The sequence below is a fragment of the Thunnus maccoyii genome, chromosome 8 (assembly GCF_910596095.1).
Source record: "Thunnus maccoyii chromosome 8, fThuMac1.1, whole genome shotgun sequence".
NCBI classification, from domain to species: Eukaryota; Metazoa; Chordata; class Actinopteri; order Scombriformes; family Scombridae; genus Thunnus; species Thunnus maccoyii.
Genome location: NC_056540.1, coordinates 21,627,040 through 21,857,500, shown reverse-complemented (window position 1 = coordinate 21,857,500; position 230,461 = coordinate 21,627,040). Strand labels below are relative to the sequence as shown.

The following is a 230,461-nucleotide window of genomic DNA, read 5'->3' as shown; positions in this document are numbered from 1 at the left end:
TTTTTCTTACATGCAGATATATATACCTTATTTTTAAACATAATTAGAGAAAAGCTCATTTATAGTTCACTTTTTCAAATATGTATGACTAACAAAAGAGAACACGGTGGGAGATTTTTTCCTTTGCTGCTTTACTGAGTCATGTAAGCTGCATGAGTTTAAAAACTACTGCAACTACTTGGGGAGAGGGGTCGTCACAAGATCTTAGTTCTTGTGGCTGACTCTTCCACTTCTCTTAACATTTCTCTCCGAGGACTAAATCCTTTTGGCTTGGTCTAATTTATTACCGCTCTAACTCTGTCCTAATACATCACTGTTTGAAAAAGAGAGCTGTGATGCGGCATGGCAGCGCCCTTTATGAAACCAGCAGAGGTGACATGTTCTTCCTGGAGCAGAGAGGGAGATTTCTCAAGTTGGCTGCAAGCATTCACCACATTATAACTCTGTAATGTATGCTAAGCTGTGTCTTTATGAAGGCGGTATTAATGGGTGGGGTCGGTGTAACTGCCTTAAACAAGGGATTAGCCTGTCGCTGATGAGTTGGGGCTCTGTGATGGGATTATTTACATTGCTCTGGTGGCAGGGCGCAGGTGTCATTAGAAATACAAATCCCCTAATAAATTTCTGAAATGGGGGGAGATTCTGAAGAAGGGGTGGATTGCAGAGAGCGCTGCCTGGAACAATGCTTGTGTCATCTGCAGTCTTGCAGAATTTGCAACGTTAATCTGGCTACATTATGAAGTTGAGAGTCAAAAAGTTTTGCTTCACTTTGTCACCAGAGTGTTTCTTGATTGGCTGAAAGAGTGAATTAACAATGTTCTAATCAGAGGAAATAATAGCCTAGGCCTCAGACGCTATGAGTGGCTGAGGCACCTGAGTTACAAACACTTGCTGGGTAAATAGGCCTACAGTAATCCAATCAAAGGACCCTGAGTCCTTTTCCTGTTTTCATAATTCCCTGCTTTTAGCCAAGCGCTGGCTTAGCATCACCTCCCTTGGAAAAGGCATATATTAACATTCCCTTAATCCTTAACAGAGGGGTGATGATAACACATGGACACTTCACAGAGTGCACTCATCCTTTTCTCAAGATTAAGCATCATTGCTTTGACTAATTATTTCCTGTCCATCTAGTAATTAGATATAATTGTGAAACCTTTATGAGATAAGCATATTTATTGGTTGCATTATCAGCTCATATTAGAACAATTAATTCATCTTACCACTCAAATGAAGGCAGTGATGGTTTTATTACTCTGTTTTAACATCAACATCTTTTGTACATACGTACATTAACACTGTTACATACATTATAAACACTTAATTTAACCCATACGGTTCATATTCTGACCCTTCACACAAGGGATCGACCAATATTGTTTTTTCAGGGCCAGTACCAATACCAATTATTAGTAATCAAGGAGATCGATAACTGATATTTGGAACCAATATACATTTGAGGTAAAAATGAAAACCTCGGTGTCAAAATTTAGAATAACACAAACATCAACTCAGAACTTTGTTGAAATGCATTTAAACATATGTTTAATTAAAAGAGAACTTTTCAACATTATCTTAAAAGAAAAAGTGCAGGCAGCTCCTAGCTGCATTTCTTATAAAGTTAACTGAAAATTTCTAATAAATAAATAAATAAAATAGCTCTCAGAAGTTTTTTAAAGTAAATAAAGTAAAAAATAAATGAAACTAGTACAACTTAAATTTGTACTGAAATATGAGTCTCAGTTAGCAGCACCAGATTGTGGTGCAGAAAGCAGAGTTGCTTAGCGTGCTCTCCATTGAGACGGCCTCTGTTCCTTTGATTACTAACGCTGAATATGTACAATAGCAACAGAAGTGACTATTCAACTGTACACTATCTATGCAGTCCATGTATGGACTAACACAGGCTTAGATGCAGTTCCATTATGTCTAAAGTCTCTAACAACAATATCTTGCACCTCTCTACAAGAGACAGAGTCAGAGACAGCTTCAGGACACACTTTGGTAACGTTACTAGTAGTCGTGGGTTGAGACTGAGAGTATGACCGGCCCTGGTAAATGACATGCAAGAAATAATGTAATAACCTATCAGTTTTTTTGCAAATCAGCGGACTAAATTATGGATCAACAATTGAACTTGTTGACATTTGCTATCACATTCAAGTTAGCTCTACGTGACTCAACATTAGCTTACATTAATGACTATTAGCTAACTATAATATGTAAAAACACCAAGTCAGTAATGTTACGTTTACAATACAGTAGCTAAAATAAGCTCCAGTTGCACTGGCACCAACATTACTCAAAGATACAGCTTTCTCTACATGAAGAAACTCTTTCATCTGGTTAGAGTTATTAGCATTATTCTGACATTGTCAGTGGTGTAACTATGCATGCTTGTCATCATAGAAATAGATCGGAGATAAGATCCTAAGATCGCGGTGTTTTTGCAACCTCGGCGTGGAATATTGTAATGTTTATCACAACTTTGTCAATATCTGCTGCCCTACCTTTTAAACATAACTCTGCTCACTCACCAGAGCTGCTCCAGTCTGCAAATATGTTCCTCTGTGCTGTCTGTGGCACAGTAGCCTTCAGTGCTGTTGGGCTATTACTTGTGTCATGTGACTAATCAGACAATGCTGTGGGTGGGACATTGCTTCAGACCAGAGTGATGACTACAGACAGACAGAGGTGGCTGCATCAGAGCCAAAGTACCACATTTTTAAATTAATTTATTTTATTGGAAATCGGATAAAAAAAATAACGATCCCGATAATCAAAAAAATGCTGAATATCGGATTCGATAGTCAGCCAGGCCGATAATCGGTCGACCCCTACATCACACTACCCCATCATAATTAGTCTCTAGACCTATTTTTCATTGATTAGGTCATGAATAAATGGGTGGTTAATCCTTAATGAAGCTTTCAGAGAGCACAGAGAGTGTATTCTTTGGGTTTTACACTATTTGTTTATGGAGAAAAATCATTCTCAATCACACTTTATTATGGTCCTATGTTACCTAAAACAGGATAACATAACAGCCATCATGATTTAAAGGAATGTTATTGAATTATTATTGAATATGAAGAATGCAAGAATGCATTCAACACTTTTGAATAGTGATTTTTAATTTTTTTTTGTAAAAAAACAGCCAAATTTAACTGGAGCACCCTCTATGTACAAAAATATCAGCTGCACAAAAAAAAGTTGAAATATTTATTTTTTTACATATTTTGGGTCACTTTAAGTTTTAAAATTTCAGGCTAAAAGAGAGGTGTTTAAGGTGTTTTTACTGCTCTCAAATGTAAAACTAAGGGTTAAACAGAAAAAGCTATATTTTGAAGAATTAATCTTTTTTCCTCCTTTAGTTCAAGTCAAATCAGCAACGATCAATACTTGTTAACACATATAGGGCTGCAACTAATGATTATTCTCATCATTTTTTCAATCGATCAATTATTTGTTAGTCTATAAAAGAAAAGAGTTAAAAATGTTGATCACTTCATTTTAGATTCAGGTGATATCTTGTCCAACAGACCAAAATCCAAAAATATTCAGTTTATAATTATATAATATAAAGAAAAGCAGCACACTGTATAAGATACAATTACCAAATGTTTGTCATTTTTGCTTAGTAAATTACCTAAACAATCAATCAATAATCAAAATTGTTTCTGAATAATTTTCTGTCAAATGACTAATAGATAATTGTTTCAGCTATACACACATATATAATATCAATTATTAATTAATGATAAATACATAATTATTTACTATTATAATACTATATTGTAGCATTTATATATTTATCAGTAAAATATTAGAATTTCAAGTCTGTTCTGTATTAAAATAAGTTACTGCTAGAGCACATTTTGCTACTCATTTGTTTGTATGTACATATTTTAGCTAGCTTTAATGTGAGCTACTTTAAGAAATGTTTAAGAACAAGATGTTAAATTGTTCATATAATATAGCAGTTTGCTACACACATTAAGTGCTCTTAGTTTGCTCCTAACTTGAGGAAATCATGGCTTATTATACTATATGTAAATAAATGGTTATGGCATGCAGAAGATCAACAAGCAAAGAAAAAGTTTATTCTGAAAAAATGCTGGATGCAGTGCGAAAAAAACTCAGACCTCTTGTTGTCTCTCTGCTCGAGGTTATGCTGCATTTCTCCACTGTTCTCAGTCTGAATGGGGCTCATAACTCAGAAAGACACAGTGGGAAAATAAATACACTTCACAGGGGTGAATGGTACCACATGTACGGTAGAAAATAGAAGGTGGGATATCAGGGTGTTTGGCAGGTAATTTAGCACTTTGTATACAGTGTCAAACTTTACTGTGAGAGTAGCTCAGATGCCAGTGTTGTGAGGGTTTTCTCTCACAGTTCATGCTTTATTGACTTCAACACTGTAGCTTTGGGACATTTTTGTCATTTGCACCAGTTGATTTAGATCAAGCCCTCACTCACCAGAGCTACGAAATTCACCCATTACACTCCTGATGATCAGAGTTTGCTGAAAATCCCGCAAACTCAGCTCAGAGATCATTCAGAATTTCAAAATTCAGAGAAGTACAAATGTAATTGTTACTTTTCGTGGTTCATATCATCTACATTACCCACAAAAGCTTGTATTAATGAAAGGTCCACTGAGTGCTAATGCAAATTGGGAGTTTAATTAAGCTCTACTGGGGTAACCTGCTAATTAAACAGAACTAACAAAGGGGTATTCATGGTCCATGAAAATAATAGGTGGTAGAAGTTGATATTAATTGATGAATTGGCTATTAATGTGTAATATTTTTTCTGGTTACCTGTGATGACATTTACCTGGGAAATATACTGCAAGCTACACACAGCAATTAAAAGAGGATTCCTTGAAAAGTTAATTTTGTAAAACCTGCAAAGACATTTTTATGAGTTACATAATTACCCAGATAACTGTAACACATTTCAGATCATTAAAAATTATCCCAAATTAGCCACAGACTAATCAGTATTTAATTTCAATGGTTTAAAATAAAAATGGTTTTTGAGTCGCGGCATATGTTAGACAGTCTAATCAGGAAAATGTTTATTGCACATCTTGCACCCCAAAACAGACAAATACAAGTCATCTCTGATGGATAATTCACCGAAGGGGCCAGAGCACATGCAGGATCAAACAGAAATGGCTACTTTCACGCACAGACAGACTCATGGAAATCATTTTCAAATCTATGTTGTCATCATTCCTTCTATGAAAGTAGGAGCAGCAGAAGAAAATCATTTTATGCAGTCAGACTGAGGGTGGTTACTGTTATTTATGTGGATAAAATCAGACCTGCATAAGATAAACACCAGAACTGGAAACTTAGCCATGCATCACTCTGGTCAAATGGACGATGTGCATATTCAGCAGTCACAACAAACATGTTTCAGCCTTATTCGGCTCAGCAGCGGCTAAAAAATGCTTTTTGCGGCTGTTCTAATTGTGTTCTAATCAAGGACTGCAGTTCTCCAGTGTTTTTCATTTTTCCTTATTACCTTAAACTTTTGATTTGTCTTCAGCCTTCACTTGCTCTGTACAGTAAAATATTCTCGGATGAATACATGATGTGTGTGGCATGCTATAGCCTTGACTCAACACAGTCCCCCAAACCATGCTAAAACTTAAATTGGCTCTCCCTCTCTAGACTTTTTGTAATATTTAGATATTTACAAACAAGTAGTAAACATTTGTTTTCTCTTCAGAGGAAAATTTTGTCAAATGTAGTTCCGTCATGTCAAACTAATATTAGTTTGCAGCTATTTTTTATTATCACAATAATCAAATGTAATAAAATGTTGATTCAATATGATGGCAACACAATAATACAGTAAAAGAAAGACAGAGGAAAACTATATTTTTTTGTTTGAGATTTAAAAAACACATGGACATATATAAATGAAAAAAATTCCCCTTCCTCTGTACAGTAGTTACCATCCATGCAATTCCTAAACATGTTAATTTCTACAACTACGAAAGCTGCTGATTGAGAAGGAATGAGGAGAGGTTGGGTCAAAATACACACAAAATGCACCAACTACACAATCTAAATGAATTTCATTTGACAAAATTTCAACCAAGATGTTATTTGTGATAATGCACCAATTCACTGGACACAAAACAATCAGAGGTACAACTAAAATATATGATGTGATCCTATTTAATGTGCAACCAATCATGGAGCAGCATGAAAGTGAAGTTTCTTGTAGTTTCTGTAGTCTTTAGTTTTCTTGTAGTGATGAAGTGTGAGGGTCAATGTGTTGCTGCAAACAGCACTAAACATCAATTAACATCTGATAATGCACAGAGGCTCCGTGTGGATTAACAAAGCATTAACAGCGCTCGACTGGTTTAAATTTATGCTGGAAAACTGTTAATCACTGTGTTTCTAATTATATATTTACTGTAATTAAGAGGTCTGATTTGATTAAGACATGACTATTTTCACAGTTATATAAAGAAGAACTACATGTCCACCAGATGCAACCTTTCTCGTTATACCGTGTGACCAAATTAAATGTACATGTACAGTTAGACACAGGGCATAAGGTCATAGACCTCATCTGTGAGAATGTGTAAATGATCATTGGTTGTGTCTCCCATGTTCAAACTGTGCACAAGGTAATTTAATGTGTTTTCAAATTTCAAATTAAAAAACACCAGATGTTGTTATTGTTAATGTGGGCAGCACACAGGTGTTATTTTAGGAAGTGAGCTGTACTTTTGATGACAGTTTGGAGAAGGTGTTCCTCACCAAGGTTATAAAATTTAGTTGATGCCTCACAGCTTGGATATGTCTGCAGAATGCTTGTGTTACTGTAAACTTGTCAGTCCAGGAAATGTCCATTAGTTGGTGGTAATTGGAAGATGACAGGGATGGTCAGTAAAGTGCTGAAGTACTCATTAGATGCTACTCTGTCTCTGCTGTCATCTGCAGTCACCACATTTAGAAAAGACGCTACAATTTGCAGCCTTATGTATGGTTATGGATTATAACAGAGCTGGGGTCAAATAGAAATTTGTGTTAATTATTTATGTTCTATTTCCAATGTGAACATAAATAAAAGCATTAAATTGTGTGTTGCCAACTATGTGTGTACCGCAGTACCAATTACCCTTCAAAAATAGAGACCAAAGTAAAGTGGTTACCTTTGATGACCAGTTTTTGAACTGCATTAGAGAAAAAGAGAAACCCTGTGCAGCTGCTTTTATGGATGCTTCCGACTGTACTCATAGTGGAAGAGGAACACTGACTAAGTGCACATAAATATGATAGATTAAAATGCCAAAGAGGGGTTTCTTCATAAAGTGGCAAGTATCTGACGCTGATAAGCAAACACAATAACAAGCCTGGTCAACTGATGGACTCCCTGAGCAAAGATGTGGCTCTCCAAATAAAAAAGATATTGGCTTCATTTTCTTAAAGAAAACAAATACTTTTTATGTATAGTAACAATATCCAGCCTTGTGGAACACTCCATCAAAAACCTGTGTTATACTGTAAGTATCATTGTCCGTTGGTTTTTAAAGGGGGCTATGAAAAGTTTGTAGCTTGTTCATTTGTGATTCTGCTCTGAATTCAGAGCAGTTACAATGGATTCCAAGAGCAAGCCAGAGTCATGGTGAAATAATATGAAATATTTTTGCCAGAATATGTCAAAATATGGCTAAATATTACAGCTCACATTTTTCAAAACACCTACATACCTTTCATATGTCCCTATTACTATGTAAACATATATTTATTAAAAGGCAAATGTAGTTACATACATTTACTTGTGAATCTATTTGATGTATAAGTACTATTACTACAAGTACTATTGGGAAAATTATTTGTTGTGAGGTCTAGGCAATTTAATTATCACTAAGCTGTACGGCTGTATCAGATACAAACAGGCCATAACATATATTGAATGTCTTGATTGCCAACAACAAGAAGGGATGCAGGCCTTACCGTCACATGACAGCCAGGAGGACTAATGAACCATGTGACTTTGTGACCTGAAGGTGCAAATGATCCCACAGAGGTTAAAGGACTGGTGTGTAAGATATAGTGGCATCTCTATAATATTCATAGGTATGTTTTAATTAGTCTATAATCCCATGAAAATAAGAACTGTTGTGTTTTTGTAACCTTAGAATGAACCCTTTATATCTACATAGGGAGGTGGTCTCCTTCCATGGAGCCCACCATGTTGCACTGCCATGTTTCTACAGTAGCCCAGAATGGACAAACCAAATACTGGCTCTAGAGAGGGCCTTTCACGTTATTCATGAGTTTCGTGGCCACTGCTTGGAAGGGGAGGGAAGGGGTATTTAGTTGGTTGCAATCTGCAACCTCACCACTAGATGCCACTAAATCTTACACACTGGTCCTTTAAATGCCTGGGACTTCTCACTAGTCAGAGTAAGGGTCTTTGGCCCAACTTCACCGAGAAGGGAAAGAAATCTAGTGAGATGAGAACTCCAGCAACACTTGTAGTATGAAGAACAACTCTCTAGACTCTCTGGACTTTGGCTGATGTGAAGCATCTACGTTTGCTTGGTTTTCAGGCACTTTCTTATTATTAAGTACCATGCAGTGCCCAGTGGGATATGTCGGAGCTTTCAGAAAAATCCCAGTTCCACATTCATCCGATATGACAAGAACATGGCATACATGTACTGTATATATAGGCTCTTTGGGCAAGTCGTGAAACAACAGCCTGTGCTGTTAGGTGCAAAGTGTGGCTGTAAAAAGCAAAACTATGAATAGATTCACCCAGTGAGGCTCATTATTACTGAAAGAGCTACAATAATATTCAGTATAATAGCTAATAGACTATAGCCGACTTCAAGCTCCATTAAGCAATATTTTTCATTTAATTATTCATAGATAGATAGATAGATAGATAGATAGATAGATAGATAGATAGATAGATAGATAGATAGATAGATAGATTTAAATATGTGCTCAGAGGAGCAATACGTCTGAGATTTCTCAGTATGCAGTTGTACAAGACGACCAGTTTGAGAGAGGGAAGAGAGACACACTCAAAGTCTCATGAATTTGTCTATCCCTTCCTCTGCTCTTCACTCTTCATTGATATTGTATCTGTGCAGGCAGTTGCCATAGAAACATAACTTTATTATCCAACTACCCTTTACTACCTTGTGGGAAATATCTTTGTCCACTTACATTCTAATTATGTTTGTATGAATACTAAGCTGGCTCTTGAATATCTGCAAGGTGTCAGACAGCAATATCACAACTTCTCATAAAACTACAAATAAAAATACTGTGTGTGTGTGTGTGTGTGTGTGTGTGTGCATGTGTTTAGTATATGGGAAGATGTTTACGTCTTCGTCTCCTTTTCCCTGAGGAGTTTATTAACGGGTTTCATGGTGGGGGTAGTGGCTTTGTGTTTCATTTGCCTGTTTTCAACACCGCAACTGTTTCTCACCTGTAGCAACAAACGGGCAAGTGTGGATTAACAACATTAAGAAAACATCAGGAAATGCACTGGAGAAATTTGTCATTTCCTAATCTTCATAATCAAACTGTCCAGATCAGATTATACACAGGGATCTATCTCTTGAGCATGGTGGCCCCTAAGTACAAAACACATACAATATTGAAAGCACAAACAGTAACACAAACCCAAAGAACAGAAATGTGCAGCAAAACCAGAAACATGGAGGCGGGGAGTTATGGAGCCGTATTGACCCAGCAACAGTAAAGAAGCTTTTCCATCACGGCTTTTTGGCAGGCAGCAAGAAGAATCAAGACCGAGACCAAGAGAGAAGAGCCAGAGGTACATCGATGTCCCAAGAGGGCAGCAGAAGGCAACACTTCTGAAAACTTCTGCAGCCATGTTCTCTCTCAGGCATTTCAGACAACACTGCTCTCTGCACTGTTTAACAACATGGTTACTACTGTACAACGATGTAAATGCAATGATAACATTTATTTCTACAGACTACTACTATCTTTCTAAAAGTATACCATCTCAGAGTGTTGTGCGAGGGAATATGAGGAGGATCTCTATGCCACATTCATGGCAGGTGTGTGTTGAAGTCCAAATACTTTCATTAGAAATTGATGGGTCAGCGAGAGACAGGCTAGCTTTTGATCAAAGCACAGCAACTGACATCTCAACATATGCTGGATGAATTATTAAAAATACAAGTGACCCCTTGTGAGGAAATAAATTGCTGCTCCTCCTGCATCCGCATATGCAATATGTCAGCTCTGGAGGCAAAGTGGAGGTTATTTTTTATTAGCTTAAATCGGAATGGCAGCCTGTCACTCCAAACGGATGTGCCATGGAGGGCTGAAGCGCAGCCCTACATCTGTAAAGACGTGCTACCATTCAGTTACTGAGGGCAGGGAAGCGTTTCAGCAGAGGTCGTTAGTGTAGGATAGAATGATCAAACACATTTGTACAAAATTAGAGATGGGACTGATGATAATATACATAGTTAATTAAATTATAGGTAAGTTGATCACTTTGTTCATGAATCAAATAATGAAAACAAGGCTGAAGAAAATATTACTAAATTTATAAATGTAGTGTTTAATTTGGACTTGTTTTAATAAAGACAAATGGCCTGATTGAAACAGACTTGATGTTATTTGATGTTAAACAGAATCACTGTATAACTGAAACAAGCTTGATTTGATAAACCTCTTTATCATTCATCTCAAGACTCTGCATTAATCACTCAAGTTTGCACTGATAGTATTTGTCGTTTTTACATGTGCAGTTACCCGTGTGTCAATCATAAGCCACTCACTGACACACATTATATTTTTTTTGATTTCACATAAGATGTAAACTTGCTACTGTTGTTAGTGACCCACTTGTTGGCTAGTTATTAAGTTTCTAGCAAATGGTAATGAGAAAGAAGTAATTTTTTCCCATAATTTCCCATAAAAACTTTTTCAGAAACTTTGTTGCTTCTTCACTTCATGCTGAACATCAGTAACCAGTGATTTCCAATATTCTAATTATAATTTGGCAAAAAAAAAAAAAAAAAAGCCTATACAGCATTTATTTACATATTTGTGTTTAGGAGGAAAATATACAAATTGGAGAGATGCTTATTTTTAGAATATTTATTGTGATAATAACCAGTAAATTACCAACATTAGTTATCATATGAGCAGAGCACTTGAAATATTACTAAAAGTTATAGGATAAAAGGTTGTTACATCCAGTTTACACAATAATGGTACAAATACAAACTTGACCAGAACTATTAAAAAAAAAAAGAATTAAAAGAAACTAAGCTTAACCCTTACATGCTGTTTATATTCTGATCCCATCCCCTATCTACCCGCTCAGTAGTCTCTATACCAAATGTCTGAACCACAAATTTATTTTTTATTTATTATGGGTCAAATTTTATCTGAACAGTATGTGAGGTTTAAACATAGACAATTCCAGGATTTCACTATGTCTTGTATGAAAAACTATAGTAATAATATCCACATTTATATAAGGAATTATGGTGAAAAATCATTTCAAATGTGCACATTTGGAAAGATAAAGGACTAACTGACAGCTCTTTGGGGCACGTCAGACAAAAAAAGTTAGGAATCACTGTAAAGGACCCATAAAATATTTTCAGAGAGCATGTTGGCTGGCAGCAGTCAAAAACAGGGAATGATCAAATATTTTAGAGTGTGATAAGTATGAGTAAGTATATAAAATGTATTCGTAATATAGTTAAATCACTTTTGGTTTTAAATTTAAGAGAATTTAAGAGCTGAACAAAAGTGTCAATATTGAATGTGATGCATACTTTAGAAACCTGTAAGCTATCACACCTGTCTAATGCATACTTTCTATTCAATCCATTTTGTCTACTGAAAAAACAGATAAAAAATTCAAAAACAAAAAAGGAAAAGAATGATTGATTGAATGATTAAATGCACCTCAAAAATCGAACTATGAGTGCATGCACCTCACAGAAGTGCACAAAAAAGTGGAAATTATCAAACATTTTTGCATAGTAATTATTTAGGAGCAGTAGGTAGAGTCCAATATTTTGGCAGGAGTATTCCTAATACTCAACATGCATGGGTTTTGGGATGGCAGGACAAAGTTTGAAGGGAGCACAGAAACTCAACACACAACGTTTAAACTCAGGATCTTCTTGCTATGAAGTGACAGTCAGCCACCACGCAATCCAAACCATGTCTGTTTATTTATACCCTCGCCCTGTGAGTGTGACTTCATGTGGAGTGACACTCCGTAGTGAAATTCAAATAGGGAGGAACTGGTTTGGAAAAGGGCCAAAGACAGAAAGAGAGAAGGACACAAAGAGAGAGCGAGAGAGAGAGTTGACAATTTCACAGTGATGACTCAAATGTTCAGACAATCAGTGCTTTAATTTGGGAGACGGGGAGGTGTTTATGTGCTGCTGATTACTATTCACACCTGAGAGTATCCTCATACAGCTACTGTATATTCTCCACAATTAGCCAGTGGGCAGGTCCACTAGAGTCATCAGTACGCCTTGTCAGTGGATGCTGTAGGAGGGTTGAGTATTGCTGTTGACTTTACCCACTCATATAGAACTTTTCCTGCCTGTGTGAAAATAGAGATTCTCAACCTTCTACTTACAAGTCCACTTCAACTAAATGCTCAAGTGTGTTATGATTCATACAAATGCATTAAATGAGTAACTTTCTTCTATTTTTTTATATTATTCATTTTATCTGAGCGGTGACACAGGTCAAGGATGACTACTGATGTTGATCAAGACTGAAAACTGAAATTGCACCTTTGGTCTTTCTCTGAGTTGCTCAGTATCTGAAACTTGATGCTGTGCAATAATGCAGTGTGACAACACTAGTCAGAGACCTCCAGCACAGGCACAGAAGTGTACTAGACTATAATTTATTCTAAGTGAAAAAAATTACCATATGTCTGCCATAAGAGCAATGGTGAATCCTGAGCTTGCTCACAGAGGGAATTGACTGGCCTTCTGTTGTTAATCAGCAGTTGTTTTAGAGGTTGTGTCAGATGGCACAGATTCTGGCTTCCTGCTTGGATAAAATATGTGAGTGTGCATATAAAGATGGCTTCATAATCCAAAGCAAGTGAGCCTAGCAAGTAAATCAAAAGAAGCAGCTGGTTTAGGGGATGCAGGATCACCCACTCCCTGCCTTTCTCGCACCTTGATAGGGGCGGAACTGCTAAAAGATGCCTGACAATACTTCAGAGAGAGCTGCCAGAAGCACACCTGTCTCAGTGGAGCCAGGCAGACTCTTCTTAGGCTCAGATAGGCTTACCGAGATATGGGTGTAAGTGGGTGCAATTTGTAGCCTTGACTACCATTAGTCTAGAATGCATCAGAAGTCTCCATCACAAATGATCCCGCTCGACTCATCAAATCAGCTTCACAGGTTGTGAAACCGGTGTGAGAACTGTTCACTTCTGCAGCTTCTCTCGGGGCCTCTGTGGGAGGGAAGGCACTTCAACAAATAGACGTGTCATAAATTGTGAGGAGAAAAGGTCTGACAGATGAACAGATGGGTTCGGTATATTACTCTCTCTGCCCGTCCACCTTCAGCTGATGAAGTGAGGTGAGGAGCGAGAGAAGAGGTGGAAGGAAATGATCTGTGTCAATGCATTAGACCAAATTGCTCCTTCACCTGAACATACAAATGAGGCCCAATGGTGTGAGCAATGTCAGAGCAATTAGAAATCCTGTGTTTAGAGGTTAGATCTCTCCTGCCTCCGATTTCTCCTGAGTGCACAACCCCAGAAGCAGAAGCACAGACACAAGGCAATCTTTAGTGTAATTGATATTAGCATTTGAACTAGAGGAATGAAAACAAACAAAATAACTTTGCACGGTCCAGAATACAAATCATTTTTGAGATAGAAGTGCATTTTAACTGTTTGGCGGAGTGCAAATTATTTAGGGGGAAATAGCAGCTGTTTACAATTTAGTTCTATCATTACCTCACTTTCCGGGCTCTGCTAGTTTCAGTAGAAGCTTAATATTAAAGAGTGAGAATAATGTTACTGTATGTGCAGTTTAGTTATTGTAGATCATTGTGTTTCTTCTTTTCTGCTGTGATCCTCAAGTAATAAAATTCAGCTCCTGCACAATGGGACACTTATGGTCAATTTGCTGAATAGCTATATTTTGATCAAGCAACTTTTGTCAGGCATGTCATATAACAAATGACAACAAACCTGCATATACGCAGTATATACATACTCATAAAGAACAACAGCCAATACTATTGCCCAAGTAACCAATCATCCATATATACAACAACACCTGGGAGGGGACGGGAGGAAGAGAAAAAATATTTTCAAAGCTCAGTCAGGCAAAACCATTCCCGATAGCAGTGATGTAAGACTGAAAACAATAGTCTATTAATCAATTAGATGATCAAACATTGGTTGGTACTTTCAGCCATTTCTTGGGTAAAAATGCCAAACTTTTACTGATTCTCATCTCCTGAATGCTGCATGATATATTGCTGCTTTTCTCTGTTTTGTATAATTGTAACTTTATCATGTTTTGGGTTTTAGACTGTTGGTCGGACAAATTTTCAAAGCTCAGTCAGGCAATTTGGTTATTATTTGAGTCAGGTTTATATTTATGAGGTCAACTTGGGCACTGAGTATTTGTGATTGGCATTTGTCATTGTTATTTGACATTTTATAGACTAAGAAATTCATCAATTAATCATAAAAATAATCAACAGATTCATCTATAATGAAATGATCATTAGTTGCAAGTCTAGTTTATGTAAGTTAAAGTAACAGTACCACAATGTAAAAATATTCCATTACAAGTGAAAATCCTGTATTCAAACTGTATTACTGAAGTAAAAGTACAGAGATATTGCATTTACATTTACATTTACATTTACATCTTTCATTTAGCAGACGCTTTTATCCAAAGCGACATACATATGAGACTGATACAACACAAGCAAGGATCTAGTCAGGAGACAACAACACGAGTAAGTGCCATAAAGCTTAAGTTTGGGCCTGATAGGATGTAGATGCCAACAGGCAGTGCAACAAGGCAATGATTAGAGTGCATAGAAGTATGTTTTTTTTTTTGTTTTTTTTTGTTTTTTTGTTTTTTGTTTTTTGTTTTTTTTCTCTCCCTACAGTTCATCAAGTGCAGAGGTGTTTGTGAAAGAGCTTGGTCTTTAGTCTTTTCCTAAAGATTGAGAGGGACTCTGCAGATTGAACAGAGTTTGGTAACTTGTTCCACCACCGGGGAACTACAGAGGAGAAGAGTCTAGCTAGTGACTTAGGGCCCTGTTGTGGTGGTGGTACCAGGCGCCTTTCGTTGGCAGAGCGTAGTGGGTGGGAGGGAGTGTAGACCTGAATGAGGGAGTTCAGGTAGGCAGGAGCCGTTTTACTTGCTATTTTATAAGCAAGTGTCAGGGTTTTGCTGCCGCGTTCTGGATCATCTGCAGAGGTTTAAGTGTACATGCCAGGAGGCCTGCCAGTAAGAGATTATCAGCAAAATGTACTTAATGTACATCAAAAGTAAAATGGCCACTGTCAGTGTTATATTTTTACAATATTTCATTATTATTACTGGTGCATTACAGCATAAGCAGTGTGTTAATATTGTAGCTGAACAAGGTGTTGTGATCAAAGTGGAGCTAATTTGGGTGGTTTAGTGTAGTTGGGTAGTTTAATCTATGGCAATTATCATAGTCTTTTATAGGATCATCAGATTTAGCGTGGCGAACGGAGCCACGAATGCAGACCGCTGTTGTATCGAACTCTGTTTCCCTGTTGAGATCTGTGTCCCCCTAGCCCCGCCCCCATCCAAACAGCGAAGGAAACGCACGCTCATGAAAGACTCGTCCCTGAGATGCGGTGCTTGTACCACTGAGGTACTACAGAGAGCGCTAAGGCTCAAAACCAACTTTTTTTTAGCGTGTTTTATGTGTAGAATGTTGTGTTCTAGAAGTGAAAAAATTTCATGACTGTCTTTATTAACACAAGCAACTACTGTTATTTCTAGCAATAAATAATATTAGCCTTTATTTGTGAGACAATTTTCATTTTGAATACTGTAGATTTTTGGAGAAATGTGTGCGCATTCACATAACTGTGATTTTACATGTTCTGCTGTCCACTTTAGTTCAGTTGTTTAGAGTGAACTATATCTGATGATTTTCTGTCCCAAGTCGTACATTTTCAGAGCAATTTACTAAGAAAAAGTCAAAAGCAATTGTAGATTAAAAAAAAAAAATCACACAAGTTTTTAGGTTTCATCTTTGTCTTAAAACCACCTCAATTATAGCAGGGAGAACACATCCTGATAGCTGGGAATGTTACCGTTCCTCCTGTGTTCAATATGAAAGGAATTTAAATGTTTTTTTACACACTTGTAATTTTGCTATTGATAGTATTCTTTATATTTTTCCTTGATTCTGAATGTTTTAAGTTTTGAATTATTTTTATTTTTCCAAATATATTTTATCTGTAATATTCCTTTAATTCACATATTGTTATCGGTATACCGTTTGCCTAATGTTTTTGTTAATGTGTTAAACATTGCACATTTTGCCATTTAGTTTTGTATTTACTGAAATTTGTAGTGACTTAAAACAAATTACTTTTCCACCATCAATAAGTTGTGTGAAAAACATGTAGACAGCAAGGCAAACTGATACCGTGCTGGTTTCAACCAAAGCGAACCGTATTGTATATTCTAAAAGAAAAATGTGGACTAAACAGTAAAAAATGCACAATTTATTTTTTGTTTAATGTAATCAAAGTCTTCCATGTAATACTTGTGGGAGCTTCCTTTCACATTGAACACAGGAGGAACGGTATGTGACAGCAACATTCAAGGCTGTCAGGATGTGTTCCCCCTGATATAATGGAGGTGGTTTTAAGACAAAGATAAAACCTAAAAACTTGTGTGATGACTTTTTTTTTATCTACAATTTCTTTTGACCTTTTCTCAGTAAATTGCTCTGAAAGTGTACTTGTTGGAACAGAGAACCATCAGATATAGTTTCCTCTAAACAGCTGAACTAAAGTGGACATGGCAGGTTGTAAAATCAGTTATGTGAATGAGCAAACATTTCTTCCAAAAGTCTACATTATTCAAAATGAAAACTCTCTCACAAATATAATATTATTTATTGATAGAAATAACAGTAGTTGGTTGTGTTGATAAAGACATAAAAACTTCTAGAACAGAACATTCTACAGATAAAATGTGCTAAAAAAGTTAGTTTTGGGCCTTAGCTGGTTCTTTCCAGCAAAGTGCTGTTGCCACTAGATAGCTACACATACAGACTAGGGGTGTGCCCGAATACAAATACATTATTCGGCAAAGCACAAATAATGACTTTTATACAAATGTTTGTTTCCTACAAACATTTTTTAAATTATTTGTTTTTGGGAAGAAAAGTAAAGTTTTAGCTCAGTAATCAGCGCAGTCATCGATGATCTGGGAGACTCCAGTTCGAGACCCAGTGTGGAGACCTTCTTTGTAAGGTAGTTTATTCATGAACACTTATTGTAACACTTTCATTTTCTAAAATTAAAAGCATGATTAAAACAAAAATGGGATTTTTAATCCTCTTTCCACTTTTATTCGAATACAAATACAAATACAAATAATTTTGCTGCCTCAACAAGTACAGATACAAATACAAATACTGGGCTCTCTGCACATTCCTAATACAGACGGGTGACAAATTAAAAGGAAAAACCGGCCTGATAGCTTGACCCCTACAGTGAGGGGATCCAGTGGCTGTTATGCTTTGGGGGGCATTTTGCTGGCATGGTTTGGGTCCACTTGTCCCCTTGTGTTCATCACTCCAGAAGAGTTCCAGAGACTTGTAATCAGTGCCAAGGCTGAGGAACATCATACTTCCAAAAAATATTCCCTAATTTGGCGTTTTGATGATGGTGGTGGAGAGCGCTGTCTAACATGTTGGTCCAAAATCTTCCATAGGTGTTCAATTGGGTTGAGATCTGGTGATTGCGAAGGCCATAGAATATGATTCACATCATTTCCATACTCATCAAACCATTCAGTGACCCCTCGTGGCCTGTGAATTGGGGCATTGTCATCCTGGAAGAGACCACTCCGCCAGGATTGACATGTTTCATCATAGCATAAAGGTGATCACTCAGAACAACTTTGTATTGATTTCCAGTGACCCTTCCCTCTAAGGGGACGAGTGGACCCAAATCATGCCAGCAAAATGCCCCCCCACAGCATAACAGAGCCACCAGATCCCCTCACCGTAGGGGTCAAGCATTCAGACCTGTACCACTTTTTCCTTTAATTTTTCACCCGTCTGTATACCAGTGAAGCATGGCATACAACATCTTGGCTGGATCACTGTATATGTACAGCCGATGGTCAGGATTGTCTAGCGAAATGTTGTCTATTAAATGTTGAGGGTCTGCCTGAGTTGATCAGTTATGATAACCATTAACAAAGTAGGAAATTAGACTGTTCGAGGCTTACAGAAGACGACTTCTGGCATTACATTACTGACTGATTAGAGCCTAAGTAATATTGATATACACTTGATCCTATTCTGTGTGGCATCATTAACTGTAAGAACCAAAACCACAATAGTGATCTATGTGTAATGCTTGATGAAATTGTGACCTGTCTAAATAATGACAGTGAATCATTCTGCTGAAAAAGGACTAAACAACATAATTTCAGGCAAGGATGGAATGAATATGTATCTGAACTCCATGTAGAGGCCAAATGAGCTTTTCAATACCGGGTCATATCAAGAAAAGCTAGGCTAGACATGGCCTGTGAACACAAGAAACACGCGAATGCTAGATTAAAATATGCTGTATGCTTTATTAAAATAAATGAGCAGGCCATGAGGGCAAACCCCATGGCCAAAAAGCTTCAACGGCATAATGTTTATGAATTCTAGAAAGAAGTCAAGGTTATCAATAACAGTAAGATGCCCTTGCCATCCAGTATTGATGGGGTTACCGGGTCTGAAAATATTGCTGAACTGCGGAGAACACATTATAGGGATATTTTTTAACTGTGTTAAGAGTGATGAATTTAATGTTGGTGATGTTTCTAACAATGATGGTGTGGTTATTAGACCTGATGAAGTGTGCTGTGCCATTGAGAAATTGGCAGTGAACAAAGCATGTGGCTTTGACCAAATAACAGCAGAACATCTGAAGTATGCTAGTCATAGAACCTCAGTGTTGCTTGCTATGTGTTTTTCTGGATTGTTAATGCATGGTATACTACCCAACTCTATGTTGTCTGCCATGTCTGCCTTGTTCTGCCAGTGCCAGTAGTCAAAGAAAAAAACATCCGGCATATCCATCCAAAATATCCAGCATAGAAAATTATAGACCAATTTCCCTGGCAGGCATACTTTCCAAAGTATTATAACGAATTCTCTTGGATAGGCTTCAAGAATACAAAATAACCACTAAGAGTCAATTTGGTTTTAAAAATGAACACGGCACATATTTGTGTATATATGCATGGAAGGAAGTTGTTAGTAGGTATAGCAGACATAACACTACAATATTTATGTCTTTTCTGGATGCATCCAAAGCTTTTGACTTAATTAATCATGGTAAATTGTTTGTTAAACAACAAGAGCGAGGGGTCTCCCATATTTGATAAGGATCTTGCATTTAATGGTATTTGCATCAAACCATGCAAGCTAGATGGGATAAAAGTCTGTACCCTTCCTGGTGACCAATGTGGTCTGACAAGGTGGAATACTGTTGTTGAGGCAAAAATACCTTGCTCTGTGGTGAGGAACAAGAAATTACAGACTCATTAATAACACTGAGCTTGATCTCAGATTTAAGGAATTTATTACAGAGTATCAAGTCAAATTAATATAAACAACCAACAGCAATCAGCAAACAGAAACAGAGTCTCGCTATTAGGCTAAATAGGGTGCAGTCTCTTTACCGAGGTGGCATCAAGAGACTGAACACAGGTAAACTGAAATGACTGTCCTTATATGCGAACAGAACTTGCAGATGGTCACATACTTTGATGTCTGTCCTGATTTCACCCCTGCATAGTTCAACTCCGTCCACTGTCTAGACGCAGGGGCGTCACTTTGTTTAAGACCAGTCATTTGAGTTCAGTGCTATTTACTTGTACAGTTCATTCAAATATACTTTGTCCTTACAGAGAGTTCATCATTCTTACAATACATAACACACCAAATCAGAATAACAGATTAAGAAGATTAAGAAGTATACAGATTAGAATCTGTATACAGATGATCTTTCTAAGAAGTTAAAAGAGTGTAAGAGTGAATGTATGGTGGGGGATAGTCTTATTAACCATCTGATGTACACTGAGTTACTTAGTCGTCCTGTCTCCTTATAGTGCTGGCTTACAGCAACTGCTCAGAGTCTGCTCAAGTTAAGGTGTGCAGTATGACATTAAATTTAACTCTAAAAAGAATGTTGTCATGATTGCTAAAACTATGGGGGATCAAAAGCAATTTTTTCCTTCATTTTTTGTGGCAGACCAAGTGTTAAAATACAAAGTAAGATATTTGGGTAACATCATTAGGAATGATCTATGTGATGATGACGATGTGCAGCACCAGTGTGTAAACACAAGCCAATATGCTGGTCTGCAAACTCCATATGTATACAGATTATGTTAAAACAGCCTACTGTACTCCACTCTATACAGCCCACTTGTGGTGCACCTATAGCAAAGCAAAAATGAAAAAGCTTCAGGTGGCCTTTAATGATGCACTCAGCATTTTGCTCAAGCTCCCAAGATGCACAAGTGCAAGTCATATGTTTGTGAATAGTAATGTTCCCACCTTTCATGCTGTGTTGAGGAATTTTATGTTCAAATTTATGTGTTGATTTAGTGATTCAAAAAATGTAATTATACTGTCCTTAATTGAGCCTACACAAAGTGACACAAGGTACTCCTCTTGTTTTAGAACATTGGACCAAATGTCTGTATGTGTTTTTATCACTGTGCACTTGTGAACTGCAATGATTATATATATATATATATATATACACCTATGATTTCTGAAATAAAGTTAAATTGAATTAAATCATATCATTGAAACAACCACCACGTCCTCCAAATTAAATGACCACATAGTTCGCTTGTACCTGCACTCCAGAATGACCCATTGGAACGTTTTAAGAACAACCCACTAGAGCATAATATGCCGCTTTCCAACATAGGAACATAATATGCCACTTTCCAAAACCATTAGAAATCACTGGTAAAAAAAATGCTTATATTTTATGATATGACAACACTGTGGTTAAGGTCTAGTTAGGCTTAGGCACAAATTCCATTTGGTTATGGTTAGGGAAAGATCATGGTTTGCGTTAAAATGTCCACTATTTACTACTTCTTTAAAGTTAGGCAACCTTTGTCATCATGGCAACAGTAAACACCACGTCACATTTTTAAAAAAATGCTGTGATTCACGGTTGGAAACAGGAAGCAAACACTTTTTTCCATCTAACTAACTATCCAGCCATTCAACCAACCCACCTCTTCCTAATAAGGAAGTCACCTTATATAGACGTCATCTGAACTGCATCACTTCACTAGGTCATAATTACTACGGCCACTAGATGGCATCTATCACTCAAACGTAATTATAGGTTGTTTTCAACGACTGAATTTACAACCTATAGGTTCGTTTTTCTTGGGAGGACAGGTTCAAAACAACATATGTTTGGGTTTTGTACTGTTGGTCAGACAAAATAAGGCATTTGAAGATGTCACTTTTGACTCTTGGAAATAACGATGGGTGTTTTTCAACATTTTTCACATTTAATAGACAAAGCAGTTAATTTTGTAATCGAGAAAATAGCAACCAAAAATAACCAATATGTAATACTGATGAGTAAAATAATAATTATTTGCAGCCCTCAACATAACATGATCAACAGCCTTAACTATAAACCAAAACCCCAGAACTTGCACAACCTTTTTCAGACCCTGACTGCTTCACACATATAATTACGTGCATTCACATCTGGTAGCTGCCATGCACAATGACAGCCTTCTGATATCAGGCACTGAGTCATTTCACTTGAGTGCGTAGTAGTTAATTGCCTTGCTCAAGGGCACCTCAACATTAGCTGGTGAGAAAGAGAGAGCACTACTTGCTTATTTTCCCCTTCAAGGTGTTGGCGGTGTCAGGGGTTTAAACCAATAACCTTCCAATCATGGACCTATTTCTATATGCTTTAGGCTACTACTGGCAACAGAAATCTCAGCGCAATTATTGGGTCATGAAGACGTGTCTCACAGAATTTTGAACAGGAACAAAATTATGCTTAATTTCTCTATTTTGTCAGATCATTCAAGGAGGCTATCAGGCGGTGAATTTAATCGGCTTGTCACAGAGAACAGTTTTGCTGATAGCTTTTGACAAGAGGAATGTCTTATCTGTAGCTGCCGAAAAGGGTCATCATCAGTCTTAATGGATCATAACAAACAGGAGGTGGTAAAAGGGCAGTTTTATTTGCCTCTGAGGGAATATTAAGGTCAAACATAAAACTATTAGACATTGTGAGATAAAGTATTTGCCTATGGATTGAGAGAAAAAGATGTTTTCTATAACAAAAAACTAATCTAAACTTGGGAATCTTGCACAAACACAATATTGATGTTTTTCTTATGCAGGGTGCACAAACATATTTAAGAATGCCACAGAGCATATAGTTCAAGGTAAATTGTCCAATCTTGTAAACATCATGTCAAGAAAAAGAAAAAGTCATGATTTCACTCAGTTGAAAATAGGAATATGCAGTTTGTTCTGTAGGCCGACAGAACTTCATTTATTTAGTCATGAAAATGTGTCTGTGAGAGGTGCTTAAGTGGTAATGAAACAGTAAGTGTAAATGTCAAGTGTAAACAAAGAATGGTAAATATATGAAGTTGTCCAGAGCAAAAATGTCTGTCACAGCCCAGCAGTTGGTTATGATTGATTTATAGCTGTATGATAAGGGAATCAAGAGCAGCAGTGCAGAATCCCACATACAGCATGCTTTTTGTGTTTTTCCACTCTATCAGCAAACATGTCAGTTTTCCTCAGCACTTATCAGAGTACCTTGACAGTGAATTAGCTTGTTTGTGGAATTTACCTTTCAATAGAGAGGAAAATATTTCCATGACATTTTACAATTTCTACAGCAAACTGTCACTTCTCCCAACAAGGTCAACAATTATGATAACGCTCAATATTGAGTAAGGAGACAATAAAAAAAATGTGGGCTGGCATGTTAGTAGCAGCGTGTCTCACTGTTACAGCTAAAGCCTCAATATTCAGTACTGAATTTTTAATTTTAATAATCTTTGTCTCTCGTATAATTATACCACAAGATCCTTCCAAACACTGGATACAAACGTGATCTTCCCATTGAGCCTTTGCAAGCCCTGGATTATTTCTCTCTCATTACCATAGCAGATTGATATAATCACATGCTCTTCTTAATATTCAGTTTACTGCTGTATACATCTGCATGTCATCGGGTAATGTAATAAGAGTCCTTGGGATTCACTTAGCTGAGACGATAATTCAATTTTGTAACTTAATATTGTCTCTGTGCTCATGCACAATGGGGTCTCATAAAAATCCCTACTTTTTCGACATTAAAAGCACACAGTTTCCACGAGCACATGCATAATGAGGATGTTATTAAATTTGTTGGTTTAATGGCTGAACTAGGCGATGACATGTAGTATTTTCAAATTCACACAGGGCACACATAATGGTAATTGTTAAATTATATCATGTATTGCCATCATTTAACACAAGATTTCCATTGCCAAAGATCTCTTATTGGCATTTATTTGCGGCTTTGTTAAATTAAAATATATTAATCGTTCTAATTGCAGCACATGTCAGTCAGCACTAATGAATAATAGTCTGTGAATGTGAAATGAAACTCAGAGATTGTTTATTCTTTTGGGTGACATTTACCTAAATGCCACATATCTGTGCTGCTTCTTCTATGAGACATCTGGTGTATTAATGTAATTTCAGTATCACTGTACAATTGTCTGGCAAATGCCACTAATCAGGATATTTTCTCTCTTATGAGCTTCTCCATTTTCCATTGTGAAATTGACCATAAGCAGGCATTGAGTTTATAGTGGTCATTTTTAAAGACATTTACTGTATTTTAGTATGTCAGACCTGTTGCAATCGACTTAGTCCCATCTTAATCAAACATATTAAAATCATCAAGAGGATGTATAGTTTAAAGTCCCCCTCCACTCAAAAATGTGTTTCGCTTATTGTTTATCACTTGAATGTTTGATCTTCACTGTGCAGAATGATGTATGTTCAGATTTTGACACTAGAAGACTGTTTTCATATTCATCTGCTTAATGTGGTGAGCTCACCAAAAATCTGAGTTAAAGATGTGCACCGACGAGCATAATTTGTGACATCACAACTAGCCTGGAGCCAATCGTGGTCCAGTATGCAACTTAGACACATGTGATGTGGAAACTAGAAGCCCCCAGTGCACAAACACTGAGAATGGACTTTTCAGTGAAGTAGGAGACATCTTGTGTCCAACATGTGAACTTAAAAATGAAAAATATTTATATATTCAAATATTCCAGATTTTTTTTTAATCATGGCATGACATTTTAGGGATTTTAACAAGATAATTGAACTTTTTTTGTGAAAAACCATTTTATTATTATTATTATTATTATTATTATTATTATTATTATTATTATTATTATTATTATTATTATTATTATTCAGTGTACAGTGTTCTATTTACATCTTAAAACATGTCTGGAGGGGATATTTAAAAACATTACAAACAGCAGGTTGTTGTACATTGTTTTAAGGATGGATCACCTTACATTAATATTTTGTTCAATATTTCATTACCTGATTTATTTTAACAAAATAGTCACAATTGAAGCAATCACATGAACACTCCAAAGGCACAGCTGATGTGCTGTGCTTTACCACCCAATGGCCTAATAAATTTTTATTTTGCTCCAACCCCTAGCCAACCGAATAATGCATGGTTAAATGAAGTAATCATTTTTACTGGAGACATCACTCACGGGAAGATAGCAGGTAGGTATATCACTTCCCACCATATGGTCATGGCTGTCAAGCGTTGGCCAATCAGAAAGCCACAATTTGCCACAGTGTTCCATGTTGTGATTAAATAGTTCCAAGGACGGCTCCGGCACACAGGAAGGCTCTTTGACCAGGCTGATACTCATCTCCGGCTACAGATTGGAAGTGGTGGTGGCACAGCTATGTGGCTTTCTCTGTCTGGATTTGTTATGTTATTCTTTCCCATTTTCCCCCACAGGCTCGCTGTGCAATAGGCAGTTATTTTGGTCTCATGAATATAGAAAATTTCAACTTGACTCTCGGCTCTGTTCAAATCATAAAAAGTACAGAAAGGAGTGATGTATGAATATATTTTCAAGATGGTAAATCAGAGAGAAGTGGGCTGTGAATAATGAAGTTCCAGAAAATATAGGCTATTATGCTAGTTACAGGTCTTAGATGTACTGAATAAAAATAGATCAAATCTGTGATAATGGCTCACATTTTTACATGTCTAACATTTCTTATATAGTTCTGGGCCTGCTAGGTTTGTATGTTATTGACATTTCATTTTGTAATAATATCAAAAAACCAAAACCATCAACAGAATAAACTGTATCTCCTATTCTGTCAGTGCAAATATTACAGCACAATGTTAAATAGTTTAAATAGTTTACAGGCCTCATTCCTTGTTTTCAAACTGTTGTATGAGGAGAAAAGATATAGCCCTACCAGTGGCAGCATATTTCATAAAACATGAACATAGTTTTAAATACTTAAAATGCATTTGCACTGAAAGAACAGACATGAGTTGTAAAGGCAATGACATTGAAAAAGCTCAAGGGAATGCTTCAAGACGTTTACCCTTAAAACATAACTCTGCGTCCTGATGGCTTGGAAAAAAAAAAGAAGTCATTTCTGCCTCTCTGGTTTCTCCTCTCTCCTTTCAGATATAACTATTCATGCTGGTTAATGAACATTTCCACACCTGATGCCTATACAGTATATTCTTATATATTTGGATTTTCTCAGTTTTACATGTAGAGTCTGTTTTTGAAAAATGATGAAGTATTTTGGAACCATAGGGTACATTTTAGCAGTGAAACAGTTCAGAAGTCAGATCAGACAGGTCTAATACAGGTCTATAACTTCATCTGTCTTCACTGCAGTAGACTCTGTAGACATCGGTAGATATGACGTCCTTGACTCTAAGAGTGCAATATTGTTTTTTGACCACACAGACTGGTTTACAAGAGATTACAATCCAGAGAGAGGCGCTGTTTCACTGAGAAAATGCGATGAAAACTGAGGAAGACATGGCCATGACAGCTACATTACATGTCTTTAATGTGACAAAGAAACTTATTATTCAATTACTTTTATTGAAATGACAATAATTGTTTTTTTGGACAGTGAGGAAGTCTTAGCTTGTCTTGGCTCCTGGAGTAAAACTGGATTTTTAGGGGGCCACAATGGGGTCCATGTTTGTTGCGACGAGATATGTAAAAAGAATCACTGGACCCCAAAGAACCGTCACAGGGTTTTATGTTTTTGTTTGAGATTTATTATAAACCCCACACACATTATTCCTTGTTCTGAATGCTACACTAGATAATGATTGGTTGCTACATGCAAATGTTTTCTTATTTGAGAGGTGCAGTGCCTATTATCTTAAATGGATGCACTTGTGTTTCTGTGTTATTTAAGGGGCATCAGCATGGCGTAGTCATGACACTGATGACAACATTTTGTCTTCTGCAAATAAAAAGCCTTCTTGTCACCAACTGCAAACCCTCCTGTCATCATTCTTTTTTACCACCCATGGTTAATAATTTTGTTCATATATTATACTTTGGTGCTCTAACATTTACAAAGTCCACATATAAATGTCAGAGACATGAAGCACACCCACAGTACACTTGTCACTGGAGGAAGACACTGCAGTCACAATATTATTACTTAAAATATCTCTGAATATAACACTAATACTTTGGAGTAAGTGTTTAAAGAAAAGTGTGTCTTGAAACTGAAAGAGTTTTGTGTTTTATAAGGCTCCACTAGTACCTTGAGAGACATCAAAAGTTTTCAAAACATCAGCTTGGACTGGTTATTTTAATGACCTCTTCACCTGAGACTGTTTAATGCTTGGATTGTGATTTTATGCTCAATTCTTAACAACAAAGAAATTCTGAGTAGTATACTATATAGTGGCCTCACTGGTGCTTCATCTTGAAAGGCAAGCCAGGTACTTCATTTGCAATTATAAAAATGTAAATCACATCCACATTTCGCAGCAGCTGGTATCTTTATGTCAACATATAAATGATGTGAGGTCAGTCACAAGAACGAATTAGTGCGATGGGACGCCCAGTAAATTATAATCACTGAGTTAGTGGCAGCTTTAAAAGCATAAAATATCATAACTGAATGAAAAAACAGTAGCTAGTATTAACACTCAGTGAGATCCAAAGATGAGATAAGTGATGTGTGCTTGTGTCCCCATCCCCAAAAATCATCCACTGGATTTTGCAGATAAATGTGGAAACCGTCTCTGACACTAAGTTAAATGATTAAAGCTTTCATTGAGGTTGTCAGTGTGCATTTAACCTCTGAAAAGACCTTGCTTAATGTTTTAGACCAGATAAGTAGCATTAGCCTGAGACAGCTTAAGAGTTCAGACCCATGCATATTATTGGAAATCAGTTTCAAGATGATAGGGGCTGAGAGGGAAAATAGGGATACTGTATATCTTATCTGTGAACCTCGGGTGTTTAATGGGCTGCCTATAGGATTATCACTAGCCTCAGCAGATGTTCATTTCCAAAACATATGTCAAGGCTTAAGCCTGGTGTAAACACTACCAGTGGACAGAGTTTATCAGTTTTGGAACAGGCTCCATATTTACAGCCCCTAAGCAGTTAAGCTAAATATGTCAGGCCTATCCAACAACTGCCCCATCACCTTGGCAAGACTGGGCACAGACATTGGTTAGGGCATGTTTCGTAAACACTCATTTCTGTAAATTAAGAAAACCTGGTTCATACAATTGATTTCAAGCTAATTTAGCATGATACAAGATAGATGAATCAAATATATTTTGTATGTTTTTTGCAGTCTAAATAGTGTTTTTGTGTGTGTGTGTGTGTGAGTGTGTGTGTGTATGTGTACATGCCTGCCAGGGGTGAGCTACCATACATACTCCCATCTGGTTGCACTCCAGTGAAAGGCTAAAATGCTCCATACAACTGCCTACTGCATTTCAGAAATTGCTAAAACTCTGTTTCACATTTTTCACCCATTCAACCCATTTGTGATTCCACAAATAGGCCGCCTCTTATAAAGCACAAGAACAGCTAGATGTTTCATGGAACTTTTAACGGCCCTTCAGGTAAATGGTGTGGCTCTTCAAAATCATACTAGCACTCTGCAGCTCCCAGTTAACCAAACCTGTGTCCACAGTGTTTTAACTGTCAAATCAGAACTACAGGTCTATAAGATATAAAAACAATAGCCTGTGGTTGCCAGATATACTGTATTAACTATTCAAAAACCAAACAAGCATTCACATAAACCATGCTTGACAGTGGATGCAGGCAAAATATGCAATAATAGTGTTAAGGCTAAAGCTCATTAAAAAACTTCCAAGTGGGGTCTAATGAGACATCTCTATAAGGAAATGAATGGGGTTTTCACATAAATATCCCCCTGTCTGCCTTTAACACAGGCTTTCCTACACTTAGATAGTTTCACCTCTCCAGTGGCACTAGGTTAATTGACTTCGATAACAGTGTGAGCTTAAGCAACAATTTTGCTAACAACAAGCTACAGTTACACTAGCAATAAGCCACAGTAACATTTACTCTGGATTGACACTTACAGCAACATACTAAAGCAATTTATCAGCCTATAGTTTTTCCATTTTTCCTTTTCCATTTGCTCTTTAATGTTGCATTTATACATGTCACCATTGTGTTTTAGCTTTAGATTATACTCCATTAATACCAATATTGTAATTTCATCTATCACTCCATAGACTGCAACAGAATTTTAATAGTTCAAGTATTCATTTCAGACCAGTTCAAGGAAGTGTGTTGATGTATTTTTCAGATAATTGCACGGCTCTGACGCAAACCCTTCATCAGTATTCTAAATTAATACAATGACCACAGCCTTACATAAATACAAATGAACATACATATATTTTGGCTGTTAAAAGGCCACTGCTTCTATTCATTGTATTATTCACATATAGATTAGTCTCTGCAGCTACAATGCTCAGTATGATGGTAGCAGCTGTCTCATCATCAGGTAAGAGCACTCTTTGTGACTAAGAGACAGGACTGAGCTGAAATTGTCTCCTGATGAGCACATCTTGTGCTGTAGGGAAACTAACTTGCCTCCTTACACAAGTGTCTTCAACTTCCATTTTGCATCATGACAGTTTTTCACCTGTAAAGTGGTGAGACGTGTACATGACAGTGTCACCACTGAGGTACTCAATGTACCTCAGTCAACAAACCAGTAGCATTAATGGCACTTGGAATATATAAAAAAAAAGAAATTCCCACTTCTAATCCTGTGTCCTTGCTTTAATTATTCCGTTATCTCTTCATGTCAAAAATAATTTTTGAGTATTTTTACATCAAAATCCCTGTCATTTCTCTTCCTTTTAAACTTTTTCAAAATGTTTTATGACTCATCTTGAACTGATGGGTTTGTACAAGCATTGATCCAATCAAATGTGATTTTGGGTGACTAGCTAATCACGCCCATCATATAAAACCACACTTGGCTGCTTGTGTGGGTCATAGTAGCTATCAGAGAAGCATTATAGGGAGAGTGTTATATCAGTGAGGAAAAACACACTGTTTTCCTCTCCAAAACAGTGTGGCTGAGGTTTAATTCATTCATTTCTCCCTCACTGTCTTCCTCCTGATGTAACAACATGGGTGAGGGAGGTGTGCAGGGAGACCAATAGTCCTCTACAGCTCCGTTTCGCTTGCCCACTTTTTAGCAGTTCAATCAAATCTGAAAGAGTTTATTTAAATCCCGCTTGTTATTGTACACTGCTCACGTATTCCGTCTCACTGGGAAATATGTCACAGTACAGAAGCTAAAGACGCCCTAACTTCTGTTCCACTGTGACTTTAAATTAAAGTAAGATACAACATGCACAAATTTAATGCAGCAGAATATTTGCTGTTTTTGTTTACATCAAGGCTCTTATACAAACATTCTTACAGTGTCAGGAGAGGTTAAAGGAAAAGGTAAAGTTACATTGCACAGGGAGACATGTTCCTTCATTACAATGAACATGGCCACTATGGTTTATATTGGGTCCGTCACACATACACCAGCCCACTGCTGTAAATGCTCACCAGTGCTCCAAATGTGTATTAATCCACTGATGAAAATAGTCCCTGCCAAATGCACTATTTACTCCTGTTTCAGTAACATTTACTAAAAACTACAGTGCCCAGAAAAAAAAAAAAAGTATATATTTGTGAACTGCTTTTAAAGATTTACACCTTCAGTTCGAGCTCAACAAGCTGGAGATCGGAGCATACTGGGTCGACTTCTGTCTGAACAGAAGTTGTCAAGTGAATCTTAATTCAAAAAACCATTTTCAAATATGTCACAAAATTGACGGCTTGACTGTTCGATCAATAAATAATTTAGACGATAAAAAAATCTTTCGAGTGCTTCAGATGCCCATTGGGATCTAGGAGTCAGGTAAATTTCAATTCGGAGATTCTGAGAAGGAAGTGGATTGAACTTACGTTCTCAGGGCCAATGCAAAGTGATCCCTGTAGACACTGAGAAGATTAAAAAACTCAATAACGCCAGTACGATCACATGAGAAATCTTTTGTCTGAGAAGAGTTGACATCACATCACTGCTCCATCTTAAAGCGCAGTGGATATCTTGTCTTTATGATGGTGTTATCACAGAGCTTGATCTTGCATTTTTTTTCCATCTCCATCTGGCTGTCACCAAAGCATATCTGTCTGTCAGGTTCTCACACATGAAAAAATTATTTCTAAACGCAGATTCTTTAGCTCAGTGAATTTGTCCATGAGCCATCAAGACCCATGAGACTGCAGGCTTTCATTCAAACTATATGCTACTCCACATGACTTCACTAATTAGCAAACCCTCTCTGACAGAAGGTGTGCAGTGAGAGTGTTGGGTTCAGAAAAAAACCTTCATACACATGGAAAAGTGTGTAACTTTGGGTTCACTAGTGATGTGATGAATATAGTCTCACTTTCTTATCTGACTCACTTCTTTATCTCTGTTTTTTGTCTACTTGGCCAACTAAAAGACAAGCTGGTATTGTCTTGGAGCAAATGTGGCTAACTAGGATGTTTTTGGGCCAGAAGTCAAAAAATTTCAAAGGCACTAAATACTAAAGATACATTTTCCACTTGTGCCCTAAATTAGAGCATGAATGAAGCATTCCCTCTTATTTTTTCAAGCGTGATTTTTGGGAACCCAAATTCATAAAACAGGGACATAGAGTTCAGTTTTTATACACATATTTATTGTGTTTTGCTCTTTTTGTCTGTATTTCTGATATATGTTGACTTGCACTGCACCCTGTAGAGATGACATTTATATGTGTGAATTCATGTGTTGTTGAATGACAAATAAACTTAAACTTGAATTAGAACATGAAATCACATGATATACTCAATACTACTACTGAAATTAGTTTAATTGGCCCAGAAATTAATACGACCATCAAAGGAGACAGCATTAAATGGGCGACCTTCCCCGTGTTTCTAATGGGGGCAACTAAAAAATTTTCAATGGATGTGTAGCCCAGGCTCACCCACCATCCTGGTTCAAACAGTTATGTACTAGGGATGGGCGGATCAATACTGATACTTCGATACTCACAAGCTACTCATTTGGCATTGATTCCTTTAAAAAATATATCGATTATAAAATTATATAAATACAAATCATGGGTGGCTGCATCACTTCCAATCGTTTTCATTACTTTTGTACAATGTTTGTGCTGCCAATAAACACCCCTGATATATTTAGCTGGTCTGTGTCACATGACTGTGGAAACCTACATGACAGAACCGCGTGCACAGTTGCATCCACATCAAACTTGTGAGAAAATGGCATAGTGGCAGAAACTAGGAAAAGTAGCGTGGTGTGGTGCTACTTTTCACCTGTAGATAAAAATACAGCAAGACGCACTATTTGTGCCACACAGCAGCAACACGAATAAGCTCTTCAGACATTTAAAAACAACACACCCTGAATGTTACAAGGAGGCTGAACAAAAACAAAACGATGCCCATACATCCAAGTGTCCCGCACCACCCTCTGTCTGACAAAAGATGTTGCAGGAGAGTCTTCAGAGAGGCAAAGCATAACAAGGTACCACCATTATTATCATTATATATTATTATTATAATTGTTATTAATATTTTAATAGAATTTAAGCATTAAAATCTGACAAGCCCTAGCTTACATACTATGTAGGATTAAAAAAAGAATAAAATAAAATTAAATTAATGTGTTTATCCCATATCTATGCTGTAGCTACCCTAAATTCCTAAACATCATCATCACAATCTCATTTTAAATGTTGGTGATACAGGAGGATAATCAGAATGAAAATATAACAATATGACATTTAGAATTCAGCTTCCTTTTTGTAATGGGAAACCTTAATCCTTTTCAGATGATTCCTAAAGAGCCAGAGTCATCACAAGGAACCTAGCCAAGATGATGTTACTGACTTGCAACCTGTTTCAGTGGTTGAGGATGCAGGTTTCCGTCATTTTATGAAGGTGGTTGATCCCCGATACAAAGTCCTTGGTAGGAAATCCTTGATGTCCTGCTATGCTAAGCTATATGAGCAAGTCAAAACAACACTGAAAGACTCTATAGAATCTGCAAGCAGTGTAGTTTGAACAAGTGATATGTGGACAGCAAGAACAACTGAAGCTTATTTGATTGTGTCAGGACATTTTATTGACCAGAATTGGCAGATGTAGGCTTGCACTCTTGAGAAAGTCCATGTAGTTGTACAGCACGCAGCAGACAAAATATTTGAAGTCATCACAAAAATATCTGATGACCGGAGCATTACCAGTAAGGTCCATGCTGTTATTACAGACAATGGAGCTAATATGGTCTCAGCTGTGCAGAAAACCCACTGGAAACACATTCTGCGTTTTTCTCACACCATCAACTTAGTTGTGAAGAACTCTTGGTGCTATCGTTCAGTTCTCGCACCATAGCACCAAAGCATCTGACAAGCTAAAGAAAAGTACAAATTCAATTGCATTTGTCAGAGCACAGACTAATCCAGGCAGTAGAGACACGATGGCATTCGGTTTTGTACACACTGGAGAGACTGTATAAACAACAACAAGAGGTTATTTGGAGATCCAAGATCTTCTTGCTTGAATGAGAGAGAATGGTCCCATGGTCCTATTTCAGCCAAGCCATTGCGGCCCTCGGGCCCTTTGAAGAGGCCACTGAGGACATTTCAGCAGAGCAGTATGTAACGATTTCTAATGTCATACCTCTGTTCTCTCTTCTCCAACGAGCAACCATGTCTGCTGGGCAGAAGGGTAACACTCTGGTTTCACAGCTTCAAATGCAAGGCAGACTGTGCTTTCAAAACATTGAGCACAACTACTCTTGCAGCCAGCACCTTATTGGACATTAGGTCCAAAAACATTATCTTTTGTGATACTAGAAATGTGGAAACCATTAAATCATGGCTCATCAGTGAGATACAAACCCTGGGCAGTTGTGATGGATAGGCAACAGCCAGTGAACCCTCTGTTACTGCATCAACCTCTGCTTATAGGAACGGCCTTGTCAGTGCTGCAACGGCCACCTGCTGCAAACACTGAAAAGGATGATGCAGACTGTTCAACATCCAAGGGAGGATTATGGCAGGAGTTTGACACATGTGTAATGGCTTTTCAGGGGAATTGCACAACAAACACAGATGCATACATTGAAATATGCAGATACATGGAAGAAAAAGTGATCCCAAGGAGTGAGGACCCTTTGCTTTGGTGGAAAATATGAGAGCACATTACCAGTGCTCAACAGAGTGGCAAAAAGATACCTTGGAACTGTTGCAACTTCTGTTCCAGCAGAGAGGCTGTTTTCTAAGGCAGAGAGAGACAATTAGTCAGAGGTGAAATTGGTTTAAAGCTAAAAATGTTGACATATTACTGAACACTTATATAAAACTTGAGTAAAAATATCAAGATATAGCTCTTGAGAGCACGAAAGAAATGTGAGAATGTAGGAAAATGTGACTTTTTCCCTAAACACTGCTATTAGGAAGCGTTAAATGTTCTTTAAAAAGTGTAACTCATTATGGAAGAAGATAACTTGTTTTTTTCATGTAGGCTTAAGAAGATTAGGAAATCTTTATGAACAATCAAAATGAAGTAAATAAAATGCCAAGATCCTTCTGTTTGGATTTCTGAAGAAATGTCAGAATGCAAGGAAATTAATGAGGGATTTTTTTTCCTGAACATTGCTGTCAGGAAGCCTAAATAGTTGAATATGTGGAAAGTGGAAGTTGCTCTGGAAAAATCCTGGCCTGTTTAAGAAGATTAAGAAATCTTTGAAGAAAAAAAAAGTGCAAATTTGCACGTTTTATGCTGTTGGCATTTTCATTTATTTTATTCATATTTATGTTATAATTATTTATTTATTTTATTATTATTTAATCATAGTATTTCTGTAAAATACTGGACTATTTTTACACCTATTATCACAAACATTTTTCTTTAATTGCGCTCATATTTGCTTTTGTAATAAATTTGTTATGAATGGCCGGTATGTGTCATGCGTTTTTTTTGTTTTTTTTTATGACCATTATTTTGAAAAATCACATACCCATTTAAAAAATGATTGGTATTGGTACTGTTAAAATTGTAACAAAAAGTATCGGTATCAAATTTAAAAAGTTTGGTATCACTAATCCCTATTATGTACCCTCTTTATTGACAACCAGAACATGTAAATTCACAAGAAGAAGCTAAAGGGTCTTAGAGTTTCAGATATTTTAGCATATGTGCAAATCAATCATCTATGGGAATATATGTGTTTTTTCACACTGACATCAGTGGTTACTGTAATAACAAACATACTAATGGCACCACTCATGCCTCTTTGTCAGAACATGACTAATGTTCCTTCATAAATTCTGCCTGTAAAGCCACACTCCTCTATATATTGGCTACTTACTTGCGTAGCACCTAATGACTTGCACCACCTGGGTTGCATGGAAACAGGATTTAAATATTACCCTCACAAACTGTGAGTAGAGCAATCAGAATTCAGCAATAACGTCCTCTAAATGCATTAGATATAGGGTTACATAAGATTACGTGAGGGGCCTGTATTACAGCTGTCAACCTCTTTAAAACAGGTGACAGTCACTCTGACCTACACTGGCATGGCTGTGGCAGCAGTGACTCCTTAAAAATCTATTGTTGTAGTGCCCATAGGTGGGAGCTTTTTGGTCTGAGATCATTTCAATAATGGGTGAAATTTATCATGTCAATTTTCCTGTTTCTCCTGTTGCGTGCTTGCTGAGTCGGAAACCTGAAGTAATGTGTTAATTTACTGTTAAGTGTCTTTCACCTTGAGCTGCCTCTCAGCCAAACGAGTGATACTGATGAACTGGAAGAATCTTAAAACCATCTTGCTTTTCAATAATAGAGGGCTGAAAGGCCCTCGACTTGAGAGCAGCTGGCCTTAAGTACTTCATTAGAGGCCACTGAAACATGCTCAGGAAGCTTTTTTGATTGATTGATTGATTATTTCAAACATGTAACAAATTAAAAAAACAAAAATAAAACAAGAATAACAAATAAAATAAAACAGTAAACATACAGCAACCTCTCAATAAACAAGGTAAACATAAATAAACAATATAAATACATATTATATGTCTGAAAAGGATCAGGAAGAAGCGTACACTTATATGGTCGTACCCTTTCTCCATAACTCAAACAATTAACTCAATATTTATCATATATACAACTCACAACCAACTACCCCAATGCTACTATGTACAACCCAAATATCCACCCATTGTCAATCAGATGTATCTTAGACAGTTACCTCAACGTTCATCCTACCGACCTTTCCTCATCACTATACCTCTATTTCTTTGGTACATCTTCTTGAGTTGATTTATATTTGGACTTTGCCTGAATTCTGTAGCCACAGTCATTCCACATATTTACCCCACAAATTGGTACAAACACAATGTTTTTTAAATGAAACTTTACTCTTAAATTATAACCCCGCTCCCTGTCTAAGAACATTTTTTGTATGTTACCTGGAAGTAAATTGTTTCTTGCTGTATAATCATTTGTGTCAGTCTCAAATTCTACCAGATCCATGAATTTCAAAGCATACGACTTTAAAAACAGTGTGTTCACAATGTCCTATATTGTTTACTACCCTTATGGCTCTTTTTTTGTATTATGCATAATGAGTGTAAGATGCTTTTGTACGTGTTACCCCACACCTCCACACAGTAATTCAGATATGGTAATACAAGTGAACAATACAGAATGTACAATGCTTTATGATCCAGAATGTACCTTGTTTTTCCCAGAACTGCATCTCTCCCTTCCAACTGTGCTCACACATATCTTATATGAGATTTCCATCTAGAAATGTATTTCCATATGCTCTCTCTATGTTAACACTGTCTATATTCACTTGCATGTGAGTGTTTATTTTACAATTTCAAAACAGCATAATCTTTGTTTTTGTTCAAATTTAATGATAATTTGTTCATGTTTTAATTTGCTCATTTCTGTTGTGATCACCTCCAAAAGCTGCTGTAAATTATCCCCAGAACAAAAAATATTAGTTATATCATTTATGTACAAAATGAACAACTTCAGGCCTAATACTGACCCCTGTGGGACTCCACAAGTAAAATCCATGTATGTTGATTTATGCTCACCTTTATCTTTACAAATTGTTGCCTATTTCTTAAATAGCTTCTCAACCAATTCAGCACAATCCCTCTGATACCATTTCCAATTTATTGAGTGATATATCGTGATATCTTTAAATACTCCCACTGCATATTTTTTTGTCTATACAATTAGTAATTTCTGCTATTAATTCAATTAGCACCAAAGATATTTATCTGTTTGTTCTGAATCCGTACTGACTGTCAGCAAATTGTGCTCCTCAATGAAATTGTCTAACCTTTAAATAAAGAGTTTTCCAGTATCTTAGAGAATTGGGAAAATAAAGAAAACAAGCCAGTAATTTGTAAAGTGGTGTCTATCCCTAGCTTTATATAAAGGGATAACTTTTGCAATTTTCATTTTGCTTGGAAATTTAACAGTTTGGAAGGACAAGTTACAAATGTGAGTTAGTGGTTTTGTAATACTATCAGTGACGTTTGACTTTTGTCTTATCAATTTCATTCCAGTCAGTATACGTTTTATTCTTACACTTGCTAAGAGTATCGATGATTTCCTTTTCTTCTACAGCTCTCAGAAAAATTGACTAACCATTTAATTTAGCTACTTATACCATCAGCTACAAATCCATTTTAGCTCTCCTTTATGCACATACCTGCCCACTGTGAACTGACTATACTGACTCACTATTGTCACAAAATGAATCAGTAGCTTTTCACAGTGGAGCTCCACTTGAGGTAAGAGCACCATTTCTGGCTCAGCAGTGATGACCACAAAAGACCAAGAAACAATCACAATATGATAACTCTGATACAATTACAATTTGCTGCAGTTAACTTTATGAACACTGCTTGTTTAGGCCTAGATTTTTTACAGCTGGAACCAGCAACAGATTGAACAAACTACTAAACTGAACATCAGTGTGAACGATGATGCTTTCTTACGTACTGTGTACGTACTGAAGTGCATTTCAACAGTGATGCGATTGCCTTGCTTAGATTAAAGTGAGGTGAGTAAAGCAAACTACACAGTCAGTGACTAATGAAGCTTTCAGCGCAAGTTCAAACAGGAAAATAACTGCATCTTTCAACTATTATCTAATGATTTTACTGGGTTCTGTGTGTGGATTATATTTAAACCACATTATCTATTTTGTCTCTCTCTGCTGTCATTGCAGTCTATGCAGCTTTGCAGCTTCACCCCTCCAACCCTCCACCTCCCCACTGCTAACCAGTGTCAAGGCCCCATCTACGGCTCCCGAGGGGTATCTTCAATTGGCTGCTATTTATAGAGCTCTATCCCTATGCATTTATTTAATTGATAGCATCAATGTCTAATAAATCAAATAAAGCTTCTGCATTCATGTTATCTAATGTTAATTTGAATTGTTTCTTTCAAATGTTATTTCCACCTACGGTATATTGATGCCTTATACTGTATATATACATATATCTTATTATATCTATCTATCTATCTATCTATCTATCTATCTATCTATCTATCTATCTATCTAGAATAAATGTCTTCATAATACCTAGATTACATTTATTAAAGCATCATATTAAAAATGGGTTTTGCACATTTGGCATAATCACTTCCACTCTGTCTAGCTCTGACACTTACTAATTAGGGTTTACAGTGGAAAAAAACAGAACCATAGCCATATTTTATCAGAGCCAATAACTTTCATTTACAGTAATATTTTATTGTGGTTAATCAGTATTTATGATGTCTGATTATCAAGGCAGTTTCTCTGTACCCTGAGGAGAGAAGCCTGTGACTGAGGCTGTCAATGGTGCATGAAGACCATAACTCTAGCTAAGCTAATAGAAGAGCATTTATGGCTTCAGAAAGATCAATAGCTCTACAGAAGGAAAAGGAAACAATAATAAAATTTAAATCTAACTGCGTGGCAGTTTACTTGTCTACCTGAGAACTAAGAAACGTTCCATATTTGATTACTTTCGCAGATCAGCAGTCGAGATTCACTGGGATCTAATAGACGACTGCTAATCCATGATGATCATTGTAGTGAGTAGCTGAACTGAGGATTGCTCTCTTTTTACTGTTTAATGAGGCTGTAACACTAATGATGTACATCTTTTGTATTATTCTGGATTCCCTTTCTTCATATACAGGTCTTCGTTCTTAAGGAGACTTAGCTTTTAATGCAATTCTGTAGATCTGCCTGAAGTACAGATAAAAAGACATTAAAAAATAACATATCTTCTGCATGGTGTTGCTGTTCAATACCATCCACTGTTCAGAGCCAATCAGCTAGTATAGCCGGATGATTACTCAAATCCACAGAAGTGTGGAATAGGACAAATTGGAGTGTCTTTTCACCCAGCTCAGTGCTTCTTATAGTGTCGGGCTAAAATTGAACTACTCCAAGACTAATTGTGTAACAACTCAGAGTGCCTGCAACCCAAGAGTTATGCTGAGAATTGAATGTTACTATGGACAAAGAAACATAATGACAATCAATTCCAGAGTGAAGAAGTAACATGGAGCTGCTTTCAAATTCAAATCAAAGTGAGCTCTTGAGGAGACCATATCTGAGGACATCCATATGAGCCCTTTTTGCTATGTTCTATTACAAAATTGCATTAGCAAATGAAAATCCTTCATCAAGATCTATTGTTTGACAAATTACATTTTCAAATTAACTCCACATTGTCATTTTATTCTTTAGGGACAGAGAAAAAGGCACAGAACAGCATCAGTTCGAACCTTTAATAACTTTTCAGTATTTTAGGTGCCTAAGGTGACTTAATAGTTGATTGTTTGTGATTAAGGGAAAACTTATCTTCCAGGTATAAAAATATAAATAATTTGTTACTTGAGAAACAAAATAAAAGAAAGTGCTGTAACTGGAATGTGGAAGGAAAATACAACTTTAAAGGTGTATCACTGCCAGATTGGAATACAGTGACCTGAGAAATAGTATCCAAGAGAAACAACAATAAATGGTAATGTACTGCTTGATGTCGATGTCAGTTATATGAGTCATATGAATAACAAGTAATCAGAATCCATATGAGATATTTAAGTGCATTTGTAAAGACATGTGTCTCTAGGTTAATATGAAAGCTTTCGAGATCAACAGAAATTTTATTCATTTTTGAAACATTCCCTCTTTTTCTATTGACTGTGTTAATACATGTGCTTACAGGTATCAAGTATGATATCATAAACTGTGACTACAGACAATTTAACAAGACAGTTTATGGTTTGCCTTATTACCCTGTGCAAAGTATTTTTTCTGAACCCTTCTATACATATTTTTTCAGGAGCAACTAATTTGCAGAAAATGGTTGAATAAAACACCAGTTGCAACTTTGTGTGGGAAAAAAAAAACATTGCCACTGTTCTCGTTCCTTTGTGCTGCCATGCACTGAAACAAATCAGTGGTATATGTAGAGCAGAACAAAGGTACACATGCACATTTACAAAGAGCTTCAACTCCCGCTATGAACAATAATGGCTGTCGACCAGAGGCTGCTGGTTGAAAGGCTATTTGCATTGAAATATATATGAGGATAAAGGCATGTAGATGTGGTTCATTTCTTCAATTTGGCCCTCCCCTCTTCATTTATATCTCAATTGCCCTGCGGTGTACTGTACGGAACCCCCTGGGGTCCGCTGAGAAAAAAAAGATACATGTGTAAATCTGTACTTGGTTTAGAAATCTGTGCACACAGTTTATACACCGTGCTCTCGGATTCATAACCCATGCCCTCAATTTACATTATTGTTTCAAATTTTTATAATTTGAAACAATGATAATTAAATACAAATTTAATCAAATTAGCTCATAAGGTAATCTAATATATGTGCATTTATGAAAATGTCATATATGTCATTTATGTACATATGCTGGAATCACATATATGACATATATTGCAATGCCAGATATGTCCATATTCAAAATTGGACCAACTTCATATATGGACATATATTGTTAACAATTTATGTATCACATATGTAAAAAAGTACAAAATCATATGTGTAATTTATTCGTATTTCATATATTTTAACCAAATATGCTTTCATATATGTATTTTATAATTATGTAACATACCTCTGTTGCATATATGTGTTAAATACATGTCACTCTTATATGTCACATATATGCCAAAGTCATACATGGAACTATTCAAAATTGGAGCTTAATTCGTAATTCGAGGGCACAATTTATAAATCCATGGGCATGGATTATGAATCCAAGGGCAAGGTTTATAAATCATGAACACAGATTTCTAAACCGAAAGTACAGATTTACACATGGATCTTTTTTTCTCAGCTGACTACAGGGGGGCTGTGAAAGGGTTAAATGTGTATTTGATAAATAATTCAGATTTTAAAGAAGAGGTTGTATGTGGTTATATATGCACACAAAAAAATACAAAAACACAACATACTGCTGGTTGCCAAGCAATACCAATTCCATGTGCTGCAGCTATTACTAAACACAGAGAACAAGTGTTTTATGTTTCTAGCTACAATATAGGATTTTCATGCTCGTCTAATTTCTAATTTTAATTCTAATTTCCAGAACAGATTGGTTATACAGCATATTTGCATCTTCTTAAAGTTAATGTAGTAAGGTAACATGAGTTTGCCTTTCACCTCTGGGCATTTTCCTTCAAAATCCCAGAGGGCAATTCATTTTTACCAGCATGTGCCCTTATACATCCAGCCCCTCAAAAGGAACACAGTCATATCTAATCATTGACTGGCATTTCTATAGAGTGATATTATATTTGCTTTCTCCGCTTGGCCAATATATTATTAAAGCACGTCTCCCAGAAGACCACTCCAGCCACAAGGTTTCTATGGTTACCACCATTGTACCAATACCTTTTATGAGTTCTGTGGACATCACCTCCTAATTACTTTCAGAGAACAAATCCTCATTTCAAATATATCCAGCTTTATTTCTAATCATTACAGGGGATGAAAAAGGTGAGAACTGTCAAAGGTGGGCTGTAAGTATCACAAATTACAGTATGCCCTGTGGTTGTGCTCAAAAGTGAGATCAGGAATGATGCAACCAGAAAGAAACTTCTCAGGATAACAAGTGTTGAGCTCTAAACTACCCTTCGGATAGTCAATATTACACGAAGGATCATAGCAATGATGCAGCACTGATGAAGTGCGTCCTGTGCGACAGCCTTATGAAGATGAGGCCAAAGTCTGCACCACTTCAGTTTATAGAGCTTCTCCTTCCAATAAAACTCTGCTGCACTTGGTGGAAAATATTTCCTTATCCCACTCACACCCAGCATGACCCAGAAAACCAGATGGATGGCCACGATTGATTTCACCCGCACCTGTTCCATATTCAAAGTGCTTTTTGCAGACAAACATAATTGCTTACAAACCACATTATTTTGACACTTAACAGAGATAGAACTGATCAGCAGGATATTGCATTACGTTTGCATTTATCACAGAAATAATAATATATTAACTTCTTTGGGTGTCCTAATTACCTAGTGGCTAAAGGATTAGTCTGGTGATGTTTTTCATGTTTCCAACCAATATGTGTGTAACCAAAGCCTGATTTAACTTATACCTCTATGCCATAGACATACATTGTTTCTCAAATTAAAAACACATAAGTGAGCCTCACCGTGGCACCGGGTGAGATGTTAATCCCTAACGAGGGGCACAGTAGTTTATTTTGAGTCAATCCCATTTACAGTGTCCTGCTGCTGTAAATACTCATTGCCACACCCATCCCCGGCTGAGAACAGTCCTCAATAAATGTGCTATTATTCTGTTAAGTAGTGTTTGCTAAAACTTACGGTGCTTTTGTTGGGAAATAATTTAGCACTTTTCAAAACTTTAAGTCTATATTCATGACCTGTCTCTTAAGTTTTATGTCTTCTGTAGGAACCGGAGGGCTCAAGGCTCAGCTGCAGACAGACTGGTGAAGTCAGAAAGTATTCCAAGATAGACTAAGGCATTTTTGATTTTTGGTCTTTTCATGGGATTTGCTGAAAATAACAAAAATATAAAATTAAAATAGCACCAACCTGATCCTTGAAGATACACACTGCAACAGCAATATCCCATATTTGATTTTGGTTGTATGTCTCCCATATTTCCTGTGTGTAGCCTATATATTTACTGTCACTAACCACTAAAGGCAAAATACCCCAAAAAAGAACTTCTCAAAATAGTGTGATATAGCACCTAGCAATAAAAAACATGTAAAAAAACAAACAAATGTAAAACTATTTATTTGAATGATTAAAATAAAAGAATGTCAAAATAATGTTGTTTGCTTGTTTTAAATAAAAATCCAACTTGAAACATATTTGATATTGTCAGGAAGGACATGTTAGTTATATCCACAACAGCAGAAGTCACATATAGTATAGATTTTTACGTTAGTGGGGAGAAGCTAATGGTAAACCTCCTCTGAGTCTGAGTATGAGTATCAAGGTGGCTGCCAACACCATGCTACAAAGTTCTCTTGCAATCTGCTGACTGTGCTGAACTTTGTAATGACTATTTTGTAGGGCTTCCGAGTGTGAGGGGTGTATGCTGGGTTGTCCCATTGGAAGAAGTCTCTGATTGGATCTCAACTGTGCACAGAAATTGCCTCGTGGACCCGCAGTCTGCTCTGCCTTAATACTGGTGTCACGGCACATACACAGAGCTGCCAATCTCGCTATCAGAGAACATTTTCAATTAAGATTTTCATGATGGTGTAGCAGTTGTTCCTCATGGTGTTGAAACAATCTCTTTGTTTAGTTGTCAATTCCTCCAGAATGTGAGAAAATCAACAATCGGCATCTTTTAATTAACAGATTCGACACTAGCTTGAACTGTTGACATTTGCAGGTGCTTACATGTTTACTTACTGTGACTCATAATTTATCAACATAAAGTTTGGTTTGAATGTGAGATAAAGCTGAAACCGAGCCTAACGATGGAGTGATATAACCTGTCCCTCCTCTGACAAGTGTTGACATCTGCTGCAATTGTCTCTGCAGCTGGGCCTTGGTGGTTGTAATGAGGGAAGAAAACACTTATTGCGTGTCTCTCTGCATCCTTCAATGATCACATCATACAAAAGGTCAATCATAAACCGTCATAGCTACTTAGACTTTCTAAATACATTTACAGGATATAGAATAACTACCTAACACGTGAATGAAAAGGGAGGCATGAATGTATGGCTGCAAGCATAGCATGAATATTCAAGGAATGTGATGTTTTTTTATAAATGTAATAAATAACAGTGAAAGCTATATAATTTTTTTAGATTTATCAGGTGATGTGCTTTCCTGCTCTGGTGTCAGCATTCAAGGCTGACACTTGCCAGATGCCCTCTCAGACTCTACAATTTGCCGTTTGTGTATATAAAGGGGAGCTAATGCAGAGGTGTGACAGACACATTTTAGATACCATGTTTCAAACCACTCAGTGGACACAGAATACAAGAAGTGCTGACCTTCTTTTCACTGTAGTCTATTTAATTATATACATATATGTATATATATATGTATGTATATATAACCACAGGATATTAGCACCTGCCTTTGAGAACCTTCCCCTAACATTACAGCAGCAACTACTGGCCATAAATACATGTCAGTATGAAGTTAATCATGTGTCATACATTACAGATGAGAATTGTTGTCACTTCAGATGAAGTACTTAGGCAGTAATGAGCTACAATCGGGATTTGATGCAATCAGTCAGTACTTTAAAGGATCATTTACTTAAATATTTGATTGGCTATTTGACCCTATTGCATAAGATGGTGAATGATGTAGAAAAATGTATATACTCTAAATTTTGCTAGATATGTAACATCTTCTGAAATCCAGCAACATTCCTCCTTGCTTGTTTATCAGACAATTTTACAATCACTTTGTAACAAAAGTGAGTCAAACATGAAGTAAGTTTGCCTGTTTGTGTGTCATTTGATAAACTCAATGTCAAAGAGTGAAATATGCCCTAAATGAATAAATAAAAATATCCTCTTTCCTGTGTGTTAAATTTGACTAAATGCATGATTGTCAGCATAAAATCATCTCTTAAAACCAATTTATATGATTAATTAATACAGAATCAGTAACACAGTAATTCATGGAAAATATTTTAAATAGCTGTCACTATTTACATTTTTCTTTCTTCTCTGTGGAGTGGTTGGTAGGGTGGGGAAGTGAGAACAAAAGTAATGAGGAATATTTAAAATTATTATTATGATGTGAGGGCTCCCCCTTAGGGAATGATAAATAGTCTGTGTAGATAGGTTCGACCTCCTACGTGGATTTTTAAGGAGCCCAGCCCATCTGCATGTGCAAGTGGACACTTATAACTGGCATATAATTATGGACCAAGGATATGACAACCTTGCCTGGGAGTGTGTATGCTTGGATGATGCGAGACTTGTGAAAGTCAAACAGCTACTTATGAGTTGAAGGTGCATGCCAGCTGACATGAAAAATCTGGTTTGTTGGCCTAAGGGCAGCAAAGAATGTTGATGGGGAAAGCTGGAGGCTTGTGATTACTCCCTGAAGCATGCAGAGCTCTGCATGACGAGCTACCTCCACATGAGTCGGACATCCTCAATGACCTCTAGACAATGGTCATACGTTAGGAAAGACTCGGTGAGGCTGAGAGACAGAAATGCACAGAGAAATAGGGAGGAGGGGGAACTACTATAACAAGGAGATCAGTCAGAAAATGTGGACAGCCCTATGCTCGATCCACCTCTGTGCATCCAATCAATTACTGTAATTCGTTCCAGCTGTATCTGGGAGAGTAAACATTGAACGAGTAGTATAGCAGCTAATAATGGTACCTCTAGGGATATGAATATTTTTCTGCTACTTAATACTGGCCTAAATTTTCATCATTATTTTGTTGGCCTGGGCATTAACACATGACCCAAGCAAAATTTATAAGTTTCTTCAGAGAAAAACATGTAGGCTTGTGTGAAGTTATCAGCTGCACCGTGAATTTAATCTTGCAAAGTAGATCTCCACCCTGTTGAAATGTCAAATGCTTAATGAAGCTTGTCTGCATTTGCTGTATATTATTGTCATGTATTTCTTTTTCCTACAACTAGCTTGAATTTTCTGCAATCTCGATCAATGAGCACGTTGTTAAATAGCGAAGTGTATGCCTTTTTGCTCTCAAGTGCCAATAAATAAAAGAAAATATATCAAAAAAACACCCTCAATACTCTTTTGTATGTGTTTGTGTGGGTGTTTCATCATTTTAAGAACTTTTGTCTTCAGTATTGTCCAGCATGATGGCTTACTTGTGCTCACAGAGGAAATAACTCAAACAAGGAGGTGCAGGGATGCAGGTAGAAAATTGGGTCTCAAGAGACTGTTTTAGATGTATTGTGGAAGGAGTGGGAGACACTAGATAAGTCAATTTCAATACAAAGTTTCTGACAAGGTAATGGATGGAAGTGAAGTTGTTGGCATTTGGTAAAGCCCATGAAGACATCGCTAGCCACTTAAACAGCTTCACTAAGATGTTGTCCTTTGAAGAAACCTCATGGCTAAAGCTTTTTTTTATATCTATAGTTGTCCTCACATGACGTAAGGATGTATTACACCTTCACTTTAATCATTCTGATAGTGTTTTTGTCCCTATAATGGTCTGTAATAAACAAACAAATAACACAACTAACAGCTGTTGGGTATTGACAAGATGATTGTGAGGAAAAAGAAAACAAGTTGAGCTTTAATTGGCCTCAGTTATAGTGGTTAGACTCTTTGGACATACCACGATGTTTGTCCCACAGAGTAAAACATTTCTGAGAAAACTGTGGAAAAATATAAGAGCTCCAATAAATATCGCCAATGTCGCGCTAATCATGGTCTAATTATATCACAAAGTAATTACACAGCAATTATAGCTCCTATTATATCTGAATGAGCACATTTAAAAGAGAGAATACATATGAGTTGATTAAAATTATACATTAGTTGATTCAATGAGGAAATGTTAGAAAGTAAATCTCTTTGTCCTTTTGCATGAAATATAGTTTAATCAGTTTAGTTCCATTTGATTAAATTCACTGATAAATTTGTAGTGTGTTCTCTCTCCCATGTTCTCACTTTGTCTTTGTACCACTTCTGCACCACCGAGAAATTAACTGCTTTACCAGCAATGTACTTCCTGCTATAGCAGCATGAGCACTGCCTTCAAGGTTTTTCAGATGCCATACTATACATTATCATTCTGTGCATACAAGCATAAACGCTTTTGCCTGAAATTGGCTTTTCTGTGAGTTCTGTAATGTTTATGGGTCCATACAATCTGCTGCAGGCATAGTGAGCAGTCAGCTGGCTATCAGGGAAGTCATAGCAACAACTACAGTACAATGAAGGAAAGCAGGGAGAAACAAATTAACACCAGAGCGCCACATGCAGCATAAGAGACCTTTTCCAAAAACAGAGTGAACCATCAGCATTACTGTTTTTTTTTTTTTTTTTTTTTCAGAGTCTGCTTCATGGTTGCAGGGTGCCACAGCCTCGGGCCAGATCCTTCATCAAAACGAGTGACAAGTGTCAGTTGGGAACGTGACCAACTGAGAAGGAGGAGGGCAAGACTAACAATATACTCCCTGCCTGAAGGCAAAAAGCTGCGTATTGCAGCTTTAAGACATGCAACAAGCAGAATTTTTGATTCCCTTATCATCACAACCTTTATTTTGTGGTTAATAGTTAAATAAACTTTTTGAATCATCTTATTTAACATTTATAAGCAGTGTATAAACAATGAATAAATTATTTTGGGCTGCAGGTAATCATTACTTTCATTATTGATTGATCTGCCTGTTATTTCCCAATTTCAAAAAGCCCAAGGTTGCTGGGTTTGTCCAATGAACAGTCCAAAACCCAAAGATATTCAGATTACTATTATAAAACAGAAAAAATCAGCAAATCATTACTTTAGAGAAGCTGGAACCTGTGAATATTTGGCATTTTGAGCTTGAAGAATTATCAGTTATCAAAATAGTTACTAATTAATTTTCTATCGCTCAACTAATCAAGCAATGGACTAATAGTTTCAGCTCTAAAATAGTTTATAACACTCAAATGTAATTATCGGTACATATGCAGACATTTTGAAGTGTTGATTAATTTATTAAAGTATTTGCCAACAACTACAACTCTTCCTGATGCTTATGTAACTGTAAACACAGCTGTGACCATATAAAATATGTTTATAATTAATAATATACTGTATATATTTATATATTTATTAAACCACTTATTATTATATTTCTTGTATTTATTAATTAAGTATGTATTTATTAACAAACACAAACAAATCTTCTCCTGCTACTGAAGGCCATGAGATTTGGCTGAAAGCTCTAGAAGAAAATCTAGTAAGTGGACCTTCTTGGTCAAACTACTATTTGTGAGGATGAAGAATGAACTTTGTGAATGGTTTGTACATGTTTACAAACTGTTTGATATAAATGTTTTGTTCATATGTGTAATCATATATCATTAAATGTAATTACAGCTATGTCATACTGTACTGTGGCCAATCATTAATTTACTGTTTAAACACTAATTATGGATGCTTATAGGAGAAGTTGATTGTTGACAAATATAAATACAAATAGATATTTTAATGTTCTTAAATCTGCTTACAAACAATAAATGCTGAATAAGCGTGTTAAAGTGTTACCAAACGGGAAACATTTGGTCGTTTGATGCTAGAATTGTGATGCAGTGAGGTGAGCTATTCAGTGATAATGTATGATATGACTGACGTGCAGCAGACAATGATCCTTTTCACCTTTTTATGTCAATGTGAGCAGCATTTTATTTTCTGTGCTTTCTTCTGATTATTGCATCAGCTGAGGTGTTGTAGAAACACTGAATTTTGTGGTTGCTGTTTCATCATGTAAGTCTGCTATTACTGCAGTGATGCTATTACAGCTGCCTCTGAACATAATTGCCCCCTTGTAATAGCTCTATGAAGGGCATTTTGATCAATTATTCATAACCACTGAAAGTTCAGGTGACACTTGGATTATCCGGTACTGATCAGGTGACAAAAAAGCATTGTAACATATAACAGATAGATGCAATTGTACAGACTACGACACTCTCTGTTGAAAACTAATTATTACTTGTTTTGTTTGGATTTTAAGCCAACGCTACAACAAAAAAAACATGATAAATGACAATAGAAATCATTAGACGATGTTTCCTCCTTTGCTTCCTCTTCTAGTGGTGCCATTAAGTGCATTCCTTGAATGCACTTAACCTTGAATAGCTGAACATAAATACAAGAGCCATTGTTTAATTTGAAATTACATGAGTAATTTAATGTGATGAGGTGAATTATCCCTCTCCGGCAAATTAAAATATAGTTGTCTGCTGTCTATGGCTTCGTCTGGTGAAATGAAGAGAAAAGAATGACTGCAATAAAACTACTTTAGAGCCATACTTTGATTTAGGGATCTCAGAAAGTGAAGGTACGTGTGAATAGTCCATGGCCTCCAAAATACCTTGTCTGTAGATGCAAATCATGATAATGAATATGTGATGAATAGGTCTGTTTTGTCCCTCTGCTCATAAGCACAAACATAATGAAGGTTTGTCATCGATTTGTCCTGTGTTGCTTCCAATTTATTTCCACAGGTTTTAAAAGAGGCATGGCCCACGTTTAAGTAATTCACATAACAACTTTATGAGTGTTTGTTTTTAATGTGTCGTTATATTGACAGCATTACAGTGGCAATTACTGTAAATAGGTCTGGCCATTTTCAAGCATTTACATTCACATTACCTAATATTTCAAATAAAATATGGCAACTGTTTTAAATCCAACTGAGAATAAAAAATAGATTTATATTGTCAGACAGGCAGTGTTATAGGGAGGGTGTGCCAATGAGCCACCATCTACAGTACAGTATTGATCTAGATGGAGATCTAGGTACTGGCATCTATGTATGAAGCTGTGTTTGGTGTGTAAACTCTGCTGCACAGATCAGAGTTCCTGTGGATGCTTTCAATCGCAGTTCCAGGGAATCTTTCAACAGATGCTCTCGTAAACCATCACAGGAAAACTGTAGTTTGCTGCCAAAAGCAATGCCAAAAATTCCAAAGTCCAAAAATGCAGTACTGTCATCACTGAGGCCAGGTCTTAGTACAGTAAAGTAATATTAAAATAACCCAAACACTTAGCTGCCCTTTCTTTACAGTATCTAATACCAGCTTGGTATGAGTTGCTAGGTCGATAATTTTGGCTTTCAAGTTGCACAAAATGGTGGCTTGTTAGAAAATCAAAACGTTGCCAAAGCACTTACAGTAATTGCCTTTGAATTTCCATTTCATGTTACTTTATACGTCTACTACACTGAATTTGAGATGGAAATTTGCTCCTCTATATTTTTTGAAGCTACAGATGCCAATTACTTTACAGATTAAGTTTTTACATTAAAAAAAAAGCATATGATGAGCTTAAAATGTTATAACTATCCAATAGTATGAAAAATAATAATTAGTTCCACCTTGACAACTACTTCATACAACAGTAAAATTCTTTTTTCATATCAATTCATAATAATAATAATCCAATGATATAAAACAGTGGTCTGCAGTGCCTTAAGGATGGGCCCTTGGTGCTGCAAAATGTTTCTTATCATTCTACATTTATTGTGCATTTTTAATATAATCTCTCCACCTCAAATTGCAGTGACATTAACATTAAGTATTTTTGTATTTTCAGGAGAACAGGAGAAAAAGACGAAAATATCAAAATCACTGTATGCAATGTTGCAACTCAGCTAATGACACACTAGTTGTCACAGTAACCCAACACGCTTTGTGGCTTTCAATTTTTTCAGGTGCTCAGCTGTCAGATGGGGTTCCCTGACAAAAAAGTTCTTATGAAGGGGTGACATGATCTACAAAAGTTTGGGAACCGCTGGTATAAAACTCACAGGGGCCATTTTTGTGATTTATAAGTATTTATGTGTCCTTGAGGCCTAATAATAATATGTTAAATGTATTTTGTTTCTCACAAAACATTTGCAGATGATCTCAGCTAGCTAGTTGTCTTCCACCTCTGTGCTTTTGTTGGGTCATTGCCACATTTCTTGGCACAACAATGGCCACCAACTGCTGATCAGGGAAATGGCGTAAAAACATCAGCAGGACTGTTTATTACATTGTCTGCATGCACATGTACGTGTATCCTCACATGCACGAGATACAAACAAAAAAGGGACCTACTGTAAAAAAAAATTGGTGCAGAACTCAACAGGGTACCTTTAAGAAAATACTTCTTCCCCCGCTGTCCGTTATACTTATTTCAGCAAAACTCTGTCCCACAACATTGATTATTGGGTTCTTCCTTTGTGCCATTTTCCTCACCACCAGTAGAAGCAGTTGATAGATCAGATGAAAGGTCAAATAAGGTATGCTCCAGTTGTTTGTTCTCTTCATGTGTTTACCCTTCAATTCTGCAGTAGCAGAAGACACAGCTTCATCAACAGAGCCAACATTGTTATCCATCTTTGTCGCTGTTGTTTACTGGTCTCGCTTATGTCACTCTCCCTTGTGAGACTTGATTCAACATTCAACTTTAACTTTGCCTGTTAAATACAGACCCATGTAAAGGACTTGTCACATCAACGATAGACATCCTATTTTTTACTCTAATGATTCGTCATTTGAAAGCAGTAGTTTTACTGTAGTATTTTCTCTCTTTCTATATTCTGAAGTGGCTACAGTCAGTTTTAAGAGAAATTTAAGATAGTGAAGAATTAAATGAATAATAGCCTTGAGTCAACATCTGCTTCATTCTAATATTCTGTAATTCAGTCAATGTGCTAGTTAATTTGTACTTACTACACAAGGCAGAAAGCCTTTTTGGTGATGGTGAGGGTTAATTCTTGTAATAGTCCGGTTTTGAATAGGACCTCTGCAGCTCCCCGCAGCAAATCAGCAATAGTTGCTTAGGAACCACTTCCCTCTTCCCATGGAGCCTCTTTGCGGGAGCTCTGTGTTCAGCCTCTATATGTTCTGCTTTCCTAAACCCTGAAGCTATTAATGTTATGTGTGCTGTTCACGTTGTACTATTTTAACTTTTTTCCAACTGTTTCCAGGAGATTACTAGCACCATGTAGCTAATGGTTGTTTACATTCATCACTGGAGATCCAGATGGGTCCTCTGAAGGGGATTAAGGTAGTGATATCTGCATGTTATAATCCAGTTTAATGCATTTTGTAAGATCATGTGTGTACAATGTCTGCCTGTATTATCTCATGGCGCCTTTTGTGTAAAATGAATGATAACAGATTGCTACATTATCTGTTTTATCTTCTTAGACCTCAAGTAAATCACATTATCCAGTTATTATTGCATTGCCTGAATACTAGATGTAAGATCTGAGAAGACTGAGATGCTGTGCGTGCCTGTTGTCACAACCCAACAGGTGTAATGGTGATCTATCAGCAGAAGACGTTTTCACAGATCATTTAATCCTTGTTCACTTCAGTAGCTCCGTGTTCACTTTCACACATCTTTTCAGCTGTGTCACATTGGTTTATGCTTCAAAAAGATCACTCTTGACCAAATCTCACACGTTCTAACGTGTGAGAATTTAAATGGATAAAAAAAAAAAAAAATGTTGCACCTCCTTTAACTGGATGTGGCTTTTAAGGTTGATGACTTACGAGTCTGAATTGTTTGCTTTGCTACATTTAATTCCTCATTTGGTGATTTGATTCAAGAGAAATTTTCTTTTTTTGATTTGATTTTATTCATTATAATTCAATTCACTTAGTTTATAAGCTCGAGCAGTGCATGCACTACATAGACGTGCAAATGTGTTGCTATCATTTGTGTTTTCTAGGGGAAATTTAGACAGAAGAATTATGCATGCAACGTTAGTCTCAAAAAGAATAAAATATGTTTTAAAAGGTTATGTAAATATTGTGCACCATTGACTCATACTGTAACTCTAAAAACTCAGTTTCCATTAAATGCTGCTGTCAAACTGAAAGGGTACTTTTAACAGAGATCTAAAGACTGAACATGGTTTGCAATTAAATTAAGCATGAATTAATTTTATTTTGTGTCAGGACTTTGCTACAGTCTGTTGAGGAGTCAATTGATCTTGGAAAACAGAGTGCTGCGTATTAGAAAATCAACAAGTGCTTACACTTTTCAGAAACAAATGCAGATGTACATAAGGCAGATTACTGTATATGACTGTATATATGCATCGTGATATTGTTGATGGTTGTGTTTTGTTATCGGTCTTGTTGTGTTGTATCAGGATCATCTGTTTTCTTTTATTTATTAATTTCATTTTTGCTCTGATTTGGATTTGGCTTTCATTATTGTATTAATGTTTTACAACTACTATAGCAGAACCTTGTGGAGATCCAATAAAATAAACCATATATAATAATTATTTTGAAAAGTGTCTGAGGATTTTGAATTTTGTCTTCAGAAGTAATAGTACTGACAATCACAGTAAAAAGACATATTTCTTCTGACTTATTTAAGTATGTGAAATGAATCTGGAGACTGTTCAGATATGTAAATCTTGTAAGACATTATCATGGCTGTTGTCAGTTTAAGTGTAAGGTCAAGTGTCAAAACGCAACAGTAACTCAATCTGTGCACACTTATTGTAGATGTTAACACCGCTGGTATTAGCGGTATCTTGCCTGCAGGTGCAGCTCTCTCTCCTCTAACTGCATGGCGAAGAACTCCCACTCACTCTCCATTGTCTCCAAGTTTGCTGATGACACAGTTATTATAGGTCACATCATCAACAATGATGAAAAGGCCTACCTGGAAGAGGTGGGGGTCCTGTCACTATGGTGCTAGGCCAAAAACCTCTTACTGAACATTAAAGTTGGTTGTGGAGGAATTACATATCATGATTAGGGGACATATCATGCTTTTTGTGATTTTCTTTTGCATTTATACTGCTATGATGGCAAATGTCTATGTTAAACAAGGTCAAAGTTCCAACACTTGAGGTGAACGTATGTGAAAATGTGCCCTGAAAGTCAAAAGCCTCAGCCTGTTCTGAATACTCTGAACCTCCTCTTCCTCCTCGTGATGAGGTCAGATTGTCCGTGAAACATGGTCCACACACAGAGACATTTTGGTGAGAGAGGCAAGGCATCAGGGGGCATCACCAACTGGTCTGAGAGTATTTCTGCTCAGGACTGTGGTGCCCTACAACGTGTGGTACGCCGTTGGATCCTCACTCCTCACACTGTAGGACTTATACATCAGAAGGGGCAGAACCAGAGCTACTGTAGGAGGGATTATGAAATATCCCCATCACCCAAGAATATGGACTATTCCAGCTTCTACACTCGGTCCAACACAGAGAGACTCAGAAAAAGCCTCTTCCCTCAGACCATCTGGATAATGAACTCAGTCTAGAGTGTCTGTCTGACTATAATTGTACATATGTACAATTTACATTTCTCCTAGACTGAAAATATGCACTTTAACATTTTAATACTTATATTACATCTCTTTTTCTCTTTTAATCTCTTATACTCTTATACTATTCTTATTCTAATGAGTATGAGAGAAATAAATCTTGAATCTTGGTCTTTTGGGAAGCCACAATACATAGCATTAGGAATGGATGAGATGACACATTCACTGTGCTGCATTTCACAAAAATATCTAACTTTTTAAAAGAGTCATAAATAGTTCAGTTCAAATAATTTCATGTTGGTTGTTCCTGAAGGGATTCATTCTATTTCTTTATTTTACCAGATGAATGTTGAAGTTGAATCAGCATAATTTATAATTAATCAATGCAATGAATGAATCATTACACCCCTATTTATAGTAGTTAATTTTATTAATATTTAATGACTGACAAGAAAATGGTCTTGCAAGGCTTTAAGCAGGGAAAGAATGGAAATTTAAAAACAAGTTTTATTTCCAAGGGTTCACCTTAAGCAGATCTCTATTAAATAAACAGGGTCAAATTTATAACCATTCAGACTGATTACGCCTTTGTTTCCAATAACATATCAGGTACAAACGATTGACTAATGATTTATTAATGAATGTATAATCAATATTTCCAAATTTAATGAGCTTAGGTAGTATTTCATTACATGCGCATAACATTTGTGCACGATTTAATAATTTTAAAAAATTTTATCACCAAGGTGTTTGTTTGTAATTAGGCTGCTGTCTCTCACTAGTTTATCAAGCTGTAGTAAATTTCTATGTTTGTTTTTACAACACTACATTTGAAATGTCAGTTTGACTAAATGGCTAATGAAATGACTTATAAAAATTAAAGTCCGCTTTTTAAATATTGTGTGTGAGCATCATTAAGGAATTTGCAGCTTTTACATTTCATTTTTGAATTCTCACCTTAATCCCTGATTGCTGTGATGCTTCTGTTTACTGAAAACAAGACAGCAAAATAATATCATTCTAAGGTTTGTTTGACATGTCAGCGTGCGCACACAAAATATCCTTAATCTTCTTTTTTATTTCAAGAAATATCCCAGCTCTCTCATCATTAATTGTGAGAATAGACTACTTAAATAACTAATGACAAACTATGAGCTCAGAAGATAAAATATTAAGGTAACTAATACAATATCAATCAGTTATAGGTGTTGTCAATCGTTAGGTCACTGGTCACAATGCAACAAATGTTCACAGACAACACAAACAAAGCAGATATCTGGATGTACTAGACTGTATGTGCGCTATCAGCCATCCGTGACAAGCAAAGTTTCCAGTACTGAGCAGAATTGTGCCCATAATAAGTCCACAGAATAATAAGAGCGTAATAAGTGAAGCATATCTTCTGCCCTATATAGAGAATTTCCTCTCCCTCTGCACCAAACAAAGCTTCTGAGGCCTGCGGCTAATCACTGCCCTTTACCTGTTGTCATTCATCTAGAGGAGTCAATTGGTCTGCTTCTGCAGGGTGCAGAGGTAATTACGATTTGGCTATGACTTACGTTTGGCTCTATTGTCTGACTCTGTGGCACACATGCTGGGATACTGGGGACTTGAAGCTCAAAGCTCATTCAGGAGAGTTCCACTTTGACTAAGCCACTCAATGTTCCCCCAGAGAGCTCTGCTACTAACTAAACAAAGCTCAGCCAAGATGAGTCAAGATCATCACAATGAAAAATACCTGCACCTATTTTTATCTTTTACTCCTAGTGCTTTATTTGTTGAAATACCATTTCAATGCATCCTAAGAAGCAGAATATTTTCTCTTTCACTGCTCCTGTTCCATTTATGGGTGATTGAAAAAGTTGCAAACCAAGAAGAACAATTTCACAATATTGCTGTCTAGATAATTTTCACAGATCTGCCTCTCTTCAAACTCAGAATTGTATTAATATTTAATCGTATTATAAATTGGATGAAGAATACAATTATGTAAGTAAATACACCTGTCCTATCAAGCAAGAAATTGAGAAAATCCCCCAGCAAGTAGCTTTACTCTCAAGGTGTAATTTGGGAAATGAATGTTTAAACTTGGGGAAGATTTTCAGCATTGTAATCCACATTCCTATCCATCTAGTTCTTCAGTATGTCAAAGGAAATCCTCAGAGATGGTGCATGGTGATCCCTCTGACTCATGTTTATAGCTCTCTCATTTAACATCTGTTATGGACAGTAGGAACCAATGTTTGCCTGCAGGACATCACCAGCTACAGGAAACCCTACCCCCACACTGTAGAAAACCATCAGTTGGCCGAGGAATTGAATGTGTTTTACTGCATGTTTGATCAGCCCACTTTCACACACTTGACCCAATCCAACTCAGACTACGTCCACACTAATAGGTTTTCATTTTAAAACAGCATTTTAAAATGAAGATGATCTCCGTCCAATTGAGTGTTTTAGCACTGTTTCAGAAATAATGTCCGTCCATGCTAACGCCTGAAAACGCATATCACATGACCATTCTTGTACACTGGGCATGCGCGTGCCGGTGTAAACAGGAAGCAGATTGTCTACTCTGTGGTTGGTTGCTTAGTTGCAGAAAATACTACAGAGTAAGAACAGCAGTGGTGAAAAGTAAGACCTGAGATTTCTTTGCTTGGACCGATGATGAGGTGGAACTCTTACTGAAAGTAACACGTGAGTATAAGGCGGTCAAGGCAGTGGAAAACATCACCACATGATAGGGGCATGACAAATCAGGGAAGGACATGTCGTGACCGAGACCCAATCAGGAAGCGAACGTGGGTGTCTGCGTCATTGTCAAGTCTCCATTTCCACCTGTCCTGAGTAAAATGCAATCCCTGAGTTTTCAAACAAAACGGGGTCAGCAGCATTTTCAAAAGTTTCTGTTTTAAGAATCCGAAAATGCCGGAGTAGTGTGGACGCTAGGGTTAAACCTATCAAAAGTTATACATTTTAAAACTAAAATGTATTAGTGTGGACATAGCCTCAGACATCACACAACCAACCGGACCCCTTGATGTCACCCCCCAACTGTGACAAAGATGTTTGTCAGCTCTTTCAAAGACAGAAGATCAGGAAGGCACCAGCCCCCATCTTCACATGGATCTTCAACAGATCACTGGAACTGTGTGAAATCCCCCCCTGCTTCAAACATTATCATCCCAAGAAACCCTCCATCACTGGACTGAAACTACTACAGGCCCGTCGCCTTGACGTCTGTGGTCATGACGTCCTTTAAATAACTGGTGTTGACCCACCTGAAGGACATCACAGGCCCCTTCTGGACCCCCGTAATTGCCTACCTGGCAAACAGGTCAGTGGATGATGCAGTCAGCATGGGACTGCACTACATCTTGCAACATCTCGACTCCCCAGGGACGTGACCTGTTTGTGGACTTCAGCTTGGTACTCAACATCATCATCCCAAAAGTCTTTCTCACCAAACTCACCCAGCTCACTGTGCCCGCCTCCACCTGTCAGTGGATCACAAACTTTCTGACAGACAGGAAGCAGCAGGTGAGGCTGGGGATAAACACATCCAGCACTCGGACGATCAGCACTGGTGCCCCTCAGGGATGTGTACTCTCCCCACTGCTCCACTACACAAATAACTGCACCTCAGGAAACCCGTCTGTTCAACTCTTGCACCAGCTCAGGAAGTACAACCTGCCTCAGGAGCTGCTGATCCAATTTTACACTGCAGTCATTGAGTCTGTTCTCTGCACTGTCACTGTCTTGTTTGGATCAGCTACCAGACAGGACAGGAGCAGACTACAACAGACAGTCAGGTCTGCAGAAAAGATTATTGGTAGCGACCTGCCCACCATCCAGGACCTGTACACCTCCAGAGTCTGGAGATCCCTCACACCCTGGACATAACCTGTTCCAACTTCTCCCCTCTGGTAGGCGCCACAGAACACTGTACAAGAAAACCACCAGACAGAGGAACAGTTTCTTCCCCCTCTCTGTCACACTTATGAACAGTTAACTCACTGTGGCACTGTGCAATAACCCTGGAACACTATAATACCCACTGCACCTATAGATGAAATATATCTGTGTCAGTCTAAAATAAAAATGTGCAATACATTCCACTCACTACTGTATAATTGAACAGGCTGTATATACTGTACATAACCACTACTACATTTATATAAAGTAATGTCATTGTCTTTTACCATCTAATATTTATCCCAGAACTCCTTGCACTTTTCACTTCTGTGCACTATTTGTATCCTGTTTACAGTTCACAGAAACAGTTTCACCTGTATATAGTAATTGCTTCTTTATGTTCCTGAAGATTGTTATGTTGTTATGCTGTGTTGTTATTCTGGGTGGTCCATTGCCAACTACTTAACCAGAGTAAAATTCCTTGTATGTGTACACATACTTGGCCATTAAAGATGATTCTGATTATGACTCTGATTATTCTTAGAGATGAACATCTGGGTTTAGCCTTACTGAGAAAAAATGTGAAAAATGCATTAAATTTGCTCATTTCTAACTTTGAGAACACACACACAGTGTGGTGCAAGCCAGTGTGAGCTTTAATGAAAGTCACACAACTTTGCTTAAATGTAAAGGAATATACTGTATATATTCTTGTAAATGTATAGGAATAAAGAGGGTATCTTTACCAAAGAGAGGGAAATACAAGACATTTTTAAATTGGGCACTTTAAGTCCAAGATGGCTAGATTTTAAACCTTTTTTGAGTCCACAATTTTTTGAAAATAACAAGAAATGCACTGAAAAGATGGATAATTAATGTCCATGTAATGCTGACTTTGGAATTAGTTGCTGTTACCCATAAATACTGAGAGAAGGTGATATTTTGTGTTTTGTAAAATTACTTGAAATAAAATTGAAATGTTACCTTTTTACTCATTGATGGGTAAAGGAGATAAAAACAGATTAACTTTGCTAAAAATATATATATTCTGAAAGGTTGGTTGTAATATTGTATGTTTTGTATTTGTGGTCATTTGTAAATAGTCTCTTGTAAATTCTCTCCACAATAAATAAATATGGTATTATGTGTAAAAAGTATTTTTAAAAGATAGTGATTTTGCTTTTTATATGTTGTATGTGTAGTGATCTATGAGTCACATGACTGATCATATCTGAAACGAACTCTGACACCACCTTAATGAAGGCAAGATAGCCACACGTCAAACGTTGGTGAATAAACCAAGGTGTAGAAGAGAAGTTGTACAACATGTTTGCTAATTAACAATAAATGCTTCAAATGAACCTGAGCTGCCTCACACACTGACATATGTTTTGACGTTTCCCCTGTGAATCTTGCTGCTGCACTGGGCCTCACTGCATATTTTGCACTTAGGAATGTGAGGTAGCCCATCAACGTGATGTGATGTGTCAGGCCTTCACTACAGTCTGGTGAAGAGCCAAGCGACTCCTGGGAGACAGAGCGCTGTGTAAACTTCCTGTGCAGAAGTACACTTCCTTTCCACCATCACTGAAGCATGAGGAGAGTCCTGAAAGATGACGGATAGAGGCTCTCAGATCTTTCGTCTAGACCAAGCCAGTATCCGTGACTGTCTCTTCATGATGTGCCCATTCCGCCCCACCTCTCCTTCCCCTTTAATGAAAGGCTGAGGTGCTGTAGCTGCACTGAGGCAGGAGGCAGATAATCAAATCACACAGGATTATGTGTCATATTTGACCTGTATGGACCCAGTTTCTGTACTCAAAAGTAGGATTCAATCCACCGAGGAGTTAGGGAGCAAGACAGAGACACATAAATTCTTAGTCCTGCTTCAATTTTTGTCTGTTTTCTACATTTCTATCTTGCTTACACATATTCTTTCTGCATCTTCTTCTCTTTATTTAGCTGTGACAGTCTCCCTTCATGTGGGAAGGGACTGTTAATGAATGTGGCTGTGCACGTGGGAAATGTGTGGGCTTCCACCACAGCTTTCTTTCTGAGTGACAGAAGCTTGACAAGGCTTTAGAGGCTGGCTTAAGAGTTAAAAAGAAAAAAAAATGCAAACATGGAACAGCTTTTTTCCAGATGGCCACTGCAAAATAGAGCAAAATATAGTTTGTGGAGGCAGTGCCTTCCTGAAGTACTACAAGTCATTTTGAGCAGAACCACTGTTGTCTGATAGGAAAAAAAAGTCTATTTGTATAAAAAAACAAAACTTTCAGAATCCAACTTGGTCTGTTGGATCAAAGCTATCAGGACTGAAGCATGAAGAGTACAGAGTAAATGTTTATTTTGCAATTCTTCCTGGTTTGCTAAGGCTGCTCCCATCAACCTCTGCTCTAATCTGTGAGTATCTGCTATGCACTCCAAACTAAATTGCTGTTTATTCTATTCTGTGGGTGTCAAAGCCCCGGCCTGGTGCTGAATGCTATCAGGGGAATGAGGGTCCCAGGATGCTCAACACTGCTGCTGACACAACACATTTCCTGAAAGACCCACTGCTTGATTTACCCAAGAAAAATGTCACAGTAATTGTGAAGATTTATATCAATGGGAAAGAGCTGACGAGGTCCCACAGCTATCAGATCTGACAGACTTAATATGAGCTCAAATGTTGCCTGCCAAAGTAAAGGCTTGCAGGTTGACCAATTTCAACCCGGAATGTTCCACCTCAGACGGTATTGACCGAGCTGTCGTTTTTCACTTCTGTAAATCGAGTGTGAAGTGGAACTTTTAGGTTGTGAAATTGTGTTTTTAATAAACTGGAATTACTTCAAAGCATTTTATCACAGTCTCTAGCTTTTGTTTTGTGTGCCATCTAAGATGATATTTGAAAGAAAAAAAAAAGAGACAGGTTGTTTGTATAAATACGATGAACAAGGTTTGCTTTAATATTGTATTCTTCACTCTCTATCGCAAGATATGTGAAAATTAAATTCATTGTACCTAATTGGTAACAGGTGGTCTGCTGTAAAGAGGCTGTCAACTCTACAGTGCAGTATATCAACAAAGGACAGTGGTTGATAATGAGGATCATATGAAGATAAAGTTGACATAAAGAAATCATTCATTCAATTTGCAGAAAAATTTAATCTACCCCATTCTCATTTCTACCATTATTCACAGATTAGGCATTTTGTACCAGCGACATCAATAGACAATCTCTTAGCCACAGATGCTACTGTAGTCTCAAGGGCGCCATCACAAGGATCCATGATATACTGGCCAATATAAATCCTCAGCCTATGGCTAGCCTTAGAAGCCTCTGGGAACAAGATCTCGGCGCACCTCTCCCTAACGATGTGTGGAAGGCAATTTTAGAACAAGTACACTCCTCTTCTTCACGCAGTAGATATGGGCTTATACAGTTTAAGATTGTTCACCGTGTCCACCTCAACAAAGCTAAACTGGCCAAGATTTACCCCAGCATTGACCCCACTTTTCTCCGGTGCAAACAGGCACCACCTACCTTAATACACATGTTTTGGAGATGCCCTATTCTACGTGCATTTTTACCCACATCCCTTAATTGCTATATTTGGTGTGAGACCTGAAGAATGTGACTGGCCATCAAACATGTATAATATGGTGGCCTTGACAACCTTATTAGCCTGACATCTAATACTCTTAAATTGGACGAGCTCAAAACCTCCGTGGCATGTCAGATCGATCAGGGTTAGCATGTTTCATCTTGAGTTGGAGAAAGTAAAGACCACTTTAAGGGGTAAAAAGGATAAGTTCAAGAAAGTCTGGGTGCATTTTCTGATTTGCTTTGATAATCTAACTAATGTAACAAACTTGAGCCTGGAACAGCCCAACTTGTATTATTGTAGGATGAGAGTACTTCTTGTGTATGTTTGGTGAATAATGTCGATGCTGTTTGTTTGTTCATTTGTTTTCACGATTGATTCAACAGTGTGTTACTTACGGTCCTTTGCTGTTTTTTTTTTTTCTTTCTTTCTCTGTTTGTTTTTTCGATTTAGCTGTGTGTAATTTATCATTTTTCTAAACTATATTTCATCTAGAGGATCTGGAAGTGAGGGGTGGGGAGAGAGGGACTAGGGGGACTTATTGTGTAAAATTATTCAGTATAGGATTTTTACACATGTTAAAACTGGAAATGCCAATAAACAGATTTTCAAAAAAAAAAAGTTAAAGTAAACAGAATACTGAGTAGGAACGGGTAAGAAGCAAATCAGAAACAACCAAATAATTGATAAATTGCTAATAGATGGTTCCTGAATAATATTAAATCAAGGACTATATAACAGATCATGATGAATTATTGGAGAACACACCTGGAGATACTATATTAATAATAATATATCATTATGTAATGTTAACTTAAGAAATATGTGTGAATCAATCATACTAATCACTTTCTTCATGAGTTGTTCCTGATTAATTCAGAATCACCTGCTGAGCAGCAAACTAGTGACTACTCATTAAATACCAATTACGTAATTGTGCAGTGTGTATGATTTAGTGGCATCTAGCAGTGAGGTTTCAGATTGCAAGCAACTGAATACCCCTCCCCTTCCAAGCATGTAGGAGAACCGCCAAACTCCTGAAAAACATGACAGACCCTCTTTAGAGGCAGTGTTTGGTTTGTCTCTTCTGGGCTACTGTAGAAACATGGTGGGCTCCGTGGAAGAGGACCTACACCCTATGTAGATATAAAGGGCTCATTCTAAGGTAACGAAAACACAACAATTCTTATTTTCAGGTGATTATACACAAAAACATACTTATGGATATTATATTCCATTTCTGCCAAGTCTGTTCTGCTAGATGGCACTAAATTCTACATAATGGTCCTTTAAATATTACTAAGTTTGTGCCCCCTCAAATAAAGTGGTGTATCAAGTTTGCCTTCATTTTTTGATGTTCCATTTTTTTACAATATGATGATTAAAAATGTTTTTTGAGAATCTTACTGTTTCTGATTTATCATTTATAAACTAATTAGGGATTCCCAGTAAACACTCAGAAGCTACTTAATAATTTGGTTTGATAATTCTTTACTTCGCTTGAGGGGCACACAAAAGGTGAGTAATCGTAAGGTAATCCTGAAGTAATGAATGATTCATGTTGCATGATCTGGATTCCTGTTTTGAATTGTTTTAATTAGTGTTCCCACAACAGGCACGAATGGAGTATTTTCCTTGAACTTGGTAATGTACAGTAATGTCTCCTCTTTTACTGCAGATTTATGTGGGAAGTTGGCACCAAATAACGATACATATACTTACAGCGTAACAGACCATCAGAAAATGTGTGTTGTAGTGCTGGAAATGAGATTGCAATGTGAAACAACACAAAGCTCAAAGTTTTTATGTTTTACAAGAATTTGGTTGTTCACATTAGATAATCAGCAGTCTCTCATTCTTGGAAAGCTAGGAAAAGGAAACAAGGAAAAAATGCAGCCCTGGCTGGTGCACCTTTAGTTCTTTCGTTAACACCTGTGAAGGTAATTTACAGAAAACAGCAGGCCATCATGGTGTACTGTGTCAGCATAACATCCTGGTTCTGAATCTTGGCCATGACCTTCATCTTATGTCGTCATCATTAATCTCTCTTTCCCAGTCTTTGCTGTCTGACTCTACTTATATCTAGTTCAGATGAAGAAGAATCACAGACCAGAGTGCAGAATAGTCTAAATCTAAATGACCAGAGCCTTGAAACCACATGCTGTATATAAAGATGGACGTAGTGAGGTGTGACATCACCCATCGGTTTGCATTGGAGCCGGTTTGAAGCCCAGAGTTGCTGCTGACGGTTGGCACCATTGTTTCCGTTTGGAGTCAGGACCTTCCAGATAAGGAATGTGGGATGTTGCCTTTCATGGTCCGGAAACACGCCCTGCTACCTCAGACCAAAGTGAACGCTGGCTTACTGGGAACATCGAGCGGTGCACATTTGGGGTAATGTTACCTATTTTTATCTAAATTGTGCTAACAGGACAGGCATCATAATCAAGTCACATTAAACTTAATGAAATATTGCAACAATAGTCCGACTCAGTGCGAGTCCTGGAGTTGGGGAGAGCAGCAGGTGAGCAAACTGTCAATCACAGCTGTTAATCAGCACCCGCACGGCAGACATCAAAGCTACTATAAGTCTTCAAATCTTATTAACAGAGCAATAATTTCCTAAATGACCCCCAGTCAACTTATTGGAGGGTCTGAATTAAAAGATTGAGACCATAATGACTTATTGAAAAAAAGTGCCTTAGTGTTTCTAGAGAGCAATGGCTTTCCCCTAAGCTAATGGTGCAGCCCAGAGTTGCTGCTGACGGTTGGCACCATTGTTTCCGTTTGGAGTCAGGACCTTCCAAATAAGGAATGTGGGGTGTTGCTTTTCATGGTCCGGAAACACGCCCTGCTACCTCAGACCAAAGTGAATGCTGGCTTACTGGGAACCCCAAGCGGTGCATACTTGGGGTAATGTTACCTATTTTTATCTAAATGGGCTTTCCCTCAAGCTAATGGTGCAGAGAGGCTGCTCTCCAGTGCTGGAGACATGACGTTAATAACAACACAGCAGAGCACTCTGCCTCCTGCTCAGTTTGTTATTCTCATAAAGGCGGGAGACTGTAAGATGCTGTCAAATTAATAAATGAATTAATGCTAGTTAACTTTTTTAAAAATAAAAAGGATGCAGACCATTTATCTTAATTGCCAGTTATGTTTCATATTGTATTTCAGTTGACTAAGGACACCAGTGAATGGTTTGGCGCACAGTATACTGGAGCAAGAGACTGAAAATTGTGCCTCCTTTTTTATCCATTCAATTGATAATCAGTTTTGAATCAAATCGGATACCCAAGAATCAGGATCGAATTGAATTGTGAGATTCTCAGAGTTTCCCACCAATAGCAGCCGTTGGTGGCTTTGCACTTGAAGGTCCTTCTACATTGGCTTTAGCCTCAAACCGTGGCAGCTGCCGTTTGCTTAAGACAAGCCTTCACACATGGGATGACAAGTTACTAAAAACATTTTTAAAAAAAGCTATTTTGGACTTTGTTGTTTACAAATCATGGTTTATCAAACTAAGAAAACTAAAATGTAACCAATTATGTTCCATTTATGTTCTGACCAAAAGAAAAATAAACTGCAGGTGCAATTACATCTTCCTTGAGTCACATTGACATTTTCACAAACTATTGCTGGTATTGTGCACTGTATGAGATGAGAGAAATAACTGGGTATCAACTGGTGTTATTAAGCTTGCCAGGAGTTTTATAGAGTTCTACCTTAGAGTGCCAATATTTGAGGAGCTTCAGTTACTGCATTCGTTATTTAACCCCTCCCTTGTGGGCCCCTAAAACTGGTTCAATTCTAATTGCATTCAGAAAAAAAACTGAGAGGTTTCCCACAATTAAGTCTCAACTTGCACGACACAAAACATAAAAAATGAAAAACGCATATCACTGAGTTTGAACATTTGAGTTTTAATGATCAACTTCTAGGTATATCTTTTACTTTCCCCTTGAGGATAGCTTTTATTACAGACACAACAGCATTATCATGCAATTTCATTGCAGTTTGTGATGGGCAGCAGCTCTCCAGATGACCTACAGACACCTCTTCTGTCCTCATATTACACTATTTGCTTCATTCCTTCATTCATTATTTGCTTCATTGCTTCACAGTATTTGCTTCATTCCTTTTTTGGTTCGGTTTGTGCACAAGTGCAAATTATTTTCATTTTATGAGGCTGGTTCTTTCGTTATGCTGCTATTCAGTCTTCTCATCTCTTGTTTACTGTACCTGTTTGTTATTGAGTGTGCAGGCTGAATGACTGGGGAACAAAAGCAGAGAGAAGGTAGTTGAACTCTTTTTGAAGTTAAAAAAAATATGACTGAAAAGATCAGTATTTGCAGTATGTAGATAATTTTTTTTTTTTTTTTACTTTTTTTTGCAAACTTTGTGTCCTCCAAGCAGGAATCTTTTAAAAGTGGTGAACCAGTATTTTTATCCAAATATAGTATGTGATTTATTCAACAGAGGGTTTGTCTTTCAGTCTGAATCCATTTGTGGATTTCCACCTTTGAAATGAGAGCAGGCATGCAGGCAGGAGACATCTGCCTTGCTTTTAATGGGTATCACAAATGTTTCAGTAATTCCACTCCATCTGAAACTTCCCTCCCCTTCAAGCACACTCCCAAATTACACCAATGGAATGAAGCTGGGACTTGGGACTCTTTGCCTTGCAGAGCGTCAGTTTTTTCCCCAGCTAAGAAGGTCGGAACAATTCCTCCTGTGGGCTTGCATCATGGAAGCTAGCAGTCAATCCAGCAGTCAACAGATTCTGTGGAAAGATGTGAGTGCTTTTTTTTTCTTTTGAGGTTTGATTTATTGCTCTTATACCAATTGCACAAAACAATTTACATTAATTCTATAATTTATTTCTTTTACAAATACAAAGTAGAATTTTAGGCCTCAGTGTCAAGAAAATGTGACCCCTTAAAATTTACAGCTCAATAAATTAAGTGCAGGTGGCAGCGGTAGTGGTTTAAAAGAAAAGAAATCCTGTGATATATGAGTGTAAGCTTTAACTAAAATATGTCAGGAGTCTGCCTTTATTGAAGTCAAAAAGAGTACAGCTTGATCTCATGCTGAGTTTTCTCAGAATAGTAATATTTCCATCTAATTCCTTTTGGCTTTTCAACTTGGCTTTCTTTCTTTATTTCCAATCTCATACTCAGTCTCACCTGAACCACTGTATTTGCTTTATATCTAGAATATCCTTGCTCCTCGCATGCAAGACGCATTCAAATATACACCAAGCATTGTCTTTATTTGAGACTTTATTATTGAGGAGAGAAGGAGGGGGGATTTTTGGCTCTGAAATCCTTTTTCTTCCACCTTTCATATTTCACTTGTTGCAGAACTTCTGAACAATAGAGCAAGAAGGGCAAGTACCTTGACAGCATATAATTATTATCAAAAGAAAGCTACTTGATTGTCCATCACCTTCCACTGGCAAATAAATGGCAAGTGTTCCAGCAGATACTTATCATAATACACTGTAACTGATGGATGGAGGGTTGTTATAAAGAAATCACCTGTGGCTTCTTACTTTTAGGATAGTTTTGATAGGAATTCAAAAGCATTTGTACAGCATATGAGTGTGTCCAAGTGTGATAAATCACTGCCTCTGCTTGCTGGTTATGTAGGCTACTTCTGTTTTTTTTCTGTTGTTTTCTTGAGGAAGTGCTCTCTCTTTGCATGATAACAGCAGGGGGCTCCAGGCGCTCTTCCTCACAAAGCTCAAGAGGAATTGCCAGGCTGATTCTGAACTCCTAAACCTTTAAACACTAGTTGGCTGGCGCTGAGCACTCAGACTGCTCACTCTGTCTCCATCCCTGCCTTTATTTCTGTCTGTCTGTCTGTCTCTCAATCCCACCTTCTTCCTCTGAGTATTCACTATTCAAAGCACAGGCAGAGAGAGGTTTGTCCTCCAGTTAAGTTTCCACTGCTTATGCAACCTGCCACAGGAGAGCACTGGATTTCAGCCACCGTTTTTTTTTTTTTTTTTTCCTTCACTCTGAAAAATTTACAATGTAAGGAATTTCTGGTGCTCTGATTGTAGCCCTCTGTTTTTCATCATGCCCTGAGGGATGCACAACTCTTTGATGTGCCTCACATTTTTATGGTCACTGTCTCCAATATGTCAAATGAAGAATGGTGACAATGCAGAATGCATTAATGGCGAATGCATGGTTTAACTTTTTAGGAACCTATCTTGAATAATGTGTCTTGTGTCCTTCCCCAAAGTCGTATGGCTAATGTACCAATCACACATTCAATTCATATTCAACAAGCACACAGTGTAACTGTATGCCGTTATTGCTGAATCATATTTTTTTCCTGTTAGTCATGCCACCTACATACTGTATTTCTAAAATAAGTAAAAAGGAAATACAAAATGTGTGTTTTAGAACTATTTTGAGTCATTGTTATAACAGTATATAAGTCAAAAGTTCACAAAAATCCCACAATGTTTATTTAAAAATAAACTAAAACATTCCTACATATTACATAAAGAGGTAAGCTTGTTAAAGCTCTGTCCAATCTACTGCAGGTTAACTACTGTAACAACCTCAGTCACAATTGAAAACCAAAGCTGCTTTATCATCCTTTTAAAAGACACTAAGATAGCATTGCCAATTTTGCTAATTGAAGTTGGTTCCATTTTTTTTGCATATCTGCTTTTCTGTTGGCCTCTGAGACCTTCAAAAGTGGTCCAGTGTGAATGAGAAGCTTTCATTTTTGTCCCTGCCGGAGCTCTGCTGAAACAAAAGCTCGTCTTTATTAATTTGTGGCCTTAAGCTTGGGGAATTGACTACAGTGGGAAGAGTTTTAATTTGAAGAAAAGTTTAATAAACGTAACCTTTCTGTGGCACTTTGTGGCAGTACTCCCTGTGCTTGGCGTGGAAATGGTTATAATTTAGTCATCTGTAGCCTCAACAGTGGACAAATTCTGCAGAATGGCCAAGTCCAATAGCGTCTCTTTGGGTTGAATGCAGTACTGAAAAAATAGAAGAGAAAATTTAAACATGGAAAGGATCAATTAAAAGAATAGCTTAATATTTGGGGAAATACATGTATTTGCTTTCTTGATGATTTAGATGAGAATTTCGATACCACTTACATGTCTGCATGCTAAATATGAAGCACATACAGCTATCACCTGCTTAGCTAACCTTAGAGTGGAAACACGGTGAAACAGCTAGCTTGGCTCTGTCCAAAGGTAACGAGATCCACCTACCAGCATTTTTTAAAGCTTACTAATTAACACCACATATTGTCTTTTTAACACCTTGGTGTCTTTAAGAATTAAAAAAAAAGGAGAAATTACATGTTAATCAACTTTAAGTTTTTTATCTTTGGATTTTGTTATCTTTCAACAGAGACAGGCTACCTGTTTCCCACAGTTTCTGCTGGCTGTAGCCTTCTGTTTAATGAATGGATATTAGAATGGTATCGAACTTCTCATATAAAATAAAAGAAAGAAAGAAAGCAAAATAATCCCTAAAATATCAAATATTTATCAGTTAAATTGTGAGGCACATTGTTGTGATATTTGGGCCATTTGTTTATATACTATATACCATTTTGATCCTATATTGTTTGCAGGTTGAGGTGGGAAAAGAAAAGAAGGCCAAGTACCACACCTACCAGCGAGTGGCTTTGGTTCTGGCTCTGGTCTTCCTCGTTTTGGCTCTCTGTGTTTTCAGCCTAAGATATCTGTGGAGCCCCAGTCTGGGGAAGGTAAGACTAAATATCACCTCATTGTTTGCTAGTCATCAGCCCTATTGTCATCCTGTGTGGTAAGTGTAGTTTTGATGAAAAACAGATGAAAGACAGACTGAGTTTCCCTATCAGCAAATCATACAGGTTACATCAAAGAGAAAATACGCAAGTAAGGAAAATGGACGGCCACACAAAGAGCCAGAGGCAGTCTGTGCAGTCTGTATTGTATTCCACTAGATTAAAAGATGTGTGGGCTATGGAAAAGACAGCTGTGTTTTCCTCTTCTCGTGTTTTGGCTGTCAGATCTATAATTTCATGAAATCTTGGACAAAGCCACAAACCGCTTTTATATGGTTGCAAATGTCATCCTCATGCATTTATCTACTTTCTCTTCGCATTGTAAACATCTTCTCACAATGGAAGATCCTGATAGCTCAAAGCTGACCCTAATTGCTGTTGACCAGAGTGGCTGCAGTAGGACTGAAACCTCTTGGCAATGTAATTGGGATAAACTCTTGTCCTGGCAATTCATCTTGTAAAATCCAATTCAATCACACTTGATGGAGAACATTTTCACTCTGCTGCTTTCCCCTGATTTTCCCAAAGGGCCAAAAAAGCTAATTTACCCAAGTCAGAAGGAAAAGTACATCAATAATTTCACATCCAGAAATTGCATGCTCTATACGTTGTGAGTGCTGTTGAAAATGAGAGAAATGATTAAAATGAAATGATGGTTAAAAATAAGCACATATATTTCAAACCTGCAACATATAATTCTTAATAATTGTAATATGCATTGAAGTGAACAAGGGGACATGTACAGTGCAGGATGACCCCTGTTATGTCAACATCTTTGTTATGGCTAATAAACATCAATTCAGAGAGCCTCCTCTGCCATTTTTCTCTAGTTTCTGCTTCCATTAAGGTACATATTTCAATTGCCAACAGTCTCTTCTAAGCTCAGGTTAACCAAAGGTTCATCTTCACTTCCTGTGTAGACGGTACTGTCCACGTTCCCTCCCTTCAACATAGATATGAATCACCTTTGAGCCATCTCCTTTGTCCTTGTTAAATATTTCATGCCGGAGGTAGAGCAGTCATTATTTCCACTTTAATAAGCTGTGATCATTCTCACGTGGCACAAAATGTGTTGATGGCAGAGGTTGCCCAGGCGATGAATATCAAACCTGCGGACTCTGGGTTTTGCTTTAATGGGGTCTTGAGGGGAAGGCTTGTTCTCTGGCCTCCACATGCGTGTGCGAGATGGAGCCACTTCAAAGGAGACTCGCCTGTCTGTCAGATGGAAAGGAAGCTCCCTCAGACACAGCACGACAGTAAAACTCAGGTATGTATCCTCAGCAAACCACTGTGGGGACTATTCTGAAGGCGAAGAGATGGATTTATGCAGTAGATTGGTGGACAGATGGACAGAAAAATTCGACTGGATGGATTAGTTCTCCTGCATGAATGTGGCAGCCAGCACCTTGTTTGGTGAACAAGGGTATAAGGTGCAACGCAGCAGGACACTTCTTGACTTACAAGCTAATCCTGGGTGACATCTTGCACCTACATGTATAGATTCTGGGTAACAGAGCACAACATCTGAAGCCAAAGGGATGTATTTTACGTAAGGAACTGTTGTATGGGGGGTTGTTTTTATTTTAAGTACAAAGATGAGCATTCTGGTGATGGTAACAACTCTCTCCTGTCAGAATTCTCAAAGATATGTAATATATATTGTCTTATAAAATAATAGAGAGGCATATGTAATCATGGTTCTCTGAGTGAAAACATTATCTCCCCAGCTCCAGGCTAACTCGGAAACCTGTTCAAAGCAAGATGAACCAGAGAGTCTAAGCATGCATGGTTGGTTCCTGTGTCTGACAGAGGAGTCACATCAACTGCCACAGTTCACTTGAATGCTCTTTAAAGCTTCACTAATCAATATTTTCATATTAACAATGGATCAAATGACATGTAATGATGAACCCGTGGATAATTATCACCGGACTCCACAGTTCCTCTCAGCTGTAGGAAGCTTCATGGCATCTTTCAGCTCATTGTTTTGGTTTCGTAGCCAACAATTTCACTGTTTCTTCACCATAGTCATTTCCAGGCGCAGCCGGCAACTGTTTTCAGTGAAAAAACTATAATAAACTCACTGTACACTACCTACTCAGCATCAAGAGGCTGACAAACAAAGTTGGTGACTAGGTGGTGAAAAGAAGAGTTGGATACTTCCCTCGGGAGTTAGTTGAGACCAAAACAGAGCCTAAAGGAGGATAAATATTTGACTTATATTCACAGGTGGACAGAAACAAGACTTCACATTAATGCTAAAGTTTGCTAACATGTTTTCCATTAAAACTTTATAGCATGGCTTTATGTCTAGGTCGGGGGCAGAGCTAGACTCTCAGCACAGAGGGGGCGGAGTATTCTCGAGGGGCTCTTCTGGTAAAGTCATTTGAAAATTCACAGCTGTAAAATAGCTGATATATCGTATCCTTTCCTATCCTATCCATAATTACAAATTGTCACTAATTGAGCCTAGCAAGCCTAATGTATATCTAAGAAAACATACAGTGAAGCCACTTTGTCAGACAAGCTTTTTCTGAAGAACAAAAAAGAAAACAGGTTGCCAGTCGTGTTCAAATGTTTCTGCACCAAGGACAGCACAAAGCACTCTACATGCATCGATTGAGGAACAATTCGGCACCACCGCCAATAGACAACGACAGGCCAGGTGCACTGTCTCAGTGCCACGTCTTTCTTACACAGGAATAACATAAACATAAAATAGACAGGGCAATCTACAAGACTATACAAGGCCTATTCAAATACAAAGCAGACAGTCTACAATACCACAAGCAGTAACACAGCCAGGTGCTGAGGTGCAGTAAGTATGGACTTAAACAGATTAATCTGCCTGATTTCTTCATAACCAAAATTTAAGCTAATAAAGACTAATTATGAATGTTTGTAACTTTGTTGAGCCCTGAAAAGGTGAAAATGTCCATTATCTCCTAAGAAAAGAGCAGTGCAATAAGAGAAAAATTCACAGAAATTGCTCTTTTTTCAGTTTTATACTCTTTATCATCTTGTGACCCCACACATTTATCAAGGTTAGCTAAATTAAGTCTGAAACAAAGCACTTAATAATAATAATATCAGTGGTGTAGTCAGAAGCCAAGTCACAGGACATCATAAGGAAATAAGGTACACAGTAGGACGATCGTTTTATCAAAATAGTTAACAAATTTAGAGTGTTTCATATACAACAAACATATATAATACAACAAACTACATTATTCAATAAGAAAACTTTAAGATGGCATTTAGACATAGCATATTTATGTTCTCATCAAAAAGGAACAATACACATATCATACTGTAGATACGTGACTTACACATACAGTGCTGCTTGAAAGTTTGTGAACCCTTTAGAATTTTCTCTATTTCTGCATAAATATGACCTAAAACGTGATCAGATTTTTACACAAGTTCTAAAACTAGATAAAGGGAATCGAATTAAACAAATGAGACAAAAACATTAAACTTAGTCATTTATTTATTGAGGAAAATTGTCAAATCTTACATATAACATAACATAAGTATGTGAACCCTTGCTTTCAGTAACTGATGTGACCCCCTTTTGCAGCAATAGCTTCAACCAAACGTTTACAGTAAATGTTTATCAGGCCTGCACATCAGTTTGGAGGAATTTTAGCCCCTTCTTCCTTACAGAAAAGTCTCAACTCGGGGAAGTATGGTGGGCTTCTTTGCATGAACTGCCTGCTTCAGGTCCTTCACAGCACGTCTATAGGATTAAGGTCAGGACTTTGACTCGGCTATTCCAAAACATTAACATCCTTCTGCTCTAACCATTCTTTGGTAAAGCGACTTGTATGTTTAGGGTCGTTGTCTTACTGCATGACCCACTTTCTGTTGAGCTTCAGTTCACAGACAGACCTTGACAGTTTCCTGTAGAATTTGCTGGTACAACACAGAATTCATTGCTCCATCAATGATTGCAAGCCATCCTGATCCAGAGGCAGCAAAGCAGGTCCAAACCATGATAATGCCACCACCATGTTTCCCAGATGGGATAAGGTTCTTATTAGAGGTGTGCCTGAATACAAGTACGTTATTCGGCAAAGCACAAATAGTGTTTTTTTTTTACGAATATTTCCTTCATACAAATATTTTAAAAATTATTTGTTTTCCAAAAGAAAAAACAATGTAATAATAATAATATTGTAATTTGTAATAAAAACAAAAAACAGGATTTTTAAGCCTCTTTCCACTTTTATTCGAATGCAAATACAAAAACGAATAATTTTGCTGCCTCAACAAATACAGATACAAATACAAATACTGGGCTCTCTGCACATCCCTAGTTCTTATGCTGGAATGCAGTGTTTGCTCATTGCCAAACATAACACTTCTCATTCAAGCCGAAAAGTTCGATTTTGGTCTAATCCATCCACAGAGCATTTTTCCAACAGCCTTTTGGCTTATCCACTTGGTCTTGAGCAAATCATAAACAGCAGCAATGTTCTTTTTGGAGAGAAGTGGGTTTTTCCTTGCAACTCTGCCATGCATACCATTGATGTTCAATGTTCTCCTGATGGTGAACTCATGAACATTGACTGTAGGCACTGCAAGAGAGGCCTTTAGTTTAGTTACCCTGGGGTCCCTTGAGACCTCCCGGACTATTATACATCTGCTCTTGGTGTGATCTTTGTTGTTCGACCACTCCTGGGGAGGATATCAATGGTGTTTTAATGTCCTCCATTTGTACACAATCTGCCTGACAGTCGACCGGTGGAGTCCAAACTCTTTAGAAATGGTTTTGTAACCCTTTCCAGCCTGGTGAGTATCAGCAACTCTTCTTCTAAGGTCATCAGAAATCTCCTTTGTTTGAGCCATGACACATGTCCACAAACCTGTGTTGTGAAGCTCAGACTTTGATAGAGAAGACCTAGATTTCTCTTCTTCAAATAAGGCAGGGCCTCCCAGACTCACACTTGATTGTCATCCTATTGATTGAGCCACCTGACTCTAATTTCCTCTTCAAATGAACTGATAATCCTAGAGGTTCATATTTTACACACATTTTTGCACGCACAAATATGTAACATTGGATCATTTTCCTCAATAAATAAACGAACAAGTGTAAGATTTTTGTCTCATTTGTTTAATTGATGTCTCTTTCCATTAGCCACTGTCAAGCTAGTAGTGCTAGCAGTAACGTTAGCTTGATTATCTGTTCCATCAATGTAGCGGTTGTGTTGAAAGGACAAGCAAGACGAGAAGTAAGATGTAAGAGGAGAACAGGATGCAATTAAACTTTTCTTAGTCTCTCGCTTCTTGCATCTTAATGCACTCGATTTGTACTTTCTTTCCATTTTACCTCCTAGCTAGATTAAAAAAACACATCACTTTGATCGTTAACTTGACAATGGGCGACAACATGACGCATTCGCAGATACACAGGCTGCTAGCTTTAAAATTCCTGGCAGCCAAATCGACTTGCAGGGGCCCAATTAAGGCAGTACTAAGGAGGTGGAATCAATGACAATACTACAGGCCACAGTGCCCCCGCTGGTGCTGTTTGCTGGTATCCACACAACCATTTTTTTAGGATAAGCCTATAAGCTATTTGTACAATGCCACTACATAACAAAAACAAATTGACAGCATGCCACTTACACAAATTATGTAAGCATCATGCATCCAACAATATAGCAAAGTGTGAGATTAACAAAGTTTAGCTTCATTTATAAGCTATAATTACATTCACAATCCCTCTCTCTCTCAAGAACATAATAGGCTGCACCAGCAGGTCCCATTTCAAAAAGTACTTCTACCATCAAAAAGCACAATTTATACAAAAAGCACATTAGTATGACATACATGTATCAGTACATCTTCAAGGCTTAAAACAATAAGAAACATCCACTGAGCTGAGATGTGTAATTTCCAATGCTTCCAGACTTCAGCAGAATTGAATGAAAATAAGAGAGAAGTCGCAGAAATATAGCTGCAGGATTTTAGTGAAATAAACTATATTTTGCACATCGTAATACAGTATTTACCAATAGATGCATGTTACAGTACGCACAGGACAAACTGCTTACTGTACGTTCAACATAGCTTTAACTCCAAAGACATGCATATTTGTCACAAAAGTAATAGAAATGTCCCCAGATTGTGTGGATACTATATTTAACTGTGGTTAAAATGTAAATGAATGTTATTTTTCTGTTTATGCAGAGCTGAAGTTTCATCCCATAGCAAGACGTGATGGAACAACACTCGCTTGTTAGAAATATGTCTGAAAGATCCGATGTGCTTGCAGACACACATACATAATTTGGCAGAGTTGGTCGTTAGGAGGGAAACAGTAACTAACTCATCCAGAAAATCACTCCAACCGGGTGTGCAATGTACATATCATAAGTAAGCTATAATTACACAATTCTCTTTTTTACTTAGCAAACAAAAATATATTAGCTACAGATCAAAAAAGCTTCATCTCTGATACATGATTGAACTCTACATTAACAGATCTAAAACCTTATTTTCACATCCACAAATATCAAAGCATGTATCAAATACATAACTTACACACCCGCATTTATATACTTGACATTCAAAAAACATCCCTCAATGCATACAATACCATAGTTAGTTACTAAAAGTTATACAATGCAGCTCGAAAACAAGTGGTGAATGAAGACATTTTCAGGGCCAACCAGCAGACCTTCTGCACAGGCCCCAAACAAACACGAATCACAGACAAGCAGCAGCAACAGGTGATTTAACAAGCAGCAAACAACTTATTCAAAGCCTTGGCGGGCTCCAAAGACAGCAGCACTACCACAACAGCTTCAACATCCAGACAAACAGCAAACAGCACAAAATAAAAGCTACAAACCATCAACAACAACACCGCAAAGAGTTAAATAATGTTGCACACAGAGAGCCACAGCAGGACATTCATTTAGGAAAGAAATCAAAGAGAAGAGACAAAGATACAGACAGACACAAAGAGAGGGTGTATTTGACTCACGTTTTTGAAGTCCATGCTCTAGTCTTTCACAGAAATGAAGTAGCAGTAACTTACCTGCTCTCGCTCCTGCTCCTGTGCTGCTTTTCTTTTTTTCTTTTTTTTTTTCTAAAAAAAACAAGTCAAGTGCAATGCTTCACAACAGTGGTCACTTAAACATCACAACAGGCTGTCAGGCAGGCTGTGACACTCTGTCACAGGTCAAAAATTGGTTAAGGTTAGAGTTAGGTTTAAGATTAGGGTTATGGTTAGTAAAGGTTAAGGTTAAGGTTAGCATACAAATCACACAAGAGATTCGCAAATAGCCCCTCTGGCCCATCCAATCTAGTACCAACCAGAGAGCACAGACAGATGATAGCACATTGACAGTGCAGTGACGGAAGCTGCAATAACAGATAACAGCACATTCAAGCACCAACCCATTTTGTCAACAATATTCAAATTTTGCGCTACAGACTGCGACAGACGTATGAGCAAGAGGGCCAAGGTACAATGTTATGATGAAGTAGTATGTCTCAGTTGTATGCATACTGTATGCAACAGCACATACTTTGTAAGGGCAGCTGCAGTACGTACTAAAAGTAAAACGCAGAAACAGACTCTGAGTCTGACTTTTAATTTTTTGCTACAATCTAGACACACAGCAAACTTTATTCAAAATATTCAACTAAACAACAAAAATGTATGTTCAGTCAGGCAGATCGAGCACCTTTGTAACCGGAGAGAACCGTGAGCTCTGCTACAGGTCTAGGTGATAGTATGTCTATGTTGTATCAATAGCTTATTGCGCCAAAAGATCATTTATTGCAAGTTTAAGACAAATACTGTATATTAACATACCATCAATGTCTGTCTCAGTATAGGACAAATATGATTTGATGATAGTCGGTTCAGAAAGCTGAGTGTTTTTGCAAGTAAACATTTGACGGCTTTATTAATAATCAATAATCAACAGTGTATTAATAACCAAACCACAGAGTGAGCCCAAAACATATTAGAGTTTTAATGATTGTAAAAGTAAAGATTTGAAAGTGTGCATGAACACTCAATTTCATGACTGAAAAACAAGTTTTTATAGAAAATTCCTGATCTGGTGCCTTCTCTGTATGAAATCTGAGATCTTACTGTTCGCTCCAGCTGTTTTTACAGATTCTGAGCACCTGAGAATGTGAGAGGTGCAATCTAGCTGTTAGACTCACTTTTTTTCACAGTTTAAGTCTAAGTCAAACAAACAAAGTGGTGTAGCACACTGGGAGGTAGTCTAACTTTACTTGGAAGGTGGCACTGAACAGAATGACTCTTCACTTCCAGGTTTAATCCAATGGGGTAAACTCTGCTCTCAGATGGAGCTTTTCAGTGCAAAGGATTCAAACAAAAACTGACAAAACCAAGAATCCACAGCTTTAAAGATAATGAGCAAAATTTGTATAAAATTTGCTCTGCTATGAAAAATTGATTCTTGCACACTTGATTTACTGATTCTCTGCTGCTTGGCTACATTTGTTTCGTGCTCAATAGTTTTACTTCTGTACTTGCATTAAAGACAAGTACTTAGAACTGTTGCTCAAGTAAAACAATCACACACACATTTCATACTATACATATTACATACCATTTTCTCCTCCGCACTCTAATTAAAAGTCAAAACCACAGCACGACTAAAGCCACTAACATTTCCCCTCTGTTCTTGCAGTTCACCAAAGCAATGCGACCTCATGCACCCAGCTTTGTATAAATAACCACAGAAAGGTAATTTGCTCTGTGCATTGTATTTCAGTATGACATGATAACCGCTCGGGATCCTCTTTTAATTACCTGCAAACATATGTTGTTACAGAGGCCTGGGGAAGATACTTTGCCATCATTACTTTGCCAGTTTGGGTTTGTGTGTGTGTGTGTGTGTGTGTGTGTGCGTGTGTGTGTGTGTGTGTGTCTGAGGGCGTGGTTGTGCTTGTGCACATGTGATTGTATACGCATCAGTGTGCATTGTGTGTTTCAGTGTGTAGATTAGGTGCTTGCATTCTCTTTTGGCTTACGGCAAATTTCTGTTTACTATGTGCTCATTATTGTTCTGGGCCACAAGTCTCACTAGGGGATTTTGCCTCCTTGTAAATTAATCCTCTGTTATTACCAGTTTACATCAGCAACTCCGTGAAAATGGAATCTGGCTGGTGAATCCAAGAGAAAAGTGAGAATAATTTGCCTAAACAAAATTATTTTTAAAAATCTTTTTTTTTCTCTTTCTAAATGTTGCTGTGTGTCGTGTGTATATGTGTGCAGTGTTGTGCATAAAAAAGAAAAAATCTAAATTGTCATATCATTAGATTTGATTTATTTGGTGCTATTTTTAATTCATGAACTACTTTGAGCTAGATTATCTGCAGACCAGCAGCCAGGCACAGAGTAATTGTGGACCTGTAGACATTGTAAACCAGTTTTTCCTCGGGAACCTTGAATAGCTCACAGGTGCTGTTGGGCCGTATGGGCTAAAACTGCCTGAGAAATACATGAATGTCAGACCCGAGGAAAGTGCTCCATTATTCAAGCCGAAATTGCATTGCTCACCTTGATGCCTTTCCTTCTCTGGTCCCAAGGTAGCTGCTGAGTTGTCGCTCCTGATGGCCTCTTAAAGGCCTCACTGTCAGGACCGGCTTCTCTAATGAACACTGCTGTGCCTGCTGCTTTTCAACTAGTCACAGGTGTATGGCTTCTCAAGGCTGGGCACCCCTTTGTTTATTTATTGCTCGTAGGCTGTATATACCCAACAGTCCCCTTAGTGTCCAGATGTCAACATGCAACAGGGGTGGGAGACAAAAGATAGAATCATGATATGATCTTTTTTTTCTTAGTTTATCTCTCAGAATAAAACAAGACAGTGCTAACTTCTCCTTACACCCTGTTTGTTTATTCAGTCTCGTGTGAAGGAATTAATATTCTAGAGAGACAACAGGGCTTATCTAAACAGCTGGTTTGTCAGGACCTTTTGGGAGGCTTGCCCCTCAGTCTGTAATCTTTTCTGATTTTACACGTCAGGCTCATTCATTTATTAGCAAGCTAGTGTCCACTGGTGTTTCTCCCTGGCTGTTAAATTAGGCCGCTACGGGCTCCCTCCTAAGATGATGCATTATGCCTTCTACTAGGGGAACAGTCTGGGAAGGGAGGGGATGCAGACCAGGAAAAACAAAAGAGAGTTGTTTTAAATTGTTGCCAGTGGAGTGCCTGAGGTAGGAAGGCTTCATAGCGGTTGTGGCACATTGCCTTCTTCTGGGACGGTGACTGCTACAGAGAGCGTGACAGCACTGCCAAGCCCACCGGGAGTTATTTATTGTGCCATACAGCATTTTAGTGTGTATGTGATTTTCTTTTTAGAAGCTAGAATAATACGGGGTGTAAGAAAGATCGGCACCTTAATTGCCAATACTTCATTTTGCCAATCCACCAGCAGCTCGTGTGCAGCATGTTGTATGTACAGTGCGGTGGGTAAACAGACACAAATGCTTGCCTTTTTTTTTTTTTTCTCCAGACTCTGTTTCTCTCTCCTCTCTGTCTCTCCAGTGTGACTGCCAAGTAGACTCCTCTGCTCTGTTGTACAATTTAGAATGTGATTGAGCTTTCACATCCACTTTCACTCTCCCAGTAAGGCTGCACCGCTTATAGCCTCGATGTGCATTCACAGCCACAGTGCTGAAGCAGGCTGCAGAGAACTGAACAGCAAACTGGAAATACTGGGTTTATCTTTCCTTTCTCAACATATTTGTGGCTGCATTTCAGGAATTGTGATGTTATCTTGCTATGTACTCTAATAGATCATGATTGTAGAGATGAGTAAATCTTAATTTGGAGTAACGATTGTGTCTGTGTGCTCTGCCATGTATCTGTCGGCAATTAAAAGGTTGCCTTGACTTTTTGGGAGTTTTGCCCTTTAGTCACCTTACTCAATATGTGTGGAGAGAAGCACCATCTAAATCATCCCTGCATGTCTCTGTCTGGTGCTCAGTGCTAACATTTCATGTTAAATAACAGTAGTTTATCAGACTTTTTGAAAATGCGATAAAATGTGAGCATGTAGCAGCTCTAAAAGTTGACATTTTAATGACATGCATCTATTGCATCTAAACCTGCCGGGCTTGTTTAGGCTTTTTTTTTAGATTGGTGAGGTAAAGATGAGGAATCAGCAAAAACACACATACTTTTTAAGGAAGCTCTTTCATCTAGTGATAGTTCCAAGTGTTTACACAGAAAATGAACCAAGTAAGCTGAGGTTGTAGAGCTGTAATGAACCTCATTAATAATGAGATATTTATTCCAGATGTTATGAATCCACAGAATCAAAAATGACAATCTAACATACCAATGAATATTGAGGGCTGACCTACTGTGACTCAATACTGGTATCATTTCAATTTTAAATGTGATGATTTGACCCCTCAAGCTCTAAATTGTTTTTATATAACTGTTAAAAAAGAGAGAATCACAGCATTTTAACACTTATATAACCTTTATATTAAAAGTACCCTGTGGATCGCATCACTCACTCGCTACATTAGTACAAGGTACAAACAAAAGTGACCCGCTCTTCAAAACATTGCTCAATAGCACTACTAGTGGTCAAAAAATCCACAGGGTACAGATTAGGAGGTACATGATCAGACGGAAAATGTGAAGTGAAACTACAGTTGAATAAAGCTTTCTCACAACAGACATTTTGACCTATAAAACATAGGTGTAAATAATAACAACATTAATTGCATTGCAATAATTGCTGAAACAAATCCATCGTTAATGTTACTGGTTCCACCTGTGCTTTTCCTACAACAACAAGTCAAAATGTTTTCTGTGAAAGATGTAATATGTAAACAATGAAAAAAACTAGTGTGCTCTGATGAAAAGAATGCTAATAAGAGTCAGGTTAGCATGTCAGAGAGTAAAAACAGCATTTAAAGAACAAGATTGACATATTTTGTGACAGTGAAGAACTGATGAAGCTCATTAAGCAAACACATCAGTCAAATCCAAAGGATGAAGAAGTGTATTTCGCCCACTGCCAGTGCAGCAGGAAGACCATGTGTGCTTTGTGTATAAAAACTTTGGCTAAATTTAACTTGCATTTTTCATTTGCACAACTCAAACTAATGAGAAACAGTTCATGTTCTTGATCATGTTAATTTATGCAATTTTACTGGCTGTTAAAAAAAATCAATTTACATGTGAAGGGGGTGTTAAATCTTTGCAAAGGGAGGCATGACAGACAATGTTAGGGAACCAGTGCACTACAATATCAGTAATACTAATGTTACATAGCAGTTAGCAGTATTGAACAACCTCCTTATATACTGTATGTCCATGTGGTCAGTTCAACTTGTTCCTCTTCGCTCTGTCTCTGTGTTTGACACACAGTGTGTTGTCTTGATTGTTGATGATTCAGTTGCCTATAAGAGCCAAAAAAAATTTGAAGCAGCTATTGACATTTTTATAATAACAATTTATCAAATGACAGTGTGTAACATGAGAGGTTTCACACATAGTGATGAACTTACAGAGAATTATCACCCAACTCTGCAGCTGCTGTTATCTTTAATCCTTAAACAGGCAGGAGTAGAAAATGAGTTGTAAAAAATAATTTAATGTTACTAAAAATCTAATTTTCACCTAAGTGAAACATTTCCACACATATTTTTTAAATATCCTGGATTTTATGAGTTGTATCTCCCAGGATACGTTGCCCTATTAAGGTATAAAAATGGTCATAATGGTAAACATTTAACGTTTTATTTGATGAAAAGAAGTGATACATTCTTGTTTTCCCTGGTCATCAACATCACACATACTAGTTTTTAAACTGATTTTATCATTTCTATCATAGTATAGGCCGACCACAATCTTCAGTTCTACCAAATCCGTTATCAACTGATTCTAAAAAAGACAAGACACATACAATTGAACAACCACCTTAACCGATTCAAGCCATTGATTGACTTCAAGTGCTTGAACATCTGGGCACAGGTACACCTGTGGCTACATTACACAGGTCTCTTTTCCCCAAAATACTGAAGCTCAATGCTATGTTCTTGAGACCAAAACATTGGTGTCCCAGTGTCCCAACTGAACAACCAAAAACAACTGAGGTTAGCAAAATACCAGACACAACTACCAACACCCTGCCAACATCCTCATGGCACCAAGATGAACTTTTGGCCCAATGAGACACCTTACTTCTTGCATGCTTTGACTACTTCCACTGCTGCAAACGAATATTGCCCGCAGGTGGTTCCAGCTAGCATCCCAGTCATCCCAATAAGCTGAAATCACTGGCATTCTAATCACACTCCAACTATATATATAAATGAGTGCACTGTCATAATGTACATGCCTGTGCATGATAATATCTGTTTCTGCTGTTTTTGCATGTAATATTAACATGTTTTCCGGTGTGAAACTAAATTTTGAATACTACACATTGACCAACTTTCTACCCCTAATCTGGCAACTTATCTCATGGGATACATACAATTCAAAAGTTGCTGATAGCACCATGAAGACCATTTTTCTTCATCAGCATATTAAGACATTAGTCATAATTAGTGTTATGAATTTATATTGTTGTTTTATTGAAAATAACTATGATTAATATATAATTACTTAACATCCCAGTAAGCATGTCCTGCACCACTGGCGGCCATGAACATTTCTGATCAGGCTGACTGGACAATGACAGATAACCTGAACCAACTCATGTGACCTAGATACTAATACTAGATAAAACTTTTGATAAATGATAACGTGATTGGGTGAAAACGTTCAATCATGCCCCCTAGAGGATGTTAAAGAGTGTGTATCTCCTGGTGCTGTTTAAGGATTTTCAGCATGAGTTTCAGCTCATTGTTAAGCTGTACGACTGCAGCTTTTCTTCTTTGGTTAACTCTCACTGCTCTCATAGTGTTGTAGGTAGCTTTTTTTTTTTAGAGAAAAAGCTCTGAAAATCCACCGTACACTACCTGCTCAGCACCAACCAGCAAACAGACACAGTTAGCTAATACCTGGTAAATACAGTGGAGCATTTAGCAGCTAAAGAGCCACATATTTCCCAAAAACAGACCAAAACAAGAGATAACATTTTGGATTTACAGTAATTCTCCAAATGGACAGAAACACAGTTCCAATAATATTATATATAATGTTGCTCTGTAACTGCTGGATGTGTAAATGTTCACCATATCAAATTAAAAGGTGATAATGTCAGTGTTTTGTTTATAAGATCTTTCTGCTGCCCCCAAGTGGCCAAAAAATAAGTTATTGCAGGTTTGAATTGCGTTACATTTTGAAGCATCTTAATGCTCTGAACTATTCACTATTTTTTTTCCCCCACACTGGATGTGTAGTTATCCAGCACTTATCACCAGGAGTATGATGGATGACAGCTGCTGCTCGGCTGCTGTGTCTCATTTGCCCAGAAAATGTACCTCACTTTGTCAGCTCATTGTGATAAAGCTTGTCAAGATCCTTTTTCTGGTATTCATGGTGGCAAGAGGACTGACCCACTGACCTGCATGAGCAGCTAGAACATGGACGGATGAAACAGAAGGCCTTATTCATGTTTAATACAGGAGGATGATGATGGTTGGTCCCACGGTGTGAGCAGAGGCGCGTAATTCTGGAAACACAGTTTTCTTCTAACCAGTTGCACAAGGGGTCTCAGACTCCTTAAAGTACAGCAGGTCCTCTGGGCTTTTGTCTCTCGCTGAGATAATGTGGGGCTCATTAGCTGTCTGGCAGGAACAAATAATAGCCTGGGTGAAATGTTGCAGGGTTTAATTAACAACAATGCTGTCATACAGTACACATTAATATCAAAATTCATTCCTGCTGAGGAACAGACTGTCTATCGGGACTGGAGTTTGAACATCCTAACACTTAAGTTATGCTATATGACTTTACGAGTTTACACCTCTAAAATGGCATCACATTAATCACTGGCAATCATTAAAACACCTTTTAATAAGGTTACAAAAAAAACACATTTTATGTCTTATATTTATTGCTGCATTAATTATATAAAGCAAGTTCCACAAATTTATAACTCAAGGTGCAGAGCTGAAGGTGGTAATGAACGTGGAAAGAATGTCCTGTCTGTCGTGTAGACCTGCTCTTGATGGTAATTCACTTCCTCCTCCCCAGTGTATATTCACCTGTTTTCATCTAGTCTCACCTGATCTTTGCCCTAAATTACCCATGTGATCTCCTGTGAGCTTCAAGAGTGTTACAGTCCAATCATTAAAACTGTCAGTGCACAGTACAGTATGCAGTGTCTTTAACCGTTTTTACAGTTTTTGTGCAGCAAAACAACACTTCAGTGCACTTTGAATTCATGTGACGGCATTATATTTTAATAGCAAAATAATAATCATATAATCTTTACAGTTATTCAGCACTTTGCTTAATTTGTTTTCAATTGCTTTGGAGCGCAAATTAATTAAACATCTCATATCGTATTATTCAGACTTCAAAATGTTTTTTTTTTTTCCTGTGGTGAAATCAAATCCAAGCTTTGTTGTGGCGAAAGCAATCAGGTCAGTAAATCATCTGTAGAGGCTTCCCGTTTAAAAATACAATATGGTATGTTTCACAGCACGGCTCTCACACACTGAGTAGAGTTCCTGGAATCAACCTCAGCTCTGAATTACTGTAAAAGACATTCTGGGATGTAAAATGTACCTGTGAAATAAAGCATTAACAGTAGTTTTTCATGGAAGTGTATGGGAGGAAGGAGGAGCATTTAATTTTTATACTTAAGCTACCTTTTTACTGCACATAACACTGAGAGAAAAACTGATTGTTTGCTTCGCCCTGAGAAAAAAATATATATCACATTGGTCGTTCCCTGGCTCTCTTAAATTTCTACTCCTAACCAGTGGCAAAAACTCTGAAAAGCATTAATTTGCTCTCTCAAAAGGTTTAATTTGCATGCCTTTCATCAGTGGATGACCATGATGGACCATGTAGGCTTGATGGTAAATTATGCTGAAAAACTGAATCAAATGATGAGGGTTTTTTTTATTTATTTTATTTTTATTTTTTATAGCAAGAGACAATGTTAAGCTATAAAATCACAGACCCAGACCATTGGGGGTATAATGTGTTGTGTTCCCCCAGTGGGTCTTCAAAGTATTTTTCAGTGTTATTAAAAAGAAGGGCAGAGCAGCGTTGACATGCAACCCACACAGGGGCCATGGCAACAGACGAAGAGCTTCTTGTCAGTACCCATAGTCCCAGTGTGATAGCCCAGTGTCTCTGCATAGGACTATCACTCCCCCCCCCTTTTATTGTGTCTTCAAGGCAGACGCATGGTGTAAACAATGTTTGAGCAATTATGAGCCTGTATATCTCCCCGCAGCTCTGTTAGGAATTGTTCTAACAGTCTACCTTGTTATGGACATAGTTGGCTTGTTCTATATGTTACAAGGCGCAGATGAAGTAATGGTAGGGGGATTTGCTGTTCTGGGAGTATAAACTGTGTTGTGATCATAAAAGAAGAGAGGTGGTCGCACTCTAGCAGTTCCAACCTTGATCATCCTGACTAAACCATGGATGTCTACAGAGGCTGCTGTTATAGGTATTTGTAGAAGACACAGTATCTTGGCATTTTTTGCAGTAAGCTGAATGTACACAGGGTTTTATTGCTTTCAACGCATATTTTTTATGCATAAGTTGGCACGCAGAGAAATGTACTACAAACACTACTGATAAATAGCACTGCGACTATGTATTGTCATCTGTTGGTAAATTGCCAGTGAGTTTAAGCGTGTCACATCCCAAATATTGAGTGAACCTGCACAAATGGAAAGCATTTTTGCCCTTCGGAACTACAAGAAGTTCAGTCCTCATTGACTTTTAACAAAATGCTACTTGGATTCTTTTTTTTAGTGGCTTTAGCAGCTTAGAAACTTTCCAGTTGCTGTTAATGCCGTTCATCTGGCCAAATTATTGCCTTGTGTCTAAATGATCCAAATTGCAGCCTTACAGCTCTCACAAGCTGTTTCTTAAATGCCACTTAGCTGCTGGATCCCAGAGTGTGCTCGTGTTGATTTATTAGGAGGTGGAATGGCTGAAAACCAGCAGAGCGACAAGGAGACATATCCACTATAGAGGTCACTCCCCTTGTGACTGTCTGCCTCATAGTTCCGAAGCTTGCAGTCACTGCTTGCAATCTTTTGTCTGTTGAAGTCTGTTTCAGATACTGAGATATGCCTCTGAATGCATCCGAGTCTCTAGGGGATACCTTTGATGAATATTTCATAAACCACAACGGCCCTTTTATTACAGGAGATTGGTCGTATTCAAATAACATGTTCACCTCAACAATAAGCAACAGGATTCATTCAGCACTCCTGACAAGGAGCAGATTGTTCTTCAGCTCGGCACAGTGGTTACTTGACAGGGAAAAGCACAAAGGGAAGATGCAACATGAAACAGTGCAATGACAGGGAGGAAAGAGAAATGGCACGACGCAGTCATAGTCAAGGTCTTTCTATTGTTTAACTTCATTTTCTTTTTTACTATTTTTTGCTGGTTGTTGATACCTTGGAAGACATATCTATATCATGTTGGCTTGTGGAATTTGGGGGATGTTACATCATTTGTCATGTCCCGAAAAGGTGGTTTAACACCATCTTTAAAGGCCTTGTGAAGTTCCTCTGTTCCGTCTCACAGTTGGCAGGTGAAGATAAAAAAGTATACTCCTGGCCATTTTGGAAGCCCTTTTTTCTCATCGTTATTGAGGTGAAGAAGAAAGCCACTATTTCCTCTTTCTAGTTTATCTAGGGTTGGCTAAAACTTTTGAGAAACATTGAACGTGGATCAAACACTGGGAAAATGTACGTGAACAATATTTCATTTTAAGCCTGGATAGGGTCGGTGTCACATTAGCTTGAAGACATACGGTAATTGTGACTTGGAAAACCTCTATGGCATATTTATAGAGCACACATTGTGTAAATTTTGTGAACGTTATAACTGGAAAAAAAAGATAAAAAGGAAGGAAAATATGTACTTTTTAAGCAAAAAGTCCAGGGAAACATCATATTCCCCAGGCTGTTGTATAAAGAAAATACAACCCTTTGTTGTTTCCACTTTGATTTTTGTTGAGATCACAGAACAAACTACTCATCTAACAACAATATGTCCCAGTCCGAGTTTGTTTCACAATAGTGTGTTGACCAAAAAGCATTGAATAGCTCCCAAAGTTCCCCCTACCCTTCTCCCTCCTGAAAGCAGCTCTATTATCGGCACAGTAGCACGTATCAAGGTGATTTATTGCCAGAGAGAGCTCAAGTTGTTTAAAATGACTGGTGTGATTAGTCATATATATGCTTCAGACCTGAAAAAGGGGGTGCACAGTGCTCCTGTAAATTAACAGCAGCTGCAGACTGTAGTCGACCACAGCAAGGTGGTCAAACGTGGTAAGCAGCAGAGTCGCTGGGGGACAAAGAAAAAGTGGGTCATTACACCCCTTTCAGCTATGAGTAGGTTGACAGAAGAGAGAGGTAGGCTGCGTTCAAGATTCAGAGGCTCCGCGATCAATGGATTTCCGCAATGAAAATAAAACAGCAGAAGTATGATAGTTTGTGAGTTCTGCCAAAATTCCACTTGAGTTACTGCACAAATGTGCTCCATATATTCCACAAACCCTCAGATAAGTCCATGCTCCATTATTCCTGACAAAAAAAGGTTCTCCTGGAAGAGCCTTTTTATTTGGTAACTGGTTTTTGTTTTTTTGTTTTTTTTAAGTAGGCTATTATTTCCTCTTTGCTATTTTTAGCTTTTGAAAGGCTGTGCAGAAAAACTCTTTACCGAACCTCTGGTTTCACACTGAATCAACAAGAAGCACAACACAGTAAGTCTCTACAAGTGCTCCAAATAAAATTAAACAAAAACAACTTGGTTAAGGTTAGGGGATGATGATGGTTAAAAGAAACATTGAAAGTAAGAAATGGCAAGTGAACACAAGTCTCCAGTGTTAAAGTCTGACATTTTGTTTACCCATCAAACAACTCCGACTTCCTCCCTCTGCAGACTAGCTGCTCTGTAACAACATCACTCCTCCCAACAGACGAGAATCATAACTCCTACGGTCACTAGAGATTTCTGTCACTTGAACGTATTGTTATTGGCTTCTGCTGAAACAACTGATGTTAATGCTGTTCTCTTCAAATATTTACATTTGGGAAAATATGCTTGTTAACTTCCTTTCCAAGAGTTAAAATGAACAGTTAAAACAATTGATGCCACTCTGATATCTGTGTGTTGCTAAGTTGGAGGCAGAAAGTTCAAAAATATACCTACCAGCACTTCTAAAGCTCACTGATTAAGATGTTATCTTTGTTTAATCAGACAAATAGAAATGTGACAGCAAACATTTGTGATTTTAGGGAGAGTTACATACTATTTCTTGACGAATAACAGTTCATCCTCCAAGTTAACCAAGAAAATAAAATTCCCTGTAAACACAAATTGTCATTTTTAGTCTTTTTTAGTCTTGTTTCTATATGATGTAAACAAATAATATACAGCGTGTTCATTGTTGAGCTTTAAAGGAGCTGGCAGGCTGATTTTCAGGGCTAGCTGTCTCTTCCTAGTCTTTAAGCTAAGCTAATCATCTCCTGGCTCTAGCTTCATATTTACTGTACAGATATGAGAGTGGTATTGATCTTCAGAACAGCAAATAAGACAATTTCCCAAAACTATTCTTCTTGTAAAGAAGTTTGGCATTTTGGGAAATGGATATCTACATAATGGAGAAATTAATATCTACATAACCTGCTGTACTTCTGTGAAGAGCTCAAATGGAAGAGATCACATATCTCACATTGATTGTTCACCGATAGCCATCTGCGCTATCTGACACCTATCTGATACCAATTTGATTAAGGGCATCCGACTCAAACCAATTACATTGTGAAGCTAAAGCATTTTCTGTACCACAAATGCCTATAGAAACAACTTCTTTTCAAGGGGATTGGTTTTGAACTTACCATCAATATGGTTTTCCACTCTGCTGACCATTAAAGGAAAAATCCAACCTCAGATACTCTTACACTGTTATATCAGTTTGTGATGTTTAATGCACCTCAAGTGTGTTTTTGTGATGAAATGTCACAATTCACTTTTTGTTAAAATCACTTTCTTTTAACCTGTGGCTGCATTACTTTCAGGTCTATTGAGATTTCTGCCAGCAGGGGATTTTATAACCTTTCTTCTTCTACAGTGGATTTGTGTGATTATTGAACATCAGTGCAAAATGCCGAGACTAGAAAAAAAAGCTCTTGCTCTTTGCTCATGTGAGACTGACTCCAAAATCTGACCTTTATGGTTGATGTTTTAGATGGTTATACGTGTTTCTGTGATTATACTCCACTGTACTTCTGCTGGAAATATCTTAGAGTGGCATCCCACTTTCTGTGTGTTAGCGAGTTATCTGCTGGAATAAGAAAAATACTCTATCAAACAACAAAATTGGCTCACAAGGGAGGTACATGTGAGGTGAATCGCCTGTAGCTGTTTGTTTTAAAAGTGTTAATGTGCGTTAGGAGGACGGTTCCATTAAGCCTTGCATCTTGACACGTCCTAGTTTATTCTTTGAGAGGCTAATGACCTTAGGATTTTCCTTAACTGGCCTTTGGCACTGGCAGCTGTTAAACATTTTAACATCAAATTGATGCTTTAAGTAATTGCTTGGGTGAATTCCCAAAAGCACTTTAACCCCACGCCAGCCTAGTTTTAGCTTGCCATTTAATGCTACATACACCACATACTCAGATTGTGATTTTTGTATGGCTTCCAAAAAGACATTAAGACACCACAAAAAATGCAAGAGTTCAAGCACAAGTATGCAATAACATCATCATTTTCAGTAAGATCAAGTTTGAATTATTTGATTTCAGTGTAGTCGCTGGTGAACAATCGAAGTTCAGCATATTTTTGAGTTAAAACATCCAGTGGCATGTGTTGGCTCTATTGACAGAACTTCCTGAAGATAAAAGGGAGGGCTAAATTGAGCACTGTTTCTTAATTGCTTGCATCCAGCTATTTACCTCCACATATAACAAAACCGCAGAAAAGAGTGGTGCTAATTACAATGCAGAAATGTCTCAGTGCCAAATGTTTATATTTAAAGCCAGACTCTGATTCTGTGTCCTTTCATTACACACTGACTGCTGGGCACATACATGCAGCCTCCAGACAGAAGTTCAGACTGTATGCCTTGGTTTTATGTTTTGAGGATTGCTCTGAATATGCTTCCAAAAAAGCTCTGTGTGGTGGTTAATTTGAATGTTAAACATATTTTGGTGGATAAAATAAGACTGGATGGGTAATTACAATAAATAAGCATTTGTTCTAGTCCTAAAAGATGAACAATTTTAGACAATATATAAGACTGTGATCTTTCCATAACAATAACCAAGTGCTGCGTGTGCCTAAACATAACCCTTGTACAAGTTTAATCAGGCTTTTGTTGCTATAAGCGGATATTTGAGGGAGAACAAATTAAAAATACATTTTGTAGATACATTAATCAACAATGTTTCCTCATTATGTTGATAAAAACGTAGTCCAGAAAGTATTATGTTTCTCTCAAAATGTATTTGCTGTTACAAATATTAATGTTACTTTTACGAGACAGGGTTGGTATTTTACTGTCCTTGCTTTTACTCTTCTGGACTCTATAAGTGGGTTTCCATCCGTCTGTTTTTATACACATTTTCAATTTGCACATAAAAACCCTGAATGGAAATGCCAGAAATTTTCACTGGAGATCTTGTGTCTACATCATTTCGTCACGCCCTCTTCTTCTGCAATGATTTAATGGCAATGATTTAATAGCACTGTGCTGGAGAATTTACAACTACAACAATCTTTTTTGTTTTTTTTTTCAATGAGCCCAACTCCTAATATTCACATAATAGCAGTGGAGGGAAATGAGTATTAATTCACCTTTTGCTTTTGCAGATTTTCTGGAAATTCAGCTAAAATTTGTGCTACATTTGAATGGAAACTTTGTTTATGTACAGGCCTACTTTTACCAGACTAAATAATGTGTTATGCTTACTATGCTATGGGGACTACTTGTTTTTTTCCTGCATGAGGGATAATGTAACTAATTGGACAGCTAATCTATACTTTTTTTAAATCCAGTTTTCTTGTACTATATTCATTTTACAACACCTTTGGTCTAGCTCTTCTTTATATAGTAGCTCATCTCTTTCTGATTTGTAATCATCATTTCATGTCTTTTATCCGATACTTCAGTTTCACAATGGCTTCCAGTAAAAACATCAAAGGCTGACTCCTGTTTTTATTGGGGGTGTGGTTACAGTAGTTTTCTGCATAGCTTTGAACCTACATAGTGAAGGCAGAGGAGTCACTTCTGATCTCTGTCAAATTTATTTTGCTCAAATTTCACTGAAAATAACTATGTTCTAGTGCATATCAACATGTAAACTCAGATTATGTGGATTTATTCTATAATCAGGATGTGTGGGACTTAAGGAAATTAAGGTCTTATCCACTCTTTCACTTGGTATATTACAATGGACTTTACTTTTGAGATAAAACATGCAAGTTTACTGCTGATCTTTGACTCATTCAGTTTGGTTAAAACAGAAAAATAGAAACCCAACTGAGGTATTTATATGCCACCATAAATCCAGATAGAAAATATAGAAAATGTGGAATAAACAACTTGGAGAGGAAATCAGTTCATTCTTACTCTGTGCTTTTTTATGTTTGTCAATATACTATAATTAAATCCTTCCTCCAATTGAAGATGATGATGACATACAGATTTTTATATGATAATATCAACAGTTAGGGTGTAGCTTTATAGGGCTTTTGATCCAATTACTAATATCAATGTAAATGTTTAAGGAGTGTGTTATAATTACAGAATTACATGCTGGCATTAGTATAGTATGGGGATATTGTAAAATTTCTCTAATATTTGTTTTTACCTTTTCATAATGTGTATTGTAAAAAGGTTTTAGTGCAATTAACCTTTACACACCGGAATATATCTTAATTTCAATGTATGTGTATGTAAATATACTCTTTGACAAGTACTCTGAAAGAAACCAACAGAAAGATAGATGCAGTGTCATCATAAAAACGGTGATGTACAGCCACATACTGTATTTACACATGTTGCACTGTGTTGTATTGTCCTTGCTGTCAGGTTGTTTTCAGTGAGATTGATGTCACGCGCTGCCAATGGGCTCATTTTACCCTGTACCGACTAAGTTGATGACGCATTAGTGACTGACCAGTATTTTCTAAATTGAATTTTCCGAGCTGGCGCCCATCCAGAACCAGCTGCCTGTATTCAGCAGGCATCACCAAACAGGATCCTGCATGTGTTTGGCAGCCGGAGAGCATTTCTACTTCATATCCAAATTCTGCAGGCCTTGGGAGTTGACAGGCTCGGTAATCAGTGTCCACAAGCATAATCCCCATAGTCTCGAGACACCACACAATCAGATCTCCTACTATCTCTCTCCGCTCTCTATTTCGGATTTTATAAATAAAATCTAAAAATCACCTTGCCAGAGAAAACAGATCTACAAAAATGCAGACCACGCAGTGACTATAGTGAACATGTGTTAACATGTGTGAAGGCCAGTGTTTCTAGGTGGGAAATCTATACGGCCTGTAATTATTTCCCTTGCGGATCCTCATTTTCAAGCAATATCTCCATAGGAACCTGCTCCTGCTTTTCTCTAGGCTTAATGTGTTACATTTCTAAGTATTCTCCTCCCAGGTTTGTTTTCATTACCTGTAATTTTGTCGTGTTTCTGGTGAAACTCAGTTCGTGTGTGTGTGTGCCTGTGTGTGTCTCTTTTTAAATCTCATTGTTAGAGGGGTGGATTACGTGAAGTGCTATTTATCCATCTAGATCGTTTTGGTGTGAGTTGCCAAGGTTTAGAGATATCATTCGTAGAGATGTCTGCCGTCTCTCAAATACAATGGAACTGGATGACTGTCGGCTTGTGGTGCTGAAAGCTAAAAAAAAATACATTTGTAAAACTCAATAGCAGTGTCTCTTTCCAGAAATCATGACCCAGTTACTCAAGATAATCCAAAGACCTTGTTGTGAGCAGTTTCCTGAAGGAACTATTTTCTTCCTACTGAACTACACCTGCCAACCGTGTCACTGTGCAGAAGGAAGCGTGCATCTACTGATTGTTTCTGGAAAGAGACATTGCTGTTGAGTTTCATCCAGTTCCATTGTATTCAAGAGAAGGCAGACATCTCTGTGGCCGATATCTCCAAAACTCAGCAACTCACACCAAAATAATCTAGATGGATAAACAGCACTACAGGTAGAGGGAAAATATGTATTTTTGATTTTGAGGTGAACTGTGCCTTTAGTTATTCTGGCAGTAGCTGTGTTTGCTTTTATTTGCAAAGGTTACACCTCTGCAGTGGCAACTTCCAATGGAAAATATAAACCCAATGGGTCTAACAGAGATGTTCTATTTCTACTACTGAGAAAATGAGAAACTATAATAAAAACAACATTTCCAACCAGAGTGCGACCGGAGTACTTGGGAGACATCAGAAGTTCTCATGTGACTGCCCATGTGAAGAGACATGAGCTCTGAAAAAATGAGTGTGGTGCAGGCTGTTTGAGGACAGCAGAGCCAGCAGTAGAGACAAGGGAAACAGAGAAAAAGCTCCATGTGCATCACAGGCAAGAAAGCTGAGGTGATCTGAGTCTGGTTTTCCATGCCCAGCTGTTTTGAGTTTAAACACTGTCGAAAAAGAAAAGACTGATGATTTCTTTTATACCTGAGAGATGTTACAGAGGTGTTTTTTCTCAAAAGTTTAGTTCTGTAATTCATTTATAAGACACCCGACACTTACCAGGGCTAGATTTCACTGCAGTATATCAGCCAATAATAACACCACGCACATCCTTGAAAATAAGGCACAGACAAAAGCTGTATAAATGGCAACAGAAAAAATCTTAAATGGTTGGAGTCTTCACTAGTTTGAATTTATACAAATAATCATCGCAACTACTGGCACACTACAATAGATAGAGATCCAAAGATATCAAACTCTGTATGATTCAGTTCTCAGGAAAGCATGATTATCTGCAGTTTCATTGTCAGTACAATTCAAGAATCCCTTTAAAAAGGCAGTAAGAAATGTCAGTGTTCAATTCTCTCTGAGTCTATTTAAAGCTGCATTCAAGCAGAAAAAACAGACTAACTCCGATATTTACATTAGAGTTTGAATGGTTTGTTTACATGAGTAGTGTGTTGGCCATAGCTCAATAATTTAAATTATGATCAGCGTAATAGACATCTACATACTGTATGTAGGTTTAGGTGTACAATTTTTGTCTGTGAATGCAAAGCACAGGGATGAAATTTTAAAAAACTGAACAAAAATATGCAAAACAATATCATATCATCAATAACTGTATTCTATATAGATATAGTTCTCACCAGATAAGCATTTGTCAGTTCTCATTTTAACAGCCATGCAATTAAAGACTCTCTGGAAAACCAGCAGCATCAACAGTCATTAATATAAAGAGTATATATATGTTTACATTCCTCAAAATTAAACAACCAAATACTCCAGAACAGTAGAGTGTTTGGTATGTGGGTTAAAGTTTCTGCTTCCTTAAATCTACAGCTACAGTAATAACCATAAAGGTTAAGGTTAGTGGGTGATCATAGTTACGTATTTTTTTAAAAACTGTCCCGACTCACAACTCGCCATTGGAAATGTGATTTCATCTCAACTGCGCCACTGCTCCGGGTCATTATTACTACAGTCGCTAGATGGCATCTGTCACTCAAACATAACTATACTATGTAATTTTTGGGTGACAGACATTACAACCTATTGTGTCGTTTTCCTTGGAAGGGCTGTGTCCTTGATTTAGAAGTAACTGGACGCAGTTCACATCTTACCTAAAAGTCAAAAACACTTTTTTCATAATGGTCTTAGTGATCTTAGTTTTACGTTCATATTACATTTCATTCATGAGTGCCTTGCAGATTATTTGGTTTTAATGGTTACACTAACAAACAACCTATTTTGTTGTCTATAATATATGCTTGGTGATGTATTTGAAATTAACTGCATCATATGAATTAAACATAATACAGGCTTGTTTTTAGCAAGTTTTGTCAAACAAAATCTGAGTCCACAACTCTCCAGTCGGGTTAAAACTAGAGGACTAAAACCAAAAGGACAGAGTGTTCACCGGTGTGACTGTCTAAGCTGCTGCCCACCTCGATCTATCTCAAGGCTGCCTATGGCTCCCAGGAGGGCCTGTGCACTGTGCAGCCCCCGCGCCACCTTTCCCGCCCACGTCTGCAAGGGCCCCCCCCCCTACCATCACCACCCCGCCATGAGTGACAGGCATCCAGTTCCGCCTGACTGGAGCCTCTATCTCCTAACCCTCAAGGACAACTAAGAGGCCATATTGTCATCAACTCATCTCTCTCATTCTCACGGCCGCCTCCTCCATAGATGCACATATGCACACTCTATTTCTCCACACACACACACACACACACACATACACACACAAACACACACACCAACACACAGTACCAACTGCGACCCACTCACCTGTAACAACATCTATGTGACCTTTGCTTAATGTCCTCAGGTGCCACACCACAACCCATTCGCACAAACAACCCGCAGGTCTGGCTGTGCCTGCCGCTTCTCATTCACTCCTTTCACTGAGTCTGTGTTTGAAACCATCTAGTTGGAGGTTGTTAAGAACCACTTCAGACAGAAACCTTGAACAGAGGAAATAAACAAGGCATTGTTTGTGAAGGCTTCTGCACAGATCGCCTCACATTCCTTAGCTTGAATGTTTTTCTCGCTGTGGATATCTGAATTCTTTATCTCATACTGTACAACAGGCATCTTGTGATGTGAGAATAGACCAGTCCGCAGGGATATTGGCAACACATCCTCATAATTAAACGACCACATAGGTCGATTGTAACATGCACTCCTGAACGACCCATAGCATTTTCTAATATTCCGCCTCTATCTGTGTTTTCCAAAACTGTTACAAATCACAGTTAAAAAATAATTATGTTTTATGGTGGGAAAACGCTGTGGTTAAGGTCTGGTTAGGTTTAGGCACAATAACCACTTGGTTAGGGTCAGGGAAAGATCACGGTTTGGGTTAAAATGATCACTTAAAACGTGGTGTGGGTTAAAATTACTACTTCCTTAAAGTTAGGCAACGTTCGTCCTCATAGCAACAGTAAACACCATGACAATCATTGTTACGGTTTTTAAAAAACTATCCACACTTGCGGTTGGAAACATGACATTTGCGGTTGGAAACGGGAAGCAAACAGCGGTCTCCTGCAGCTGAATCCACTTTTCGCCATCTATCTACCGACCCACTACCTCTGATTATGAACCTTATGTAGACGTAATCTGAACTGAGTGACTTCAATTACTATGGCCACAAGATGGCGTCTGTCATTCAAACATAACTATTGGTTGTTTTTGCTGACTGAACTTTCTACCTATACTGTCATTTTTCTTGTGAGGACGGGCTGGATATTGGACAAATAAATAAATAAACAACTTTTGGTTCACTGCAATGTTTCTTTGGCAACAACGCCAGGTTGTTTGCAATGTAACCTTTAAGTATGCAAATACACTGTTCAGTTTTCAGAAATAACAACATCCAAAGATGTGATTGTATTGTTGTGGCTGCTTTGCTTTCTTAAAAACCTCAATGCTCTTATTCCTGTGAGTTGTTTTTGCACTTCAACGTGCTCTCAGCAGCTGTAGTGCAGGTGAGACAACAGGGAGTCAGTGCTGAACTTCAGATTAGAGTCTGTTGGTTAAAGCCACAGTTGGAAGCTTCACATGTTGACAGGAAACTCTTTTGAATTTTGAGAATGTCAAATCCCTAAAATCATGAAATGTGATTTCAGAGAGCTGTGCAGTCGTTCGTGAAATGGCCAGATTCATTATCAAAGACAGTTCCTTCTGAAATAATGGTTATTAAAAGACAGGCTACGAGTAGAGATGTTAAACTTGCTAGGGATGTTTTTTTGAACAAAGGTGTAAAATGAATACAATCATGTACAGGTTATAGTGCCTGTCTATAGTTAAAGCTGCACTAGTCAATATTTTTATATTAACAATGGATCAAATAGCTACATGTCATGTAAAAAGGGGTCACACGTAGTGACAAATCCACAGATATTTACCCTCCAACTTGCAGCTTTATAGCGTCTTTCTGCTCATTGTTTTGGTTTAACGGCCTCCATCTTTACTGTTTTGATTCAGTCCCACTGCTCTCATCAATGGTATTTCCAGACGCAACAGCTGTTTTGCTGTTGTTGTTTATTTTTTACTTGAGACTTGAGACATAAGACTTGGTTTTACAATCTCGTAATATGATCGGTAATCATTCCTTCAGTGGGAGGTAAGGGGGGAACGCTTCGCGTTGGTGAGGAGACCAAAACAGAACTAAAAGTAGAATGAATGAATGCTGCTGATAAGTTTGCCCTGTAAACTTTATAAGGTGATGGTGTGACAATGTTATGTTTATAGCGCATTGCACTGCCCCCGAGCATCCAAAAAATCTATTAATGCAGCTTTAAGGTTTTATATACAGTACCAGATACTGGATGATAATTTTTGTTGTATTTGTTTATGTAGCTTTTTCTGTCAGTCACACTAAAATCAGGGTAAAAGTGCAGTCATTAGAGAAATCTGATCAATTTTACTCAAAAGATAGTTTGAACAGATCTTTAGCAGATACAATACTATTCTATGTTTGGACTGGTTGAGCTTGAAAGATCAGTAGTTCACAAAAAAAGTTCCTTTCCAGTCATGTTTTACAACGTTTAAACATGCTCTGCTTTCACTAATAATTTATGTCTGATATGGTTTTTCCAAAAAAAATAAATTGCTTCCTTTAAACATCCGCTTACAAGCTTTTTGCCATAACAACAACATATCACAGTCTTCCTCGGCAGATGGAGTTTGCGCAGTTGTTATGTAGATGAGGAAAACTGTGAGACATGGTTGAAGGGTTGAATGGTGTAAGTTCAGGCAAAGAGAACTAAAGTCGCATTTTCAATAGCTGATTGGTTAGCTGTTTTATTCATGCATTGCAATCACTGACTCATTCATAGCTGTGTGGTAATCAGCTGACTGCTAACATCCAATCATTATTATGCGGGTGATGTATAACCATTGTAACCCGAAACTTCTCACTATTACTCTGCTGATACGCAGCTCCTCCTTATGTGCTGTATTTTTTGTAATGTTGATTTAACATTTTTTTCCACCGAATTTAACTGTGTAGTTATATTTATATAATATATAAATGGTAATTTCCTTGACGTAAGTGTCTGTGACTAAAAGTGGACCTCGAGTTAAGATTTTTTTTTTGTCAAACTATATGACTTGTGTATGTTATGTAAAAATCTTGCCTACTAGCTTTAATGTCACAGTGGAATAATTGTTTGAGAGTTTCAAATGTATTTAAAGTCTTTGTGACCAAATGAGTCACATAGTAGCCTTTCAGAGTCCTTGTACAGAGATAAATTGGAGCCTTTCCCATGTGCTGGCCTTTTATCTGCCTGTTCAGTGTCATATGGGAAGCTAATTAACTTTCACAGAGTTTTTTTTTTTTTTTTTTTTGAAAGGTTTTGCAGCCAAGTGACAGTTTCCATGAATTGCTATTTAGAAATGGAACAAGATAAGTAAATTATGAGAAACAAGTCCTATTTAAATCTACCGTTGCCTAATTTCAAACATATATGTATTGTAACAGCGGTGAAAATAATGAGAATCAGCACAAAAAATAATTTTAACTACCGTCATCATTACAGTGAGGCAAAATAGTGTGCTGTGTTCTAAAGCCTTCCACTTATTGCAGCATGAATCACACTGCAAGTTTACCAATGTACTGAAGCATCTATAAGTATCAAAAGAGGCCATACAGAGGCTATTCATTTCTATTTTGAGAATACCAATTATGGTGCACAGCAGCGGCTTTGGATATTGAACCAGTTGAAGTCAAACTGTTGTAATACATTATTATCTATTTCAACATGGTGCGGTGGGGAGATTCTCACTGCTGGATTTTCATCAAAAGTGATAGCCTGCTGAAAATGTAATTCACTGTTTTAGTATAAATCAATAAGCCTCCAGAATCTATTCCCTCATTCCACCTTTATGTTAATATAAAAGAAATGCTCAAAGAGAACTTTAATTCACCACACAGACTTTCAGACTGTTTAATAGCCCCAATTTTATCCATAACTGCTCAATTGACACTTAAATTTCAAGCCCATCTTAATTTGGCTTCTCCTGACGAGTTTAAGTTGTACTTCTCTTTGGAGCCAAGGCTACTGTGACCCATGTTAATGGAGATTTATAGGCTACTGCCATTCTAACAGTGATCTTCTATTAAGAATTATATTCCATTTTATCATTATTACTCTGTTCTCCCACCAAAAGAAAAAAGAAAAAGTCACCGCTATACTATATGTGATGTGCTGTAAATGTCCTGAATATTGCATATAAGCAAGCAGAAACAAAATGCGTTAAATACTGAACATGTGAAAAAGAGTAAAGTGAAAGCTAATTTAGTGTTAGAGGACATTCAGATGTTTCTGATGAGGGATATAAATCCTGATGGACTCCCATCCGAGTGTATTCATTAATCATGCATCTCATTGGCGAGGCTCTGATTTGCCACTGAGACAGATGAAGATGAACTCAGCAATATATTTCTCATCATAACACAACCCTCACATAAATATTAATAGCATATTTTCAGCTGGTGGGCATGAATCATTTTTCAGACAGGGAATTTCAAGAGCTATCCATGCGTGTCCGAGAACAGTATATAAGCAAGTAGTTGTGATAAACAACACTGCTTAAAGGCAACAGTAAAGAGTGAGCTATAACTGTACGTGAGATTCAAAAAGTCTTTATTTTACTTACTTCAGGCAAACTTCTATTAATATTTTTCTTGTAACACCTTACAGCTTGTCATCACTGAATGTTGCAGTTTATGGAGCTGTCATTTTTACCTCTGTATTGACACACATCATTTGCAAGATCTCCTCTCAGTACTATAGCTGCTGTTTTGTTTTTGATATTGGATGTAGTTAGAATAGAATAGAATAGAATAGCTTTACTGTCATTGTACAAGTACAACAAGATGATGTTTGTGACTTCCGTATCAATGCTATAAATACAAATAAATAAGGTAAAAATAGAACAACAAATAAGATAAAATAGCAATAAAGTGACAAACAGTATGAACAGTGAGTAAGTAGTAACTAGTACAACAACTCAGCTGCAATGCAACAACAGAAACTATACACTAAAAAGTAGCAATTATGTGACAAACAATGTAAACATTATGCACAGTATGTGCAGTATAAACAGTATAAATAGTGTCTGACAGTACACAGACACCAAAACCAAAACAGAGTAGAAATGTAGATATAGAGTCTTCATAAAAACACAATGTGGGTGAATGTATGAGTCCCTGTACACTGAGGTTATTAATTACAGCAGCTGTCACTGTGTTGTAGATACAGATATTGGACACGATATCCAGACAGTAACACAGAATGGATGAGAGTGGACCCCTGTGTACCATATAGCTTATTTGGTGGCATAGTGCAGTATGTGTGTGTACGTGAAGTCAAGTTGTGCCAGACAATTATGGGGGCAGTCAGACAGATTATGGGGAGTATTTAGTGGACTGATTCAGAGCAGTTATAGCTCTGGGGAAAAAGCTATTTCTTAGTCTGGAGGTGCGGGCGTAGAAGGCCTTATAACTTCTGCCAGATGGAAGGAGTTCAAACAGACGATGGCATGTGTGTGTGGAGTCCTTACAGATGCTGGTAGCTTTCCTGAGGCGGCGTGAGCTGTAGATGTCCTCCAGGGCTGGGAGCTGTATCCCAATGATCTTCTATGCGCAGGAGACGACCCGCTGAAGAGCTTTCCTATCAGCTGCTGTGCAGCTGAGATACCATACAGAAATGCCGTATGTTAGGATGCTCTCTGTGGTGCAGCAGTAGAAAGTCACCGGAACTTTCTACAGCTGCACCACAGATATATTTGGTTATATATAGTTATAGCATATATATAATCATATATAGTTATATGAGGAGTTAAATACATTCAGTCTTTGATACTTTAAAGCTGCACTAATCAATATTTTTACAACAGCAATGGATCAACTGACTGTGTGTACTATGAAAGTCGTTACTCACAGATTTATCACCCAACTCTAAAGTCCCCCTCAGCTATACAGAGCATTTTGGCGTCTTTCTGGATATTGTTCATTGTTTTGGTTTAATAGCCTGCAACTTTAATGTTTAAAATGAACTTTCACCACTTTCATCGACCTTGATTCCAGCTACGAAGAATCAATCCATTCATGTTTAACATATTAAAAAATTGAAACTCCTAAAACCAATTTTCTTATTCTATTTTATGTTACCTTCATAATCTGACTGAACTGCAAATTAGTTTAATTTCATTATCCAGTCGGACATTGTTTCCTTGTTACCTGTTTTCTGTTTGATTGGTTATTTTTGCTCTAACTAAGCAGTAGCAAGTGGCGTATTTGCCCTTCCATTTTCAGTCAACATGGAAGCTGTAATAGTAGTTACCAGTAGCACTTTATTACAAAATAATTGCTGATTTAAGAGCCATTATTTCTGTAACTCAACTGCACAATTGCACCCATGTTTGTCCCCCTTTTTGTGGCAATTTTCCTGTCAGTATTTTTCATGGTTATTGCTGTTTTTCTGGCTCTGGCACAGGAAGATGACGTCCCCATCTTTAGTCCTACCCTACAAAAGTGCTGGTTGGCCTGATTGATTTTCCATCCAAGGAAACAGCTGTCAATGAGTATAATAACATCAGACTTATTTGAATCGCTGAAAATCACTGAAATGTGGGCAGCGATTCAGAGGTCTGGACAGCTTAATCTTATGTTCACTGCAAAGTCATTTTTGGTGGATTCAGAAAGTCAGAAATTGGTTTAATTTTTATGTTTTTACAAATGTTTTTATTTTCTTTATTACAAAACGATGATATAGCCAATGATAAGTTTATTTTTTTTGTGTTGATCTGTTAGTCACAGTAGTGTGTGTTTATTCTTGTCATTTCAGGTGTATGACCATCAGTACAAAGCTGTATTGGATGGCGTGGAGACAGACAGTGTGATGGAGATTGACCCAGGTCAGCACATTGAGATCTTCATAATGGGGAACGGGAGCGAGGAGGTACTTGAGGTGCACGACTTCAAAAATGTAAGTAAAGGTTACACAAGATCATGTAAGCTATCTCTCTTTGCCGAAAAATGTACACTGTAATTGTCTCTTCTCTTCAGTAGGGGAAGGATTATGATATTCACATCCTGCCCTTTTCATAGAGTCGGTTGACAACATTTATCCTTTGCTGAAATCATATTTTCCTCTTCAACGATATTTTCTCCTCTTTTGTCACTCTCAATGAAAAAAAAGGTGTGACAAACCTTTGAAACATTTGAGCAACTAAATAATGGAAATTAAACTTAGCGAGGTGTGCACACAGGGATCAGAAATAAATTTCTCAAAAATACCACAAATACAAATAATATCTGGTTGAATACACAGACAGTCACTAAAACAGCAGCTGTATTCCTGGAGATTCGTTGTGTGTTTAAGTACTCACACAACAATCCAGTGAGAAGGTCTTGTACTAAAAGATTGCTTTCTTCCAGCTGATTCTATACAGTAACTACTTCTCCAGTACAGAGACAAACACCATTAAGAGGCCCATCTCTATTTGTTTCTTATACCTTTTTCAACTGCAATTTCATCTCCAGTAGAACTCATTAACTTACCTTTCATTCCTAAATACCGCTCAAGTGTGCGAGAGGTTACACGTGCTGCACCTCGGAGAAGGGAGTGTGCTGCTTGACTGGGTAATGAATGCTTTTACTCTCACACCATTATTTACTGTGAAATGTTAGGTTGCAAGGCTGAACATTACAGGATAAACTTTATTCCCAAACAAAAACCTGCACTGAGTTCGTTTTTTTTGGGTTTTTTTTGTTACAGTGGTCTTTGTGAAAATGGCCATATGATGGAAACCCAGTGCAGCACCAGAAAACTTTAACCTCTGCAATCAATCTCTCTTTTTCTTTCTCTTATCCTTCACCCAGCCCAGTGTGTGTGTGTCCTTCAGTTACACACACACACACACAAACATACACACCCACATGCATAAACACATGTGCCTGTTTGCTTGTTCCACTTCCTGTTAGTGAAGCACATCCCCTGAGGAGATTTGTTTGATTCAGTGCTCCACCATTGAAGAGTAAGAAACAAGCGAGTAAGCAGAGCAATTCAAACCTTAGAGTGATTTTTTTTTTTTTTAAGAAGAAGAAGGGAAGGGAACCCACATAAAAATAGGTTATACTAAGTGGTAGCTGTGTGCTGATGTTAGAATAGATTTTTTAATACAAAAAAAGAGAATGTTGCATGTTATTACACAGACAAAAGCCACCTCTAAAACAATCTCCATCTAGCCCCGGGGCTATGTGAGGAATGGAAAATGAGGGGATTATGCCACCAGGACCATAGGCCACAGGCGAAATCCACTCACTATTGTTTCAGACCAGTTGTAGACTCATTGTAAAGGAGAGAGAGAGGGAAAAAATGGAGAGAAAGACATCCTGAGAGAGAAGCGCTGGATTAGTTTTTACATTAAAACAAACTCATAATAAATATTCTTGACAAGGGAACAAAAACACCATTTAGGAAAATTGGCCTTAACCTTGTTCTGAAACTTTAGTTCAATAAAACAACAAACAGTGCTGGTGTTACACCACAGATTAGTACATTTTTTTTAACACTGTATATCTTTTATTACAGATTATTGTTTGGGCCGAACCAATAAAAGTTTAGGTCACTGAGGCATTTTCGCCTGTTTGAATCAGGTTTTGGTCATGATTAGAAAACCTTTATAGAAACTCTGTCTTTGTAAAGATACATTTATTCACCAATCATGATGTTCCAGTGTTGTATTTTCAGTCATTTCATTTAGTTCATACAGGAAGTATGTTTGTTAGACCAGCACAACACATCAAATCACCATCAACAAACTTGCCAACTTTTCCATTTCTGTATGTTTTCCAACTTCCTTTGTCATCCTGTTTTTTAAATATTAGAACAGTTATGTATTTTGGGTAATACCCTCGAGCCCAGACTGCAGCACTGCAGACCTACTCACCTACTGTACAGTATTTTTTTAAAGAATTCAGTGAGTCAGCATGAGAGCTCTCAGGACCTGGGGTCTGTGGCGCGCTCAGGCCGATCTCTCAGTGGGACCGCCCTGAACCCTTGTGGACTTATTGGGAAATATGCATTTGGTTGTCTGTGATACTGAAGGACGTTTCTGTCATATTACCAGGTGTTTCTAACATTTTGTCCTTCATGTATTTAGATACTCATCCATCCAATAACTACAGTATGCCTGGTTATACTAAGCAGCATCACAGGGGTCTTGAGCCTGTTTTAGCACACAACAGATGAGAGGTGAGAGAGTAGTCTACACCTTGGACATGTCACCAGTCTATTACTGAGCTAACACATACATATACCCGATACATATATAGCATAACACTAACACACACCTATTTTAGATTCACCAATTAACCTATCCTGAATGTCTTTGAACTGTGGGAGGAAACCAGAGCACCTGCAGTCAGGACCTTATTTCTGTGAGGCTAAACACTGCATCAGTGTGCTACCCTCTATATAAAACAAGGGTGGAAAAAAAAACATGAATCTGTTGTCAGCTTCAGCATATATTGTATACTGTAACAGCCGCCAGTCTCTCTCTCCAGGTATACCAGGTTTGGTTCTGCTCAGATTCATATTGCGGCAGTTGTCCGTCATCTTATTTGGCTGCTTACCGTCAAATGGCATCTAGCCTGAAGCTTGAGGTAAACAACATCCTTAAATCACCATAGATGTTGGAAGAAGCAGCTGGCGAATGCAGCGAGTCTGCAATAAGTCACGTTAATGTTAATGTAATGTTTTTATACAGGCCTTGTTTCTCAGTGGAATATGGTTACTTTTGCTTTCACTTCTCACTGTTTCTGTCATTTGTCACTGCGTCCTGCCATATATTCTCTAGTTGCAACTTCCCCTTCAAGACCAGTAGCTGGCTGAGCCTATATGACTTTTTAGTCTTTCAGTATCTCACAGTCATATCAGGAACCAGGAATATTGATGAATTTGATACTCACGCTGCGCTATGCAATGAGGTAGTGTCACAAAAGTCACAAAACAAGTTGGAGGAAGAAATAACTACTACAAAGCTAACAAACGAACTAGCAAGCTAACAAAAGTCAAACAGCAGACTTTTATGTGGTTAAATAAAGACAAAATGAAAAATATGAAATGATAAATAGTGGAAAAATGAACAAAATGAAACTGCTGGCTAACTAAAATGGCAAACTAGCTAAACAGCATTTAGCTAACAACAATTTAGCCAAATAATCATGTAATTGTGCTTCTTTAATAGTCACTAAAACTTCAAAGAATATTCTGTAGGTTTATAGTTCTTGTGACCCATGTGGTGAGCACGGTCTCAATTTCAGATAGCCTTTAGCCATTAATGTTTATTAGAGGGGAATTTGAAAAAAAGCTAAGCTTTCTTTGCTCTGCTGTACACTGTACTGCCTCCTTTTCTCGGAGCAAATGAGATTAGATTAGATTAGATTGGATTAGATTAGATTAGTTTAGATTAGATTAGATCTTTATTGTCGTTGTGCTCAGAACAATGAAAATCTGTTTAGCAGCTCTTCAGCAGTGTGCAGCATAAAAAAATAGTAAAGTTCAATAAATAAAAGCAAATATGAATAAAAGCAAAATATATACAGAGGCAAACAATAAAAACAAGACAAAGTGACCTAAACAGTACAGTAGTAGTAAAGTAGCAGCATATAGGGTGGTATGAGCAATACTGCAATATGTGCAATATGATCGTCTTTGGTAAGTCTGCAAAGTGTGTAGTGCATAATGAACGGTCCATGGAGTGGATAAAAGTATTATGTTATTGTTCTACAGGGCAGTCGTTGAATCTATTATTCGTTATAGCATCACAACATGGTTTGGTAACCTGTCCGTTAAACTCAAATCACAACTCAAAATCTGACTAGAAGGGCTGGAAAAATAATTGGCATGCTGGCCCCATCTTCTCTCCACGAGATATTTGAGGAGACTGAGGAAGTAGGGCCTTAAAATCATCTGGGATCCAAACCACATCCTTCACAAAGAGTACAAGCTGATGCCTTGGGCAGAAGGTGTAGGTCGCCAAACTGTAAGTTGAACAGGTATTGTGGGCGGGGAGGATGTTATGTTTGATACTGCATGTTAATTGTAGTTTGATTGTACATGTATACGGATCACCTGTGTTCTCTCGAATGTCCTAGACAAATTTCCGGAGTCAGGAAGTTGCTCCTCATTGTGTGCCTGATAGACAAAACTATTAGGCTGGAGCACTCAGAGTTTGAGCTGCTCCAGTCTGGCCTTCGTTTCAGGGCCCCAAGGGCCAGCCGGAATATATACAAGAAGTCCTTTATTCCTTCTGCCATACAGGCATTGAACACAGGATGATTGCATCAGGGAACACTTGTTATTTTATAAGATCTGTATCTGTAAGTACTATTTATATAACCTACCTGCTGCTACCTGCTCAATTTGCACTATTGTATGTTGTAATTTTGTATGTTTTTAATGTAGTGATGGATGTAGTAATGGAGTGTTGCCTAGTGTGTATTTTGCTGTACTTTGGGAGAAGTCAAAGACAAATTTCGACTGAGGTGGACAATAAATTCAATCAATCAATCAATGCAGGACCATATTTTGTGTGACATTTTTGCAAGCTTTGATGTACTGTGTGTGTGTGTGTGTGTGTGTGTGTGTGTGTGTGTGTGTGTGTGTGTGTGTGTGTGTGTGTGTGTGTGTGTGTGTGTGTAGGTGGGTCAGTGAGGTTATTGCTCACAGCGGTCAGTCTTTTTCAGTCTTTGGGGCAGCTGTGGCTGAGGTAAAGCAGGTCGTCCACTAATCAGAAGAAGGTCGATGGTTTGATTCCCAGCTACTCCAGTCCACATGTTGAAGTGGCCTTGGGCAAGATACAGAACCCCAAATTGCTCATGTGTGTGAGTGTGTGTGGATGAGTTAGCATAGAGACCTTGTGTTGGTTGCTTTGGATACCTGATGAGCAGGTTGGCACTTTGCATTGCAGCCCCTCTCATCAGTGTATGAATGTGTGTGTGAATGTTGGCATTTATTGAAGAGTGCTTTGAGTGGTCAATAAGACTAGAACAGTGCTATATAAATGCAGTCCATTTACCACATCTTTGGCAGTGGGGGGTAAATAGAGACTGGAAAAAAGCTGTTTTTAGTCAGTTTGTTCTGCTTTTGATTTTCATATATCGTCTTCCAAAGGGGAGGGGGGCAAACAGACAGTCTCCAGGGTGGATTGCATCTTTTACCACTTGCTTTCTTTTGTAGTCGGCCAGTGAAAATGTGCTTCAATGGTGGAGGTGTAGTCCCAATGATACGCTGAGACACCTTCACCACCCATTGCAGATCCCTCTGGTCTTCCACAGTACAGCTGCCGTACCACACTGTACAGCAGCAGTTCAGGAGGCTCTCGATGGTGGCAGCTGCTGTGGGAGGTGGGACTATTTTAACTTCCTAAGAAAGTATGGTCTCTGCTGGGTGTTGAGGTCCTGGTTGTTATGGGAACACCACTCAACCAGGTGTCAACCCTCTTCCCTGCAGGCTCTTTCACTGTTGTTTGTTATCAGTCCTACTATTGTGGTGTCGTCTGCAAATTTGACAATGGTGTTGGAGAGATGAATAGGGGAACAGTCATGTGTAAAGATGGAGTAGAGGAGGGGGCTGAGGAAACACCCCTGCGGTGCTAGTGTGTTCGGGATCAGAGTTGAGAAGGTGTGACCTCCAATCTTGACATTTCGGGGTCTGTTGCTTAGAAAGTCCAGTATCCATGAGCACAGTGAACTGTTTAAGCCCAGGGCACTCAGTAGCCCACGTCAGAATAAATAATAAATAATACAGAAGCTACAAAAATTCCTTCCAGCATTCATCCTTGCAAAACTTCTTTGGAGATTTTTTTAAAATCCATGACTGCAGGAAAACTACTGTGGATAGCCTACAGCTTGGATTTTGGTGAGCTACTGTGATGTTGAGATATTGTGGGAAGAGCTATCACCAAAAGCAAAGTATGTACAATCTAAATAAGATTAATGCAGCTAAACACAAGGTTTATAGAGATAAAGACATGCTGATAATATGTATTAATACACCTTTCTGTTGTATTTAATGTAAAATTAGGCAAAACAGGTGTTTTTAATGGAGATTTTCCAAATAAAAACATTATGCTGTTGTTTAAGGCACAAAATTTGAGATAGAATAAAACTCTGAATATTTCATAAGTAAGAAATGTCCCTTGAATACAGAAAATTATATTGATAGTGTAACGTCATCAGTCAAACTAAGGCTATGTTCAGACTGCAGGCAAAATTGGCCCAAATCCAATTTTTTTTCTAATATGTCACTCAGATCTGTTCTGGCACAAATCACAAGAGGCGCTGACAGATGTAGTTAAAAGTAGCCCTTGACATCCTGAAAGTTGGGATGAAATTTTGGATGACCTTAGTGTGGATCATGCCACCTTACAATCTAAAAGTTGAAGAAAAGTGTTGCTTGTTTGGAGGTTTGGAGGTCCTGGAGGTTTCCACTGTCACCACAGCCCAGGCAAAACACCTCACAGTCCTAGGCTCCTCAGGTTGCAGTAACTAGAATGTGACCAGGGACATCGTGGACTGGCTCCATTACCGCAGGAGTTCCAGAGCCTGGGGCTGTTTCAGCCCAACCTGAGGATCTGTGGTTTTTCCTGGGAGCAAAGCCCAAAGCAATGGCCAACTCTACTCTCTGTCATGTCCCAGCAGAGGCACGGCCTCTTATTATTTGGCCTTTTTTGCCTGAATTTGGAGGATCCAACAGATGGATCCTTCGCAGTCCAACCTATCCCAGAATGCATTTTGCACAAACCGGCAGCAGCAATGACGAAGATTTTAAACCAGGCTAAGCTGTTGTAATTTTCACTGTAGGACTGTTAATATATCACTTTATTACGTTTTAAGATTTTTTCTGGCAAGAAAGGTAAGAAAGTACTAATTAGATTCCCAATATGTGGCCAGTTTATCCAAATAACGCCTGTTCGTAATTCTGCTCAGACATTTTTGGACATGTGAGGAGCTGCTGACGGGGTGAGACGGGCCCGTCATCTCAGCAGCTAGCAGCCCGACTCCTGAGATGATCAGCTGGTCAACATCCATTGTCATCCCAGGGAGAATATGATCCAATAAACTGATCTGTGCAGCTCTTTGGTAATTTAACGCTGGCTCTAATGAAACAGTAGCATTTTGATATATGAAATAATTCCTTTTGGAAGATTAATGTTGGCCTCACAGATGAAATCTAACAATTGTAGCTACTACATTAGTCTGAATGTAAAGTGACTCTCCGTGTTTTTACTGAACATAACATCAGTGCTGCCTCTGGGGCTCCATATGTACAAATATCAACACATTTCAATAAATATAAAGGTATTCAAATGACCAGATCAGTCTATATTACAGACTGAATAACATAATTTACTGCATCCCTCTGTCAATGAGGTTATGTTTTTGTGAGAACACAGTGTTAGTGGAGCTTTGAATTGAGATTATTTTGTCACAGTACAGTCAGGTTGGTGTGTTGAAGCTGAGTTGCTGTTGTCAGCAAGTACGCTGCCGCAGAAAGAGACAGAGGAGAGAAGAGCAGACAGAGAATGGACAGGCTCTTCTCTCTACTCGAGAGATTAGTTGAAAAATAAAAAATATTAAATGAATTTGAAAAAAGTAATTGTTTATTAACACATTGTTTATTTCATTTACAGTGAGCAACTATTTACAACATAAATAAAGTAAGAAGTGGAATAACAGGGTGTGTGCAGGTCCTTAAAATATTAGGCCTTAGAAAATGTGTTTATGTGTATTTTGGTTCAGCTGAGCAGGGAGTCCCAGGTGGTGCAGCTGGACCTGGATTGGGTGCCACGGTAATAAAATTAAAAGTTCTGGCTCCATTTCTACTACCTGTGTCCCTAATGGTCAACTGCAGCTGTCAAGGTTGCTAGGCAACATGAACAGCACTTTGTAATGCAAGGGTAAAGGCGGGAACAGCGAGTGACGCAGCTGGAAATTCTCTGTTGACCAGACCATCTCATTTAACAACGCTCAGTTCTGGCCTTCACAGTCTACGAAGGACAAGCCTTTGTAGACCATGTCCTTCGAAAGGAAGGCCCCTAAATTGGGACACAGCTCACATCTGGCTAAAGGGTTACTGTATGAACAGAGATATCACCTTTGTTGAAAATTTTGCTGCTTTTTTAAATAGGCCTCAGCTTTTCAAACTAGATGGGCTCCATCCTTCCAAGGTCAACCAACACTGAACTAACTTTGCACTCCTGTAAATGAGCAACAGGTAGATTTTGACACTCTATGCTCAGTTCACCTTATACCCACTATAGTTTGTGGTTGTGTGGTCTCCTCAATGCCAGATCTCTGAATAACAACATCTTTTATCTGTCATGATTTTATTTCCTCCTATAGTCTTAATTTTCTCATTCTAACAGAGACATAGTGAAAGTGTAATGACGTCACATCTTTGATTGAAGCATGCCTCCCTAACTACTCCCATTTATCTGAACCTAGGCCCTTGGGCCAAGGATGTGGTGTAGCTGTTATACATGGCAATGAGTTTAAATGCTCTTCCATCTCCTTTGCCTCATTTTAACATCTACTATTCTCCATTAACAACACACAGCAGCCACTTGTCTGTGCAGTACCCTACTGCCCCCCTCAACATAAACCTAACTTCATTTCTGTTCTAGCTCTTATCATTTATGATGTTCAGATATGAGAAAATTGTTGTTATGGGTGATTTTAATGTTCACGTTTGTTGTGCAAATGAATCATTAGCCTTAGACTTTAAAAATTTGTGCAACTCATTTGGCTTAACCCAATCTGTTTCTGGCCCTACTCACAATCTGGACAGTCTATCAACTAAAGAGCTTTTTGTCTCTGATCATCTCGCCATTACTTTCAACCTTTCTGTCTGCAGTCTCTCCAGTTCCCCAGTCACTTGCTTAAAGAGACGTCTAATAAACTCCTCAACCATGTTTATTAGGGAATTTGACCAAACACGCAAAAACTTCACGTCAATACTTCCCCTGTGAGTTTAGTAGATCAGTTTAATTCACTCTATGTGGGCATTCTTAACAAAATTGCTTCCTTCAAAAAGAAAAGTAAAACTGGTTCAATTGGCACTCCCTGGTTGAATGATTATACTTGCAAAATAAAGTGAGAATGCAGGGCAATGGAATGTAAGTGGAAACACAGCAGATTGAAGGTCGATCTTGCTCAGTTAAAAAATCTAATGTCCAATTACAACTCTGCCATCAAAACTGCAGGAAAAAACTATTTTTCCAATATCATTGCTGAAAGCCACCATAAGCCCAGAAAATAGTTCAGAACTATTGAACATGTTGTCATTGCTCCTAAAAATAATTAATTCCCTGATTATTCATTAAATGCATGTGAGAACTTTTACAGCTAAAATCGAAAAAATCACGAATCAGATTATACCACAGATTTGTAACTTTACTACCTATAGTCTCATTCCCCTCTTTTGAATTGATCTCTCCCCAGACACTGCTGGAGACAGTCAGCTTAACTGCTCCTCATATCATCTAGATGCAATCTCATCCAGACTCTTCAAAGAGGTCCTACCACATATTTTTCCAATTGTTCTTCCCATTATCAACAGCTCACTAGCCACTGGCTATGTACCATCTTTTTTCAAACATGATCATATGGAACCTCTTGTCAAAAAAAAAAGAAAAGAAATTAGATCCTTATGTACTCAACAATTATAGACCAATTTCCAAACTCCCACTTCTGTCAAAGATCTTAGAAAAGAATGTATTCAAACAATTACCTGCCCACATGAGCCAACTTGATAATTTTTGAAAAGTTCCAATCTGTTTTTCAAAAAAAAACTCAGCACTGAGACTTCTCTACCTACTATTGGTGACCAATGATCTTCTCCTTGCTGCTGATGCTGGTGAAGCGTCTGCCCTGATCTTACTTGATTTAAGTTCTGCTTTTGACACAGTAGATCATAGTACCTTAATCTGCCATCTAAAAGACATTGTGGGAGTTGCAGACACCACTATCGAGTGGTTCATCTCTTATCTTTAAAAAAGACTGTTTAAAGTCACTCTTGGTAACATCATCCACTGCCACTATAAACTACAGAGTACCTCAAGGCTCTGTCTTAGGTCGTCTTCTATTCTGTATTTACATGCTGGAAGATTAATACACAATCATAAGATCTCTTTTCATTGCTATGCAGATGACACACACCTTTATCTGTCTGTAAAACCAGGATCCCCCAGTGGTCTGACTACTTTAAAGACCTGTCTAAAGGATATCAAATGCTGGATGCTTAATAACTTTCTCCAACTCAATGAAGAAAAATCATAAGTAATCTTATTTAGGTCACACATCAGATTTCAGTAACACATATGTTAACCTAGTGGTGTCCATTAAGCCTATTAATTAATGCCAGAAATTTAGGAGTTATCTTTCATTCCAGTTTAACTTTCAATCATCATGTCATTAAGGTAGTTCAGTCTTGTTTTTATCAACTTCAAAAGGTTTAAAAATCAGATACTTTCTTTCGTTCTTTGACTTGGAGAAAGTTATTCATGCGTTTATTTTCTGTAATTCACACTTTACCTGCCTAAACAGTAAAGCACACTCATGCCTTCAAGTCAGAATACTGCAGTCAGACTGTTAACTGGATCAAACAAAAGTGATCACATAACCCCCATTTTAGCCTCTTTGTATTGGCTTCCAGTTAATTGCAGGATTGATTTGCTTCATTTGTTTTTCTCTTTACTTTTAAAGCACTACATGGTCTAGCTCCAGCACTACATGGTCTAGCTCCAGCATACATCTGTAAACTTTTATGCCCTTTATCTACCTGCACACAACCTCAGATCTCACAACAAACTTTGCTAACAGTCCCCTGATCCAGACTTAAAACTGAGACTGTGGTTTTGCTGTCAGGGCCCCAAAACAGAGCAGTCTTCCTGTTGAAATTCATCTTGTAATCTTACTGACTTCTTTTAAATCACTATTAAGAACTCACTTCTTGAAGCCTTGCTTTTCTGCATTAACTTTATCTTTTTTAATTGTTTTTTTTGTTGTTGTTGTCTGTGTTTCTTCTGTTATGGGGAGGGGGGGAGATATTGTTTTGTATTATTTGTAACTGTTTTGAAAGGTGCTATGTACATAAAAGTACAAAAGTTATTATTATTATTGTTGTTGTTGTTGTTATTATTATTATATAAATCTGTTTCTGCAAAGACATTCACATCACAGTCCCATCACTCCTGGCTACAACTCCGCATCCACACAGACATCCGTACAAAAGCAGCAGCCATTGCACCACAAAAAGCCATAATTAAAAATTTGGCTCTGTTTCTTGTTATCTTCATCCTCGTTATCATCTGCTCACAAATTTGCTGGTTTCTACTGCACATAAATAAAACTGTGAACACTGACTTCAGTGGCCTTCATATTTACTTACAACAGCATATTCAGGACAGTGACCACTTCACACTGGAATCTGATATTGGACACATAATAAAAAATAATGATTCACATAACATAATCACAAAATAATGTGAACAGCCAAACAAAAAAATCGGATCTGAGCAATAAATCCGAATTTAACACTAAGGTTTGCATTACCTGCAGACATTACTTTAGATCTTTATTCATAGAAACTGAATTATGCATGCAGTTAAATGCTCTCTATTCTCTTGAATAGACGAAGATGAGCATCTTGCACATGGATACACCAAGTGGATATTTTAACATTGTCTCTCAAAATGACATTGCTTTTCCATTTCTCATCCCTGTGTTAATGTGTCTTTCTTCATTTTCTGGTTGACCAACCCCAGTAATCATTGTATCTCATCACAACGTTGCCCTCTTCTTTTTCTGCTGCAGCTCACCAATACAGTACACCCAAATTAAACAGAGACTCATCACAATAAAGCCCGGCATAAACATTATGCTTTTGTGCTTGAGACTATTATTGCCCCATCCTTTTCCGCACAGATGAAATTACATGCGGTAGATTATGACAGGCATCACTTTGTATCATGTCTTGTGCTGCTGGTATCTGGTTTTCAGAGTGACGGCACCACAGAAAATGTAGAAATTGCACCCACATGGTCAAGTTAACTGATTCAAAGGAGATGTCATAGCAATCACTGTGTTACTGTAATTAAATTTAGATTGAATCAAGTCCATTTTCATGGTACCGCTCATACAATTTTCAGTTGATACAATTTTAAAGAAGCCATGGCAGATGTAGATCCTGCTGTCTGTTCTAATACAGTATGCTGAATGGGCAGCTCTCCTCTGCAGAAAATAAATTGGATACAATCTGATCTACCAAATGTCTTTCAGACTTATTCCAGCTGAATATCTTAGATTAACATAGAATGACACCGAGAGAGAATTAACAGATCTTTCTTGCCTATTGAGGCTCTGTGTGTCAGACTGAATAGAGCTACAGTCCACATGGTGGAGGATCATCAGTGGAGCTGAAGAGAGTGACTCCACACTTGACTGCGCAGATTAAGAGAGTGACAGGGACCTATGACTGGCTAATTCAATGGGGGCACTCTCTGTAGAAAACACTTCATTCTCAACAATGTCACTTGGCTCTCCTGTGCGATATATCCTGCTATGAAGTATTATACAGCCACGGTGGAACACCCCCGCCTTTTTACTTCCATTCAGCTTGAAAGCAAGAGCTGTGTTGCAAGGGCCAAGCAGTCATCAATTTTATACCATGCTAAAAGAAAAAAAAAGATCAAAAAACACCTCTTCTCACTCATTAGGTTTTAACTTCTCTGACTTTTATAAGAGCTTTGATTATCAGCAAAAAGCCGAGCGTTTTAAAATGATTGCCCCAGTGCTTATGGGAGATCCACATCACAGAAAGCTAATGAATGAAACATATATCTGAATTTCTGAGTGTTCATTTCTTTTTCTTTTTTCAAAGGGAATCACTGGGATCCGGTTTGCTGAACATCAGAGATGCTACATCAGGACCCAAACTAGGAACCTACCCACAGTGGCAGAGGTGGAGGCTGAGGACGCAGAGTTACTGGTATGCCTCCTCCCTCGGTCGTCTGTACCTCAGACTCTCTGTAGTTCTACAGAAGCTGTCATGCATATTGTAGGGAGATAACCAGAGTAGAGCACTGTGAGCACCACACAAATCCTCAGCCTGTCCATCTTATCCTATCTCCCCCACCCCTCTCACTGAAGAATAAACTGGGGTTTGTGGCGCCTGTGAAACCGTCAGAAAGCTGCCCACAAACCCATAGCTTCTTTGTGGCTCACATCAAATGCTGTTTGCTGTCAATCTTGAGCCAATATTAATTTTTAATCATCTCCTCCAAAGGCTCTACCCAAATAGCCTAAAGGGGAAGGGTGCAAGAGAGGTCTGAGTGAGAGGTAAGCCATTAAAATGGTATTTTTTAAAAGATGTTTTCTTTGTAAAACTCACAAGGCTGCTCTCCAAGTTTAGAGTGATTTATTTTACTTCGCTGGGTCTTATAGTATGTGAACTTATGCAAAAGGAATGGAAGAAATTCAATCAATCAAAATTCCCAATTTTTCAGTGTCACAGTGCAATTCACTGAGTGGGCCGTATGTTCAAAGAGAAAATCCTTCTCTCAAATGTCTCCACTGCTTGCACGCTCTCATTTACATTTCACATTGTAGCTGAGAAGAAGTAGCTGGCAAGTATCTGACATTCCCTGCTAACTGATTCATTTTAAAAACAGAATAAGCCAATTGTAAGTCCAAGCCAACCCAGTCTCAGTTTTAACTTTAAGAACACAAGCTGTTACACCCAAAAACCAAACACTGTTTTGTTATTTTCTTCTCATCTTCATAATGTCTGATCCACGTTTACAGATACTAATTGCCCAGGCAGCACTGTATGTCCGTGCCATTTCTGTCTTCTTTGGTGCACTGTGAAGCCTAATTGGCTTAATTCACAGCTCCGAAGTGAATCATCTGAGGAAAGTGACTATAGGGTTAAACCCAGTAGTTATGGAAGCCCTTATTATGACTGCCATGAATAGAATAGATGATTCTGCACCAAGTTCAATAAAATAAAAATTCAAAAGGTGTTTGACGCTGTGGTTTACGAACACATCCTTATAATTAAACAACCACATAGGTCAATTGTACCATGCACTTCAGAATGACCTATAAGAGCATTTTCTAATATGCCGCCTCATTTCCAAATATTATGTTATATATTATGTTTTTTTGGTGTGACAACACTGTGGTTAAGGTCTCGTTAGGTTTAGGCACAAAAAACACTTAGAGTTAGGGAAATATCATGCTTTGGGTTAAAATGATCACTTGAAAAGTGGCGTGGGTTAAAGTTACTACTTCCTTAAAGTTAGGCATCCCTCATCAGCATGGCAACAGTAAACACCACTACAATTGTAGTTACGGTTTTGAAAAAACTTTCCTGACTTGCCGTTGGAAATGTGACACTTGCAGTTGGAGACAGGAGGCAAACAGTGGTCTCTCCTGCACCTAAGTCCAAGTTTTGTCATCTGTCTATCTAGCAATCCACCTTTAAGAACCAGTGTGTAGAATTTAATGGCTTGTAGCGGAACGGACTTGGCAAATATAGAATATAATATTCATAAGTATGTTTTAATTAGTGTATAATCACCTGAAAATAAGAATCATTGTGTTTTCGTTACCTTAGAATGAGCCCTTTATATCTAAATAGGGAGCAGGTCCTCTTCTATGGAGGCCGCCATGTTGCACCACTATGTTTCTACAGTAGCCTAGAATGGACAAACCAAACACTGGCGACCGTAGGTTCTCCTACATGTTTGGAAGGGGAGGCTTTGCAATCTGCAACCTCACCACTAGATGCCACTAAATCCTACACACTGGTCCTCTAACCAAATGCCTCAACATAACTTTCAAAATCATTAATCATCTAAGATTTTGTATTACAAGAGGGGATTTTATGGGCAGCAAATAAAATATGTCGTAACTGAACGTTTTGCAGATAAGTTTAGTGAGAAGTTCAGTGCCATATTCGCACCTGCAAATAAGTTGTATATAATAGAGGTGGTAATTGGCGTGACATTTCTCTTTATTTGTTTGCTGGTTCTGTTTCAGTTCATCACAAAACTAAGCCTACACAAGCAAAGCTTATAAGGTTAAAGCAGCAGGCAGCTATTTGCAACAAAAATATCACATCATGTCACTGTGGCTTCTTTCAGTAAGCTTTTAACCATGGGAATAACACACTGTACAATAGGAGGGGAGTTCCTCTACTAAAAAATAATAATTTGTTCAAACACAATACTGATTGAGTATAGTCAGTTCTGTAGCATATAATCTTCATATCTAAGAGACAGGATTGTAACAGGTTCTACAAAATAATTGCTTTCACAAAAAATAAAAATGTCTGCATATTCATATTCATTATTTTAAATTACCATACAAATGCCAAACATTACTCTTCCACCAATTCCCATTGTAAAAACATTTATTTTTGTCATCAGTCCTTTTTGCACTGTAGTTACACCACTGTATGCTGCCGCTAATATTACTGCAGAGGATGGTTTTTTCCCACAAAAATACTAGATTGCACAAGAGAAATACAGTAAATATCAGGGGGGCCTTATTTAGGTAATGAAAAGTGGCCTTGGCCTGACCTAACCGTCCTCACATTAAACAGCAGCCCCTGATCCGTCCTCTATGAGAATCCACCCACGTGTGACCCGGAGAAGATCAGCACAAGTTCCTCCTCAGGTGGTGAAACACATGAAGCTCACAGGGGTTAAAGCCAAGCACTAATGGTTCCTAGCTTAACCCAGCCGCAGGCTTTTAGGAAAGAGGGCTCAGAGCACCCACAGCAGGCTTTAGAGCCGAGGTGAAAAACAATGGAAAAAATTGCGGAAAAACTGCAAGCAGCTGATAAGGAAATTCAGCCCCTGCGAGGGAGAACCAGGTGACAAACATGAATTGTTTGCCAGGATTTTTTCCTCCCTTTTCAATTTGCCTCCTCTATGAAATGTCTGAGGGAGTAATCCCTGAGCTTCATTCCAGTTCCCCCAGTCTGACACAGAAGTCACCATCCGCCTCCCTCACACCCTTTAACATTGTCAATCGATGCTGCTTGCTCCAAACAGCCACTTAATATGGATGACCAAAGCTCACCCAGCAACCCAAAACCTCCCACTCAGACAAGAACTGCAAAAAGAAAAACTGTGAAGAGAGTGTGAATACACCAAAGTACTGCAAGCACATAGTACTGTTTGTTTTGTCTCATATGTGTCTCCATTAAGATATGAGCCCAGTGAATTGCAGGCTGACCAGTGAGATTATTCTTCAACAGAAAACTAAAAAGTTAATTGTCTCCAGCTGCTGAAAGTGTGCAGTAAAATTGATCCAGGCAAAATATATGGTTCTAAGGGCTCAGGGAATACGCAGGCTAGCTGGTAAACTACCATAGTGAGATAACTCTGTACTCACTAGCCAGCTGGAAACATGCTAGCACTAGTCTGTCAAAAAAGCTTTCTGAGTGTTTTTCCATTTTCTCTTTACTGCACCATTTACTGATAATGAATTTTGAATTGTGAAATGTGTGAAATGTTTTAAATACTGGTGTGTCGTGACCATTTGTGCCCTTAAAGGATAGGTTTGCCATTTTTAAAGTCTGTCTTAAAACAATAGTCAGGTTCCCAAATGAGCACTGACACACATTTTTCTTGGTGTAATCATTCCTCCTGTGCATACTGACCATTAGAAGATCCCCTTCAAATGTGCTTACAGTGTAAGTTATGGGGGACAAAATCCACAGTCCTTGTTTTGTGCAAAAGTAAATTTAAAATTTTATCTGAAGATCATTTTTAGTATAAAATTCCCTCTTTGTGTTTCCCTGTTGAGCTGCAGTGGAAGGATAGTGACCAAAAATGGGACTTTGGCTCTAACCAGACAGTGATTCTGAAAGATATTGACTTAATTGATGACTGAAGCTTCATATTAGTTTCAGATAAACCTTTAAATACACGGATTGTAGATTTTGTCCCCCATCACTCCCATTATAAGTACATTTGGAAAGAATCTCTAAGTGGCCAGTATGAACGGGAGGAATTATTACAACAAGAAAAACCTATTTCAGTGTTCATTGTGGCACCTAATTACTGTTTTAAGACAGACTTGAAAATCTATGAATCTATCCTATAGTAAGTGCCAGTTGACTAAATTGCTTGCATAGGAGTGTGAACTAAAATTCATCACCTGGTACACAACATTAACAAAAAATATGTGTGGTAATGCTATTGGGTACTATGAGAAAATCTTTGTTGATCTCCAGTGAACACAGCAACACTTTAAACAATGTGTCATATAGACGGGTGTCCCCCTTCGGGACACAATGGCAGGAGAGGGTAAATTCATTAACTACAGCACAACTGGTGTATAATTAAGTTGTGCACTGTAGGCGGAAATTATACATACACCAGGAGCAGGCTGCACAAAACAAATTACCATCATTCCCAAGGTCCAATACTTGATAAAAAGTTGCTTGTGTCCTAATAATATATCATTTGTCAATAGCAAAATGGAAAAGACTTTCAAATGTGTGTATAAACTGGAGGACTGTAATCATGTTGTCTTTGTGCTTGTCAACTGGCATTTAGAAATCCTTGCCCATGCTAAAATGCTGACCTTTACCACTTCCCCCCAGGCGCTCTCTCCTACAAGTTATTGGAGTCGTTTCTCAACTGTGAAGTCAAAGTCATGTTGTGAGCCCCGTGTCGTGACCTCCATTTACTTTCCAGAGAAGACTCACTTGGCTTCAGTGGTTAAGAGGTCCAATTAGAGAGAGCTGTTTGTGTTCCTCCAGTTTGATTTTAATTTCTGTGGCCAGCTCAACGCCAGAGCACCCCCTCCACTGTACCACCACCAGCTGCACCAGTCCTCCGAGTCAACATTAATCTACTGGCCGGCACTTAAAAGTGAGGGCAAGTGTGTCAAAAGCTTGGCTAAACACCTCCCTTGCCCAAACACAATCTTTAATGTGACAGAATATGCTTAACTTTGTTTTGGGAGGGGGGGGTTACCCCCACTGCAGGTCACCACTGTGTCGCTTGATGACAAACAAGAAGCAAAAGCAAATTTTAATTCAAGCGAGAGTGACAGGGGTGAACAGGAGGGAGGGGGGCATGACCCAGTATAAATGATTCTTGCTCCTACTATAGCCCCAGGATTCTACGTCAAGCTTAACTAATGTGCAATTAAGCTTTAGACTGGGAGAAAATCACCTTGTAAAAACATTTGTCAAGTGAACTGTTTTTCTGTTCTGGGTTGCTAATTAACAAGGGAATGGGAAGAGGGGTTTGTTTGTGTGTGTATTTACATATACATGAAGAAAATAAATATCTGCACTGTTAGGGGAGAGCATTACCAAATCCCCTTCATATGTCTCTATTAGACAACACTGACATGTAGTCCCTATCATTAAGCAATAATAGTTTACTTTACAGCTCATGAACTACAGTATCAACAAATTAAGCCCACTGATAGTGTTGGGTGCCAAGCGAAGCATTGTGGTGGAGGGGGAGGGAAGAGGGGAAGGGGGGTAGAGGGGGAGGGAGGAGAATGCAAGGCTTTATTGTGTCTGTCACATTAAACAATATTGCAGCCACACTCAGAGTAATGAAGACCACTTCTAAAGTCATTTAAAAGTCAAATCATCACTGTCTGTGAATTTCAATGATGTATAATAGAAAGAGCGTACCCGAGGCTTGAGAGGAGGATGAGGGAGAGAAAAAGGAGGGAGTCAGGGCAGTGGGAGTTCAGAGTCAGGAAGTTGCCGCCCTCACTGTGGACAGAAAGGTGATAGATAAAACGATGAGGCTCTAGCTGCTGTGTGGCCCACGGGAGGAGGGCGCTTCCGGGGGAAGGGTGCTTCCGGGGGCGCAGCACAGCCGCTGACCCTCTGCTTCTCTTCCCATTAAACTCAGCACTCAGAGTTTGAGCTGCTCCCGTCTGGCCGTCGATTCGGGGCCCCAAGGGCCAGCCGGAAAATATACAAGAAGTCTTTTATTCCTTTTACCATACAGGCATTAAACACAGAATGACTGCATCAGGGAACACTTGTTATTTTACAAGATCTGCTCTCTGGTATTATTTATATAACCTACCTGCTGCTACATGCCTTTCTTGCACTATTGTGCTATGGTGTTGCATTATGTGTAGTGTGTGTATTTTGCTGTGCCTTTTCACTGAGGTGGACAATAAATTCAATCAATCAATTAGTAAATGCAGGACCATATTTTGTGGGACATTTTTGCAAGCTTTGACGTGCTATATGTGTGTGTTTGTGTGTGTTTCCTAGCAGGTGGATGAAACTGAGGCCATGGATATGAAGGTGGAGGACTCCCAAGTGTGGGTTCCTGCTGAGGAGCCCATCGTTAACCCAGCATTCCTCTTCGACTCCAAGATCTGGGAGATTTGCCAGGAGCTGCCCATCCACTGGATCCATCCCTCCCCCCTGAGCGGTGAGAGCAGGGGGCATCTCTGCCTCTAAATGCAGACTATTAACACTCTCACTGGAGGGCATCCCCGCAGGCCATATGGATGTCTGTACAGACCGCATGATTTCCCAACCATATGAGCAGCCGGCCCAGGCTATTCTGTGTGTTTGGAAAGTTGAGAGACAGATGATCACTGGTGGAAGAAATATTCAGATCCTTTACTTAGCTGAAACTATTAATACCTCAGTGTGAAAACACACTATGACAAGTAAAAGTTTTACTCAATATTGCAGAAGTATTATTAGCAAAATGTGTGCAAAAAGTGAGAGAATATACAATGTGTAACATATTGTTGGATTACTATCATCTATGGATGTACATGTAAGCAGCATTTTAATGTTGGCTGGTTAAGGTGGAGCTTTGTATATTTCACACTGCAAACAAATCTTCATCTAAAATCTCATCTCATCTAAAATATGAATTATTTATGTCCCCTTATTCTAGAAAATTCATAAAACTTGTTGAATTCTATTAATACAGGTTGAATTTAACTCACCGTTTTTCACTTGTTTCATGAAATGAAGACATTCAGTCATCAAAAAGTTACAAAAGCTTCATCTTTTTCCTGTTTTTTAACTATAGAGTGCTACCTTGTTCTGGAGAGAATAGACAAAAAACTACTTGCAGTGTGTGCAGTATGTAAAATGTTAATCTACAAAGTAACTCCAGCAATCAGATAAATGTAGTGGAGTAAAAAGTAAAATATTTCTCTCTGAAATGTAGTGGAGTAGAAGTAGCATTAAATGGATATACTAAAATAAAGTGAGTATATGTACCTCAAAACTGTACTTAGGTGGAGTACTTCAGTAAATGTACTTAGTTAGTTACATTCCATCACTGCCGATGGTCATTGGCAATTTGATATTTTTGAGATGTTTCTCACAATGATGTGTAGGCGTTACTAGCTAGGATCTGTGGAAAATGATTCGAGTGTTACTATCACAACAGCAACACCATTGTTTGACACAAGCATGAAAAAGCTTGGAATGAAATCTTGCAGATTTCTCTCGAATGTTAGTAATTAACATCATGCCACTGAGAAAACAGTGTACAAGCCAACATTTAATCCAAGAACTTTCTCATTTTACTTCAAACAATTAAAAAAAACTCTTGCAAGTATATTAACATGTTCTCTCTTTCCTATCTCTCTCGTGTATTAAGATTCTGACCTCCGCGAGGAAGAAAATGTCGACACGCCCGACGCAGAGGTCACAGGTCAACGTTTTGCCCGCGATGTCCTGGACCACGTACCCGTAAACGACTATGTAAGTGGGCTCCTCTGCAGCACGTCAACCGAGGACCACACCACAAGATACAGTAGAGCCACTTCAATCAGCTCTAACTCTGCCTCGACTCTTTCTGCATATAAATCGCTCACTAATTGATGTTAAAACTGACTTTGTGCACCAGAGGGCATAGCAATTGCTCTATATATCTGTTTAAGTAAGGCCAGTTCATTGAAGACTCCCTTAATGTCTCTCCATTAATTGAGAGGAATATCCAGCCTTTCAAAGGCAGCAACTTGTGCCTACAGCGCCTGTTAGTGCCTTTTTTCACTTCCTTTTTTCTGCGGCAGTGGAAAGCGCTGTACAAAGGAGCACTCTCAAGGTCACTCATTGCTGCACAGATCAGTTACATTTATTAATAATGCTTTAATTATCAAATCATATAAAATGAATGGAAAGGCCAAGTGGCATATTTTGGTGTACTGCATGTAAACCACTCAATGCTGTATGATTAATTATCCCTGACTCTGAGGGAGAATCATATGCTGGAATATATTACGCAGGAATTATGCACAAAAAACTGCAGTTGCACACAAAAGATACCAAGCACATACACAGGGTAGATATCTGACACACATGCACACACTCACACATTCAGCACTTACAGGTGAATAGCCACTAAAGCTAAATTCAAGGATAATGACTCAAGCTCTGTCTCCTCCTCAGAGCTGTAAGAAATGGTGAGAGACACGCAGAGAAATGAGACATCCTATAATGTTGACATTTATCAGGCCCGTCCCAGAAACACCTCCTGCTCAACTCCTCAATTTCGCCCGGCTTCTCTGTCTTCTCCCTCATCGTCTGCGGCAGGAGATGCAGTGCTATGCAATTAAAACATACCAGGGGATGAAAAACTCGGCTCTCCTTTTGAAACGTTCTGCCTCTATCAGCTGAGTAATGCACACCACTGCAATCCATTCCAGCAGCACATCCAGGCTCTGTTTGTGGGTCCAGCGATAACAAAGGGCTTTGTGACCAAGCAGAGGGCAGGCAGCAGTCTGTAATTGGGAGACTGAACTCCCGCTCATGCCAGTGGGATGCCACATGTGTGAGCCAAACCTTTTTTTTTTTTGCTTCATCCAGAGCCACAGCTCATGTAAATGTGCACACAGTCAGAAAACACCTTCAACCAAGCACACACACAGTCTGCTGCTACTGCTGCACTATTTCTCTTTGTACCTACATCCTTTTATCTATCACACTCACACACACACACATGCACACACGGGGACGGAAAAAACAGGCATTCACTTCATCTGCCATGGCCCCTCATCTGCGTTTCATAAATCTGAATTTCAGTGCCGCCTCTCCCCACGGTGCGCGTTTGTAAAGCAGAATAATTGTTTGAGTCCTTGTGACAGAGGCTGGCAGATATATGAAGCTGACCTTTGCCATGGCTGCCATGTCAGAGTGCAGCGTGTGGCCCTGGAAATTTCAAACTGAATAACTACCATCTGACAAGGCTGAAGGAATGGTTCCACTGTCCTTGACCCATATAGCAAGGATGGGTTTCCAAATTGAATTGACCTCAGTTTAGAAAAGGCTTACATACATACACATATAAAAATATTTGGTGTGTGTTTCTCCCTGTGTCTGAGTGTTTGTATTGTGTGTTGAACTTGCACCGTGGTGTGCATCCTCCTTACAAACTTCTGAAAGCCATGTTCCAGGTCTGACTAGATGCCTGTTCATGCATAACAGAGCAAAAAAAAAAAAAAGCTGAAGGAATTCAAATACATGAATGCAGGAGCTGTTTGTGCCTCCAGAGGAATCTTCACACTGAAGCTAAAGCTCCTTATCACTTAGGTAAACCGGCAGAGTTTACTGAAATACATGACTATCTCCTTATTCAATTACATCCGATTTCACTGTCATTCCACCTCACTGTAGAGCACAGTGAGATGAAAATCTGAGATCAGGACAAGCGGCAAAGCATTTCGTACGTTGCACTGTCCTGTGTGAAAACCCTTTTCAAATACAAAGCAGGGTATGAAACAGAAATGTTATCTCTGCTGTTTTGATCCTAGAATGAATGTGATGAGCTCTGCTATGAGATTTAATAACACATCCAGGCATGTGCTTCAAGCTCATGAAGAGCGGTGATCAGTGTGTGTGAAATAACACCACCAAGTGTGGAGATTAGAGGAGTCGTGCTTTGATTCGTTACATCTTATTGAATGACTGACGCAGTTTGCTACTCTGCAGACTAATTCATATCCAGTGCCTCACATTATGCACAGAGGTGCCCGTGTGCGAGAGTGTGTGTGAATGTGTTTGCATGTGTATTTGCGAGCCTGAGAGTGTGATGAAATCAGATGCAGCAAGGGGGTAATGGCTTTTACTCTTCATTAATGCTGCTTGTTTGTGAGTGACTGCCTCAGATTTCCCAAGGTGAACCATTCTTATCACTGCAGCATCCCACTGGAGACGGCAACTCAAAGCCAGAGTGATTAATATGTACCCTCCGTTTTAAAAGGATAGCTCTGATTAATTGTCTTTAAGGTACAATGCTGCCTATTGGCTGTTTGTTTTGATAAAAGCCGCATCATTTGAATAAAATATTTCCTTCATTTTCTCAGCTGGAGCTCCCGATTTCGTAACATCCCAGTTTGGGCTGTGAGGAGCAGATAAGATTATCGTTGGTCCATTGACAGCTTTCGTGTTGTTTCCATAACAGATTGTTGCCTGGAAGCTGATGACCTGAAACTTGACTGAAACAATAAATCATTAGAAGCCTACCTGCACTTGTCATAGTAATAAATCAAACTCATCCTAGATATCATCTGTCCCACCCTTTCTGTGTGTTATAAGAATGTTTCATGAGTGTGTAATTTTACTCAATTTATCATAGCTCACATCAAATGCTTGCTTTTTTTTTCTGAGTCATGCTTGTGAGGAATTTTGTGTTATGCAATTATAGTCCGCTGACTGCTACAGAAGAGAAAAAAACATAAAATGTGTGTAAACCAGTGTGATCGACTACCCACTGACTTACGGAGTAGATGCAAGAAAACCATGAATTCCCATTCTTAATGTAGCAGGGGACTAGAGGGACTCAGCCATGTGTTCCTACGGGTCCTGTCCTCTTAAACAATTCCCACACATTTTCTATTCCCAGCAGTGGATGTGTTTTGTTCTGCATTATTGCATGTAGCTGAGTCATTGTAAGCACTTGCAAAGAATTATTCCAGTTTGTTCTGAATGCGAAGTCAGCGCAAGGCCCGTTGACTCCTGGATCCGAGTAGTTTAACGAGACAGCGCCAGATCGTCTCTGAGGATTCATTTACTAAAAGAGATTGAAATGTGGTCATATGATACTGCATACTGAGGGCAGTTGCTGCCTCAACTCGCGTGGTGAGTTAAGTGGCACTTCTCCGAACCCCATTTGGAGTTGCTCTTGATCAAAGGCATGGCACTCAGCCCCTACGAGTCTATGAGGGCATGAACCAACCAGCACAATGGAAAAATCCAAGGACCATTAATTCTACCCAATTTACCTTTCGTTTGGGTTTCATTTGGCCCCTCTATAAATTCAGAGGCAGCCAGCAAGAGCAAATGAAAGAATCCTTGTTAGGCGATCATTACTCTGCTAATTGCTTTAGGAATGTGCCATGCACTTAAAGTCAAGGTCAGAGTGAGGCCGCCAAGACGTGGGGAGCTCTAATTTGAATGCTCTATTGGAGGAGGAGTAGCCATTTTGGTGCACAGTGTGGGCTTCAGTCGAGGGAGTTAAGAGGTCAGAGATGAAAGAAATAGTGTAATTATGCCGGTAACTACCAACGTTAGAGTCCCTTTGATTGAAGATAGCACCGGTAGAGAGGCTGTGAATACTGGAATCAGAGATGGAGCGTTGCGCAGCTGACAGTACTGCTATCTCATGGCATAATAGAAAGGTCAAGGGTATTATATCATGTTTTATTCTCCTGGAGCTTATATCAAGCTAGCTCATTCTCACCGCTATCTTGATCTCTTTGTCACGGTCATCAAGCATGGTACAACTTTGCATTTTCTCAGACATCAATTTTGATCTTTTCACTCTTGTTTGGTTTTTACATATATTCTTCTGACCTACAAGTGGAGCAAGCTCATCAATTCACGCCTCCTCTTCTTCTTCTTCTTCCTCTGTCCTTGCCTTGGGAGGACCGGCATTTGTCATGTGTGTGATTGTAACCCTGCCCAACCTTGTGTCCTCTGCAGAGAGACGTCGGAATCGAGCTGGATAATCGTCTGGATGACAACGGCTACTGCTGCCAGCACTGTCGCCGTGGTTACCGCTTCTGCCGGCGCTACCACGAGCCCCTGGGTGGTTTCAACCCGTGGCCATACTATTACCAAGGAGGTCGGGTCATCTGTCAGATTGTCATGCCCTGCAACTGGTGGATCGCCCGTATGCTGGGGAGGATTTGATGAGAGCTGGTGCTGTCTGGGAGCAAAACTGTTCATGTCATCATAGGTGCAAATTCCCTTATGATAAATTTTCCAGACCACTTGTGAGAGCAAAGCAGTCCATTGCACACAATTATTATCCAATCTGAAATTTGCCCCATTGAGTATTAGTCAGTATAAACAGTCTAAATGGTGTTTGGAGCATTTTGATTCTTTCTTAAAATGCATCAGCCATTTACTGCTGTCTAGTTTTCTTTGTTTATCTACCCATTTGGTATCTCTGCAATTTGACCCTGTGCAATGAGTACAATTTAGTTTGGAAGATTTCACCAATATCAAATCTTTTCTAAAATATACTTCAGGACTGTCTGTCCTTACTTTTCTATGCATTCTTTTTTTATTTTATTTTATAGGTTCAACAGAGTTGACCTATATACTGTAGTGTATAAAATGTACATACAGTACAACAACAATATGTATAACCTTTAAGTGGTGCTATCTCATTATATATTTAACTATATATCTTTTCTCTGTTTTTCTCTGTTTTTTTAAGATCATGTTTTATTATTTCTTATATGACAAATATAGCAGATAAAAACCAAACCATAAGATCTCCAAATAATGAAGTCAACATCATCACAGTGACACAATAAACAATCTTGCTTTGGTCATTCAGCACTTCTTAGATGCACAATGTGTTAGAAATGATCTAAAACTAAACTAAAATATATAAAGACTCCAGATGCAGAACACTTTATGCAATATGTTCACAGAAAGGACAAAGTCCAGGCATCAAGCGTTTCCTGATTGTCTTCATGTATTTCAGCAAATCCTTTTCTCTGTTTCTGTGTCATGCTAAGGAAGTGCAGTATAATTAAAGACCCCAGCTGTCCATTTTGATGTAGTTACTGTTGTGTTATCCTCCATTGTTTTCACTGTTGTTGCAATCCACAAAATGCTTTAAATAGTGCAACTGTTCAAACAGTCTCTTCTTTGCTGAGGCGATTTAATCTGTAACACCACATCTCAATCTGTCAAGCTGAAATAACTCTCTGCAACTAAGAGATAAGCAAGCAAGATAGGCATTTGTAATTGATGTTCTGTCATCAAAATAACAAGGTGCATAAATGCCCAAGAGTATTCAAGCTATGTGGGATATTCACAAGTTAAACAGAGAGACAAAAACGCGGAGCACTCACTGTTGTCACAGTTTGCTTTGAAGTCTTGTGTGTATTTCTTATCTCTTTCCTGATTTCTTCCAATTAAAATTTCATTGTATGAATAATCTCAGTTGTCCTATAATATGAAACAATGTGATTTCCTTGAAAGAAGCTTAATACCCCAGGGTGTTTGTGTGAAAACTGGTGTGGGTTTGAAAGAATCCATATAATAGACAGATCTCATTCTAACCATTAGTTCCATTGTTCATTAGCAAAAACATTAAGCATCAAATTAAAAGTATTATGACAAGAAAAAAATAGACAAATACGGTGTTATTTTCTCAGTTTTATCTCCTGAAACTCTCCTGTGTATTAAATGCAAAACAGTGCTTTGTTTACAGTAATATAACAGCCTCTCACTTGGTAAGTAAATCTGGCTGTTGACTCATGTTGGCTCACTGTGATAATAATGTCAGTGATATCAATAATAATTGGCAGTGAAAATGATTTTGTGAAAAAGAGGGCAAAACATATTACTGTATGTAAATGTTTTATGGATATGCTCATAAACGAGTTCAGACTGCAACCATATTGTTATTTTTAAATCAATAATGTCAATGGCCCAAAGCAACGTGTCAAGTAAAAAAATAGTGGCATGAGTTAACAAATGCAATAATTGCAAACATACTTCAAATAAACTGACAAGTGTACCGCAAAGCCCCAGAGGCAGTTCTGAAAAGTTCATAAAATCAGTGTTTATATAATTCATTTCTCACTATTCGCCACTCATCACATCAAATAGTCAAGTGTTTATTAAAACGGATGTATTCAGCATTATGCGGCTGCTGCGGCTGGTGGTTTTGTTGTTCTTATAGAGCTTCGCCACTCACAATGTTGGGGAATAGTGTAAAGTGTTATTTTTTCGTAAGATGCTGTTAGTTGTTGTCTATCTGGCAAGGTCTCTGAGGACTCGGAGGACTCTTTTGTGTAGTCGTGAGAGTAAATTGCCATGGAAGCCCTGAGAGTCGTTTTGAATGGGATGGCTCACCCTGACTGGAGAGGCTGATACAGATATTACAGCTGGCTCCCTGAGAGCTCCTCATGCCCGTTGGGACAAAAGTCCAATATTAACCATGAAAGTCAAGCTTTTAAAGTGCAGACATCTCACAATTAAAAATCATCATGGAGTTAAAGAGGCCCAGAAAGATGCTTGGATGGAGGAGATAATGTAAATAAATGATCACACTACAGTTGATGCATGCTAAAAACTGCATACAGTACAGTAACAAGTGTTGCATGAATCTCCAGACATCATTGAAAGCATCTGGTTGAAACAAATCTCCAGCACAAATCAATAGCTTCTGAAGATGTTTGCACTTAGTGTTTATATAATATAATATGTGATGTACATAATGTGATATTCAGCAAATAATTTAGCTTATTGAAAGGATTGTTTAATAGAATTTAAAAACTACTCCAAATATGTAAAGAGGGCAGGTAAACAATACCAACTCTGTGGAGTTTAGCCTGCAAAAAAAATGTTTTTTAATAATATTTAAACGTCTATATAAATAGAGGTTGATTTGCATTCCCATCATGTGTGAAGTGGCTCAATACTGTCTTCATTAGATATGAGGCAAATCTGTGAGTCTACGACAGTGAGCTCTTCCCTCGCAGACAGAATGAAAGAATATATCATCTCAAATGAAGCCCCGCACAATTTTCTCATGCATTTTATACACTGTCTAGGAAAACCCCCTTCCAGCAGTTGTTTATCACTGTTTTGATGAGGAGAGGAAACAAGATCGACTGCTCTGCAGGATAAACAGAGATACTGAGCATCTACCAGGTTGGCGCAGTTCAAAGGATTTTGCCTACCTGGCCCGAGGAATGGCCACTATCTTTGACGCTCACAAGTGAATTAATTCCTTTTGTTACTTATCAAAAATGCAGGGAAACTTCACTCCCAGCTGCTTATTTACATTTCAAATAACCGTTCGTTCGTTTAGATCCATGAGTTGCTATTCTAGGGCGGAGGAGAGTGAAAACCAATGTATGAGGAGTGTCTGTATTTAGATTAGTGACCTGAAGGAATAGTTCTCTCCACTGCAGACTGAGACTCAGGCTCTGCTGAGGACACATGTATTACCAGTGCCATCTTGTGTGTAGAGAGGTGTACTGCTTCCAGAGACAGCATCTCCAAACCAGACGTTGTTTTTCTCATTTTCTTTTTTTTGCACTTTAAAACCATTCTGTACCATTTACTCTTGCTTTCATAAGAAAACTCAGATTTCAGAGTGCTTTATTTTAAATCTAACCTTGTCTGCAGGTTGTCAAGTTAAAAGACTGTATACAGCTACAATGGCCATGAGACTGCAGCCAACTCCTTTCCTCTGTAATGTTGCAGTCAGTCTGGTAACCTGATGGTTAAATAAGCTCTCCCTGTACCGTTCCTGCTACAGGCTGGAGGCACAATAATGTCAGCCGTCATCCTTCAACTGCTCCCACTGTGAGAGGCAGCATGGCACAGCAGTAAACACTCGCACTGTGTCAGTGGCTGCAGGCGACACAGAAATAGTCCTCCTCTCCCAGGACACGGCTCTCGCTCCATCTTCAGGGTCTCTGACTCACTAACCAAAGGAATAGCACAGACGTAATGGCTGCTAGTAGCCTTTCATTATTTTAGTAATCCATAACAACCTCCGCTTACCATATGGCAGGCGATCGATGAACCGCTGAACAGAAAAAGCAAAGTGTCTGTTTAGATGTAATGGAGGGTTGTTTGTTGCTCAATGTGTAGCTTGCATGATGATTTCTGACTCATTTCAAACAATTTTCCCATCTGCAAAAGGCTCGGGAAGGCGTTTGCTGGAGTAAAGGAGGTTGTAGCGGTGGCAGTGGCTGTCACTGAACTTCTAGCTCTGTTTTTTCCTCTGTGTGTGTGTGTGTGTGTGTGTGCGCGCGCGCATGTGTTAACCCTATGGCAAGATTGATGGATTGTGTGGTACCCAGCTGTGCATGTGGGTGTAGACAGAGCTAGGCACAGTAGGCAAGCCCCGCTGCCAGACAGCTTCCTCAACACCCTGAACACACACACACACACACACACACACACACACACACACAATCAATCCCACAATGCACACACACACACATACGAACACACACATCAACATAACACATGCTCTAACAGAATCAATCCAAGTCAGTGTAACCCTTCCACTCGCCAACCACAGCCTAAATGCACACACACGCACTTCACTCGGCAAGCTGTGGTGACAGACTCGGCTGTCTTCAGCTCTGGGCATGTCACATGCTAATGTATTCATCCACCCACAGCAACTGGAGAAGCAGTGCTCTTAAGTACAGTCCAATCAGTCTCTGGCCTGCTAATGGCTCCAATCCAGTTTCCTACACTAGCTTTTTCTTTCTCTTCAAATGCCATGTGGTCGAATGTCCCCCAAAGCTGCAACAGCCCAACAATATGACTTTGAATTTCTGAGGCGAAAACGCTTCAGTTTCATTATCTCGACAGTAGAAATTAATTGACTTAGTAACCCCTTGCCAACTATTTGTTTCCAAGTTTAATTTTGTTTGCTGTTTAATTTTTCAATGTCTTGCGTGACATTTATGTATCTGCTGCGCTTCACAATTTCAAACCCACTTTGTCTGCAACAAAAAAAAAAAGAACATATTCAATGGAGGAAGATTTAGTTTTAATTAATACATTGACTTTTCTTAAAAATCTATTGTATATTCAGAATTAGGGAAGCTGTGGACAACCCATAGAAGCAACAAAACATAAGCAGTGGACATACCTCAACATCTCACAGACAACAGTGCAGATACAGGAATATATACAACAACAAAAAAGCAGCAAAGACTACCAGATTTTAATGCAAATGTAACCCAGTGTAATAATTGATTGTCGTAAATTTGCATAAGCATGTACTAAAACAAGTATACATTCAGAGTGTCTTTGCAGACCCAGAGCCCCTCAGCTGATGTGGGGTTGTAAAAAGCAGCATTCAACTCTTATCCTTAGGTGCTAGTGCAGATGGAGGTCAGTATGTCTGAATGTCCTCACTCTGCAGCTACGGTCCAGGGGAAAATACAACCAATTTAGCTGTGATACCACTCTGGATCAATATGGCTTCATCCTCGGCAGGAAGGACCGAGGGGGCCAATCGGATGGCTGGCCTGAGAGATCCTTAACAAAGTGGGACCACAAATAAAGAAGGCACAGACACGACCGGCCCGAGAGCAGGCAAGGAGAGGAGAGGAGAGGAGAGGAGAGGAGAGGAGAGGAGAGGAGAGGGGAGGAGAGGAGAGGAGAGGAGAGGAGAGGAGAGGAGAGGTACACCTTTGTACCAAATAACTAAAGAAACAAAGAAATTTGATATATGATTTCAAAGACATCCTGATTGATACACTTGATACTTATTCTTAAAGCAGTACACAGAACATAATATCTTGAAAGCATAGCCCCGACTGCCTGACTGTTGAAAAAGGTAAAGAGGTATGTCCGCTGGAAAGGGAGAACCAAAACACATTCACTCAAACACACAACAGAGGATATCTACAATAGGATGTAAGAGAATAAAACATTGGAATAATGATGCTGCACTGAGCACTCAAGTCCAAAACTCAAGAAAATACCAAAGCTGATTATATGGAAGGCTATACAAATGAAAAATGCTGGTCTTAAAAAAACAACTGCCAAATAAGCTTCCTGGTATTTATGCTCATATTCTTTGTATTTTCCCTCATGTTTACACATGTATATAGAAGACAAATGTGCCTTTTTATACAGAATTTAGAAATTCACAAAATAAATAAATCCGCTGTGGCCTTAAAATTGAATCTCACTTGTATATTATATGTATACATATATAACTCCATATATATTCCATTTCATATAAACAGGACTTAAACCTTGGACATACAAGCTTCTGTCGCAGGGGCTGATAAAATCTATTTTATCCTGCATTTTCTTTCTCTCCATTTGTGCCTCCCTATGTTGCTGTGCCTCCGGTCTGTAGCTCTACAAACAGTTTTGATGTTGGACTGTCCTTGGTGAACAGAAAATGCCCATTTCCATAGTAACACAGTGTTTTAAGGCCAGGAGTAATAGAGAGGGAATGCATACTTTTTTTTTCTTTATATGAAAATAAATGAGCAATAAGTTCTTAAAAGTCTGAAAGTCTGAAAAGCCATTTAGTCCATTTTTCATCTTTTTTCCAGACATTTCCAAGAAAGAGTCTTGAGTTGTTTGAACTTCCTGTAAGGCACTCTTCAATTAAACTCTGAGATGTGTGGGGTTTTTTCACCAGATTGGACACGGTGACGCGGCATCCATCCCTCATCCATGGGAACAGGAACCTGTATGCGGTTTTGGAAACACACACAAACACACACTCTGCACGTTCTCAGAAGTCTGATTTCATTGCACCATTTGGCATTCAGTCCCCGGTTTTGGTTTGTTGCATCTTTGTTGCCTCTTTAAACATACAAGTCCAATGAGATGTAAGGTAAGAAAATAACTAACTGGCACATTTGGTAGACAGGGATCCCTGGTTTATCCAATGGCTGTTCTCCTAGAGGGGAAGGTTGATCTATATATGTGTGCATTTGCTCTGTGTGTTTGTGTATCTTTGTGTATTGGGGTTCATGTCTACAGAGGATAATCCCAAATCTGAAAAGTGACTTCTTAGAAAAACAAAACAAAATCCCTTGAATTTTTTAAAATTAGGCACATGGTCACAGAATATGTGAGTAAACAATAAATCCTGAGGCTGAACTGACCAACCTTTAAGAGCAACGTGCTGCTAGATCCCTCACTCTGACCTTTGATCAGATCACTGTGTTAGGAAAAGAAAAAGTCTGTGGTCAAAATGGATTTAATTGTTGTTTTTGGTTCAGCTTGTGAAGAAGAGTCCTGCAGCCTTAGGCCTCCGCAGGCTCTGTCTTAATCTGGATAAAGTTTGCAGGCAGTTGGACAGAGAGTGGCAGCTCCTGCAGGCCTTTGATTCCCTGCTCAGGCTGCAGGGACATCTCCCCACGCACCTCCAGCTCCTCCACAGGGGTCAGACCTTCACTGGGGCTGCTGCTCTGGGAGGAATGTCCATTAATTATAGTTTCACTTCCAGCGTCCTGGCCCTGGCTTTGACTGGTATCAATAATCACAGTCCTATACTGCAGCTCAGCTTCCCCTTCCTCCATCTCTTCCTTCTCAAATGTATTTGCCGCCAGCGATGGATCACCATTCACCATCGACTGGAAGTAGCTGGGGTCCAGCATCTCCTCTTTGATCTGCAGCCCGGAGAGGTCGCTGGATTTGAGCACGGTGGCGATTACAGTGCCGGGCTGCTGGGCCACCATGGTCTGTCCGCAGGTCGTGTTGATGGTGACCAGGCGGGGGAGGCCGTTGAGGTTGGAAGCAGTGGAATTAGTGGCTCCTGGAGGGGAAGTGCAGCAGGAGGAGGTGGAGGAGGAGACAGCAGAAGAGCCCAGGCTGGTGACCAGGAGCTGCTGGGGGAGGCCGTCCTGCAGGCCGTTGGCTCCACCTGCTAGAGATGCGGTCTGGATGGTGAGCACATCCTTACCACCTGCAGTGGTGGAGGGCATGGTGTGGAGTATAACCCGAGGGGGGGAGGAGTGGCTGGAGTCCCCGTTGGCCAGAACAGCGGTGAGGGGCACAGATTGAAGAGAACCAGGAGATGTCAGGACCATAGGTGCACTGATGGTTCTGAAAAGACAAAACTGAACGGTTTAGAGAACTGCAAAACAGAATATGCACTCATGTTTCTTCATCTTCTCTCACAGAGCTGCTGTGCTTGAATATTCAGTTTGTATCTCAGCAAATATAGACAAGGATTATTTTTTAATGGAACCCTGTTGAGAAAGTTACCCAGCGCACAGCTATGATCCTAAACAGCAGAACTAATGCCCTTGTTAATATAACAAACGGCATTGTCAGTCAAACTGCAGAAACCATTATTCTCCTTGTTTCCCAGCTGCAGTTTAACAGCTCTGAAAGAGCCAAATGACTGATAGTACACTGATAATACAAACAGCGGACACAACAAAGAGTATGAAGGAGTTTGGCCAACACCTCGCTGACATAGTTTCAACAAAAATCGAATGTTATAAGCTTCCCAAAGGTAGGATTGGATTATATTATGCAGTGTCCACCTCCAGTACATCAATGGTTTAATCAAACAGTTCATCTCAATTTCTGAAAAGCTGACTTCACAGATAATAGATCTCAAGATGTCACAGCCATTAATAAGGCTGACAGCGAGTCGACTGGAGTCCACATGTATGAGCACCAAGTTCATGTAAGTGTGTGTTTGTGTGTGTGTGTATGTGTGTGTGTGGGTTTGGAAGATCCTAAAGCAGCTGAGAAGAAATGAAAGTGTTTTTTCCCATCGCCCTATCAGATGAGGTCAAGTACCCCTTCATCAACACCACATGTCATGCTTTTAATGTGTTCATCGAAATTGGTTTTAAACTGGATGTTATTTGACACATATTATTTATATAAAAATGGATACTGATACAGTATTTTTTCAAGAAATAGTGATATTTAAATTGTTGATATTTATTGGTCAGGTCTGTTTTCTACAACTACCACTTGAACTGCAGCTGGACGTTTTAACTATTTATCCATTATTTTTGGTTCTTTAGCAGTTTGACTTTTCTGATCACTTGCTAACAAGTCTCCATGCACTCTTAATCACAAAACAAATGTTAGATAGATAGATAGATATAGATATACATTCACTGATTTATCACAATCACCTACTGTGCAACAGTCCTGCTCAAAAGACGTCTGAGGTTCTGTGCAGTGTAGCAAACTGCTAATAGTGTGTGCAGTAATATAATAATATGTAGTTCAAACCATGTGCTCCTCTTGTCAGCCTCTTACCTCATAGCTTGTGCCGGATCTTGAGCCGACCCCTGGTTGGCCTGCAACACATGGACAGACTGAAGAAGATGCTCGGTCTGCCCACCATTGGCTTCTTGGTACAGACATTCATCATTAGGCTCTTTCTTCATCTGCCTCACTGACACTTGGTGGTGACCGTGAGCCCTGCCGTGCCCTTTGGATCCTCCACGGACCATAGACCGCCCGTTGGTAGCCCTTTGGTTCCCGTAGGCGGCATTACCATCAGAGCCTGTGTCTTCATCCTCAATCACCACCAAATCAGCTGGCATCTCCTTGAACTGGTAGACCAGCCGCTGCCCCTCCACTTTAGCCAGGATACCCCTTTGATAGTAGTACCTATAGGAGAAAGTAGATACGGTGCTGCTTAACACATTAAAGACATTATCATCATTCAAATTTAATGTATGTTAAATTTAATAGTGTCTTATTATGAACATATCTATGGAAGCACGTCTGCAAGGTTCAACGCTAAATGCAACGCTTTGGGAAATTAGGTTAAAGCTTTTGGTGCTCGACAGTATGTTCCTTTTACCTGAGAGCTCTTCCCATAGTCTCATAGTTCATGTCAGGCTTGTTCTTGTGTTTACCCCAAAGCTTTGAAACTGCTTTGGAGTCCACCAGTTTAAAGATGCCTTTCTCCCGCTGTGTCCACTTGATGTATTTGGGACAGGTGTTTTTATCCTGCAGTAAAGCCAGAAGGAATTCCCACAGGTAGATGGTGTTGCCTGAAAATTGGGGGGGGGAATAAATTAAGATGTTTTTAACATTAAAGCACATCAGACATTCATGGTGAGACCTTGGAGCTGTGCCATAGACATCTATAATTAATTTTCTATTTTAGAGTTTTACTTAAAAATGTTATATGGCAACTATGGGGTTATAGTAGAAACTACTCTATCCTTATAGCTACTGTATCATTTGTGTGTGTGAGTGCCTTGGAATAGAATTAATTATACCAAGCCTGGAAGTATATTACTCTAATTTGTGAGATGCTTTGGCCAGAAGTGGTTAAAAACAGCAACGCTCCCAATAGTCACTTGAATCCCAGACACCATGACAGGGTGATGTATATGTGTGCAGCTGAACTTGTCCCCAGCCCCTTCCTCTTTGTGTCACACTGTATGGTGCAATGAGGGTTCGCATCGAGCAGCTCTAGTCTGCTTCTATCGGTGGAGCATCAATGTGCCCTCAAGCCTGCAATCACTTCTGTTTCCCTGTGAAACACAGCACTCTGAGATCCCCTCATCCATTAACTTGCCCAGATTCAACCCCACTGGATTGCAGGGGTTGAGGACTGCTGTTTTCACACTCCACAGGAGGAAACGGAGCATACACAATAGGAGGAGAGACCTTGATTTTTATTGGCTCATTACAGAGAAGCGCACTAGTTAGTGAGGCTTACCTTTGCCCTCTTTGCTCTTCTTCCTGAGTGGCAGGTTAGGGGTGGTGATAGGAGAGCAGGGACGCACCGCCCGCGGCTTCCGCACTGTGATTCAAATTGAGGGGTAGTGTATTATAAGGTGGAAGGTCACAGTGAAATCATCCAATTACCTACAACACTGAAATTTTAGTAGAAAATATCATTCTTATGTTCTAACAAGGAGGAGAAGAATGAGAGTCTTACCTTTGTTTTTTTTCTGAGGTTTCAAGGGACACTTTTGGGGAATCTCGTCCATGGATGAAGTGTCCTCATCTAGCGACATGTCAAGGGCACCGTTGTCCAACTGATCAGGCCTCAGAGGGGCGTATGTCAAGTCTGACTCCAGCAGAGTGCCGTAGGTGTGGACTAAACATAAACCAAAGAAACAGAAATACAGACAAAGCATGAGCACACCGTAAAAATGAGTCTCATGAAGCATCTCGGAGGCCTTGTCATCTAAGACATATACCATGTAGTAATGTCCCCAGTTCTGGCGAGGGACTTAATTGCATGTCAACCCTCTTGCTCTTTCCCCATTTTTTCTCTATAGTGAGAACTGTCAAATAAATGCAAAAAATACCCAATATGATAAGAATGTGTGTGTCTCATTCCCTAAATATGATCAATGATAGATTATAATTGAAATATTTTTCACCATTATGGACATGGTAGAATATTAACAATGCAAAATATCTTACTCATGCGCTTCTCATCCAAGATGTTGTTTGGCGACTCCATGTTCAGAAGAGCCGCTGCAGCTTCGTTCGTCTCCATGCTGTCCTCTGCACCTGAGACTGTTGTTTCTACCAACCAGACAAAAAGCAAATTCAACATTAGGTCCCTGTAGGTAAGTTTGTTTTACCTGTTTTGTTATTATATAATGACTGTATAATGACTAGTATGACTACAACTACTACTACTACTACTACTACTACTAGTATGACTACCAGGCTCTTTTGTCCTTTTGTCCTTTTTGTCCATGAGCATTAATTTAAAGGTAACATCAGGATCAGTTTTATTTGTACCAAGTTAAGGTTGCACAAACAAGACATTTCTGTTGCTAGGTTAATTGTGCAAGTAATATTAATGTAGGAATATATACAATTTGGGAAGTGGGGTCCTGAATGGCAAAAAAAATGCAGGCTAACACATCTTTTAAATACTGTAGATGTGGGTAAGGATTTATTTTACTAGTCCACAATTTCAAAATAATTTAAAGGAATAATGTAATTTGGTACTAAATATAAGCAAAATAAAAATGAAAGAAGAGCTCCATTCAAACACAAGTAATTACTTGTTCTTTATTAATTTATTATTGGAAATGTTGTCCTCTGTAGACAAATTTCACAATTTTGCATGTTCAGGTGAAAGTAGGTTATGGTAGCAATTGATTGGAATTGATATATTTGAGCTGAATGATTATCTTAAAATCATAACAAAGTAAAATATTTTTACCTGAGAGGCCCACCCCTCCCACCAAGATGGAAGGTGCCTCCACCACATGGAGGGTGGTGTCCACCATGATGCCGTTGGTCACCTCGTCGGACTCGAGGCCTGAGTAGACCTGCAGCAGATCGGCCGCAGGCACTTGCTCAACAATCACTGCTGGGAATACTGACGGGTCGTCCAGCTGAACAGAGAGCAGAGAGAGGTAAAAAGATGGTATAAGATGTTGTAACATAGGAGCCACAGTATGTCTGGGAGGAAGGGGACTGACTGTCTTTGTGCATATGCGTGTGTATATGCAATAAAAACACCATTAATTCCTCCACTACACATCATAAATACAATATGAAAACCCCTGGTGACAGCAGATTAATGTTATAACCTCACTTGGTCTCTTATTTTTATTGCCTTGTAAAATATTGTAGATTCATACTCAATTTCAGCTAATGTGGAGGCACGTAGCATGGAGGAGAGCTCATTTCTGTGGTGCTGCAGCGGTCCACAGGGACCTACTGAAGAAGACAGGCGCCAGCTGTTTGATTTGGCCTACTTCTCCTGAGAAGTTAATCTTATGTTCAGATATTATATAAGCCCAAATGAATGTTAATGGATTAATCATGAATTCCAGGCAAGTACCCCGTTTCACCGTGTCCAAAATTTGCTCTGGGAATTCTAACCTTGCCGTCTCATTTCAGGCATGGCACAGCCTAAAACATGAAGGCGCAGGGGGACAGAGGGAAATACCAGAATTTGAGCCAAACCACTGAGAGCGACTTAAGAAGCCCAACATGACTGAAAGCTCCTCAAACACAAACTATGTCAAGAGTGCTCACTGGGCACTTGGATCGTGTCATTGGGAGAGATGCGGGGACTAACTCAGTCCTCTGAATAAGTGAGTCATATGGTCCTCTGAAATACTCTTATTTTCATGTTTTCTGGTTTCAGAAACCTTAAGTGACAGCTGTCCATTTGTTTACTTCAAAGCATATGAAAAAACACCACTTCGACATAATAGAAGATAGAAGATGTGAATAAGAACTTGGCATCAATTAAACTCAATCATCAGGTAACAGTCACTACAAAGTTCTTATACTCCAGAAAGGCTGCTGGACTAAGTTCAACTCTTTACCTGATGAAGGTCTAAAGACCAAAAAGTCATTAATAAAGTGGGTACAAGTGATCAACAGTGTGATTGATTGACTTTATTGTCCAGCTCGGTGGAAATTTGTCTTTGACTTCTCCCAAATCACAGCAAAATACCATTACCATTAAAAACATGCAAAGTGTGCAGGATTTATTGGTTTTTATACCATAATCATGACATTTGTTTTACGTTAATAGGTCATTTAAGGTATTTTGATTCAGATGAAAACAACTAACCACCAGGAGATGGCAGCAGACTACACTTCAAGAATGTAGTGAAATTATTTCTATTACCATCATGTGTATGTAAATAAAGAAATATGCCTTAGGGAGTGTGGGGTGTTTAAGGAATGGTTTCTAGATTTATTATTTGTTCAAACCAAAACTGCATGTATGCATACCCGATGCATTTCCTAAATACCATGATGTAACTTACAGTGCTGCCAATCTGCACTAACAGGAGAATTTGCGTTGTCTACTAAACTACAGGCAACTGAGATGTATCATAAAACTCTCACATTCAAAACACTCAACAGTTAATAAAAAGAAAATGTTAACTGGTGGCCTGTTGCTATTCCTTAAATATGTGTCTGTGTGTGTTATGCAGTAATTCATTTAAATTCCAGCCAAACAATGTAGATCAATTCAGACCACATTCTTACAGTCATGACCTGATTAAAAGGAGGAAAAGGATGGGGAAAAGGTGCAGTAAGAGGAGCATGAATAAAGGCTTATCTGTCTCTTTGCACAAGTGTCCATTGTTGGTTTGGACCTCTGGGGCATACCAGGTGTCTGGGCCTTGAGCCGTGGGGGTGGGAGAAGGGGGCAATGAAGTCCATGGCTACAAGCCTATTTCAGCTACACTTTAACCAGGAAACTAACAGACCGGCTCATTATTTGAACACAAATGGTTAGACCTCCTACACAGCACCAGCAGTAATTACCCGAGGATTGTTTTTAAGTTCAAGTATTGTATGTTTAGTATATACTGTAGGTGTCTGTGAGTCTAGAGCAAGATGGCTCCGCGAGACGCCTATCATAGCTTTGAAGATCAACAACAAAAAGCCTGTGTCATCTCAGCAGCAAAACCATGAGGCCACATGGGGCTAATAAGAACCCTGAGTTCTGCTTTGACTACAGACACTATCAATGTCTCACTGACATACTCAGAATGTTTCCCATTAAACGGAGTCTTGGGTAGACATACTATCAGATAGCAAGACAGTGAGGCTAACAAATCTCCTCATCTGGACTTACTGATGCTTGCTGTCCTTGAGATACAGTCAAGTGTGTGTGTGTGTATGTGTGTGTGTGTGCAGACGAAGACATTTTGACTACTGGTCTGCTAAGCTCCTGAAACAGCAGCACCTCCCACCCCCCTCCCTGTCAAACGCAGAAAGTCTGAATCCCACACAGTTTGCTGACAGAGCATGAGACGTCTGAAGCTGCTGTCTCCGTCGCTGTTTTGATATTAACTGGGTTCTGTTTTTACTGGGAACACCTTCAAACTAGTCTTGTACTGTCATGTAAACCGAGGGTTGATTTGACAGTTTGAGAAACAAATTGCAGTGCACAGGATGATAACTATGGAGGAGATAAACTGTTATTGTTGAGAGTGTAAAGCTGTGAAAAGGTTAGGCTCTCGGGAGAATAGGCACCCTCCGTGTAACGCAAATAATATTGAACATCATAAAGGTTTTAACTGCTCCTTCCTCTTTGCTGACTTGAATAGTGTTTCTAGTGGGGAAACAGGAGCGATAAGAATCAGACTGATTTGCATTTCTGAGTTCCCCATTCTGCCTTTGAAAGCAACAGCATCTGTGCAAGCTGTCCCCCCCCTCCCACACCAAACTCTCTTCTGCTTTACCTGCTCAGTCTCAATTGTGTCCAACTGCCTTTACACTTTCAACAACCTAATATTCACAATATTTGAGTGTAGCAGCCAGTAGCGTGACGGAAACTAGATACTATCATATTTAAAAAAGGTTGTTTACCTAGAAGCCAAATGCTTTTATTTTTAATAGCTTGTAAATGTAACAACTTGTTATTTCTTTTAAAATTAAGGGAAGACGTGTTTATGGCTACCCCATTGATGGATCAGAACAGACCTGATTGTGTAGAAAATCACAAAATATCATTCGGCATTACATGATACACCTTAGGGGGCACCTTATTGATTTAAAAACCAATATAGCAAGGCTAATCATTACAGAACCCACTCTACCCCCTACAGCCTTATTGTGCCCAAAGTAAATCTTTACAACAGTCAGCAGAAACAAAATGGCCACTGCAGTAGTAGGTTACAGTGTTGTTCCTTTTGGGGGGGTATTTCCAGGACTTAGTAAATAGGGGCATAGTGCTTGCATAACAGGCTGAATGGGTGCAGCAAAGAACAAAACTGTAGCGCTGGAACAATGCAAGACCTTTTAGTGGAATTATCCAGTCTCTTTCCAAGCAACCTTGTAACTGGTCTGTCAGGTTAGGCCTGAACCCGTGCTATTCAGGGATCCAGTGACAACTTGTCACTCTAGATACACACATACAGATACCGGTACACATTAACACACATACGTCCACACTTACAATCAAGCCTGCTCCACAGGATTCAGACACAGGTGTGGGGATGAGATAACTGCACACCTGACCGGGCAATGAAAAAACACATAGGCACAGGTTCACATCGTATCACACAGTAACCTTTGTGCCATAAACACATTCATGGCTAAGCCCCACCTTTTCCCTCCCACGCACCCTAACCTCACTGCAGGTTTTTCAATCTTTCCATTTCTTTGCTCCCAGCAGCCCACACTCCTCTCCCTAGATCACCTCTCTGGCTCCATCCTACCCTCCGCCTGCCTGCTTCTCCGACATGTTGTCAGAGTTAAAGATCACCGGCTGGCAGTGACCATGCTGTTTACACAGGTTTTGTTTGCCCTGCCATGAAAAGTCTTAACATTTATCAAATTTATCACATAGAGCTACAGTACATCTGGTTGAAAAAGATGAATGGTCAAACACTCCCACTGGGACTCCCACTAAAAATATAGACTAGGACTCCAGTTCTGCATGATAACAACAAAACAACAGAAAGTTTGATTTTAAAAGAAGCTTCAAATGTGGTGTCCCCAGTGTGATACGTACCTGGTTGATTTCGTCCATCCCGTTGCTGGCAAATTCAAACACCAGTTCGCTAGGCTGTACTGCAGTCGTCATGGCGGTGGAGTTCAGAGGGCAGGGAGCAGCCTAAAATATCCCAGCGACGACTCTGGCTCCTTCTCTGCACAGACGGAGCCACCGACAGGCTGAAGCTCAGTTTCACCTTGCAAAATGGCCTTCCTGTCGTTCCTCCCCGTTCTCTATCCGGGCAGTTAGCGCTGAGAGAGAGAGACCACGAGCCAAGTTTCAGAGGATCGCTGTGGCCCAGGTGGAAGCAGCCTCGTCCCTCTCTGACAAGGAGGCTGGGTCCCGCTGCGCCTGGAGCATCCACACCTGGGAGAGAAAGAGAGAGAGAGAGATAGAAGCTAAGGTCAGGAGACATATTAGATCAGTTTAATTTCACTGAGAGACAAGAGGCAGGGAGGTGCAGAGATATAGCACGGAGAAGAGTCCTTGTGCAAGAGGTTAGCAAGTGTTTTTGAGGCCTAACTGTGATGTGTAAAACTCACCATCCACATAATATCAGAGCCAAACAGTTTCAGGCAGGACAAAGATATCCGCGCTTTGTTTAGTTCTGACGCCTGAGGCGGACAAAGCCACAAGTTTCAGATCTCTGGTTAATTTTTTCCTGCCTTACAAGCCTCTAATAAACTCACAAAGAAAGTCAAGACCAAGCAAAAAAAGTTATCAGCGCTTGCCAAAAAATAGCTTGCACTGCGTTAAATACTCAATGACACTATAATTGTATTCCTGCAGGGATTAAAAAGTTAATTTTTCCTTTTTACTCTAAATGCCTTTACTTAATTTAAATATCACAGTTCTGACACTGGAATATTAAAAGTGTTGGTCTGCATGCCTCCCTCTTCTCATTTCAGGCTTAAAAGTTGAACATATGTTGAAAATAAGCATGGATAATATTAAACTGATCTCCTAAATGAGCACAGCAGCAGTCCAGCGTATAGTCAGGAGGACCTCGTTGCACGGCTCACTCTGATTTAATCCCTGACGCCTCTCATTTCATAACTGTCTCTGTTCCCGGAATGAGACACCCCTCGCCGCACCACCCTAGATCATAAGGCTCAGGGGGCTGATATTATGATCACATGAGGTGCTGGGGCGGGGAGGGTCTGAACGAACCCTCTCTCCAAATGCAAACACACACACAAACACAAGGACAAGAGATCACCCATCTAATGATGCTCTGGAAGCCCCTCTGTGCTCACCCTCGGGCAGTTACTGTGATCACAGGCAGCGGGGGAGGGAAACTGAAGGTTGGGTGCTTGTTAGTGTGTGTGTGTGTGTGTGTGTGTGTGTGTGTGTGTGTGTGTGTGTGTGTGTGTGTAGAGGTGTGTCCCAAAAACCTGATACCCAAAGGCAGGTTTCGAAGCTGAAGTACGGGAGGGGCCGATGTTGGGTTGAAGATTAAATGGACAAGGAGACCCCAGGGCCACACAGACCCACCCTCTTCTTTCCCAAAGACCAAAGAGCTGGCAGCAGTAGACAAGTAAGAGATGGCAATGTTTAGTATCCCCCCACCAGACACACACACACACACAAACACACACACACACCACCCCTGCTTTTCCCTCAGCTGCAGGGTGGAGCTTATTTGCTTTGAAATGCCTGTGTGGCTGACGAAGTTGCATACCAGGCCCAATTGTATTTTGGAGGGGGGGGGGGGGAGCAGGCGATAGAGTCAGACTGAACTCCCGCAACAGGGGCCAAACAAATTTGTGCAATTCAGTTTATCTTTACGCTGAGCGTCCACAGAATAGTAACATGTGGCCGGGGTCTGGGAAGCATCACTTTGGGAGCGCAGATAAAGAAGAGACAGGGGGGAAACAAATCTGAAGGCTTGTGTTTCACTCAAGTCGATCCCTCTTGCTGTCTCCGACGGGCAGCATCCATGCCCACCTCTGCCAGAGCTGGACACCATCTGTCTAGAGCTCTTCAGTGCCCTGGTCTTCTTGGCATGTTCACTGGTGAGTGTGACAAGCCATTATCAGACTCAAGCAGAAAAGAGGGGATATAATGTATGAGGCTCCCAAATGGAGGAAGATATACATATAAATCATGTATTAAAAAAAACAACACAAAAGGCAAACAATACAAAGACTGCGGGTGGACATGTGTCTGCCTTCTAAATGACTCTCTACTTGCATTCTCACATGGACCACACACACACACACACACACACACACACACATTTACAGCAGATGCCCTCTATGAAGCCAGACCAGGACACTCCATGTGCGATGAAGCAAATGTGCAGCGGTTTGTATGGTATGGGATCACTCTGAAACTGCCCTGCCCTGCGAAAACACATAGCACTAAACCAACAGGCATTTTCTATAACAGGGAATCTTAGTTCTCCTTTTTGACGTGCCCAGGTTTCATTAGATTTATGGACATTTATGGAGCTGTTTGCTAGGAGACTTCAGCTTGTGAGTCTGCAGGCAGGGCTGTGTGTAAATGATGAACAAGCCATCAACATTCAGTCATAAACAGGTTATCAGATGACAGGAAACAGACTGTTATCAAATCAGTGAAAATCAAGACAGAAGTCTTTCCTTTATGAGTCTTTTCCCATACCTTCTGTCTGGGTCTCTGATTGACATAAATATGTAAATGTCTTGTTGGCTGTTTGTGTGTATTTTCTATATCCCTCCTGTCAGTGTTTCATTGATCTGAATGGCCCAGTTGGCATGGTGCAAACAGCAGACAGGGATACAAGAGAGCCAGCCATTAGTCAGACACAGCCTGCACATTATCCCTGAGCACATGACAACAGCTGCCTTGTCCCAGCATAGGGGCAGGGTTGTAGCTGCACTTATTACGTCATGAAGAGCAGAGGAGGGATTTTTGCTGGGATGTTAAGTCAATGCATAATAGTCCACAGAGCAAATAGACTGCCTGTGACTCGCTCTGGGTGGGGCCTTCTTTGACAGACTTGAGTACTTTTAATGTGGTTACCAGGCGGGGCATCCTGGTGAACTAGAAATCTGCGGCATGAAATGTGTAACTGTGGCGTCCTGGGTTTGAATCCAACAAAACACATGTGTTGCACGTCATTGTACAGCTCTCTGCTGTTAAAAAATTAATGAAGGCAAAAAATTGTATTAAAATAATTTGAGCTGAAACTGTCAATTAATTAATAGACATGAAAGTAATTGACAGCTAATTTAATGACTTTTAAAGCAGCATTAATTGGGGTTTTTTCTGGCCATATGGGGGAAGTGGAACAAGCTGTAAACACAACATTTTATCACCTTATTAAGTTGTCATGGCTAATGTGTTAGAAGAAAACAGTTGCCAGTTCATTTACACATTCAGCATACACATAGCAGCATTAGCAGTCATTTGTAAACGAGTTTTTGGCCACTCAGCTAATGTAAGCTCAATATTCACCTCACAACTCACTCTTTTTTTGGTCTCCATCAACTCCCGAGAGAAAAAAAATCTGTCTCTTTAGCTGCTAAATGCTCCACTATGTTCAGCAAGTTGCTAACTTTGTCTGTCTGCTGTTTGGCGCTAGGCAGGAAGCATGCAGTGGGTTTTATCAGAGCTGTCTACTCCTGCTGTAAACAAGGTTGAGGATGAGAGCAGTAAGAGTGAACAAAAAACAGTAAAGATGCGGGACAGAAAATCAAAACAAAGTGCTGAAATGCGCTGTGAAGGTCCATAGAGCTGCGGGGGACAGCAGAGTTGGCTGATAATAAATGTTAATATGGTCAGCTGGTAGTATGGTTCCATCATGGCCCCTGTCATGTGACCATGGTGATGTGATTCCTTCGATCAATCTCCTCTCCTCCAGCGATTATGACTGTCTGTTCTCTGGCAGCCTGGTGTGCAGCAGGCTGAGGAGGAGTACGAAGCAAACACTGGCCTACTCCACCCCTACAGCATGGTGACTGCCAGTCGCAATAACAACCAATTAGAGTCAGGATTCATGAACAAATGGAGCATTCCCAGAAGGCCCCACTTCCCCCGCTTTAGTCTCTTCAGCTGAGCTCATTGTTGACCATGAAAGGAGGTAATTTAAGCCAATTGAATGACTATGCAGTGACTCACCCTGCATGTGGTGAGTGCAAACATTGTGAGATGCGAGAAAAGGACCAGAGCAAACTTTACTTATCAGCCATTTTCAGCTCAGGTTACAAAAATGCTGATTTCCTCAGGTGAAATGATTGTTCAGCAGTGCAGTGAGGTGCTTGTGATAGAGCAGTCACAGGACTGAGGGATGGCTGGTGAGGGTGTGAGAGAGCGAGTGGTATTCCTGGTATTTGAAATCTTTTTTTCCCACACAGGTATAGACAGTGTAAATATGAGTGGTGAAAAATGAAATGGATATAAATCAAGAGTCTCTCAACGCTCATTAAACAGCTGCAAAGGTTTCAATGCTGACACAAGCTTTGATTTTGCTATTCCTCATACATCACTCAGAGACGCACTCTACCAACAGAAAGAAACCTTTACCTTTACAGAATCCTATAAATGTTTAATTTTTCTCATTTCAGCTGTGCAGCGAAACCCAGATCTGCAAGATGGCAGTAAATATGTGGTTACCACCGCCATGTTATTGAATGACTGTCAGCACAGACGTGCTGTTTTTGCAGGATCCGCTGGGTTCCTGTAAAGGAAATGACTCAGTGATATGAGGTTCGAGCTCATTCCTGAAACCCTGTGATAGCTCATATGGGCATCAGAGGATCCTGGTCATCATTTCTGGACAGCTGTTCCCTTTTGGGCATCTTTTACACAGCTCTTTTACACAGATGTCATAAAACTATGCTACAGTATGTAACAACACCGCTTTTGAGGGCCAAGGAAAACTACTCAAACGTTTCTAGATGAAATAAGGGATGACTCAGTAAAAGAAAACACAAAGTAAGTATAGACAGCATACTGTATATTAAAGTTTATCTTGCATTACGAGATACCACCAAAAAGGCAGGCAAAGTGTTGACTGAATTACGCACAGCAGAAAGGTCAAAGTGCTGTAGAAGTGTTAGCTAATTCAACAACATAAGAAGGTAGTAATTAAGGAGTTGCATCAACTCCAGTCCAAAAACACATAGAGGTGGATTTCACCACTGCTACACACTATGTCAGCACCATAAACACTGTTCTGTATACAGTATTTTCTGTGCGTTCTACATTTTACTCACCACCCAGCGTTGCACAAGTCAGCATGTCTCACCATGTTTCAAACTCCAACTCAACTTTATTGAGCTGAATAAAGGACTGCTTTCAGTGCAATCCTGAGGCCACGCCATGCGTGTGGTGATAAAATGGCAGCAATGGGCACAGAAGCAGGCATAGACACCGGCTAATAGTATGCAGCTGCAGAACACAAGGCATTAGAAACACAGACAAGAGTATACAGCATCCAAGCCAGCACTCAGTGTCTGTCTTGCACTGGGAGGCATTTGTCTGTGCCATGCCAGGGCCAAATGAAGACTGAAAGAAAAACGTCACTTTGTGCACGGGCTTTTAGAAGGAGAATGGAATTTAATCTCATCTCTGCGAACCTTGTACTTTTCCACTCTCAAGGCTCAAGGCTCTAGTGGAAGGCTCCATGCCTTTCTATGACAACAGTTGTTTGTGCTAAATAACAATATATTAAGTATAACTTTCGCCATTTTATGGAGGATGATACATTAGCTTTAGAAAGGATAAAATGCTCTGTAGAACAGGAATCAAAGTTAAGTCAGTAACGTCTCCAGAGGAAAAAGTTCAGAAACATCCCCAGACACCAGATTCCAGTTCTCTTTTGGTCAAGTTTTCATTAAAACATGTAAAAACCGTGTTTCTTTTTAGCTGTTCTCTGTCCTATATATATATGTATATATATATATATATATATATATATATATCTTCTAACATGCCCTTTATCACAGCACAGCATACTGGACTTACTTGTTGGGGCATACAAGAGAAATTCTGATAGCCAGAAATAACAGTGACATATTTTAGAACATACTAGAAAAAAAAAACGCCCACAGACTGACCTGTGAATTTTGCACTCACAGGAACAGCATCACTGAGCAGTGGGTTTCTGCTGCTTCCTGTCTGTTAAACCACACAGAACAAAATTTCTTCTTCTGTGTAAGAGCGGAAAGTTCTCAACTCCCCCTCCTTCCTTCTTGAACAACATGCCATTGCTCTTGTAGATATAACTCTTGTGATACAGGTAGCATTTTCTACATGAATAAAATAGCTACTAGAAGTATCTCCCCAAATGATGTAAAACAGAAAAATCATCGCTTTCGGATTGGACTGTTAAATAATGAGTAAGTCAGATGATTTGACACAGACCTGCACCATGTTTTAGCTGATAAATTCATTGGAAAATATGTTCAGCACTCAAAAGTCAAAATCCCCCATATTTCGAGTACCCACCACAGAGATATTGTTTTGCAAATATCCATAAATACTTCATAAATATCTTACAACAGCAGGCTGATAATGCGTTTCTAGAATATGACCTGCAAACGAGACACCATTAGATATTCTCTCACCTTCTGACATTTTCGTACTACAAGCTACACTCAAGCTGTTTAATGACAATGATGGTGAATTTAAAAGGATCACGGAAGGGCTCTCAAAGCCACACCTGCTATTTGCAGACATTTCTTCCCGCACAATTCTGACACAAGGCATGCAAACACAGACGGCATTACTAACCATCCAGCCCCTTCACGCACATACACACACACACACACACACACACACACAGACACATAAACCCCTAGTGTGGCCCCATGAGGCCGTTTAAGTGAAATTCTCAGCAAAAAAACTACAAAGTTCCTGTCACACAGTGTTCATCATTATAGGTCAGAACGAAAGACAAGTACATCCGTATATAAATGTGCTGTATGTGCAACCAGAGCACCCCACAACTTCAACTTTTCATGAGCCACTCAGAATAACTGCCCTAAAGCACATACAATGTCGAAAATTCCTTCTGCTGAATTAACATCTGTTTCTAGTTGATATGAACAAATGATAAGCTTGGAAATGTACACTTACAATCTCTATAAATCCCCCAAAACTAAACAATAGTAATTCAAATCCGTCTTGACTGTATTATTGCTGTCTTACCAGATGCTTAATGAATCCGAGACTAGGTTTTGCCACTGAGAGGCATGTTTTAACTAAACAGATGCAGCCCATTTGTCAAAACTACCCACCGCGGCCTATTTCTATTATGTGGCAACAGGCCACATGTCACAAATAGGAAGAACCATTTAAGTTGTGAAAACAGGACAGGAAATTGCAGCAAAGTTTTAGAAAAGACATCTGCAGCCTCAAACATCACAGTTTGACATGCTCTGTGTGCTGCTTTAATGTCCACAAGGCAATAAGTTTTCACTAAAGCATCTGGTCAGTGAGATGTGGAGTAAGATTGGTGTAGCAAAGTGTAGCCGTAGTTGAGTATTTTCATATATTACCACTCAAGGCAAGATGATTTAAAAACAGCAATGTGGTTGAAATGAATTAGAAGACTGATCTTCCAGCTAATATAATCTGCTGCTAGTTATCATTTTAACAAGCAGAAGCAACAGAGCATCGGCTTAAAATGAGAAGCTTGCTACCTGGATGTTTCCAACATTACTCTTTGCCAAAAAAATAGTAGGGATACTGATGATTCAATACCTGATTCATTAGCAGCAGAGCTTAGCAATCCCTGTTATTTCACAAACTGGGAATCCGAAAACTCGAGTCTATCCACTGCAGGATGTAATTTTCAGACTGTGTTTTTTACACATTAGGCACAGGCCTGATGTGTAAAAAACGATTACACTTTCTCTGAAAATCTCATAATAAGTTTCTATTCTTCTAAGTTTCAATTAGAATGTGCAAATGAACGTTTCAAGATACACAACTCTTATCAAACACGCTATTTATTGAGTTTGCGGGTTTGTCTGCTCTGCATATCAGTATTTTTATGCAGGCTGCAGTCAGAGCTGGTATGTGAAATACATGTGGAGAAGACATGTACAAATTTTGAGCATCTGTTGTTTCTTATAGATCTAATTTGTAGATTCGGACACATTAGAACCTGCTTTTGAATGATAACAATCAACAACAATATCTTGCCACTGTTCTGGCAGCTTCTTGTCATGGGCACCGAGTGTTGCCTGGAAAGTAAGAAGCCAGTTTGACCCACTTCACTTTCAATAACTCTTCCTATCCACAGAATGTGGCTCAAGAGGAAAAAAACTGGTAAAATACACCATTTTGTTAAATTCCTATGGCTACCAGTTATTAGTAGTATTGATCCCTACATTCTTTCTTGTGTTTCTGCTCAGCCATTTTCATTTTCTCAATTCCAAACTCACAATTTTATTTCAAGTAAAAAAAAAACAAACAAACACAAAAGGTAAGTATAAAAAACATTCAAGTCTGTGCGTGTGTGTCAGGTGCCTCACACTGCCCTGCTGATTCTTTTCTTGCAGACATATTTGAAATGCTTCATCCAGACTCTGCTGTTTTGGCTGCTGTGTGGGAGCAATTTAATGCATGACTAGACTGGAAAAGCTAAATTCTCTTCCTTTTATACAGTATACAAGCCTCCCACACAAGCAATCTTCCATTAGACATCAGACATGTAGAGGAAGATGGTGTATAGAATCACAAACTGTGAAAGAAGATAGAAAAAACTGTACATAAAGTCTCCTAAAATATATAAACCAGAGCTGTATTCAGGTCCTGAAGTGATTTTAATGAATGCTACTGTGCTGCATACTGTACCTGCCTCTGACATAGCTTATTCACACACCCATCTGATGTGTTTACATTCATACCAATACCAACATGTCACAGCACAGGTATACTGGCAGCAGCAGGAGAAGATATTATACCCACAAAAACATCAGCAACATACTATCAGCCAACCTCAAATAAAAACAGGGTGAAGGATGACATTCCTGATTCTCTCTTAAACGATACACCGCCTGTTCTACCATTGATATCAGCCATCAGATTATGCAACATCCCACAACAGCTAATTTTCTCGCAGGGAAGAAATTCCATTTGGAGTTTATATACTGTATGAGCGTTGCCAAAATATTTTCCAAGCCAGCCTTGCAATGCAGGAGGCAGGGCTGCGTGTTCAGATGGAGCGCAGAAATCTCAGGGCTCCGAGTCTGAGTCGAGGCTGGGAACAGGGGACCCGGCTGTTGCAGAGGAGGCTGCATACCAAACAGGTCTGGACACACGCAGGCTGATGTGTCCACCCATAGTCAGGCATGCAGCAATATGTTACAGACAACACGCCTTGAGAGGGAATGGATTCAAGCAGAGATGAAACAATTTCATATTTCTCTTTGGGGTCAAGCAGCTCTCTCTCTTGAAGGAATAGTTCAACATTTTGGGAAGTACACGTTTTTGTGAGAGTTAGAAATCTCTGTTAAATATGACGGTGGAGCAAGAAGACAGTCAACTGCAAGCACCCCATAAAACTGTAATTTATAATCGTTACACTTTGGTTTTTGTACAGATTAAACAAACAGTTTTACAAGGTTGATTTAGTTACCTTTGGACATAGCCAAGATAGTTTTTTTTCCCTCTGTTTCCAGTCTTTGTGCTAAGCTAAGTTCACCTTCTCCTGGCTGTGGCATCATATTTACCACACAGGCATGAGAAGTATCTGTCTTCTCATCTAACTCTTGACAAGATGTCCCAAATGTCAAACTTTTCCTTTAAATGCACCATCAAGCATTGTTTCCTGAAATAAAAGCAACAATAACACACAGAAATGTTTGCGGTACGTCACTCTAGAGGGCATTTATCATAATGTTCCCTCTGTTGGAGAGGTTAAAACACTACGCCACATGCTTATTTGGAGCTCAAGCAAAGCTGTTTTTTTAAGATTTCGGCAGATCAAGCTTCAGTTTAACAGCTAATAACGACTAAATCAGCTTTTCCCATCTGATCCCCAGTAAAGCCTCATAGATAGGACCACTCACACTGAGACAGCTTAGCCCCTTCAAGAGAGCTTATCTGATTTCACACAATTGGATACTGGGTCAGTGTGGTATTAGGTATCAGCGGCCAATGTTTCTATCTAATCTTGAAGCCAGTAAATGTGTATGCCACATTCCTAGGTGTCGGGGGAAAAAAAAGTGCCGAGCCATTACATTTCAGGAGCATACTTTAAACAATGACGAGGGGGAAAAAACTATTAGTCTATGTGACCGAGTTAACACGCCTAAACTACAACTCATGAAGTTATGACAAATGTTTGGATTGCATGCTTGAGGTATTACAACACTGCAGTCACTTGATGTTGACATGTTTTCTGTATGTTGAAAAAAGAAACTGTGGGAACTGTATTACACCACTCATAATATAAAAAGTTTAAGACTACCTTACTTTCATTTAGTTAATTTATTTCAGACGCCTCGAACAATCAATTAAATGTTCATTACGTGTATTTGGAGAAGTGTTTGAGGCCTGTGCGGGAAGTAGAAGGACAGTCTGCACAGCCTGGTCAATATTTGAAAAGGCTTTATGAAATACACTCATTTATGACAGTCAGGCGATGAGGAAGGTGTAGCATGGGTACAGCAGATGAGGACAATAAACTACCTGGTTAAAGAGACAGGCTTGCTCAATCTGGTTATATAACAAAATATTGACATGGTGTTATTGTTTAACCATATTAGGGATCTGTAATAATGAAATGTGGGTAGTAGGAGAAGATCAGTACATTAGTTTATTAAAATGGATTTATAGCTACTGCTTGCTCGGGATCATGCGTACATTAATGAAAGGCTTGTGTACATGTTAACCTTTGCCTCAACACTACTTTGAATAAAGAGGCCTGACAATCACTCTCCCGAGGGGCTGGGGTTATGTTGTTCTGACGAGAATCACAATGCAAAAACGCAAAGGTAAACAAGGAGTGGCTGTTGCTTAGGAACAAGCAGAGGGAGAGGGCTTGTAAAGGAGGCTCTGTGGTACAAGAAGGAGAGAGCAGGTGGGCCTCATTCAGCTCTGCAAAAGGCCCGGTGTGTTTGTATGCTGAAGACCAAACCCGACAAGCACACAAACTGCTTCTGCGTGTATAGTGAACTGCTGTTGCTGGGTGGGATCAAACAACTGAGTTGTAAGAGCACGTTTTTGTACAAGCAAGAGCATTGTAACTCAAGGAGAAATTAGAAGATAATTTTATTTTACCAACTCCACTTCTACTATTCCTACTACTATTGCACAGTTAGAGATGTATTATAAGGACACCAACAGGCCCAGAAACATGAGCTCAGACACCTTTAACTGTTACTTTAATAGTAACTTTCAGTTTTCATGTGAAAAGAGCAGCAATAATAACCAGCACTCCTGACAGTTATTAAAGCATTTGGGGAAATTTTGGCCTCTCTTAGAGTCAGATGAGCAGATCAAAACCACTCTCATCTGTCCACTCAAAAAGAAGCTGCAACCAGCAGCCAGTTAACTTAGATTTGCATAAACAGAAAGAAACCCGCTAGCTTGGCTCTGTCCCCTAAAACTCACAAATTAATACATTATATTTTGTTTATTTAATCTTTACCAGCAAAGAAACACAACATATTTCCCAAATAGCGAACCATTTCTTTTAAAGGTTCAGTGTGTAGGATTTAGTGGCATCTAGCAGTGAAGATGCAAATTGCGACCAACTGAATAAGTTGTGTTAAAAACAGTTAGTGTTGGATTTGTTTTTTTGATGTTCATTTGTCAAACTTGTGGTTTAACCCCTTGTTCTTCACACATCATGTCCACCACAACAGCCACATGCCATGACAAATTTTCACAAAAAGGCTCCTACACCTACGTGCTTGTGAATGTGGCTCTTTGAGACCTTTCATTTCTGGTCATCAAACATCTCACGAACACAGGGGAGAAAATGATGACAGGAAAAAAAAGTGACATTTGAATAATAAGAAAGCAAAGCATCAAGGGAAAAAGAGGCAAGGTTTCAAGACGAAAAGGAATAAATAAAGAAATAAATAAACTCAACTCTGGCCTACATAACTAAGACCTTTCCACTGAGACAGGAGTTCAGCAGATCAGTTAAGTCTCAGTGGTGGAGTCATTATGGGCATGGCCAGTTTTCCATATGACAGCTTGCTGCTGAGGCTTCCAGACACAGACACCATTGCAGCTGGGTGTCTGGGACCAAAGCCTCCGAAAACCATGTGGTAAATCAATTTCCCTCAGTGCCTGGGTCAGAATGCCTCTTTGTACCAGGAGGTGATACTGCATTAAAGCCGACATGATGTTTAAATTAACACAAGGGAGTGTGAGGGAGTTGGCAATAGACACCAGATAAAACATAAAAGATAAAACATAACCGTTTTATGTTTACATGCATCTCAAAGTTGGAAGCCCATTTTTGAGCCATGTTACATTATGCAGGGTGGAACCAATATAACTGGAAAGAAAAAAACACTGTGGATGTCTTTTCAGGCTATTGCATTATACAGTGCTGTGCTAACAGTTTCTAGCTGTCAGCTAGCTGGTAGGAAAGACATACATGCTTCTATTTCTGTATTTATAAATACAATTACAAATGTCCAAACTTCAAACACAGTCAGAGCTCAACAGAAGCCTGTAATGGATTTTTTTATGAGGTTCTACATGCTGCTTTCATCTCGTGCAAAATAAACTTGCACCCAAAGTTCCCTTCATCCTCATGAGCTCAGTGTGAAACTTACGTGGCAGATAAACTTCATCAAGATAAATGATTTATCAGCATTTCCACAATGAGTAGTTCACTAGAGAAAATCACTCAGTGTATTCTAGAGTTGCAACTGATCATTAGTGTCATAACTGATTAATCTGTTGGGTATTTTTCCAATTATTTGATTAACTGTTGGGTCTATAAAGTGTTTAAATACTCATCACATTTTCCCCAAGCCAAAAATTACATCTTCAAACTGGTAGTTTTGTCTGAGGAACAGATCAAAACACAAAAGATATTCAGTTTAGACTGATATAAAACAGAAAAAAGGTAACAAATTGTCACATTTGAGAAGTTGCACCCAGAGAATGTTTGGCAATTTTGCTTGAAAAAACTCTTTTTTTTGCTGACTACTTTTCTGTTGATGGACACACAATTATTCAGTATATGTATAGTTTATAGCTTAATATCACTGCTTTATGCTATTAAAAGGCAAGTTGTTTCTAAAATTACAATCTCAACAATATTAGCTTTTGTAGCTGGCTATCTAGTTCTAGTATTTGCTGAATTCAAGTATCACCTAAATGTTATCCACTAAAAAGTTAAGTAAATATTTATTCATAAATGTATATAAATCCAGCTTGGTTCATCTGTTGTAACAAGGCTCTGTTAAATTTCTAAGTTGACCTGTTTACAGCCATGTTAAGAGGAGACTCTTGTTTTTTTGCTAACACAGGATCTGTGCCCTGACCGGCATGGTACATTGCATAACCAGGAGTGTTATCAAAAGGTGTGACCTGATATTCCACATATCATCTCTCTCTCTGCTGCACTCTCTTTCGTTCTTTCTCTCTCATGACGCACTTGTCTTTCACCCATTTCAGCCTAGTGGGCGTTATGAGTCGTCTACTTCTGGGGCCTTCTGAGACAAATAACAGGTGATAAATAGGGCTATTAGCGTTCACATGCTTCATAGTTTCTGGTGTATTTAAAGCTGTTAATGTGATAAATTAACAGTGAAAATTTCAAAATGTGTCTTTATCAAAAGATGTGATATGTGAAACTTACGTACCATAAGGTGCACTCATTGTCTTGTCACTTCACTTCACAAATTACTGTATAATCTCTGAGAGATCTAAGACAACAATTAGATGTTTTGGAACAAGTAGCTTTTTTCAATCACTGAGAGAGCTGGCATTACGTCACATCCTTTTCAGTTCTCAGGAAGTCTGAAGAGCATCATCACTGCTTCTCGACACAAATCAAGATAAATGTCATTTTTCTGGACTGAAATGAAATCCGTCCGGTAAGAGAAAGCAGAGTCTGGGCTCTGTGTTCAGATGTGATGATCACATCTCTGGTTCGACATGTACTTCAGAACAATGGGCTACCAGTCCCAGCATGCTCTGAGTATGAGATGGTTGCAACATTGGTTGCTCAATAGATTTTTTAAACTTTATTTAACAAGGGAGGTTTCCATACAATACCTGCAATACATTAACACAGGTACACGTTTGGCTTTGAATTGCTAAGTGCAGCTACATCTGGACCACCTGGAAACACAGTATGTGCCTTGCTCATTGGCACCTTGATAGCAGTTGTTAAGGTAGAGGAGAATGTTATTCATTAACTTTCCCCACCCAGATTTTCCCGGCTGGTCACAAGAGTTAAAACTTCCCGTCACAAGTCTACTTCTCTAACCTTTAGGCCTCCGTCCTCTCCAGAAAAAGAGAGTACTATGGAAATGGAAATGGCAAAGCAGAAATGGAGAAACTGACATGGAAACATGATGCAAATCCATCCCTGGGCAAAATGAAAGAGCCAGCCAAACAAACCATCAAAGCAGAACAGGCATTCTGACACTGCTTACTTCTAATAACATTTTCCAAACAGGGTTATTAAAAGCTAATGACTGCAGGTTTAATAAGACATATCAGCTAGTTTCACTATGAACTCACTAGTTTTCTACATCCCACTCTTGGAAATGGAAAGTGAAGAGACAGTCATCTGGTAAAGAGAGCTGAATGAACAGGCTACAAGCAAACTTGTTCACATAAATCTCATTGGAGATGATGAAAATTATACTTGTCATAGCCAATATAATGTGTCATTCAAAAATACTTCATTAGAGACAACCATGGGATTCTAGTCTCTTTTTGGTTATGAATATAACTTCTAACTTCTAAAAATACATCTATTTCTCCACTTGCATTTGCACATTAAGACCAAAAAGTTAGATCAAATGCTTTATATTTAGCCAACATTTATGATGATCCTTTTTTGAAAAAGAACAGTTTGTACCTTGCCTCATGAAACTGAAGTTGGCTCCATGTTTATTCTCTGTGTTTGTACCTGACCATTCAACATTGGCTCTGTGTTTATTCTTTTCCAAGCATGTGTCTGTAACATGAAACTGAATAAATCCTCCATATTTCGGCATGCGAGGACTGTAGTATTAGACTCCACCCTCCTCGTCATGCCCCTTCTCTTGCAACGCCTCCGTCATCTTGCCCAAGCCTAATGATCTAATTACAGGCTAAGACTTGTTGACTTTGTATTGAAAGAAGAGCCAACCTGACACTACTGTCCGGCCCCCCTCCCTCTTTTCACCAGCCTCTATGCCTCACCAAACAACACCTACAGTGTGAGTTCATCCTCCGAGGCACGAGGGCCTCATTTACAATCCAAATCAGGGTGGGCACAGAGTATGATGAAAAAGTTAGGTCAGATGCAAACTCATACTTGCTCAACACAACATAGCTATTCACTTACTGCGTAATGTCACTGCAGGTCTGAAACGCACAGAAAAGCCATTTTCCTCCTGAGTAAGGTCAAATGATCCAAACCTAATAATAGTCCAGTAACTTCTCTAAACCAAACTCTGAAGGTCTTTGGTATCTTTGATGTAATCTCAGTTGCCTGTCTTGGGTCTAAACTGCAAGTTACGTCAGGCATTACATCAACAAAATCATTCCTGAATGCCAAACCAATGATACAATCACAAGCTTAGTTCTTTTGTATATTACTACATAAAAAAGACCAAAATTGGATGAAAATATTAGGCCTGCCCTGGTTCAAGGTTTTTCTAGGACAACTTCACTGATCTGTAACAGCAGCATTTTAAGGTAGGTTCGATAAAAAAGAGTGTGTGAAATCTGGATGTTGCTCAAATGGTGCCTGTGTTTATTCAGAGATATGTATGTGTATGCGTGCACAGTGTTATGGTGTGGCCCACAAAGTGCAGAGTAGATTTCTGGTGAAACAGGAAGCGTGCTTTTATCTCTGCTGTACTGAGCAACTTTTGGAAACAGATACTGAACAACATAAGGCAGAATAATTGAACCGGTTGATGAAAAAAAAAAAAGACTTCAGAGAAGGTCAGTTAATACTGGTATAGAAGAGGAAGCAAAATACTGGGATTCACACTTCCTTGTGAATTTAATTCTAGGCCTTCTGGTCCTCAGCATTACAAGATGAGTTTGATGCGTGAAGCACTGCATGACTGACTCCATGCACAAGACTGCAGAGAGCAAAAAAAAAAAAAAAAAAACCAGCAAAACCACAACAGCATTTGTCTACTAATGCAGCAGTTAACATTTCGAATAACACTTTTATTAAATCTGAAAAGTAATCATGGATCAAAATTGACATGATGTGCAATTACTGATTACTACACCATGAACACACATGTGGGCTTGGTCAAGGGGTTTGCAAAATGCTGTTCCCGCCCTTGCTTCAACAAACCATATAAGGCAACAATTCATAAAAGAAAAGCAACAATGAGACATATCACTCTTATTACTTCTTAAAATGACAAACCATAAAACTCAAAACTATTACTTCATCTCACATGTCCTCAGTTCATAAAAAAGTGCCAATGAAGTTTGAGAAAAAATAGTTTGATATGTGCGTTACAACGTTAAGATTCACTTTATAAAATGTATGTGATAATAGTACTATGAATATTGTTTTGCTGTATCCCTGAATGATGTTTGATAAAGTCAGGAAGGAAAAGTTTGAGGGGAAAATTAACTTTTACTTACACAACTTACCAACCAAACTTTAATATGTCAGTTGCGCGAATAAAAATGCTGCAACAAAACACATTATGTAACCTACCTATCCGGCGCTTTACTTAAAATGACAACTGCCGTTATTATGCACTAAGAAATACAAATACATACGTTAATGCCTTATATATTGATATAAAAAATATAATACATATAAGCCACACCTGAAGCCATTTCTTTCCACTGACAACATCAAAATAGGTAAAGTGTAAGGAGGAGGAGGAGGAGAACAATCGATTACTAACCTCAAAGACACAGGATTCGGGTGACAAGGTCCATAATAGCAAGCAACCGAACAAGTGTAGATCTCAGTAACCAATGAAAATGAAGACAAAAAATAGACAACAAAAGGCAAAATGGGCAATAATCCAAGGTGGACAAAGCTGTCTGAAGGTGTGGACCACTGGCCAGCCCCACACCTCTTTCTCACAGCGACAAAAACAAAACTGGAGATGAGAAAAAAAAAGAGACAATGCAATGGCTGCTGTTTGAAACAGAAAAGGAGAAGTGTAGTGAAGCAACTTGTCCTCTCCCTATGAGTCACGCAGCACTGTCGCCATTGGTAGGGGAGCCCTGAGGCAGAATGCTTTCACCTGGCCAATCAGCGATCGGTATCTGCCCTCGATGCAAATCCTTTCAGGTGAGTTCTACGGCTAGCAGGGATTGGACAGAGCTGCGGCGGGGGAGGGGAGAGTAGAGAGGTCCAACTGGAGGGCCACACCTTAAGTAGCATGAAAGACGGGTTTCTCCTGCAGAGGAGGAGGAGGAGGAGGATTGCTGGAAGTGTAAGTAAACACTTGGACAGGTACGCACCTACTTTAGACTTTGACCACACATTATGGAGCAATCTAAGCATGGTGATTAAAATCTGTATGCCAGCTCAGAAGTAAAGTTCACATCTCTTTGTGTCCCATTAAAATGAATTGTGAGTCTATTAGGCATGTCAGGGAGACAGTTATGCTGCTGACTTGTGGGGGAGTTCGTCTATCTGAAGAAGAAAGACCCATAAAACAACTTCTACCAGTGGGAGGTACAAAGAAATGAAACTATAAAAGTCAACCGCATTTAGGTGTGAGATTACAGAAAAAAAAATTCTCCTCCTCCCTCCTTCTCCTCCTTCTACTCTTCAAGATTCAGTGATCGTGATCAAGGGAAAGCTCCTGCTGTGAGCAATCATCACATGCACAAGTACATCTGCATGAGTTAAAATGTGTGCATGTCTCTAAATTTACATTCAAGCTGTTATTTATTCTGTTTCAGGATGTTAGAGTCTGTATGGAACAAGTGTCACAGATGCTGTCGATGACACAGATCATTTTTACTAACACGCATCTTGTCAGTTAGGTATAAATAGATATACTTTATCAGAATCTTTATCAGAAATGACACTCTAGCAAACAGGAAGTGGTGGTCTGTGGTGATGGTGAACACTCTTGTCTTGACACTCTTGTCTGTGCACCATGTTTTTTACTGAACATCCCCTTATAATGTAGCATCTTTAACAGACGCAAAAAGTCAGATATTTAAATAGATAAATAAACGCAATCTGGTTTAAATTGGGATCATTGGAGAGGAACACAAACATAAACTATCATGGCACTAGGAGATTGATATTTGAAAAATGAACCCAATAAACTCAATTGCAACTGCAGTGGAGTCTGTTTGTCACGGACCCCCAAATCACCCTCTCAATCTCCACCGAGTGCTCTCATCATCACATTAATTCTTCCTGGCCTTGGTTCAGTTCAGTTCAGCTTGGAGTAGAAAGCAGCTGTTTGCTTCGCAGCAAATTGATAGCCTTGCTGTGAGGGAAGGTTACACCAAACAAGCTCCATTTATCACCGCCTGTGGAAATACTGTCCACAACCCAAAGCCTTGGAGGAAACTGTTCACTTCTTGTGATATAAACTCTTAAAAGGCTAATGGGCCTCAGCACAGTTAAAACCCAGGACAGCTATGTAAACATTCATAAACACACGCATGCATCTACACAAGCAAATCTAATTTCCATGTCACTCGCCTTACAGATAATCTGAATCTCTGTACCAACACCAGCGAGTCTGAAAACATTAGTTGTGCCTAATGGAAAGCTGCAAACGTTCTTCAGGTTTCTGTCCATATTCAAGATGTAGTGAATCTGCTTAATCTATGCTGACAGCAGTACTGCCTCACAAAGAAACTGAAACACTGAAGTTGAGGAAAAGGGGTTTTGAAGTTTGATGGTGCAACTGCAATGTATGAACTTCCCCTATGATTTGATTTAACAACTGACTCATTTTTATTTTATGTTGTACATAACAAACACAATCATGAAGATGTTGCAGCTACAAAACTGATTTTTCAGTTAAAGTTAACAGTTTGGAAAAGCTGCTAGCTGTCACTGCCCCATGACTAGCGTTAACCATCTGGTGTGCAATCAGTGTTTTAGTTCCTGAAATTTTTACATGTTGTTTTTTTATTGAAAATTACACATTTTTATGGCATAATAATTTTTACATGTCAAAAGATATCCTAGTTATTGTGGCTGCCTCTGGCAACACAATTGCCTATTCTGCCCTACAAAGCCATAATGCAGTAATGAGTAAGACCTGAATCTGATTTTTATCCTTTATTTGACCCTTATTCAACATCTTACAAATCAGAGATTGAAATTCCATTTATATATACACACTGATCATTCTGATCCTTAAAAAAGGCTTCAAAGGAAAGGAAACGTCTGCAATAAATTGAGGAAGTAGCAGAATAGTTTTCACTGCTCAAGCATAACTCCAGTATCTTCTTTACAACTTTGAAAAGAAAAGAAAATCGTAATGGGACTGTATGCCAATAATTGTGGTTAATCAACTGTGTCCTAAACTATGTCCCCAACAGAAAATCTCTTAAAAGCAGCAAACAAACAGATGAGCGCACATGGCTGGCATTGAAAACACTTCATGACCTTCCCTCAATTAATACTAATGAGCACAGTTACTCATGGTGTCTCCTGAGCCAGACACAGCAGTGTCCTTGTAGTTTTCCGTTAGAGGAACTACAAGGACAGTGCTAGAGGAACTAGAGTGATGTGTAATCATAAATGTAAATGTAACCAAGTCAACATTGTGGCTGTGTGAACAAAAAGTAATACAGTTAGGATTTCTAGCAAGTATTATGACATTTCAGAGGTTCAGAATGAATTCAACATATGAAAAAAGCTTTTCCAATTATCCAATTACCTGCCCAGTCTAATTGGTGCTGAATGTATTTCAATGGACGGCAAAGAAATTCAAACAATGGCATATGTTACGGCATCATATATGATGTCTTCTTCTGAAACACTCAATAAGTAGGACTTAAAGGATCAGTCAATTAATTTTTTGATAATAGTTTTGGAAAAATAGTTTCAGTCATTTATCATGTAAAAATAGAAATAATAATAATGTTAGAAGAGATTGCTTTATTGTGTTTTTAGTAACTTATAATGGGCAATTGTCATTATGTTGAAAATAATTATTTGCTAAGCGCTTATCAGATTAATTTATCACAAACAAAAAGACTGAAAACAGTTCATTACAGCTCTGATAGTTTGTAAGGTCAGAAGCACACTAACATATTGTTTACAGTTCAATAATTAACCTTTCCTTCTGTCAAATAAAAATAAAATTAATCTTACATGTTTAAGTTCATTTTTGGGAGAAAAAAGACAGACTGAAGAAGAAAACCACTGATTAAAAGTTGTCGTCCAATAGCATATGAGTAGAAAAGTCTGAAATCTAGACACAACTGTAAACACTCCTGAATGACGTGAATAAAGTGTTATTGTGAATTTTACTTGAACACACAGAGAAAAAAAAACCTGTTTGCACTTATTGTCCCCTATGAGTTTACAATCCTTCCAATTATCTTTTGTAATACCGAGTGCAAACTCACCCAGATTTGCACAACAAATCAAATCCAAACTCTGGGGGAAAAGCAATAAAAATGAAGATGTTTAAATTGCTGTTGCTTCAAGACATGTCACTGGGATAAAATTTAATTCCATCCGCAGTGTGAAAACACAAAAAGCCTGTCTCACACAGTGCACTGTGTGTCTTGCTGTATTCCTACAATGGTGCTGTATTAACTTGAGCGAAAAAAAAAAAAGCCTTGACGTGTGATCAGTGCAGAGCCACATGACCCTGCAGAGCAACTGAAGGGACACACCTTTCCTTTGCAGGCTAAGAATGAATAATAAGCTGCTGGTTACTGTCCTCATCAACCACAACAGAAGCAGGCCCCATTTTCTGTGGTATGTCCCCATTTAAAGGAAGGGCACAGCAACACTTTGCACCAATAAGACTGTGTGGTTAAAGCCTCTGTGAGTGAATATCAGTCCTCTAGATCATGCACAGTGTTAACTTTCTTGTTTGTCAGTGTCATTTTGAGCTGCCATGCTGGTAAACATGTTAATATGACAGTATTTCATTTCTAGGACAATAAGTAACAAATTTATCAAAAGCCAAGTGTTATCTAAGCCTGCTTATATGGGTCAAAGATTAAAACACAGCCCTCAAACAGGAGTAGTGATCACTATGTTTTGCTTTCACTTTGTTTCCCTCTTGAACTTGATTCATTTGATACACTTTATCTAAGCATGCCCTCCAAAATTTGCACCAGGCGAGCCACTCCACCGAGATCTGCACTCAGAAAATTCAGATCATTCAGTTTTACAGCAGCGTTGGAGTACCATGGACTCATAAAACCTGACAAACATTTTGAAACAATCCTTGACAGGATGAGATATAGGAGCCTTTAGAGGACGCACAGGATTATTTGTGTTGCTTGGAGGTCATTTGATGGCTTCTCCAGCCACTCAAACACAGAACAGGGAGGCGCTCAGCTGAGGATGTCAGACGCCGGCGTACAGGACAGAAATGCACCCCACAGGAGACACAGCCTGAGGTAAACAAGAGGGCAGCAAGGTGTTTTAATTAACGCCACTCAGATGGACAAAGAATTAATGTGTAAGAAAACACTCAAAAAACATCTGTCATGTGTAGGTTGTAGCGAAATGTACAGTTATTTTGGTTTCAATCAGGCCAGCTGATTGAGGCCAGACTGCTGCTATTACTTGATGAGCTGACAGGTCACAGCGCTATGAAAACGTTAACATTCTTGGACAGTGACCATCCTGAGCTAAGCCAGGATCTAAGATGACTTACTGCTGACTGAGCATATAGATAAACAAAGAACCAACAAAGTGCTGTGTAGGTGTCAAGCTAACTATACAGATGACATATTTAATGTGCATCAGCTCGGCCTACTGTGAGTGATTCATACTTCTGAGGAGAGAATGAAACACAGACCACAGGCCTGTGGCAGATAATATGCTCTTCTATGCAGACTGTTCTTTGGTTTACGTGACTTTCCTCAGAATGATATGTGACTTTAACCACATACACACACACTTAAACACACTATATACCAGAGTGTCAAACTCAAGTTAACTGGAAGCCACTGGGCTGGGTTGTTCTCTCCTTGGGGGGGCTGCTTCAAATGTTCTTTTCTGATAAAAAAATTAAAAAAAATACCAAGCTGGGCAACTGAGCAAAAAAGATCCAACTATCCACCTACCCAGAAACTGTCTGTGCTCCAGTCAGCCTTTTATTTTAGGTTTACAAATAAATATTTTAGTGTCACTGTCAGGTAATCTGAAGCAAATCTGAGTGTTGGTGATCACAGTTAAAGTGTTTTTATTGACAAGTTGTGCAACTAGACATCACATACTAAATGTTAGATATGAAATAAAAGGCCATTCTTTATGTTTTGACTTTGCAGCCCTATCAGAACATTAAATCATTAATAATTAATTAAAAGTGGAGACAACCAAAGTGGGAAACATTTAATTAATTTGCAGACTGGATTTAATGATAAATTCTGAATATGTGGAGGGCATTATGAACATTTTCCCCACACTATACTTTCCCCTTCTATATACTGTGGGTTAAGTGCAGTTACCACAGTATTCAACATATCCTCTGAGTGGGTTGGCCAATAGGTTTTGACGAGTGAGGACTAGCTGGGGTAGTAGCATTAGCTCTATTGCTTCCTAGTCTACATACACACATGCAGACAGCAACATCATTAAATATTAACCACACAGAGTAGGCCAACAATCCAGATCATCCATATCACACCTCTGTGGGCTGTAACAGCTACCTGCAGTCCAGTTTCTACAAACAGAAAGCGTCCGTTGCTTCGCCACTTACCACAGTACAACTGACTCTCATATAGACACGTAAGAATCATAAACAGTCACTGAGTTTTAGATATTCCATCTGCGACACACCAGCTAATTCAGGCGGCTCCAGTGTTCGCCAAAGGCCGGCAGTTTTTAACCCGACGCCTAGTTTATCTCAAGCTCATTATTTATAAAATGCCATGAGGCCCTAAGAGCATATTGCTCTGTCACTCAGAGCCTTGATTATAATACCCATTGGCTGCATGCAGTTAAATAATTCAACAAGCCCGAGGACAGCTTGTCACTCTGAAATTAACTGAAAAAAAAGAGGAAAAATTTACTGATGGTGAAGACAGACAACTGCCTTTCAGCGGATGTGGTGAACTGCCAACGCTCACTGAAAAAATCTGTCAACTTCGTCTTTGCTCTAATTGGACACATTTGTGAGTTTGTTGACAGTTGAATGAGGAAAAGATCAGTTGGTTTCTTGGGGCAAAGCTCACTGTTTGAACCCAAGCAACGCCGGCTGAGGGTGACTCATGAAAGGCCTCCATGAACCATTCACTACCACCTCATTAGCTCTAAGAGAACATGAAGATAATAAGAGACAGGGTGAAATATCATATTATGTGCCTGAGTTGCAGACAAAGCTAGTTTCTATTTTTGTGAGGGACTACTTTCTGTGGTCAAACTACGGTAACATTACAAACCAAGCCACTCCTAAATGTAATTACACATACATCAGTGATACAGCTTGCTGCACCGTGTGCTTACATGCAGCTCAGCAGGCATCATAAAAATATCTAAGTAATGTGGTTAACTAATCTCATGATGTCAACATGCTGCCAGAGTGAACACCATATACTCTGATTCATCATACAGTAGTTCTCCCTGCAGACAGAGACATATATTGAGGCTAAGGTTGTGTGATAGAGGCAAAAATATCATATCATGATATTTTTTTGACACTGAAATTTCACTGATTCTGCCTTTAAAGTGGCTATAATCAATATTCTTTGTAATAACAATGCATCAAATGACAATGTGTAATGTCAGAGGTGTTGCTCGTAGACATGAACCTACAGAGAATCATCACCCGACTCTGCAGCTCCCCTCGGCTTTACAGAGCTTCATGGCAGAGTATCAGCTCATTGTTTACCTGTCCGGCTGCAACTTTACTGTTTTGGTTCACTCTCACCGCTCTCATAGCGATGTTTTTGGCACCAAACAGCAAACAGACGCAGTTAGCAACTAGCCGGTGAACATAACGGAGCATTTAGCAGCTAAAGAGCCAGATGTTTCCCTCAGGAGTTACTAGAGACCAACACAGAGCTAGAAGAGAGTGAATCTTAGACTTACATTCATCAAGTGGACAGAAACATGACTCCAAATGATTGATAATGTTGCTTTGTAACTGATGGATGTGTAAATAAGCAACTGTTTGCTTACGGGTTCGCTATATCTTATTAACAACTTGTTTCCGCTGCCAAAAAGTGGCCAAAAAGTCAGTTGATGCAGGTTTAAAGCAGTAGTTTCAAACATTTTGAGACGTAAGCTTATTTGCTTTCTCGTTGAGAGTTAGATTTAGAAGATTGATACCACTTGGCAAGAAAGTAAATAAGTGTGTTTCCCAAAATGTTGAACTACTCCTTTAATTAAAATGGTGATGCTTTTATTCAAATAAAATATATTCTCACCACAAAGTTGTGCCTCAATGTGTGATTTTTATGAGTACTGAATAAAAAATTGCCAGCATACTTGAAGACATTAACATAAAGACTAAGTCTAACAAAATCAACCTTCACTACCTTAATTATATCACAACTACATACTTAAAATAGTCAAGCTGCCCTCTTTCTCATGCTAAAAATAGTTTCGACTGTAACTCTGGATTACATCATGACAATGCATAAATTCATGAAGAAACTCAGACTTAATGACTTGTCCGAGTCACATGTTTGTGAGACAGGCAGGCAGCATGAGAGTACAACGAGGTTACAGGTGGAATTTCCCCTCTCTCCTTTCTCTCTGACGTCATGTCCAGTAGCAGCGGTTTCCTGGCGCTGCTGCCTCAAACATGTCTGACAAGGTGATGTTCAGGTGTCAAAGGCTCAGGGTGGTGAAACAGCAGCGGTACAATTAAGGAACTTTGCAAACAGCAGTTCCCCTGCGAGCCTTCAACAGAAAACAGGCCAACATGGGGTATTTTTTTTTCTGCACGTAAAAAAAGGGAAGTTCAACAGTTTTATTTCTCTTTTCACAAGTCGGTTCCTGCATTTCTGCAAGTCATTTGAGGTTTCAGCCATCTCATATGATTGTTTGTTTAGTCAAAGCATATGAACATTGCCATCTTGTGGTTATTTCTAAGGCACCAAATTACAATAATTTACACCTAGAAGAAAGGGTCATTACTGTACATAAACATGGTGGCCTCGGAAAATATCATTCAGTTCCAGTATTACATTCTTTTTAAGCTTGAAGGGCTAAGTTAACTTTATTTTTGAGCATGTGTCAACACTTTTGCACTGTGGAATTACATTAAAGCCATGGATGAAACAGCAATGTTACAGGGAGGTTAACCTTTTTTTACAGACCACCACATAGGCCAACTTACTAAAGAAAAGACGGCTGGATTCCCTGTGCCTGTCTCTCACAAGGCCACTCTGAAAGCTTTTGTGAAACTGGAGTGCTGCTTTCTAAATAGGATAAAAGCTCAGTTCTTCTTTTTGTGTAGTCAAATCAATATCCAGAAGGCCATTAAGGCGGACGGGCAGGTCTTAGGCAAGAAGAAGAAGTGTCTGATGTCTGAGGAGCCCTCGTCACTAAAGGGAGAACAGAACAACTCTCTATTGTTGTCCATGGTCATCATTGCACTCCTCAGCTGCTCAGACTGCTGATGGTGACATCACTGTCACAGGATAAGAAGACTACCGGGAACTGCATTAGCCACAACCGCACAGTCTTCAATCAGCAGTGTGAACCCACAACACAACACACACAACTGACCATACATCTATAGGCCTGTGCAGCATTAAAGCTATCAAAGCAGAGAGAGAAGGGAGGGGAAAAAAGAGGCTGAATATGTGGGCAAAAGCATGGCAGGATGCTTCTAAAACAACGGCACATGCTCGAAACAAACAAGACGACTCCACACTGGAGGCAAAGTATATTTGGAAAGTCTTGTTCTGGATAATTGCTTTCAGTGGATTGAAGTTTCCAATTATCCAAGAGCCTCTGCCAGCGTTCCCACCATGGGAAAACTGTAGGGGAGGGGAAGAAGGGTGGGTGAAGGGTTGGTGGGTCCAGCTGGTCCTGTCTCTAGTGGGACTGACAAGCCAGAAGCTCGTAACTCTTCCCTCTTTCCCTCTGCGTCACGGCCGCCTCGTCTGAAGGGAGCAACTCCAGTCGACCAATGAGAATCTGTTTGTCTGTCCCATGATACAAGCATCTTAGCCCAAAAATGTAAACATCTGGCAAACATTTAGACTTGCCAAAGAATAGGGTTGATCAACTATTCAAAAAAAAAAAAACCTAAAAAATGATTCTGTCAAGAATTCCAGAAATATATTTATGGAGATGAGACATAAACATTAGTTTATATTTGTCCTCTGAGAGAGAACGGAGTCTGTGAACAACTTTCTCCAAAATCATCTCTCTCGCCCATTTTAGCAAATATTTTAAGTCTGAGGCTGTGTCAGTGGAACGGGTGAGTCAGATTATCAGTTGTTGCTATAGGTTTCATATCAAGAGATCAACAGGGCTGCAACTAAGTCTGCCGATATGGTAAAACAGCGAAAAATGCCCATCACAGTTTCCCAAGATCCATGTTGACATACTTCAAACTGCTTGTTTTGTCTGACCAGTGGTCCAAAAGCAAAAGATATTCAGTTTACTATCATCGAAGACTAAAATAAAACAGCAAATACCCACAGTTTACAAGCTGGGACCTGCAAATGTTTGGCATTTATGCTTAAAAAATTACCAAAAATGATTCATCAATAGTCCAAACTGGGGCAATTAATTTTCTGTTGACGGACAAATAGATTTATTGACCAATCATTTCAGCTCTAATGCTAATGAACTCTACTCTGAGGCAGTGAGTGCAAGTGTAACCATATTCAAATTGTTCTGAGTGAATTAGATTCATATTTTCCAGGTTTTCTAGGCAAGACATTGAAGGCGATGCCACATCTGGACTCACAGACCCGAGTCAAGACATATTTTTGACTAGTGAGGACAAAATAAACACTTACATAACTGAAATATAGTATTCAAGCTATTATGAGTATAGTAAAACGCAACTAAGTACTAAACACTGTGCTGGAATTCCTCTTATTCCTCTTATATGGAATTGTGACTGCTATCTGATATGTATAAATAGATTATTATGACACAGTTGTAGCTGTAGCATTGTCAGAGGAGAGGGGGGGGGATCTCTGAAGCACTGAATTGTCAAGACTTTCTGCAAACACACACACACACACAGCCACACAAGCCATCAGTCCAGTCACATGCCGGCTGACTGACACAAAGGGGGAGTCACAGAAATCTATGGAGTAGTATACAAACCAAAGCAAAGCCTATAGGTCATGAACCCCAGAGGCTACCCACTCACATCATATGAGTTCAGTCATGCTCTTTTAGTTGTAGCCTGATAAACTTTTGAGTGCTGACAGTCTCATATTGGGGGGGAAATGCATTCAAAGGCCTCTGGACAACAGTGTGATTCCAGTATCTGCTTTTTTTCACATAAACAACCACATGAAATTTAATCTACCTCAACATAATCCCAAAGGGGAATGTTAATAATGCTGGCAGCATATACAGTTACATTAAGCTATACAGTCACAAGAAAGCAAACGTTTTAAAACATGGGTTTTAAATAAAATACTCACCCTGGTAGAAGTTGTCAGCAGCGCAGCATTATTCCCTGGCTTTATTCTGGTAGATACAGACTGTCCTCATGAAACACGGTGACGTTAGAAAAACATTATCCCCGGCGCGTCTTCACTGCGAGTTGGAGACTAAACCGTGCAATAGCTACATCATCGCACAGTCACCGGTCAGATTTTTTACCCTCCCGCTGCTGCTTTCCTGTGTTTCCTGACACAAGGTTGCAGTTTTCTCCGACAGGGGCTGATGCGTGGGGAATTCCTAGCAGTCACATTTTCCTGGGAAGTGATTGGCCCGGCACCAAAGTTTGGCTGTAGCCTGGCAGCAGTAAGCGAAACCAAAGGAGTCAGGACAGGTTTTAGTAGACATAAGCATCGAGAGGGATGGAAGCAAGATGTCTATAAAAAGAACTAAAAAAGAAAAATAGCGTGTTTTTTTTTACTGCCCGCGGTATATCTCATCGTTTAAAAAGTACATATTGATTAACACTTTGTTCTCAACCGATATTAGTCGATTATTTATGCTGTAGCCTTCCATCAGTTAGGCTAATAGCTATGAAGTTTGCACTGTCAGTTAGCTATAACGGTTAAACAATTTGGTATCTAAGCAACGGTTAACGTTAATATTTAGTTAACGGTTACGCGGTCACAGGTGTTGTTAAAAAATGTTATGGCAACTGCTTCTAACGCGATTTTTAGAAGTTTCGGCCCGGAAAAATGTCGGTAAACAGCCTTTAAATGTCGGCTCTAGTGTGAGTTTGTCTTCCTGTTCTACGTTAGACAGCGATTAGGGAAATATAAGTGGGAGATGTGCATCTTCCGGGATTGTCCAAGCCCTTGTTAGATGGGAGCAGTTGGGGACTGCTGGCCGGGCGGGGTCGAGACAGTGGATTCTCTGGAAATGATGAGGGCATGTTGCGGTGGCTGTATCATATAACCGACAGTTAAAAACGCCCATGTTTCCATTTGTCACTAATTGTGTTCTATCAAAGTTGATACATAAAGCGTATCGTGTGTTTTGCAATAATGAAATGAACCGGTTAATGTTCTTCTGGCAAAAAAGAAAAAGTGACGTTCCCATACCGGGAGTCGAACCCGGGCCGCCTGGGTGAAAACCAGGAATCCTAACCGCTAGACCATATGGGACTGATGCTATGTAGTGGAAGACATGTGTTTTATCTCTATGTTTGTCATTCAGCTAAAGTTATCCTTTTTCTGATTATTTTGTGTTTATGTTTTTTCAATACTCTAACACAAAAATCCAAAAATCTGTAGTTGCCATGGTAGTTAAATGTCACGGTTGAGACAGTCAAATGTTATTTATTTTATATCGGGTCTATGGCGTAGTTTACAACAGTTGGTAGCTAGGTGCCATCTAGTGGTCTATCAATGTAACTGTAGAGTTAACGCAGGCCATAAGTACCTTGCGTTAGTAACCGTCACGGGTTTTAGCTGAAGTAGCTGATTGATTATGGAATGCGCGTTTGAATTGATCGATAGACTGATGAGGAAAAAAGGAATATGATGAAGAGGGAGGTAATAAAACGTTAAAAAACACGAATCCGTACCGTTTTCCGAACAAACTAAATATGGGTGCTAAACATATGACGTAATTTTCGCTGGAATGATACAAGTATGCAGACGGGGTACTCTCATATATACAAAAATACTCTGGCTATATTTACAACGAGCTTACGTTATATTTAAACTTCTTGACATATGTAAACTGGTGTATTATATAGCATCATGTTCAAAGATAAGGTTAGTTTGCGTATATGTGGCTATACAGCTCACCAAATTAGGGGCCAGACAATGTTAACGTCCTCTTTCTAACCCAGATGGTAGCGTCCTCTGAGCAGCAGAGGCAGCCAAATATTTGACAAACTAGCAATCGTTGCCCAGCCAAGCTCGGTGTTAAAGTAACAACCGAGAAAAAGAAAATACATTTTACTCAACTAGAGCCGCTCACGTGTATGCTAGGGATTTAAGTTTTCCTGTGAGCAAGATGTCAACTCCAGCAAGACGGCGTTTAATGAGAGATTTTAAACGGTAAGCGAAAAGAAAACAACAGAGAAGTAGCTATGGCTAACATTAGCAACCTAAGGCTAGCGTGTTAGCATTCTAAACAACAGCACCACCATCAAATAATAATACAGTTAGGCATATAAACACTGTTAGACTGTAGTCGTATGTTTGTCTTCCGTGAGGGTAAAGTTACTTGCCGTGTATTTGAGGTAGTAACGTTACTAACAAGATAACGATTGGTAAGTTATAGACAGGTAACGATAGCTGTTAACGTCACTAAGAGGGCGCTGACACCAGCGTTAGCAAGGCAGCCGAGAAAGAGTAGTAACGTTGATGTGTAACTTTTGGTAACTGTTCGTTTTCTCCGTTGCTGCGATTTAATATCATATGTAATGTAAACACTTATTCTTGAACCTTCCCTGAAATGGTTAATACCTCTGATCAGATATAATGTATGTGGGGTGTATTTATTACGGAGAAGAGACGATTCAAACAATCCGAGACATTATTGAATAAATTGCAATCCACAGCCAGATGAAACATTTGGTAGATGTACATTGTCCTAATACACTCTGATCAAGGGAGCTCCTATCCCTAGGCGAAGAGAGATTTCTATGTAAGCCTGAGGATAAGCTATACCATCTGCCATGCAGTCACTAAAAAAGCTGCAGATACACAGACATCGCACATGGTTTCTTATCCCTGATCTACAGTATGTTGCAACTAAACAGTGCTGATGGTCACAGAGTCCAGAACTTAATCTTGGTTGGCCTGCGACCAGAATCAAACACCACTGTATTTTGACAACGTGACTTATGGTACTTTTTAGATGATTTGTACACAATAAAACCTTGATAACCATTCATTATAAAAGTAGTTCAAGTAGATAAAGGCTTTCATTGTTCATTGTCACTCAGGTAGTACAGTCCACTGTAGACATGTCTAGTAAATTATTTTACAGTATAACTACACTAGTATTACGATAACAAGAGTTCCAGACACTTTGTGTTATTTCATAATATTAAGATTGCATTGATATCCCGCCCCAACTGTAAATCAGGGTGGAGTGTTTCTCACTCATAATTGTGCACCGCAAACTCAGCCCTCCTTCAACACACAATTGCCCACCCCAGGCTTAGAGATTGGTATTCATGTTTAATATTCAACAGACTTTTGCAGGTCTCTGATTCGTACATTAGAAGCTTTACTCTGCCATCTAATATTATTAATGACCTTCCTGTTGAGTTGTTGTTAAGAAAATGTAGTTATATTTTGTAAATTCACACAAAACTATTACTAGGAGTATAATGCATCTTGTGGTGATGACTTTGACTTAAATGCTCTGTCTGAAATCACCTTTGTTAAGTTCTGTCTACTGTGTCTTTACTGTGTCTTTTAGGCTGCAAGAGGATCCTCCAGCAGGGGTGAGTGGGGCCCCATCAGAAAACAATATCATGGTGTGGAACGCTGTCATTTTTGGGTAAGTTAAATTAATTTATCAACTACAACAGAGATGGTTTTAGACACTTCAGCAGTCATTTATTTTTGGAGAGCTATTTATTGCTTGTGTTTGGACGTAAAATATGTGTTAATGTTAGTGGGTTTTGAGTTTTAAGGCCAAGCATTTTGCAAGTTGACTTACCACCTGTCTGTTATCTGTCTTTTAGACCAGAGGGAACACCTTTTGAAGATGGTAAGTCTTCTCTAAAGCTCTAAATGAGTCTTAACTTTTTACATCCATATCATTTTTCTGCCCAACACTGCTATTAAAGTTATCTAGCAAACATTCTTGAGTATTCTGTGCTTTGAGTCGTGGACGGTAGTGCATAAAATTTTAAATGATGTCTACATGAAACTACAACTACTGAGCAAGTCTACTACATGATTTTAAAAACGTGTAATTAATAAGTAATACGTTATTTTAAAAAACTAAGTATGGTGCTGGTTGCCCAAAGGGGGCAAACCGTGAGCTTGGATGGACCTCCCATGTCCACATCATTCATGAGAGAATTATTCTAGATGCTTTTGGACTTTTAGATGTCCTTTTACAGGTACCATTTCACTACTAGAGTCAGTTTCTGATCGTTATTACTCAGCAGCTGAGTTACAGTGTCATATCAGCATCACCAAAACAACCAGCCAGGCTGATACATGGATTTTCCAACAGGCTTTATTACTGTATCACCATAAGACCATGACTACAGCTTATTTATATCACCCTGTTGCTCAGATTTTTGCGTTGTTTCTTTGTGCCCCACTTGTAGTCTGTTTCAATTTCTGCTTTGCCATTATTTTCTACTTTCAGGAACGTTCAAACTTACCATTGAATTCACAGAGGAATATCCAAATAAACCTCCAACAGTGCGATTTGTCTCCAAAATGTTTCATCCAAATGGTACGTGTGTATTTGATGTTGAATAATTGCACTGATAATTGAAACTGCAGTAATTAAAAGTTGTAACATTTATTCTTTTTCTATCCCAGGAAATACTGACTTTTTTTCTGAATCATCAGGCTAAAAAAAGATTTATGTTCTTTATGTTTTGCAGTGTATGCAGATGGCAGCATATGCTTAGATATACTTCAGAATCGTTGGAGTCCAACCTATGATGTCTCTTCAATCTTAACTTCAATACAGGTAATCAAATAATCGTTTTGCAGATTTATACATGATGTGCCAGTGCCAGATCAAAAATGAGAAGAGGAAATAACACCCTCACCAGATTTTTAAACAATCAGAAATTTTATATGTTTTGGCTGCCCCCAGTCCTGAACATCTGACATCTATGATAATGTCATAAACATTTTTAGAAACCTAATCCACTGACATTCTTTGTTGTGTATTTAAAGTCTTTACTGGATGAGCCAAACCCAAACAGTCCAGCCAACAGCCAAGCGGCCCAGCTGTACCAGGAAAACAAGCGGGAGTATGAGAAGAGGGTTTCTGCTATTGTTGAACAGAGTTGGCGTGACTGTTGACCCCAGTTATCGTTCTGAGTATGAACAGTGTCCAGCCCCGAATCAAGAAACCACCGATCAAGAAAACAACCGATCTCACAGAAATAAAATGACACATCTTAAAATCCTTCTCAGTATATTTGTCCCATAACTGTTGCTAAGTTTGTATGCTGTTGTGTTGTGGCATTCACTCCTGCCGAATGCTATTGTTGGGCAATAGCGTATGTTTGTTAAAAGTTAATGTACCTTGTTATATCTGGGTTACTTGCTACATGCCCCAACTCTTTCTCTCTTTTTTTAAAAAAAAAAAAAACGCAATAGCCAGTCTCTCAGTTGTCACTTTTCTACCCGTTTATTTATACATAAAGTAAACTGGTTGGATGATTCAGTGACAGTTAATTAGATGTGCTTGCTGTGTGGTTTGCTGTGTAGATACCAACAAGTTCATATTTACAAAAAAAACCCCCAAAAAAACAAAGCTGTTCATGGGTGTTTTTCCTCCTGTTTCAGTGGGCTCACTCCTTTTGATTTTGTTCTTTCTGCCTTTTGAAAGCCTTTCAGATGGATCACTTAAACAGAAAATTAACTTGGCATGGACATCCATCCCTCCGACAAGTTGTTGACTCAACAGATGCCTTTGGGGGTCGTTTTTTTTTCTCTCTCTCTCTCAACTGTACTTGTAAAGCCATGCCTTTTGATTTTAAAAATGTTCTAGATATTGGTGAACACGTAATGTCCCAGAAACAAGACATTTAGTGCCCTCTCAGGACACTTAACTTTGTTTCATGCACAGATTTTCATAATGCTGACATTTAAAGGCTGTGTGAGAACATTTCTATGCTATTTTACAATCTTACAAATCAGCTGTCATAATAAGCTGATCATACTGTTTAAACAGGATGGTGTCTGTTTTCAGATTATAAAACTTTGCACTGGTAACCCATGTAACAAATTGTACATTTTCTTGTAAATAAAATAAATATACATTAGTTGTCCTTGTTGCCTTTTTATCTTAACATACAAAAAGAAAAAAAATACCCATCTTAATAACATTCAGCCTGTAGATGGTTGTCAGTTTTAATTTATTCAGTTATTACAGCTGTGAAAACAAGCAGACAAGTTAACTGTACTCACATGAACCAACACATCTGACATTTCACAAAGGTCACAGCTTACAGTTTCCATGTGACTGTTTTTCTAACCATGGATGCAACTTGTAGAATAATCTCCAGGTGTTAAAAGAGCAAACGACATTGCAGGTATTGCTGAAAAGAGATGTATCACTACAGTGAGACTGGTAATGAGCACCTAGTTACTGTTGGATGCTAATGCCTCTCTAATCCTCGTCTTTCATGAATCAACTGTCTACAAATGAATGAAACAAGCAGTGAAAAGCTGCATATTCTGCCAGGTTTCCTTGAGTAACCACTAAACAAAAAAAAAAAAAAAGTGGATTTTGGTAACAAAAACTTGTGAAAAGTTGTTGAGTTTTTTTGACTCATAACTGGAGCGTCATCAGGACATGATACCACAAAGCAGTGAACACAAGCTTGTTGTGCAAAAGTGAAACAAATATAAGATATGTGGAATGGCAGGAGACAAAACAGACAAATTACTTAAAGCTTAAGTACATTTCATGGCAAAGGAATGCAGAAACCACAGGTGTTACCTGAAAGATTCAAATTTATTCATGTGTTGTAAATTTGTCACACACAAGTATAAACACAGCAGTTACACTTGAGTGTGATTTGTTCTCAAGTCCGAGCCAGTGACTTTTTTTTTTTCCTTTTCTTGTTTTGGCTCTGCATGCAAATTAGTGAGACGCCTGAGGTTTCACTAGCTCGTATCGTCCCACCTGTCCTTCCTGTAAAAGCTGACCAATGAGCTGGTCTTTGTGTACTTTGCGACTGACAACGAGGAAGCGTTGCCTTCCCTGTCCGTACGACTTGCTTCGTAGGCCGTATTTCTGAGAAATCTGGTGGATCTGCTTGCGTTCATCGTTGGTGAGGTCGGTGGAGAAGCGGAGATCATCCTGACGGTCTGAGCTGGCATAGTTACGAATGATGTCCTCTATGTCACGCTTACTGAGCTGATTCCCAGTTTTATCTGTATCCATACCCAACCCTTCTCTGGAGAACTGCTCCTTGACCCTGATCGGTTCCGCGATGCCTTCCCCGTCTCGGCCCAGACCGCCGCCCTTCCAGCCCATCTTACGGAGCAGCTGGTTTCCGATGTTGTCTTCTTTTATCTCCTGCCTTGTGGCCTCCTCCCCTGAGCGAGCCAGGATCTGGGAACGGGATATGGCGTCGTTGTGACCTTCCTTCCTTAGGTTGGATTTCACCACAGCCTGCGTCTGTCTCAAGGTGGCTAAAGCCTCCTCTGCTGCAATGTGCTTCACTATTTTTTTGGGTCCAATTCCTGCTGCAACGTACTGTCCTTCCAAGTAAACTTCACACCTCCAGCGATGATCCGGCAGAACCGTGAACTTGTAATCAGCAGTCACTTTATTAAACTGAGCGGTGTCATTAATGATACAGATAGCATTGTCAGAATTTTCCAGGATAACCAACTCACTAAGATGCTTCTTTTTTCCACCCGGTGGCCCAAAGCGGCCACCAGAATCTGACTGATTATTTCCTCTGGAGTATTGCGATTGCTGCTGTTGCTGCTGCTGTAGTTGTTGTTGTTGTTGTTGCTGTTGCTGCTGCTGCAGTCGTGCTGCCTGGTTCATACGGAGTTTCCTTACTGCCTCTTCTGCAGCTGCATGCTTTGAGCTCTTTTTAGTGCCGGTTGCCTGTGCTACGAGCTCGTCCTGCAGGAAGACTCTGCACAGCCAAGCACTGTTGTTTGGGAGCAGGTCGAACTTATAGTCTATCTTCATGCGATTAAATGCAGCAGAATTGTTAAGGATGCAGATGGCATCATGAGCGTTGTCCATAACCACAAACTCTGTCCAGTGCTTCCGTTTGTCAGGCTCGTATTGGCCTTTAGAGCTGGGAGTCGGTTTATCCTCTGGGTTGCGAAGTGCAGGTAAAAAGGCCGGCGTGGGGCTGTGCATCTGGCACACAACCATGTCATTGACTATTGAGTGTCTGTATTTGCGCTGCACAACACGAACCTCGACTGGTTTCAGGAAGAGTTTTACAGCCTGCTCAGAGGCACGGTCCCTCGCTCCATTTTTACTGCCAGAGTATCCGGTAGCGAGATAAACACCCTGGCATCTCAGTTCACAGGCATAACCATCTGTCGGTACTTTCCTGTTCTTGGGTAGGTCAGCCTGAGGAATATCCTTCAGGTTGACATAAATATATTCAGGATTGGTCTTGCAGGCCTGGATGCTGCGGCTCAACATGAAATTGTAGTTCGGAGACTCACTTCCAGTCATGAACATCGGGTCCCTAAAAGCGACAGCCAACGCAGACGCTACATTGGCGATCAGCCTCTGTTTCTCATCTAATGTTGACTGAGATATAGGAAGAGGCTGCGATGAAGACCCTGACTGAGAAGTGGCGGGACTGCTCCTGCCCGGGCTGTTGTAGACTCTGCTGAACGGTCTGCTTGTTGACTGCCTTTCCAGATGACTGTACCCCAAACCCTGACGTCCTGAATCCCAGCCTCCTGATCTGTTCCCTCCCCCGTATCCATTGTACCTGTTGGACTGAGAATAGGAATCTGAGTTTCGAGAGGTGTGGGCTTCATACTTGGCTGTGTAGTCCTGCTGTGTTTTTGCCATGAAGTTTGCAGTCGACCCACGACCTCCATAACCTAACCCACTTGTACCACCAGAAGAAATCTCTCTGTCTCTCTCTCTGTCTCTATCTCTATGGGAACCCCAAGAGTCAGAACTGTACGATGGCACTCGATCAAAATCAGGCCTCAAAGAGGAAGAGCCTTGCGCTCTGCTGGTGCTGCTGTAGGAAGAGTGTTCAGAGTCCCATTGTCTCACACCGTACGGCTCACTCCTCCTGCGCTCCTTATCGTTCTCCTTCTCATCAGCGCCAGTTCCTCCGCTGCTTCCACCACTAACAAAGTGTACAGGCTCAAATCGAGGTCTGGAACCAAACTTTGACACGGGCATTTTCCTCATGGGCTCGTCTCCTGCAATAATTTGACACAGATAAACAGTTAGAAAACCCACAAATGATGTTAAATTTGATTTATGACATTTTCTCAGTTCATTATGAGTATAGATGTGACAGCACAGCAGAATTAATGTGATAAAGAGCCCATGAAACTGGTTAGAGATACTGTTTTCATTCCGTTACTTAGTTTTTCTCCCCCCCATTCATGTTGTACCTTATAAAAGAAGGCAGGTTAAAGACTGCTAAATAATCACTTATGGTAATCCCAAAACATCGCTTTCCTCCTCCGTCAACCCCATTTACAAAAGAGTCAGAGGACAATAAGAGTAATTAGACAATATATCCTAAATGTTGAGCCATATGGGTTGGAGCCTTTAAAGGATAAGTCTGGTTATATTCTGTGTTTCTCTTATTGTCAACAAATCCAATTAAAAGACCAAAAACCAACAATAAACTGATCATATTAACAAGTATTGTCTGTGTAGCCAAAGCCTGATATATCTTATTCCACTGTCCTATAAACCTCGATTTAAAACACATAAATGAGCCACACTGTTGTGTGACACGTTTCTTCGTTATGAACATGGGCAATCTAGTTTATCTGAGTGGATCCTACATACACCGTCCTGCTGTCTTGAATACTCACTGTAGCCTAAAATCCATGGCTGAAAATAGTCCCGAGCAAATACACCATTTACTCCTGTTTGAGTAACATCTGCTATAAACTACAAAACTATACTTTCATGGCTAGTTTTCAAAAGATTTAGGTCTTCAGTGGGAATTAATGGCTTGGGACACACTGTTGGTTTTTGTCTTTCAATTATGTTTGTTTACAATAACAAAAAGGTAGAATATTACAAACCTTTAACAGTGGAGAGAACTGCAACGAAGCTGCAACCTGAACCTCTGAAAACACACCTCTGACTCATGTTACTGCTGTTACGGCTCGAATGCCTGGCAGACCTACAAGTTTAGTACGTTGTTATAAAGTATATTCCCTAAACAGCTCTGCCATATATTCTACTTTTGTGAAGCTTATACATTTTCAGTTCTTGTTGACATTGTTAGAAAGGTGATAACGTTACTGGGTAGTGGTGGTGTACTGGAGTGCATTACATTATATAGTGTTCCTAATATTTTGTCCACCCCACTGACATACTCAAGGGGGGCAAATTATTAGAAACAATGTATAAACTTACTGGATTGCATTAGATTGCACAGGTGTTCCTAATAAAGTGCTCGGTCAGTGTGTATTTCATGTGACATTTTCAGATAAACACTCACTGCCATCAGAAGAAGTAGGTCTCTTTTTTGCTTCAGAACTAGGACTTGGGTCAAAGGAGGGCATTTCGCCAGTGTCAGTCCCTTCTGCCATCACCAGCACGGTCCAAATCAAACCCAGGCCATACCTGTAATTGAGGCCAACATGACTGAGTCAGACATGAAGTGAATGAATGAAATACACAGACATGAAAACCTGGACATGATGAGTTAAGACCCCATGCTGCCCCACAGAGACTCAAACATACCCTGGAAAACAAACACCACCTGCCAGCAGCATTCAGTGAAGACAATATAACTACGTGTCAGTGCAGACATTGTATTACACAACTAAATATTTCATGTATATGATGTTACAGGCGATAAAACAGTTGTATTTCGTACCAACACAAGGCCTTAGCAGAGTGACGCAGTAGGCCGATAGCGTTAGCCCAGCTGGGTGCATCTCTCACAAGCTAATACAAGCTAAACACAACAAACATGTTTGAGCGGGTGGTTAACTGTGTCACAGCCTTACCTTAAGGTGCAGCCTTTGGTCCGGGTAGTATCTCCTTCAGCTGAGCAAGAGATGGTGCATTTATTTTAAAGAAAATCAGCCGGTTATCATTATCGTGCTAGCATTAGCCTGCTAGCTGGCTCAGTAGCCTCCAGCTCGCTCAGCTCCACTTTAACCCAGTCGGGTCATACAGTTTTATAACAGATTCACAGAAACCTGACACGTACGTGTGTGTGTGTCCTTTATGAAGAACTGCCGGGACGGAAAATGCTGCGCAACAACAGCTGCTCATTCAACTAGCAGGAAGCCTCCATTTTCTGCTCCGGCTACAGTCATGGCGTCGGTCGCTGCACTGACCCACAATGCTTTGCCGCCGCCGGACAGTTCAAACTCCGCATGTTGCTGTCAGTATATAAATATCATTGACTGTATATAAATATATAATATTTATATACAGTCAATGATACATATATACTGTGTATATAAGGAACAGGGGAAATATTGTACTTTAAACTCCACTGCATTTATTTGACAGCTTTTGTTTCTTTTCAAATGAAGATTTGTCACAATGGATACTATAACAAGCTTTTAAAATACAACACATTGCTAAAAAAGAAACCAGTGGTTTCCAACTTTTGTGGCTTTTGACGTCTTACAAAAAGCAGTGTGTAGTCATTTCAGATGTCTATGAGTTGTTAACAGCTCCACCCAATAGTGATTTTTCCCTCTAAACTTCTCACATGGTTTCATTTCAATAAATGTTCAAATGATCCAATATTTCACTAAAAAGATTAGAGAAAAAGTCCAAAAACTGAAAAGAGATTTATGTATCAGAACTTTGTTTTTTCTTCTTTCCTCTCACATTATTCATCTCACGACTCCTCAGATTCATCTGGTGACCCTTTGGAGGGGCCCGACCCCTAGGTTGGGAGCCACTGGACTAAACTAGCAAACTGTATATAAAGTAGTTGAAACTAGCTCCACCACCAGCAGCTACAACAGTAACATGCTGCTTACACACTGATGCTTCAGTATTAATAATCTAATGATGTCATATATAATAATATATCAGTCAGAGGGACCAAACCAATACTTTTACTGCATTACTTTTACTACATTTTGTTGATAATACTTTTGTACTTTTTTTACTTCAGTAGGATTTTTCATGCAGGATTCCATTAATTCTGATTGTAATGGAGTATTTTTACATTGCTTTATTGGTACTTTTACTTAAGTAAAGAATCTGAACACTTCTTCCACCACTGCATCTGGACTGTTCAGACAGGGTGTTAAAACTAAAGTAGGTAAGACACATCTTACTGAAACAATATGCAAAATGTTATCCACTGGCAGTAACTCAGGTTCACTGTGGAGATTCAGAGAAGTCTTGTTAAAGCCTGAGACATTTTAATTTCTTAGTTTATGTATATTGTTAAATTTTCAGCACTTTATGTCAGTGTAATCACCTTCTTACCTTAGTGTTTATAGTATATAGTATTTCTTTATTATTCATGTTCCTTAAAGATCCCCTCCGGACATGTTTAAGATGTATGTAAAATACTCTACTTTGAATAATAATTTGAAGTTAAATTATCTTGTTAAGATCCTTAAAATTACATCTCCTCCTTCTCTCTCATTAAACATTCTATAATCTATAAATATGCAAATATATTTCATCTCACAAGTTTTCCTGCTGGACACAAGACATCTCCTACTTCACTGTAAAGTCTGTTCTCAGTGTTTGTGCACCAGAGGCTTCAAGTTTCCACATCATACTTTTGTAAGTTGAATATCGGCAAAGTTGTATTTTCATTGAGCTCAGAGAAACTTGACATTTAACTGACAGGGACCTTTGAAGTTTTATGTAATTTGTCTTCAGTTGCTGTGAACATTTTGGTGCGTGGATGTGTTGATGGAAGACAGACAAACAACATAAAAACAAGTAAATACAGATAGATTTATCACAACCTCTTGTTAGTCAATATAAAATAATAAAATCATGAATAAAAATACAAACTTAAAACAGACTAGAACTGGACTGAGAAACAGCAGCAATATGAAGTATTCAAAACCTCCCAACACCCTGACAAAGCTCTGCTCAGAGGAACCATGTATAGATGTAAGGAAGTATGCATGTTTCTCATATCGGCCATGTGGTTTCATATTTATACTTCGTATAATTCAGTTTTTTTTATTTTGACTCACTCTTAATAATTTCATGTATCTATTTTAAGGGTATTTGTTTATCTAAACATTTTTTTAAATGATTGAGTTATCCTTCGTTGTCTAATTTTTTGTTTTAAAAATTCAATAAATAAAGTTTAATCTTACCTAAAATTGTGACATTATAATTTTCTGTCATGTGTCATTTTCCCATCATGTATAATAATAATAATAATAATACTAAGAATATTATACTTGACAGTTTTGGGTTTTTTATTTGGCAAAAGTGCATTTTTTTACTATGGAACCAGGTTTGGGAAACAGCAACAAACAAGATATTCAAAAACTATTCAATGAAGAATGTGTCTCTACGTTATTGTGCTCTACGTCACTGTTTCATTTTGTGTGTTTTTATGTGAAAATGTATAAACGACTCTATGCTGCCATTTTCTTTTTATAAAAGTGACTTCCTTCCTGGAAGTTTACATATATAAATAAACAAAACATGTCACAAAACAGGAACTGACTGAACCTCAGGAGGTGTGACTAAGTTTCAGAGAACTAAAGTGCAACAGTATGAACAGCAGAATAATATTTTACACAACAATGAGTTTACAACACTGCAAATAAAAGACAAAATCTTAATAAGCTTGGATCATATTTTTTTTTATTGAAAATGTACATCAATGGAATTAAACTAAATTAAGATATTGAATAATTTTGTAGTGTGGGAGAGTTTTTGACTACAAGAGGTGATGACTGATACTAGAAAAAATGTATGGCATTTTCTGACACCAAAATGTTACTTTATACTCGTCACGTCCAAAGATCATAGGTAATAAACAACAAGTCTCCACTTCAATACACAAAATATATCCTTATAAATTATATAAATGCATGAGTATCTTTTTTTTTTTTTTTTAATACTCCTATCTGGGATTCAGATCAACTCCACGTCATACTAATATTTGGCAAAAAAAGGGGAGCTGAAATCAAAGGGCTGAGCAAATATACATTAATAATATGCACCATTTGAAGAAAACAGCAATGAAGTTGAAATGGACTGTGAAATTTAAAGGGATAAAAAACAAGCAGGTCAAAAGGTCAAGATCACAGCTGTAATGAAATAAAAAGATGCATGCAAAATATAGAATAGGCTGTTGAATATTAAAGCACAATGTGTAAAAAAAAAAAAAAAAAAAAGGCCGTAACATGTGACCTCCATGGTATTCAACAGTGACATGTAAACATGGGCACCATCACATGAAGTGCTTAAATATAAATATTGCTTTGGCTTTTTTGCATGATTATGACTCCAAATTCAGTTTTGTGAAGATGATCGTTGGTGGATGTTCTGTAAACGCTGGAAGCAGGTTTCAAACATGACTCTACTCCTCGTTCTACTTTACTTGTTTATGATTTAACACGTTACATATAGTGCAGTAAGTGCTTCTGTCCTCGATGAGTTTATCTTTAATCAGCAAGCCTTTATGTTCCTGTTTTATTCTAACGTGCGCTTTGTATTAAAAGAATCAGCTTTCCAACTGAAAAGACGAGTGCATAGTGCAGATCATTGCAATTCTATTTCAAGTAAAATTAAAGTTTCACCTATGAGTCTTGTAAAATGTGTGAACCCCTCACTGATGACATTAACTACTCTCTTTTTATATACATTAAGACATATTAGATTTTAATTGTGCCCGGTTCCCAACCTGCTTGGGTTAAGAGCTTCATCAGGTGGTCAGAAATACCATGCGAGTCCACATAAGGCCAAAAATACAACCAAAAAAAAAAAACAAAAAAAAAAGGAGATGCGATGGGAGAGAATAAAAAAGGTTGATACAGCGAGGAGAAAACAGGAAGAGGTAAAAGGGTGCTTAGTTCTTGCTGAAGCTGCAATCCCCTCTTCAGGTGGTCAAGACAGATTAAAAGAAGCTGAAGAGACAAAGAGAAAGAAAGCCGGCCGTTAGAGGAGATGGCAAAGCAGAAACGCTCACAAAAAAGGAGAATTTGAAGTGCATCTGTTATCAGTGAGGAAAAAAAAAAAGTTAAGGTTTTATAATAAATACAAACTCAGGTGGTCAAATCCCTGTGATTAAACAGTCGTTCTAGTAGATCATCAAGTACATAGATATGAGAAAACAACTCAACAAATATTGAATGATGTGTTAAAATTCAAACGTGATTTGTCTACATTCCCTGTGAATCACTTAAGTGAGCAAAAACGTAAATATACATTTCAAATATGACTTAAATTGATAAGTTTTTAATCACAACTGAAGTGGAAAAGATGTTAGTCACAGCAAAAAAAACAAAAAAACAAAACAGTACACATAAAAGCACAGGCGACAAAGCAAGAATTAGCTCAAGGTGAAGTTAAGAGATGCAGTGAAACACATGTAACACATCAACCCTGTAGTATGCAGAGAAGATAATGATTAAGAGACCCTGAAGAATGGGAAGGGGGGTCCACATAGCCTCTGGTCAGTACTCAGTACCCACAAAGGCTGGTGGTCCCTCAGCAAAGCTCGAGGGCTGAGGACCTACTCAGTGCAGAGCCAGGGATTACTGCAAAGGAAAAGTGAATACACACAGACCAGTGAGCGAAGGATTAGGAGGAGGGAACGGCTCTTCTCTTGTCATATGTTGTACCCTGTGGCATCATGTGGGACCAAAGTGGTGAAAAACATTGAATAACAGACGTCAACAGAAGCTTTGAATTAAATATCTAAGACTTTGAGATGTTTAGTAAAGCTGTGGGACATTTTGTGTTTTTGTGAAAAGGGGAGACTTTACTGAAAGCTTATTGGCATTAATGTTTATTCGTTGTCTTGTAGACTTAGACAGTGATATCTCAAATTATCAGCAATCAATAGATCAAGCGTACCCACTTTCCCCATTGGGGTTCATTTAAGTTCCATTTAATCTTATAAAATACACGCAATGATGCTTTTATAATCATTTAGTCTATAAAATGTCAGAAAATAGTGAAAATGCAGATCATAATTGGCTTGTTTTGTACCACTAACAGTTTAAACCAAAAACTGTTTAGTTTAGTATCAAATGAAGACAAATACGAGCAGCAAATGAGGAGCTGAATGTTTGCTTATAAAACGACGTAAACAATCGATTATCAAAGTAGCTGCCCGTTTCTATGCTGCTGATAGACTCATCGATTGATCAACTACTTGTTTCAACTCTAATTTACAGCAATATTTGTCATACACAATGATTATGGCCACAGTTGTAATATTTGGTGAAAAAATTTGGCCTTTATTGTCTTTCGAGATAATGTTTCTTTTCTGTGTAACACTGATACAAACAACACTCGTCCCTGCAGGACAATGGACATCACGATGAATGACTTTCAAATGTGCCTTCATAAAGAGTAAAATAAAAAGAAAGTTACAATTGCACTGACAACATATATATATATATAGTTTTTTTCTTTTTTTAAAAAACATCACATTTGTGTATAAAAAGTGCAAATGTGAAAGCTAATACAAGTATGAACATAACACATGACAATGAATGAGGTATGGGAGAAGTGGCAAAGAGATTAGGCTCACATCTGTTCATGCACAGAGCTAAAACAAAACAACATCAGCAAAGGGACGTAAATACCACAATAAAAAATAAAGTAAACTCAATTTTCATTGTAAGTCTAAGGTATATTTTGCTGAGGTAACATTCAGTCGAACCGTAAAGATTTTCATGGAATCAAAATCCATTTTTGGTGCTATTTATGGTCAGCAGTAGCCATTCAATGTGTTTACATTCAATTACAACCTGTATATAAATAGTACTTCTTATTGCTACTGGCGGCGTCTGTCATTTCCTGCTGCGTTACCGTTTGTAGTCGTATCTCATTGATGTCAGCCGCACTGTTTACTGTTAGCTAACCAAAACCGAACACTTCCTGCTGCTACTGCTTCACATTAAAATTGCTGAGCTACGGATTTTTTTTTTTGCATTCTCTTGCAATATTTTGTGTTCCATTTGTGTCGTGTGCAGCATCAGATTATGATTGTTCGTGGCGCGATGGAAAAAGGAAATTATTGACTGACTTCTTCACCAAAACAAGTTTGTTTGGCTGCACTGTTAACCAATTACACTGGTTGCTCTTCTGTTGTATTTCTGTTTAAAAAAAGAAAACAAAAAACAAAACAGAACATTGAGTTTGTGAAATCACTGAATAGAGAATCAGTCGGATGATCGCTGCTGACCTTTTGCCTGGATTAGTTTTATAGATTATTAATTTAATCCGTCCTCAACCGTCTGTAATCTACTGCAGGTTTTGCACCACACATAACACACTCAGGTCCCGATGTTTGATGCATGTTTCGCTTTAGCCTCGACACAATTTCTGCCCATCACAACAGTAGTCATGTATGTTAATATTAAAAAAGCACACTCCACCATGCAAAGAGTCACTAAATAGAAAACAAATATGGAATGCATTTTCTGTAGATTTATATAAAAAAAAACGACAAGCTGAATAATTGCTTGTACAAAACCACATCATAGACAAGCATCATTCAGCTTTAAAAAAAAAAAAAAAAAAAAAAAAAAAAAGGTGATGTGTAAAAGGAGTCAAACTGATAGCAATGCCCGGGGGTCTTCCAAAGAGCAGTGGGACATGTGGAGGGTTGAATTATGGGGGGAGGGTTGGGTGAGGGTGAGGGGAAGGGTACTGTAAAAAGGATGATGGGGTGGAAACTCATTCACAGCAGGATGGCCACAAGGGAGCACTTTTCTACAGGAATCCTTCTCTGGAAATAAGAGAGACGGGCTGTTATTGCTTTCTTTGAGTTAAAACATCATCAGGACACACACACACACACTGTTTAACATCAGTCACATCACATCAACATTAGTGACTAGACGGCATTTAAAAAGGAGATCATGCTTTCAAGGAAACTCAAAAAAGGTGAGAGTGCAAGTACAGTCGTCTACTCTTTGGCTAATGAATGTTGGCTGAACACACTCGTCTAAAATTGAGTGGGGTTTTTTTTTTTTTCCTTTTTAGAGGCTTTGTCCTGCCCCTGCACTTTAAACAATGTTTCTGATTGTCTCCCTCATTGCTCAGCAGCTTGCTTTCATCTATTTTAACAGTCTTGAGCTGCTTGAGGAGTTTACAGATTGCAAGACAGATGTCTTCATTCACCTCTACCCTCCCCAGTGGTTGAGTCTCGACAACATCTCTCCCTCTCTCTCTCTCTCCCTCTCTCTCTTTCTCTGTGGATTTGGCATTTGTATCCACACAGGAAGGAGGGGCGGCGGTGGGGGGTCGTCATATGGCTCTGAGATCAACAAAACATGTCATCTCTCTAAACAGAGATGGGCCCCGAGGCTGTTTGCTGCTGCTCTGGTGTGACCTGTTAGTCTCAGTTCAGCCTTGAATGGCTCTTTGTATGAAGGCAGGGCCGGGTGGAGAAAGACTTGGGAGCGCCACAAAAAGGAGGCTGTTGTGTATTTAGGGAGACAGATGGAGCAGTACATCAAATGGGTGTGCGTGGATCTAATAAACTGGTTGATTTAGAAGCTGGCACGGGGACAGTAAACACTGCCAGCTCAAGGATATGATTGACACAGATGTTACAAATGAAACGGTACACAGGCTCACTCACTCACTTCTGAATTACCGAAACCATTTCTCAAACTTTATCACATTTAAATAACTTCTACAGGCAGATTAAATGCTTGTGAATTTAGATAATAGATAACAGTTTTAACAGCTTTAGAAAGGTTTAGTAGTATTTGATTATGATTTAACTCTTATTTAAGATACAGAAAGGTGGAAGATATCAGATTAAATCATGGAAGGAATGGAGAGTATCTGCACACCGGATGAAATCTCCCAAGACCCAGTATGGCTGAAACATTACCTTCAGGGCTGTAACTAACAATTATGTTCATTATCGATCAATCTGTCAATTATTTTCTTGATTAATCGATTAGTTGTTGGGTCCATAAAATGTCCAGAAAATGGCGAAACGTGTCAATCACCAATTCCCAAAGCCCAAAGTGACGTCCTCAAATGTCTCGTTTTGTCCCGAACAGCAGTTCACAACCCAAAGATATTCAGTTTACTGTCACAGAAGACTAAAGAAACCAGAAAATATTCACATTTGAGATGCTGGACTCAGACTTTGGAAATGTTCTTCTTAAAAAAAATGATTAATTGCTTATCAAAATAGTTGGCAATTGATTTAATAGTTGGGAACTAATCGTTCAATCGACTAATAGCTGCAGCTCTAATTGCCTTTTTCAGTCCAATTAAGTTTTGGGAGCATTAATTCAGTCTGTGAATACTCTCCATTTGCTTCTAAAGTCTAACATGGGTAACGACTTATTTTGAACGAACATTTTAAAATTATTCTTTACCGATATGTCATGAATTAACATTTTAATCTAATTAATCACAGTTGTATGTTGTTGTCTGGTGGTGGTGTAACTCAAGAAGGGGACCTTACCAGTAAAAGATGCCTCATGCAGCATGCAGCAAAGTGCAGGAGGAGTTAACTGGAAAACATTATGGATGTGACATAGGTGACACATGCACTCACAGGACAGATTCACATCTACACAACATGCAGTAATCAATAACTGTGTCTTCTGGGGACTGGCGAAAACTACGACTTTAGTCTGAAGGTTAAGATAAACATCGTTGTTATCCTTGTAACACTCTGGAGGGAAAAATCCCTCGAGTTCATTTTGATCAGTGACCCACAGACAAAGCTGAAGATGCACAGCTGCCCATTTGAAGAGGAATGTTCCAGGCAGAGCTTATAAAGAGAAGAAGTGGCTGTGAAGGAAATAAATGAAACAGGAGGGAAATAAAGCAAAAGAAAAAAAAAAAAAACCTTCTCAGTGCAAGTGTCTTCTTCCTTTTCTAAACAGGCACGGAGTCACATCAGCTTCAACACACAACCAGGAGTTGATTACCAACATGAAGGGACCAAAAATGTCAAGAGCAGATTGCAACCATATTTGAACACATCTGGATACAAGTGCTGCCTCCAAACATGAAACATACTACGGAGAACAGTCTTGTAAATGCATAATTTAATTAATATGAATATAAATTTAAAAAAAGGGGGCAAAAGAATCAGTCTGAGAGCCTAAGAAATGATTTAGAAAATGGAGAGATTATATAGATGCAATCAAACTGGAGGATTGGAATTGTTGAATAGTTTCCATGATGCCACTTTTTTTTTTTTTTAAATGTACTTGATTTATCAGCTTATTTTAAAGTTAATGTAAATGTTCAGTAATTGTTAACAGAACTGTAATAAAGCTGTTCATAGTATTTAATTTATGATCTGTTTAGGTCGAGCCATCAGCAACATGTAATTGAGGAGTGATGATTTCCGACTGCGATTCACTCAAACAGCTTAAAGTTGGCTTCTTTTCAACTATTTAGATGAGGACAGCTAGTCATTTTCACGGGTCTCTCCCCTCTCTCTGCTCCGTTTATTTATTATTATTAATTATGAATCCTGTACAGCTCTCTTTAGTGTGGATTTTAGTACAGAGATTATTATCCGTTACTAAATGGAGGGTAAACTGGAGCATTTATCTGCCTCTCAGAAATAAAGAGCTGAATGCGAGTCTCCTTCATTTCCTGTGTGCCTTAAATGATACAACTCTCAGGTGGATTGTTAATGAGTAGCGACAGAGAAACTACTGAAGACTTGGTGATATTAATGTAACGGACAGTTCTGTCTGCGGCATGTGTGCGCAAAAAGGAGAAAGGAGGTTTTTGTCAGGAAACATCTACATATTTGGCCTGCGAACAAAAGGCAGTGTCGGATGTACAACATATGGACCCCAAAGGCTTTTAAACAATGGTATCCATGTCCTGGCGTGAACCCAAACATAAACATAGAAGGCAATTGTTTTAACAGTTCTCAGAAACGCTGAAACGTCAGTGCAATAATGTGAGGCCATGTTCCTCCCAGGTTCATAGTATCCAGGCTTTTCAAATTTTCATACAACTGGAGGTGGTCGTCTGCACCTGTGATGTGAGGATTAAGACACTGAGGGGAAAGAGAACAATACTTACTTTTTCCTCTCTTTGTCCCTCTTGAGTGTGGTGGAGCCCCCTGCCTGCTGAGCTTGGTTCTGCAGGAGCTCTGCAGCAGTCTTTTTCTGTTTGAACATGTTGAGCTCGTCGTCCAGGGACTTCTTCTTCTCCTCCAGTTTCTTTTTCTCATCCTGGTGGAGCTTCTTCAGACGGTCAAACTTCTCATGCAGCTATGTGGCAGTGACAGAAGGAAACAGTAGTTTTGTGTTAGTCGAGACAGGAGCAGAAATCTGCTTCAAACTGATAAAAGATCTGTGATGCAAATTATGTGTCAGGGTGATGCAGGAGTGACATAATGATGCAAACCTCTTTCTCTGCTTCTTTGAGCTCCGCCTCCTTTTCTTTCACTCTCTGGACGAACATTTGCCTCATTTCTTCTTCCTTCTTCTGCAGCTCACCCATAAACTCATTCCTCTTGGCTTCATATGTCTCCTGCAGACTGGAAGAGGAAAAAAGGAGAAAGTGAATCAAAATTAATAACAAAAACTTTCCACTGAGTTTGATCACTATGCACTGCATCACACACCAAATGTAGAAACAAATATGAATAATGCAATCAGCCAAATTAGTAAAAAGGTTCAAATGATAAATAGAAGCAGGAAAATCCAAAACAAGCAGATATATGAGGAGAGGAAGAAGAAAAAAAGCTGTAAGAAAGCGGTCTTGAGTCTCCTACCTGAAGGGCTTGCTGTCAGGGTCCGTGTCCTTAAAGCCCATCTCCTCCAGTTTGCAGCGGCGGTAGAGCTCATAATGGCGCGTGTGAGTCTGCTCTCGCAGGTCCTCCATGTTCACTCTGATCAGCATTTCTCGCAGTTTGACAAAATCACAGTGATTCTCATTTTCCACTGTGAGAGACACATAGTGACACACACGTGCATGTTTTACCAACACATCAGACGGCATCTCATTCATTATGGATTATACCGCAGTAAGCGTACAGTAGCAGAACACACCAACATCAAGGAATGCTTGAATGATATCGCAGCTAATAATCATCTCCGCCAGGTGTGAGACTGGAAGGATATCATGCATTTGGTCGTGTGTGTGTGTGTGTGTGTGTGTGTGTATCTGTCCGCAGCTAATCTCGTATACTACTGGACCCGCCGGCCTAATATTTTTTGTGCACTTTTATGACTGTATGCTCAAGGACCTCTCGTGGTTGCAGAGATTCACAATTGTTGAAAAAACCTATTTTATAACGTGTTTTGTACCACCACTGACTGCTGACTCACTCCTCTTAACCGGCCAGTAGTGATCAGCAAATCAATAACTGCAGCAAAAGACATTTCCGGCAATCGGCTACGCTAAAAGCAAGTCTGTTGTAGGCCACATTTTGGCCTTGTCATGGCTCAAAAACTGACATCCATAGAAAACTTTGGTCTTATCTGGAACCAGAGCATCTGCAGATTAATTTCATACCCGATATGTTATGATCTATTAAAGTTAGGCACGATATGAGACGAATACATCCCTGTTTTTGTTAGCTTCACTACCATCTTGACCGTAAGGAATCTGGGAGGGACAACTGAGTGAGATTCAACTTTTCTTTGTTTGGGAGGGAAGAGGGAGGTAGGGAGGGGTTTTATTTTGTGTGGTCTGCTGCAATAAAATGTTCTAAGTAGATAACAATGGTTAAAGTAAGAAGTTTGGACTTATCATCCCATATATTGTTACCTTATTAAGTTCATACGGTTAGGCGAACCCAGGACGCTGGATTACAAAACCATTACACTATTCTATGCATCTTATAGAAAACTGAGACTATAAATGCCCTCAGACACGCCCGGCAGAGATATGCACTCTACTCAGAGCACTCTCCTAGTTTAATGTATTATAACTTGAGAGACTAATCCACAGACGCAGTCCTACAGACAGGACCAGAACAAAACAGGACAGTGTTCATGTCCTGTGGCCTCTCTATTGATCCGGATACTTGACTGAGCCAAGCACCACACTCCCACATACCGTGTGACATCATGTGAGTACACATGCATGCAAGCACACGGTCTGAGGTAAATAGACTCAATGTCAGATTAAGCCTCTGGCCAGAAATGTTACACAGCGCAGTATGTAAGCATGAGGACAGCGATTTGTAATTCAGCACACTGAACCTCAAATGAAACAAAGGCTATGTGGTTAAAGTGCTGAATTACAGCTTTAAGGGAGTCTGAGTGTATTCCCATCCATATCAGGTAATCAGTGTAGGAATTATAGCCATATTTACTCTGGAGGGTTATGTATGAAAGGGGCTAAAATTTCAACACTGTTCATTAGATGTGGATGTAAACACTCTCAAATTAAAGAAAAAGGAAAAAAACAGTCAGCAATGTGCAGGACTATCAAACCAACACAAAACTGTCCACATCCTTATGGACTGCACTGTTTTATAGCTATGTGTGCCTGATGGGCCTTGTCATGGAAAACCACACCACCGCCCACACACCAAAACACACACAGACAGCCCTCAGATCACAGTTGTACATTTTGAGGCTGGAGAGGCATCAAATAACCAAAGAGTAGCTCTTTGTAACCTGAGCTTTGCCGCACATTTCAGATATACCCAGGAGCTAATAAATATTTAGTGTCTGCTTGCTATTTACAATACATTATACAGAGTCGGTTATGTATTGATCAAGCAAGTCAATAACAAAATCAATTGAAACATCATCAGTGACATAAAATTTCTCAGTCTGTCAGAGCTGAGAGCTGCAGCAGCTCTAACAGACAGCATGATGGCAGAAAGGGTGCTGTGTCTAGATGAGGTTATGTAACTGGTTATCAACTAGTTTGCTGTAGCTGTTAGAGTCGAGGAGGAATATGAGGGGAGGGCACGCTCTCATTTCCTGTGCAGGATGTGACCCAGGCTTACCCTGCACTGTCCCCCAGGGGTACTGCCTGGCCTTCACCATCTTGTTCCCGATCTTCACTTCCTCTGTGCTCCCCACCACGGCGAATGGCAAATGGCTCTGTAAAGGAGCAGAAGGAAAAGCAACGTTTGGTCTACTGCCATCCACACCTAAGAGATCAGCAGATTCTCCTTACTCTCTCCCCACAGGACACGACAAATCCCTGACAAAATTGCACATTTCCACACCATGCTGACATTTATTTACTGTAAAATCTGAGAATATTACCACAACTATCTCATTCATACGAGAAGAATCAGGACATCCTACACAGGATACATCCCTAAGCAGTGTTAATGTCATTAAGAAAACTGAAAAAGTGTTTTCTTTGTTTTTACAGAAAGTGACCATTTAGAGCTAAATGCCACAGACGCCAAGACGGTAGTTCTGAAAGATATAATGTATGACCTTTTATCAGAACAGAGCCGCGGAGAGACTCTGCAACAAGAGCCAAGAAGCAACGGTCTAATAGCATCAGTTAGGGAGAGTTAAGGCAGTTCATGAACAGCTAAGTGAGCCCTGGCTCATCTGTCAGTAGACATAGGCTCTTTCCCACACTGCCGGCTTCCTGCAGAGTGAGCTGGCTGATTGTGCTTCTCTGAACACACTCCTCCCCGAGTGGGGCGGCTTCCTGTCAGCCTGAGTAGACACAGACGATGCCTGTCCTGATTCTGCATCACATGCTGCTCATGCCGGAACACATAACAGAATTTATTATAAAATTACAAACAAGAAAACTGTTGCACAATGTATTTCCTCCTCAAAAATTGAAATGAGGATTCAGTCTGACAAACATGACCTTAAACGTCATCTTTAATATGATTGAAGTAGTATATTCTGTGTAAAAGCATGTGACGCAGATAGAAAGATGGTTGTGAGCCTTACGTTCATCGTGGAGTTGATCTCTGCCACGGACTCGTCATCGGTGGGAAACTGGTAGATCTGCACTCCGTTGCTGACCAGCTCACTGGTGATTTTGATTTTGAACTTGGCCAGTTCGCTCTTGGAGATGGCATCTGACTTGGCGATGATTGGAATAATATTGACCTACAGTTGAGAGATGAGAAGAGAATTAACGTAGGCTGACACAATGAAAATGCTTTCTGATATGCAGCTAAATATAGAGCCTTTTAGATGTCTGTCAGCGACAACTTTTCTTCACCTCTATTTGTGTAGTCCAAATTTAGAAATCTTAGAAACGTTACAGTTGATGTATTTTAAAAGAAGGTTAAAACATATTACAAATCAACTAATTCAGGCCTTTTACTACTCCAATCACTAGTAATTTGGTAATGTGGTGATTTAAAATGTAATTTAAAAAAGGAAAAAGTGCTGAATAATCTGTGCTCTCTTCAACTTTTCAACACACCGCAATACCTCTCTCTAGCTCCAGGATCTCTGCAAATCAGGCCTTTGTGTATCGCAGACATTTACACGTTCTTACGCTTAGAGATAAAAATAGAAACGCAGCAAAAGGGAGCAGCAGGCTTCCATCTCCTGCTCCACATCACTTAAAAGCTATTCAAATATGCTGTTAAGAGTCAGAATCCAATGATTTCAACAACATTTATGTTATCCATGTTATCAGATGACAGAGAGAACAAGATAGAGAGGGAGGGATACAGGCAGGGTCATTCTCATGTATGTACTTACAACCACACTTTCACTCCCACACAACTATTTTCACTCTGCCATGTCGCCTACACAATCCCAGTTATTTGCTGGGCCCCTTTAACTAATAGCAAGGGACCTTCAGAGTCATGTGAATAAAAAATGCTCTACTGTATCCCTGAGTCCGGTGAGGATTTTAGTCTTGCTCAAGGACACTTCAGCAGAAGACTGTTTGAACGCCCCCCCTAGGTGAATGTGTAAACACAGGAGGCTCTGCTCTGGATCACGCTGTTGCGAGTGCTTGCTGGAGGGCACAGCTGCTCTGGCAAACACTGAGCCGACTCTTTGTACAAAAGCCAGGACGTCCATGCAAATAAACTACTGGGGAAAGGACCTCACAAAAATGAGGCTGCAGTGACTGAGCCGACCGCATTTCACAGCTGACCTACACCAACGCAGTGACAAGTCTAGAGCCAATCTGCATGCAGGCAGATGGCCTGGAAAAGGTTTATGACCCATGACGAAAATGGATAGATCAAATGCTGCTAACAGCAATGCAGTGCCAAAGCATTTATCTACAGTATATTTATGACGTGCTACAGTAAATCTAACCATGTTCATAGGAATTATAAAAGTTATTCTTTAACATCATTCTGCTGCAGTGCAACAGTCCTTCTCATTTAATGCTAAAAAAAATGACCATGGATATTTGATTTATGAGTCCTGCACGATTACAACTTAACTGCACGAGGCTTTTGATATACAAGAACCATTATTATCTCTAACAGGACTAACGGGAACAAACAGGAATTGATTTGGCATTGATGGGAAACATCGAGGAGTGAAAGTGGGTCTCTGAACAAATCATCCTCTAAGTTTCCACATCAACAAAACAAAGTAGACTGAAAACACTACAATGTAAAAATGGCCAGCAATAGTTTGACAAAGTAAAGTGAAGCTCACCTTGCTATCAAGTTTTTTCATGGTCACCAAGTCCAGGGATTTGAGCGAGTGTCCCGTGGGAGCGATGAAGTACAGGCATGCATGGATGCGGGTGTCGTGGTAGCTGTGTAGCGTGCGCTTGATTTTCAGCTCCTCCTGTAGATATGCTTCAAACTGGGCATCAATAAACTCCACAATGGACTTGTAGCTGTCAAAAAGAGAGAGCCACAGAGAGAAGCAATTTCAGCTTTTCTTTCTTTTGCAGTACAAGCATCACAGCTACAGTATATTAAAAGGTGAACTCCACTGGTTGGACACAGAAACACTTTTCAAAAGTTCCTCCATGAAAGGAAATGCAAATTTGTCGTGCCCAAATTAGATTTTGGAGTATGTGGGTGGAGTATACTCTGGGGCCTTCTATATCTGAAAATCCATTGTGCAGCTTTCAGTTGTTTCATGGGCAATTCAGGTGATCTTCTCATCAACTTGTGAAGTGAGAAAATATCATGTGACCACATTGTTTTTACCAGGTATCTGTCGATAAAAATGTGGCCTTAACTAAACTACAAAAAAGCCACTGGAAGATGCAAATAATAGGAAGACAGGCATCTTGATAGCAGCCTGGATGTGTCGTTAATCACTGGATGTCAGATAAATAGAATCTAAATATATTTACCATTAAAATATTGGACACATTGGTATCATGGAACTTGTCCCAGTTTACTGCTGGTACTTAAAAAAATATGTTTGAAGGAAACCTCCTGGTAATAAAACAGCATCCTGAATGCATCATCATTTTTAGTCTTTATGAGGCCAGACTGTCTCATTTGTGGAGGAGGTGCAGACTCTTTCTCTAGCCTTCAGGTCGACTAAAGGGCCCATTTTACTGTGTCATGTCCGTCTGAGAAGCTCTAACCCAAATGAGCAGCATTTTTACTTGACAAATTACTTGACTCATTGGTAGATTATGAAATTATTAATCATTGTAACTCAGCTGACTAATCAATTTATTTAACACTACTCACAAACCAGAATTGGGATACATGCCATAGAAAATGGACACAAGAAAAATATATGAGTGACCCATTCATCTTGGACGGAAAGTAGGCATCCACACACGAACAGACATTTACACAAACACAGCCTGTGTACATACTGTAGAATATTCTGGTAGTGACTGAGTGTGTGTTTGTGTAAAATGCAGCAAGCCTGTATCATTTCCTCTGTCATCAACAATTTGATACTGAATAGAGCGTGAAACCTGGAAACCCCGGCCTTCCCATTGACCTCACAGAGCTACAGCTCACATGACATCATCCCTCACCCTTAATTTGCCTCACAAGCAGGCTTAGCGATCACATTTTGGAGGGCAAGCTTTGTAACAAAATCTTTGATCAAAAGTTTCAGCGCTGCTCCAAGAGGGAAAGTACGATTTGTACATCTTATTTTTGTTTTTTAAGCTGATTCTATGAAACTACTTGAGATGTAAGCTTTATATAACATACTGAGGGAACAACTGAATGAAACTTGAGCTCAGAAAAGGCTTAGAGCAGTCATGGAGTAATTGTTTGGGAGGAATGTTGGATGTGGATTTCTGCTTACAAGGAACGCCCAGTAAAAAACAACTGTGTAAGTAGTCAATCTGTCAGACTAAGGGAGAAGACTTTGACCTCTCGCTCAGATGTGACAGACGGATTTACCTGTCTTCTTTATTGATCTGGTCTCCGAAGCCCACAGTGTTGACGACAGTGAGTTTGAGACGCACATTACTCTCCTGGAGTTCGTAGGTGTTGGACTTGAGCGTTACTCCCGGCTGGTTGTGCTGGGTGGGCTCGCCCTCAAACTTGGTGTTGAACAATGTGTCCATCAGGGTGGACTTCCCCAGACCCGTCTCGCCTAGAGGACACAGAGAAAACACATCATGTTACTGTTATGTCATATTGTTGTTTTTATTTTATCATTTGAATCAATCACATTTTTTCCTTCACACTACACTTAAGTATCCTCTTCACTTTCACTTTTAAATTCTGTGATTTTACCCTTAAATTTAATAATATTTAGACTTTGACCACCTATCAATGAAACTCAAAGAGTCAAGAGAACTCGAGAGTAGATTCAATGTGACATATTAAAGATGCTTCAAACTTAATATATTATTTTCAAAATGCATACAGCCACAAATAAAGCTGAAATAGCTGCTTATTTGCTGATGTGTTCTGACATCCACTTACTGTTGGAAGCTGTCAGATGACTCAGTTACAGAGCTCCCTCTGTATGAAATTCTATTTTTATTCATCACAGCCTGACCTACAGCCTAAGCATGTTAGCCCATTTTTGCAGTGTACCTCACTATGTTAAAAATCTCTAAACTTTCCCTCAGAGTCGAGTCAATTTGGCATCTTGTTTGGAGAAGCCACGGGCTCATACTGGATATGTCAACGTTAATGTCTAAAATGAGGATTACAATCAGACCTTCTGAAACCAGAAATGTCACTCATGTTTGAACCCAATGGAACTGTACATCTTCCCATTTTTGCTTCCCTCTTTGTAATTTTAAACCACAACAAAGATCCCATTATTAAAACAAAGATCACATGTCTTTGCTTCAAGCAGTGCTTGTACTATTTTATATTGTATATGATATATTTTATATTCTATTATGTTCTATTCTAAAGATATTCTATTCTAGTGTATGATGTTGTAATTGTGAGAAACAAAGCAGCATTTACAGATTGCAGCAAAAGTTGTGGTTAGTCTCCTGCACCATTTTGCTTCTATAATCTTTGGTTGTAAATCTTTAATAAACAGACAGATAGTAATAACGAAACTAGGTCTCACAGATCACAAACATAGACTTAATACAGTGTTTTATTAATCCAGAAACTGTTAATCAGTAGCTACTGCATTTGGATCAGTAGTTAAGAAAAAGCAGAAGCAAAATGAAATAGTAACACTGTCAGAAATGTGATCTACGAGATATCAACCAAGAATGTAGAGCTTGAATTTGTTAAACCATTTGCATTAGGGTGTGCACACATTTGTGAGGATTGCATTGACATGTGCACTAAGTCTCCCTCTGTGGAAACTGCAATAAGGAAACGAAATTGAAAAAATAAAACATTTATGAAGAAAAGGCAGAGTAAGACAACTGGTTATACATTTTTATAGCCGTCTTAGAATTCATGCTCCAGAAAGGAAAGTGTATAACCTGTCATAACAGGTTCAAAACAGCAAGTATTGTGTGACTCTGTGCAGCAGGCAGTAATGCAATGTTGCCTAAAACCACAGTAACTCTAAGTATAACCCGCCTTCATTGATATACATCAGGGGGACAAAACACTGCATAGTGCAATCTAATTCAACAGCACCACAATCTACAGCCATGTCATGCTAAGATGAACTAATTTCATACAGTCATTTCTGAAAGTCTCATCTGAACACGGAGCATCTTACTCATCGTGTTAACCAACAACTGATTCGCCTGAGAGAATCTAAGCGGGTCAAATACTGAGCAAACTACTTTGCATCTTGAGGAAGAGCCTGAGTTTCATTGAAGCAAATAAATGGCGTGAGAGGAGACAGAGGAAAAGCACTTTCACGCATGATACACTCACCAACACAGAGGATGTTGAAGCAGAAGCCGTGATTGACAGACTTGTTGACCAGCTGGTCGGGCATGCTGTCAAAGCCAACATGGCCTGCAAGTGGTACAGCACGAGCACCTTCTCCCTAAACAAAAGAACATAAATAAAATAAATAAAACATCAGTTACTATGAATCACAGAACACATTATGCACCGACTTGTCTGTGATGTGCCTTTAACACTTGTAAACATGAACAGGATTTCCTCTCTGGCACTCTACATTGTACATTTACATCTCAATGATTGTTGTTCTGTGGAAAAATACCAAATCACACTCAGATTACACTATATTGTATCACGTTAGTCTTTGACACATTTTTCAGGTGCAATGTGACTGACTTCCTGTTTCCTGGATTCTGACTTTCTTCCCACAGTCGAGACAGTTAGAAACCACAATGTACATATATGGGTTGGTATCGATGTTCATTTCAAGAGAATTGCAAAAAAAAAAAAAAAAAGCTTTGAGACTATATACATATGATTTAAAAGCTCATCATAAATACAAATACATGCAATTGAAATAACAAAAATGACAAAACAAAGAGTCAAGGAGTTTGTTTAATATTGCCAACACTGTGTGTGTCAGACCTGAACCCTTAAACTCCCTATTTTTGGCCTGTTGCACTTCCATTCACTCTACTATTACACTGTTTGTACACCAAACACATAAGTGTAAAAGCACTGTTGTGTTGTTACATGAGCGTGTGGGCGTGTGGCTGGCGGTGAGCATCTCCATCTTTGTGAATCCCATTTCTGCAGCCTACATCTACATTATGAGGTGTAGGAAAGCAAAGAATTTAGATTATATGGCGAAGCAAAAGCTCTCCACCAGTTAAACTTAAGCCAACCAACCATTATGTGGCTTAACATAACACAGTTGCTTTCCAATGTGGCCTAGGCTTTGAGAGGAAAACATTCCATTTGAGGGTCAATTTAAAATAACCAGACAAGCTGATGGTAGTAGACAGTTGTGGATTATTTGGGTAGTTGAAATGGGGTTTAAACAGCTGAGGGACTATTTGGAAAACTGACGATAATGTCACTGGACAAACAGCCTTTACTCTTCAGCTGCAAGTGCAACATTCCTCAAACCATTCCTGCATGGCAAGACACTCAAAGCCAAGTTACACACCGCTGGTTTTCATTCATTGAGCCGCAAAACGGATATCAAGCTGCAAAACCTCGCTATTCTGAGCACTTTGTCTGGGTTTGGTGGCTTCCTTTTCTTTGCCCCAAACAAAAAATCCAGGCAAACATTACACACGCGTTGCAAATTGCAGCCCTAAATGCCTATAACCAGCCAGAATCTGTTTTTCTTTTCCCCGTATTTTCTATACACATCAGACAACGCCCGACTGAAAGTTAACGGGACTTGCATGAAACAACATAACGGAAATGAACACCGTAGCTGTGCTGAAATGGGGGCGTTCAGAATGAATGGCCTACCGATGTCTTTATGGTAGGTTATTGTTTTAACGTGAGCTAACACAGTCTGCTACACGATACGTGTTTAATATATTAAAATAACGTTACACAAAACACCAACGTCATTTCGTTTGTTAGTCAATTTTAGCTAATGATACCATCACAGGAAACCTGCAGGCGTTAGCTCATGAAAATTAAAATAATGGAATTAAAGCATTTTTAACTGAAAGCCACGACTTATCGACATTGAAATAGACAATTATGAAAGATTTAGAAAGGTATTATCAGATTTCTAACGGCTACACTGATGGCACAATAATCTGTTCAACGTTACACTGAATTTTGGACGGAATATAACGTTAACCATGAAAAGCGGGTGGTGACTAACTAACGAAACCTGTTTCAAATTATACTCAATACAAATATATTTTGGACATATGCCGAGACATTTCAAGGAATATCTTTAGACGGTGATAAAGGCATCCTGAATAAAATAGGCTAACATTACTCACCGCTTGCCTTGCTATCTCAGTTGACGCCATCGTAGTAGCCGTTAGCTGGAGGACGAGCCCTCTGCTGAAACTGCACTGTTACACCGAAAGATGGCCTACTAGGAATGTACCACTGCTCAACGGGCTAATTTAGGTATTATTTAGTAGGTAACTTCACTCATATGTAAAGCTGTTCATTAAAGACAAATGTAAATTACGCCGGATTCGAATCGGTCCGTATTTAGTATTTTTCTGCGTGGTTTTTATATTTAAAAAATTAGCACTACCCACAGATCACCCCTACAATGTGTAAATATGGATTTGTCCAGTTAGAATGGCAGTGAACCGCAGTGAATGAACGTTACAAACAGACGATATTATTGTATTGGCAAAACTCGGCCTAATCTAACGTTAGCTGTCGGACAACTCACAAGTATCTTAAATTAATATGACTCAAATCATTAAGTATAAACACATGTGAGGTGTTTGGTTTGAACAGAGTAGGAAGTAAGGCTGGCTATGGTCCTCATAGATTAACAGCGGGGGCTAGTTTCCTAAATAGATGGTGTCGTAATTATTATTTACCTATGTTTTAGACTGTATGTACTGAAACGATGAGGTTATGGTTATTATGTGGTATTGATATAAATAAAATGGCAACGTATTTTTTATGGCAACGTCCATTCAAGTCACGTGTGCTACAGCGACCAATAGGATGAAGGCAGTGAATTTAAAAAGGAGCCGCGGACGCTAGACGTCACCGTTTATATCAAAACAACCTTTTTGGTCTGAGAGAGAGGTGCAGCCAACGGAGTTTTTAAGCACAGCACAGCTCAGGTAACGTTAACACCGGTGTATTAATGTTACAGTTCACAGCAGTCTCAGCCAATACTGTAAAGTTTAATGAAATAACGAAAATGAGTGACAGACGTGTTGAATTTTAACGCTAATAAGTTAGCTACTAGCTTATGATTACGGTTAGCTAACGTTAATTTTAACCACCTTCCAACACATCCACGATTTTAACCCGAAACTCAGCTGACGTTAACTGTACGAACGTTATGTCTTGCGAAAATCAAAGTGGTTTTGTGCAACGTTACTTTCCCTCGTTTCCACGACAAAACAAAAAGCTAACTAACTCGTATTAAATGCAAAGAGACAACAGTTGTCATTCATTTGTTAAATATAACTAAATTAACGAAGGTACTAACCTAAGTGCTGCAACACTGCAACACATTGGCTGTTAGTTTCAGTGCTCAGGCTGAGGCTTGATAAGACTATCAAATTGCACCCTTGTCTTGTAAGCTTGGTGTTCATTACACATGATCTGAGTCACAGAAAAAGACTGTTTTTCAGAAAAATACTCGGCACTTACTGTATTTGTCTTTTATGAGGTGGGACAGCACAAAACTTCAGGCTTTACCTGTGGTCTGAATATATTGGCTGTGATTTTTATGAAGGCATTAGCTAAGTGAATGAATAAAGGCTGCAACAAAATGCTTTTGATTGAGATCATGTTTGTATAAACTTTTTATTCATGGCACATATTTGACTTGCATGGGCAGGCTATTACTAATGGTAACATTAATTGATTACACGTGTACATCAATGATTTGACACAATATATTCTTAACTTTAAGCCCTCTTACAGCCTTATCCAGAGAGTACAACTGAACAAGCTAAAGGTGCAGCAATTAGTCGATTTAGTCAAATGACAGAATATTAATCAGCAATTATTTTGATAATCGAATAATCATATCATTTTTGCAGCTGCTGGTTCCATCTTTTCAAATGTGAGGATTTGATGCTTTTCTTTGTCACACAAGATGAAACAGTGAATGTCTTTGGACTGTTGGTGGGATATAACAAGACATAACAACACACATGAAGTCCTCACTTTGGGCTGTAGGAAATTTCAACAGGCATTTTTAACTATTAATGAAAATGGTAACTTGTTTCAGCCCAAGTGCAAACTCAAACCTTCTGAGGATATAAGATGCAGTTGAAGCTTGAAAAAACAAACTAAGAAATCCTGAGTTAAGATTGTTAGATGACTATTTCCAAGGTCAAGGCACTTGGAAGACATTTTCACGCTTAAACATTTAGGGCCAAAACTATTGTGTTAATGCATTAATTATAAAATGGTTGCAGCTATAAACCTTAATGCATTTATGCATGTGCTTTTCTTACTATAATGTGCCAAAATGTCGACCACATAAAGGTCTCTTCCATGTTGATGGATTGTTATGATGCATTTTCAGATACAATGGCCAACATAATCTTTGCAGAGCGGGAAAATGCATGTCTTCATGCACCAACACTCAAGATGCGACAGCGACTTCAGTCTGCACCAGGTATGAAATTCTAACTGTGCTCAGTGCAGCTTTTCCCCCCTCTAGTAGTAATATAGGTCTGCAGGGAAACTTGTATTTGAAATCATACATTTTTAACCTTTTTTTTTCCCCCACCAGAGAAACTCTTGAAATCTCCAATGACTGCCAAAACCTTAAAGACTCCTCTGCCATCTGGTCGTAAGGCTTTGGGGACAGTCAACAAAAAAATCTCAACCCCTGCCATCAATGTACAAGAGAAGAAACTCGTAAAGCCACAGGTTGGGATAAAACATGCGTGTACAATGACGATAGAAAAGTGATGTCAACCTATTTGAATATTCTGCTGTATACCTCAACTATACATGTACTGATACAACACTGTGTTCCTCTCAGGAAACCAAAGTCAAACATGCTGCTCAGAACAAAGTGGAGGAATATCCAGAAATTGAGAAGTTCATTCCTTATGACCCACTAGGTAACAAACATCTTTTTACTGGTAACACTTCACACCAGTTTAACTTAAGGGTCTTTTTTTAATACAGTTTTACACTTGTCCAACCACATGTCCGGTACAACATCAAGCAACAACTGAAGTAATTTCCTGTGTTAATTCTCACTGCAGCATCACAGTAGCTGTTCCTCCTTGAGACAACTCATAGTTTATACCCTCAAGACTGATCTTTGTTACATCGAAGCTTGCACATGCGAATCACAAGTCTCAATCGCACATGAAGCTGCTGCATTCCTTCTGGAGATGGTTCACTCTAAACATCTCTAAACATAAGGGGTTATTCTTCTCTTCTTCCCAGAGTTTGAGAAGTACAGCATACCTGAAGATTTGATTCCTCTCAGTGGCTTTGCTCTGCCTGGACTGGCTTGTTTCCCACAGGCTCCCCCTCCTTGTGAGGAGGACCTGGAAATGTTTAAGCCGCTCCCAAACATGTCACCTGTAAAGATGCCAAGAAATTCAGGTATAAAATCCCTATTAAACCTTCATTTACACATTACTGTTTGGATGAAGTAAGTCAGTTAATGTACACAAATACGTCGATCTTAAATGGTTACTTTTAGTTATTTAATTACCTCCCAGTATTATCTAGCCTTGCTGAGAGTTGTGGGGTTTTTATTTGCGTTTTTAAGAGATGTCTGAGATTTTTGCTGTCGCCTCAGAATAATGGAGGTGAACAGTGTGTTGCTCACGACTGGAGTTTGTCTTCCCAGAAACACGTTCTTAGTTGCTGAATGATGCTGTATAATTACTGTTTACTGCTGTAAAGTTTTCATTTAGGGCTGCAACTAAATCATTTTCATCATTTATTACTCTATTTTTTTTTTTTCCCAATTAACTGTATAGTATATAAAATGGCCTTCACAATTTCCCAGAGCCTCATGTGTGTTAAGTGTTGCACATTTTCTCTGTGAAACAATGAACAGACCAGTTTAATTGAAACTACTTTGCTCAGATGAAATTAAATCACACGCTGTCAACATGATTTTAAGTTAATTTCATTCAACTTCACCGTGTCTCAAAGTCCTGGCAAATAAAATGAAAGTATCTACAGTTGCTAGACGGCGATGACTGAAGCCTTTAAGTATGAGGTACTGGTTCACTGCAGGTATCATTAACTAAAAGTATCATTAACCTGCTGAATCTCTTTCCAGGTTACTGCTCGGAGCTGGATGCCTTTCTTCAAACACTCGACGAGCTGACCGTTGAACTTCCTCCAGAATCTATTACTGACTGAAAATGAAAGAATGTTGTTTTTTTTTTGTTTGTTTTTGTTTTTTTACTGAAATAAAGTGTCTTTTAATTACCCTTGCTATGTTGTATTTGCATTGCCCCAGTCCATAGCTCAGTGACAGGCTGTGACAGCATTACAGACTATTACTTCCTGCTTTGAAGTCCATCAGTGGTCACATGGGAGGGTTTTCTCGCTATTGGTTTTGCCTGAGATTAGAATGAACTTTGTCTCAGTTCCTCTTGAAAAGGGAAAGAGAATCCCAGCTTAAATTTGTAGCTCAGAATTTGACATATATCCTTAAAATAACGATCACAGTCGTTACCAGCTGGACGATAACGTTTCACAGAGAATGACACGGTTAATGGTGAAAACTGTGAGAGTCACTGAGCGCTTTTATTATACGTGAGTCTGTCTGCGGTTTGGACGCTCTTGAACAGGTGAGTAAGATTGGCGTGGTCAGCAGTCTGATACACAGGAGACAGAGCAAAACATATTTTTGGTATTTAAGGGGTTATGAGATTAAGGGATAAATTGACAGTGTTTCAACATGCCTGCAAAAAGAGGAACTTGATCTGTTTGTCCTTAAGACGCTTGTTTAAAATGACATGTTTACGCATATCTGAAATGTTTATTTACTCATACAAACGGTAAAAATAAACTCCCCCCTCCCTTTTACACAGAGAATGAGTCCGACGCAGTGGATAGAAACCGTTCCCAGTATCTAATTTGACACTGATATCTTCGGGGTGTTGTCCAAATAAAAGGAAGTAGCCTTGCGTGCAGCATGCATGAGAGCGGATCGGATGATGCTGGAAATGAACCAGCTGTCAGCGACACTGACGCCCACATCAGAAGGTCATCCAGACAGACCACCGTTGTGGAGCGACTCTCGAGGTATGGCATGCAAGTCATGCCCAGCGCTTTCCAGCGTAGGTCGAGGCTGCAGAGACAACAAGAAGTGTCTGACAGCTCCGCACCGGGCACTCTCCTCCTCCAGAGAGACGCATCGGAGAGAGGGTCGCTCACACCGGCTATGCGTAAAAAATACCTGAAAGAGCTGCTTCTGAGTAACTCATCTCACAGCGGGTTCAGCACTGTGTTGACCTCCCAGACCTCCAGCGCGTCCTCGGAGCAGGACGTAAACTGGGCTTTGTATCCGATGGAGCACGCGTGGATGATTTCTGCGGTGGAGGGAAACTATGAAACCATACTGGAGTTTATCTCTGAAGACCCCCATCTGTTAACCAGGAAGGATTTCATCAGCGGTTATTCTGTGCTCCACTGGTTAGCCAAAAGGGGACAGGATGAGACTCTGGTGAAACTTTTGCGTTACGCGCAAAACGCGGGGATCCCCGTGAATGTGAACGTGCGGGGCAGCGGCGGGTTCACCCCGCTGCACGTCGCCTGCATGCACAGCCACTACATGGTCATTAAACTGCTGGTCGGAGCTTTCAGTGCCAATGTGGATGCCATGGACTACAACGGGAAGAGAGCCTGGCAGTATCTGAGGGGAGACGCCCCTCCGGAGATGAAGGAGCTGTTGGGGACCTGGGATGATGAACACAGTGGCGGGTGCGCGCAGCAAAACGTCAATAAAAACGTCAACAACAACTGCGCCACGGCTATGAACTTGACCCCCAGTGATGAGGTCGATCACGGGGAGACAGATGAAGTGGACTTCTTTCACAGGACTAACAGGGGGGGCAGCTGGAGAATGGGGCCTTTAAGGAAGCTGCTATCCTCGTTTTCATTTCTAGGAAACAAAAGGTGACTTTAATGACAGACGCCTTCAATTATGTGCTGTATTTGACATTTAATTCACCAGGATAACACATTCTGTATCAATACTGCTTTCCAAGAATTTCTGGAATATAAAAAGGGCACCTGAGTAAGTTTTTATTTTGTGATAACTTTCACTGAATCTAATAAAAACACTTACTCCACATGATCTTTGCATTTTTCTGACTGACACAGTTCTACTTGTGTCAACTCAAATATTAGTAACTGCTGACATGGCAACTATTTTTCCAGTTTTAGCTGTTTAAGTAAACAATTCTTAGTTTGTGTTTCTTACTGCTTTAGCTTTTCTTGAATACCAGTGTTGTGTTTGGCCCAAATCAACAAAGCCAGACCTTCAAGCTAACTACAAATAACCACAATATTCCATGAGACGGGGATTCAGAAGTGTTTGCTATGTGGTTGGAGACTGAAAACCCATCAGTGTGCTTCTTTCTGCTGAGCTGTGGCAGCTTGTGATGTTTGGTTTGCTGTGGAAAAAGCACTCAGTCTGTAAAATGGACTGTTTAGCTACACTTGTGGGGGATAAAAAGAAGAAGAAAGCCATACAGGCACGTTTTCAGTTTGATCACAGATCTTTTATTGTCAAACATGAGCATAACCAGAGTATCTGTACAAAACAACTGCTGCTCCAGATAACATGGCTCCCTCCCCGGTGGTCAGGCCCCAGCAGCTGGAGGTCCTGGGAGATGTTGGGATGGAGGGATGCTGGGGGATCCACGGACCCTCACGTTTACAGGCCGAGCTTGGTCCTCCTCCAGTGTCTCCTCTTGGAGTTGTACCTGAAGTGGAAAGAGGCCAAACGTGTCAGAGAAAATTGAAATAAACATTTACAACCGAGATAAATGACAGCGATTAAATTTGTACACAGGAAATGCCACCGCTGTGCAAAACACGACTTTGTCCTGGTAAATACTAAGTTAAATATTCACTTTACTCCCTTTAGTTGGTGCGCCAGCTTACTATGAAAACTGCAGAGGTGAATTTGCTCAAATCTTATTTGCCAGAAGGCAACTTCTCTCAGCAACTTACTGACTCATTTCTGGATATCAGGTTTCAACAAAATTACAGGAAATATTCAGTGGAAACTTGTGTAACTGAAAAGACAAAAGGTTACCATTCTGCCTCCTTCATACAGAGATGACTGAACCAAACTCAACTGAGATTAAGATTAAGATAGGTCACATTTTAAGTGTTAAAACACTGGTCTGCCACTAAAGATTTTCATTATCGATTAACTGTTGATTAATCCATTAGTTGTTTTAAATTGTCAGAAAATGGTTAAAAATGTCGACCACTGTTTCCCAAAGTCCAAGATGCAACCTAAAATGTTTTTTCCCAACCAATAGACCACAAATCCAAAGATATTCTGTTTATCATAAAAGACTAAAAGAAACCAGAAAATATTCAGATCTAAGAAGCTGGAACAAGAAAATTTGGTATTTTTTCTTAAATAAAAGAATGAATGAAGATGAATCTATCATCAAAATAGTTGATTAATTTTCTGTTGATCGACTAATCGTTGCAGCTCTAATCTGCATCTTGAGCTGCACACATTTCCCGGATATGGTTGACATGATAATGAAGCAGACCATCTGTCTTTCAGCAAACATCTCAATCTATCTGCTGTGCAATTCTTAAGTCTAAATTCAGTGACAAGTACGTCCCTGACAACAATAAGCTTGATTCAGCCATGTAAGATCTCACCTCTCTCTAATCAGATCTAAAAATAATCATTTTCAAATCACTGATGAGCCTTTTTATTTTTAGTCCTGCATTTAGTTGAAAGGTGAAGACTGACTGACACTCACTTCCATCATTCAAACAAGGACACACAATGAAATTAAACAAAGCAGTTGAAACAATGCAAATACAGTTGATTCTGCTCAGACGTCAAACTGACCACAACACACCCTGAATGCATGAGCCTGTGTGACAGTCAAATCTCTGAAGGCACTGAAATAATAAAGATTTTAAGTGAACGTAATTGTTTTTAAATCTACTCGTAGATCCTCCTCTGAAGAATCACTGCGGTAATTGTGGGAAACGCTCGAGGCCGTGGTAATTATATAACAGTCAAATACCAAAGAAAGCCATTTAGTGGGCAGATCAGTTTCAGCAAACAGTCGACTCGATTCTAACGTTCAGCTGAGCTACAATGTTCGTATGTTACAGCTGCAGACGTTCCTCTTCACCATCACGGTGAGCAGGAAGATGAGCTCCGCAGCAGAAAGATGCTCTCAGCAGGGTTAATGACAGCACTCAACAGACATAAAGAGCTGCAATTGCAGACCTGCTTTACATGATCTAGAGTTCCTGCTTCTTCCCCACATTAAATCAGCCCCCGATAACATCTCCGCACTTAATGTGAAAGCAGACGGCTCAGTGAATTATAGCAGTGGAACACGAACCATTAAGATCGAGCACTCTCAGGGAGGATTTCACCAATGTCTGCACCTTTGAGGAAACTCTGAATGCACTTTTTCTACTAAAAATGACTGAAATTTCAATCTGTGAAAGTTAATACAGCTGGCCATCATGTAAGTTTTGAATATACTAAGTTATAGTTTAGTAGGTGCACTTAGCTAAAACTAATGAATGGTCATTTCAGAAGCTGCGGTTGGTGGTTATATTGTGTTGTACTAGGAAGTTGTTCTACTATTTACTTTGTTATTAATGGTGGCAAAACAAGAGAAACACCTCTTTACAGTTCAACAGAACAGGCTCTGACAATTTGTTGTGTAATTAGTTGAGCCCCAAATAAATAAACTGGTAACTACTTTGATAAATAACCATATGTACATACAAATTATACACAGATATTTCTTCACATCTTATAGGTAGGACACATGAACACTCACATGCTTTATGCTTTTGTTGATACTCTTATTACTGCTGCTTTTACTGTGTTTATCATTTCCATTTTTTCCTTACTGCATTGTCAAGAAGCTGAAACCTAAGATTTTTACTCATACTTGTGTTATGAGATTCAACAATAAAGAAAGAAATTTGAAACTAAAGGATTTCATCTTTGCTAGTAAAAACCTCCATTCTCTGGTTCCAGCTCCCCCCAATGTGAAGATTTGCTACTTTTCTCCATTTTATACAAATTGTAAAGTAGAGTAGTTAGTTATGAAAACAAGACAAGCAACATTGCCTTGAACTCTGCAAAGCCACAATGGCTCATTTTATCATTATATACTTTATTATTTACACACCAAACTCATAATTGAGAATATAATTGGAAACCTAATCACCAACTGCAGCCTTACACAGCAGCACGACAAACATCAGCCTCCAAAATGACCATTAAGTTGGGCTAATAGCTCTCTAAAGTCTTATTTTAATCTTCATAAAAATGTGGATTTGTTAGAGCTGTCATATTAGATGTCATTAGTTTACACTAACTAGGTAAACCTAATAAACTGGCACACGTGTACATAAACAGTAAATTATAGACTTTAATTCACTTCAACTGTGCAGAGAGACAGTATGCCTCCAGTGCAGTTTGGTTATACCAACTTACTCTCTCTGTATGATAATCAGTTCAGAAACCACAAAACACATTTAAAAGACACGTGCACAGGTAATAAACACTATAAACTCACCTGATCTTGTTGCCAGTTTTCATTCTGATCCACTGAGGAATCGGCCTGTTCTGTTTCTGCTTCTTGGCGAGGAAGCGCTTGATCCTGAAAGTCTTGTGGGACGACTAGAAACAACACAAAATATATTAACACACACATCGACACACACATTTTTTTGCGCTTTAGCTAATAGACAGAGACGTTGACCAGTGATTTACGTCATCGAGATGATATACTCGCAGTATTTATAGTGTTTAAGACAATATTATAACGGCTAACATGCGTAGCGCTACAGAGAAGCTACCGGCTAGCATCGTTAATCGTCAATAATAAGCTAATATCTCGACTCTTCAGACAACATACTGATCTGTTAAGCACTATCAACATAGTTATTAAACGTTCTACACATCTTTGCACGTTTAAACGAGCTGCAGACGTGGATGTTTAAAGATTTTCAATTTACCATTTTGTCCACAGTCCTTTCACCACTATGGCGGTGGTAGAAGAGAAAGAAGGAAGTGACGAAGAGGGTTTTATCCAATCAGCGCCCAGGAAACAGACCACGCAGTCTGTAGACAGCGACACAACGTGGGGGTCTTGACGATAAATGAGTTTAAGAATTATTTTCTTTTTTTTTTTTACTAATATTAGCTGAAACGCACCAGTCAATACAAAAAAGATATTTTGCCTATATTTATTTAAGTATATTTATTTTTATTATGTACATGTACTTAACTTATTTTTATTTATTTGTGTATCTATTGTTGTATATTGCCACTGTAGCCTTGCTGTTGTTTTGAATCTGCTTCTATTTTTTTGGAGGAATATATAATCAATATTCCTGCCAGAAATTGTACATATATTGTATTGTTCTACATGAAGTTTAAAAATAAATCTTTTTCTTTGTATTTTACCGGTGGTGGAAGAAGTATTCAGATCTTTTACTTAATTAAAAGTAGAAATACTATCATGTCATTTGCAGGTATTTAACAGGTAATTTCTCACACATTTTACAGAGAGGGTGGTGCATTTTGTACACATAAACTTTTAATTTATTTACATTTGTTTTCTTTTTACTTTGTTATATTTTTGTTTTAGATTGCTGCTGCTTGGATTATTTCTTGTATGTTTTATGCCTGTATGTTGGTGTTGAAATGTTCTTGGATCGATAAATACAACTATTTATTAAATTAAATAAAAAATAAACTGTCTCAGGGCCCCAAAGCCCCCAGGTTCACTACATGTCAGTTGGTTTTGGAAATTGTTATTTTTTGCATATTTTTAGGGAATTTGCACCTCTAAAGGACAAGATCAACTGAGGCAGGTCCTCTGTTATAGGCTAATTTTGTAGTTATATGCTGTGTTAAAAAAGAAAAAGTTTTCATATTATGCATAGTCCTTATAACTAAACTAACAGAATTAAAGAATTTTTCCAGCATAGGAGTACTGGTTACACTGGACTACAGGGAAACTTTGAGGTGGAAAGCTACAAGCACATTGGGGATGGGGGGGTCACTAGGGACCAAGAAGCAAATCCCAACAGAAAAATAAAGCCATTCTTGGACACAGCTGTTCATGACTCATATCCACTGTAACTAATAGATGAAAGAGAGAAAAGACAAAACTGGAAATGGTGCAAAAAAAGAAACCCTGACTTGAAACCTCATCTTTACTGAGTTTTCTTGTATTTTAGGATTAAAATAGTTCATCAATGAGGGAAGACAGACAGGTTCACTTTAACAAAGACCTCTTTTATTTCCAGTCAACTGTCAGCATCATCAGAAGTGATATGTCTTCATGCTAGATTCAGTTTAGTGCATCACAGATTCATGTTTAAGGGGAGTCTCAGATTAGAAAAAGGGGGGGGGGATAGGAAGGCCACAAGTCGATCACTCCAACTGAAGTCTGCATGCAGGCACGGCTGTCACATGGCAGTCTAGTCAGAAATGGCTTATTTCTTCTTAAGTCACTGAATGGATGAAGGAAAAGAACACATGATCCCAAAACAGGTAAGCACAGACTCTGTCATTCAGTACGCATAACAGTTGTGCCTATAAGACGACAACTATTTGTGAGTTATAGACCATGAAAAGTTTTAATACACATATATTTGGATTGTCTAGCTCCCCAGGCAGAGTAAGATGTCATTTCCATGTGTACACGTCAAACTGAAAACAGCAAAACAAAAATCTAGTTCTAGACAGTGTAGAAACTATGCTGATGAGCTTGGCAATGTGGATGTGTTGAGTGAGTAGAAAGCTAAATGCAGACGACAACTGTAAAAGCGAATGTTTGCAGCGCGTACGACACTTAACATCTGAGAAAAAAAATACTGAAATAAGGTCACTTATTGAGTTTTCATGGTCCAAGAAAGCTTTGGCTTCACCTAATGTGCCCTACAGCCAAACTCTTTCCAAAGGTTACTGTTACCTTTCCTAACAAATGAAACTAAAGAGGGTCACATTCAGGCACTAAGAGGCTCCTCAATCACATCTCTGCCTCTGAGACCGGGGAAAACGCAGTCCTGCTTGAGCTGCACGTGGCCCTGAGGCGACATAGCGCCGCTCTGAGCCTCGCAGGCCCGTCTCCTCACCACACTTAATATGCCACAAGTAGAAATCTGCTCAATCATCTCCTTTGTCAGACACTTTCTTGGTCTCAGTATCTGGCTTTCTGTCGACAGAGCTGGATTCAGCGCCTCCTCCTCCTCCTCCTCCTCCTCCTCCTCCTCCCCCTCCTCCCCCTCCTCCTGCAGCTGCTCGATTGCGGCTTCTGGCCCCTGGCTGGTACAGTTGAATAGCCGGCCGGTCCTGATGCAAAAGCAAACAAACAACAATGTTTTAAAAAGAGCAAATGCAGGAAATTACTTGATAACTTGAAAGGCCAGAGTCGTTACCTTATTTCGTAGCCGCTCTCTTTTAGCGCTCTCCTCCTTCTTGTTGTCCTTGGCGGGCCTCTCTGGCTTCTCAGTGTGAGCGGAGTCTGCCGCGTTTTCACCCCTTTTCTTTTCCGAGGCACGCTCTTTTTCTTTTTTTCCCTCATCCTCCCCCCGCTTCATGCTGGCGTTCTCTCCGTCCTGCCGCTCTCTCCTTCTCCGCCGATCCTCGTCCTGCCGCCTCATACGCTCCTTCTCTTTCTGCCGCCGCTCACGCTCCCTGTCTCTCTCCGCATCGCGGTCTCTGAACTCCTTGCGCCCGTCTTCGTCTGCTCTGTGTGTTAAAGCACAAATCCTGTTTAAGCATCCTGTTCAAAGAGAGCAACGTCTTTTAGAAGAACTGACTGTAAAGACTCACTTCCTTCCCCGATCCTCCTTATTTTCAATGTTCTGGCGTCTCTTATGATCAGCACTTCCCATGGATCTGTCCTCTTTATTTGGTCTCTCTGGTTTCTTGGCTTTTTCCTTGGGTTTCTCAGAATCGGCATCATCCCCCCCTCGGTCTGGCTTCTTCAGGAGCTGCACAGTGAAAAATAAAGACAAAGTTAGATTAAGATTTGGGGAATTACACTCTCTTTCAAACAGATTCTTCCCACTGCAGCACATACTTTGATTTTTGGTTCTTCTTTAACATGGTCCTTGTCTTTCTCCAGCGGTTTCTCAAGTCTCTTCATCTTCTCGGCCTCTTTGCGCTTCCTTCTCTCCTCCTCCCTCCACTTTCGACGCTCCTCATCACGCAGGCGCTTGCGTTCAAGTTCTCTCCTCCTTCTCTCCTCTTTCTTTTCCTCCCTGAGTCTCTGAACAACATTAAAACAGGACATGAGTCAAGCTTCCATCATGCATTTCAACACAACTAGTGCCACACTGTTGTGCCATATTTACCTGTTTATTCTTCAGGAAGTCCAGCAGAGGAGTTGTTTTTTTAGCTTGAGGGCAGAAAAAGTATGTTTAGGTTTACTGGAATATTCATTTATCCCTCCAGCAAAACACCTCTTTTAGGTGAACTATGACTATGTACATACCTACAAGTTCCTTTGTTTTTGCCTCAATCTCTTCCAACAGGGTCTCAGGTGTGGATGTAAATTTTTCCTCATCTCCGTTATAATATTCCAGAAATTTCTTGTAATCAGGATCTGAAAGAAAATAAACAACAAATATAGACATGTTGCTGCTTCTGGCAAGACTGATTCTCTGCATTTTTAAATAATGCCACGTAAAACTGTACCCACAACTATACTTAACTAAAGCAGGGCATTTTCTTTTTGAGGAAGAGTTGAGGTTTGATACAAAATTATCAAAGACGACCATTAGCATTAAGGGATAGGTCCATCTTAGACAACAATGTTCATATGCTCATATATGTATCTTGGGTATTTTGCACTAAAATGACTGAAACAGAGTGGGAAGATACCCCCTTGATTTGACTAACAAAGACTGAAGCCTGTTATTGGAGAATAATGTATTTTGCATAAAGGGGAGTACTGCATTAAGATAAGACTAGAAAAAATGTGAACAAATCCTCCAGACAATCCTTTAGAAAACTGATGACAAATACAACCAAAAATATTCAGTACATAAATGTGACTGTTAGTAAATAATATATACCCTGTTTGATAACAATAAATCCTTTACCTTCAGTAATTGTTCCACATTTTGCGTCCTTTTTCTTACTTCTTTTTTTGGCAGTTTTTTGAAAAGGTGCAAACTCCACAATGGCAGGATACTCCTGTCCTGTTTGGAAGCAATGTGCAGACAAGCATGAAGCCTCAATTATTTTATGAGAAAACCCTCAAGTTTGTCTATTTAACTATAATTTCATGCTCTTCTCATACCTCTGTTGTCAATGAACACATATCCATCAAATCGATCCCTGAAGAGAACTATATCCTCTTGATTTTTGAAATTAATGTAAGCCCTTGCGAAGAGATGAGGGTAAAGGCTGAAAGGACAGAATAATCATGTCAGGTTAATAAATATTAGAGTCACTATTGATGTTTTTAAAATAATGAAATGTAAGGCTAAATTCACCTGGTGTCATTGGAGAAAAACTCCAGGTAGTCCACCTCTGGAAGCGGTTGCAGCTGCTCCTCCAGCTCCTCCTTGGTCAGACTTGGTGGTAATCGTCTGATCACAATCTAGGAAAAAGTCATTGACAGATTAATAGAGTGTTATAAGGACAGCTGGGTTAATCAATCTGAGGAAAACTTTTGTTAGGGGAATGTATATTACTCCAATGGGGTGAGTCTGAGCCCCCTTCAGTTAATATGTTGTACAATTAAATATTTAAGTCCCCTTCCACTCAAAAATATGTTTTTCTTCTTGTTGTTCCTACAGTTGAATGTTTGAGCTTCACTGTGCAGACTGATGTATGTGCAGAGTTTGACACTAGAAGGCTGTTTTCACATTTGTCTGATGAAAGTGGAAAGTTTCATCAGACTCATCAAGCTCACTGAAAATCTGATTTTAAGGGTTTGTGACATCACAACTAGTTTGGTAGCCAATTCTGGTTCAATATTCAACTTAAACAAGTGTGATGTGGAAACTTGAAGCCTCCAGTGGACAAACACTGAGAATGGACTTTACAGTGATGTAGGAGACATGTTGTGTCCAACAGTTAAACTTCTGAAATGAAAAATATTTGCATATTCATAGATTCTGAATTTTTTTTTTTATTGTGGGAGAAGGATGTAATTTTAAGGATTTTAACATGATAATTGAAGTTTTTTTTAATAGAAAAACCATATCAGACACATTATTATTCGAAGTAGAGTATTTTATATACATCTTAAAACTAATCTGGAGGGGATCTTTAAGGATTCTTCCTCTAGAGAGGTTGTCAGCAGTCCTGAGTGGCTGTGATAGCACATTTAGTCAAATATGGAGTTTTTTGGGGTTTTTTTAAAATCATGTACCACTGGCAATTGGAAATGCCTTGCTTGCTGGATTGAGTAACTACCATCAAAGTGTCTTTTATATGTATCTGATTCTTAATTATATAAGAAAGAAGGTCACTTGATTAAATGAAACTGAAAGGATTTGCTGTAAAGATAATTGACTTTTTCTTTATTTATTTTTTAAAATTATTTCCCTTCTTAGTAGTTTGCTGTTGTATCCTTTTGGGGTTACAACCACATTACATTTTTTTAAACTTTGGATTGCATTTTTTGTTTCCTTTTATATGTTTGGTGTTAGTGGGTTCACTACGGAAATAAAATATAACTATAAACAATCTGAGGAAAAGAAGGCAACAATTGGCTGCTGTTAGCTTTAACTTTAAGTTAGACATTAACTTATTACACAATAAGTATATTAGACTTTACATTTAAGATCTGAATATCTAAAAACACGCTGTTGAAAGAGGCAAACTTTAAAAGTTACTGTTTACAACTAACGGCTGATAGCAACCTTCGCTAACGCTAGCCTATTAGCAAGTTTTACCTTTGTCATGGCCTCCTTCTTTTCCTTCGACTTTTCCGTTTTTTCTCCATCTTCGCACCTTATTTCCACCCTTCTCTCCTTGGGCCGAGTGTTTTCCTTGTCTTCCTTCATAATTGAAAAGCTATTTCGTCCCACGGCTGAATTTCATCTCATCTCTCAGACTTGTTTACTTTTTGTAGCAACTTAGCCGGCTAGTGGCTAACTTCCTCTCGACGGTTGGAGCCGCAGTTCTATGACAACGCCGGAGGGAGGCGCTGTTGGAGAAAACAAACGTCTACCACGAATTTGAATTTATAATTACAATTTATATCTTTTAAAATGTATATTCCCTGTATCTTGACTGAAATGGCATTTCGTCGTAGAGTTCTACATTTAAAAAAAAATTACCTCCCAAAATCAGCAAAATATAGTTTCCGTTTTTCGGCCGCCCTTCAAAGTAAAAGCCTGACCGACCCTCAGTTTCTGAGCGGTTTGTTTTTGTCTGAAACACTTTGACACCATAACAATAACTTAACTATTATGTGACATGTTTAAGTGATCCCGGGTTTTCCTGTAAACATCCAATATTCCATTTAGATCCGGCATTATCTGTTTATTTAACTAAAGAAGTAATCCTTCAGTTCACTAGTCATTTAAACAACTATTACAATCGGAAACATTTGACAGCATGTAAAATTAAATTATCTGTGTGGTTGTTTGTAAATTATTCTTATTATAGATTGTTTAGTTTTAAAGAGGTGATGCTTTTCTTGTGGAAAACCCCAACAGGAAGTGTGTTTGTTCTTCCGCTAGCAGAACATAGGTCACCAGGACGGTCGACATTTTGTTAGCTCCTTAGCAAAATAAACAGTCGGGGGAAGTGTTAGGGCGGCTTGGTTGTGATCAGAGTTGCTCTTCGTCGCCTGACAGTTAAACTCTGAACCATGTGGTATGAAATCCTGCCCGGCTTCGCCATCATGACCGTGTGTCTGATCATTCCCGGCGTCGCCACCGCGCAGATCCACAAGTTCACCAACAACGGAAAGGTGAGGAGGAAGCTGCAGCCTGCTTATGTGGTTGTGAACAAGCTAACAAGTAGAAAGAAAAGCTGTGAATGTGCTGCTTTTATTAAACTACCTGCTCGAGTAACGACCTCCTATTTCCCTCGCAGGAGAAGAGGATCGCCCGGGTCCCGTGGCACTGGTACCTGATGCAGAGAGACAAGCGGATCTCAGGAACAGGACGGCACTTTGACTCCAAGGTGAGACTCCATGCGTCAATATCAACATCATCATCTGCACCAAAACATGTTTCTATTGCACCTGTTTCTCAAAAGAAAGCAACTCATAGTCTGTGGGGTTTGGATTCACATCACCGAGAACCTTTTTAGGAAAACCTGTGCAATCAACCTGTGTGATATTATAGTTCTGTTTGTATCTCTGGTTTCTATTCTATTATTTATTATTATAGTTTATTATCTTATGCTCACAAGACAGTATGTTGTGTCCACAAGATATTAACTTGTGCAAACCAGATCCACATCTTGTACACAAGATATAAAATATTATCTTTTGGGACTTTGGGGCTTTGTAGATGTTTACTGAGTGGGATATTTTTACTGTTGAAAAATAAACTTGTTTGTGCTCTTTGGGGGGACAAAACATGTAAATTATCTGAATCTTATCTCATTTGAATTATCTGAATCTTCTGGGAAACGGGAGATTAAAAAAAATTAATTCTAGGTCCGTTTAGCTGAGCTCTCAACTGCATCTCGTGTTCTTCCTCAACTAGTTTGCTCAGTTGTCATCAAGTGATGTCAATATGGAGCTTCATCATAGCTCCATGCGCTGAAGAAGACCGTGAGGTGTCATAGAAAGCTCCAGGAAAAAAAAAGTTCATACCTCATACATATCTTTGATGTTTCTTGTTACTTATCGGCCGACATGTAAACCAGTACTGTTAAGTCTGTGAGGATTTATGAGTTGGGCTTTACTTCAATGAAAGTCAACCAGCAAAGTCTTCAGTCTCACTTGAGAGAGATAATAAATCATAGAAAACTTGTGTTACTTCATTTTGTCAACATTATTACTCTGTGGTTGTTCAGTTCAAGGTAAAAACTATTTGAAAAAGACTTGACTGGAAGGAGTTCATGTGCAGGTGATATTCAACATGAAACAGCAGAGTCACTTAAATTCAGGGTCTAACAGCATCTTAAAGTGACACACTGTCTGACTGGATGATATTTCTGGCTATATATTTTCCTAATATATTGAAAGATAAATAGTATATAATGACTGATATGATGGCAACATTTTCTCATGTTAGAGTGTAGCAGGGTAGTTTAGATGATGTAAAAGGCTGCTCTGTTTGAAAGTGTGCAACAACATTAAAGGGAAGTACAATGTAAAATGCTATTTGATTTATTAATGTCCTGTTGGGCTAAATGTAAGTAACATTTTAGCTGATATAATGTTAACTCATCACTCTACGTTATGTCAAATAATGCACACTCAAACCAGGGCATAAAATTAGCACCAGCCACCAGCAAAATGCTGGTAAAATATGCAAGCGGCTGGTAGGTTTGCTTCACTCACCAGCCATTTGATCAGTAGACTAAAGTTAATTTTCCACCCTGCTTGAATCAGAAAAGGAGAATGATTTCTAACGTTGAAACAGTTTCACTACTATCCTCTCTACATGGATTTTTCCCGATCTATTCAAAAGCAAAAGAAGCATCCCAGCCAACTTTTCTAATTAAAAGATGCTCTTAACTTTGTTGTGATTGAAGGTGACCTTTCTGATTTAATAATGTGAAGTTACCTGAAATCCATGCTAAAGGTGTAACTTGCCCAACAGGCGCAGAATAAAGATTAACTACAGTGTATTTATGTCCACGCTGTCATGAAAACACCTGTACAGGTGGACCTGTGGTGTTTAGGTCCTTTTAAAGCAGACGGCAGGGTCACTGTGATGGATTATTTATCATCTCTATTCAGTTTCAAGTCTGTGCAAGATGAGTTTCATTAAATAATCCCGTGAATATAAACAACAGTTGTCTGGAAGAAACAAAAAAAAAACATTAAAAAAAATCCATCAAACTTAAACTTGGTAAAACGTAGTTAGTTAATAAATTATTTGTGAACTGTAAATGGAGTTTTAATCTCTCTTTTTCTTCAACAGGGACTTGAGAACATCCACTGATGACGAGGACAGAAGAGAAGAAGAAAGTTCTTTGTTGTACATTAAAAGATGATATTTAACAGTCGGCTATTTGTTTTTTCAGTCTTTTAAGGCAGTTGTGTCCCTGTTATCAATTAAATTGTTCCATACTGGAAAACGTTTGGGGTTGATTGACTCATATGTTGAATTCCACCAGCGACAGACAAGAGGGTATGATTAAAATAAAATAAATGCTTTACAGCTGTTAACATGGACTTTATAGATGTGATAATACAACGTAGTAATACATCAATACATATTTTTGTGAAAACAACACATCAGAGATTCCGTCAGATTATTTTTATTAATGTTATATCTTCAGTATAATCTCTTCTTGCATCACACAGTTGAGCCATTATATCCACAATACACCTTACACCTAAACTTGCTCCCAGTTGAAATACAGTCATAACCAACATATCACATCATCAATGGAGGTACTGGAACAAGAAACATCCATCAACTCAAGTACATTGAGGTGGACACAGAGTTTTGTTATTTAACTATTAAAACACCCTTTTGTGCCTGAAGTAACAAACCGAATGGTCTCAGCTCTTAAACTATTTTGATTACAGTCGTGATCCTGGTTTCTTAAGGTGAAGTAAACTATAAAAAAGTTAAATTTAGCCTAAATGATACTGAACCAAACTCAGAGGAAAAAACATGGTAAAAAAAAATGCCCATTTTATTTAGTTTTCTGTTTTGTAGAAACTCCCGTTACAGAATAAGTAGCCACTGGACAAGTATATAGATTACAAAGATCTGTGAAGGTTTGTGCTTTCAAGTGATGGACAATTTGTCAAAGTTGAGTAATGATCAAATACATCACTGCAAATAAGCTAATAAACCCCCATCTGGCTGGTATTCAGGCTGCTGCTTATTAAGAGGCGAACCAGCCAGAATACTGTATTTATTTGCACTAGTAGCTAAAGTAAACATCAAAAATCACATAACTTTGTATAATTTAAAAGAAAGCTCAGTGGTAACCAAATGATTAACAAGATCAAAAAACCATTTATGCTACACAAAATTATACTTTTTTTTAAAAAACTTTCTTTAATGTTTGTTGTTTAGGTTGTGAATTACTGGATTTTAAAAAAATCTCTAACGGGTGAATTTGTCACACCTCATGACAACGGGTCAAAAGTGGACACTTTAAGGAAGCCACAAATGCCGAGTGTCCATGAATGTAGCTGATTTTACAGAAAAGTCAAAACGACAAAATGACTTGATCAAAGTTTATTTATTCTGTTTAGGATTACATGTGAAAATTTACAAGAGGTTAAACCATGAAATTAAAGACTAGTTCCATTAAGTAAGAATGAAGCAAAACAAAACTTTTAAGGTGCCAGAAGATGCTGACTCCCGTCTTTACACATTTCTTTACATTTAGAATATAAAAACCCTCCCTGCGCGCTGCACATCCCTCTAAAACTCAACGTAATAAAACACCTCAGGTCACAAAACAAAGACTAAAAGGTGTCTAACAGGATAATAAGTGAAAACTGTGGATGTGACGTTCACTTCTCCTCCTTGCCTTTGGTTTTTCTGTACACCATTTCCCTGAAGCTGGACAGGATCTTGCTCTCTCTCTTCCTTCTCTCCTCCTGGTTGAAGGAGGCCAGCGCTCTCTTCTCATCCGCGCTGTAAATCTGGTTTTCCTTTCTCAGACGCACGGCCTCCATACGACGATGTCTGCAGGGTCACGTTAAAGTCATCAGTGTCACAGAAAGAACAGATTGATGCTAATTTGTACTTAACATGAAATAAATGTTCTGCTGTTATGCTTTAGCAAACATTCTTGGAGGCAAAATATATGTATAATGTGAGATAAAAGTGATTCATGAACATCACCAAATATTGAACTGCTGCTGTATAAATTGTATCCTGGCTGAGGTGAGTTTTTAGTTGTATTTTGAACATCACAAACCTGCTTCCGCTCATCACGTAGCCGGACTTCTCGAAGTTTGCGATCTCCTCGCTGGTGAGACCGATCTCTCCTCTTCTCGGGATACGTTTGCCTGCTTTCACGTACTCCGCCATGGCAGCACCTTCACCTGGCAACAGAGCATGACCAAAGCTGGAGGAGGAAAAAAACAACAACACATTAATAAACAAGTCAAATCTAAAACAATAGAGGTTAAAATGACTTTTAAACAAGAAACAGAACAACTGTGGGGCTGCAGAGTGTGAACAAAATACATGAAGACTTGTGATTATATGTGACGTAGATTATTTATACTTTCTTCACAGAATATTGATCTGCACATATCACTAACAGCAATGATCAGGAGCCAACTTCTAGGACTGCAACTATTTGCATTATTGATTACTCTGCAGATTATTTCCTTCAGTAACTGTTTGGTCTATAAAAAATGAAAAAAATGTGAATCACAAGTTATAAGTTAGATATTCAGTTTACTATCATAGAGGACAAAGAAACGCAGTAAATATTCTCATTTGAGAGAAACAGTGGATTTTTTTTTTTTGCATTTTTGCTTAAAAAACAAAATTATTCTCACTCTACCAATTTAATGATCATCTAAAATTGTGTTTGTATGTCAACGTTGCCAACTATTAAATTAATCCCCAACTATTTTGATCATCAGTTAATCATTTTGAGTCTTTTTAAAAGAAAAAAATCTGAATTCTCTGATTTCAGATTCTCAAATGAGAATATTTTCTGGTTTCTTAGTTTTCTGTGATAGTAAACTCAATATCTTTGGGTTGTGGACGGAGACATGAAGACATCACATTGGGCTCTGAGAAAATAACCGACAGGTTGATCATTAATGAAAATCGTTAGTTGCAGCTCTACAAAACCAACTGAATTTTGTGATTCAGGGTTTCAGTTGATGATTAGAGAAACAGGAAGGATCCTGTGTGTTGATTACAACACTCTGCTGAAACACAAAATGATCACTTCCTGTCTTCTCTGCATCACCAGAAAACGTAACTCGTCATTTGAAATGTTGATATTTAAGATATTTTCATTTCAAAAGTGAAATAAATTGTGCAGCTCCAGACAAATTCACCCTTAATGTGTCTACAATGACAAATGAACTCACTCCAAAGGCCGGTCGTCCTGGGACATATGGGTGAGCGGAGCTTCAGGTCCCACCAGGTGTTCATCTATGCAGGTTTTCTCCACCCACATCACCGAGTTGGGATCCTCTTCCTCCTCCTCCTCCTCCTCCTCAGACTCTTCACTGCTGGACTCGCTGGACTCCTTGCGGCTCTTCTTCGCCTTCTTCTTCTTGGACTTCTTGGACCTGAAGAGGAAACATCTGGTTAATCATCACGTCCCGTTCTGTGTGAAGGAGATGAAGACGTGTATGGCATGTATGAACTTTACTTTTTGCTCTTCTTTTTCTTTTTCTTCTTCTTCACTTCTTCCTCTGAAAGACACAAACATAATATTTAAGTTTATAAAATGGATGAAAAAAACTTTATTGAGCTTTTTTTAAATTAATGTTACCATCTGAATCTGATTCCAGCTCGCTGTCTTCCGAATGCTTTTTGTTCTTTCTTTTCTTGGATTTCTTTTTCTTCTTTTTCTTCTTCTTCTTTTCTTCTATAAATGACAAACAGGATTTGATGTAAATTCAAACAATACACAGTATCACAGTAAACGTATCCATGTATAAACACTGTGTGTGTTTTACCTTCTGAGTTGGATTCTGAGCTGCTGTTTTTCTCGTTTTCAACAGGTGTGAATTCATCAGAGCTGATGGAGACAAAGAGGTGAAACGTCAACTTCTGGAAATTCAGTTCTGGAGCAAAAATTTTGGAAAACATGTGGAGGAGGGTTTCTTGACTTACTCTGGTTCCTTTACTCGCGGTGAATATCCCCACACTTCAGGACAGCCCAACTCACCGATCCGCTCTCGCTCTTGCAGACGCCTGTAACACACAGACGAATATGAAGTCACACAAAAGTACTGCGACTATATCACAGATTCAAATAAATGGTGTTTAAAAATAGACTTCCGCGTTTTTTTTTTAACCTGAGTGTTTAAAACAGAATTCAGATATTTTTTTACATGTTCAGCAGCTACTGTTTCTATCAAGAGACACAGTTCAAGTTGTCTTGTTCATAGTTCTGAGCGATATGGACAAAATCAAATATCACAGTATTTTTGACCAAATACCTCGATAATGATATTGTGATAATATTGTAGGGATGACTATTGGTGCTTTCACAAAATATTTACACAATGAGATTTTTGATAAATAATAATCATCAGTAATGAGGATGTAATGACTGAGTGCGTAAATAGAACAGTCAGACTGTGAACATGTGTTATTCATCTGGTACGTTTATACGCGGTTAACAGGTCACATTTACTGGGATTTACATTGTTATGTTTACATTGTTCTCTACTGTAGATGTATGAAGACTCATGTTAAGACTTGGTTTCATCTATAAAAGGGAAAACTTCAGCTTTCGTTATGGGGCCAAATATTTTTGTTGGAGGGCCAGTATTGGCCCACGGGCCGCTATTTGCCCACCACCGTTTTAACCCTTCTCTTGTGAAAATCCAACTTCATGGAAAGTCAACCCTGAACTGCTGGATTGTCCCTTTCTTGATTAATCGTGTATTTGGTTACCTGGCAATAAAAGCCTCTTGTCTCTGCCGCTGAGCGTCGTCTCTCTGCTGCTCGTAGTAATATTCATCCCGGTGTTTCCCGGCTGTGTCGCGCTGCTCGGACCAGCTGTTGTTGCTGCTGTTGTTGTTGTGACGCTCTCTGGACCGGGATCGGGACCGGGAGCGGCTCCGGTGTGGGCTTCCGATTCGGATCCGTCTGATGTTCCTCGCCTCTCGGAACCGACGCTCCCTTTCTTCGCGCTCCCGTTCCCGGTTGCGCGGCTTGGGGAGCTTTGGCCCGAAGCTGTCCGGAGAAAGGCTCCGGTCTCGGCTGTCGCTGCGGCTCCGGGTCCGAGGTCTCCGGGCCCGGGGACTGCGAGCAGGACCGCCGCCGTCTGAGCTGGACCGGTCCGACAGAGGCATAACGTTACCGACAACAATACACAAATAAACTACAAATAAAGATTTAAAGTCTGAATTTAAAGGGAATCAAGGATGTTTACAAACTATCGCAACATGTTTCTACGCGAGAAAAACGTCTAATAACAGGAAGTACTGACGCGTCTGTCCACTAAATGAATCCGGTCCCCCTGAACTGGTAATACACATGGTTCCGCTTGTATATGTAATAGTAATGTTTAGCTTTTCAATAAATAAATAATGAGGATAACATAGATAATTATAATGGGTTTTTTATTTTAAGTTTTTTATTCACAAATATCGTTTGTCAAAAAATGCCAATATTTTCTCTGTTCTTTCATGATTTCACATATTTTTTAAACTCTCAAATCTCTTCAAATCAGCAAGAGTATATTTGCAATCAATTATTATAATAACATTTTTGAAAACATATAGAATTGCCCTTATTTTATTTTAATGTACCTATTTACTATATTTATTATTTTTTATTTTACTGTCATTGTCTTCATCCATCTATTTTGTATTTCCTGTTATAAGACAATGGTGAACATTTGGACTGTGATGAAATGGAATGTGTTATGATGAATAAAAAATAATAATAATAATAATAATAATAAAAATGAAAATAAATAAATAGATAATAGAAAGATTTGGAGAAATATTTCGCTACGAAATAAAGACATTGTTGCTTGCTTTGATTGCAGTCTCTTCCTTCCGAAAAATATGATTCATATAGTTATATTATTAGGCAAATTTTACATACATAAATTACAAATTTCCTAATGTTTGTTTTTTTTTTGGTTTGAATGATCTTCTTACAAAGATATACTGTAGTCACCGAAATCTATTTTTTTTAAATCATTACTTCATTTATTTTTAGATCAAAAATTTTCTTGTGAACTTTTTTTCTTTCACACAAGGGGAACAGGACAGAGACCATCCCAGTTGTCAGGATGTGTTCCCCCTGATATAATGAAGGTGCTTTTAAGACAAAGATGAAACCTTGTGTGGAGATTTTCCATCTACAGTTTCTTCCCTGACCTTCTTTTCTCAGTAAAGTGGGCTGAAAAATGAAGCCAATGTGGGAACACTAAAAACTGCAGTTCCTCGAATGGTCACTTGAGGCCGGCTCCAAAAACGTCAAGTAGGTCTATCTGCAGACTTGCAGCATCTACAAGACACACCTACTTTACTACACAACATGCCCACTTGATTAGGTTTAGGCATGAGCAAGGGGATGGTTAGGGTTAGGGTTAAGGGTGTAGCTGTCACTATTTCAGTGTGTTTTCAGTTCATGAAAGTTAATTGTTACATTTTGGTCGCCTAAAAGGTCTTGCTTAGTGTTTGGTTGTGCTAAAAGACCTTCTAAAGAGTTGGATGTTCAGTTTTTTTGCTAGCGAAAACTAGCATTAGCATTTTCACAGTTAACCATAGACTGTAAATGCACCATGCTAGACAAGCTAGCAGCTAGAAGCTAGTGTTAGGGTCAGCTCCAACCTCTCGTCCAAACATGGTCACTTCTGGCTCAAAAAATCCAAGATGGCGACGGTCAAAATGCAAACTCGAGGCTTCAAAACGGGAGTCCACAAACCAATGAGTGACGTCACGGTGGCTACGTCCATTATTTTTTAAAATCTGTGAATATGACCAATGCGATGAGGCATTATGCCTTTTGGAAATTATCACATATAAGCTATAAAATCACAGTTATGTGAATAAGTACACATTTCCTCCAAAACACAAAACCCTCCTTAAAACAACAGTCAGGTGCCCATCCATCCATTAGATGGAGCTCAGTCAAACTTTATTTTACGTTAAGCCCAAAT

At 38.9% G+C, this 230,461-nt stretch overlaps 11 protein-coding genes and 1 non-coding gene across 20 annotated transcripts; 5 read left to right on the top strand and 7 right to left on the bottom strand.

The window, feature by feature from the left end:
* Nucleotides 1-66,681: 66,681 nt before the first annotated feature.
* On the top strand, nt 66,682-129,603 carry tnmd (tenomodulin). The gene is made up of 7 exons (XM_042419277.1): nt 66,682-66,793; nt 69,613-69,747; nt 103,015-103,155; nt 116,119-116,226; nt 122,512-122,674; nt 123,872-123,975; nt 128,194-129,603. The coding sequence occupies exons 1-7, from the start codon at nt 66,746-66,748 to the stop codon at nt 128,401-128,403; spliced, it is 909 nt and encodes a 302-aa protein (XP_042275211.1). The 5' UTR covers nt 66,682-66,745; the 3' UTR covers nt 128,404-129,603.
* A 3,637-nt stretch (nt 129,604-133,240) lies between these two features.
* Nucleotides 133,241-174,214, bottom strand: elf1 (E74-like ETS transcription factor 1). Of its 3 annotated transcripts, none has more exons than XM_042418081.1 (10): nt 172,487-174,214; nt 144,644-144,991; nt 144,086-144,142; nt 140,369-140,543; nt 139,612-139,716; nt 139,118-139,279; nt 138,896-138,979; nt 138,026-138,218; nt 137,473-137,829; nt 133,241-136,290 (listed from the first exon to the last, which is right to left on the bottom strand). In XM_042418081.1, exons 2-10 carry the CDS (start codon nt 144,713-144,715, stop codon nt 135,489-135,491), a joined length of 2,007 nt encoding a protein of 668 aa, XP_042274015.1. In that variant the 5' UTR covers nt 144,716-144,991; nt 172,487-174,214; the 3' UTR covers nt 133,241-135,488. The 3 variants fall into 3 exon arrangements, with proteins under 3 accessions (XP_042274015.1, XP_042274016.1, XP_042274017.1); XM_042418082.1 differs by lacking the exon at nt 172,487-174,214 and adding an exon at nt 161,641-162,083; XM_042418083.1 differs by lacking the exon at nt 144,086-144,142.
* trnae-uuc lies at nt 173,558-173,629 on the bottom strand. The gene has a single exon. It is a non-coding gene; the product is annotated as a tRNA-Glu (tRNA).
* Nucleotides 174,215-174,354: 140 nt separating the features above from the next.
* Nucleotides 174,355-178,455, top strand: ube2a (ubiquitin-conjugating enzyme E2A (RAD6 homolog)). Its single transcript, XM_042418084.1, has 6 exons — nt 174,355-174,532; nt 175,908-175,988; nt 176,176-176,201; nt 176,814-176,903; nt 177,058-177,146; nt 177,359-178,455. The coding sequence occupies exons 1-6, from the start codon at nt 174,489-174,491 to the stop codon at nt 177,485-177,487; spliced, it is 459 nt and encodes a 152-aa protein (XP_042274018.1). The 5' UTR covers nt 174,355-174,488; the 3' UTR covers nt 177,488-178,455.
* A 72-nt stretch (nt 178,456-178,527) lies between these two features.
* Nucleotides 178,528-183,718, bottom strand: nkrf (NFKB repressing factor). Its single transcript, XM_042418080.1, has 4 exons — nt 183,553-183,718; nt 183,347-183,386; nt 182,833-182,957; nt 178,528-181,564 (listed from the first exon to the last, which is right to left on the bottom strand). The coding sequence occupies exons 3-4, from the start codon at nt 182,921-182,923 to the stop codon at nt 179,280-179,282; spliced, it is 2,376 nt and encodes a 791-aa protein (XP_042274014.1). The 5' UTR covers nt 182,924-182,957; nt 183,347-183,386; nt 183,553-183,718; the 3' UTR covers nt 178,528-179,279.
* Nucleotides 183,719-186,143: 2,425 nt separating this feature from the next.
* On the bottom strand, nt 186,144-204,721 carry sept6 (septin 6). 5 transcript variants are annotated; one of them, XM_042418153.1, is made up of 11 exons: nt 204,618-204,721; nt 202,651-202,765; nt 200,737-200,932; nt 199,058-199,244; nt 197,369-197,530; nt 196,447-196,543; nt 194,254-194,422; nt 193,884-194,016; nt 193,557-193,747; nt 191,965-192,013; nt 186,144-187,423 (listed from the first exon to the last, which is right to left on the bottom strand). In XM_042418153.1, the coding sequence occupies exons 1-10, from the start codon at nt 204,645-204,647 to the stop codon at nt 192,010-192,012; spliced, it is 1,284 nt and encodes a 427-aa protein (XP_042274087.1). In that variant the 5' UTR covers nt 204,648-204,721; the 3' UTR covers nt 186,144-187,423; nt 191,965-192,009. The 5 variants fall into 5 exon arrangements, with proteins under 5 accessions (XP_042274087.1, XP_042274085.1, XP_042274086.1 ...); XM_042418152.1 differs by lacking the exon at nt 186,144-187,423 and adding an exon at nt 188,736-190,260; XM_042418151.1 differs by lacking the exon at nt 191,965-192,013.
* Nucleotides 204,722-205,328: 607 nt separating this feature from the next.
* On the top strand, nt 205,329-208,748 carry pttg1 (PTTG1 regulator of sister chromatid separation, securin). 2 transcript variants are annotated; one of them, XM_042418156.1, is made up of 6 exons: nt 205,329-205,433; nt 206,858-206,950; nt 207,068-207,207; nt 207,323-207,404; nt 207,739-207,900; nt 208,592-208,748. In XM_042418156.1, exons 2-6 carry the CDS (start codon nt 206,863-206,865, stop codon nt 208,672-208,674), a joined length of 555 nt encoding a protein of 184 aa, XP_042274090.1. In that variant the 5' UTR covers nt 205,329-205,433; nt 206,858-206,862; the 3' UTR covers nt 208,675-208,748. The 2 variants fall into 2 exon arrangements, with proteins under 2 accessions (XP_042274090.1, XP_042274091.1); XM_042418157.1 differs by lacking the exon at nt 205,329-205,433 and having other exon boundaries at nt 206,853-206,950.
* A 94-nt stretch (nt 208,749-208,842) lies between these two features.
* On the top strand, nt 208,843-210,930 carry sowahd (sosondowah ankyrin repeat domain family d). The gene is made up of 2 exons (XM_042418155.1): nt 208,843-209,108; nt 209,352-210,930. The coding sequence occupies exon 2, from the start codon at nt 209,456-209,458 to the stop codon at nt 210,440-210,442; it is 987 nt and encodes a 328-aa protein (XP_042274089.1). The 5' UTR covers nt 208,843-209,108; nt 209,352-209,455; the 3' UTR covers nt 210,443-210,930.
* Nucleotides 210,931-211,024: 94 nt separating this feature from the next.
* rpl39 (ribosomal protein L39) lies at nt 211,025-214,628 on the bottom strand. The gene is made up of 3 exons (XM_042418158.1): nt 214,519-214,628; nt 214,077-214,180; nt 211,025-211,250 (listed from the first exon to the last, which is right to left on the bottom strand). The coding sequence occupies exons 1-3, from the start codon at nt 214,519-214,521 to the stop codon at nt 211,202-211,204; spliced, it is 156 nt and encodes a 51-aa protein (XP_042274092.1). The 5' UTR covers nt 214,522-214,628; the 3' UTR covers nt 211,025-211,201.
* Nucleotides 214,629-215,785: 1,157 nt separating this feature from the next.
* upf3b (UPF3B regulator of nonsense mediated mRNA decay) lies at nt 215,786-221,104 on the bottom strand. 2 transcript variants are annotated; one of them, XM_042419626.1, is made up of 11 exons: nt 220,429-221,104; nt 219,019-219,125; nt 218,823-218,929; nt 218,623-218,721; nt 218,013-218,123; nt 217,873-217,916; nt 217,599-217,787; nt 217,349-217,509; nt 216,952-217,264; nt 216,649-216,865; nt 215,786-216,024 (listed from the first exon to the last, which is right to left on the bottom strand). In XM_042419626.1, the coding sequence occupies exons 1-10, from the start codon at nt 220,537-220,539 to the stop codon at nt 216,680-216,682; spliced, it is 1,428 nt and encodes a 475-aa protein (XP_042275560.1). In that variant the 5' UTR covers nt 220,540-221,104; the 3' UTR covers nt 215,786-216,024; nt 216,649-216,679. The 2 variants fall into 2 exon arrangements, with proteins under 2 accessions (XP_042275560.1, XP_042275559.1); XM_042419625.1 differs by having other exon boundaries at nt 215,786-216,865.
* A 148-nt stretch (nt 221,105-221,252) lies between these two features.
* On the top strand, nt 221,253-223,667 carry ndufa1 (NADH:ubiquinone oxidoreductase subunit A1). The gene is made up of 3 exons (XM_042419627.1): nt 221,253-221,453; nt 221,579-221,668; nt 223,588-223,667. The coding sequence occupies exons 1-3, from the start codon at nt 221,352-221,354 to the stop codon at nt 223,606-223,608; spliced, it is 213 nt and encodes a 70-aa protein (XP_042275561.1). The 5' UTR covers nt 221,253-221,351; the 3' UTR covers nt 223,609-223,667.
* A 1,183-nt stretch (nt 223,668-224,850) lies between these two features.
* On the bottom strand, nt 224,851-228,798 carry LOC121901857 (NFKB activating protein). The gene is made up of 8 exons (XM_042418888.1): nt 228,238-228,798; nt 227,449-227,529; nt 227,292-227,353; nt 227,105-227,200; nt 226,982-227,024; nt 226,695-226,898; nt 225,557-225,706; nt 224,851-225,321 (listed from the first exon to the last, which is right to left on the bottom strand). The coding sequence occupies exons 1-8, from the start codon at nt 228,636-228,638 to the stop codon at nt 225,147-225,149; spliced, it is 1,212 nt and encodes a 403-aa protein (XP_042274822.1). The 5' UTR covers nt 228,639-228,798; the 3' UTR covers nt 224,851-225,146.
* Between the last annotated feature and the right edge of the window lie 1,663 nt (nt 228,799-230,461).

Coding starts and splice junctions, on each gene's coding strand:
- tnmd (XM_042419277.1), top strand. CDS start 66,746: ATGGAAGCTAGCAGTCAATCCAGCAGTCAACAGATTCTGTGGAAAGAT. Junction 69,748..103,014: donor GGAGCCCCAGTCTGGGGAAG/GTAAGACTAAAT, acceptor TTGTCATTTCAG/GTGTATGACCATCAGTACAA. Junction 103,156..116,118: donor AGGTGCACGACTTCAAAAAT/GTAAGTAAAGGT, acceptor CTTTTTTCAAAG/GGAATCACTGGGATCCGGTT.
- elf1 (XM_042418081.1), bottom strand. CDS start 144,715: ATGACGACTGCAGTACAGCCTAGCGAACTGGTGTTTGAATTTGCCAGC. Junction 139,280..139,611: donor CTTGGATGAGAAGCGCATGA/GTAAGATATTTT, acceptor GTTTATGTTTAG/TCCACACCTACGGCACTCTG. Junction 137,830..138,025: donor ACTATGGGAAGAGCTCTCAG/GTAAAAGGAACA, acceptor TTTCTCCTATAG/GTACTACTATCAAAGGGGTA.
- ube2a (XM_042418084.1), top strand. CDS start 174,489: ATGTCAACTCCAGCAAGACGGCGTTTAATGAGAGATTTTAAACG. Junction 175,989..176,175: donor TGGAACGCTGTCATTTTTGG/GTAAGTTAAATT, acceptor TCTGTCTTTTAG/ACCAGAGGGAACACCTTTTG. Junction 176,202..176,813: donor GGGAACACCTTTTGAAGATG/GTAAGTCTTCTC, acceptor TTCTACTTTCAG/GAACGTTCAAACTTACCATT.
- nkrf (XM_042418080.1), bottom strand. CDS start 182,923: ATGGCAGAAGGGACTGACACTGGCGAAATGCCCTCCTTTGACCCAAGT. Junction 181,565..182,832: donor ACCTACTTCTTCTGATGGCA/GTGAGTGTTTAT, acceptor AAATTATTGCAG/GAGACGAGCCCATGAGGAAA.
- sept6 (XM_042418150.1), bottom strand. CDS start 204,647: ATGGCGTCAACTGAGATAGCAAGGCAAGCG. Junction 200,933..202,650: donor CTTCAACATCCTCTGTGTTG/GTGAGTGTATCA, acceptor TGTGTCCTCTAG/GCGAGACGGGTCTGGGGAAG. Junction 199,245..200,736: donor CAGATCAATAAAGAAGACAG/GTAAATCCGTCT, acceptor TCTTTTTGACAG/CTACAAGTCCATTGTGGAGT.
- pttg1 (XM_042418156.1), top strand. CDS start 206,863: ATGGCCAACATAATCTTTGCAGAGCGGGAAAATGCATGTCTTCATGCA. Junction 207,405..207,738: donor CATTCCTTATGACCCACTAG/GTAACAAACATC, acceptor TCTTCTTCCCAG/AGTTTGAGAAGTACAGCATA. Junction 207,901..208,591: donor AAAGATGCCAAGAAATTCAG/GTATAAAATCCC, acceptor ATCTCTTTCCAG/GTTACTGCTCGGAGCTGGAT.
- sowahd (XM_042418155.1), top strand. CDS start 209,456: ATGCATGAGAGCGGATCGGATGATGCTGGAAATGAACCAGCTGTCAGC.
- rpl39 (XM_042418158.1), bottom strand. Junction 211,251..214,076: donor AAAACTGGCAACAAGATCAG/GTGAGTTTATAG, acceptor TTTCCACTTCAG/GTACAACTCCAAGAGGAGAC.
- upf3b (XM_042419625.1), bottom strand. CDS start 220,539: ATGAAGGAAGACAAGGAAAACACTCGGCCCAAGGAGAGAAGGGTGGAA. Junction 219,126..220,428: donor AGAAGGAGGCCATGACAAAG/GTAAAACTTGCT, acceptor ACTTTTTCCTAG/ATTGTGATCAGACGATTACC. Junction 217,788..217,872: donor ACTTCCTGAAGAATAAACAG/GTAAATATGGCA, acceptor AATGTTGTTCAG/AGACTCAGGGAGGAAAAGAA.
- ndufa1 (XM_042419627.1), top strand. CDS start 221,352: ATGTGGTATGAAATCCTGCCCGGCTTCGCCATCATGACCGTGTGTCTG. Junction 221,454..221,578: donor AGTTCACCAACAACGGAAAG/GTGAGGAGGAAG, acceptor TTTCCCTCGCAG/GAGAAGAGGATCGCCCGGGT. Junction 221,669..223,587: donor GACGGCACTTTGACTCCAAG/GTGAGACTCCAT, acceptor TTTCTTCAACAG/GGACTTGAGAACATCCACTG.
- LOC121901857 (XM_042418888.1), bottom strand. CDS start 228,638: ATGCCTCTGTCGGACCGGTCCAGCTCAGACGGCGGCGGTCCTGCTCGC. Junction 227,530..228,237: donor CAAGAGGCTTTTATTGCCAG/GTAACCAAATAC, acceptor TGTGTGTTACAG/GCGTCTGCAAGAGCGAGAGC. Junction 227,354..227,448: donor CCGCGAGTAAAGGAACCAGA/GTAAGTCAAGAA, acceptor TGTCTCCATCAG/CTCTGATGAATTCACACCTG.